The 257,860-nt window shown below is 42.2% G+C and overlaps 12 protein-coding genes and 11 non-coding genes across 33 annotated transcripts in view; 10 read left to right on the top strand and 13 right to left on the bottom strand.

The window, feature by feature from the left end:
• LOC139916099 (sodium/calcium exchanger 2-like) overlaps positions 1-7,448 on the top strand; it is a 48,615-nt gene extending 41,167 nt beyond the window's left edge. For 2 of the 5 annotated variants that reach the window (XM_078284051.1, XM_078284054.1), the window contains exons 12-16: positions 745-860; positions 4,273-4,372; positions 5,030-5,032; positions 6,368-6,643; positions 7,072-7,448. In XM_078284051.1, coding sequence (XP_078140177.1) covers positions 745-860; positions 4,273-4,372; positions 5,030-5,032; positions 6,368-6,643; positions 7,072-7,448 — 872 coding nt within the window. Of the gene's footprint in view, positions 1-738; positions 861-4,272; positions 4,373-5,029; positions 5,033-6,367; positions 6,644-7,071 lie in introns of all 5 variants that reach the window. The other 3 variants (XM_078284053.1, XM_078284052.1, XM_078284050.1) reach the window with 3 other exon arrangements.
• Positions 7,449-14,917: 7,469 nt separating this feature from the next.
• Positions 14,918-24,111, top strand: srsf7a (serine and arginine rich splicing factor 7a). Of its 3 annotated transcripts, none has more exons than XR_011784789.2 (9): positions 14,918-15,126; positions 16,098-16,323; positions 16,551-16,742; positions 17,465-17,551; positions 18,266-18,304; positions 19,237-19,281; positions 20,252-20,350; positions 21,400-21,968; positions 22,850-24,111. XR_011784789.2 is itself a non-coding variant. In XM_071903100.2 (8 exons), exons 2-8 carry the CDS (start codon positions 16,100-16,102, stop codon positions 22,899-22,901), a joined length of 738 nt encoding a protein of 245 aa, XP_071759201.1. In that variant the 5' UTR covers positions 14,918-15,126; positions 16,098-16,099; the 3' UTR covers positions 22,902-24,111. The 3 variants fall into 3 exon arrangements, 1 of the variants encoding a protein (XP_071759201.1); XR_013504927.1 differs by having other exon boundaries at positions 16,090-16,323; XM_071903100.2 differs by lacking the exon at positions 21,400-21,968.
• Positions 24,112-24,724: 613 nt separating this feature from the next.
• LOC139914722 (heterogeneous nuclear ribonucleoprotein L-like) lies at positions 24,725-40,251 on the top strand. 4 transcript variants are annotated; one of them, XM_078284151.1, is made up of 14 exons: positions 24,725-24,826; positions 25,688-25,803; positions 26,762-26,999; positions 27,521-27,606; positions 28,239-28,335; positions 28,523-28,595; positions 34,871-34,903; positions 35,663-35,734; positions 36,058-36,305; positions 37,024-37,145; positions 37,824-38,025; positions 38,413-38,470; positions 38,804-38,914; positions 39,616-40,251. In XM_078284151.1, exons 1-14 carry the CDS (start codon positions 24,749-24,751, stop codon positions 39,672-39,674), a joined length of 1,593 nt encoding a protein of 530 aa, XP_078140277.1. In that variant the 5' UTR covers positions 24,725-24,748; the 3' UTR covers positions 39,675-40,251. The 4 variants fall into 4 exon arrangements, with proteins under 4 accessions (XP_078140277.1, XP_078140276.1, XP_078140275.1 ...); XM_078284150.1 differs by having other exon boundaries at positions 24,726-24,826; positions 35,666-35,734; XM_078284149.1 differs by having other exon boundaries at positions 24,726-24,826; positions 35,666-35,734; positions 35,995-36,305.
• Positions 40,252-41,330: 1,079 nt separating this feature from the next.
• On the bottom strand, positions 41,331-41,494 carry LOC139931303 (U1 spliceosomal RNA). Its single transcript, XR_011785505.2, has one exon. It is a non-coding gene; the product is annotated as a U1 spliceosomal RNA (small nuclear RNA).
• A 12,438-nt stretch (positions 41,495-53,932) lies between these two features.
• Positions 53,933-54,096, bottom strand: LOC139931306 (U1 spliceosomal RNA). Its single transcript, XR_011785507.1, has one exon. It is a non-coding gene; the product is annotated as a U1 spliceosomal RNA (small nuclear RNA).
• Positions 54,097-57,782: 3,686 nt separating this feature from the next.
• On the bottom strand, positions 57,783-57,973 carry LOC139931307 (U2 spliceosomal RNA). The gene has a single exon (XR_011785508.1). It is a non-coding gene; the product is annotated as a U2 spliceosomal RNA (small nuclear RNA).
• A 2,246-nt stretch (positions 57,974-60,219) lies between these two features.
• Positions 60,220-60,383, bottom strand: LOC139931305 (U1 spliceosomal RNA). Its single transcript, XR_011785506.1, has one exon. It is a non-coding gene; the product is annotated as a U1 spliceosomal RNA (small nuclear RNA).
• Positions 60,384-63,435: 3,052 nt separating this feature from the next.
• On the top strand, positions 63,436-71,258 carry ech1 (enoyl CoA hydratase 1, peroxisomal). Its single transcript, XM_071924775.2, has 10 exons — positions 63,436-63,817; positions 65,067-65,235; positions 65,898-65,986; positions 66,068-66,192; positions 66,639-66,687; positions 67,804-67,868; positions 68,210-68,280; positions 68,443-68,514; positions 69,059-69,209; positions 70,383-71,258. The coding sequence occupies exons 1-10, from the start codon at positions 63,781-63,783 to the stop codon at positions 70,485-70,487; spliced, it is 933 nt and encodes a 310-aa protein (XP_071780876.1). The 5' UTR covers positions 63,436-63,780; the 3' UTR covers positions 70,488-71,258.
• Positions 71,259-71,837: 579 nt separating this feature from the next.
• Positions 71,838-93,840, bottom strand: cep295 (centrosomal protein 295). Its single transcript, XM_078283947.1, has 29 exons — positions 93,588-93,840; positions 93,193-93,393; positions 92,476-92,600; positions 92,277-92,370; positions 91,187-91,303; positions 90,953-91,093; positions 89,416-89,599; positions 88,209-88,367; positions 87,366-87,614; positions 86,923-87,023; positions 85,579-85,791; positions 85,018-85,088; positions 83,632-84,592; positions 82,874-83,048; positions 81,975-82,175; positions 81,044-81,268; positions 80,596-80,693; positions 79,216-79,315; positions 78,312-78,551; positions 77,861-78,024; positions 76,887-77,349; positions 76,060-76,233; positions 75,116-75,666; positions 74,381-74,527; positions 73,787-73,859; positions 73,113-73,454; positions 72,589-72,685; positions 72,147-72,246; positions 71,838-71,972 (listed from the first exon to the last, which is right to left on the bottom strand). Exons 1-29 carry the CDS (start codon positions 93,684-93,686, stop codon positions 71,931-71,933), a joined length of 5,907 nt encoding a protein of 1,968 aa, XP_078140073.1. The 5' UTR covers positions 93,687-93,840; the 3' UTR covers positions 71,838-71,930.
• A 589-nt stretch (positions 93,841-94,429) lies between these two features.
• Positions 94,430-106,473, top strand: med17 (mediator complex subunit 17). Its single transcript, XM_071924776.2, has 13 exons — positions 94,430-94,437; positions 95,115-95,359; positions 96,184-96,347; positions 96,935-97,154; positions 98,030-98,166; positions 98,794-98,875; positions 99,574-99,726; positions 100,595-100,725; positions 101,077-101,261; positions 101,981-102,118; positions 102,819-102,936; positions 104,048-104,207; positions 105,248-106,473. Exons 2-13 carry the CDS (start codon positions 95,125-95,127, stop codon positions 105,454-105,456), a joined length of 1,932 nt encoding a protein of 643 aa, XP_071780877.1. The 5' UTR covers positions 94,430-94,437; positions 95,115-95,124; the 3' UTR covers positions 105,457-106,473.
• On the bottom strand, positions 106,449-113,351 carry vstm5 (V-set and transmembrane domain containing 5). The gene is made up of 4 exons (XM_071924779.2): positions 112,940-113,351; positions 110,367-110,693; positions 107,805-107,948; positions 106,449-106,808 (listed from the first exon to the last, which is right to left on the bottom strand). The coding sequence occupies exons 1-4, from the start codon at positions 113,013-113,015 to the stop codon at positions 106,777-106,779; spliced, it is 579 nt and encodes a 192-aa protein (XP_071780880.2). The 5' UTR covers positions 113,016-113,351; the 3' UTR covers positions 106,449-106,776.
• A 3,140-nt stretch (positions 113,352-116,491) lies between these two features.
• trnal-cag (transfer RNA leucine (anticodon CAG)) lies at positions 116,492-116,574 on the bottom strand. Its single transcript has one exon. It is a non-coding gene; the product is annotated as a tRNA-Leu (tRNA).
• A 622-nt stretch (positions 116,575-117,196) lies between these two features.
• Positions 117,197-117,387, bottom strand: LOC139931308 (U2 spliceosomal RNA). The gene has a single exon (XR_011785509.2). It is a non-coding gene; the product is annotated as a U2 spliceosomal RNA (small nuclear RNA).
• Positions 117,388-123,358: 5,971 nt separating this feature from the next.
• trnag-gcc (transfer RNA glycine (anticodon GCC)) lies at positions 123,359-123,429 on the top strand. Its single transcript has one exon. It is a non-coding gene; the product is annotated as a tRNA-Gly (tRNA).
• A 1,751-nt stretch (positions 123,430-125,180) lies between these two features.
• On the bottom strand, positions 125,181-125,263 carry trnal-cag (transfer RNA leucine (anticodon CAG)). Its single transcript has one exon. It is a non-coding gene; the product is annotated as a tRNA-Leu (tRNA).
• Positions 125,264-126,779: 1,516 nt separating this feature from the next.
• On the top strand, positions 126,780-126,850 carry trnag-gcc (transfer RNA glycine (anticodon GCC)). The gene has a single exon. It is a non-coding gene; the product is annotated as a tRNA-Gly (tRNA).
• Positions 126,851-127,217: 367 nt separating this feature from the next.
• On the bottom strand, positions 127,218-127,300 carry trnal-cag (transfer RNA leucine (anticodon CAG)). Its single transcript has one exon. It is a non-coding gene; the product is annotated as a tRNA-Leu (tRNA).
• Positions 127,301-131,186: 3,886 nt separating this feature from the next.
• On the top strand, positions 131,187-131,377 carry LOC139916895 (U2 spliceosomal RNA). The gene has a single exon (XR_011784887.1). It is a non-coding gene; the product is annotated as a U2 spliceosomal RNA (small nuclear RNA).
• A 10,271-nt stretch (positions 131,378-141,648) lies between these two features.
• LOC139916867 (transient receptor potential cation channel subfamily V member 1-like) lies at positions 141,649-150,326 on the top strand. Of its 2 annotated transcripts, none has more exons than XM_071905884.2 (15): positions 141,649-141,882; positions 142,633-142,787; positions 143,587-143,739; positions 144,167-144,304; positions 144,397-144,626; positions 144,999-145,175; positions 145,628-145,783; positions 146,416-146,511; positions 146,617-146,687; positions 146,877-147,042; positions 147,129-147,195; positions 147,352-147,686; positions 148,429-148,553; positions 149,357-149,469; positions 149,568-150,326. In XM_071905884.2, exons 1-15 carry the CDS (start codon positions 141,707-141,709, stop codon positions 149,645-149,647), a joined length of 2,238 nt encoding a protein of 745 aa, XP_071761985.1. In that variant the 5' UTR covers positions 141,649-141,706; the 3' UTR covers positions 149,648-150,326. The 2 variants fall into 2 exon arrangements, with proteins under 2 accessions (XP_071761985.1, XP_071761983.1); XM_071905882.2 differs by having other exon boundaries at positions 144,397-144,701.
• Positions 150,327-150,363: 37 nt separating this feature from the next.
• Positions 150,364-158,214, bottom strand: fam222bb (family with sequence similarity 222 member Bb). Its single transcript, XM_071905885.2, has 3 exons — positions 158,095-158,214; positions 156,310-156,435; positions 150,364-156,193 (listed from the first exon to the last, which is right to left on the bottom strand). Exons 2-3 carry the CDS (start codon positions 156,389-156,391, stop codon positions 154,143-154,145), a joined length of 2,133 nt encoding a protein of 710 aa, XP_071761986.1. The 5' UTR covers positions 156,392-156,435; positions 158,095-158,214; the 3' UTR covers positions 150,364-154,142.
• A 470-nt stretch (positions 158,215-158,684) lies between these two features.
• flot2b (flotillin 2b) lies at positions 158,685-174,250 on the bottom strand. The gene is made up of 11 exons (XM_071905888.2): positions 174,100-174,250; positions 172,405-172,486; positions 171,199-171,289; positions 169,467-169,590; positions 168,865-168,983; positions 166,452-166,565; positions 166,232-166,351; positions 165,901-166,115; positions 164,163-164,346; positions 162,572-162,721; positions 158,685-161,683 (listed from the first exon to the last, which is right to left on the bottom strand). Exons 1-11 carry the CDS (start codon positions 174,146-174,148, stop codon positions 161,645-161,647), a joined length of 1,287 nt encoding a protein of 428 aa, XP_071761989.1. The 5' UTR covers positions 174,149-174,250; the 3' UTR covers positions 158,685-161,644.
• Positions 174,251-187,253: 13,003 nt separating this feature from the next.
• galnt17 (polypeptide N-acetylgalactosaminyltransferase 17) lies at positions 187,254-205,578 on the top strand. Its single transcript, XM_071905891.2, has 12 exons — positions 187,254-187,346; positions 187,500-187,831; positions 189,287-189,470; positions 191,916-192,082; positions 195,882-196,056; positions 197,113-197,310; positions 198,449-198,566; positions 199,067-199,252; positions 200,029-200,166; positions 200,751-200,846; positions 202,678-202,839; positions 204,010-205,578. Exons 2-12 carry the CDS (start codon positions 187,591-187,593, stop codon positions 204,142-204,144), a joined length of 1,800 nt encoding a protein of 599 aa, XP_071761992.1. The 5' UTR covers positions 187,254-187,346; positions 187,500-187,590; the 3' UTR covers positions 204,145-205,578.
• A 6,679-nt stretch (positions 205,579-212,257) lies between these two features.
• The window catches only part of LOC139916878 (calcium-binding protein 8-like), a 59,245-nt gene continuing 13,642 nt past the window's right edge, over positions 212,258-257,860 (bottom strand). Inside the window, exons 3-6 of the mRNA XM_071905896.2 lie at positions 251,294-251,437; positions 244,094-244,206; positions 217,795-217,951; positions 212,258-212,700 (exon numbers count right to left, since the gene is read on the bottom strand). Coding sequence (XP_071761997.2) covers positions 212,573-212,700; positions 217,795-217,951; positions 244,094-244,206; positions 251,294-251,437 — 542 coding nt within the window. The 3' untranslated portion in view covers positions 212,258-212,572. The remainder of the gene's footprint in view (positions 212,701-217,794; positions 217,952-244,093; positions 244,207-251,293; positions 251,438-257,860) is intronic.

Here is a 257,860-nt window from a genome sequence, read left to right as displayed (position 1 = left end):
ATATATTACAAATACAATACAGTACAATACAGGGCAAATATAAGTATACAATAAAAATAAAATATGTGTGCAATGAGTGTTAGATTAGGATCAGTGATATATACAGTTAAAGTGCAAGTGTGCAGTTGGTGGCCTAGATTGGGAATGAAATGTGCAAAACAGAGATATACAATGTATATGTATTGTATTGTATATGTATGCATATAATAATATTATGACAAGATGACTGGTTCTACATTAGATTGTGCAAAAATGTTGAATCAGCAGTAATCAAAATAATATTTGTTTGCTGTTCTTAACCTCTAATAATATATTTTCTCTTTCATCCTGAACCTCAATAATGAAATATTGTTTACATCTTGAAAGCAACTTTCCCGTCCGCTCCTTCCTTCCCATGGATCAACCTCTCTGATCTCTGGTCCCCTTCCTCACCACACTGTCACGCACCCACACCGTCCATCTGTCATGTCCTCCCCCCCGCGCAGCGTGAGCACACACACACACACACAAACACACACCACACACACACACACACACACACACACACACAAACAGGTCTCACCCATGAGCTAATGCACACAAGTGATATAGCTCTAAATAAAATGCTGACTCGCACTCAACTATCGGTAGAGGTTTAACTCGGAAATATCCATCTGTGTGACATGTCGTAATTCCACAATCCCCCCCCCCCCCCCACCCCCCCCCCCCCCACCCCCCCCCCCCCCCCCCTACAGGAAGCGGCAGAGGGCCAGATGAGCGCCGAGGAGGAGGAGGCCAGGCGGATAGCTGAGATGGGGAAGCCGATCCTGGGGGAGCACAGCCGGCTGGAGGTGGTCATCGAGGAGTCCTATGAGTTCAAGGTGCAGTATGAAGTTATTTATTGTCACTGTTTAAAGGTTCCACATGAAGCATTTTTTTTAAATCAATAAATCACAGCTAAATGACTTGTGATACCTTGGTATGATTACCATAAACAAATGAGAGCACGGTGGAGACGATTGGTTGTCTCTATCTCACAGCAGTGGTTTTGTTAGTACTAGTGTTTCTCCACATCAAGACCACATTTCCCATAAACCCTGTTGTTTTATGTGTTCCTCAGCTTGCGTTTGTTTTCTCTTCGCTTTACTGAAGAGGATCAACATGTTGGAAGTGTTTTTTTGTTCCATAAAGTAATTTCCATTTGTGCTATAAAGCGGTCCATCAGATTTCATACGAAATCCGATTTATTGGCACACAAAGTCAAATGCAAATCTTCTGGGCCATGATCTCATTTGTTTATGGTAATTGTATTAGCATCTCAAAATTAAAGTGGTAATGATTTATTGATGTAACTCTGGATAAGAGCATGAGCTAATTGCCAGTGATAAACTTATTATTATTCCCAGAAAGCCCCCTAGGCTTTTTCCTAGTCACCTTTGATAGGTTGAGAGATTAAATGATTTACAATGGTTGATTAAGAATATTGTTTGCATCGAGGTTATGAGTGTGCAGCAGCTTATTATTCCCCCGCTCACCTTCACCGCCTTTCCCAGTTGGTTTTCTATGGAGCGGCGGAGAGCGGCGGCGGACCTGACACCATCGCAAGTTTAGCTCTCTGTTTTCTGTCGACGGGAGAACATAAAGGAGTCCTCAAATTGCGTGGTCTTCCCCTTTAAGCAAATTACTGATCAGGCACCTTATCCCTTCAGTTCACTGCAGAGCCTCACACCCCACATCCCATCTCATAGCGTTTCTACATCAGCTTACACAGAGCCGACCCTTCTCACGCCTCCTGAGCTGAGCTAAGCAAAGTGCAGCTGCGTTGCGCTCTGCTCTGCTGGCTGGGTTATGCAATCCACCATTATACCCTTTCTCACACTGCTGAACCAAGGCACTGGCCCTCTTAGAGCAAGTCTAATATGGGTCTGAATTATTGAAAATGCATGAGCTGCACTCCATATAGCAGCTTGCTCAGGGCATGCAGAATTCAAACTGGTGGTGCTAATATTGCCAACGTTTCCTTTTAGGCTTCTCCTGCAGGCGTTCCCCCTGTGCCTGAACAGCAAAATCAAAATGTGCATTGGGCTCGGATGTATTTTCAGCAAAAAAGTAAACACCGAGCAATTACCAGCCACCTTTGACTCAGAGCATTAGAATCAGTTTACTGGCCTCAATTCACGGAGGGTCCATCACACACACAGATGCTGGATTGCTTTTTAATTTAATCTGAGCAAATAAAACAGATGGATTCTTAATTAAGGAAGCATCAGTTCCCTTAGCGGACTTTTTTGTGAACTGAATCGTAAGCTGTTTAACCAGGAGCGCTGAGGGAAGTTGGCACAAGGTCGACGACTCATAGTTCTTTTACTGCTTTGAGTCTGTGTGGAGCGAAGAGACAATGTAAATATGTAAATAAACAATGTAAATATGAACAAGTCGTTCGTTTCAGCATCAGCGCCCATGTGTTTTTGAATTGAGACTTTGGGTGTTTTACAGGTTTCAAAAATCGTGCAACTCACTCAACACATAAATAATGATGTAAAACCCCAATTAAAGTATGGAAATATAGGATTGAATCAACTAGTTGGATCGAGTTCAACCAGTTTACATAATTGTCTCTCATTTTTATCCTAATTCAACCCAACAGAGACAAATCGTGTTTCTCTTTTGTCACACTGAGCAGTCAATGCTGTTCAGCTTCATTCACCTTTGATTGAAAGTTAAATATTGATACCAATAATAGGCTTGCTCTCATTCACTGGGTAAAATGACAGTGGCTAATTGGTGTTTGTGTGCGTGTATGCGTGTGTGTGTGTATGTATGCATGTTTTTTTCCGTGAGGCTAAATAATGTACGGCCAAAACACTGCAACGTTTTGAAAATGTAAATGTTGAAATTTCACCCAGTGGAAGAGGCATAGCAAACATCCACCTCAATTTCAGTAAAAAAAAAAAAAAAAAAAACATTCACTGGCACATTAGCACGGCTCGCTTGTTTAAAAATGTATTAATTGCACCGTAGGAACAAACAGAGAGAGAGAGAGAGAGAGAGGGAGAGAGAGAGAGAGGGAGAGAGAGAGAACAAAATGAATGAAAACTGAACAAACATCAACAGTACAGACTCTGAACCCACTCCACTAACATTCAATATCCTCCTCCTCTGTTTGATTACTAAACCTATTGACCCATTGTTGAAATATAACTGGCCTTGTCTCTTATGATTTGTGGGCAATGTGAACCAATTCGGGGAATAATGCAATTCAGAATGATTGGCAGTTTGTTCCAGTGTGCCACAGATCAATGTCAGTGGATTGAAAAGCTCAGTTTGCTGCATGCATGGAAAAATAAATAGGAGAACACTATAAAGTTCTGTTGACTGAAATCGGATATTCGATGCGTCTATTTCCGAGATTGGTTGACATCAAGGGTTGAGTGTATGTGTTTGGTATGTGTGTGTGTGTGTGTGTGTGTGTGTGTTAGGTATGTTATATAGTCTGCTCGTCCTTGTACCTGCAGTGTGAAGCTGATGTGTATCTAAAGTGGATTTGAAATGAACACCATCCCTCTAAACTAATAGTGTTGTGTCTTTTTTCGATAGCTGTGATGGGGTTAATGCAGCATACTGTAGATAAACACACAAGATCTATACTGATGTTCATGTTTTTCACATCTACTGGCTGGACACTGTTCTTTTTGCCTTCATATTCCTAAATATTGCCTGCTTGTAATGTTCCAATGTAACAATTTAAGCGTATTCTACTGTTTCACACAATGGAAACGTAATTCATGCCTGCCTATGATCTCTAGTTTTCATATACTGTATCTACACTGCATTGATACTGTGTGCAGCATTTCCTAAACAAGTGAAACATGTCGTCCCCCACGAATGATGCAGGCACTCCTTGGGCCAATCAGTAACAAGATGCATCTTCCCTCCACGTTTCAACAAAATTGGACCAATGGCGCAGCAGTTTTGGCCTTTCAAAGTTTGAAATTTTGCCTTTTAATTATAGCAATCATGTTAATCAGTGTAATTTTTAAATACCAGAAGACAGGGCCGAAGTATCACCCCTCCAAGTTTCATCAAAATCAGACCAGTGGTGTCTGAGATTTCACCTGAGAAATCTGAGACACAGCCTGATCCATAATCCATCTAATGACGACCGTGATGACATTATAATCCAGTGTCCATCTCTTAGTCTGCTGGTAACTAACTGGCTCTGTCAGACAGCGCGTCACCTGTCCTGAACTCTAATTGGTTGCTGACAGAGTGTACTGTGCTTCTGATTGGCAGAGCACCGTTGACAAGCTCATTAAGAAGACCAACCTGGCGCTGGTTATCGGCACACACTCCTGGAGGGAACAGTTCGTGGAGGCTGTCACCGTCAGCGCAGGTGAGGGGTGTGTGTGTGTGTGTGTGTGTGTGTGTGTGTCTGGACACACTAGCTTTCATGAGTTGATGGGATTCCAGGGAATGAAGAGACTCTTCACCAACCGCCTGACTGACACACACTCAACTACTCAACCGATGGCTGTCCTCTCTGTGTGATTATCATTGAAGTATTCTATTAATCCACTTGACAAAAAGTCATTACCTGAAATTCATCATTTAGTATCTCTAAGATGTAGAGGATCCTGTCTGTAAAAGTTACCTAATATGCTTTAAAAAAAAAACAGTGCCTCATAAAAAAAATCCTAGTATGTTTTATGTTTGTGTCAGCAAATATTTTATAAAAACAGATGTAGAAATTCTTTGTCAAAAGTATCTAAATTTGTAAGGAAACTCTTACTGTTGTGTTTCAGTTGGAGGTCCTGGCCTGGTCTAGACTGACAATGAATAAAGTATTTGTTTATTCTCTTGATAGTACACACAGAAAGTCAGCACTCCCAATTAAGATGCTAAATGTTGGCCAGTCTAGTAATTTTTATATGCCAAGGAAAAACATTTTTACAAAGAGATGATGAAGATGCAGAGGAAGAAGGTAACTATTTGTCAGTTTACAACAGCTAACTGTTACCTGCTGTAAATGTGTCTTCCAGCACATTTACAGCAGGTCAAGCCTCCAATTAAAGTGGTGAATGTTTGCCAGTCTGGTCCCTATTTAAATGCCAAGGTAAACAAATTAAAAACAGTTTGATGGGCAGCAAACCACCTGAGCTTTAAATTTGTCTTCCCCCTAGTTATATACAACAATGTATTTCTGCCTTTTGAGTCAATAAAGCTCATTAAGATCATATTTAAAAGACATCTACCACGCCTATACATGAAGACTGCATTGACTACAGCTTCACAAATTGCCGGCACACACTTTGCTTGTGAAAGGTAAACAAACAGTTTAATTTTGGGATCTCATCATGATCAGATAATAAGGAGTGATGAATTATTGAACAAGTCCGTTTACTGTCAGGGGAGAACGGTAACGCTCGCTCAGACCCACATAAACACATGAAAACACACACAAACATACACACTCAGTTGTCACAATGAAGCGGAGGTATAGTATCTTGTGTCTTCTATTTAACATGAATGAGCAGTAGAACTGGTGAAAACAAGCTTCATTATAGGCATTATAAATATAAAGTATTTGTAATGCAAGCACACCCTCTAGTGGAATTAAAGGTTCAGTACAGACAATATTATTCCACTCTGATATCAAACAAGCAAATGTTTTCAGTTCAAGTCTATCCATTTAAAACAAATAAAACCGCATAGAAATGTATTCCTATACCATGTAAACATGAAAGCCTGCCATCGTTGCACCATGTGTGTCAGTATGTACCGTGAAGCCGTTAAGATGTCTCTGCACCGATGTCACCAAGACAAATTGCTGCAGATTTCTTGTACTTGGCAATTACATTTTGTTCTGATTCGAATCCTCTGATTATTAAAAAAAAAAAAAAGAAATTGCATTCTAAGACAAAGGAGGCCAAACTAATGATAAAATCAGTCCAGGGTTTCTGTATTGGTCTGGTGTTAACAAAATGTTCTAATATATCTAGACCTGGTTGGTGAGAAATATTTGTATAAAATGTCTAGAGTAGCCTACATAAAGTAGTATCCTGTTCAAGGGGTGGCAGATCTGTCATTAACAACAAGAACTGGGTTCTATTTCTGATTTGGGACAAACTCTTTGATGTGGTAATCTACAAAACTAGAGATCCTTTCTGTGAGGCCACCAACAGCAGACATGACAGGTCTACCTGGAGGATTCTGTAGATCTATATGAATCTTAGGTAGCGTGTATAGATAAGGTCCAAGTGGGCCTAAGGTCTGAGTCTATGATGGCCCACAACACTTCCAGAAATCTCTTCAGTGATTTCTGGCATCTAACAAGTCAACATATCATCTCTTTTCTCTTTCTTTCTCCCTCTCTCTTCTCTGCTCTCAGGCGACGGCGACGACGACGAGGAGGGCCGCGAGGAGCGCCTTCCGTCTTGTTACGACTACGTCATGCACTTCCTGACCGTCTTCTGGAAGGTTCTGTTCGCCTGCGTCCCGCCCACCGAGTACTGGAACGGCTGGGCCTGCTTCTGCGTCTCCATCACCGCCATCGGCCTCCTCACCGCCGTCATTGGAGACCTGGCGTCGCACTTCGGCTGCACCGTGGGGCTCCGGGACACCGTGACCGCCGTAGTGTTCGTGGCGTTGGGAACCTCCATTCCAGGTGAGCCAGTACGCTTCGTCAAAGGGTGTTGTGTGTGAGTGTGTGTGTGTGTGTGTGTGTGTATATGAGGAATTTTGGGTCAAATGCTAGTTTAGTGGACAACGTTTAACATGCATATTAGTACTGTATTGGTTCATTATTAGTCATTACAAACTACTTAATAGCGCCTTATTCTAAGCAACTTACTAACAGTTAATATGTGTTCACTAATCTAAAGTTTTACCCTAAATTTATTTAAAATTTAGACCTTCCTGTGACTTGTGTCTTAAGTTTCTGTCCAAAGTGCCAAACTTTATCCAAGTAGGCAAAAAATGTCAGAAGTTCAGAAGTTTGTTGTGTTAAGGGTGGATTTTTCCTTTAAAATGCATGCATGTATCCTTGTGTGTGTGTGGATGTTTCATTCTCTCCGCCTCTTTCTCTCCTCCCAGACACCTTTGCCAGTAAAGTGGCCGCCACACAGGACCAACACGCCGACGCGTCCGTCGGAAACGTCACCGGTAGCAACGCCGTCAACGTGTTCCTGGGTATCGGTGTGGCCTGGTCGGTCGCCGCCATCTACTGGGGAGTCCAGGGGAAAACGTTTAACGTGGACCCGGGGTCGTTGGCCTTCTCCGTCACCCTCTTCACCATCTTCGCTTTCATCTGCATGGGCGTGCTCTTGTTCCGACGCCGGCCCTCCATTGGCGGAGAGCTCGGCGGTCCGAGGGGGCCCCGCCTGCTGACCAGCCTGCTCTTCCTCGGTCTGTGGTTCCTCTACATCCTCTTCTCCAGCCTGGAGGCCTACTGCCACATCGACGGCTTTTAGAATGAGAAGGAGAACGTTCTGGAAGAATATTGCACCGCGACACACACACACATACTTTGACATTCAATCCATACAGTCCATAGTTAGACATGATACAAGTTATAGATTCATCCGTTTAATAGGGCTTAGTGCAGCCTGGATATGTCCTGCTTCTTTGATCTGATGCAGATTACGTACACAGGGATATTTCAATACTTCTGATACATGATTGACACCTACATGTTAAAAACACTGGCACACTATATGCACACATGTATAAACCGATCACACCAAACGCACACACAACTACAGGCATGATAGGGGGCAAAAGCAAGTGTTTGTGAGGGAAGAGAAGTGTGAATACAAAGGATTGCTGCAGCAAAGTTGACAGAGGAGTTTTCTGAAGACAGAGAGAAAGTGTAGAGAGAAAGAGAGTGATGGACAGGCGTAACGAGAAAGCTGACATTTGAGAGGCGCGCCGCCCAGCTCGGCTTCACTGACAGGGCTGGGTCAGCGTCTAGACAGCAGGTTCATTCAGTGGCAAGGTAAGGTTTTCAAAGCCGGGAGGATTTAGGTTACATTGGGAAAGAAAGTGCCGTGTAATGGATTAGAGGGATCAGACCACCGATAGAGAGGAGCAGGCCTGGGACCCAAACACCGGACAAAATTGAAGTGACTATCGATCCGAGTTGCGTGGAAAGAACAACACCCTTTTTTCCTTCAACAAAAAGGGTTTTCAAACACCGTCTCTCCCATCCCTCCTCTTCATCCGCTCCTCTAATGGTACATCTTCACATTTCTTTAGTTGAGGAGGGGAGCGCCGTGTGAGAACAGGAGTGGAATGTTTACAACAACAACAACAACAACAACACAACTGAAACTTCGGCCATTATTTATTGCAGTGGGTGACTTGGACGATGGTGATAGTTATCTTATATATGGATGGAAGCGTCTCTCCACACTGGGCTGTTGTAAATACTAGTGAGTGTAGATGTTGTTTTCGATGGGTAAAAGAATGATGCCTACCGCTGAAACAGTTAGAGAGGGTGGAAAATAATGATCCACCAGAACGGATTGCTACTAAACTGTATAGACACTCAAATTACAGCGAAGGAAGCACAGCAGTCTATAAGTGACTTTGTGAACGGAGCTGAACCACCTGGCGTCTGAGCGGAGGTTTCTTCCTCTTCTGTCAGAAAAGCTCTTTTGTTTTGTTTCACTCGATTCCAGACTGGAGCAGCCCAGACCCTCGCTCCCCGTTCATCAGAATATCGGAGACATTTTTTACGAGCGCCGGAGCTGGAGCCTGAGTGCAGCTGAATGGTGGTTTAGCTGTGCGGCTGTGCTGAAAGTTTAAATATGGTTTTATGTCTCTGCTGACTGACCAGATGAACGCTCAGCCTGCGGTCCATCAGAATGAGTTACTGTCCACTGACGACTGATGCTGAGCGCAGCAGCGATCGTCTCCTCTGCTCTCGACGAGGCTGGTGGTTACAGCACATGAACAGGGTTGGGGGGTAATGGACTGCAGTTAATGGGGCTACAGGAATCTGATTGCATGGATTGGGACTGGAGTATTCTGATTACAAAAACTGACAATAATCAGAATACAGATACTTAAAGAAATAGGTGATTACTTGGATTACTTGGAGACATGTTTGAAGGGAAAGCGTAATTTAGTCTGTTAGATGCTAATGTTATTTTACTGATGTTGGAATAACGGTTGATAATGGTTGTAGATGATAATAACACTAATCAAACTTTAGCCTATAAACTGGAATAAATTGTTCATTTAACTGCATATTCTGGATGCGGAGGCAAATTCTGGATTTTGGAGCCAAAAATTACTGAAATCCAAAAATTACTGAAATCCAAGAAATCCAAAAGTTACTGTAATGTAATGATTATGTTACTGAGTTTGAGTATTCCAGTGGATTGCATTACTGATTACAAAATTAACCAGATAATCAGTAGTGTGTAACAGATTACATTTTGAAAATAACCTTTCCAACTGTGTGCATTAACAGCTGTGGTGAATACTGCAGATTTCACGTTGTTCCCTGCAAAACACATTGTACAATCTGGTTTTATCTATTACAGGCAAACCAGAAGGTTACGTTACAGGAGGGGAGCATGTATTGTAAATGCATGCTTATGTAACGGGTGGGAAACTCATCCCAGAGACCAGCCAAACGCTGTTACTGTACATTTTGAATGTGGCTGGTAAAGTTTTATTTTACAACCAGCCACTTTGGCGTTCAACTAGCCATCGTCTAGAGATTTTTTTCCACTATAAAAATCAGATTTGGCTGGTGAAACTGTAAACTTGGCTGAAGCTTTTTGGAATCCACCAGACACTGTGACTGGTGGATTTAAAGAGAGAGAGTTTTTCCAGAGCCATACCTCCTCAACTTCCCTTCAAATGTGTTTCTTTACAGGATATATGCCATGTTAAGTCAGGGCCAAAGCCCTATAGTGACAGAGGTTTGTATGTCAACCTGAAAGATTATTTTTTGCATGCCCCCATCCTGCTGAATTGCCAGATATTGAGCATCTTTACATAATAATTCTCAGATATATGTAAAAGTGAATGAGCTGAACCAGTGTACATACTGTAAATTACATCCCTGCATCCGTGTGTCTGCTCAGTGGACAGTAAACCATCAGCTGTAACTTGATAGATAAATCTTTCTATATGAAGCGGAGGAGAGGTGACAAGTGTTCAGTCCAGTGGAAGGTCAGAGAGAATGGAGGAACCAGAAGGGACATTTTCCACCTCAGAAGGACCGTAAGAGTGTAGCGTAGGCGACATGTCCCGTAACACCCGATGTAATCCACTTTCTCAAAATGTTTGTGTTGATATTTGTTAACTGTGGTTTGTGAATCTTTGCTGTAGAGGCCCTTTCTGCCCCAAGCAGAGGGACTGAGGGCTGAGCATAGACATCAAATTCAGCCACCACTGTGGCATTGTGGGTAGTAACAGACTAATCCATTACTGTGGCATGTATCCTGACAGACTAATCGTTTCCATAGCGATAGTAGCACGGTTACAGCATGGTTGACTCTGACAAATATGCATGGTTTGGTCGAAACAAGACCTAACAGTGTTAGTTTACTTTCAAGGGTGAAGCCTCAAAAGCCCATTATCCAGTGACTTCTGATCAAATCATTTCAGACAAAGCAACAAAACAGATTCCTGACATCAACTATCAGTCTGCACAAGATCCTAATCTACTCAATATTGATTACTTGCTACAGGATCCTACCCATCAAATGCCTTAAGAAAGACTCTCCAGTAAAACGCTCTAGTATTCAAGCTTTCAACTGTACAAACTCTGTCCTGGCTGCACTTTCTTTAATATTACTCATTTAGACAGTGTTTTGTTTTGTTTTCTTTCGTCAACACCAGGAAACAAACCTGTTAGTGTGCAATTAAGTGAGAATCATCAGAGTCAAACTATTAGCAGACTGTAGAAAGCTTTTCTGGTGGTACAACAGTACAACATCCTCGAAGGTGAAACTAGACATTTCGCTCTGTTTCACCTCTTTTTGTCCTGTGGGAAGGGGAGTGTTGTAATTCATTTGTGGTGAGAGTGCAATAGTAGGGCAGGACACACTAAAAACGACTGAATATTATGGTAGAAAATCAGTAGACGTCTTGAGAGGGCAGTCTACGCTCTAACGTCCACTAGGCTTTCTTTGCTTACAGCCCATACATCAACAGCAGGCAGCGCTTAGCTTTGTTGACAACAATTGAAGCGAGAGTGCAGTCTAAATGAGGCTTTCCACAGAAAAGCTTTGCAGTAGTGGCAGAGTAATTATAGGTTTAAATGTATCAAAGAGCATTTTTTAATAGTAACATAGCATAGGCTGTCGTCTCCTGCTGTACAAATGGAAACGCAGCCCTTTTAAGGCATGTACGTGTTGCTCAGTATTGCATGGAGGAGCGTGAGGAGAGACGTCAGGGAGAATGTGTAGGATCATTAAGTGTTTCACAAAGTCCTCGCCCCATCGGCTGCTAAACGGACAGTACAAAAATCTACAAAACTCAACCAGAGCGCACAAGCAGCGAGGTGCAGACTGCTGGAGAACCACCGACCAAAATGCACAGTCCTCCCTCGCTTTGCTGTGACATTCACACACCGACAGTTCAGATATATCACTTTCAACACTGGCTGAAATGGCGCTGCGTAAATAAATGCCACAGCAAATGGAGCAAGTAGTGTGCGACTTTTTTTTTCTTTTTATTGTATGATAGAAAAAGTAGACTTAGGTACAGTAAGTGTTAGCTTAGGTGATTCACCATGTCATCATGTCACAGTCAGCCCTTTCATTATTGAAATATTCACTGCCTAATATCATTACATTGCATATTTCTGTAAGGACATTATACTTTGTGCTGCAGGTGCATTACAAACATTTTCTCTTCTAAAGCACCTCGAGATCTTCACCCACAAACAATAAGTGCTATACAAGTGGAATTTGTTATTACTATTATTATTACACACGATAATATCAGAAAGATTCGATTCGTTTACCCTTAACTAACCATACTTTGTAAACTTTCTAAAAAACAATTTTGTATATTTTCCTCGCAGATGTAGCTGAGGTGGATTTTTTTGTACTTCCAAACAATGTTTAGAATAGCATCAATTTACAGTTGGTAGAGATTAGTGTAGATTATGCCATTATTGAATTTAGTGGATTAGATTTTGATACATTTTCCACAATGAAGAAACTCCCCCTTGAATCAGTGTAGTCTATCATAACCCAACATAATCTCATCTGATTTACAACTATTTTGTCTGCTGACTTGTTTGTGTCCGTGTTACATAACGCTTATGTATATTTCTTCTCACCAGATAATTTATTTAGATATTTATTTATTTACAAAAAGATTATTTATCTATAGATAAGCTGCACCGCACGTCCTTGAGGCAAAACAGTTTGGTGTTTAGTTCAGGGAGTGTGGATTCAATGTGCAATACAGAAAAATACAGCATACATCTTATTTCGTTCATATAGCTTCGATGAGAAGTCAGCTAAGTTTTACCCCAGGTAGGAGGTAAAAACAGAAAAAAGCAAACATCCTTTTTGCTCCAGTGTTTGTTGCGCCCTCCGCCAACTTATATTTATTTATCCGGTTTTCTTGAAGGAGGAGTTTTTGAGTGTAAGTAGCATGTTTACATGAAGAAACAGTGCTGAACATTGCCAGTATAATTGTCAGTCTTGGGTTGTCGTGAGCAGAGGGAGATTTATAAATATCAGCGGTGCTCATGCGGCAGGTCGCTGCTGAGTGAGGCTTAAATTAGCAGCTTAATGTAGTCTACACACTAAACTACAAGGTGGGACCAAGTTTAGATTACACACACACACACACACACACACACACACACACACGGGTTCGTGTGTAATCTACGACTGGGTCAAAACCATCAGCAACACTGGGTACAAAATGGATCACCAGTAGGGATGGGGCAATATGCTTATCTCACGATACGATTCGATACGCGATATGAGGTTCATGATTCGATACAAGGTTTACGATGTGATAAATAAAAGTTCAATGAGTAGTATGACTGTTGTATGACTAAGTATGACTATTTCTAAGCCACAAATAGTTCTAGCGATGGCGTTGGCTCGCTAAAATGTAAACAGCAATTTAAAAATGTCATTACAAAGTGACAATAATATAATTTGGATGGAGAGCTTGTGAAACTGTGATGGTCAAGCGTCTCATCTGTGATTACTACAGCAGAATAAAATGCAGCTAACATCACCATTCATTTTGGCATTGTCACATTTTTGTATCGCAATATATTGACTTTCGATATATATCGTCCCATCCCTAATCACCGGTGATGTCGTTGCGCCCAGCGGACCCAGTTCTGTCCCGGTGAATGTGATGCAGGTCTGGCTCAGCACCCGAAAAACAGAACTGTCCACAATGTCCAGACAATGTTCCGTGTTTTGATGAACTTCTGTACTAACTGTGTGGCTTCGGCCCTTTGCTGTTCTGTAGCTAGATGTGATGTCCCGCCCCCCTACATCCCCCCCTTTACCCCCCACCCCAATGTGTTCCTGTGTTTGTTTCCTCTGTGTTCCTCTGCAGATGCATGATGACTCCCCTCGTCCTGTGTGTTAGCAGCATGGTCTACTGTGATTGGACGCCTATAGGCATATTTTATCGGGTCGATTCCCACGGTTGAATCCCAAAAACCGGAAGCTCTTTGTAAAATAAGCTGAGCAAGTGACACACAGATGCACCACACACAGACATACAGCTACAGATTGGAGCACACACGCACACACACACACGAACACACACACACACACCATTTATGGATTCAGTGTCGACTGCGTATTTATTTTGTTACCTTTAGAAGCTGTGAAAAGAGCCTGCTCTGTTGTGTCAAGGCTACGTCCGAAACGAGCAACATCCCAGTTCATCTTTTTGTTTGTTGGTGTATGATATTTCTGTGTCTGTGTTAGTGTACCCCCCCTCTCTCCTCTTCTTCTTCTTCTTCTTCTTCTTCTCTTCTTCTCTCTCTATATTTGAGGTGAGAGGTCCCATTCCCCTCCAGGTCTTGCTCTTCAACGTGTCTCTTTGTGAAGTTTTTCCTGTGATGAAAATTTCTCTCTCTGCCTGAACCTTTGTAGGGAAATAATGACCGAGTTAATACGATATCATATGATAGAGATATACATTTATCCAATACTGTAATAAATTATTAACTGAAGATGATATTTAATTTTTTTTTATGAAATGAGGAAAAAAAATGCTTAGAAAAAAAAGATGACACTTGTTTTTGAGAACATGGCATGAGGTGTAATGTGTTACTGAAAGAAAATGAAGCTCTTTAATCAACTGAAGTTGACCTTATTTGAATATAGTTTATTTATTTTCAAGGCTTACTGTGTCTGAGTCTTTATTTTTGCACTAAATGAACATACAAACACACCAACACATACACACATCAAGACCCAGAGCTGCTGCTACTTGCTACTACTACTTTTATACTTTTATATATTTGCTTGGTAAGTGTACAGAGGGAGAGTTAGTAAGTTTAATCACTCATATCAATCAGTCAGATAGTTCTGGTGGCTGAGTCATGCTAAAACTGTTGACACTGTGACAGTAAAAGTTAAACAGTAATAGTAAAAGTAAAAGTAATGCGCAAACTGAAAATCAACTCATACCGATAGTTAAGTGTCGCCTAGCAACCACTTTGTTTAGCTCATAGGTTTAGCTACTGCTGAAGAACTACTACTACTAGCAATAATATCAATACAATGAAAACATTTTGCGTTGTTTTAAAAAAAATCGTTTTATAATATTTCAAATGATAATTTCATAATAGGCCTACTTCCAAGTAAAATCACTGAAACTCTCTGAGCCGCCATCCCGGTCGGTAGGAGGAGCTACCCGTTGTGTGATTAGTGCATTGCGCCTTTTCGACGAGTCAAAGTGCGCAGATGCGGAAGTCGCACGGTAGGGAGTCGTTTGGATAGCCGAATTAGCCCGGTGGAAGGACATGTGGAAGATTTGTTAATGCTCGTAAAAGTGGCTAATTAGCCAGACAAGGATAGAAGAATAACATATTTTAAGGTGAATAATAGGTCAGACTTCTGTCTGAAAGGGCCGAAGTTTCATCTCTGGTCGGAGCTGACTAATAAATCAACGGAACTGCGGAAGAAGGTAAGTGACGCTAGCGCGTGTGTTCGCCATTGTTTATGAACAGTCGAAGAGCAAGGGCTCCGACTAATTCCTGGATATAACTACCAATACATCAGTATATGAGATGCATATTACTTAATTGTTGCGTAATTGTTAATTGTCGAAATTATATCTTAAATAACTAAACCGCTGTTCAGAGATGGCTCATTGAGAATAAGATATTTCGCTCCACGCGCTATCGCACAATGATTCCCGGCACATAGACTGATCCACTCATAATGTTGAATCAAATGAATGAGAACAGTATGTTCTCAATTGGTACCTTCGTTACCTGAATCAATAACATTTAACGATTTTCTGATTAGCTTACTGGCCTTTTGTCCTCAATAAAACGGACCCTCTTAACCGTCGTAATATAACATAATCGTAATGAACAGTTATGATTTCAACGGATCAATTGCCGGAATGCTGTGCTATAACGTTAAACCAACCAATACTACGACGACGCCATGTTTTAGTCATGTTACAAGTTGAATTCTCACAGATGTGTGTCCTTTAAATTGAGCTACTTGACTGATCTTTGTTTCAAAAGCCTGGAGGGGGCGTGATTGGCGCGCTTACAAACAATTGGGCCAATCTGGCGCTTTTTTCCTTGCTACCAAACATAGCTAGTGTTTTCCAAAAGTCATGGTTAAATGGTAAGCTGGGGTTCAACCAGCGTCCTCTTAGCTGAAGTGTCCTTAAACAAAACATTGAACCACTACCAGCTCCAGAAGCTGCTCTGTAGCTGACCGTGACCTCTGACCTCCCTGTAGGGAAGGCAAGAGAACATTTCTGCATAGGGAATCAGCTACAGGGGGCCTATGAAAGTTCTGTTTGAGTGTGGGTGTTGGCTAATTATAAAAATCTGTTTTCTGAATAATTAAGCCCAGCCAAACTTTCTCTTCCCTGATCTAATATGCACACTTACCCTTTTCCCACCAGGCGAGGAGAGATGTCGTACTACTCATCCTCCCGTAGTTCATCTCGGACCACCGACTGTAAAGTCTATGTGGGCGACCTGGGCAACGGTGCTGCCAAGGGCGAGCTGGAGCGAGCGTTCAGTTACTATGGCCCGCTGCGGAGCGTGTGGGTGGCCAGGAACCCACCCGGGTTCGCCTTCGTAGAGTATGAGGATCCTAGAGATGCAGAAGATGCTGTGAAAGGCATGGATGGAAAGTGAGTAGTCAGTGTTTACCTTGTATTCAGTCAGCAGGCTTTTTGGTTTGACAGAGTATCCAAAGAAGCATTTTAGCTCTGAAAACTGAATTAGAGTCATCGCTAGCCCCATTGTTTAGCAGTTAATCTTTTCATTCTGAGTAATTAAACAAAAAACAGCACTGCAACCTGCATGACGACCATAACTAGGACTAAAAACAGCCTCTTACCTCCCCCCCAACCCTCAGGGTCCTGTGCGGTTCCCGTATTCGTGTGGAAATGTCGACGGGCCTGTCCAGGAAGGGCCGCGGTCGCCCCAGCAGACGCCATTTTGACCCCAACGATCGGTGTTACCAGTGTGGGGACCGGGGCCACTACGCCTACGACTGCTACCGCTTCAACAAGAGAGGAGGAGGAGGAGGCGGCCGCCGCAGCAGCAGGTAAAGCAGTACTGGGATCACTCTGTGTTTTGAGTTTGTTTTTAGGTTTGTTGAGTTTTTGGTCTGTTTACTTTGATATCCACATACTGATGCAGGGTTATGGTTGAAACAGTAATCCCTGTTACTTATTCTGATATTGTGATCGTGATTATTAGTCTTGTTGATTTGAGGAACAAATATTTTACTCTTTATTTGTCTGTTCCTGCATCATATATCAACATTTTTACTATTTTCAAATACTGCAAATGTTCAGAGTGAAATTAAATGTTTACATTTTGCCAGTGAGACAATGTTCCACAATAACTATTTCCAGAAACAAAAATTGAGAAAAGCTGAGATTGTTGGGGGGCCAGTAGTGTGTGGAAATTATATTGTCCACCTGTAAGGTTCAACGCCGCTGAACGGTTGAGTTCTTATCCAACTGGATAATATGAAAGTAATTTGACATATTGTTTCATAAATTGGTAAAAAACAATACCATAGCTTACTTTTTATTTTATCCACCAGCCATGTTTACTGTGTTACCAGCCAATTAGATGCTTGGAACAGAATAGACCTCCAAATGAGGCCTTTTAAAGTGCCAAGTGGGTGTGGTTTGTACTTATTCAGCTATCATTTGGTTCTCTTGTACAGTCGGCATGTACTATCAAAGGAAAAGATACAGATCAAGATGAACAACTGATTAAGCTTAAATATGTAACTGGCGGATCTTGTCTTTCCAGGTCTCGCTCCCGTTCTCGGTCTCGCTCCAGGTCCCGGTCCCGCGGACGTCGCTACAGGTCTCGCTCCCGCAGCCGTAGCAACGGCCGGTAAGTCAACACTGGAAACGCTAGAAAAGTTTAATTCCTAAATGACACATCCACAAGTTTAAGGGGAAAATGGACACCTGCTCATACAAAATAATTGCTGGTATAAAGGCAAGCGCTTAATGGGTTATGATAATAGCTATGAGTCATCAAGACATTTGTTTGCAAAATATTTCCTGATGAATTCCAAGTAGCACATATTTTCCAAAATAGATTTATTTAACCCTTACATCGCTCTTCCCATATTCACAGGTGAGATGTTGTGGGTTACATGTCAGTACTGTGCCAAAGTGTGGTGTAGGAGAGCGCAGGTTGATCAGAAGGGGAAAAAACATAACCAGCTTATCAGTGTTATCACACACACCACTATGATGTCATCAGGAAACACTGGATCCGGTGTATTGGTCATGAAAGCCTAAATTAGTCAGGGATTTAATGAAGAACATAAACAAGCACAAACTGTCACTTCACATTTGAAATCAGGAGTTGTGTCCAAAAAATATGCTATTGTGTCCCAAGCCTGACAGGATTTCATTTGTATTAATTTAGCTCATTCACATTCGTTCATGCCAGGCCAATTTTAAGAATGGAAGTTGTGCGTTAGATCCCCGCTTTTCTCTCTTCCCTCTCCATTTTAAAACAGTATGTACAAAGTCTTATTTTTACCCTTCAGATGCCTTCATTTTGTGACTCCTGTTTGTCTTTCTGTCTCTCCAGCCGTCACAGATCCCCGTCCTATTCCAAACGCAGGAGCAGGTAAGACTACAGCTTGTTGCACAGAAACAAAATACTTTGGCTGTAGCTGCATTCTTGTGCTCTGTGACAATGCGTATCAGATTCAATTCAGACCGCCAGTACAATACACAGGCATGTTCCTGTACATATATCTAGCTACCCATTAGCCTCCAGCAAGCAAGGCAGTGGTGTTCAGGCGTCCTCCTTTGCACATGGCTCATACACCAGCGTGTGTCACGTAACAGTCAAAATATGTTTTTAATTTGGATGATTTACAGGTTATTGAAATCATTATCACTTGCCCTATGGCCATGTTCTTTAGGAACAATACCCTTTGAAGTGGAAACGTCCCTTAATTTGTATATTTCATCAGTCAAAGAAGGGCTTCCAAAGTAGCACAGGATATAAACAAAATAAAGGGATTGGAAGCACCTTACTTGTGCAACGTCCAATTTATTAAAGCTTCAAAAGCGCATAATGAACAGGTGAACATACACTGTATATAGGCTATAAACGAAGAAAAAGAAAGGCTGCTCATTATGCACTGTTTATTTATGCGCTTTTGAAGCTTTAATCAGTTTTTGACTTTGCACAAGTAAGGTGCCTCAATCCCTTTTTATTTTGATTACATTTCATCATTGCATGGCAATCATTTGGCATTCCACACGTGTAAATTCTACGTACTATCTCCATAGATTCAGATCCAACTTTGTACCTACGTTGTTTTTCATCCACTACATGATGTGGAATGTAAACTTTGTCAGGGTGAAGTTAGTCCAGTTCTGCAGCCGACAGTCTAGCCTCCCTGTGAGGAGACAAATACCTCCCTCAGGCATCAATAGAATACAGTATGTAATTTGTTCAGCCATAACCCAGTCAATGCCTTGAGTATTTGTTGACATTGTTTCCCCCTATAGCTGTCATTAAACCCACTTTATCTCCTGTGTCATCAGGTCTGGCTCCCAAGCTCGCTCCAAGTCCAGGACTCCAGTGAGAAGGTAGGTCATGAACGCTGCTGTGTGGAAATGTGAGATGCAAATGTTCATGGATGTGGTAGTAAGTCTACTTTTCAAACCAGATTCAGAAAGACTGGATCCAAAATCACATCATTCAATTTAATGGATCAGTTAGCTTGTAATGTCTTGGAAAAACTTAATGTCCGTTTTAAGTTTACACATGAGTGATACTGTTAAATTATTAAATAAAGACCTGTAAGTGGGAAGGTTAGCTAAAAAATTGGTATTGGTAATTGTATTGGTTTTGTATTTCAATATGATTAACATTCATTCCCAAAATGATTTTGATTGACTATACCACTGCTAGTGTGTTGGCTGTTCAGATTTTTTTTCCTTCTTATATTGTTGTCAGTCTGGCTTCAGTTTATGACTGTTGACCAGAGGAAGCCCTACTTACAACACAGATAATTCCAGTCCTCAGTTGTGAGTCACATTTGAAATGGTTGTAAAATAAGTAAGACGCACACCTGTAACCACATAACTGTTTTGACTGATTTTAACTAACCGGAAAATTACCACCCCTACCATACTGGAGTCATATCGCTTGGCAGATGAATAACATTTAATAATTCTGATTAAATTGTTATTAACAGTGAAAGATTTCTTGAAACATTTGCATTTTTTAAAAATTTCGTTTTGCTGCCATTTATTAAAGCTGCCAGCTGAAAGGTGTTAGCCATGAGGCAAAGCGTTTCACGGCTTATTGCTTGGATAATGCACTTCAAAAATAAACTTGATATTGAATGGCTCAATATCGAATTCCGTTCAAGGTTACCTATAGTTTTTTTTTGTGTTTTTTTTTTCCCATCCTGTCCCAAATTATAAAGCCACTTAACCCTGTGCCTAACAACTGTTCTTAACTGTTACAAAATCACTGTAAAGCACATTTACAGTGCTTGCTTGTGGCTTATTGGTTAGTTCTGTAGCTTTTAACGTCTTTGTTTACCTCCAGTCGCTCCAGGTCTCGTTCTCGGTCCGGCTCCGGACCCAGGGGACGGTCCGCCTCCCGCTCCCGCTCTCGCTCCCGTTCAGCCAGCCACAAGAGGAACAGGTAAACCCTCTGACTAGCTTTTCTCTCACACACTGAATAAGGGTGTAGGCAAATGACATGTTTAACTCTCCCTGTCTTTCTGGCTTCTAGTGCTTAGTTTTGCCAGTTCTAGTTGATTTGGCCAGGGCGTTCTAAGTGAACATTCAATGTAGGAAGAAGTTTAGATCATCCCTTTCCCTCTTCTCAGATATGATGGTTCAGTCTATACCTAGTTTACATTCCAGCTGAGGGTCAGATATGTTTGCCATGTTAGCCAGAGCTAGGCACTCCATCCTAGGTAAGTGATGACGGTTAAATAGACCCTCCACCCCAAACCTGGGAGCAACACACCGCCACCGAATGACTGCCGCAGGACTTGGAAACGGACAGCCGCTGATGAGTCTACCAGTCTGCCTCAACACCAGAGAGATCTTCAAGTCTTCTGCTGCTGCTATTGGCTAGTAGAGGAGAGAGAGAGGAGGAATAGAGAAAGGGGACTTTGGGCCCTGTGAGTAGGATTAGTAGAAGTAGAAGTAGCTGAAAGTTAGCTCCTCCCATGTGTTCTCTTTCATCTATCATCACAGCTGTGACATTTCAGCACTGTATAGGCACAATGTAGCTGTTAATCCAGTCCCACCAGATCTTGGAAGAGGGCACATGGGAGAAAACATCAACAAGGAGTGGTTATTTTCCACAGACTACTAGCACAGGTAGAGTGAGCTAGAGAGAGATACACCCTTCCATATCCTCTGTACTCTTCCTTTCTTTTGATCTTACCTTTACTAGATGTAGTTTTAATCTGAATTATTCAGCGTAGACTGACAGAAAGAGAATTTCTTTGATAAAATGGACCAGTGGTAAAGAGATGTGTACAGAGGTAGGATTTAGATGTTTTTTTCCTCTATTTTTAGCTTCCAGATTTATCCATCCTTTGTGAATTTGGCTAGTTTGTCAGACAGAGAGAGATCAGGAGTACTTCCCAGAGAGACATCAGCTGAGATCAGGCAACACGACTTACGTTAAGCATCTTTGCAGCACAGTTTTGTTTATTTTTCATATTTTCTTTAAAGCGTGTGGTGGGAGCTGATCACTGCACAGGCACCACAGCTGATCCCAGGCCCAGGGTCTGCCAGCTGGCGGTGTGTACGTCCTGCGGGAGGGTGACTAAGCGCTGACCTGAGATCAGCCTTCGCCTGCAGCTGGTGTTAGAGAGAGAGAAAGAGGTCGACCTACCGACCGAGCCCTCCCCACAGTGAATGAGTGGCCGTCTGTTCAACCGACGCACACGCTCAGACGAGATCAGCCCGCGCACACATACAGTTGTTCTACTAGAGTCACCCAGCCAGCCTTCAGACCTACCAGAGGGCTGACCCACACAGTTCAGAGTTCGACCACTACCTTTTTAAACCCATTACCTACCTACCAGACCCCCCTACCTACCTACCTACCTACCTACCTGCCAGAGCTCTTCGGCCTCTGTCTTAGCTTCTGAAAGTGAGAGAATGAGAGAGACAGCTGACGAGAGATCAGTCTTCAAGAGCCTCCCAGCGCAGTGTCTCTCCGAGTTGTAGTCGTCCGTCCTTCAGTCCTTTCGTCCTTCGCTTCTCTGTACTTGTTGTTTCTGCCACTGTCTCCAAAGGTAACCAAAAACCAAACCCCCTGACAAGGTTAGAAACTGTCATTTTGATGGTGAAAACAGAACACACACAGCTCATAGAGCTAATGTTGAACCTTACTAAGCATGCTCAAGAGTACAAATGTGTGTGTGTGTGTGTGTGTGTGAGTGAGTGAGTGAGTGAGTGACTGATCGAGTGACAGAAAGGAACGCACCATTTTAATTGGTTTATATTTCTGAGGAGGCTGTGTCAGATTACCATACATTTTCAACTGCTATACCAGCAAAAGAACTACAACTACCAAATATTTACTACAACTTTGTGCTGCTCCCTTGATTTTTATAAGTACAAGCCCTAAGTTTCTCCTCGGCACAGAGCAGAAACTATGCTAAACAATCCAAGGTGTTGTAGTAGTGAATGAAGAGTCAGTCTCAAGGGCTTTTGTCATGTATTTGGATGAGTGTTTGTTTGTCTGGGGGCGGGGTTTCAATTGTTACGTGTTTAGCTTCTGCCCTGGGATCGTTATCTCTGAAATACTAGGATTGGCTTCCTTGAATGACTATAGCGCTTTAGACAGATTATCATTCTAACAAAACAACCTTTGGCTGTTTCCTTGGACCAGGTACTTCTACAAACCGTTGTGTACAATTACGAAATTAATCAGAAATTGGCACCAAGTGCAATCATGAACTTCAACAAGAATTTTAAGCTGGATAAATTGACTTCTTTAAATCAGTTTAGCCCTGACCTGTATGTTTTCGAAGTATCTTAGCCAAGGGAACGGCAGAGGAACATGTTTTGAATAAAAGGGGTTGGGAGGTTTGATGAGCGCCAGGTGGGATTGTTGTGATCGTTCTGCCACCCGCCCCTGCTGCCAGTTAACTCTTCTCTCTTTCTGTTTCAGTCGTTCCCGTTCAGCAAGTCCGAAGCGAAGCCCCACGCCAGGAGACGACTGAGTGAAGAAGAATAATAACCCCCCCCCACCCCCACCCCCACCCCAACACACACAGACACCCCCCCCCCCCCCCACCCCTGATTTCCATGTCCCACCCCCCTGCCTGCTTCGACAGCCCTACAGCTGTTTTTTTTTTTGTACTCGTCTGTGAAGTTCTAGCCGTTTGAGTTTGAATTTCTCTCCTGGGTTGTATTTATTGTGCGGCCTCAGAGTGTTGCAGGTGTAGTTAATATAGCAGACACAAGTCCCATTTTCCGTTTGATAGGGAAACAGGATTGTTTTAAACACTGCTTTCTGTGTCATCCATCATTAAATGAAAAAAAATCGAGCAGGGAGTATAAGCAGTAACGCCTATGTTATGAATATGATGCAGTTGACTTTTAACAGTGATTTGGGCAGTTCAGACAGCAAATTACCATAACCTGGAAGATCAACTTTCCCCAGTTGATACAATTCTGCAGGATCACACACACACACACACACACACACACACACACCTTAGTTGAAGGACATTGCATTGACCTGCTTTTATTCCCTAACCCCCTTTCCTTTACCGTAACTACTATATGACGATCTCTCTAATGCTGTAAGTGACCAAACCCAGATTATGATCTTTACCCTAATCCTCAAATTGATTATTTTCTTTTTCCCCCTTGTGAGAACGGGCAAAAATATGACTCCATCCCCAACCTGTCTCTCACACACACACGCATGGCTGACAACCTGCTGAACCTTAATGTTAGCTTTTTTTCCCCCCTTTTGAGAACTAACAAAAAATATCCTCAAAATTTGTTTTAATTTATTTATATTTTTTTTGTTTTACTGTTATTGCGCTCTGGTTGGCTTTTGAGCTCAGAAATGCAGTTTGCCCCTATTACTCATCTGGCATAAACAGACACACACACACTGAGTGGCTGGCCTGCATGCCTTATATATGATGATGTCACATTCCTACAGCAGAGACTGATACTCCGCATGATGTCTGTTCTACTACTGCACTGCCCTTTTTACAAAAGTTATCAGCTCACTGTCCACTGAATAGATTTTTCCCTATGTGCTGATCTGAAATTTGTTCCTGTGATGATTTTTGTTTTTAAAAAATATAGCGTGCTAAGTTTCATTTCTGTAAGGGCTGCTTTAACTTTTGCTGTCTCCCTGGTTTATGGTAAGACAGTGGCAGTTTTATTTTTGAATAAATCTCTTAGACATAATATCTGTGGTCTTGTTTGTTTTGTGAGTCATTTGATTTTCTGTTCACCATAAGGAATATTCAGGAATATCAGGGTTTTTTTTGTTTGTTTTTTTTGTAGGAATTTATTTCTTACTTTTGTGTGTCGCCCTGATAACGTCCCTGAATATTTCATTGCATATTTTCATTGCATCCATCAATATTTCATTTCATGTTTGTCGCTGAGGAAGGGAATAAAAATAAAAGATGATTACTAACAGCAACCTCAGACTCCTATCTCTCTGACACACTTGATCTCAAAAAGGCCAAGGTCAGTCTGTAATGATGCATCCACCTCCATCTATTTATGTGGATAAAATTAATGGAGGATTTTTGAGTAGTTGTAGTGGATAATTTGCAAAAACTATTTTAACACAGTGGTTTTAATACCAATACAATCCATTGAGTCTTTCAACGTCTCTACACAACCCACATAGAGTTGTCTGTATTTTGCTGTGTTCCCATTGGCTGTTACTCAAGTCACAGACAGATTGGCAGGCGTCCTGAGCCTATCAGATGCCGCGGCGGCTGTAGGGGGCGTGGAAACCGGGGCGTCGTTTTTCTTGACTTTCCGTCCATTTCACTTCGTCACTACAACCATCCTTTTTAACTGGGACAACATGGCTACTGCGACGGGCCGTTATTACAGCGAAGACGGCAGGGCAACGAAAAGACAGAAAACCGACGGAATGGCCACGGTGAGTCGTGTGTGTGAAGGGTGGAGGTATTAGTTTAACTGATATTACAGCACACACACACGGCCTGGGCACGGTGTTCTTGTTTGAATCTAATTCAATCAGACTGGCGTATGGAAATTGTGTCACGACGCGGCCAGCTCGTTCAAAAAAAAAAAATATTGCGTTCCATTAAGCGGCTCGTGGTGCAGTTATTTTAGTTTTTACAGTCGTCTCCGCTTTAGCATTGGATATTGTATGTGTTAACTAAACCACGACACACCTCGGAACATGCATCGTTGATATACCTGTATGGTATAATTTGAATTGAATCAATGGAGGGAGGTTGGTGCTCGCCGGGCCTTGCCGTCAGGGCAGCGCTTTGTTCTGGTGCCGGTTACGTTAGCAGCGTGCTAGCCGTAAGCTAGCCTACCGTTCTGAATGTGTGTGAGTATAGCCATCCTTAAAGTAGCTGCAATGTTGTGGGAATACTCTGTAGCCTCATTTTACCTGCAAGGGCGATTAAATGAATGTTTATTTGCTTAGATTTTAATGAAATCTATAGTCTACAGTAACAGATAAAAAGCACAATACCCACTCATCAAGGTAAGACCCCTCCCCCAGCTGCACCAAGTAACCCGAGACTGTTGGTTAACATTGATCTTTTTAGCATCGCAAATATGCCACAGAGCAGAATAAATTGTTTTTAGCTCCTTAAACTCAGTATAACCACTCTAACTAGTCAAATAATATGTTACTCCCGGTCCCTCCTTACGTAAGTTACACTCTTCAAGTGCTGTGTTAGGCCAGGTAAGGTAAATGTTGACATTGAATGTGGTGTTGGGTGTATTTTAACTTTATTTCTCCTTTCTGACTGTGATGCAGGGCTATGAAGACCCACACAAGACCCTTCCGTCTGTGGTGGTGCACATCCGGGGGCTGGTGGACGGAGTTACAGAGGCTGACCTAGTGGAGGCCCTGCAGGAGTTTGGAGCCATCAGGTAAAGCAGGACAGGAGCTATGTGGGAAATGTGTAGAATGTTTTAGTTTACTCTCCCCAACTGCTATTTACGCTGCAAATTCGTAGCCCTGGGTTATCTTTAACCTGGATTAGCCTAACACTCAATTTTGGTTGAGGTTGGGTTAAAACTAGAAACACAAAGGGCACATACCAGTAGGTGTTGACATTCGTAACCCCAGCCCTGTAAATGCAATTGTCTCATTCCTGCACGACGACTTCTACATATTTTAATTTTCTGCACTTTTTAGGGTGCTAACAAAACAAGTTGGAAAATTCATTTTCTCAGCAGTATATTCATTAATGCCAATATAATTGGCTACAGGATGTTGCCTGTCCTCCATCCAGCACACTATTCAACAATGATATGCTTTTATCCATTGAGGCGCTAAATGCCATCAAAACTATTTCCACACATCATTACTTGTGTCGTGAGAACAGTAGTTTGAGGGAAGTCTATCACAATCATGCTACTATTTAATCACCCTACTTAGTCTTTATGACTGGAATGTGCAAATATTTGAAAACCGTATTTAATTAAAAAATGGCTTAGAAAAACATTATTCAGTTGTGGCGTATGATTGCAAGAAAATTTGCAGTATATGGTTTCATAGTATTTATGCTATTAGTTCTGCAGTAGATGCAGACATCAGTGCTGGGCAGGCTCGACGCCTCTAGACGTTGCTTGGCTGCAGCATGGGCTTTAACAGTCTGGCTTTTCTTGTGTTAAATAATCTATATTTTATAACTTTTTCATCTTGATTCCAGAAATTACCAACCACCATAACCAAATATTAATTTTAGGATGGGGAATTATACAAAAAATAGCTAGTTACTTGCTCAAAGGTGGTGTAAGTGATAAACTTACAAGCGGCTGCCAACATTTTCTCCCTCCTCCAGTATTTGATATGTCAACTCAACGTCCTGGTCTTTGTTTTTAGCTATGTTGTGGTGATGCCCAAGAAGCGCCAGGCGCTGGTAGAGTACGAGGACATGAACGGATCGTCCACAGCCGTGACCTACGCTGCAGACAACCAGGTGTACATCGCCGGCCACCCGGCCTTCATCAACTACTCCACCAGCCAGAAGATCTCCAGGCCGGGAGACCCCGACGACTCCAGAAGCGTCAACAACGTTCTTCTGCTCACCATCATGAACCCCATCTACCCCATCACCACGGTAACTGCCGAGATCTGGCCTGCCAATATGGGTTTCTACAATAGGGCTGCACAGTTATGGCTAAAATGATCCCAATTATTTTGCTGGATTCTGTGATTACAACAAATGGTCTCAATGATTTGAGGAACAAAAATATTTTACACCAACACTGGCTGTTCATCTACAGTGAATGTTCGAAGTAAAGTGTTTCAATATTGCCACTATGCCTATACTCGGAGGATTGTGGAGATTGCAATCAAGGTACTAATTTCCATGGTTAATTATGCATCCCTACTATTAACAATGATTAAATGTGTCATGGGGCTCTGCAGATAATTGCTATAGATGATTTGCATTGACATAAGTAGGGCCATCAAGAATTAATGATTGTTAGAGGTCTAGATGTCTAGAGGGTTATTTCAACCCAGATTGAATCCTCAAGTTTGGTACAGTTTGCTGTGTTCATGTTGATCCAGCATCTGCCTCTAGGTTTTTTTTCTTTGTGTGTATAGTTCTGTTTTTAACTTGGTGTCTCTGCACAGGATGTTCTCTACACTATCTGCAACAACTGTGGACCTGTCCAGAGAATTGTCATCTTCAGGAAGAACGGTGTCCAGGCCATGGTCGAATATCCTTTTGCATGTGTGCTGCCTGACATAGGGCTTACAATTTAGTGGTCGATAACAAGGTGCTGCCTATACTTGCCAGTAGTTTATCTGTAAATTGCCAGTAATTTGTTGGTGTAAACTTTCCACACAGTTCTTTTCTCCATATTTAATTTCTGTTTATCATCACTAATCTTTTAGAACCCCGCTCGCGCAATTAAGCTCAGCACCTCAAGTCCTTCTTTGTCGTGTCGAGACCTTTAGGTCGCCCACAGCCAGACAGCGCCCTGCGACAGCACGACAGTAGCTACACATGACTGCTGAAAGTCCTAAAATGAAGAATGACAGGAATGTTAGTTGGCGTGCTGTTTACAAAATGACTGGAGTGTTTTGGTCTGGGTAGTTGTGTCATGTTTGGGCCGCCTCATGCTTGTTGGAGCTGTAAACATGCCTCATCCACTGGCCACAGTGGGTTCTTTAATTCAATAGAAACGTTCAATATCTTACCAGCCAAAAGGCTCTTAGAGGAGGGGAAAAGTTGCAGTGTTAGAGTAGAAGAACTTTACCGCCATTTGGCTGGTGACTGCTGTTGGTCTATATCCTACGGTCATAAATACCCCGTACTTTACTGCTTCTTCCTTAACCCCATCATTACGTTTGACTCTGTGCAAAGCGCACAGCGGGCCAAGGCCTCACTCAACGGAGCAGACATCTACTCTGGCTGTTGCACACTGAAGATCGAGTATGCCAAGGTATTGTTTATAGAACTACTGCACAGTATAGCTGAGCTAATATTCATGAACATGTTTTCATAGTGTCTTTGAGTTCCTTTAAGGAAAAAAAATGAGTAGCAAGACATTTGATGTTAGGGTTTGGGTTTTAAAAATTTGTTTTCCTTCATATCAGTTCCCGTATTCATATAATTGTTGTTTCCCTCAGCCCACTCGCCTGAACGTGTTCAAGAACGACCAAGACACTTGGGACTACACTAACCCCAATCTGGGAGGCCCAGGTAAACCCTCGAACACATGAACATACTCCCACACACTTGCTCACAGTCACATACACTATCCAGCACCCTTACTGCTGCTGTGGGGAGTTTCAGCAAGTGGGCTACTGGGAAGATGGAGGCAAGACCCTTCATTGATAACGCCACTGAACAGACAAATTTTAGGATTTTATAATCCTTACATTATCAGAGATATGCTGCTTTGACAGTCACTATTTTCAGATTAGCTTACCTGCTTCCTATTGTGGCGTTATGACTGAAGTGTTGCTGTGGGGATCTATCCTGAAACCTGTCTCTGAGCCAGGCAATACACGGTGGGATCAGGGTTCATATGCAGGACTGAAAAGTATGGAAACATTGCCTATTTCCATATTTTTAACAAACAACACAAATTACCAACATACCGCAAATTGCTTGCCCTTGATTGTCTGTGTAAATCATTATGTATCTATCAGTAAGTATTAAGTATCTGCAATATTAGCCTGAGGTCAAAGGTGTAAAACAATAAATCTGCAGTGTTTTTTGAAGTTGTGGAAAAGGATGCAAGTTTTCAAATTGAAAATGTCTAGGAACTGCTGGGTGGTAGGAATGGCAGGAACAGCAGGACAAATTCGCTGACAGAAGGAAGGCGTCACCCACGAGCAATAACTGTCTTACAATTAGTTACAGTACTGGAAGGAAATGAGTGAAATCCTGTCATCTCTCTGTAACTGGAGGCTAGCGTTCTTATTACTTGTGGCATGCAGCTTTTCTAGTTTTCTTTTCCCGACAAAATGTAGTTGTCAGTCGTTTAAAGTCATGTCAGGTTTATTCGTTTAGGCCTTAATAACAGTTGCAGTCTCAAAGGGCTTCACAATGACTACATTATGAAACTATAAATGAAAAAAAAAAGGCGACGGTCTGAGTTTACTGCTGTCTGCATCCTGTTTTTAAACACCTGTATTTAGTCCAGACATGCAACTCCTCCCATATAGCCTTGTTTGACTGACATAGATCTTTGGCGGCATGTGTCATTCAGGGACATTACAGCAAGATAAATCAGATAGGGTTGGGAATTGATTTTATATTATATTTTAATAGATTTTATAAGTCAATTCCTTAACGATTCCCGTATCAGTTCCTTTCTTTATTGTTCATTAGAATATATAGCAAGTTAAATTTATATATTAATTTTATATAGTATAATTGCATTTTAATAAAGACCTTCCCAGCACCCCAAAAATACAAAGTCTGGAACTGATGAAAATTGATGCCAATCCCAAATTGGAATGAACAAAACATATTAATCATATTATACTGCTTCACTATTATTCACAATACCATTGACTCAACTGTACAATCAATCATATTATACTGCTTCACTATTATTCACAATACCATTGACTCAACTGTACACTGTGGCGGAGAGGCTGTGGCGACGTAGTGAGGCTCAGGAGAGAGCAGGGTGTGTCCGGTTCTTTGCAGAATGGGAGCAGTTGGCTTGTAGCTGAAACTCATAGCAGGATAGCAACAAAGATGACAAACTAAATCAGAATGTGGCCACGGTTTGCCATGTTCACTATGCTGCTATATGCTTGACCTACTAAATTGAATGAACTTGGCTATCTTGAGCTTCACTACGCCCTTGCACTCACTAACACGCATGGCAGGCAAGGGATCTTAGCAGGATCTTGCGCTCATACCAAACATGTTTTGAACAGTTCATTCAAACCCTGGAGCGTTCAGTTTGTTTGAACAGGTGAGAACAATGCAATTTGAACTAGGGATGGGCATGAATACTCGATTTGGACGTCAGTATTCGTTCAACGTATAGAGTACTCGCATTTTTTTTTTGCTTTGTAAAAAAAAAAAGGTGTGTGTGTATATATATATATATATATATATATATATATATATATATATATATATATATATATATATATATATATATATATATATAATATAAGAATAAAAAATAAATATATATATAAATATAATAAAAATATATATATATATAAACGTAAATTGACCCTGTTCTATATTAAAAGTTTACATTTTTTGGACGGGACTGCTAGCAAAAATGATAGATCTGCGCACGCATTGTTACAGGATCTAACGTTACAGGCAGAATGACATATGTTTGGAAGTATTTCGACAAAATAGACGAAATGAATGTGCAGTGCAAGCTATGTAACGTTAAACTTAAGTATCATAGAACAACTAGTTCGATGATTAACCATTTGCGCATTAAGCACAAGGAGAAAACAGCGGAGACAGATAACAGGCTTGCATCCTCATTTGCTAGCAGTGTTAGCACACGCCGTTGTGATGGCACCAGGGCAGAGAAGATTAGCCAGCTCATCACGAAAATGGTGATATGCTCCCGTTAAGCTTTGTGGAAGGAGATGGCTTCCGCGAGCTGATGGCGTTTGTTGAGCCTAAGTACAAGCTACCATCGCGGCGAACAACAGCTATGAGAGTGGAGAAGATGTATGAGGAAAGCGCGGTGAAATTGAGGGCTGATCTGCAAAGTGCCAACAAGGTAGCCTGGTTGTTCAATAAATGAATTTCAAATTGCTCTTGTTTTCCGTTGTTGGCCAATTTACATAAATGTGAAAGCATTAGATAGTAATAGATATTCTTACAGGCTTATAGCCTACGAAATTAACTGTTTAGCGTTAGCCAAACTTTGGTTCCGCTTGTGTGTTTCCAGTCGGACATGGACCCCTACCCGCATTTTCGCTTGGGTGTTAATTTCGGACCATATTCTTACATTCGTTTTTTTTTTTTGCGAGTACTCGAGTACTCTATAATAATTTAATATGAGTACTCTAATATTGAAAATACTTAAAATGCCCATCCCTAATTTGAACTTGTGTGACACCAAATAACCGCTCCAAAAGAAAAGGTCCCCTTCCAAGCAAACTGAGGTGCTATTTGTCAGGAGTGAGCACGTAATCCGAACCAACTACAGGAAACAACACCAAACCAAAACGCAAGGCTTTATGGCTAGAAGGAGATGGATGTTGACACGTGATACTCAGCACTTACTCATGGTTAGAAAGCTTAGCATAACCAAATTAATTTCATATTCAGCTGTTTCTTCAAGTGTTCTTAACCGGTATGAACACCAGTAAAAGTAAAATCCTTCAAGGAGCTGCAGTCAAGGGAGAAATTTAAGTCTGAATCAGGTTTAATGTAAAATTTTGTGAGACATCCCATTTGGTCCCAGTCAGGTCATTCTCTTTTTGATGCCAAAGTTCTAAAGCTGTCCTGAAACCCCACAAGACACAAAGGGGCCAGTGCTGTTCTCAGGACTTTAGGCCACTTTGGGATTGTTATTAGTTTTCAAGAATCCTCCCTTCATGCTTGAGTTATGGACATGCGTCTACTTTTTCTCAAGCCAGTGTAAAGCCTTCCTTCCGCTAGCAGCGTCAGCTGTTCTGCCTTCCTTGCCACAGCAGTGAATGTAGCAGAGTTATTGGGATCCCTTTTGATGGAAGAAGTCTATTAAGTTACCAAAAATCTGATTAAGCAATTACCTTTTTAATGGTAACAAATTAGGCATTAGGTTCCATATAGGATACATCTATACAGTTTGCCACTGATGTTTGACAACTTGCATCCTGAAGTACTGGGAAACAACTTTTCCTTGCCACCAAGACTGATGTTGGTCTCATCCACTGTCCTCTGACTTCGACCAATCTGAAATGAAGTTAATTTAAATGCTAGTAGTAAAGCCCAACAAACACCTATAACTAACACCTCTTGTTTCATAGAGTCCCACTCGGCACAGCAGAAATGGCAAAAGGGATTCAATGTCAAATGGCAAGTGGTTCTGACAAGGCACCGATTGGGCTTAACGATATCAGACCGCTTTGCCCATAGCTTAAATTTTGTGTAGTTTCAGATTCATTTGAGAAGTGAGAATAGTGGTGCAGACCAGCATCAGTATGGAGGCTATCTGCAGCACCACATAACTCATCTCCACTCAATAAGTCAATCCTCCCGCGAAGTACAAAAAAATTTACAGGAATTTGTGCTGGGAGGGAGAGGCAGACACATTTTTTGCTGACAACACTCAGCCACCACCATCTCAAGTATGAGGACACAACCACTCTTACACAGAAGGCCCATTCTCCCCTCAGACACAAGGGGATAAACTGCAAGACACTCCACCCATTCAACACGATGGTGTAGGACTGATATGACTACTCCTTCCTCACCATTCCTCATCATCTCCGCATCGCAACATCAGAGCCACGAAGACACCACACACTTCTATCGGAGAGGGTGGGGAGTTTGGTTGTTGGTACTTTTGGGCACTAAGCTACGCTTGGTCCCTCCACCCTCCCCACACCCTCCCTCCCTCCGTCCTTCCTGCCCCATTTCGTGACCCACGTGCTTGACACATTGAAACAGGCCAAAGCTTGCATCACCTACAATCTACACCGAACGGAGAAGGGTTACAGACTGATACCAATCCCAGAGGAGACACCACAAAGACAACATCCACCCAGGCAAACAGACAGAGGTAGTGACAGACATCTCTCAGTACAACAGACGAACCATACTGATACTAACCAGTTGATCAAGATCACACTGACAAAGCCTTGGCCCTTCCTGTACTGTTTTTGGAAGGGTGGGCTCCGTGTGCTTTTTTTTGTTTTTTTTGTTTTTTACGCCTTGCTCATCACGGTTGTTGACACGAAAACAACAAAACACCCAAGCAACACATTCTCCATCACTTCCACTTGCTGACGCCGTACCAACTGATCCAATAGATGACTCACACCCCTGAATCGAGCTGTAGCCAATCACATTGGAGGCAACACAAGACAACTGATGAAGACAAGACATTGCTGACAACACCATCAAGCACAAGCACACTCAGAGCCCAGTCAGGCCCATTTTTGGTTTTACTCCTATCTGATACCTCCCACATGGAATTCAGCTGTTCTCTGTTGCTCTTTCTCCTCATCTCTTCCTCCTCATCTTTTCCTCCCTGTGCTTTTCTTGCTACATGCATCCCTGTCTAGCTATCCTATTTTTCTGAGTACAGCTTCTTTTTTTTTTTTTCTTCTGTAAATATTTTAAAGTCTCTAGAACCTGTGTAACACCTTCCATGTGATGCAGGTTTGGCAATTTACACCTAAGAGGAGCCAGCTTCCCCATCTGAAATGTGCTCTATGGCAGCCTCAAGGCCTACCAGTGGGTGCTAAGGAGACTATTCCAAAATGGAACAAAATGGATGGAAATGCCAACCAAACGGCCAACCAACCCACCAATGGGCGTTTCATCTTGATAGAACCAGGAATCGGTCCTGAGGTGGAGAGTTCTTTCCCAAAAGAGGAAATGGATAGGAGTATTGGATGAAATGAATTGGGTGGAGAGTGGTGGAACTACTGCAGCAAATGTCTTCCTCCCCCCTGTTTGTAAGCATGCAGTAAGTAAATCGAGACCCTGCTTGGGGAACATAACTGCACAGCACCACACGACTCCAAACCCCAGCACCCAACATCGCCACACAAGACTGACGTGACTCCCATTTTGTTTTTTTCCATACAGGCTTAATCTTTCTCTTTCTGGAAGTGGGTGATGGTTGTGGGAGGGGTTTCTCTGTCAAGGCTTGCATTGGAAATGTCACATAGGCCTACATGCTTGTTCGCTTTGTCTTGTTGCTTCCTCTGTTGGCAGTTCACAGCCATCAGGGAATACATCTATGCACCTAACTGGTTTCCTGGACTTCTAGTTCTAGTTTCTCTGGGAATAAAATCATATTTTAAATCTGGGAAAAGGGCATGATCTGTGCCAAGGAACCATGAAATACTTCATATTATTAATCCATGGAGGATGTGCTTGACCTCATTACTAGAACTGTTTATTGCCAAGCCCTATCAACCTGGGAAGTCATGTATTGTACCAGGGCAGGGAACATTTTCATCCACCGGCCGCAGTGGCTGCTGGATTCCAAAATTCCAAGACACTTTTGATTGGAAAAAAAATGCTTTTTTAGAATCGACAAGAGCCTTGTTGGTTACCCGCCAAGGTGGTGGAAAGACAAACTTGCCAACCACATTTTCATAGTTAATTTGCTAGATTTCCTACCCATGTTTCTTCAAACTGTTGGCATTTATCTCTGAAACACTGCCCAGATGACGAGTGGTTTATTAACTTAACTCTCCTGAGCATTTATTAGGGTAAATCTGTCATTTGCTCAGGAAAAATGTAGCTGTCTTTTTAATTTGATTAACCTGGCTTCAGTTCTGATTGTGTGTGATTATTGTGTACCTGTACAGATGGTGATGCAGATGGCAATGGGAGCAATGCAGGTGTGTGCGAGTACTTGCGTACAATTTCAATGTTTTTTACATTTATATTTATCCAGGGTGACTGTTTGATATTTTTACCCTTTTCCCTTCTAAATCATCAATATCCTCCTCTCTCATCCTCCCCATTCCCCCTCGTTCACTTTACACTAAGAGTTTACCATTGTCTATGTAGAAGAGATTGTCCTGCGTTTCATTTCCCTAGAATCTCTAATATTGCCCCTACCATCCGTTATCCTCCCCATCCCATTTCCCTCAACTACTTATAATATAGACCAGGGTCCATTATGTTTTTTAACATCCTTTCAGTTATCTTGTTTGATTGGAGTGTAAGGTGGGTGGGGTTTGTACTTGTGGGACAATCTGAGTGGTTACGCTGTTCCAGGCAAGATGAATCAGTCCTGAAATGCATGCAGCTGTCTCGAATACTAATTTTACCCATGTCCATTATGATCTAGGTTGAAATAACTATTGTCAAGGTAACTTTATAGTGTGCAATCTGGGGCAGTTTTTGACATCAACACAGTTTACCAAAATGTAATATTTGGAACAATTTGAAGACAGCAGGATTATTAGTGTATGCCAGTTTTTCGAGACAAGAATATGTTTCTTTTCGATTGTAAATGCTCAGGCGTCCTACTGTCGTGTATGTTTGCAGCCAGAATCTTGTTTCCTGTCGCTTTTCGCCATACTTATGCCATTTTTCTCTTTCTCTACTTTTCCCTCTCTTTTTCTTGTCCTTTTTTCTTCCCGCTCTCTCAGAAGATGTGAATGCCAACCCCAACAAGCGCCAGAGACAGCCTGCTCTGCTGGGCGATCACCCTCCAGAGTACGGTAAGGCTCTCACACCCCTAGGGAATGAAAACACACACACACACACACAAAATGATATGCAGTTCTCTTCTATTGTCAACCTTTGAAGTTATAATGCACAACTTGTTCTATTACTGTATTTCCTGAAAATGTATTCTATATAGACAGTCTGTATTACATTATATTGAGTTTAGAACTTGGTCCCCCACACAGTGGCAGTTAAGTGGTGCTGTGTTGTCATTTTGAACTGTGCTTCCACGTATGCTCTATTTACAATGTAGGGACCAAATCTTCCAGTTATTCTACTGAGAATGATTCTGAATGGCCTCGGCACCATTCCTCAGGTGGCGGTTACCACGGCTACGACGAGAGCTATGGATCCCCGCCCTACGAGGGTCGCCGCATGGGTCCACCAATGAGGGGGCGCGGTGGAAGCCGCTACGGGCCGGGCTACGGGCCTCCTCCCCCTCCTCCCGGCGAGTACGGCGCGCACGCCGACTCTCCCGTCGTCATGGTATACGGCCTCGACCCGCTCAAGATGAACGCCGACCGTGTCTTCAACGTCTTCTGTCTCTATGGCAACGTAGAGCGGGTGAGTGTCCGACAGTGGATGATGCTTGTATGTGTGGTGTGTGCAGTAGTTGTAGTGAGACTTGTAGTTAAAATAATGGTAAGTGTTCTTGTAGTAGTGTATGTGTGATGTTTTTGAGGCTGTTTACACTTAATATTAGACATATAGAAAAATTAAACTAAACATACAGAATAAAACCAGCTAAATCTGCAAGAAGTAACACTTAACAGAGCAGACTGTTATGTCTAAAACCCAGGGCAGAATTAGAGATTGTTGCAAATTTTGACTTTAAAAAAACATATTCATGTAGCTTAGCAGGGTTGTTTTCATAAGCACTGATAGATATTCATGGAAAATGTTATTTGCAGAGTAGGTGTTGTTTTTTGTTGTTTTTTTAAGCGGGGGAGAAGATAATTTTAAAAGGGGGGGAGGAGGGGGCTAACATTTCATTATTTAAGAAATTTTAAAAAACATGATTAGTTTGAAACCAAGATCCATATACAGTATATCTATTTTAATAACATACACATACATACACCCACTCATATACATACTGTAGGTAGGTGTTGCCTACTCTCACCACCCCCCACCTCACCCAAGCCATTATCTCAGGTCACATCAGCTCTGTGAATAATAAATCAGTCATTCATGTCCCTTCAGGGAAAGGTGACGTCTGTGTCAGTAAGTCATTGTGTCGCAGAAAACCAGCCAATCCTGTCTTCATTGTCACTTTCCATAGGTGAAATTCATGAAGAGTAAACCCGGGGCAGCCATGGTGGAGATGGGAGACTGCTACGCTGTGGACCGCGCCATCACTCACCTCAACAACAACTTCCTCTTTGGACAGAAACTCAACGTCTGGTGAGTCGAAGCCCCTCACAAACTTTGAAATAATTGAGTCGGATGTTTTTGGTTTGTTTAGTTCATTTATTTTTGTGAAACACCGAACTGTAAACCCACACACTTAATTTTTATATTTACTTTTTGCATGTTGTGGGGAGGCACCACAGCTAGATGCATAATAAAGACCACTTGCAGTTTATAGTAGAGATGGGACAACGGGCTTATCTCACGATACTATGCGATATGGGGTTCACTATTCAATATGATGTAAAAGATAAAAGTTCAATGACAACAAAGTCTGACTGTGCAGAACTATGTTTATTTCTGAGCCACAAATCTTTCTAGCATTGGCTCGCTAGAATGTAAACAACAATTTTAAAATGTCATTACAAAGTGCAAATATAATTTGGATGGAGAGCTTGTGTGATTTTGATGGGCAAGCAGTCTCATTTGTGATTTTTACAGCAGAATAAAATGGAGCTGATATCACCATTCATTTTTCTGCCCCACAATACGTATTGTCACATTTTTGTATTGCGATATATTGAATTTCGATATATTGTCTCGTCCCTAGTTTACAAGTTTCATCCGTTTGCTCCAAGCTGCGGTGTCTCTCCCAGTGTTCTCCTAACTTGTAAATGGAAATATGACTCTCTAACCCCTCCCTCCCCGCCGTCCCTCCCTGCCTCCCTGCAGCGTGTCCAAGCAGCAGGCCATCATGCCCGGTCAGTGCTACGAGCTCGACGACGGCACCAGCAGCTTCAAGGACTTCCACGGCTCCAGGAATAACCGGTTCACCTCACCAGAGCAGGCGGCCAAGAACCGCATCCAACACCCCAGCAACGTGCTTCACTTCTTCAACGCCCAGCCGGACGCCTCGGCCGAGGTCTTCTCCCAGGTCCGTGTTCTGACAGGAAAGACGAAATATACTTGTGTGTGTGTGTTTGGAGGAGTATAGGTGATATGATGTCAGTGGGTATTGGGTAATTTTGACTCATTACACACACAATTTCGAGACACATGGTCATCACTAAACATCCCGCATTTCCTTGTTTGTGAAAGATGGAGGTAACGGGAAGAAAACATTTCTGATTGCATTGGAGAACTAACCTGATGTGAAGTGCAATTTTGTAGCATATTAAAATTTATGTGTACGACTGGGCAGATGTATCCAGATATTTTCTCCACCCACTCTATTTACTAAATTATGTTGCAATCTCGGGAAATGAAGCATTTAAAGTGCTGTGCTGCGTCCGGCCACTAATGATTGTTGTCTTCTTTACAGATTTGTGATGAGATTGGTGTCAAGAGCCCCATCAACATCAAACTGTTCACAGGAAAGAGTAAGCCGCTTTAATTCTGCTTATCTAAAATACAGTGTTTCTATGGTCACAGAATGTGGACTGGTTATACAAAATGATGCTTAAGCAAAATATTTTGACACTGACATCAAGCTTGGCTGCTGTTAAGTCTAGAAACCCTTTGCAGAAATGATAAAGAAACCTAAAACAAATTTCCTAATTCTGAAAGATAGCTAGCTAAAACAAGTCCTGTGACATTACAGTCTGTTTTTTGTTTTTTTTTAAATTGGGACAAAATTAGTGTTTGAGCTAAATATCACTTTTTATGTGTGTAGTGTGTTGTTAATCCTGTGACCCGTGGTCTGTAACCACCAGGTGGCGCTGCCCCCAGTGAGCGCAGTGCTTCAGGTTTGCTAGAATGGGAGTCCATCAACGATGCCATGGAGGCCCTGGGCATGATAAACCACTACCAGATGAAGAACTCGAGTATGTACCCCACACACACGTTTGTATGGCACTGTACTGCATGTCAATAGAGGTTTGTCCCCACATATTCTAAAAGGAGAGAAACATCAGTGACCCTCTGGTGCAGGAAATCGAACCCCCACCCTCTGTCATGCAGCGCAATATGTTAAATTTTTTTAATTTGCACTAACTACAAATTTAACCATTTGAAATGAAAATAAAAGTAACAAGTGCAAGTTTGAGAAGGTAACTAATAACTGATAAAAATTAATTTAAAAACAAATGTGTCAAGTTACTTGTTGCCACAAAAAAGTAAACAAGTACACGTTTTGCCCCCAACACTGCTTGTAATACAGGGGAAAGCAATGATGATCACAGTAGTAACGATAAGTAATGCTCGCCGCCATATTTTTTGTTGATATTAATATGTACTTATAATGGCGAAATCCAAAAGTGAGAGGGGTAAGATGTTTCCATGCCACAGTAACGCATTGAACAGTAGTAAGCCAGGCATCTTGACTGGGTTTCTTATGATGGGGTTATGAGTTTACCCGGGTTATTCTAACCCAGTTGTCAACCCAAAACCCAGTTATGTGATTAACCGGGTCAAGAACAGAATTCCCCTTGCATGTAAATACAGCCCCTGATTGGCCCAGAGAAAGACAAAGTTTTGTGTGTTTTTGTTTGTTCAACTCTAATCGTCCGTCTCTCCCTCTCCCCAGCTGGGCCGTACCCCTACACCCTCAAGCTGTGCTTCTCCACCGTGCAGCACGCCAACTGAGCACGCCCGCTAGCCAGGAAGACGAAGAACGGTCCGCCATTCCCCCATGTTCATCTGTACTTAGACCATGACGGCTCGTAACACACCTGGGGACAATTGATATTCAAAACCCATCAAATCCTTACTGTGATACATTGCCTCGCACAAGGGAACAGATCCCCGAAGTGCAGACTGATCCCATTTGGCTCTCCAAGCAGGCTTAATCAAATGCCGCCAAGCATTTAGAAATAATTGGTATTTATTGTGTCCCAGATGTGGTTTATAGAGTGTCTGTACCTGTGTGTCTTCAATATTCAGTTGTCCTTTTTACTTTTGGTATTATTATGCTTATACAATAGCCTGACATGTGAGAAAGTATATTTGAAAGAATTGTTTTTAAGCTCAGGTGGTTAAGTCGAGATGGAAAACATGGTTTTGTATAAGAGTTGTCTTTTGGATCTTTTATTATAGCTGATTTTTTTTTTATTTTTTTTTTTTATTGCTGCCTATTCAGTACTGCACCTCCACAAGTCTGTTGACATGCAGAGGGGGAGTCTTTTGTTGTAAGAAAAAATAAAAAAAAACAATTTGAAGTTAAGTCTGTCATTAACTTTGATTCAATTACTTTTCTCGATTGTAAACTTATTCCTTTGTCTATTCTGTTAATGTCCTTTGCATTCAAACTGGGTAATAACTGTCAAGAACGATTCCTCAGAACTGGATCTAAAACCAAAGCCAACAATACTATTTGGTTTCACTGTTGGGGAAAACGCGGCCTGGTGAGCGGGCCTATCAAACCGGCTGAGGTCCAGTAGATCAGACCAGTGGTGTCTGATCATGTGCTATCAATGCCAAGACTGCACATTTACCTTCCAACCAAACACTACACCAGCTGATTTCACTAAACCATAGCAGTAATTGGTCAAATCAGCTGGTGTAGAGGTTGACTGCCTGTTGTAGGGATTCGACACTGAGGCAAACACTTGAGATGAAGTTGACAACAGACCTGCTACTGTGTCTGGTAAGCTGACACGCAAATTTGCCTGGTGATATAAAAGTCTCATTTCATTCAATGATTAGTTCTTCCTCTGGTTGAAGCTGTGCTTATCGGTGGATTCACTTGTAGTCTTGGTTGGAACGACAAATTCCTCTCAGCCCTCCATGGCACACGGTTTGAAATCCCTTATACATATTACCTCCTTCCAGCTGATTTTGTTGTTTAAAAAAAAAAGGTAATGTGCTCACTGCTGCAGTGTTTTAGCTTCTTGATAACATGTCAGAGTGCCAAGGCATTCCCCCACTACCAGAAATGATGAAGTTGAGATTTGTATCTTCAGGGACTTTGCAGTAGTCGGCACAACCAGTGCAATGCAGCTGAACAACAAATTTAAACAAACCCAGAGTAAAGCTACCAGCAATCAATAAATGGTGGATATACTGTATGTTTCTCAAATGTGGAGAGAAAAGAACAGTAAACACAGATGCACATGCAAATGGCATCTCTTTAAATATAATATAATATTGTTACTCAGTCAATAACAGTCTGTACTATTAAGCAGTTGAAATATAATAATATCAAGTTACAAATATATTGAAATACAGGCATGTATGCACTGTGGATATGTGTCCAAATACTTAAGAAGAAGTGTTCTGATTTGTTTTCTTTGAACAGCTGATCAGGGGAGAGCGCGAACGCAGTCCCCCACTACCAGAAATTATGCAGTCGAGATTCCCACATTTGGGGAATTCGCAGGGGTCAGCACAACCGGAGTGCAATGGCTGAGCCTCACCCTGGGTGAACCACCTTCATGATCATGGTGTCTCCCCTGCCAGGTAAGTATGAGTTGTACACATCAGACAGAGGGGAGTCACTCACACACACACCGCTCTGGATGATGGTGCTGATAATGCATTAAAAACAAATCCAGTAGTAATCCAGAGTCTATGACATTTGCTCAACCTCATTTTGTTCCCCTGCTGTTGAAAGGATCACAAAAAGCATGCTATTTCTGTTGAGGTTACATTGCGTTTATATTATTTTCCCATGATGCAATGCTGCATGGTCATACAAAACCCAAAACAACTTTAACATATTTCATCTACACTAACTCTGAAAAATGAGTAACAGCCAAACATAAAATTCAAACAAGTTCAAACTAAAGCATGCCAGAAATGAGAGGTTGTTTGATCCACATAAAATGGAGAAAGAAGAAAAACAGTGTACACAGAGCACACGGTCCTTTTGTCCCGCTCAAAAGCATATTCTTGTTTTTCCACTGGTGGTGGCATCTAACATCCCCCACTACTGCCACCTACTGCTCCGGAGTGTAAACTAGTTGATATCTACACCAGAGGTTCTCAACCTTTTTGGCTTGCAACCCTTAAAATGAAGCCATGCCTACTCAGCCTTCTGTCACAGGCTGCACATGCAAAGTGGTGAACAGTTCAACCAAAGAATGATTTTCCCTTTTCAGGTCGTTTCATCTGATTATCAGAAGAGGCCGAGTGGCTGAAAACTATTCAGTATTTCACAAGTAAGAAGCAATAACTGTTAATAACTGTTGTATAGCAGAAATGTGTTTTTTTCCTATTCCATAAATCATCTTGTGACCACCCAAAATTCTCTCGCGACCCCCTGGGGGTCCCGACCCCTCGGTTGAGAACCACTGATCTACACCAAGAATCCCTAAACTACGGAATCCCACTGAAGACATTTACATTATGTTTGCGTCCTTTTCCAGTGATAACGAGTTACATTTCTTCGTTTTCTCAAGATATCGAGTCACTATCTCAAGAGTAATTACGTTGTTTTCTCTGTAAAACTTAATTTTGTTTTCCCGAGATAATGAATTAAGTTATATTATTCTTCGAGATTTCCAACTCCAGTGCATCACACTTGACCTGCTGACTGACTGAAGACGCCCTGAACACTAACAGGTAAGTCAACTTCAACATTTGGGTTTTGAATAATATGCTTTCCTTTAGAATGCAAGTTCCAAGCAGAAAATTATGTCATTACCCTGAAAAAAAAAACAATGTTTGTTATCCCGAGATAATGACAAAATTCTTGTTTCCCTCAGAGATCTCAAGACAATTTTCTCATTATCTCAGGAAAACAAAATATATTATCTCAAGATAATGACATAGCCTAAATAACTCAATATATAATAATATATTTATATTATATAATATAAAGTTGATATTCCATAATCCATAATAAGAGTTCCATATTCCTGATGTTTTACTGGCAACTTTTGGGGCAAAAGATTTCAATTGATTTTGAGTGTAAAGATGGCATGCACACTCTTGGAGTTTTGCCATAAGCAAAAACCTAAAACTTAGCCAAAGGGAAGAAAAGTTGAAAAGTGGATAAAATGTCAGATGCATGGGAAAGAGTCAGTCTTGTAGGCCAAGGAGTTATGAGAACTCTCCCTCAGAGTTCTCTTCATCTTCATCTGAGGAGCTGTAATCAGGGTTTAGCAGTTGTCACCCTGCTCTGACACTTCCTCCTCTTCCTCGCTGTGTGCTAAAAGTGTATCAATGACCTGTTGTACACTAACATTCATTGTTATATTAGTAATTAATATATTATAATATAATAATAATAATATTGTTCTCGTTGTTGTTGCTGCTGTTATTGTGGCGTTACTGTATCTAAGTGTATTTCAGTAGCTACAACTGAAGATGGCGACCCCAGTAATCCGCGTCGTCAAGCCAGATGCCCCTGCAAATCATCAACAGGCCGTACTGATGGCGACCAAAGAGGCCCGTTACTATCGGGATAAAAGGATGGTCTTCCCCAAACCTCCACAGGAGCTGCTCAACCAGGCCACTGCCCTGGCCCACGCAGAGAAGCTCCTTCGAGCAGAGGGTATCCCCGTGCCGTCGCGTCAGCTGTGCCTGGGAAAACTGGTGGTGCCATTAGGCCAGTATGAGAATGCACCATTCCACTGGCTTGTGGCAAACGATGTGGGCTACATGAAGTAGTAAGCATATTATATTTAATACCATTGTAGGCTATGCATTTTAAATACCATTTTGATGGCATGCTTAAAATAAATTACCTGTATATCTGTTTGTACAAAACTATGGCTATTATCGGTGTTTATTATTCTATCTTTGCAAAATTTCTTTACTCATTATCACAATTGCAGTGATATTAATGATGACAGTACTAAGTTGATGTACATGATTCCAGCATGCTTGACAAGCACAGATCAGAGGTGACAAACCCACATAGAAAGGGAGAGCTTGTGAACCAGTGGGTGAAAGACTACCTCACAGAATATGCAGAGAGCTTCCCACAAGTCTCCAGTCTCCTTGAAGCCAACATCGACAGGTGTATCTACGGTCAGAGAGGGTTTGAGGATCACACCTTTCAGGAGATGTGGGAACTCTACAGCCAGTACCACACCCAAAAGGACAGGCCAGAGCAATTCAGTGATGAGCAGAGGGAGATAATAAAGAAGGCAAACAGTTCTGTGAGGAGGTGGTTGGACACACCAGTGACCCACATCACAAGCGTGCAGACGAAGAGGTTCAGGAAATATATTCATGACAAGGATCAAGTAAATATTGATTTGATTATTTATTTGATATGAAACAGGAAGAGCAGAATAACATAGTAAATGAAAATTGTTCAAATTACTGATATTTTAAGCACTTCGGCTAAAAGTGTTTGTTTGCTTTTGGTAATTAAAAACTGGTACGTCATAAAATCTAGATAGTTACATTACATTTTTTGTCCAGGAACCACAGGCAAGCACCTCCAAGTGTGATCCTTCATTTATTTATTTATTTACCAGGGACAGTGCACATTAATCAACATTTCAGTTTCCACATCAATGTAAATGTGCCAGAGTTAGCTAATGAGCTAATTTTCATCTGTTGTCCCTGGGCAGGTTATTACAAATTAGTGGCCTAATGTTATCAATACGATGCTTCAGCAAGCACTACAGTACGACACAATATAATACAATACAATACAATAGTAACAGATATATGTAAAAACTAAAAAAAGACTATGTAAAGGCAGTGCCAGAGATGAGGTAGTATGATTACTCATGATTGCAAGTTTGGTTTGCTTTAAGCCATCTCTTAAGTTTATGTTTAAAGGTTAGGTAATTAGTGCTCTCTCTTAATTCAATAGGAAGACTATTCCAGTAATGGGTGGCTCTGACTGAGAAGACTGTTTGCCCAAACTTGCTACATCATCATGGCCAGGTGATTACACTGAACTGAACTGTTAGCTGCAAGCCAGGCTGTGGAAGGTAAGTGAAATACAGAGTTAATAGACATCAAACCGTTTAAAAAAAAAAAATTCATAATACAAAACTACTTTGTTTGGTAAATTCTTAGACTCGCTCAAGTCCCACGAGTCCCCATTTATGGGCGAGACTAGCAGTCAGTCCCAGGGTTCCCGGCCCACAGACAGGACCAAGCAGCCTGAGTGTACTGTCCGGCCCAAGCAGCCTGAGGCCGCTGTCCGGCCAAAACAGCCCGAGGCCGCTGTCCAGCCCAAGCACCGTTGTCCGGCTCAAGCAGCATGTGTCCACTAGCCAGCCCACAGAGTCCCTGTCCACAACCAAGGGCCATGATTATCCGATGGAATCACCTCTGAGCGACTCCCCTGTAAGTGATATTCACATTATATGCAAACAATGTAAATGAGAACAATTTGTTTTACATGTTTTTTAAATTGGTTTTATGTTTTAACATTACTTTGTACACAATAATAACCAAATGTTTTGTATGTGTTATGTGTGGAGCTAGAGGGTTGGGTGTGTCCGTGGGAAAACCCCAATGGCATCCCATCTGCCGACATTTCCTGGCTCGAAGAGGACACAGAAAGAGGGCTGTTCACCCCCGTTCAAATCTACAAGGACAACACTGGTCTGTTCAAGAGACGACGGGTGATGAAATCAGACCGCATGTGGTTTTACCCACCAGAACCTCCCGGCTATGTCGGGGGTGCTCTGCCAACTCCACAGCTCTTTTTTCGGAGCCGCGTCTTTGTGTGGCCCGTTGTTGGAGTGTGGAGGTACTCCCTGAAGTGTCCTCGAGGTGATGAGTGTGTGGGTACAGGACGGAATGTGCACCTCTACAAGTCTGGCTACCACCACCGGGTATAACTCACTTCACCTGTGTTAGAGTTATTACATTACAGTTGAATATTTATTACTATGTATGTAAACATCATATGCTGCTATTGGCCTTTATTTGATTTGATTTTTTCCCCACAGGTACGTCACATCTGTGATGTATCCAGTTGGTATGCCATGCTGACGGAGGTCCTGTGCTGTGGACAGTGCCTCAAGGCAGCCAGGAGCGGAGGTGGCGGCACAATGGGTCGGTGGCTTGCGTGGGATCCCGCTATTTTATCACAACTTAGCGAGGCTCATCAAGCTATGTTTCCTGCCATCCTCACCAGCAAGTGAGTATACTGAACATAATGTGTGCAAACTTGAAAGTAGTCACTCAAATCAACCTCAACATATTGATTGTGACTCTACTTACAGGCGTGGTGTGGATAGGAATGTTGTGCGCCTTCTGAGGGACCGGACCGAAGGGAACACTATGCTCAAGGTGTGGCGGCAGATACAGGAGAATCATGTTGAGGAGTACCTTCAACGTAAGGACCTGTACACCACACTCCTCATGACTGTAGCGGAACCCGGAGGGATTGTCTCTGCATTTAGACACACATTCCAGGCTCCACCTCCTCCAAGAGAGCTTCCCTCCGCGCGGCTCTTGCGCCATGCCTTCCTGCTGGCAGAGGCATCCTCTCCACTTTTGGCACTGTGCTGAAAATGGATTCCACCAAGAAAGTATGTAAATCAAAACAATGCCATACTGTATGATGCAAAACATATTACAGTATTGTTTTGTTTTTATTCAGTTTTAAATTGAACAAATTTTCACACTGTTGTAAAATGATTAAGAGATCTAACAGAGGTTATCATATTATGCAAACTTGACATATTTTTTAGGTGGTGAAGAAGCTGTCTGGGGAGGGTCAAGGCTCAGCTGAGTGGTTCACCAGCATTGGAAACGAGCACTCCCAAATAGTTTCATTTGTGCTGACCTGTGAGGAGTCCGCTAAGAAGCTGGAACCGATGTGCCGTGGAGTCATGGAAAGGTTCCGGCTGGCCAATCAACCTGTCCCCAAAATCTTATACGTGGACCGTGGGTGTTGCCATGCGCAGGGCCCAACAGTGTTGGAGACTTTGTTCCAGCCTTGGGTGGACAATGGGATGGTTGTGTGTCTGGACATCTTCCACTGGATCCACCGGTTTGACGCAGCCATACGCACAGAGTCTCACTCCAAGTACGCTGTGTTCAAGTCTGCTTTAGCTGGGGCAGTGCTGGCCTACAACCGCACAGACCTGGAGCTGCTCATCAAGGCCGTCAGAGCCAAGGACCCAGCAACGCTGAAGTCTGTCTCAGATGAGGATGTTGTCCGCCACTACATTTCCAGGGAGCAGCTCAAACACCATGTGTCACAGTCTGGCATCTGTGTCAGATGCCATTCTCCACCTGTCCACCAGATGCCCTCGAACTTTCCTCCCTTCTGTGCTCCACACCTGCCCTGCATCAAGCCTCGTTAGCCCTGCCCTGCTTTTAGTGTTTTCCCCAGCCTTTCAGTTCTCCCTGTTTCACCCCACTCACCAGCTGTCCCTCGTCTAGTTAATTTGTTACTTCAGTATTTATGTCTCAGCTACCCTCCTTTGTTTGCTGGTTCATTTGTCTTTGCCTTGTCTTTGTTAGTCTTTACTCTAGTCTGGTCTTGACCTCTGTTCTGTGTTTTTGCCTGCTGAGACATCCTGTGTTCTTGCCTGCTCAAGACTACCAGTAAAAGCCTGTTCTGCGCTTGGGTCCACCCCGATCCCTGACACCATGTGCGGAGGGTCACACTCGGGGCTCAGGAAACATTCCGGCTCATCCACCTGACCATTGAGGAGCTGAAACGTCCCGCTGGGCTGGACGAGAGTGGAGTGAGCCTCTTCAAAACACCTGGTATAAAAGACCTCATACAAAAAAGTTACTACAACATCGATACGGATAGTGTAGCATACAAAGTGAACATAACACACTGTATGTATGTATGTATGTATGTATGTGTATTTACAGAGGCCATTGATGAGATGTGGGCAGGCCAGCAGCGACCCCTGGAGTGCATCCAGGATCCACCAGACATGAACATGTATAGGGTGGCGTGTACCACAACCATCAACAATGTGGACGTGCCACTACAAATGCCTGCGTGGAAGCAACAGCCTGGAAGGATTCCACAAAGCTCTGCCGCACATGATTCCAGGTACACAAGTGTAGTCTGTATACTTGTAACAAATTAAACATGTGACCCTGTCATTATTCTAATACCTTTTATTGTGATGTTCAACAAAAACTTGCTGGGAAAAATTGTGAATGTGTGCCGTAAAGTTACTGGTGTAAATTTAAATGATCTTTGCCACCTGTACCAAGTCAGAGTCACACAGAAAGCTCAGGTCATCTTATTGGACTCCCAGCACCCTTTACACAGTGAGTTTAATTTGCTCCCCTCAAGGCGGAGGTTTTACCACCCTAGAGGTGACACTAACAGATATATGAGGTCTTTTATTCCATCAGCTATCGGTTTTTTAAACAAATTGGGACTGTGACTATCTGTGGATGTGATACGGTGCCCCCCATATTTCTTTCATTCTTGCTGCCTCTTCTGATGGTTCTGGTGACAAGTGACAACGACAACAGTTATGTTGGCGCTGTGTACTTGTGTTCATGTGTATATGTATGTCTATATTGTATGTATATATTGTATGGATACCATTTCTACTGCTGTTTGCAAGCCAAATTGCCCCTCTGGGACATTAAAGCTACTCAGGTCCCCACTGTGCAGCACGGCCCCATCAGGTTTACCTGATAAGTGGCATTGCACGGTGGAACTCAGACAGGAGTTCGGATGCCGTATTTGGTAGCAAAGGACGCCACCACAGGACCTACTTGGCGCCGCTGATTGACCGCCTCAACACCCGCTGTCGGCAGCTGTTCGGAGAGACTGTGGAGGAGAATTTCCGGGCCCCTGCTGATGTCCCTTCCAACGAGCTGCTCGGGTTGGAGTACCTGTTCAGCCAGAGCATGGGTGAATCTGGACCCTTCTCTCTTCAGGACATTGTCAACGATGGACCAGAGGAGGAGGTGGTTCAGCCTGGGCAGCCCGATCCAGAGGCAGACGAGGCGTACCAGAGCGACGTGGAGGCACATGACGATGTGCTGGATGTCATCCTGCCCCACATTACGCTCACCAGCGTCGAAACCTCCACTGTTCACCCTCTGGCCTTTGTGAGTAACTGTGTGTCTGCTAGAATTAAATACAATGCACTGGTTGCTGGACAATGTACACATTTTAACTTACTGCATTCGTATGGCAATTTTTTAACAGGAGGATGCCTGCAGTTCAAACCCTCTTCCTGGCTTTCAAAAGTTGGAAATGTTCTGCTCTGTGCTGGCGGAGATTGGCCTGACAGAGGACAAGCCTGCAGAAAGGAAAAAAAACACAACAGAACCAACAGACAGTGTTGCCAAGGTCATCTAGTGCACAAAAGAGACAATGACAGTGTCCCCCAAACTAATGTGGAAGTCCCCCTCTACCTAGACTGCCTATCCCAAACTAATCTAACTCACTGTCCCTAGTCTTCATGCAGATTAGCGGTGGGCTATTTAAACACTCAAACCAGTAGCCCGGTTAGGCCCCCAACAAGCTGGTTACTCACCTGACAGCTCTGGATGTGTCCCCGAGACAACTGCTCTGACCGCACACCACACAAAAAATAACAAACTAAAAAAACAAACCAACGAGCCCAAACGGACCACGTTGCTATGCCTATCCAGGGAAACTCCACAAAAGCCAAAACTTACCACACTAGAGGACCACGCAATCACTGCTGATAGCTCACACCTGCCTACTTGTGTCAACACATGCTGACTGCAGGACCAAACTCCCCTGACTGAAACAACAACCAAACCGAACCAAACAACCAAATCAATTTTCCTCTCCAAAATGCATCTCCCAAACACAGGGTGTGCTGAACCATATGCCTCAGCCAAAAACCCATGCAATTGCAGAGACCCAAATAAAACCCTACATCAGAAGGGCACCAAACAACGGCCCCAAGCAAATCAAATAAAAATCAGACGAGCCCCCACTTGTCACAAACCGGGCCGCATCGCCATGACAAAAGAGGGAGACGCACACAACCAAGCCAATTAACAAACAATTTATTGAAAAAAGAATAACATAAGTGGAGAACCTAAACTAACAGTGGTGTGTGTGTAATCAGTAAGATCAGCAGTGTAGGTGCAATGTTGTATGGTGCAGAAACACAAGCCAAACGGCAACCAAAAACCAAAGGGTGTCTCAGGGAGGAGAGCACACAGCAACTGAGCTCCAAGAGGGTTTTTGAAGGAGCACTGGCACACAGGGCCCAGGTGTTGCCAGTATTGCTGATGACACTCTGCCACGCCCACCTCCAGTACCTGCACAGACGGCAAAGACAGAAGCCACACAAACCAAGTAACAGGCAGACAGGGCGGGGAGGGTCGTCACACTACCATCACCAGACCTGTGCCCTCCTTCTCTGCATCTACAGCAACCCCTGAGATTGCTGGCCCCTCCACACGGCCCATAATGCCTGCCAGGCAGGCAACCCCTGGGATTGCTGGTCCGCCTACATCAGTCCCTCCAACTCTGCCCATAATGCCCGCTACTCAGACCATTAGCACATCGAACAGTACTGGCAGTCCTTCATTCTGGGCGAGAGCTACGCAATACAAGCGCAAGGTGAAGGAACACCCCTCAGAAGTAGAAACTGTCGCGGATGCAAAATCTCCCTGTCTGTACACTCTGTGGCCAACCAACCCAGGGACATAAAAAATACAAAAAAAAAAAAGACTTTCTGCCCTGTAAAAATGATGTCCACATCAAAAGGTCTGTGCAACAGAGTGTACGGCAGCTACGAACACTTCACCTCTGTTGTTGACAAGTTGGAGGAATGAGCTGTAAATATGCTGTAATAAATCTGTAAATATGGTATGGTTGCATTGTACATATTATAAATAGTCTTCATTTTTATTACATTTCATTCTTAATCATGTTCAATGATACCTTTTAAATTGTCTAAACTGTAGTGCTGTGGTGTTGTCAGCAATTTATTCAATAAGGTGATCTGGAGGAAAGATTTTTTATCTGTAAATAATTGCATCTCATTGGACAAATTGTAAATAGTTTTCATTTACATGTACATATTGTAAATAGTCATTTTTATGACATTTCATTCTTAATCATGTTCAATGATACTTTGTCTACACTGTAGTGCTGTGTTTTTTTTCTAAGTGTTCCCCATTTCATGCACTTTATTCAATAAAGTGGTCAGTGCTACAGTAACAGTGAGTTTTGGAATATCAATTAATGAATGCAACAATGGGGGTATATTTGTTTATCAAAAAATAGGGACACATATAGAGTGCCAGATTACTTGCATGTAAGGACATGTGCCTATAGTACAATGATATCAGATAATTTTGCACATATAGCAATAGAAACATTAAAGTAGCTTTAATCAGCCTCAGAAATATTAAACTACTTTTAATCTGCCTCCCAATAGTCATAAGGGAATTCATAAAGCCAGAAGTGACAAATGTAAATAAATGGCATTTAGGAAAAGACAAAGCATTCTCACACAAGTATACTTTTGATAAAACTAGTGCAGTGCCCGTTCAAAACATGCCTGTTCGGAACGGGCCGATTGCTTGGCCTCCGGTATTGCTATCGAGAACTGCTCATCCAAACAACTTCACACTCAACACTGCGCTTCCAGTCGCTTGCTTTGAGCTCCGCTGCTGCACAGAGCGCTGTTCGCTTGTTTATTCAAAGTTTATTAATATTGAACGTGTCCAATCCGACACTGCATGTCCTTGGGTCCCCAGCAATACACCCGCCAAGTGTGAAGTAGATTGGACGAACGGTTTTCGAGATATGCGAAGGACACACAGACAGACAGAGATTCCTTGCTTTATAGTATGATGATGATAAGCTGTATTTCATTGAAAAAAATCAGTCCAGTAACATGTGAATAAATGTTATGAATTATGTAGCATTTGTTTATACAAATATACTTGAGATTGTGTTGTTATAGCAGCATTCTTCAATGGCTTATCACAGAAAATAGCTGATTTAAATCTGAAATGGCCAATATCACACATATGGAATACATACAGATGATGTCAACAGTCTCTTGTCTCTTACATGATATACAAACACATTGAATAATAAGAGAAACCAGTAAGGGATAATGGCTTTCTTCTGGATTCACCTCATCAGGGCACTAAATGAAGAGTAAGTGTGCTCAATATTTCGTATATTTGGTGAATATACTGTATTTATAAATCTGTATACTGATTATTTTAATAACATTCTGGTGCTCACAACACAGTTTGAGCCACTCCCCGCACTGCCATGCTCAGTTAGGTGCTGTAGACTTTAGACCAATTACGTTCAAGACAATTGCACTACGGTACGGCCCACCCCCCACTACTGCCACCCACTGCTTCGGAGTGTAAACTAGTTGATGTCTACACCAGAGGTTCTCAACCTTTTTGGCTTGCGACCCTTAAAATGAAGCCATGCCTACTCAGCCTTCCATCACAGGCTGCACATGCAAAGTGGTGAACAGTTCAACCAAAGAATGATTTTCCCTTTCAGGTCATTATCAGAGGAGGGAGAGAGGCTGAAAACTATTCAGTATTTCACAAGTAAGAAGCAAGACAGAAATCAGAAAAATATACAAGCTAATAACATTGTATAGCAGAAATTTGTTTTTTTCCTATTCCATAAATCATCTTGTGACCACCCAAAATTCTCTCGTGACCCCCCTGGGGGTCCCAACCCCTGGGTTGAGAACCACTGATCTACACCAAGAATCCCTAAACTACGGAATCCCACTGAGGACATTTACATTATGTTTGCGCCCTTTTCCAATGATAACGAGTTAAATTTATTTGTTTTCTCAAGATATCGAGTCGCTATCTCAAGATAATACATTTTGTTTTCCTGCGATAACTACATAATTTTCTCATTATCTCAAGAAAAAGTAATGGGCATACAGTAATTATGTCGTTATCTTGATAAAATGAAACTTTGTTGTCCCGAAATAATGAATTAATTTATATTGTTCTTTGCCATTTCCAACTCTGGTGCATCACACTTGACCTGCTGACTGACTGAAGACGCTCTGAACACTAACAGCTAGGTCGACTTCAATATTTGGGTTTTGAATAATATGCTTTCCTTTAGAATGTGAGCTCCAAGCAGAAAATGTATCTCATTATCCTGAAAAAACAATGTTTGTTATCCCGACATAATGAGAAAATTCTCGTTTCCCTCCGAGATCTCGAGATAATTTTCTCATTATCTCAGGACAACAAAATGTGTTATCTCGAGATAATGACATCAATAACTTGATATTGTGAGAAAACAAAGAAAATTAACTCTTCACCATGGGAAAACGTAAATAAAATGTATGAATACATGTCCTCAAAAGGGCTTCCGTACCTAAAACTTTTCATGTCAAAGATCCCCCCTAGGAGAGATGTTTCAGACCACAGAACACCATTTGATAAAGATTTTGTCCTGGGAAACCCCATCTGAGAAGTTTTTTGTTCTGTCTCTAGTGGAGGTGGGGAGCATGAAGCCTCTGCCTAAAATAGTCATTCCTATACACTCTCTAATACTCTTCTAGTGAATGAAATAACAGTGAAATTTAATTCTTCATTTTGCTCAGTGTCCCCTCAGACCCCTGGGGGTCCCTGGACCTCATTTTGGGAACCACTGGTCTACACTGCACACAGCAGCACAGATTCTTTTGTACAACAAAATCTGGAAAAAAAGCAAATGAAGGGTTTCATTACAAAACGTTCCATACATCCATTTTGAAAAAAATTGCTACCTGAAATTCATCAGGCAATATTTGAAAAACAAAATGATTCTGTCATCAAATTATAAACTAGTTTATAAGGGAGAGTGGGTATCTATTTTCTTTTTTTAAATGGTGGATATCTTATTATGGAACAAAACTCTTCAAATGTTTCCCCACACAAATCTGTATTACAAATCAACTGAAAATATTTGTGAAAATGATGTGATTGAATATGAATCCAGTCTGTCATTGGGGGGGGAAAGCGTTGCTTCAAGACCTATTTACAAAGTTTATCTTTGAACAATTGATCAGGGGAGAGCGCGAACGCAGTCCCCCACTACCAGAAATTATGCAGTCGAGATTCCCACATTTGAGGAATTCGCAGGGGTCAGCACAACCGGAGTGCAATGGCTGAGCCTCGCCCTGGGTGAACCACCTTCATGATCATGGTGTCTCCCCTGCCAGGTAAGTATGAGTTGTACACATCAGACAGAGGGGAGTCACTCACACACACACCGCTCTGACTGACGGTCCTGACAATATATAAATCACCAAATCCAGAGCCTGTGACATCACCTAAACTTCCATTTTGTACCGTTGCTGTTAAAGTAGTAATAATTGGACTGTAATTTCACTTGACAAAAAGATACATTTCATTAATTGTTTTATACCCATCATGCATTGCTGTATTGCCACATGAAATCCTACAGCAAAAACATCTGTAATGTATCTACAGTAACAGCCCAACAGCAAATGCAGTCAAACCAAAGCTAAAGCACACCAGCAATGAGAGGTTATTTGATCCGCATTTATCATACAAGGAAAGAAAGAAAAAAACACAAAGCACATGGTTCTTTTGTCCCACTCAATATCCACTTCCTGTTTTTTTACTGGTGGGTAGCGTTACTGCCACCTACTGCTTTGGAGTAGAAACAAGTAACTGTCCACGGTGTACAACAACAGTTTCTTTTGTAAAATTCTTGCCATTAGCAAAATATTTGTATTTTATAGACCCCTGTGTGTTATAAATAACCTATTAATAACCATTTATGATAATCTGCCCTCTTCTGCAGTGTGTTTTGGCTTCCTTTTGATAAAATCTCAGGGAAGAGCATAAGGCCATCCCCCACTACCAGAAATTATATAGTCAGTATTTGCACATTTGGGGAATTTGCAGGGGTCAAAACAACCACAGTGTAATGCAGCCCGACAACAAATTCAATCAAGCCCAAAGCTTAGCATACCAGAAATGAATATAAGTTTGATATAGGTTTCTCAAATGTGGAAAGAAAAGAACAGTGAACACAGCGCACATCGTTCCTTTAATTCACTGAGTCAACAGCCGCTTACTGTTTTGTTGTTTTGTGTTGTTATAACTAGTGGTGTGCATACAACATGCCACATCACTGTCACATACTCCTTCGGAGTGTAAATCAGTGACTGTCAACACTGTGTGCAACACTTAAAATACACTTCAACAAGGTCAAATAGCAAATATGTCTGTATAGTCATGGGTGCGAAAATTAGTTTGTTTGGAAAAAATTTAATTACTAGCTAAAGTAATTTACAAGTTTTCGCCAAAGTGTTTTTACAGAGAGAAAAGAAAAAAGTTTTGTGTGTTATGATATTGTGGTGATCAGGCAGGTTTGAAGTCTATATTTAATATTATTAGGAGATGTAAATTCTTTAAAAATTTAAATATAACTATAAGATGGGAGTCATCGGTTGTTGTTCTTGAGATCAGAGAAGCACAGTGGGATGCCCTGCAGCATTTGTTTCCATCTAGCACAGGGCTGCACAATTAATTAAAAAATATCAAAACTGCTGTATTGACAGCAACAGTTACAAAACTGCAAGAAGCTACAAACTGATTGTTAGAGGGAAAGGTGTCAGATGGCCTTCCAGGACAAAACATCAAGTTACATGTTGGAGAAAATTTTGCACGGATACATTATCCACCATCCTCAAAATATACTCAAATATAAAAATTATCAGACAAAAACACTTGTAAAGGCTGTTGGATTTATTATATTTATATATTATATTTGTACATCTATATATTATATCAATTACTGCCAGGAGTGCACATTACTCCACTTGTTAAGTACAAAAATCTCAAATTTAATAAAGTAATAACACTAGTTTTAGGTTAGGTGATGCTGTCAGAAACTGAGGTACAGTATTATTGACAAATGATTACAATTTCAAGCTCATGGAATATTTCTGAATTACAATTCCTTGCAGTATTCCTGTTGTGATTTTAAGCTTTTATACTAATATCAGGGATGCAAACACATGTATGGTGAAAAAAGAGAGAGCTACCCGAAGTCTAAAAAAAAAAATGCTACAGCGTAATATATAACCATGTGACGAAGGCCTGTGCTATATGCTTAAATAAATAGGAAATTCTATTTAATATACTCAGATCAATAAGAGACAGACAGATGTTTTGTAGTAAATTAAGTTTTTGTTTTTTTTCAGAATTAGAAAAGTAACATAACTGCAGTGTTGGGGAGTAGTTAACCACATGTAGTTCAATTATATCACAGACAAACTGTAAGGCACTGTAAGTCATTTCCCAACCGGTACAAACATGACTGCCATCTTTGTCTCTTTCTGAGCCATTACTCCCCTCCCTGTGAGATCAGATCACCAACAGCCAGACGAATACTTTTTTTTTTTTAAAAAAGCAGCTTTCTTTTTCTTGTCTTTCCACAGTCAGTTGCTTCCATTATGCTAACGATGATGGCAAATTATACCAACCATAATCAAACAGCAATAATGATGATGATAATTATATAATAATATGGATAAAATTTGAAACCTTTTACGCTGCACAGATAGTTTTTTTTTTGGTGGCCCTGGGTAAAATTATGTGTCTAATGGGCTGTTTTTGCATTTTCTTTTTGTACGTGTGAATAATTAAGTGTATGCATGAATGAATGAAAACAAGCAGTAAAAAAAAGAAATAATGAAAACATCAGCTAGAAACGGAGGGGAAGGATGAGATATCTCCTGCAACTTCTATTGTTCTGATATTTCATCTCTCCCGGTTAGCACTATCCCCAAATCATAGGACAGTCATGAAATAGCCTACGTTGTCCCCTTAAACATTTTTGCTAAGTCATTAGTTAGGGAGATTTCACCACTCACAACCGTTTTTTTTTTGTGGCAGCCTCGCGGGGCTTTTATTTTGAAAAGAAAATGCGCTTCGGCGACAAGCCTGGAAATGTGGCGAGTTTCACGGAACTTCAGCTTGAGAGGGAACTGGGAGTTCAAAATAACTGACGAAGAGACCTGAGCGTGGAGCTGGCCTGACAGCAGAGATTGGCCTGACAGTAAAACCTCCTTGGGTCTGCAGCCAGACCCCCCTCGCTGTGTCAGCCACGGTCCAGCAACAACCACGTAACCAGTGACGTAATGTGAGGTCCTCGCAACAGGTCCTGACAGTTGAGTAGAATTTTTTGCTCAATGCAGTTCACTCATATTAGCGTGACAGAAATACACTGTAGGAATCGTTAAGGAGATTCGTCCGTCACCCATACCCCCCCCCCCCCCCCCCCCCCTAAAAAAAAACAAAAAAAAAAACAACTGTTCGGATCTGGACGATTCACACAAGTCACCCAAACTGACGTGAAAAAAGCGACATTCGCCGAAAAGTTGTTTGCATCCCTGTAATATACGGTGAATTAGTACTGACTTTATGTGACATAATCAAGTGGGTTTCAGTCAAGTGGCGTCGTGACTCAAAAGTTTGCAGGTTTTTGTTCCAACCAAACACTACATTAACACACCTTCAACCAGAGAGGATAATTAGCGGAAATCAGCTGGTGTAGACTGGCATAAAAACCTACATGCTATTCATAATATTCCCATGATGATACATGCATTCCCTACCAACACGGCACTTCACAATACTCACTGGCTGTGGCCGTCATTTGATCAATCATCTGTTAGTTTATTATAATCACGTTATTTTATTATAATCACCTGTTATTTTCCTACCAATATGTGGTGATGTAACAGAATACTAGGACTTGCTTTATTTGGCACACAATTGTAAACCACTAGCACAGCCCTCAACCCTTTCCACCACCGTATCTGACATTCTCCATAAATGCCTGTCAAGAAGTAATTCATAATTTCTTTTCACAATAGAGGAGGGTGCACCGTTCCTGGAGATACTGCAATACCAGGTCGATGCGTGGAGTGGACGGAGCAAGCCCCTATTCCATCTCCCTATTCCAAAAATCAATTTAATATATGGTCCCCGGGTAGGGGACGTATCAGATATTAAACTGATAAGAACAGATACTACACTTGATCTTAGCCAAAAGGCCGAGAAGCGATACCGTTAATCTGACAGAGGGAAAGGAGTCGTTCTCGGCGATATCAGTCTGACTGACGGGTTTGGACCGAAATGATGACTTTAAGACCAGTCAACAAATTACCAACAAAGTCCGCTGACGGGTAAACGAGGAACATGCCATATAATCGCAGGAAAAATTATTATTATAAAGAAACGACGAGCTCGCGAATGCGTCTTCTCGGCTCTTCCTGGTCACGTGGTGCATTCTAGTCCAATAGGAAACAGAAATATCGGAGGACTCGAAGTCCCATCTACAGCTACGTTAGGGGGAAAGATGAGTGTATCTGTAACTAATCTCAATGATAAAGACGCAACGGCACTGTGTATCTGGACAGAATGGGCTGCTGGTGGAGAAAATTATGTTTTTTTTAAACAATCCAACCTGGATCCAATAACTGACTTCACATAAACAAGATGGAGCTCTAGCGGTATCTAGTGGAGAGTCAAGCTAACTGCAGCGATTTACCTGCTGCACGATTTCCTCATGTAAACTGGCACAGAATAACAGCGGTTCTGCGCACATTTTCTGTGCCGGCACACACATTTCTAGTAGTTGCAATTTTTAGATTATTTTTTCCCCCCAAATGCATTCATTCACTAATTTTCATATCAAATGACTGAAAGATTAAATGTGTAAACCATAAATAGACATACTGATGAATTGGCACTGTAATACAATGCAATGTAAACAGCCTGCATGAGGAAAAGTAAACCAGGACAACTACAGTTTATTTTACTCAGGCACAATGCGCTACAATATTCATACCTTCACGGCTTCCAAAAAAACAGAAAACCTAGTAGTTAAATAGACTATTCATTTGATATTAATTTGATATGTTGAACCTATAGTTAAGTGTGACAATAGTAATAGAAAACGGAACATGGGGCTTTCTGTGTTGTCTAACTCATTCAGCGTTGTCAAATCAAATGGGGAGGTCAAACCAGATTCACTGTCTGCAGTTAACTATAAATAAAGTATTTTTGGTACAAGGTGTCACCAGTTGATTTGACTAGAAATCAACAAATCCCACTGGATTCTTTGACTGCGGAATGATGTGATCGGATGTGGGGAACACGGACCCCATCGGACCGTGCATTCATAAGCTTTCACTCAGAGTAATAACAGTGTTTTTCTTTCAACAGTTTATCAGTATTCCTTCAAGACTCCATTCCCTTCCAATCTCAAGTCTTCCATACAACATTGTAGGGCTGCCCCCTAATAGTCGACCAAACGTTAGTCGATGAGAAGAGTCTTAGTCGACCAAGTTTTCATTGGTTAGCAGTTAGTCGCAGGGAAAAAAACAAAACAAAAACAAAAAACCCTCAAACTCCATTCGGGAGTTGCGCCTTGTCATTAAAAAGTTATTAGACCAGGGTTGCACTTGGCAGGTATATTGCTGGGGGGGGTGTTTTTTCCCGCGAACCAGAGTGTATTTCACCGGTGTTTCTGACCGCGAGAAGCCGCGACTTGGGTGTGTTTTTTCAAAAAATATATATTTAAATAATTAAATTAATATCATAAATGTGCGACGACTAGTCGACTAATGGCTTGAACTAACGACTACTAGTCGACTAGGAAAATCTTTGCTCGGGGGCAGCCCTACAACATTGTAATACTACATGTTCATGTAGGCTGCATTTTCTTCACTATTACACTCTCACATTTATCTGAAGCACTCTTGTCCAAAATAAACAAAGCCGACTCTCGCTCCTCCTGCACCATGAATAGATTCCTGTATCTTGTAATAGTCTTTTCATTTGCTATCCACATCCCATATCAGTGCCATGATTGCATCACTGCATGTCTAATTCGTGATTGTCTCGTCTAAATGGGATCTCTAAAATGTTATTCAATGACAGCCTACACTGTACGGCAGTTGAAATACAATAACATCAAACGGCAAATACAATGAAATACAGTCACGTGTGCACTGTGAATATAAAGAAAAATCATTATCAAAAAAATCATTATAAAAACAAAATGATTCTGTCATCAAATTATAAACTAGTTTATAAGGGAGAGTGGGTATCTATTTTCTTTTTTTAAATGGTGGATATCTTATTATGGAACAAAACTCTTCAAATGTTTCTCCACACAAATCTGTATTACAAATCAACTGAAAATATCTGTGAAAATGATGTGATTGAATATGAATCCAGTCTGTCATGGGGGGAAAAAAAGAGTTGCTTCAAGAACTATTTACAAAGTTTTCTTTGAACAATTGATCAGGGGAGAGCGCGAACGCAGTCCCCCACTACCAGAAATTATGCAGTCGAGATTCCCACATTTGGGGAATTCGCAGGGGTCAGCACAACCGGAGTGCAATGGCTGAGCCTCGCCCTGGGTGAACCACCTTCATGATCATGGTGTCTCCCCTGCCAGGTAAGTATGAGTTGTACACATCAGACAGAGGGGAGTCACTCACACACACACCGCTCTGACTGACGGTGTCAGCGGAAAACACACACACCACATGTGCGGGTGTCTTCAAACTCCTTCAGCGCTTTTGTCTTTTCGGAAAATGTGATTTAAAGGCAATATAAACGTTATTTAAGGACTGTTTTAGCGTTTGTTTTCCCGTCATGCACTGCGAATTGTACGTCTGTCGTGCTGTAAAAAACATTTAACTACAGTTTACAACGTGAAACTAAATATGATCAAGTCAGAACAAAACAACATTCTCAACATCGAGTTTGCCAAGGCGTTTTCTTAACTAGAATATCGCCGATTTGAGTCTCTTTGTCGTATATGTCAAAAATCAAGGCATTCCACTTCCGTAAACGGAAGCTGAGCCGTGAACTGCGCGTGCGCCGATGACTTCACCAGCCTCTCGTATCCACAGCAACACTACAGCGGGGGGAAGAAGAGGATCACAGTAGTTACTTATATGGCGGAGTCTTAACACGGTGGTTCTCAACGTGGGCTCCACCAGGGGTCCCCAGCAAATTGATTAATTATTAAACTTATTATATATAATAATATGATATAATATGATGCCCATTGTTAACCCACACAATGACCCATAGCATCAATCAATCAGTTCTCTCTCTCTCACACACACACACACACACACACACACACCGTTACCATGCAAAACTAGAAAAAATAGGATCATCTACTATGAAAATGTGAACTTGACTTAATTCCCGACATGTATTTTGTTGCCAAATTGCCATATGCTGTCACCAGTGTCACCCTAATTACAATCAAATTAAGACAAGTATGTGCTAATTTGGCGCCCCTAGTGGCGTGGCGCCCTGGGCAATTGCCCTGTCTGCCCCGCCCACGCGCCGCCACTGCTCTTAATAAGAAATAAAATCGTGAAATTGATATTTACGGCTATAGGGAAAGTTGCTGTCGTTTTCTGCTAATCGGAATTACAAAATGCAACGGAACATCTGAATAATCCAACTGAGCTATACAAGTTAGTTTTAGTATAGTCTGCAAAATAATGGGGCTTACTTATTCCAGCTCTTTCACAAAGACAAATTGAGCTCTCGCAGTCTCTAGTGGATAATCAAGCTAATTAATTCCTGCTGCACCGAATTTCCATCTGCAACCAGTGTACCTTAAATTGCCCTGCACTCGTCGCCATGTAGCCTATACATTTTCTAGATAGGCTATTGCCCCTATAAGCCATTTATCCCCCATTACTGTTGTTTAAATTTCTTTTTATAAGCAGGTGGAGGTGAATATGGCAGTGTGCAGCGGGTCAGTACCCCCCCGGGCCACAAACTCACTGAAAACCGAGTCAAAGAGGCGACGTTTTGGAAAATTTGAACAAACTAGCTACACTGTGTGCAAAACACAGGCCTCCGGGTCGGTGTTAAGCCTAGCTTCTCAGCATGACTGTCAGCGTCTACCAAACGGGCATGGAGGCCAGACCCGCTAATTAACGTGGAGTTGTCCAACACAGCTGCTGCTTGTAAGGAATTAAAGTATTATTGAAGTTTTCTCCACCGGCAGTTAGAAAAAACAGGAGACTTTGAGTTTCACTGGTAGCACAACATGACACCTGGAAGCTAAAACACCCGGGGGCCGCTGCAAACACGAGGCTGCCGTAATTAGTTACGCAACGATAAAAAATAGTCCCTATAAAGTTTGATTTTGACATTCATTTTGACACATAAATGCGTCTTGCAAAGTAAAAAAGGAAACCTGAAGTAAAACAACTTACCTAAAGACGTCTTGGGTGACAAAACATCGTCTAACAGCTGGATAAGGTGCTAATTGCTCCAGGGGCGAGGCTGTGACCTGTCCTGTCTGTTGACGCTCCTGTTATGCAAATTAACACTCACACACAAACACACTGCGATAGTACGGAGCCCCTTGGAGCCCCTAAAGTCCCGAAAGGTGATATTTTTTTATCTTGTGCGCACAAGTTAATTATCTTGTGGGAACAAGTTATTATCTTGTGCGCACAAGATAATTAACTTGTGCGCACAAGATTAAAAAAATATCACCTTGTGCGCACAAGATACGCACAAGTTAATTACTTGTGCGCACATGATAAAAAAATATCACCTTTCGGGACTTTAGGGGTTCCGTAGTACGTACGGCAATTTCTGGGAACACATTTATTTATCTGTGATTTTCAATTTGATCAATTTGAAACACTTCAAAATACCGAAAGTCAAGTCAGTTTTATTTGTATAGCACAGTTCATACAGGTAAGGTTAACGTTTCCCATTAAAATACAACAATAGTGACAATAAACATAAGGGAATACAACACACATAGCCTATATAAAATACACTCCACATAAATAAAATACCCTTTCAATACAAACATACATAAAAGAGCTATATTAATTATTATTATTATTATTATCATTATTATTATTATTAACACAGTAAAATATGAGGTCCCTTTTGGAAAGCTATGCGAATGATACCATAGGAGATACAAAAATAAAATACATAAATAATTAATAAAAGTAGAGAATGATAAGGTCACTACAAACTTATTTTTTTTGTTAAGATTGATACTTTTTGTAGCCTAGTGTTCAGCTTGTCACTGCCTCCACCTCATGCTGCGATATCCTGACTGACCAGCAGGTTTTCATAGATCATGCATTAAGTGATGTGCTGTTGCCACTGGACTACGAGGGTCAATATTTATTATGCAGTTCTTTAAGTGGTCAATATGTCTTTGCTCGGTGTAACTAATTTCCTGTGTATTTCTTTGGTGATTGAAATGATTCTGATGGTTCCCCATTTGCTTCTGATACTAGCTAAACGAGTTAGACTATTGACATGTAGTATGAGTATATTATCACAAAGCCGTGAGGCGGTATTTGCTGCACAGTCAATGCATAATTAGCGAAAACCAACTCAGTCATATGCACTTTACCGTTGAGAGTGATAGTGTACACTAGTGGCTTTCGAATTTGAGCCTCGCCGGACACCGTAACAGAATTCTCAGTGTTTAGTTCAGGTTTAGTTACGGGAGCTGATTTGATCATACTTTGCGCCAGGCTAACAAACAAGGGGTTAATCAAGGATTGGCTCCTACTTTGTTGTCATTGCAAAATATCATTCGGGGGTTGTAGCTTTTGGCAAATATAACTGTATTGCATTTCGCCTTTATATTGTTGCTGGCGTGAAACCAGCTTTGGTAAGGCAGCTGACTGTTGGCAGCTAACTAGGTAACGTTAGCTAGCGTCAGTTGTTTGGTAAGGCTATAGGACACAGAGGCAGAGAAGCAGCTGAGGTGAATTAAACTTCTCGCAGTTTATTTGAACAGGAAGAGTCTGGACTGAGCAACCAGCGGCTCGTTCAAAGGGCAATGTTGTCATTCATTGTCAGGTCCGCTTGGAAGAAAAGTAAGTGTCAGTTAATGTGCGTCTTAAGAAACTGTCAACTTAACGTTAGCGCCTGAATTCACTGAATTGTCTTGGTGTTATCTAGATGATTTGTCATGTTTTGTAGTGTTTAGTAACATTGTTAATGTTAGCTAACCTTAGCGAGCTCACTTGGTGCGTTGAAAGGATATATAGGTGAAAGGTCATGTGTGCAACGTTAGCATTTCATGCAGCCAAGTCTTCATTTTCAAGCTAGCTGACCACGTAAAGTCGACTTTTAATCAGAACTTCAACGTTTTAAGCGTTGGGGCAAATCATCTGTTTATCGTGATTATTTCTATAAACATATTCTGGGTCACAGCAACTAGGCTGCACATGGCTTGCTCTCCCAAACCAGGTTTCTTCCAATCTCCCTCTTCCTCTCTTCTTGTTATAAAATAATATATTTTGTAGATCATGTTATGGAATGTCTGTTTTATCAGATTATACTCAGTGGAGGGCGGCAGGAAATAAGCAGTACTAACACTGCCGAAGTTAGGGTTTGATTCCCATCAGGGTCACTCATTGGAAAGATATATAGACTCATCGTATTGTAAGTTGCAAGTGCTTTGGATAAAATAGTGCAGCACAGGCATATGATAGTAGAAAGGTTATGACGTGAGATGATGTGACAGACCATGGACTAACCTGTTACATCCTAAACACACAGTTACCATGCCAGTCCAGTTAAAATCTCAAGACCTTCTCTTCATTTCCTCCATCTCTCCACTGCTTTCTGTCCTCTCATTATCTAAACTTGCACTTCTTACTATTGGTTACTTGAAGCCTGAAATGATTAGTCGAGTAATCAATTAGTCGATGGGCAGTTTTAGTCATTTATCAAGTAAAAAGTCCAAACATTTGCTGGTTACAGCTTCACAAGTTTATTTTATAAATTTGTTATTATATTTATTTACTGCTTTTCTCTGTTTCATATCATTATAAAAAGAATACTTAGGTTTTTTTGGCTGCTGGTCAGACTAAGTAAGCAATTTGAAGAATCACTTTGGGCTCTGGTAACTTGTGATGGCCATTTGTCATTATTTTTGACATTTTATAGACTAAATGATTAAAAATACAGAAAAATCGTTAGTTGCAGCCCTAGTTGCTTGCAGTGTTGGCAATAGAGGAAGGTCGTTCTATTATTGGACTCGTTCTGCCAGATGAACTCATTCCACACTGTGCTGGAAAGCTTCTTCTCATCCGTCCCTCTCTCTGTGTATCCTGTCAGACTGGGGTCTGTGGCTCCCCGGTCAGAGTGCGGTCAGAGCCATGTCGTCTCCAGGCGGTCCCACCCCCCCCTTCACCTCCCTGTCCGTCAGCCACCCGGCGGAGTCCGTCACGCACGTCGAGCTGCACCGCCCCGAGAAACGCAACGCCATGAACAGAGCTTTCTGGAGGTGGGAGCGCAGCTTCACTTCATCTGAATCACTTCCATCGCCAAATTAATGAATAGGACTAGTCTGTCGCTTGTGAGTCTACTAATGGGGATCCACAATAAACAATAAACAACAGTACCTAAAGAGTTCCTCATCATTGTTAGTTGAATTGCATAGGAACCAGTGTTGGGGAAAGTTACTTAACCAGTTACTTTGTTATTTACCTTTTAAAAAGTAACCTAAGTTAGTATTTATTCATAGTAAGTCGTTAAAGTACTTTTGTGTTCCCCACTTCAGAAACATGCTGTAGCAAAATGGTTAAAAAATAGTTTCTGCTGCCAAGTGTGTTGTCGATCACTGTCAAGATTATCGCTCTGTTTTTAAAACAGAGACTGAGACACAACTGAAACAATATGAAAGAAAAATAAAAGTAACAACATTCTGATTTTTAATAGAATTGAAAAACGAATGCGTTGAGTTACTAATTACCACAAAAACGTAATCTGAAAGTACTCTAATGCATCAATTTATAATGCGTTATACACCCAACATTGATAAGAACATCTTGTGACCAGGAAACAGTTGAATAGATGTTTGACCCTGTGTCTCGGTTTGTCACCTGTTGCAGCATTACTCCATAAACTAGCCTGTTGCATCAACACCCGCACTGTTTTGTTTCCCAGTGAGATGGTGGATTGCTTCAACCAGATAGCCGGAGACCCAGACTGCAGAGTGGTGGTGGTTTCTGGAGCCGGGAAGATCTTCACAGCTGGTAGGTATTGGGCTGTGCTTTACCACACTGGTTTCCTCTTAGCACAGTTTAATTTATTTTCTGCTCTGTGCGTCTGTCCAGGTATTGACCTGATGGACATGGCCAGCGACGTGCTGCAGCCAGAGGGCGACGACACGGCCAGAAGCTCCTGGAACATGAGGAGAACCATCACCAAATACCAAGAGACGTTCTCCGTTATAGAGAGGGTCAGTCACACAGACACAGCCTGAAGAGCTAGACCACTAGAAAATAATAAAAGACAATATAAACCAATGAAAACAGTAATATAAAAAAAACCAAATAGAAACAGTAGAAGAAAAAGATAAGATTAGAATCAAATACAGAATATAGGTGTTGCACTATGATGGATAAATAAATGAATAACTAAATTTCACCTGATTGGACCAATCACAGATATGATTATGAATATGTGCAAAACTGAAATCGCTCGGTTTTCAGTGTATCTTCTTACAAAACTGACCTTCTGTCATTTAATTAGTACTCTACCGCACACCAGAAATACTTAGATCGACACTTTTATTGATCGGCTACATAATAATTGTAGGCCATAAAAACCATGTGGCTGCTTCGTCAGGTTCGCTCTGTGTGTATTTTCTTACACTCTGATCTTCTGTGGTGTTTCTCCCTGTAGTGTCCAAAGCCTGTGCTGGTGGCCGTCCACGGAGCCTGTGTGGGAGGAGGTGAGACGTCTTCACACTGTAGTGGTTCAGACCGGAAGGAAAAGCGACTTGAGAAACTAGTTGCTGGAAGTACGGCTGGGCGATAATTAGACAATTAATCGAAATTTTATCGAAATCGCAATATGGCCTACTGCAATTTTCAAATCGCAGGAGGCGCAATATTTGTTAAAGGCGAAATGTGTGTCAAAATACCATTTTAAATGAAATATTGTCGTGCTGCAGAGACGTCCTGGCCTACACATCATATTCTACAGACTTAAGAAAACATCTTTGTTTGGTACAGATCCCCGCAAAAATCACACCATAATCATTTTAATACGTTTTTCAATGAAAATGAGAATAATGATGTAAAAATTATCATTCCCTCTAATATCGCAAATTATATCGCAATTGCAATATCAGTCAAAATAATCGCAATTACATATTTTTTCAAAATCGTTCAGCCCTAGCGATAATTCAATATTATCGTTTATCGTCTTTCAGTGGAATCATATCATGATGATATGGTGATTTTGTGACACACGATTCTGCGGTCTAAACTGTTGATAACAAGCATATTTTATTTAAAAACTGACAAAATGAGGTATGGTAGGAATGTTATTAATTTCAGTTTTGTTTGACATCACACCTAATATTACCATTTGGTTCAATGGGATGAACATTCATTTGATTATTTAACGTGATTTTGCATACATGAGCCATATCGTGATATATATCGATATAGAAAAAAATCCTTATTATTATCATGATATTGATTTCAACCATATCACCCAGTGCTAGCTGGAAGTCCATTCATTTTGTAAGAGCAGAGTGATACTGGCTGAGGTTGACCACAGTTGCCTTGCTTGTTGTCTGCGCAAAAGAGTTGGCTACAAGTTTTGGGAAACATCTCACATCAGCAGCCAATCACACACTTGCGTTGCTACATGTCCCGCCTATCACTGTTTTCCCTAGCAGCATGAATGAGAGTACAAGTTTCACCTGCCATTGCCAAGACTCGGCTGACATATCTGAACTGAGAGTTTTGTGTAGCTTGAATCAGTAGAGAAAACAGCAGTGAATGGACTCAGTAAGCCGACATGTCATGTTCTGTCTGGATGTTGTGCGTTATTTCAGGTGTTGACCTGATCACAGCCTGTGACATTCGCCTGTGTACCCAAGACGCATGGTTCCAGGTCAAGGTGTGTGTGGCTACAGTATAACTGCACAACTTTTAAGTAAAAATGTTCTGCAGCAGTCAGAGGGGAGGGAGCATCTAACTTTCACATCTTTATCTTTAACATGGTCTTCGCTAGCGCTTCATCTGTTTTGAAACAGATGAAGGCGACATTTCGAAACATTTGTTTAATTCTGATTGGTGTTTTGTGTTAAAACAGCTAAGTAACTTACGAATGAAAATGTTGGACTATATGTGATTTTGAAGGATACAGAGAAACAACAACCATGCAGGTCTGTCTTATACTCACGCATGTAGCATGTTGTCGTCAGTCTCACTGCCTGTCTTTTCTCTGTGGCGTTTCAGGAGGTGGACATCGGTCTTGCAGCAGATGTTGGAACGCTGCAGAGACTTCCTAAAGTCATCGGCAGCCGCAGGTGAACAGACAGGAGCTGGATACCTGTTCTGTGGACTACACAGATGATATGGGGGAAAATTTGTCTTCCGTTTAGTTTATACATTCATGTACAACAACTTTTATGCATATAACCAGTAAGCACGTAATGTTGTTGTAATGTGGGTTACTCTTCTTTCTCCAGTCTAGTGAATGAGCTGGCTCTGACAGCCAGGAAGATGTATGCAGATGAGGCCAAGAGCAGCGGATTGGTCAGGTAAGGGTGTGTGTTGAAGCCTTTGAGTCCTTTTTTGTCTTTGCAGAGAACAAGGTTATTATTATGATGGCTATTAGTGTCTGTGTATCCATGTTGGGCTTGTATTTATTAGAAATGTCCACAACTCATTGAATAGTAACATTTTTACTGCACTTGGAGACACTTAACCAAAACATTTTTTGTAGTTTCTGTGCACCTTCAAAACACCCATTTAGTGTTTTTGTTGGCAAAGTTGATTCTGACATATTTTGCCATCATCTCAGTTCAGAAAGGGAAGCACATGTAAGTTTGTCGTGCTAAGACAGCCATAAAGCCACTTGATTGTATCCCACAAGCACCTACCATCTCTAAAATATTGAGGATCTAGTCTGTAAAAGTGTTTTAATTTGTCAACCAAGGACTTAAGTTATCTACTGTATTTAACAACCATGATCCCTTTTCATTTTGTGCTCATTTTCAGAGAGTAACTGTCACTGTTTTTTTTTTTTTAAACGGTTGATCTCTTATTGTGAGAACTCTTCATATTCCCTCTGTCCCGCTGCAGCCGGGTGTTTGCTGACAAGGAGGCGATGATGGCCGGAGCTCTGGAGATGGCGGGGGAGATCGCGGGCCGCAGCCCTGTGGCTGTGCAGGGCACCAAGATCAACCTCATCTACTCCAGAGACCACAGTGTGGCGGAGGGGCTGGACTACATGGTGAGGGGCTACAGCAGTCCACCTGTTTAAAACCCTAAAGAAATCCAGGGAACATTCATGCTCATTTTCAGAATCACCCGCTTCACATTCACAGTTAAACACATTCACACCGGGCATCCTGGTGTCTCGGTGGTCTGAGGTGCGTACCATGAAACCACGACATCCTGGGTTTGAATCTGGACCGGAACCTTTGTCGCATGCCATCCCCTTCTCTCTCCCAACCTTTCCTGTCTCTCTATCAGCTTTCCAATAAAGTCTAAAATGTCCCCAAAAAAAAATGCTTTCACACCAAGAAGCTCTCTAGTGGACAGCCAGTCCTCTATTGCAGACGTTCTCAACCTTTTTGGCTCGTGACCTTTAAAACGAAGCGATACCTACTCGCAACCCCTGCCACAAGCGTTCAGAGTTCAACCAAAGAATGATTTTCCCATTTCAGGTTGTTTCATTTGATTTATTATCAGACGAGGCCAAGAGGCTGAAAACTATTCAGTATTTCACAAGAATAAAAAGCAAAAATTAGAGAAAAAATCTCAAAAAATAGACATGATAAATTTGTAAAATAAAGTAAAATATGCTTTTTCCCTATCCCATAAATAATCTTGCGACCCCCAGGTAGAGAACCACTGCTCTACTGTTGACCACTGAGCAACTACAGTTTAGGGCACTTCCTTACAACAGGTACCTCCAACAGATACATGGTGGCCTGTGCTGCAGCCATAGAGGTCCCAAGATACAATTTTTTTTTTAACTGCATCAGCATCAATTCAACTTCATTCAGTGTGCAGTGGCAGCCTAGACATTAGAGAAACCTGCTTCTGGCTGGAAGGTTGCTGGTTCAAATCCCAGACCTGGCTGTGGCTTGATTGAAAAATGCTCTCTACTGTCGAGGTGCCTTTGAGCAAGGTGCTGAACCCCCGGCTGCTGCAGTGAAGCTGCTCAGTGGTCAAAGTGAATCTATGTAACTGAATGTGAAGCAGGATGTTGCTGAAAAAGAGCATGTATGCCCAGTCAACCTACAAACGTTAAAAATTTCAATATAGGGTGTGTATATGAGACTTCACTGAAAGATTTCCATTTTTTTAAATGTAGGAAAATGAACTTCCTGATTTTATTTTTTAAGTGATTTGACCCCCAGCCCTGAACTGCATCACTCCCTTACCCCCTCTTGTCCAGGCCACGTGGAACATGAGCATGCTGCAGACGCACGACGTGATGAAATCGGCTCAGGCCTCCATGGAGAAGAAGAGTCCCAAGACGATCGCCTTCTCCAAACTCTAAACATCATCCTGGTTTAAGGCAAGATTCACATGCAGCAGGAAAAACTTTTTTCTTTAACAGCATTTTGTGGGAAGGGAGGAGAAACCACAGAAGCTGGGAATTTTTTGGATCAGATCTGTGCCACAAAGGGTTTAAAATGTGTTTTTTTTTGTTCCTGTGTAAACGGCGCCTGTGACATCCAAACTTGCTACTTGTTAAGCCATAAACATTGAGACTAGCAAGCAGCGGCCATTTGTTGAGGAGGAGGTGTTGGTAAGATGAGGGACAGTAGAGTTCGACTGATAGGAGCTTTTGAAGGACAATAGTCAATAATTTCACTTTCCCAAATTCCTATGCATTCATTTTCCCCAAGAGTTTTACTTCGGCAGGGTGGAAAAGCCTCTGAAACTGCAGTTGGACCATAGGACATTAAAACTCTCCATTGAAACCCAGGATAATAAAAACATTCTTGCACTCTTATGCATTCTTATACATTAGAATAAATACTGATTAAGGGCTTCCCACAGGCAAGGATTGTGGTATTTATCCATCACAGAAATATGTAATCAAATAAGCTGCATCATATTTAAGGTAGACAACAGTGGCTGATATCAGATTTTTTAAAAGCGAATATTGGAGACATCAACAAGCGGTCAGCAAACAAAGCTCACCAGTTTTGGGGTTCATCAGTGAGGCAGTGATTCCCACCTAGAGATGTCGACCACCTTCAGGTTTGGATCCAGTAGCAGTCCTTGCAAGACTGCTGCTGCAGAGAGGATATAACCCTGTACAATGGAGGAGACTGTTGAAGGAGAAGGCTGTGACCCCAACAAACTTCTGCAGTGTCCCTTTGACAAGAACCACCAGATCCGGGCCTGCCGCTTCCCTTACCGTCTGATCAAGTGCAAGAAGAATCATCCCCAACTGTTCAGTGAACTGAAAACCTGTCCATTTAATGCTCGCCACCTGATACCACTGGACTAAAAATCTGATTCAACTGACCTCGCTTATCCTTCAATATGAAACGTGTGTGGTTGTGCCTTTTGTTTTTCTGAATAACCAAACTCAGTGCCGTCAAACTAAAGACTGTGCTGTCTCCAGGGTGTCAGGCTAGACAGACAGTAAAGCCAATCTCACACTTTTGTACATCTATAAATGACTATCATGAATGTTTTTGTCTAATAAATGATTAACTCATCTGAAAGCAACATCTAGCATAATCTTTGTTTCACAATAAAGACTTGTTCAACTTGTAAATGAATTTCTTGTCTTTAAGTGTTACTTTTGTTTTGTGCCCTGGAAGTTGTTGTGATTCTGATGCTCCAAAGATCCAGTCTCCAATATAAAACCGTAGTGCAAAAACAGACCAACTTCAAATGACTTAAATATGCTTTATTGCAAATACATTACAATTTTTTAACTTAAATTTACAAAACAAGATACATTCAATTAAATTAAAGTTGATCACTGATGAGTCTGCTTGGCTCGAAGCTTCTGTAAGGTTTTCTGCAAAGAGATTGTAGAGATTCTTGTTTATAAACTCAAACTCAACAGAATTGACTTAAAGCATTACAAGGTAATCCACTGTCTCCTTCTCCTTAATAAGAACCGTTTCATTAAAAAAAAAAAAAAACTAACCACAAAAGAACACATTTTCTGACTCCCATTTGCGTGTTTTACCTTGTGGAACTCCTTGGCCTTCAGTCTGTTGTTGGCATTCGCCTCCTGCCTGCTCCTCCTCTCCTTCTGCTGCTTCACCTCCTCCAGCTGCTCATACAACCTGCACAGAGACGTGAGCAACAAACACTGACCGTTACATGGACAGCAATAATCCGACTATTGGTCTTATTCTAAATGAGACAATATTCCAATTAAGCCGTTTACATGGGTTGCTTATAGAACTATTCCAGGTGCAAAGTTTGATTAACAGGACAAAGGAGAATCACTGGAGACACGGACAGTTTAGCGTAGTAAAGCACTTGGACTGCCACTTGTGTCGCAAAGAGCCGCCGTGACTATAAGTTGCTGCACTATGTTTGGAAATGTAAGGTAGTACAGGCAGGACAGTCCGACCACTACACCGTCTTTGGGTAGCAGAAGTGGATTAATGTTCCAGCGGTACCTCTGGGTTCTCTGGTGCATCTCAGAAACGTCCCGCTTCCTCTGCTCAGGTGTACAGATCTTCACCTCGCCCACCTTCTTCAGCCTGGTGTCACTCACTGGAGGGGAAACAGAGGGGAAGACCGGGCTTAAGATGGACTCAGATTGTTGCAGTAGCTGGTTTAATACCTGTAGTCCATCAGCCACAGTGACTGGTGGATTACAGACACTTTTCCAGACCTGAATTTCTTGATTTGAAGATCACTGGTCAAAGTTGCTTTAGTCGCATTTCTGCCAATCACAAAGCTAGACTTTGCTAAGGTGCTTGAGGTATAATAAAATCTTAGAGGATACAACTTCCACACACTTGGATCAAGCAGTTTTCCCCATTTATTGCTGTGCTTTGGTCTGAACCTTCATCATAAAACTTTCTTACTTGTGGTCCTGCATAGCTCAATAGATGAGTATAGTGAAAATGTAGCTGCTCATGGCACTGTAAGGCGCTTTGGATCAAAGTGTCCAACAAACAGCATCTTGTTACGTTACCTGGAGGGGGAAGTTGGGTCTTCTTCTGCTTGGAGCTTCCTGCAGTGACGAAGCGTGCCGTCTCAGGGGTTTGGTCCTCAGCCTGCTCTCCCTTCGTCTTGGTATTAGTCTTCAGCTGAGGTTCTGACTTGGTCTTGGCTTTACAGCTGATGGGCCGAGGTTCCTCAGCTTTAGACCGTCGCTGGCCTTCAGATGGGCCCTGGACCTCGGGTTGGGTCTTGGCTGCAGCTCTCTTGATTTGCTCCACCCTGCGGGACGATCTCTGGAGCAGAGCACTGCGCTTCTGCTGGAAGGCTTCCTGCAGGCCTCCGCTGGGACTCCACGCAAACTCCAGTAGAGTCGCTGGATATAAAAGAGGCCAAGACAGGGAGATCAGATGTGACGAGTTTACAGTGTTCCCCTTGAAAAGTGACATGATCCGTTTGTTTTTTGATAAAGGATTTCAGATTTTGGAGATACAATTCCCATTAATTTTTCATGGGATATTGTAGTTCTCCTGCCAACTGTTCCTGATCACATCACTGGCAAATGAATCACAAGTGAATTTTCCCAAATTAAGCGAACTCACCCATATGGCACTCTAAATCAGCTAAAGAAACATACTCAACCTAACATAACTCATTATTTCTCAATTAAATACAATCAGACTTCAGTGTCAACTGTTGTGATTTTACCTGCAAGTGTTTGGGTGCTCTCCTCTTTTAAAGCTGTAGCAGTTTCCTCCGGTAACAATGTGGACTCCAACTCCTAGAAAACAAGTCATGTGGTCAGTTTGAGAGAAATTCCCATGTCTGTTTTAATTAGCAGTTTCAAATTGGTTTCAGTCTGCATTTTCACTCTGCATTCCACATTATGCACTGTTGTGCATAATGTGGAATGTTATCTCTTTCATTCCTTTGTCTGTATTCACACATTTTGCTGCTGTGCAACTTTTTATGCATTTACCAAGTCTTTGTGCCTGCTCCTTATCAGTTCAATGACATGTCAATGTTCAAGAAATGCCTTTTTGTTTCCCCCTCCCTGTGCGTTTCTCACTATAAAAAAAAAAACCCTAGCTATTCTCATCTGACTTGGAGAACAAAAGAACTTGCCACCAGCTTGTATCTTTCTTCTCTCCGTGCATGTTTAATAAACGTTTTGGAATTATTGATTATTTGTTTTACAAACGTTTACAAAAATGTAGTAAATTCTTCAACAGTCCAAGTTGAAAACACCTATAGGACACTCATTTTGGACAATTCAAACAGGTAGGGTCACTGGATAATCACCTCTGCCTTCTCGCCTTCCTCCCTCGTCTCATCTGGACGTTCCTCTTCCTCTGTGATGGTTTCCTCCTGGTCCTGCAGCGTGGAGTCCGTCAGGCTCAGCAGTGTTATCTCCGACTGCTCCAGGATCCCCTTCTCACCGGCCGCGTCCTGACAGGCAGGAAGAGACGTCAGCTACACAACTCAGCCAATGGCATCACAGCACTCAAACCCTTCTGTTCCAAACCAGACAGAATGGCAGTCCTTGTAATATAGAAATATGTTGATCCACATTTTTCTCTTTCCAAACAAAAAATAAAAACAAAAGAAGTACTTAGCTGCAAGGCAACATACAAGGTAAAAAAAAAAAAAAAGGGAGTAAAACATCTCATGCCCCACAAATGCTGTACTCCTCTTGACCAATCGGTGACATATTTGTCACCTAGATTTCACCTGCAACTGTAGCGCCACCCTTTGGGCAATCAGTATAATTTTGAAAATACCAACACACATTAGTGAGAGGCATTATTTCCCCAAGATTCATCAAAACCTGATCTGTGGCATCTGAGATATTACGCTTGACACACGATTCACTTCTTTGGGACAGTCAGTGTAAATTTGAAGTTGAAACTGCATCACCTTCCCAAGTTTTGACAAAATCAAATTAGCGGTATTTGAAATATTGTGTGTGGCAGACAGAGACCCATCTAGACTCCGCCTGATGTCATCATGGGGGACAAAAAGAGGGGGAGAACATACCATTATTTTATCCCAGACAGGAGAAGCGCTCCTCAGGTTTGCACCCTGCTGAGTGTTTGGCTCTCCAGCTCCCAGGTCGCCGACTGGGACGGAGCGCCCAGGTCGATCCGAAACGCTCTTCTCTTCTGCGTCCCCTCCCTCTGGTGGCGGCAGGTCTAGGGCAGGCGGAGCATCACACAGGGTTAAACCTGATAGGCTGAGAGTTGCTAGTTCCGCCTCCTGGGAAGACACCATGAGGACAGATTCCTGTGGTCGGCACTGGGAGGTGGCGAGCAGGCAGAAGGACTCCTGTAAGACGGAGGCAGCGGCCGGCTCCTCCGCTCTGAAACGCTCCGGCGACGGCTCCGACTCGACCGAAGGTTCGGCGTGCGTTTCAGACTCTTCCTCAGAGTGCGGAGAGAGACTGCGCTCCCCGCTAGGCGACGGGCCGCTTCTCTCAGGAGAGCTAGGCGCTTCCTGTACGGGCAGGTGAAAGGTCATGGAGGCATCGACCGTCACGTTGTGGGTGACTTCAGCCAGGAGAGGGTGGAACGAGTCCGAGGCTGGAAACACTGAGGGGAAGGTGGAAGGCATTAATATGGCGCTAATTTAAAAACCAAACCAGGTATCATTTTCAAAAATAAAATAAATAAATAAATTAAAGATAGATAGTTGATGTTTGCTCACTCATCGCTCCAGTTCAAAAACTATTTACGTGATGTTGAACTTCGATAGCTGGTTGTGTAGCTTCCTGGACATGATACAACACCAAAAGTTCTACCAAAGTTCAACAGCACTCCCAACTGTGTGTTTTTGCTACGTGATGACATCCATAAACTACATTTTTCTTGCTTTGAACTGTAAACTGAAACTACAGATAGGGTTGCTTGACATGAACTTAAAATACTCTAGCACCTTCAGTTCTTGGGTCATTTTTGACTTCACTGTAACTCTTACTGACTCACCTTCACTCCTCTCTGGTCCCGCCTCTGGCAGACTGGAGCTGGTTTGCAGGATCTGGTCCTGTGGATTCAGCCCAGGGACGGAGCCGCTGTGAGACCGGGCTTCAGGAGACGATGCTGGGTCCGACGGCACACCGGCCCGGGCAGAGCCGCCGAGATCCACACTGGTTCTTTCACCTACACACAGCAGACGAGTCGATGACAAAACACACACTCGCACACTTTCTCACAGAGGACCAAAACTCAAGGCTCTTTTAATATTTGAGCGCAATTGGTTTATGGACAATTAGAGCACTTTAGCTAATTGACACACGGAGCTGCTATAAACTGGTAACACAGGGATTGTTGTACGGTCTCAGCTTTTCCCTCCCATTTCAAATCAACTTTTTCATCCCCATAGAGCTAAATGACTTGAGGCCTAATACCAGACACCCAACAGGCACAAAACAAAAGTTACTCCTCCCCTATACTCTTTTACCAGGAAGGCAGGGCAGGAAACTGACTTCCCACCACAGCGGTTGGTTGATCCCAAAGAGTCACCTTCACCATTTTACCTGCTAGCTAGATTTGGAGAATAGGACCTACAAATGATAGTTATTGGTGTTTTCTATCCTTCAGGTGGGTATAAGAGAAGCTACTACTTTATTTTTCTGGGTTTTTTCCCCCCATGCCTATATTTATGCTTTTTCTAAAGAAAACATGCATTTGAAACGTATCATACATGTTGTAAAAGAAATTCTTTGACAATATTTACAAAAAACAAAAGAGAAGCTACTAGGAAGGCAAGAACTTTCCATAGGTCTGAACAAAGCCACACAGCCCTCCTGTACCTGAGCTCCCACTCCTGTGGCCAGCAGACTCGTCCAGCTCCCCCAGCAGCGGTCTCATCCGGCTCTCCTCCTGCGCTTCATCCAGCCAGGCGGACGACGGCTCCGGGTCCATCCGACCGATCAGCCGGCCGGCGTAGAAGTCCTGCCCACCGCTCTGCCAGCGGCCGCTCGACTGGTGCGAGAGGCGGCCGATCATACGACTCAGAGTGGAATCCCATCCGCCTTGATCCGAGCTCAGCGAAACCGACTGACCCGGGAGCTGAGCGATCATGGAGGAATGAGCTGACGGTTGACCGATCAGTTGAGCCACGGCCGAGTCCCTCCTGTCCGGATCGAGGCAGGATGACTCGTCTGCCAGCTGGCCGATCAAAGGTCTGAAAGAGTCCTGCTCTTGGTCCTGAGCCAATGAGGAGACCCGGTCTGAGAAACGCTCCAGGATTTGGTTCACTGTATTGTCCCATTCCTGGAGGGAAAAAAAAAAAAAACATAACTCCCATCAAGTAAAGGCTAGGTGTAATAATGATACATTTTATTTGTAATGCACTTTCCATTACAAGTAAGTCTCAAAGTGCAAGTGAATAAGTGCATGAAAACAGATAAAACAAAACAAAGATCCATTAAATTAATTGGACAATCCGATATTGATTCTTAAAATCCAGAGATCTATCTTTTAATCTATGCTGTTTTTCAGTGGATGTGTGTAGATTTTCACAAAATGTTATTTGCCAATTGTCAATGTTAAACTTTTTAGTAATGCACCATATTATAGAGGGTTCCCTGTGCAGTTCACAGCATTAATTCTCAGAGGATTTCTTTCATATCTAACCAGTACTGGTATTGTAACTGAAGTACTCCTAACTGAATCAATAAGACTCAAAATCGAATGGGGAGATCAGTGCTGATACCCAGCCCTAATAAACAGTACAAATACATAACAATAATAACGTATGGATATAAAGGCAGAAATCACCCACCAGGCCGTGGCTCTGTGCTCCAGTTTCTGTGTCAGAGGGGAGCGGCTGACAGTCTGCAGGTCTCTGCTCCTCGTCTCTCCTCTCTGGGACCCCGCCCCACGACTGCTGGGACGCCGAGCAGCTCGGCTCCTCCAGGTAAGAGCCTTCTCCGTTTGCAGAGGACGCTGGAATTAAGTACCGATTGTATGACATGATACTGTACAGAATAATAAGCTTTATTCATATATAGCACTTTCCAAAAACAGAGTTACAAAGTGCTTTACAACAAGAAAAAGAGTTTAAACAGGACTTAAAAAAAATAGAAAAGAACATCTAAAAAGAAAGAATACAATGAAATGGAGCACAATAAATAATAAAAAGAAATAAAATATTAAAATAGAATAAAATAAGTTGAAATAAACACTAAGGCCGCAGCTGTCAAGTTGATGAAAAGGTCAGCGTGTTCCTCCACCTGTGGTATTCCCAGCTGTGTGGAGGGAGATGTTCAGCTCCCTGGTGTATTTGTCTATGATGCGCTGGATGCTGCTGTCGTGAAACAGAGAGTCTACAGCTGGACTAGGAGGGGCTGCAGCCGACCCGTCTTTACTGCAGGAGCTCTGACTGGATGGAGAGGAGGCGTCTGGTAAACCTGCTGCTCCTCCTCCTGCTCCTCGTTCCACACAGAGCCTGGTGAGGGGAGGGGAGTTATCTACTGGGGAGAGGGGAAGGAGAGAAAACAGATTTAGGCAAATACTGGAGTTAGAAGCATGATTAACATCTTCAAGGTACATAAGCTGTGAGTCCACTTTCTTTTAAGATTGACGGGGCGTCCTGGTGGTAAACCCGATGTGCACATGTTATCCCCCCCCTCTCTCTCTCTCTCTTCATCTTTCCTGTCTATCTCTACTGTATCCATCGCAATAAAAAGGCAAAAAGCCCAAAAAGATTGACATGAAATTTGGGAAGCTCAAGGTGCCGCAAAACAAAATAGACAGACTCAAACCACAGATTCATAATTTGTTAGGTCTGGAGACATTGTTCTGTTCAGAACTGCAACATATTCCATCAGGCCCTACATCAATGCACTGCTCAAATCTGAAAGCGGATTTGAAAAAAATCAGACTATATAAAATGAGACTTTTCCAATGTGATATTTAAGCAGCCAGCCAATTCAAGTCATGTTGGTATGGTGGTTTAGATACTTCACTGTTCCAGCCTGGTTGGGAAGGCAAATTAGTTCAGGTAGTCTGTCAGATGTTTCTTTTATGGTTTCCAATTGCTAGTTTCTGCAGGATCCAATAATTCACAAAAAGCCACACAGTCGAAACAGACACAGTCCCCCCCCCCCCCCCCCCCCCGTTCCTGCTGCCCCTCACCTGTGTGGGAGGAGTTTTGCTCTGGATCGGTGGTGATGTAGCTACCAGTGGAGATGGTGGTGGAGGAGAGGCAGTCAGGATCAGGTGGCCTGTGTGCAGACTGACGCACACACGCACACAAATGTGTTAGGGGGGAAAAAAAAAAAAAACAGGAGGCTCTGGTCATACTTGGGCGCACATAGAAAAAGGGACACACATACTCTGACACTCTTGATCATGCACAGATGGACCGCACACTCACACCAAGACACACTCAAGACGCATGATTTGAAGGCTTAACCGTTTTATTTTCTCAGCTACGTCTGGCTCCTAGCTACATGTCAGATCTTATAACCAGAGTGCAGTTTGAGACTCTCAGGCAAAACCATCCTGAAGTCTAGGCTCAAGACTCAAAACGTGTTCGGTCTCTGCCGTCTGAAACATCTTAGGCTTCAGAACGCCCTGAATGAGAAACATAGGCTAGAAAAATCCATTTCATCTTAAATTTCTTCTTAACACATTTTTACAGACAGACTTTGATTAGGTTTTTACCCATTTTATTATTCTGTTGCCCTGTTCTTCACACTTTGTTTCTTGATGGGTTTTATCATTCCTGTGACACTGTTGCCTTTTGGTAAAACACTTTGTCCATCTGTTTTGAAGTGCTATATAAAGTTTATTTGAATTATTACATGCACATGCACACAAACACACTGAGCTCAGTTCAAGTGTAGAAACCATCATGAAATGTATTCAAGTAAACACACTTCAGGTACAGTAAGTTTACATCATCGCTCAGTGCACAGACAGACAGCCATCTCCATTTACACCAAGATACACACTCAGACCTACACAACACAGACACACACGTGCACACACAAAGACACACAAAAATAAAAAAAAGCTTCTCAAGCATAATCATGGGGATGTGAGGCAGATGGTGCCCAAACCCTCAGATTTGGCTAATTTTCATCATTGATCCACAACATAGTGAACCTCAGAGGGAAAAAAATAAAAACAGTAAACTGAAGGCCAATGTCACCCGTCTATTTCTTAACATATTTTGGAGACGCCCATCAACACTGGACGCCTGTGTGAAATGCTATCATGCCAACCACCCAGTCATTAAAAATTAGTGATTGTGAACGATTATTTTTCCTCATCAACTGTTAGCTACAAAGTTGCCAAGTTGCAATATGAAAACAAAGATGGGAGAAACTTTTGTCTCCTCTGGAGCTACACGCTCTTTCATTGTGTATCGTCTAACATCCTTTCTTTCCTCATAACTCTCCCCATCAAACCTCTGCTGCAAAAAACCTATGAGAAGGTAGAGGAGTTGTTCCAAGGGAAGGAAACACAGCCAGACTATCAGTTTTGTTAGTCTTCAGTTGGTCTTCTTACCTCTGTGGGGGATCTGCAGCCGGCGACGGCGGGACCGGAGTAGTCGTCTCCTCTCCCAGAGTCAGAGGAGGGAGGAGAGAGAATCCGCAGGACTGAGTCTGGAACATAATGTTTTGAGTGGAAATTTGCTTGGTTAAGATTAAATAGCTTTTCTCTGTTTTATATCATTATAAAATGAATACTGCTGTTCATTCATTTTGGACTCTGGGAACTTGATGGGGGTTTGTCATTATTTTTCACATTTTATAGACTATATGATTAATCAAAAAAATTATTGTTAGTTGCAGCCCTACTGTGGACAGCAGAATATACACGTCACACTACATTTATGCTCCTCTACCCTCATCACATTTCAGTATACTGTATTCTGATCATTTTCATCGTTTCATGTTATCGTTTTCCTCCCCCCGTTTGTGTTCTTCATCACATCCCTCCTCCCTCTACACACCAGGCTCTGAGGATTCTGGGGAGCTTCCTGCCCCCGTCAGCAGTCTCTCTCTCCAGGACGGGTCGCTGGATCGTCCCGAGCCGGTCGCTCCGCCAGCAGACCGCTGCCCTCCACTGGACAGAGAGGGGGAGTGCAGGAGCCTGTCAGACACCACAGAGGACTCCGACTCCTCCTGTGGATCCCAGGCTGCAGCGTGTGGCAGCAGCTTCACACTCTCCTCCGGGCCTGCAGACAGAGAACATACAGAATTACACTGACAGATTTGCCTCCATATGAAGCTGTAGTTGTAGTTTTGGAATCTGGTTAAAAAAAAAAAATAAATAAAAAAGGTAAGAATGGCATGTGCACTTGAAGTTAAAATCATATAAAACTTTAAAATAAGTCTCTAAACTGCATTCAAATTTCATACAAATGGCCTGTACACAGCATCTATATTATACATCGAATGCTATAAACACAATACAACAAGCAGTTTCGGCTGAGCAATCTGATTGTAAAGAAAATTGTTTCTTTTAATTGTTGCTTCTTTTAATTTTGTGCTTTATTTATCCCACCAAATGTTTTCGGCTACATGGCCTTCATCATAAAAGCACAAAACTAAAAAAGAAAAAGAGAAGATTGTGAAACTTGAACAATTTTCTTTATGAGTGGAAGTATTACCAAACAAAAGCCTCATGTCTGCACCTCGCTGGGTGTGCCTTCCTTCTACTCAAGCAATCTGATTGGTCAAAGACGCATTCCAACCAGGCTGATAATCATAATTGTGTACAGCTATCTATGAATTATAAAAAATGAAATGCACTGCCAACTTAACTCTTTGTTTGGAGCCAGCTGGTTATCAATCTCTCAGCTGTGTCTTATATTTAACTGCATCACCAAAGCGCACACACACACAGTAAATAATGGTGTTTATTTTCCATTTCTTCCTGACCTGTGACCAGACTGGCGTTGACTGGCGTCTCCACCTCCTGGATGGCGCTGAGCTCGTGTTGTTCGCTCATCATCTCCATGACGCCCAGCCTGACCCGGCTCACCGGGGGCTTCGGCGCCCGAGGAGGGAGGTGGAGGCCTGGGGGGAGGAGGGGCGGAGGGGCGGGACCAGCTGGAGCATCACTCTGGTGGGCGGGGGGATCTGAAGAACAAATCATTTACTGTATGATTTCAATGAAATACACTACCAATCAAAAGTTTGGACCCACCTGATTGAATGTACTGATTTTTCATTCTCTTAAAGCAATTTTGATCTAAAGGCTTACGCTTAAATGTGTTTCTTAGACAAATATAATAAATAGTGAAGTTGATCCTATGTATGAATTTCTTTCCAAAGCCTTTACCTTTCCATCAAGGCAAAGGGCGGCTACTTTAAAGAATCTAAAATATAAGAGTTCTGATTTGTTTAACACTTTTTTTGGTCACTGCATAATTCCATTTGTGTCATTTCATAGTTTTGATGTCTTTACTGTTCTGAAATGTGAAAGATAATAAACATACATAATATTATCGTTCATCATCTTTTTTTGACAATTCTGCTGTCTAAACTGATAACAAGCACATTTTATTTAAAAGCTGTGACAAAATGAGGTAGGGTTGGAATATTATTTGAAAATTTCAGTTTTGTTTCACATCGCACCTAATATCACACCTGATATTGAGTTCAACCATATCACCCAGACCTATTTATTGTAGAAGTAGAATAAGAGACCAGTAAAACTAGCAGGAAAAAAATAAAAAAATAATATGGAAAACAGTAGTCTTCCCATTAGAATTAAATTATCACAAAATATGGAAAAAAAATGTTTGAAATCCAATGTCATCAGTAACCGGTCTTACCACTGGTGGACGGCTCTTGGTGTGCGGTGCCGTCTTGGTCCTGATGTTCCTCTAGGTGTGATAAAGTTCCTCCGTTAGACTCCTCTATGGCCCTCAGCAGGGAGGCCAGCAGTTGGAGGCGAGTCTCACCAATGTCCTCCGAAACCAACACTTCACTGTCGGCCTCTGCAGCAGGCTGTGGAGAACAAAGCACAAAGAGACACTGAAAAAAGTTGTTTGATATTTTATTGATTCCCCCGAAGGAAAGGTCTCTTTTCACTTGTTTCAGAGTGCAGCTATTGTAGAACAGCGCTCCTGGAGCCGGTGGAGATTCGGTGTCTTGCTCAATGACACTTCAGCAGGGTGGATGATTGCCGTCAAGGAGGCTTGAACCCTCCTTCTGGTTGAAGGACAAATTTTTTGCCTATTTACAATTACTGGTAATGTTCACTGTCCACTGTTCAAACGGAAAGGTTTAAACAAAGAAAGCGATTCACTTACCCACAATTTAATTTTTATATATTGTCAGAATCTGCTTTGTTTGCGTTTGTTCATGTGCTAGAAGTGTGATTTTGAGACCCGTTTCGCCATATAATAGCAGTGAATGAAAAACAAAAACAAAAATCTCCAATCTCCTCTACTGGAGCAACAGATAAGATAAGAGTCACTGATTTTGGGGTTATATCATGTCCAGCAAGCTACACAACCAAAGATACTGCCCAAGTTCAACATCACTTGAAAAAGTTTGTCAAAAGTTAAGTTATTGTCCCGTCACTCACTTGTGCATCAGCGCTGATCAGAGCCTGCAGCGCCTCCCTCTGCCTCCTCATCTGGTCCCTCTCCTCCTCCTGTCTCAGCTTCTCCTCCTGTCTCCACCTCTCCTCCTCCTCCCATCTCTGCCTCTCCTCCTCCTCCCATCTCTGCCTCTCCTCCTGTCTCCACCTCTCCTCCTCCTGTCTCCGCCTTCTCTCCTCCTCCCGTCTCCGTCTCTCCTCCTCCCGTCTCCGCCTCTCCTCTTCTTGCTGCTGTTCCATCTCCTCCCTCTGTTGCAGCACCCGCCTCTGGACCTCCTGCAGCTCTCGCCTCTGCCTCTCCATGTCCAGCGCCCCCGACTGGGAGGACTCATGCAGGAAAGTCCCAGGCTTCAGCGAGGCCTGGCCCGGGAGCAGAGGTGGTCCATCTGTGATGTTTGGGCTCATGGCTTGGATGGAGTCAGCGCCTGGCTGGAGTGGGACGTTAGCGGGTGGGTGGAGGGTTGTGAACGGTCTGTGGGTCGGTGGGTCCGAGGTGAGAGAGGAGGGTCTCAGTCTCTCAGGAAGATGCTCCGTCACTCTCTCCATCACGTCATCAGTCAGCCGGACAGGGACACCTGCTCTCTGGTCCCTGGTTCTGTCTGAAGATTCAAGTTGAACCGGCAGCGACGTGGAGTAAACACCCAAACCAGGGAGAGGGAGAGGTGGAGCCAAAATAGGTGCGTCTCTTATAGGGATTTCCACTGGGGCTCGGGGTTTAGCATGAGTGCCAGGGATATTATATGCTGACGCTGCAGAGCCAGTGGGGAGCTGCAGAGGAGGCGATATGGGTGCAGCACCCTCAGTACGGTGCAGAGGAGGGTGAAGGAGACCTGCAGGCACAGCAGGGGGAAGCATCGATGTGGCAGTCATGTTGTAACGGATTCGAAGAGCGCGCTGGTATTCCTCCAGGCGCTGGCGGGCCACTTCCACCGACCTCTTGTGGAGCCTAATATAAAAACATGTGGTCAGCGGAATCCAACAGTTAAATTGATAGTTAAACAAATGTTCAGTTCTACACTAAAGCACTAGTCAAGGGATCATGGTTTACTCCAAGTATTGCCATAATGGTAATGTCCGTTATAAGTTGGAAAAGCAAATAAACTTCTATGCGCATTCTAACTGGAATTCAGGCATAAGCAAATGATTGCCGATGTCAGATTACTGATTAGAAATTTAGTAAATAGTTAGGATTTCTTAAGTGAAGTTGAGATGGGACATGAGAGATAAGATAGGATACGACCATGAGTTTAGCAAAATAAGATTATCCCCATCTTTGACATCTAGGATTGGATAGGACAAACGCAAGGAATTTTATTCTGTAATGCGGCCTCTGCATGATAAATCCAGTACAGATGGCAGCTTGTAACCCACCTGTTTTGTTCCAGCAGCCGCTGCTGGTATTCTCTAATCCGTCTGGTATCTTCACCTGCAGGAAACACCGGCTGCAGAGAGTCAAAAGTTAAGTTTGAGGTAACCATGACAACACTAACTGAAATAAGTTTAGTACACTGAGCACACATAAAAATAGGTTATCTTGTCAGTCAACATTGGGCTTTCACAGGAATACTGCACAAAATTTGATATTGACAACAAAAACACCATCAGCTATTTCAGATGTGAATTTTCCTCATCAATTCTTGGCAGTGAACCCCAAAATCACTTACGCCCCAATTAGCTAGAAGAGCTAGAGAGAGTTAGAGAGTTAAATCAATGTTTTACAGAAGTGGCTTTTAATCTTTTACTAACAAATTTGGGGGAAAAAAACAGTGTCCTCTGCTTTTCCTGATGTTTGTCCTGTATCATTCTGCTCTATGGTTGATTGTTGATCTGTTAGATCTAGTTAAGCTCATTCTCTGTGAAGTCCTTTTGAGACATGTATGTGATAAAGGGCTATAGAATAAAACTTGAGGAGTTTTGAGTCTGAGGCCCTACCTCAGTGTCTAGACCAGGGGTGGCAGAGGCGACTTCCTGGTCGTGGACTGGGACCTCTGGTTGGCGGACAGGGACTTCCTGGGTCACAGCGGCCGTCAGGGTCTCTCTCTCCTGCTGGGCCTCCAGCAGCATCTGCTCCAGCCGGGCCTTCTGCTCCTCCAACTCCTGGAGCAAAGCAATCTGCTGCTGCTTTTCCCTCTCAAGCTCCTCTTCCTGAACAAGAAGACAATACAGGTAAACAGTCAATAGCTGCAAAGCTGCAAAGCCAAACTCTTCACACTTCATACTCTAACCCTTATAAACCCAACTTTCAGCTTAGCCTCACGGTAGACCTTATACCCAAGCTTAAATGATGATGACTGTCTGACATCAGCTCCAGTTCCTGCAGCTACTTCTCGATCTGCACCTCCTCTTCCTATATGCAACAAAAGTGCCTGTGTCACTTTGCTAAATGCAAATACATTTGGAGACACTGTCACTGTTGGAGATATTGTGCTGCTGGCCATTCCTTCTACACTGTCAGACTTTAAAATACATTGTGAGAAAAAACACAAATATTTGTAAAAAAGAGCAAGTTAAAACAAAGAATGACTGGTAAGCATTATGCAAAAACAAATCATCCCCCGTGCCTGTAGTTACTCCTGGTGCACATGGCAGGTGAACTGTCCTCCTCAGCAGCTTCTTCAAAACTTTGCCCATCTGGCTCAACTCTGCTTGGCACTGGCAGATGATGCCTCAGCTTCTCTTTCTCTTGTACTAAAATTATTTTAAAACCTTCACAACCCGTTGGCCCCCAAAATGGGTGTCTGGCCATGGTCTGTGCAGTAAAAGATTTGTTTTATTCCACAAAAAATCTGTTTGTGCAAACTGAGCAAGGTGAAACAAACTGGAATTCCCAAATTAACATACTACTGTTTGCCCACAAAAAAGTATCAACCTGCCCGTACACACGCCTGCTTTATACAGCAGCTGGACCAATCAACTAATGAGTGACACCTGCATCCATTAACTCTGACCAATCACAAAGAACAAATGAAGTGCATGGGATAACATGGAACCAAGCTCTGAAGGTTTAGATCCTTGAAAATGAGAAGCGCTGGATTAATACAGAATAAGTGGAGATGTCTAAATGCACAAATCCAACAAGTCAAAATTTTTTTTCAATAATTTGCAATAAAAGAAAGAGATATATTCATTTAAGAAGCTTTGACTTTCTAGCAACTTTCTGCCACTTGCAGATTTTTTTTTTATTCATTCTCCAGTGCAAATACAAGCCAGAACTGATATTTTTTCTGTGCCTGTCACAAAAAAGGAACAGTCTCGTGAACAGGAATCGGCACGTACCCTTTTCTTTCGCTCTTCCTCAAACTCTTGGATCCTGTTGGCGAGTACATCAGGGAGAAGCAGAGTACCTGCCACGATGCTTTCCTCCGTCGTCTCCAAGGCTGATTGGGTTTCAACAAAAGAAAAACACATGTTCATTATCTCAAAGCAAACAAAAATGGGAACCTCCTTAACCAGGGATGTAATCAGGAACACAAAACAGGAAATAGTATTCTCCCATAATATCTCAGATGCCGCTGGTCAGACTTTGAGGAAGCATGATGCATCTCACCGCTGCGTTTCGGCATTTTCAAACACTAATTGGTTGTTTACGATTACAGGTCAAAACGTTGACATATTGGTTACTGATCGGCCCAGACAGGGACTGCATCACTCGTGCGGGACGACGTGTTTACTGTTGCCTTGTTGGATCATAGCACTGCTACTGACAGTAACTGACTCGCCTGGTGGTGACCGGGGCTCAGGGAGCGCGGTGGGGAGCGGTGCGTCTCTCTCCTCGCTGGTCAGAGAGCCGGTGTCGATGGTCGTTTCTCGCTCTGGGATCTGATCGGCGGCGGCTGGCGGGGGATCGGCGGTCGGGGGATCGGCTGCAGGGACGCGGCCGCTGTGGAGACTCCGCTGGTCCCTCTGGCTCCTGATGCGGTCCAGGAGTTTCCTCAGCGCCCGTCTGGGAGCCGGTCTGGACGGCTCTGCTGCAACAAGAGAACAAATATTCAGTGCAGCTCTTGCTGGAGACTGGACCTGTGCCGATATGAAAGTTTCATAGTACGATTAGCATGGCCAAAATTATCTCGATATACAACATTATCTTGATAATTATTAATAAGATGAAAACCTTAGGAGGAGGATTTGACGGAGATGGTGATGCTAATTTATTGCTTGGGGCGGTGTCACAATCGTTATTGCTTTTTTAACGCAATATATAGCAATACCGGTTATTGTCCCATCCCTACTCAGGACAGACCAGTTTCAAAACAATTACGCCAAAATTACTCCAAAAGACAGTCATCCTGTTTTTCCTCGACTAAAGAAATTTAAAGTCGACTAATAGTCATAGGATTTTATCTGCAACATGGTTTCTCTACACTATTATCCTTCTCCAGTTAAATAAAATGATGCAGTTTGAGCTTTATCAAAGTAGACCGAGACCTACATGCTCATATTGTTCTAATGCCAGAAATGTAAGTATCATTTCCAGGAACTAACTTATAGAAAATGTTTGATACAATCTTTAACAGAACTGATAGATTAGAAGTGTTTTTTTTCCCTGAGGTTCCTCCGTTTACCTCGTGCAGACGTTTCCTGCTCTGCGTCTCGGTGTGTGTGTTCTGCTGCCGGTGTGACGTCGTCGTCCAGCGTGACGTCCAGCTCTTGGTCCTGGCTGCCGGTGGACGGGGCCGGCAGGGGCTCCGGCACCAGCTGGAGCACCAGGTCACCTTTGACCCCTGGGACGAGACAGAGATGAGGGTTTGAGAAGAACCGTTCACTCTCATGCATGCTTGATATATCTGCAAGGTCAAACCACATGCAGCCTACGTGTGGCTGATAGTATGCAGAGGGAAAAGAGTATACAACAGGAGACTATCAACATATTAGAGCTGAATTGAGCTAATGGGAAAAACAAAATGAAATCACAATATGAATTTCTGCAATTTCCAAATCGCAGAGGCTGCAATTAATTGCTAAAGGGAGAGTTTCGTCCAAAATGGATTTCATAACAAGGTGTTTTAGAGCTGCAGTTAGACTCAAACTCAGTAAATCCTGCACACTGACATCTATGTTTTTTTTAACAAAATCTCTTTTCTTTAAACACTTTTAAAGTTCTAAAAAATGTATGACAAGAAAAACATGATATGAATGGTTTAGATCGCAATTGCAATATTCTGGATTTTCTGTCAATATCTTTCAGCCCTACAAAATATTGAGCTCAATTCATAAAGTACTATTAATATTTGCAGTCAAGTGAGTGTCCTGCAATTGTTTGTTTTCTGGGTATTCTACTGGTATCAAACATACAAAATGTTGTGAAGGGCAGCTGGCTGGCATATTAACGAAAATCTTTGATGTGAAATGTCTTTGTCAGGGTTTTACAGTGCTACTGTTTTAGTAGCATTATCCTCGCAGAAATAAAGTCATGCTACCTAAAAAACTGAAAAAGGACTACACATTCAAAGTAAGAACAGGCATTTTAAGCTATCATGACCATTTCTTTCCTTTGCTACTAATTTTTTTCTACTTTCTACTTAAAGAGCACATTTGCTTTATTTGCAAATAAATTAACTGGATCTGCTAAGATTTCTATAAATAGTAAAGCAAACTGAAACTACTGCCCTCAAAAGTCACAAACTACATGGAGGGGATATGCCCATGGTTTCAAAATAGTGATTTTTATCATAATAATAACAGTATCCAAATAAGAAGTTTTAGTGCTACAACCTTACATAATCAAACCGCCCCCCCAACCACTGCTGCTATAAAGCAAAAAATCCTTACTCCTCTCTCCAGTGTACATGTCCTCGAAGGCGAACTCCATCTCCCTCTGGCAGTCGTCCCTCATTTCCTGTCTCTTGTAGAGAGGCTGGAAGATCTGAGGAGGCATCTGGGGGACCTGCTGTCTCCTCCTCAGCAGGTCTGTCTGCTGCATGTGCTCCAGTTCCACCAGGAGACGCTCACGGTCCTGAGGGAGACCAGACCGGGGACAAAGGGTGTTTTTAAAGTCTTTGCTTTTCTGCCTGGAGCATTGGAAGGATGGAGTTTACCGCACCAGGATAATTCGGATAGTGTGAAGTAAGTTGTCGATCACAGAAAAGTGTTTGAAAGTCAATTTAGTATACTTTTCTGTCTATAATTTTTGGGTGCTCATTGTTATTTTCCTGTGTGACAGACTCCACCCATCTGGTGTTCCACGCAGTTTAAAACCAATGCTAATTATTATTTGGAACTGCTACTTAACCCAGTTCTGAAAAGGACATTATACTGTTAGCTTTCACATAACTGTATATATCTCATAGTTAAAAGGCACTTCACTTATTAGCCTACTTGAGAAATATTAGTAGTGAAAGTACAATTTTGTTACGTTCACTAATGAGTCAACATACTATCAGGGACTATTTTCCCCGTTTCCATAAGAAGTGATGGTGGTGGTTGATTGGAGACTGTTTACAGCTAAAAATCACTGCACAGCGGATGAATATGTGTTAATGATGATGATGTATTGGGTTAATGATAGGGCTGGGCGATATGGTCGAAATCAACATCACAATCATCAAAAGGATTTTTTTTAGATCGATCTATATCACAATATGGCTCACGTATGCAAAATCACGTCAAATAATATAATGAATGTTCATCCCATTGAACCGAACGTTAATGTTACGTGTGATGTCAAACGAAACTGACATTTTCAAATAATATTCCTAAAAATATTTAGTGAGTTTTTAAATCAAATTTGCTTTGTATCATCAGTGCAGAATTATGTCACAATATCCCAAAATCAACATATCATCACTATATGATTCCACTGAAAGACGATAAACGAGTGTTGAGTTCTCGTCCAGCCCTGTGTTCTCATTACTTACAGCTTGACCAACAGGCCAATCCCCTAAAAACGTGTTCCTTTAAGTCAGCATGAGCATTGCATGTAGGGATGCACCGATGCCACTTTTTCAATGCCGATACCGATTACGAGTATGAAAGTTTAAGTATCGGTCGACTGAGTACCGATCCGATCCATTACTTTTACTGAACAGCGCAGGCTTACTTCCTTAGTTTGGGGTCAATGGACAAAATTATTGAGATAAAATCCTTGTTTTTCCCACTGTTTGAGAAATACAGGCTTCTATGTGCCACAAATGCATAAAATCAAGACAGTTTGCTTTTATTTCTTACATGTTACTCATGGCTTTCGGTATCAGATTTTAGTCTTGGGTAAAATCTCCGATACCGATATTCCATTTTAGCCTGGTATCGGCACCGATACCGATACCAGTATCGGTATCGGTGCATCCCTAATTGCATGTCAGTGCCGTACCTGCATGAGCTGCTCTCTCCTCAGAGCGTGTTTCCCTCTGAGCCGAGCCTTCTCCAGCTGCTCCTCCCTCTCCCGCTCCGCCTCCCTCCCCAGCTCCTGCAGCCTCCGAACCTCCTGCTCTGCTCCCTCACGGGCGTCAGGCTGCGGACACGTCAACAGTTTAAAAAAAGTTTATCACTTACTGGACAATTCACACACACACAGACAAACGACGACAGTCACTGCAGGGCTTACCTGTGTTGTGTCCGCCTCTCTGTCCACTGTGGCCTCGGGCATGTGGTAGTGCGTCGCAGCGAAGGCGTTCACATCAAATTTCTTCACTACATGTCGTTTCTTGGACTCGATGTTCTGCTTGAACGACAAAAAACAACGTTACCTTGATTCCACCTAAACACAACTTACCAAACTGCCTGGATTTGAAAGCTCATGTTTTATTTTGCAAACAGGATCCAATCTGGCCAAACTGATGCTCCCTGTGCATGGACAACAATATACATAAAGAAGAATCCTATTTGTTTTCAGGGAGTGAAGTTTGATGTGAGCGGTTCAGTTGGTAAACAATTCAGAAACAACCATCGCAGCACCTCTGGAGAATGGTGACACGTTTGCACTCATGTCCAACAACTATGGATGGGACGATACATCAAAATTCAATATATCACAATACAAAAATGTAACAATACGTATCGTGGGGCAGAAAAATTAATCATGATATCAGCTCCATGTTATTCTGCTGTAGTAATCACAAATGAGACGCTTGACCATCACAGTTTCACAAGCTCTCCATCCAAATTATATTATTGTCACTTTGTAATGACATTTTTAAATTGTTGTTTACATTCTAGCAAGCTAATGTCATCACTAGAAAGATCTGTATCTCAGAAATAAACAGAATTCTGCACAGTCAGACTTTGTTGTCACTGAACTTTTATTTATTACATTGTTTCGTGGTTGTATTGAATCCTGAACCCCATGTCGCGTATCGAACCGTATTGTGAGATAAGCAGATCGTCAACAACTCTTTCACAGATGCCATGTTTGGCTCGACACAACTAGTGTTTATTGAAGCTGCCACAGCCAAAGGTTTTGAACTTTATGCCTTCACTAACTGAACATTCTCTGAAACTTATAAGATTATACTTTTCCTGGTACATGATATTTTGGCTTGGCCAGATTGAATCTTGCTGTAACTTGGAATCTGAGCATGCAAATCCAGGTGGCTTGCCAGGTTAACTCAGAATGAGAAAACAAGGCCTTTAATATTACTGGATGCTAGTTCATATAACATTTAATCTCCTTTTAAAATGAGAAACTGTCAAATCACCTCAATGGGGTTTGGGGGAGGAGGTGGGAGGCTGGCCACTTTTGCCGATCTTTCCTTTTCTGCCTGTAGTGCCTTCTTCCTGGCCTTGATGGAACTAAATGAAAAAAAGTAAAAGAATAGACATGATGCTCATTTCACTCAAGATGAAATTAAAAACATGTAATACATCTATCCAGCGAATGCATGCGATGCTGCTCACCGGTTTTGTTCCTCATGGTCTTTCTGCCTCTGTGATTTGAGCTCCTTCAGAGCTTCTCGGTAACGCTCCTCTGCCTTGGCGTGATTCTCCTCCTCTCTCTGAGCTATAGCCTCCCAGTCGGGTTCCTTGTGCAAAGAAAGTAAAAAAAAAATAGCAAATACAAAGTCAAGTTACAATGCCGGTTACCTGGGCGTTGTATTCATCATCATGGTGCACAAATTCTGCATCTTTCCTCCATTAAGATTGCCCTCAAGTGGTATTTTGGCATCAGCAGTGCTCATTGATTTGGCCTTGGATCATCTAATTTTAAGCATTACAGGACAGCTTCATTAACAGTGTCACTGTCTGGCCAAGTGCTGAAAAACAGTAAATCCAAGTAGTTCGCACATCCAAATCCGTCAAGACGTTTTTTTAATCCAGTTTCTAGCAAGCCAATGCCATTGCTAGAAAGATTTTTGTCTCAGAATTAAACAGAAATCTGCACAGTCATCCTTTGTCATTTAACTTTTATTTATTACATATTATCGTGGTTGTATCGAATCTTGAACCCCGTATCGGGTATCGAATCGTATCGTGAGATAAGCAAATCATCCCATCCCTAGAATCACACAAACTACAAATGGACAAACCAGGTAGCCACAACGACATAATGTAAAACATAATCAAGAAGTTTTTGACTGCCAAGAAGGGGGCCGCCTCCCTAGTTCTGACACTTACGTTTTCTTTTGCGCTCCTGTGTCCCTGTCCGAGGAGCTGCAGACTCTCCTGGTACAAGCTCTGCAGTGTGAGGAGTTTGTCCCTCTGCTGTCTCTCCCAGTCTTCCCGCAGCTGCTCCTCCAGGCTCTGCAGCTCGCTCTGCCGCCTCCGCTGCACCTCCCTGCGGATCTGCAGCGAGATGTTCCGCTCCTGCTCCCGCACCTGTCCCGACAGCCAACCAGCACAACAGTCAGTGTCAGTCGGGTGCCAAATGCAAAAAGCGGATTTGAAATATCAGCTTAGTTAAATATAGACGGATGTTGTAAGCCAATTAAAAATCACGCACACTGAAACTTTCAGATAGATATCACAAGACACCGTTGGAAAAAAGCCGCTCCATCATCGCATGGCATTACCTGCTGTATTCGCAGCTTTCTCCTCCTCTCATGTTCCTCTCGAATCAGCTGAGCCTCTTCGTTAGGACTCAGTCTTATTCTGACTACTTTTCTCTTCATTTTGAAATACCCTGGCGAACATTTCGCAAAAAACAAAGAGCAAGCAGCGACTCACGAACAGTTAGCTTCGCTGGTTAGCTTCACTGTCGTCGTGCGCATGCAACGAAATGCAATGCTTGCGCATTTAAACGGCGTACGTAGACATTTTCATTAGACATCTCAAAACGTGAAACAAAAACACATTAACGAAAGACCAGAGAAAGTGTCTAGGTAAGGCTTAACCATTAAAGTTTTGTTTATCATCCGAAACCCATGCCAACAAGTGTACGTTTTTGTCGTTTTTGACGTCACGTCCGGTAGTTTAAACTGCCCGCCTGACCCGTTCCTGGTTCCTCCTGCCTGCCTAGTGGAGGATAAGTTGTATTTACTGCACACACACACACACACACACACACACACACACACACACACACACACACACACACACACACACACACACACAAGCAGTTTTCAACGCCATTCTTACATAAAAATCCAAATATCGTGACTCGATTTAGAAGTTGAAGCAATGTGAAAAGTAAACAACCCCAACACAATGTACATAAAATTGCAACCTGCGCCGTCTCCATCGACCTTACGCAGCATGAAAACTAGGGGGCAGCAGAGAGACGTTACAGTTCTTCAGAAAGGAACGAAGAAGTCACCATTCACGTCGTTTCTCTCTGTAACAAGAAGAATCAACGTTCACTACATCTTTATTGTCCCGTGGATAAGCTTGTATAATCGTGGTTGTCTAGTGAACATCAGTGAGGTAAGACACACGCAGACTATGGATATTTGTTACTCTACTATCATCTGATCGATTTACTCTTGAACCAGTAAGGATTGCAAGGGGCTAACGCTAGCTAGTTTAGTTAGCCAGAAGTGGCTGTACACAGTCAAATAGTGGACCAAATTTCGTGCTAGTTAGCAGCTAGTTTATACTTTTAATAGTGTTATCTAAAGTTATTTACTGCAAATCTGAGGTGTAAAAAAACCAAACCAACTAACCGCCAAACCAAGAGAGAGACCAGAGAGTGTCTGCAGGTCCTTCCTGGGAAGGTCTTATTGAATGTATTAAGTCATATTATCTAAAACAATCATTTACAAATGATATTTTATGCGTTAAGTTTAAAAAGGTCTAAAAATGTGGTTTCTTGGAAAAATGCTGTTTTACCTGATGAAAAATCAGTCCAGTCATGCAAACCTAGGCTATATTCTGGTAGGTGTATGGGTTTTGTTTGTTTGTTTGTTTGTTTTTGTAGTTGTCACATTTATTTCTGTTAGAAATTGGTCTTGGTCTTCTTTTATAATAACTGTCATTAAAAAGGTCTTAAAATCTTACATTTAACAGACACCCTGCAGTAGCTAACTGATATGCTTCCTGCTGCACTGTGTCCCTGTCAGTTGTTCTGTGTGTTTGACTCTCTCTGTTCATCCCCCTCGCAGCATCTTCATCATGTCGGGCGGTCCAGCGGTGCAGGTCAGCATCGAGTCGTCCTGTGAGAAGCAGGTTCAGGAAGTGGCCCTGGACGGGACGGAGACGTACGTCCCCCCTCTGTCCATGTCCCAGAACCTCGCCAAGTTGGCCCAGAGGATCGACTTCGGCCAGGGATCCGACTCCGAGGAGGACGGAGCCGAGGGCGAACCCCGGGACCGAGAGTGGGGCAAGCAGGAGCCAGAGGAGGAGGAAGGTGGGGAATCTGCAGGAGACAGCAGGGAGAATTTAGATCCAGAGCTTGATCCTGTTAACCTGGCTGACATCAGCATATGAATAAAACATCACTGCTTTGCTAGAGCTATCAGGGCTGCTGCACAATTAAGACTAACTAAATATCTTCACATTAAGGCCGATTTCTCAGGGTTCCCACGGGGGCCAGGGTCATGGAATTTATGGATTATCATGGAATTTTGACAGGTGTTTTCCAGACAGGGAAGGTCAGGGATTTTGATTAATTGCAAGGGGAAGTCTGGACATATCAGGGAATTTTACAAATTGGTTTCTTTGCAAGAATACAGCAGAATGTATTTTCAAACTTTTACACATTCATTGCATTAGATGGGGATTTTTCAGCAGTTTTTTTCCCCCACAGTAAACCTAGTTGTAGTGGTTCACTCCTTTTTAGAAAAAGAATTTATTCTTTTTGGAAAATCATGGAATTTTCACATTCAAAGAAGCATATTTTCAGGTAAAAAGATACTTATTTCTGTGTAATTAAGTTGCACATATGGATGAATAACTAACTGGAAAATCTGGGTGTCGGAAGTGAACAAGAACCTTCCCCCCCTCTCTCAGCACTTAAGCCCTAACTGCTCTAATGGAGCCAAAGTATGAATGTGTGTAACTGCATGAATGTGAAGCAGGGTGAATGAAAAGAAAGTGCATGTTCAGCAAACCTTACCGTATAAATAAAGTATAAAATAGAAATTGAAACAAATATAATGTAACTCTTGTCACAGGGTCATTATGCGTTTTTCTTTGTTAATTCTAAATCTGATTTTCTGTTCCCCTCAACAGGCACAGTGAAGTTCCAGCCGTCCCTCTGGCCGTGGGATTCGGTGCGTAACAACCTGCGCAGCTCTCTGACAGAGATGTGTGTGCTGTACGACGTCCTGAGCGTGGTGAAGGAGAAGAAGTACATGGCTCTAGACCCAGTGTCTCAGGACCCGGCAGCTGGCAAGGTAAACTGCTGAAAAACGCCAGTGAAGATCTAGGTGTAACGTGTGAATAAAGAAAATACTAGGGACGATCTGTTTATCTCAGGATACGATTTGATACACAATATGAGGTTCACGATTCACGATACAATGTAATAAATAAAGTTCAATGACAACAAAGTCTGACTGTGCAGAATTATGTTTATTTCTGAGACAGATCTTTCTAGCGACGGCATTGGCTGCTAGAATGTAAACAACAATTTAAAAATGTCATTACAAAGTGACAATAATATAATTTGGATGGAGAGCTTGTGAAACTGTGATGGTCAAGCGTCTCATTTGTGATTTCTACAGCAGAATAACATGGAGCTGATATCACCATTCATTTTTCTGACCCACGATGCATATTGTCACATTTTTGTATTGCGATATATTGAATTTCGATATTTTGTTCCATCCCTAGAAAATACGCAAGAGAGAATAGAACATTGAGGATAACTCCAGATATGATGCCTATGCACCTTCCCACACACACACACACACACACACACACACACACACATACACATTTGCTTGTCGTTTCTTACCCCCCTGTCCTTGCCCCTCTGCAGACCCCCCAGGTGTTCCAGCTGATCAGTAAGAAGAAGTCGTTGGCCACGGCAGCGCAGCTGCTGCTGAAGGGAGCAGAGAAGCTCAATAAGTCCGTAGCAGAGAACCAGGAGAACAGGAGGCAGAGGGACTTCAACACCGAGCTGCTGCGACTCCGCTCGCAGTGGAAACTACGCAAAGTAGGAGACAAGATCCTCGGAGACCTCAGCTACCGGAGCGCAGGTGAGAAGACCTGTGGGTGTGTGTGTGTGTCGAATCACATTTACTTCTAAAGGGCTTTATACAAAACATGGTTGCCACATAGCGCTTTACAAGTCAACCAGAGGATGTAAACAAGTCGGTGTAAAAACAAGTGTGTGTGTCCATCAGAGAGGCAGAGACAGTGTTTTATTGAGAGTCTCTTAAGGAACATTCACACCAAGCATGTTGGGAGCGGTTTATTCAAACTTTGAAGCAATTACTCCTTTTTGGTTTATTTGGCCAGGTGAGAATGATGCCATTCAAATTGAGGTGGCACCAAATGATCGTCTCATTCCTCTTCCAAACGAACTACAGTGCAGTTTGTTAGGAGTGGGAACATAACCTGAACCGGAAACTACCCCAAAATCCAAGGTTTTATGGGTTTACCGAGACGGATGTTGGCGTCTGATAGCAGCAGGGACTAATTTTTAGAAAGCCTAGCATAACAAAATGAACTGAGGGAAAACTGCAGTCTCAAGGATGCCTATATTCATCTTCTTATTCATCATCTTTCTCCATGTGTCCGTAACTAGTATAAACACCAGTAAATGTAAATTATGACAGAGTACATACAAGTCCATCATGCTTAACTGAAGTTACAAAGACTTGACTCAGATTTGTTTGATTTGGGATGACAGGTTACTGTCCAACTGTCCAATAAACAAGCTACTTGTGAGTCATGTGACTTTTGTTTACAAGCCGTCTTTCTCTTGTAATTGGTCAGTGTGAACCTAAACGAACCAAATACAAAAATGCAACAAAGTACATTTTCCACTCTGGAATCCAGCGCTGACTTGGGGACTGGTTCACTGTGTGTGTGTATGACTCGACCTGTTTCTGACCCTTTGTCCATGTAGGTTCCCTGTTTCCTCACCAAGGCACGTTTGAGGTGATCAAGAACACAGACATCGACCTGGACAAGAAGATCCCAGAGGATTACTGCCCCCTGGACGTCCAGATCCCCAGCGACCTGGAGGGCTCTGCTTACATCAAGGTGAGATGGGATGAAGGCCTGGATCAACATGTTTCTCCATGATGGCTAAAATGACATGTCAAATAAAAGTGTTACATGAAAATAGAGGGAAATAACACATAAAATATAATCAGAATACGTTTTTGTTTACCCACCTTTTTTACTCATTTACTCAACACTGCATCATTGTGTGAGTGTGAGGGAAACCACTTGAATGAACACACATCTGGAAAAATTGGCTAACATCAACAAGTAAAATGAACAATGAAGTAAAAGAAAAAAATATGTATCCTCCATTTTGAAGACTCTGCTTGCATAAAGGCAAGAGAAGGGGATTTACTTATTGAGAAATGCTTGGTTCACTGCATATTTGTTGACTGACTTCCCATTTAATACCTCCTTTTTATTTTCATTCATTTTGATTCTTTGTAATAATAGTAAGCAAATATAAAGAATACAAGTCAGTCTGAAGACTTTATGGTGTGCAGCCAACCCAGTATTGTCATATGCAACCACCAGCACCTTTTTTATAAGAACACACAGCTGTATGCAAGATAGGTTTGTTGTGATTTTACTACTATCTTGATTTGAAGAGGTAAGACTGTATTTCTGAAATGCTAATAATTAAACATTGTGGTTTGCACTCAGGTGTCCATCCAGAAACAAGCTCCTGACATTGGTGATCTGGGAACAGTCAACCTGTTCAGGAGGCAGCTCAAAACCAAATCAGGTATCATTCACAACTCAAACATCAGGATAAAAATAGTAGAGCCCGCAGCACATTTTTACTTTGCTCCCCACTTTTAATAACGTTGTCTGGAGATATAAAACATGTATACTGGCAGGTTTTTTACTTACTTACTTAATCCTCTTCGTTCCCTGTGGAACATAAGGCTGCGACTATCTGCTTCCATCTGGTCCTGTTGTGCCTCGCCCCAAGTTAGGTTAGCCGTTTTCAGTTCCGAGGTCACAGTTCTCCGCCAGGTTGTTTTTGGCCTCCCTTGTTTCCTCTTTCCAGGTGGAGTCCATCTCAAGGCTAGGTTTTTTTAAAGCGTCATTAATTGCCCCACCGCTCAGTGTCAAAGCATCATGATAATCATTCAGTCATGTCAATACAGTACGAAATACAGTAAGAAATATATACAAAATATTTACAAAAAATATCTTTCAAATATCTTAAATATATACACTCTCATACAAAGGATGGTCTTCGTTTTTTTTCTTTGTGGTGGCCGCATGGGAATAATGTTACGTTTTTCTACTTACATCAGGCTGATTAGCCATGCAGGCAGTGGAGAAACAGGAGGAAAACTTTGTATTGACCTCTTTTCATCCCATCCTTTCTCTCTCTCTCTCTCTCTCTCTCTCTCTCTCTTTCTCTCCCTCTCTCTCTCTCTCTCTCTCTCCCTCCCTCTCCCTCTCTCCTAGGTACCCAGCGGTGGCATGTGAAGCTGGAAGCGGCTCAGAATGTGTTGCTCTGTAAGGAGATCTTTGCCCAGCTGTCCAGGGAGGCGGTCCAGATCAAATCCCAGATCCCACACATCGTCGTGAAGAACCAGATCATCTCACAGCCATTCCCAGGTCAGAGCCCTTAGGATAAACTAGAACCGGGGAAACTGTCCCACTTGTGGGGAATTGGTCTTATGAGAAGAAATCATCCATATTTGTTGCTTATGACATAAAAACACATAGAGTGTCAACTAGGGATGGACGATATACAGAAAATTTACCAAAACCGACACTGGCACTCTCTCAACGATTTTCTACATGTCGGTCTGTTTGGTGAATACATTTGTCAAGTTGTCAACTTTTCATAAAGAGTTTAATTTGTGTTGCTTCAGTTAAACCGAGAGTTGAGCTTCAAAGTAGCAGAGCGAGTGTAGAATCAGTCAAGCCAGACAGAAAAGGACAGAATAAGACAGGGAAGTAAAGTGGGTTTATCTTCAAAATAAAAGCATACTTTTTGTATTTATGATGCTAAGGGTGAACGTAGTATTTCTGCACCAGAGTTAGAAAAATAAACAAATTATCGTTTCATTTATCATTATCGAGATAAATGTGACAGTATATAGTGATATCAATCTCTAGTGTCAACTTGTGGTTCTGTATAGTTCATGAACTCTGCCAGGATTAGGGGTTCGATTGGAACTGGGACCACCCATGCTAAAAAAAAAAATCTATATTCTGATGGCACTTTAAGGCCCTTAGAATCAAAGTGTCCACCTGATGGCTTAGGTTTTGTGAAGCCAACATTACAAATTACATATCTACTTGATGAAGTGTAGAGAAGTGATGGCACTGAAGAATTGAGGGCAGGGCAGCACGTCTTCACAAAGCTTAAACGAGTCCTAAACACGAAGGAAAAGGATAACATAACTAATTTGGAGAGCTTTGTTTTGTTTTGTTTTGTTTTATTCCTTTTCCTTTTCCTTTTTTGTTCGTCCTGTAGGTCTGCAGCTGTCCATCTCGCTGTGCCACTCTACAGGAGAGAAGAAGAACCAGCAGGCGTCTCCAGAGAGACCCAAACCAGACGACCACCTCTACGTCCTGGAGCACAACCTGCACCAGCTGATGAGAGAGGTCAGACACTCTGCTGTCCGGGAGAGCTGATTGTTTTTACTCAGTTTATTGAGTTCAGTTGGAAAGTATTTATTTATAGAGGCAGGAGGGTCCTATTGGCAGAATAATCTTAAATGTTAACAAGGATAAGAGAAAAGACAAGATAAAGCTAAATTGCATTTGAGATAACATTTTATGTGTATCTTCCTTCTATCATGCCAATAAAATTTAAATGCCACTTTAATGCCTGGAGCCATTCTGCAGCACATTTGAGCCAGGCTAAATACTGGCCTAAATGTATCTGTCAATGGATGTGCATCGTTTTACCTTTAATAACAGATAGTGTTATAAACAGCCTGTCTTTTGTCTCAGTTCCATAAGCAGCAGCTGAGCTCTGTGGTGATGCCTCACCCTGCTAGCGCCCCATTTGGCCACAAGCGTCTGCGCCTGGCGGGGCCGCAGGCCTACGACAAGGCCGAGATCTCCAGCCTGCAGCAGAGCGAGGGGCTGCTGGAGAAGATCATCAAACAGGCCAAACACATCTTCCTACGCCACCGGTAACTTCAATTATCATTTATGTATCTACGTTCTCTATTTTTACAAGAACTGATGAAACCACAAGGACATGTTGCCAGCGGCTGCCGTTGCATTGTGTCGCAATATTTTTAGGTACAGTAATGTTAGCTAGCTTCAGATAATTCGGGGGCATTTTGGCAGCACCGGGCTCTGTCAGTGCCAGGGGCCGAACCACCAATCATTGAACTACTACTCTACTGTTATCAAGGTGCTAGTGCTGGGGCTACCAGTAGTTACATGCAGAGAAAAAGGCAGTGCAAAAGTCATGGTTTGCAGTGGAATTATTATGGTATTTATGCAGTGATATACAATACAATAAAATACAACACAATGATATTTATCCTACTTGCTAACATTGCATTTTAGACAGGGTTTGATGATATTATAGTGTTATTGTTGGCTATTAACATTATATGTGATGCACATGCCCTTCATTGCTTGTAGTACCACATTTGGCCAGCAGATGGTGCGGTTGGACACTGTTCATCATTGCCTTGGTCTCAATTAAAATAAACTAATAATTAATGGAGTTTTTTTGGCACTGGTATTGTTTTGTTATGGATGTGTTGACTATATAATGCTGTGGGAAACCCTGTACTGGGTGTCCTCACTGGCCACATGCTTCACCTTTCAGCATTGGCAATGTACTGTCTGTGTGTGTGTGTGTGTGTGTGTGTGTGTGTGTGTGTGTGGATGCCAGGACGGCGCGGACCATCGACAGCCTGGCCAGCCGTATCGAAGACCCCCAGATCCAGGCCCACTGGTCCAACATCAACGACGTGTACGAGTCGAGCGTCAAGGTGCTCATCACCTCCCAGGGCTACGAGCAGATCTGCAAGTGAGTGGAGGGCATTTTTCACTGTATTATTCAGGTTTATTTTCAATTGTAAGTTTTACTTTGTTTCAGCTGTAAAATTAGATAGTGGCATTGACAGATTCTTTAGTGCAGTGATATTTAATGGAGGCAGAGTTGGAAAGTAAGTTCAAATGAGATGAGGCAAATGAATGAATTTTGTAGTTACACCAGAAATCTGAATGGCACCGGCAGTATTTTTGGTTTTATTTTCTTCTGTTGTATTACATTAAAGGAACACTTCTATTTGGTCTCATTGAGTTTGAGCCATATGTATGAACACTTCTAAATTATTATTATTATTTCAGGACAATAAGCCAGACATGTTTTTTTCATTGCATCTGCTTTAGTAAACACAGACAGGCATCATCATCAGGCAACATTTAATTCCCTGGTATCCTTTTTCTTATACTACTCAATTTAGATCTGTAGGACTTTCAGTAGCTATGTTCAGTTGGAAATAGTCTAGTATTTTTGGCAGCTTTTTGTTTCCTTATTTTGGTGTTAAATTGGTATTAAATTCTATTCAGGTCGCATTAAAAAGGTCTTAAAAAGTCTTCAGTTTGGCTTTCTGAAACCTGCAGATACCCCACACCTGCACAATCTGTAAGTTATGTGGGTTTTTTGGTTTGTTTTTTACACGTGCAAATCAATAAAGTCAAGCTCAAACTGTTGTTGTGTTCAGGTCCATCCAGCTGCAGCTGAACATCGGTGTAGAGCAGATCAGAGTGGTGCACAGAGACGGACGCGTCATCACTCTGTCGCACCAGGAACAGGAACTGCAGGACTTCCTCCTCTCTCAGGTACTCCAACACTGCCAGTCTTATTTCTATAGAAATATTTTTTTTTTATCAGTGCAAATTTATAAACCTCTCATAGATAAGACATGTACATCTACAACGTCATATCTCTTCATCTCACATTCAAATGCAAATCCTCAAACTTACAAAGTATTACATCAACTGCACAAAGTACTAGGAACACCTGCTTTTTCCATGGGATTGACTTTACCAGGGGAATCCAGATGAAGTTATTGATTTGGATTTTACCCTTTTAAATCCACTTCAGTCATGTAGGGGAGATGAAGACGAAGGGGTGGAGACGAGTTAAAGGTTTATTAAGTCTTGAGACAATTGAGACATGGATAGGATAATGACATTCCTAACATAAACTATGTAAACTATTACTATTTGCTGCTGCAATGACCCAATTTTCCTTCGGAGATCATTCAAGTTTCATCTAATCTTCTTTTTGCACCTTTTTATTTAACTTATTAAAGGTTAAATGTGTAATATTTCTGCTTTCCTGAAGCATAATATGACTAGTAAATATCAGCAGGTTCCTGAATGGTAGTGAGTGAAACAGGAGCGGGCCGAGGCTGAAGGCCCTCCTACCACACCAAGGTCCATTCAAAAATCTGACAATATGTTTTTGCCTTACTTATCGGCAAAACTCACACATCAGAGAATATAATTTGAGACTTTATTACTAATCGGTAGGGTTTTCTGGTTAATTCGGCATGTGTATAATCCTCCAAACAGCTTGAATTTTAACAGCCGGAAAGTGGAGTTACTTCACACACAAAATAGCGACTCCTTACCTTCGATATGTTCCAAAAATCCACAGACAGCAGGAATGGTGGTGATGTCAGGATCCTGATCACAGCAAGCGTCCATCGAATTAAAAAAAAAAGCACTAACTGGGTAAAACATGACAGAAGGTTCATTTTTGTTGATTGTGAGACAGTCCAACCTGCCCACCATGCTGACGATGGTCTCGCTCTACGGAGGGCAGAGTGTTGTTGTCATGACAACGCTGAACGGCAGAGGCCAGCATTGGACCAGAAATTACACACAGACCCTTTTAAAGCCGTGTGTAACGCTGTCCCCCTGTGTCTGTGCTGTGTTGCTGCAGATGTCCCAGCATCAGGTGCATGCCGTCCAGCAGCTGGCCAAGGTGATGGGCTGGCACGTCCTGAGCTTCAGTAACCATGTCGGCCTCGGCCCCGTGGAGAGCATCGGGAACGCCTCTGCCATCACTGTCGCCTCCTCCAACGGGGAGTACGCCATCTCAGGTAAGATGAGTGAGATAAGAAAACCTTTATCTTTTGGTTGGTTTTGAGGTAAAATGCGCTTCCATGTTTTTCATCATTGTAATTAGGCACTGTCAATATGTGTAGAACCCATTAAGAAAGCATGGATGCATGACAGAGGGGCAGGAAAGGCTACCTTTGTGTTTGCAAATACTTCAACATTACTTCCACCATAAAGCACTTTGTAAACACTGCTTTAAAAAACAGCTATTGGCAATGTGCCTTGCATTTCTGGGTCCATTTTGTAGTTTAGTGGTATGTTTTTCTTATTCCTGTGGTTAACTGGCCAAATGTCCAGTGCAGCTACAATGGAGTTTGATGTCAGAAAATGTTTCTCAGCGATCCAAAACATCAGCGGTAAACGTCAGGTTTTGGTGTCAGTCCCTCAGAATCAAAGAGCGAGGGCTTCTTTCTAGAGCCGCCATTTTGCACCAAGAGACGTTCAACAATCATACAGGGAGAAATCCATCGTAGAAGAGGAGAGAGACCAATTTCTCCACCCACAGGAGCAGGAGATAGACCAGAATGCAATGCAGCAGAGAGACAGGTTGTGTTTTGAGTAAGGGGCACAATTCTCACTTTTTCCCAAATAGAGAAACTCTTGCCCTGCTGCTATTGCTATAGCTCTTGCTCTCTCAACCTGCATGTATAACCCACAGCTGAATGCAACAAGTTCAGGCCAGTTCTCTGGGGGTTGTTGAAAGGCATTCTGGGAAATGTAGGAAATCACTAACTGAAGTAGAAGTAGGCGAGGCAGGTTGAAAGAAAGTGGGTTCACCAAAAAAGTAAACAATACTGTCATCACAAAATAACTTGAACGTCACACATTGAAAATATCCAAGTGTAAGAGTATCTGAGGGTGGATTCGTCATTTAAATACTTAATAAAAAACACCCCCATACTTCACAAAGTGATACTGTATGTCCTCATAATCTCAAATCCCCAAGATTTATACATTTGTACCTTTTAATATTAGCAGATTTTATCTACTAAAAAGTGTGTGTGTCCATCTGTCCGTTCAGTGCGTAACGGCCCAGAGAGCGGGTGCAAGGTTTTGGTCCAGTTCCCCCGCAGCCAGAGCAAAGAGCTGCCAAAGAGCGACGTCATCCAGGACGGCAAGTGGAGCCACCTGAGAGGGCCGCATAAGGAAGTCCACTGGAGCAAGATGGAGGGGCGAAACTTCGTCTACAAGATGGAGCTGCTCATGGCGGCGCTTACCCCCTGTCCTTAGATAACGCCCGCATGCCCAAACTGAATCTGTGGACTCCTGAAACATTGACTTTCCTATACACAAAGCCATGTTTTTATATCTAATTGAATGGCGGTGGTATACTGAGCCAAAAAAACACAAAACACTCCATAGAATCCACATTTTCTAGAGTTTTCCAGCCAAAAATATCACAAAAAAAGTGAAAGAAATGCCCGCAGCTTCTGTTTTGGCCTGGATGAACGCTGCCTGACGCTTACGTCAATAAATGTGACTCTTCCTTCCCTCACGACTTCCTCTTGACCCACTTCATGGACTTTTTGAACGCAGCCATCGACTCACTTTTTGAGATAACGCAAGCTTTGGAGCGTACAGTGTCTTTCCAGCAGTTTCATACCCAATAAATAAAAAGCAGTGTCTGTCTGTGCTGAGTTATGCTCCGGTTCTGTTAATGCGTTGTCTTCCTCATGTCATCATAAGAATACAGCAGGGATGTGACTATCATGTTTTGTTTTTAAGGATTTCTGGACATTACTCCCATTCATTTTTATCGTGAGGCTCTCTGTGGGCTTCCTGCTTTTCTACCCTCTTTTTCTGTTACCTTGCTTCATCCTTATCACATCCTCGGTTCAAGCAACAATCTTTTGGAGAAAGTTACAGTGGAACTAACTTCCTCCTCCGTGTGAATTATCAATTTAAGCCTTAAGATAAAGAACCATGTAAGTGGCAGTTTTGAGAGTTATTTTTTTCTCTCAGCCAACATTATTGCAAATGTACAGTCACTTCAAATCATATGAAACTGCCATTTACTGTGAAATTTTTTTTTAACAGTCAAACTCTTCTCACTTCTCTGAAAACTTGAAGCAGCCTTACATGGTTCTGCATCTGATGGCTTCTATTATTGTCACTGCATCTTAAGGCTAATATAGACAGAATAAAGCCTGATTTATAATCTTTCTGATGTCAATGGCTGTGAAGCGGACTACAGTGGCAGAAAAAACACAGATCTCGTTTTGCTGTGAAAATAAATATGTAATTTTTCCCAGTGTCTTGAGTGATGTATGTACATTCAATCCAGTGGCGTTGGCAGTGTGCTGTAAATGCAGTGTGTTCAGTATAAAATGTAAACATAGCATAAGTTCTCTTGGTACATGGAGTTGCTCATCATTGACAATCCTTCATCTTCCTGGCTGTAAGTAACTTTATGAGCTGAAAAAGGCTCTCTCAGTTATTGTATTTACAAAACAAATGCCAAAAAATTCAGTAAATTCAGAAAATCGGTCCTTGTGTTGCAGCGTGTTCAAGTGTTTTTCATGCCAGGGACGATGCAACGCTTGATGTTCATCAAAGAGGCTGCAGCTCCGTTTCATCATTTTCTGCAGAAAGGGATTAAACTTTGTCAGAATAGAAACCACCGTCAGAAACCAGCATAAGGAAGCTGTTATGGATGTTGCAGACCTTTGTACTCAAACACACCCATTCTTGGACACAATAGATAACTTCTACCCACATTCACACCCACCAAGCCATACTCATACATTCATACAATGATGCAACGGTACAGTAAGTAGGAAAAAAAACGGAGTAAACTATGAGCTCTAAGGCAAACAAACCACTAATATAAACAAAAGGTTATAAAAAACAAATCGGAGCAGTATGTGTTTTATTTTTCTTAATAAGATCCTGCAGATAACATCCTTGTGTGAATTTTATTTCAGCCATCATGGAGAAACAGAACTCTTATTTTTGGTTATTACTTTTTTTTTTTACTCTGTTTTCCAGCCTCTGTGCTGCTGTAATGACCCAATTTCCTCTCAGGTGTCAATAAAGTTCATCTCATGCGAGTTTGACAATACATCGCCTGTCAAAAGTTTGGAGACACCTTGCCTTTTATACATTTTCAAAATACTATTTGACTTTCCCTGTTATTTTTCAATGAAGAAGTGAGGGAAAAAAATGCCTGTGATGTTTTGTCAACATAAAATATCTATTTCTTCAACACTCAGCTTCATGTTCATCAAAGTGTCTCTTTGGTGTGAAGAGAAAATCTTTCATGGCGTCTGACTGTCGGCATGAAGAAGTGTGAGCAGAGTTTTTTTTTTGGATGAATGTATAGTTTAATTGTTTTAGTGTTATCTTCACAAATATTTTCTCAAACTAAACCTAGTTAGTTTTAGTCTTAGTCTTAGTTAGTCTTTAATGGGGTGAAGTTACTGCAAACCGACAAAAGAAAACATGCTGATTTATTAAACATTTTCAAAAGCTAGGTGTCGCCAAACTTTTGATGGGCAGTGTAAGTTGTGTCATCCAAACTGATACTGTAGCTCATAAAGGTGGATATACTGTATTACTTATAATTCATCCTGCTTTACCTCGCATCTTTTGCGCGCGTCTCCATGCCACTATCTTCCTGTAGGCCTTGTCCAGTAGCCACATGGCTAACATGAGCAGGCCGGCCAGGCAGGCCAGCACTACGGCGGAGACAGACAGGTACTGCAGATCCTCATAGATCACTTCTGCAGGACAGACACACAGCAGCAGGTCAAACTGAGTTATACAGCACTTTTAACAAAACCGCTTTGGTTTACTTAAGTACTGTACTTAAGTAAAATTTTGAGGTACTGCTACTTTACTTGAGTACTTCTTACAGGTTAATGCTTCAATAATTTAACTCTTTGGAAGAATGAGGACTTTTACTTTTGATACTTTTAGTACATTTTACTGCTAATACTTCTAAGGAAAACTTTTGAATGCAGAGCTTTTACTTTTAATGAAGTATCTTTCTATTATGGTATTGCTACTACTTTTTCCACCACTGCTCTCCAGAGAGACAAAGAAGATCGCTCTAGATAAATCCAGCCAACACACCGCCAAAAAGTGAGCTTGTGTGAGATATGAGAGACCAGGTAGCATCAGATATGTTGGGATGTTCCGACAGAATTAATAGTGTTTTTGAAACTTATATCCAAGGGTGGAAGTAACTAATTACATTTACTCACGTTACTGTAATTGAGTAGCTTTTTTTGTGTATTTGTACACATTGCTTTCCTACACACAAAACCATGTCTTTATGTGTATAAGTAAGTGGTGGTGGTATACTGATCAACCACAAAAAAAAAAAAAAAATACTCCATTAGAATCCAGATTTTCAGAGTTTTTCAGGCAAAAAAAGACTGGAGTATCATAAATTAAAAAATTGTGGAGCCATTCACAGTCAACGGTCAGTCAGCGAACAAGAGAAGAGTAATCTGGTTTTACTTTGTTTGTGCACTTCTAATTTCTAAATTAAAAGAATCTAGTTTGAACTCTGTCCTCTCTCCTTTGAGAATCACATGGAAACATTTTAAATGAGACACTTTTTACTTTTACTTCAGTAGATTCTCACACCAGTACTGTTACTTCTACTTAAGTAAAATATCAGCAAAGTAACAGTACTTCTACTTGAGTAGGATATTCTAGTACTCTTTCCATCACTCCTTATATCATGCCAAGCTCATGAGTAACTTCAAACTTATATCATGGTCAAAGTCGTTGGAAATAACTATAATTACTATACTTTCATGTGTCATTCTCTGGGTGCAGGCAAATATTTTAACATATGTAGGTCTTTTTTTGCCCAAAATGAATTAAAAGTTGGTCTTCCTCTATTTTACGCTAAAACCCTGTATCAGTCACACTGTTAAGAATTGCTGTGTTACTGACTGAGAAACAACTAGAAGTCCCTGCTTTATGTTCTACAGACACATATTGCATTCAAAATGTCGTTCCAGCCTTTCACCAACACATCTCCTTCACAGATACTGGAACTATGGTCTGTACACTATATACTTGTCCATGAAATATGGAAGGTTGCCAGTTAAAAACCCCAAAACGAGCTTGGGAAATCTGGGTGGGGGAAGTGAATAGTGTCACTTCTCCTTCCCTGGATAAATTCAATTCAAAAAAACATTGGCTGCAATTTATTATGTCTCTTGTCACAGAGCCATATGGAATACACTGTCTCTGTTTATTCTAATCTAATTTGCCGTTCCTCTAAGAATCACACAACAAGACTTTGCTTGTTCTGAGCAGCTCCAAGGCGCAAGTGTGTGAAAGCATGCACCACTCCCTCTCCTTGAAACTCCCTGTGCTGCAGGCTGTTGTTATAAATGGGAACATGTTCTTAGTCGGTTTGCTTTGTCACATAAGGGTTCACAGCTCAGAAGTTAGGCCAGTTTCCAGAGGTGGGGACTCGAGTCACAATTTTAACTGCTTGAGACTTGACTTGATGCATGAAGAGAAGCTTTGAGACTTGACTTGACTTGAGTTCTGGTGACTTGAGACTTGACTTTGACTTGTACTTTGATGACTTGAAAAGGTTTCTAAAGTCTTGACTTGAGATCTTCTGTTTGTGTAAATGATTTAGATTGAAAGTGGTGAGATTTGTTCCAGCAGACGACTGAATTTAAATTCTGTTTTCTGAATTTGTATGGAATGATTGAATTTATTGAAGTTGAAACTGATTATAGAAATGAAACTCATGATGCTCTTACCAAGTTTTTATCCTATTAAAACCATATTGCATTGAAAAGTCCTAGATATTTAGTTTTCTTTAAGATATTAAATTGATACTGGACTCTTGATTTGTTCTTGACTTGCTGTTCTACATTTAGACTTGAGACTTGATTAAGATTAAGATTGCACTTTATTCATCCCGTAGGGGAAATTCGGGACATTAATGACATGGACTTTATTTGGACTTGACTTGGTAATCTGCATTTAGACTTGGGACTTGACTTGAGACTTATGCCTTAAGACTTGAGACTGACTTGGGACTTGAGAAAAATTGACTTGGTCAGATCTCTTCCAGTTTCCCACAGTGCAGCACTCTTATTCCTTGTGTTAAGAGTGAAATACAGGGAAACAGAATCATTTCCAAACCAAGATCAACTCACCGTTCACTTTGAGGACGAACCCGGCGTCCTTGCTGCTGCCTGTAGTCTCGGTGACGGTGACCACGTAGTACCCGGCGTCCTGTAGCCGCAGGTCCGACAGGCCCATCGAACCGTTGTCGTAGGGCTGCACTCTGTCTCTGTAATCCACCGTTATGTTGGTGTACACCCCCGGCCGCCACGTCCCGATGCTGCGGCTCACTGCTGCGGACATAAAGGTCCATTGTATGGTGGGGATCTCGCGGCCGGAGACATCCACGGAGAAAAACACATCCTCCTGTACCGACCTGGTCAGGCTCCTCTGGGGAGACTGGATGGAGATGGCTCCGGCTTCAAAATCCAGGAGGAAAAGGGACGAGGGGAGGTGGGACAGAGCGGACGAAGAGTCGGGTCAAGACAAATTAACTTGAACAAATTCTTGAACAATATGGATTTGTCATGAAATGCTTTGTACAGTAACAGAGAATGTAAAAAAACAGATAAATACACAACAAAAGTAAACATTGCCGGTGCTTGTTTGTGTGTGCAAGCATCCCTGAGCGCAGCAGAGCATGGAGGAAGAATTCAAAGGAGGTATTTTGTTAAGATGGAGGCCGAGATAAACAGGCAACAGTTTGAGAGAATTAAATTGATGCCAGCAATATTTTCAAGATAAGGTTGCTTTTATGATTTTAGGCAAATCTCCAGCAGGTTGCCTTTATTTAGCAAGACAGGCAGACAGAAAGACAGACAGACAGACAGGTACATGGATAGATAGCAGATAGGTAGATAGTAGATTGCGTTTACTTGGGATAGATAGATAGATGTCTGATTTTGTTCCTTTTCCTGCTTGTTTCAAACACATTTTGATTATGGCATGTGCCTTCAAGATTTGACTGAATATATGGCTGCTGATCCCATAGCATATTGAATTTACGTAACACTTGGGGTGGGAAACTCTAACCAGAGGAGCAACTACAGCCCGGCTGTTTCCCACTTGTGTACCAAGAAGAGAGCACATTATACAAACATCAAGACTCAGACATTTATAATTTCACAGATTCTCCACTGAAAAACCTATTAGAAATGAATGGATCTCCAGAATCCAGAGGGATATAGGTTCACATTTTAGGGTAATATATTTGGCCCGCTATAGCTAGCTACCAGAAGATAGATAGATAGATAGATAGATAGATAGATAGATAGATAGATAGATAGATGGATAGATGGGCAAAAAATTGGGTCAGATAGTACATACTGCATGAAAACCTTTACACTCCACACTTCTAGTTACTGTTCAACCTCCATCCACTGAAGACAGTAATAGCAGTAAAAAACATTCCAGTCTAAGATACAATGCAGCTCCATAAAAAGAAACAATTTCACCTCATGACTTTCGCACTTGTGTCACACAACTAGACATCCAGAGTTGGTGACACATTTGAATCAGATTCTATTGTTTTTCCCTAATGTGTTACATCACATCTCACAGCCCTTAAATTGTGAGTTGGGGGTTTATGGAACAGGTTCAGCCAGACACAATGTTATTCTTTTTGTTTCTTTGTCAAATTACAAACTGGCTGTTGGTGGAATGAAACCTGCCAAACAAGCTGAGAAGTTTTGATTTGCGTAAAGCCTGCGGTACTGGCCACGTGTTTGTGGTTGCGCCTCCATTTAATATTTTAACAGGAGCCGCTGTGAGAGATCTGGTTCTGCTGGAGGTGTGTTTGCTTAATGAAGCATAGGCGAAGAATTCCAGCAGAGAATACCGACACTGACTAAGACACATGACGGCTTGGAAAAACTGCCCGTCCCTTCATGCCAACATCAAGGCTAATGTCACTGCTATGTGCCAAGCTGTGTTGTGTTAACACACACTCACCGGCCACTTTATTAGGTACACCTGCTCCTTAACGCACATAGCCTGCTCCTTCAAATAGCGAATCATGTGGCTGCAACTCAATATATAAATGGTTTAGTTTTTTGTTCCAACAAACATTAGAATGGGCGAGATGCGTCATCTAAGCACCTTTGTGGTCTGATTGTTGGTTCCAGCATCTCAGAAACAGCTGTCCTTCTGGGATTTTCACACTAGAGTTTACAGAGAACGGTGTGAGAAACAAAAAAACATCCAGTGAACGAAAACAGGTTGTTAATGAGAGAGGTCAGAGGTCACAGGAGAATGAGCAGACTGGTTCAAGCTAACAGAAAGGCCACAAATGCTCCAATAACAGCTCTTTACAACAGTGGAGTGCAGAAGGGCATCTCAAGTTGTTTCCCTTATGATAAATGGGCAACAGCAACAGATGACCTGCCAGTATTAGATAGGTGTACCTAATAAAGTGGCCGGTGAGTGTACTTAGCCCTGGTATGCAAGTTAAGCCACAATCCCTGAGAAAATGCTGAGGTTAGGGAGTCGTATCTTAAGCGTGCGCTACTGCCACACTCTCTGTTTGAGTTTCTACTGAAGGGGCTCGGCGCTCATCCTATGCATTTACTGCTAAAACAAATTCAGGCCTGCACTCTATAGGCATGCTCACAAACACAGCAGTCACATGCGTAAATTTACCAAATCAATAAGCGTGTGGGCTACTTACCTAGGTGACACATATAGAGTGTGATGCTGAGAAACAGAGTGACATCCTGTGTATCCCAGAGCCTAAAATGCCACATTAGAATCCCAGACCCATTGGTCGAACCACCGCTGAAGAAACTCCACCGGGTTAATTCACATTCTGAAGCATTCTCCTCTCCGCCTCGCTCCCTCCAAAACAGAGACTGTCGCTTCCCGCTTCCCAGAATTTCTCCTTCTACTTTCCTTTGTCACAGGTGTGTGTGTGTGTGTGTGTTTTTTGCCTCTTTTTGTGAGAAATCGGAGTGTGTTTGTGTGTGTCGTTCCCTCCTGTCTCAGCTCTGTGCTTGTTGGCTCTTCTGAGGCTCCTCTGTTCTGCCACACATACCTGTGCAAGCCAACGCCAGCCAGCCCACACCTATCAGACAGGTTCAGCAAGAGATCACTGAGCAAACATGTACTCAGAGGTGTGCGCGCGCACGCACACACACACACACTGAGAGAAGGAAGCAGGCTATAGAGCAAACACACATATCCTTCTCAATTTTCTCACTCCCACCCCCCTCCTCCCCATCCACACACACACACACCCAACACTCACGAATGCACTCACACACACACCACACCCAACACTCACGAATGCGCACACACACACACACAGAGTCAAATAAAATGAGACCAACTTAGGTCAAATAACCCGGTATTCGTGCTTTGACACACCTGGCAAAACGTGTCAAACAGGAAGTGTGTATTCACACATACAGACACCAAGACACACACACAGCAACAAACACACAGCAACACACACACACACACACACAGTGAGCTGACTGTACCTTTCTGATCGCTTTAGTAAAAGCAGCAATGCAGCTTCATGTGTTGTGATTATGTGGCAACGTTTTCTCTGTCAGTACATGAGAAGTTAATGGGAGCCACTACTTCACTGTGCTGTAGTGTTTTCAGTGGATCAATGTAAAACATGTCCCACCTACAGCATTGTTGTCCCAGTACTGTGGTGGTAAAAGGCGACAATAAAGGTGCAATAGATTAGTTTACAATGGAGAGAGAGTCTGTCTCAGTGGACAAAGGCTGCTAACCTATTTAAGGTTTCATCTCTGCTCCTACTGTTGGAGCACAAACTCCCTCCATCACTGTAAAGGGTGTCATGTGGTGGTTCTGCTGTCTTTTCACACAATCAAACTCCAGAACTGATGCACTCTGATCTGCAAATTATAGATGGTGAAACAAAACAATTTAAATGGGAAAATGTCATAAAATGAACATGGCTTCTTTGGCTTTCCAAGATAGTTTGTCAATTAAATCAAACTTTGAAACATTAATCTTTCTTTACAGCTGCTGTGAGCATTACAAAGTCATTATTTTATTATTATATTATATTATTACTTTGTTCAGTCCAACTAAAATGACAGCAAAGCATGTTAGAGACAATATTGCTAACATGAAGACTGGCTAATAAACAAGTCAGTGCCCAGTCTTGGTGGCTGGGTATTTGGACATTGGTGTGTCAGTTTGTCAATTAAATCCCATTCTGAAACATGAATATTTCTTTATGGCTGTTGTGAGCGTTACAAAGTCATTATTTTTGAGTCTGTTCAGTCCAACCAAGGTGACAGCAAAGTATGTTAGAGTCAACATAGCTAACATTAAGACTGGCAAACAAAAACCCCCAAAAATATGTTTATTACAGGTACGCAGACAATAAAAATGCACATGGATTGGCTGGGACAGGAGGGTAAAAATGTCTCTCTTTGTGGGTTTGTAGACATGCAAATCGTGCATACGCCCCACCCCATCATGTGTATCTATAAGACACACAAACTGCTTCTGACATGAAAGCACAATGAGTTTACACAGACACTAAAGACATCTGCGTCAAGACACATGCAGAGAAAACAGGAGGGGTGTTTACATTGACATACAGCTAATGAAAATGAGGTCAAGAGAACACCAGACACAGCCTACTTAACATGCAACTTAAACAATTTAGAACTCATACACAACTTATTTATGAAAACGTATTTAAGAGACCAAAAAAATACAGTTAGAACTGGTGGGACACGCCGCTGCTTGGGTGGGGAAAGGTGCTGCCTTAAGATTTTTGCTTGAAAAGTTAAAAATGAGCTTGGCAACAAATATGTATAGAATATTACATACAATCTAACTGAAAAGTGCTACTTTTATATCAAAATTAGCTTGGCCCCCACAAGGTAAGTGTTAGCTTAGTCAACTAGCATAGGCTTCAGCAGGATAGACTTTTGTTTGTGGATCTGAACTATGAACTATGGACTCTACTCCTGCACACCTGATTCAATTAAGGTGTCATGATAATGTGTGGCCTTTAATTGAATCAGTGCAGGAGTAGAGTGGGATTTTGTGTTTCCCTGCAGTCTGGATAGATGGAATATTGAGCAGGTGTGGCTTCATAGCCAGGGGTTGTGCAAGAAGAATAATAAGTAGACAGACGAGGTTGTAAACATTCCATCACAGTCCCTGTTATATTTTGTTTGCATGTTCATAAGTCTAGTTTGTGTTGCCTATGTGTGATTTTATCATGTTAAATTCCAACAAGTAGCCACTATAGCATTTATTAGGGCTCTGTTCAATAAAAAAAGTTAGGTCATGGGATATTGAGTTATTGGGGAATATTGAAATGGCTGTTTAATAGCCTAGAGTGTACACAAAGCCTATTTGTTGCTGTTGGGTTGCAGTTTGTTAAGAAACACATTTGCAATGTCCATTTTTTTCTTTTTAAATTTGGCTCTGAATCTTTTATTTTTTAAGTAATGTTACTTGTAAGGTCAAGTAATGTCACATTTAACTCAGGTTGGTTTGCAAAATGACATGCAAGAATATTTTACTACTGTTCTATTTCACTATTAATGTTAGGAGAAAAACTATTAAATATGCCAAAAATCATTTTAATAAAGATGTTTTAGATGTGTACGCATTTGTTTTAGATCTGTCTCATTTTTCCCTGTCAAGATAACAGTTTTTTCACTGTGTTTTTAAGACAGTAGCAGTAAAGAGAACTGCAGCCTCTAACACCAGTTAGAGCTGCACTAGAGTCTTATGTAAAAATACATAATTAAATACATTAAATACATACATAAATACATAAATTAAACACTAGAAGTACAGTATATTATCTACATCCTTATATACACATTCTATTTGTCTTTTTATTATTTCATTGTTTTGTTAAATACTCAATTCTGATTGGCCAAAGAAGGCATCCTGGGGTCTGTTTTTTTTTTTTTCTTAATAACAGAACAGTTTCTAATCATATCACTCCGCAGTCAAGCCGCCCCCTCCATGTTGTTGTTTTCTAATTAACTAGCGCCGACTTGTGGCACAAACAGCTTACTGCAGACAAACACTCGGCTGACTGCGGTTAGAAACATGGAAGATTTTACCATTGAAACCTTTGATTGCTGGTTGGAGACTGAATGGTTTTCTAACTGCGTTTCTTTATCCGTCGGTGACTGTCACCGCACCGTATCATTTCTCACAGCTACATACCCGTATGTCACATACATCCAGTGCAAAAAACTGTTGCTGTCAGAAGTGGGATTCGAACCCACGCCTCCAGAGGAGACTGCGACCTGAACGCAGCGCCTTAGACCGCTCGGCCATCCTGACTGTCTTTACCTGCTTGTCAGACAGACTTAAATGGGCATTCAGTAACGTGCCGTATTAACGCATATATTTTTTATTATTAGTATTTGATCGATTGTGTGTGCGCGCATGTACACGCAGCACGTGAGAGAAGCACAGGCCAACATCTTCACCAGTAATATTTGTCTATGTCACGTCATAGTTATGTCTTCTTTTTCAGATACATTATCCACCATCCAAAGCCCACTGTCTAAGTGCAACTCAAATATAGAAACCATCCGACAAAAACACTTGTTGCTGTTGGATTTATTATATGATACACATAATAATATAATATAAATATAATATATAATAATATAATATAAATATAAATTATATATGATACACACGTAATAACTGACTTCATGTGACATAATCCAGTGGGTTTCAGTATTGTGCGATCATGACTCAACAGTTTGCAGGTTTATGTTCCAACCAAACACTACAGCAGTTGCTGCAGTAGCTGATTTTATTCATTCACACGCGGCATGAAAACCTACATGCTACTGAGTTACAATGACATAAACTGACAGTCACTGACATAACAAATTCCCCCACAATACACTCCTACTACAATTAAGCGTACATCATTATTTTGAACATGAGAGGAGGGTGCACCGTTCCTGGAAATACTGCAATACCAGGTCGATGCGTGGAGTGGACGGAGCAAGCCCCTATTCCATCTCCCTATTCCAAAAATCAATTTAATATATGGTCCCCGGGTAGGGGACGTATCAGATATTAAACTGATAAGAACAGATACTACACTTGATCTTAGCCAAAAGGCCGAGAAGCGATACCGTTAAACTGACTGAGGTAAAGAGGTCATTCTCGGCGATATCAGTCTGACTGACGGGTTTGGACCGAAATTATAACTTTAAGGTCATCCAAGAAACAACGAACAAAGTCCACTGACAGGTAAACGGTAAAATGCCATATATCCACAGGAAAAGATGTTATTTTTAAGGAACGAGGGGCTCGCGAATGCAGCTTCTAGGCTCGTCCTGGTCACGTGGTGCGTTCTAGTCCAGTAGGAAACAGAAACATCGGAGGAATCGAAATCCCATTTACAGCTACGTTAGCAGGAAATGTGCGTATATTTTGGACTCATCTGAATGATAAAGATGCAACGTAACTGTGTATCTGAACAGAACAGTCTGCTGGCGAATAAATTATATATTTTCCGTACGATCCAATAACTCACTTCACAAAAACAAATGGAGCTCTAGCAGTATCTAGTGGAGAATCAAGCTAACTGCAGTGTGGTTTGCTTGTTGCACAATTAACCAAGTCTGGACGGAATTTCATCATGTAACCTAACTGCAGAAACGTGCTCTCACTAAAATAGACATATCAATGAATTGATAGTGTATTGTAAACAGCTTGCACGAGGAAATGTAAACCAGCACAACTATAGTTTATCTTACTCAGGCAGGAAGGTGTGAATTGCACAATACGATGCATGCTTCACGGTCTACAAACTCCATGAAAAAATCAAAAGGGCATGGAGGTCAAACCAGCTACTGACCGTACTGTTAGGCAAGCGTTATCTTTCTCTGCCACCCCGATGAAAACAGAGTTTACGTTATATACATTTTGCAGCGGCGGCCCGCCACTGCAGAATTATTGCCCGCTGCTTCAGAATTTTATGAAATGTCATGAAGTCGTAATTACACGACTCTGCAGAGGGCTTTTAATTTGAAACGACGGATACAGAAGTGGCGACACGTGGCGACACCCGGCCGAGGCGAGAGGGAGAGAGAGAAAGAAGAGAAAAAGAAAGAGAAGAGAGAGAAAGGTAGATTAAAAGGCTGCGTTCACACAGCATTTTTTGATGTGGAAAAGGCGCTGCCTGGAGCGCTTTTTGTGAGGAGAAATAAAAAGCGGATCACGGCAACGTCACCTGACGTTAGCTGAGCAGCTGCTAGCTCACTAACCAGCTGGTTAGCACTTCTAACAGACAGAACAGTGTTGTGCAACAAGCAAAGGCTTACCAGATATTTCCAATACATGTCCAGTATAATCCATACTGCCTTTAAGATCGCTGTTGCGGTAACGGAAATTCACTTATTACAACGTCCAATTTCTCCACCGGCACTTTCACTTTCTCCATATTTGTTGTTGCTATGGAAAACGACCAGCGTCTCTGTCATCGCGATTGGTCGGCTGGGAAAAAGCGGTTCACGTCACCCGGGCTTTTCTGAAAAGTTGAACATTTCTCAACTAAAAAAAAAAAAAACATTTCTCAACTTTTGAAAGCGCTCCATTCTGACGAAAAAAACGCCGGCTGCAGCGCTTTTCGGGAGCGGCCACCTTTTGTGCGCTGTGCGATATTTTTTTTTTGTTTTGTATTAATTGTATTTTTTCAGGGACTATTGTGCTGCCTTCAAGGTGTTGGACCCAAAGCCAAATGACCACCTATCCTGGGACTCCTGGAGGACCACTGAGGCCATTGTTTCAGATTCAACTTCCGGCAATTTGGCCAACACCTGCGCGTCACGAAAACAGTTTAAAGACGAGATGAAATGAAAAATGCCTTTTTAACCCTTTTAGATCACATCCCCGGTCATACTGTGCACCTATTTAACAATATATGCCAAAAAAAATACCAAAAATCAATTTCATTGTATTCTTATATCAAAATTCAATCATGTTTTCTTCCTGTAAAACAAAATATGCCGTGTGCTTACGTAAGCATGCCCGTAACTAATTTCAACCAATAATATCATGACATCCACCCATCAATCAATCTTCAACTTTTAGCCACAGAGCTAAGAGGCTAAGATTCATTAGTTAGCTAGCTAGCAACAGCACACCCACTTTTCAACGTTCAAATCAAATTCCTCCCAACGTTATGTCCCGCCTGTCTTTCCTGTTTCACTCGGAAATACGTCACGATACGGAAGTTAGATACTCTCGAAATTTCATCTCGACTTTAATGAGGACATTGTTGTGAAGTTGGACTTGTTCCACTGCATGCGGCAGTTGACCAGAGAGTGTGTCTCAGAGCACCATACTATACTTTGGGCCTTCCTCTATACAATTCTCTATACAAAAAATGATATACACATTTCAGACTGAACTGATGTAGATTCTAACCTGCCTCTGATGTGAAATTTTGAATAACTAATGCAGCAGTTCAGTTCCATGGACAGGGAAAGTAAAATTCATTACCAAGGACAGCAGACAAAAAATGCTGCAATCTGATTGGCTGTCAATGAATTACAACTATCCGCGGCTGGCCCGCGCCCGGCACCCGAGAATTCTACCACTGAACCACCAATGCAAGTTCTGTGGGTCAATTGGACCCTCACAGCCTGACTGACAGGCAACTGACGTGTAGATTTCTATTTAAACTTGTTGTTGTGGTTTTCCACTTTTGACTGAAAAAAATAAAGTATTTCTATTCTACTTCTATTCTGTTTTCCTGACATTTAAAGGTACAGGAAGAAAGTAACTGAACCACCAATGCAAGGTCTGTGGGGATATTTGACCCTCAGAAGTTGACTGACATAGCCTGGTAAGACCATCCTGATCATGTGACCTCACGTTCTGTTTCGCTCCACGGATCAGTCTGGACTTCTAGCCGCCCACATCGATTTCAGTGGGCGGGAGTACTTGCCTTGACAGACAAACTCCTTCAGCCAATCAGCGAATCCAAATTCAAATCCAGTTGGAAGAATGGCGAGAACCTTTTTTTACGCCGAGAAACTCCGCTAGTGCATACTGTTGTTCTTGTTTAATTGTTGTTATTGAGTCTATTTCTGCAATAACTGCACTTATGGCTGTGTTTACTCTACAAACGTTAACGTTAACGTTCATTGCTTCGGGAGACGCCATTACTGTTTTGCCAGCAGTGGCCTGTATTTCACGTCATCAACTACGACGCAGTCCCTGATTGGCCCGGTTACATTGTAATTTCAAGAAATCGATGTGGGTGGCTGGAAGTCCAGACTGATCCGTGAAGCGAAACAGAATGTGAGGTCATGTGATCAGGATGGTCTTACCAGGCTATGACTGACAGGCAACTGACGTGGAATTGATAACGAGTAGACTAAACTTTTTCCACTTTTGTGTCATTAGTCTGTTCATAGCAAATTTTGATATTCGTTTTTTGCATTGTTTTTGCAAGTATATTCTATTGGTCTTTTCCCCTGCTGAATTGTATTCCTTTTGGTGCTGCAACAATGTAATTTCCCCAGGAAAGTTATAAAAGTTATTTTGTATCTTATCTTGTATTATTACATTATTTTATTTAAAGGATAAGGCTGGTGTTTTTTAATGCATTTCTCGTCCATGTAGCCGATGCCCAATAAAGCCATGTCCCAGTAGCCATAGAACTCCATTGTATTAAAGAAACTATTAAAAACACGTCACAGAGCCATGCCGTTGCTCTGGGCAACATATTTCATCATTGCGATGCACCGGGCCAGCCGACTTTTTCCTCAAACAACTTTATAAGCCGACCATAAACACGTTTTCCATCTCAGGAAAGTAGTTCCGTAACACCGAAAATAGTCCCCAGCGTAATGAAGAATTTGTTCCCATTTGAATTTGATTTCGTAATAACTACAGTAGCCTGACTTTCCATGGTAACAGTTAGCGATTTTTAAAATTGAGACTATGTCTTTGTGAGCTGTATTTAAAGGTTTTTAGCTTACAATTGGAGCTAATGACTTCCAGTTTAAAGGCTAAAAATGGTACATGGGAAGTCGGAAAGTAATGGGAGTAGAGCAAATGCATTGTTTATTTTGTTATTTTCATAGGATTTGTTGATGATAAGAAATGTATTTAAAAACACCAGCCGTATCCTTTAACTGCTTTGTTAAATACTCAATTCTGATTTCCAAAGAATGCATCCTGAGGTCTGTTACTTCTTCTGTTTAACATAACAGACTGCTGTTTCACATCTAATCATATCACTCTACAGTCAAGCCATCTGCTTCATCTTATTGATTTCTAATCAACTAGCGCCACCTTGTGGCACACACAACTTACTACTTGGTTACTGCAGACAAACACTTGGCTAACTGAGGTTAGAAACATAGAAGAGCCTGCCACGCGGGAGGCCCAAGTTTGGTTTGCTTGCTAGTTGGTCAGTGAATGGCTTTCCAACTGTGAGTTTCTTCACACATTCCAAAAGGAAGAACAAGGAACAACACCAGAAAGAACAATTCCTGCCTTTAGAACAATAACACACTGTGATAAGTACAAGTTAGCAAATGTAAAAAGAAACCTATTTTCCTGTTGTTGTAGTAGTGACAGTTTCCCATGACATTTGCAGCAGCAATGGCGTCAGTCTCTCCTAAAGTTGGCTGCTGGTTTGATCATCTGGTTGTTGAAAAAGTTTATTGCATTGGCCGGGAATCGGCCAATTCCCGGCCAATGCAATAAACTTTTCAACCTCCAGATTATTAAACCCTTAGACCGCTCGGCCATCCTGACTTCACTTACCCCAATGTCAGACAGACTTAAAGGGGCAGTCAGCTATATAATAACAAGTTAAGTTTGTAATTTAGTGCTGCCATTTTTTTAAAACCCCCTGCTCCTGGTCAAACGCCAGGCAAAAAAGCATCCAAGCAAAGAACACCTGAAGAAAAAAAATAGGGTGCAGACGACTATGAGAAAAAGAGGAAAAGAGCCTTCTTACCTCATTGGTTAGAGCGGTGGCCGTGGCTCGGCTGTGATAAAGAAAACGGCCAAGTCTACTGTAAACTATGCAGATCCATGCCCGCATACGTTAACAAGTGAGTCAAGGTGGAAAAGTTGTGACAGTAAGGTTGAATACAAAGTTTGTAGCGAGCTAGCCAAACAGAGGGTGATGCTGTAGCAAAAACGTAGCTTTCCTTGCAGAGTTGCCACACACCGGTGAGCCCAAGATAACGTTACCCTGTCAGTGGCTAATGTTAGCTTGGTAAACAGTTGCCACCTAGCGATTTTTTAGGCTAATGTTACATAGCACCAGACTTCTAGTGAACAGGGAATCAGTTGACTTAATCCTAATTATCTACTAGGCTAAATACATCTCCCCAAAATAGTTATACAACAGTTACTTATTTATGCCCATATTATTATTTTGGTCTATATTTTTTTAGAGTTTACAATAGTTCTAACCATCATTGAACACATATACACAGTGATAAGAACCCTTACATGAGGAGAAAATAAATTTAATGTTAAAATAATGCCGAAACAACAAATTATTTCAGGGCCAGTGGCTTTAATGGCAGGGCCAGTGAATTTGGAAAGTTACTGGCCCTGAGAGTCAGTGGACATTTTTGCTCATTGTCAACCCCTGGTTTCAGTCATGTGAGATCATGACTCAACAGTTTGCAGGTTTTTGTTCCAACCAAACACTACAGCATCTGTTTTCTGATTTCATTCATTAATGCACCTTGAACCAGACGGGGGGAAATGATTAGTAACTAGTGTAGTGTTTGATTGACATGAAAACCTACATGCGACTGAGTTACAATGGCACACATCTGAGAATCACTGGCATTACCCATTCCACGACCTTTCCTAACACCACCCACAAATGTATTCTGCCAAAATGCCGTTGAAAAATCGTTGCACAAATGGTTCAAACTTTAGTTGATGAGGGAAACACCAGACTCTCTGAATCACTTGACAAAATCTGGAAAGCTGGGGGGACACGATTCTGGAACCAGGCTAGGAAAACCTACAAACCTAAATTGAAATCTGCTCATTTCCACACATTAGTTGCCTGTCAGTCAGGCTGTGAGGGTCCACTTTACCCACAGAACTTGCATTGGTGGTTCAGTGGTAGAATTCTCGCCTGCCACGCGGGAGGCCCGGGTTCGATTCCCGGCCAATGCAATAAATGTTTTCAACCTCCAGATTATCAAACCAGGAGTCGACTGGAGGATAGACTGGTGTCAGTGCTGCTACAGATGTCAAGGGAAACTATCACTTCTACAATACCTATAAGATGAGGTCTGAATACCAGAACAGTTTTCACACAACTCAGGGCTGTACAGTGCGACATATATGTCGCACGTGCTACGAAAAAATCGGTCTGTGCGATGAATGAATTTACCGCAGTAGCACCCGTGCGATACAGTTTTGCGTGTGTGGCGCCGCTTTGTTTGTGTGAAGTGACGGTTTGTGTGTGAGTTGAATCGATGGTGCATCGCTATTCTACTTGCTAGTTGTAGTCTATCGTGCGATTAAAAATCATGTCCCCGGCTGCGTAGAGTCCATACATCCAACACCAATTCCTACAATTCCTAGGGAACAATCCCATAATTCCTATGCGGTTGCATAGGAATTATGCAACCGCATAGGCCTCTACGCCGTTTCCTCCGAGGGCAGTGTAGCACCCGGACAGTCTACAGCGTGCACACGCTAGAGTTATATTGTAGTTCATCTTCAAAAAAGGCAAGCGGTTGCAAACATGTTTTGATTTAATGACTAAATAATTACCTTTACGAGATGAACGTGAAGTATATTGTGAACTTTCTACGCCGTCACTCAGAAACTAACGTTAGCAGAGCGGAGCAGCGATCAGCAATAACAAACGAGACCGGCTGGCCAACACACACTGCAGCATTAAACAACTTAAACCAACTCTGAGGTGAAGAAAATAACTCTGTGCTCAGTCTGTTTCACCTCAAAAACCCTGCGCCCACTCAGCGTCTTGGACAACGATGGCTTTCCCCGGAGAGAACGGTGCAGCAGAGAGGCTGCTCTCCACTGTGGCGACAGAACGTTAATAACAACACACTCTGCCTCCCCCTCATTTTGTTATTCTCATACAGGCAGGAGACTGTAAGATGCTTTCAAATTAATTTATTCATTAATTAATGCAGTTAACTTTTTAAAGTAAAAAGGCTGAGGACCATTTATCTTAATTGCCAATTATGTTTCATATTGTGTTTCAGTGGACTAAGGACACCAGTGAATGGTTTGGCACACAGTATACTGGAGCAAGAGACTGAAAATAGTGCCCCCTTTTCTATTCATTCAATCGAGAATCGGTTTTGAATCGAGAATCGATTCTGAATCGATCCGGACACCCAAGAATCGGAATCAAATCGAATCGTGAGATTCCCAAAGATTCACACCCCTAATTTGAAGCGTAATATATTGATGTTTTGTATACAGTTGTTATGTCCCTGCAATTTACCATTATGGGCAAATAAAGAAAATGTTTGTCTGAAAACATTTCTTGTTAAGGTTTGGATTTTGTGTGCCCTGTATGCAACATTAATGTCCTTTGCCAGTCACATACCTGTTTAAGTGATGAACTGCACTACTTGTGGTTGTTTTTAGAGATGGTAACAGACATTTTATACACGTGCTACAATTTTGTGGCCTGTGCTACAAAACTATCAACCTCTGTAGCACCAGTGCTATGTGCAAAAAAAGTTAACGTACAGCCTTGCAACTGAATACTGTTTCACATCTAATAACACTCTACAGTCAAGTCCACTATATCTTGTAGATTTCTGATAAACTCAATTCCATGTTTTACCCATTGGTGACTGTTCACCCTCTGATGATCACAGTTTACCACCGTATCATTTCCCACAGCTACACATCACATACATCCAGTGCAAAACTGTTGCTGTCAGAAGTGGGATTCGAACCCACGCCTCCAGGGGAGACTGCGACCTGAACGCAGCGCCTTAGACCGCTCGGCCATCCTGACTGCATGTGCCTAACTATCAGACAGACTTAAAGGGGCAGTCAGTAACATTAATGAAGCCCACTGTCTAAGTAGTCTCAAATATAAAAATCACCCGACAATGTTAGGGAAATGTTAGAATTTAACAGCTGCAAAGGCAATAAACTTCCACTGCCAGTGTTATTCATAGCCAACACTGGCAGGCTGGGAGTTATTTTTGTACTAGCTACAGACTGGCTGACAAGCTAACTTAGCTCTACCAGCAAATCAACTAAATGTGTCCAAGCAGGGCGCATTTTCTGTTTCATGGCTGCACTGAAGCAAAGCTGAAGAAGTTAAAAACTATTTAAGAAGGGGATATGATGTTGTTGCTAATACTTAATTAACCTATAACATAAATGTATGAAGCAAAAGGTTCCTGCTTACTCTCTCTCGATGCCAACAGACTGGACACACCCCCAGAATTATTATTCTTTCTGTAATTAAAGGGGAATACCACTCAGTTTAACATGAACACACACAAACACTCAGCTGACCAGCTTTTGAGTTATCAGCTACAGACTAAACTCCTTTCTTGATCTGATATAAACCCATAACAGAACAACTTGGAGAGTGTGACATGATAAACTGTAGTTAAACATTACTGTGGGTTGTTTGTTGTATGTTTTGCACTCATTGCAAGTCGTTCTGGATAAGAGCATCAGCTATATTTCAAAATATCCATGACAAGATATTTAGCTTCCACCATAAAAAAGAAAACAAAATAATTGTGCCTAATTAGTGGAATATATTTTTGCAGGCATTGCTGCATAGTTTATCTTAGTATATTTTGTTCGGTAGATTTGTCAGGAAAACAAGGGATGGAGATATTCTTGTGATGGACATTTTCGGAATATGGCTAATTGGGTACAATTGTTTTGTTTCCTTTTTTATGCCGCCGTGATATCCATCAGCGTCTTATTTTAGTTGCACTCGAAACTGCCGTTTACCGGTCCAAATCCCCAGGGCGTCCCGAATCTCCTTCATCCCCGGCAGCACTGTGGTGTATCTACCCAGGAAATATCTTATGGTCTCCTTGGTTATCCATGGGTTATTCATGTGTACAGTGACTATACGATGACCATTCCGACACAAGGCTTCAACACTGAAATACTTCAAAGCGGTGTGAGCTAGCTTAACGGCTAGTCCTTTCACCTCCTCCTTCTTCGACACTGTAAAGAACGACACATCATAAAACCTCTCCAACGTATTCTGTTGTAGGCAGAAAACTGACACGGTCCTTCATCTGTTCCTCCACACTCATCCAAGAAACACGCAGCGTATTCTTCAGTCCGGACACAGCCGACTGCTTAGTAGCCGATGTCGCCGTCGCCACCTGGAGTGATCGCGCGAGACCTTCACTTAAACTTGATCTTAGCCAAAACGCAGAAAAGCGCCGGAGACTGAAGACACATCTCTCCAGGTTACACCTGGACCCCACTTGAAACATGTCAGTTGCCTGTCAGTCAGGCTGTGAGGGTCCAGTTCACCCACAGAACTTGCATTGGTGGTTCAGTGGTAGAATTCTCGCCTGCCACGCGGGAGGCCCGGGTTCGATTCCCGGCCAATGCAACAACTTTTTCAAACTCCAGATTATCAAACCAGCAGCCGATGGGAGGATAGACTGGCGTCAGTGCTGCTACAAATACCAAGGGAAACTGTCACTGATACAACACTTTAATGTGCTCATTCTGCAAAAGCTGAGGTCTGCATAACCGAATGCTATTTCACATCTAATCATATCACCCTACAGTCAAGTCGACTCTATCTTGTTTTGTGATTTACTCAATTCCATGTTTTACCCATTGGTGACTGTACACTGTCTGTGGATGTAGTATGGGAGACTGTACACAGTCACCAATGGGTATTATCACAGTTTACCACCTTATCATGTCTCACAGCTACTTGCCTGGTTCCACCTCCAGTGCAAAACTGTTGCTGTCAGAAGTGGGATTCGAACCCACGCCTCCAGGGGAGACTGCGACCTGAACGCAGCGCCTTAGACCGCTCGGCCATCCTGACCTCATGTACATCATTACCATATTTAAAAGGGGAGTCAGTCATGTATTCATCAATATCCTTCAGTGAACGGTAGTTAAAACAACATGGACAGGTATCTGGCACTACCTGGCTTAACTGTAGTTGACATAAATAATAAAAGTCACATTTTTACAACAAAGAGGAGCGAGCTATATCACAGCAGAGATCCAGCAGATATGATGGATGAAATCAATAGGAAAATAGGTTTCTTTTTACATTTACTAACTTGTACTTATCCTCATCACAGTATTTTCTAAAGGCAGGTTAATCAAATGTGTGGAATTAGTTTCAATAGAGTTTTGATGGTGCTGACTGTATGAATGTAGTGGCCATTTCACACTTGGGTACCAACAACACAACAGCCCGTTGTTCCAGCACTAATGGAGGTATTTGAAACTGTCTGTTTTCATTTATCAGGTCAAGTTTTTATAGTTCTAAAAACGCAGGTATTTAACATCTAACTAGATGTATAGGCTTGTCTGTAGATGTAGTATGGGAGACAAACTACAAATCAGTCCTACTTAATTGTACCAGATAGCATACTTGTTTATGTTTGGTGATGTTAAATTAGCTAGGTATATCCTGTTTTTTTCCTCTCGCTGTCGCATAAATTAAGACATTAACCTGGGCGAAAACGTAACTATCTGCTAAAATAATATTTCTCATTCTTGGACCAAGATCATAATTTAACAACCATTTAGGATCACAGCCACCATGAAAAACATTGTATTTTAGAGTAAAAACAAGTAGCCTAAACATCTGTAGTGGGATATAGTGTTACAACCCACTGCAAGTGGAGTTCATTTAAAAATTCTAAATAGTACTTTTTTTGTACTTTGCATTTAACAGATTAGAACCAATATGGAACTAAATGAAATAAAGAATTAATTAGAAAAATAATTTACAAGTGTTGGGCAAAAATAGATAGCGTAAGCAACTGTCAAGACATAACAGGAGCCTATGTTAAAACAAAAAAGGTATGGGCAATAGATATAGCCTAGTAGTTTATCAATTCACTTTAAAATGTGTTTTACATAGGCCATTCTATGTAAACAACCATGGAACATACTGATAACTGAAGGGAAAAAATCTGGGTTATATTTTGATGATCTTACCGTGTTTTTTTAAGATGATTTTCAAATGAGTGCTTCCTCTGTATGGTGGATTTGCATTTTGGACAGTGCCAGTTGCTTCGGGTTGACAACTTCAGCTGGCAGTGACATGGTATGGAAAAAGTGTCTGTGGGAAAAATGAAAACTAATGTGAAAAAATAAACACATTAAGCCAAGAATACAGACTGCTGTGGCACAGAAATTTGCCATAATTTTAACAAAGATGAACAGCTATGGTAATTTTGCTTACCACCATCATCATCCCTGAAGTGCACAGAATACTGTAAATGGACTCTGTTGATATGGTCTCTGTTTTTTTTTTTTTTTATCTGCAATTGCTGTTTTCTATTTTATATAAGTCCTCCAGCGTTGTTAAAGCAGTATTGACCTCTAAATAATAGTACAACTTGGTTTAATTATTGGTATACTGACATTTCCTTAAATATAAAAAATGGCCCAAACACTGTTCAAAATATACATACACCACATGAAATCAAGTGGTTTACCTGCAGCCAACTTTCAACTATAAGGCGAAAAAAAAAAAAAAAAAGTTTTTAGAAAAGACAGATCTGTTGTATTTGTTTTTATTTATTTACAAGAGTCAGAAAGTGACATGCAGCATTTCACCGAGCCAGCAGCTCCTCCCCCCGGTCCGTCCCTCTCGCAGACGCAGCTGCGTCGTGATAACTTGCTGATGTTGTAGCTAACGTTAATGCTAACTAGCATTAGCAAGCATATTCAGTGTTAACTTAACCTGAACGTTAATTTTCGCAATGGCAAGAGTGAACGCACACCTGGGTTGATGAGTGCAGGTCTAGTCGGTAAAGTCAGTTGTTCAGAAAAATACATTTAGCCAACTGTACTAAAACAAGCGCGAATTCGCAATAGTTGCGACCACGTACGCGCATGCATACACGCGTTAGGAACTTTTTGTGGACCAACCGACCGACCAACTGAGCGAGCTATAGAGCTGCTGCTGCTGGTCGCATCTAAAAACTGCATCGGAGTAAAGAGTGTGCAGCACTGAATAATTTCCCCAAGTTGCCAACACTATCATAAATAACGTTATGTTTATTTCGCAACCCCAACGACCAGTCCGTTTAATACTGTCTTCAAAATACCACATGAAATGCAAGTGACTCACCTGCTGTCGTGGCCGCCATGCACCGGTGTGAGGTCGATTAGGACCACAAGACCACTCCAACCGCAGACCATCTTCATCCCAGACCGCTGAACTGAACAACTGGTCCGGACCATAACCGACCACGAGCTTCAGCGCCCCTAGTGGTAGTAACCGTAGTAACCAGTGGTCCGTGTTAGCGACCAGTGGTCCGTGGACAGACCGACCACTGAATTGGGTACAACCTCCTCTCAAAATAATTTGTATAGTGGACTCTTGACACCTTGCACATCGCTAGTTACGATTAAGCAACGAAACTAAACGATGCAACTAAACAAAGACACACTTTTAGTGTCAAAATAACTAGTTGAAATGTAGGCTAACGTTAACTTTCAGTGGAGATGCTAATGTACGACCAAACTTTTAGCTAGCTGGTGAAACAGACTGCCGGTCAGTTATTGGATTATTCCTACCAAAGGTGAACAATTGAACACATCTTTTGGTAAGTTCTTTTACTAACGTTACTTAGATAAGAGGATTTAATTTGGACTGTTTAACGTTTATAACATGATTATTGTCCGAATTTACTGTTTATTAACGTTTATTTTCGCAGCCTCCTGCTCTGAATAGCTCGGTATATGCTATGCCAGCTCCCATCTCGTTGGTTAACAAGTGGAAACCGAAACACTTGATATCCCCCAAAAATAGAAACAAAATCCACTGGACTTAAAACAGTTAAAGAAGACTAGCACTAATTAGAACTGAAGAAGTATCTCCCTCTCCGATGAGTGGTAAAACGTATTCAACTCTTCATTTTAAGTCCAGTGAATTTTGATTCTATTTTTTTGTATTCTTCTTCATCTTACTACCTGGATGACTGTAATAAATCTACACAGACACGAAACACTTGATATTTTCATCGGGGTGGCAGAGAAAGATAACGCTTACCTAACAGAGTTTGTAGACCGTGAAGTATGCATCGTATTGTGCAATTCATACCTTCCTGCCTGAGTAAGATAAACTATAGTTGTGCTGGTTTTCATTTCCTCGTGCAAGCTGTTTACAATACACTGTCAATTCATTGATATGTCTATTTTAGTGAGAGCACGTTTCTGCAGTTACATGTTGAAATTTCGTCCAGACTTGGTTAATTGTGCAACAAGCAAACCACACTGCAGTTAGCTTGATTCTCCACTAGATACTGCTAGAGCTCCATTTGTTTTTGTGAAGCGAGTTATTGGAGCGTACGGAAAATATATATTTTCTTCGCCAGCAGACTGTTCTGTTCAGATACACAGTTACAATGCATCTTTATCATTCAGATTAGTACAAAATATACGCACATTTCCTGCTAACGTAGCTGTAAATGGGATTTCGATTCCTCCGATGTTTCTGTTTCCTATTGGACTAGAACGCACCACGTGACCAGGACGAGCCTAGAAGCTGCATTCGCGAGCCCCTCGTTTCTTATAAATAACATATTTTCCTGTGGTTATATGACATTTGACACGTTTAAGGTTAGCGTACTTTTGTTCGTTGTTTCTTGAATGGCCTTAAAGTTATAATTTCGGTCCAAACCCGTCAGTCAGACTGATATCGCCGAGAATGACCTCTTTACCTCTGTCAGTTTAACGGTATCGCTTCTCGGCCTTTTGGCTAAGATCAAGTGTAGTATCTGTTCTTATCAGTTTAATATCTGATACGTCCCCTACCCGGGGACCATATATTAAATTGATTTTTGGAATAGGGAGATGGAATAGGGGCTTGCTCCGTCCACTCCACGCATCGACCTGGTATTGCAGTATCTCCAGGAACGGTGCACCCTCCTCTCATGTTTAAAATAATGATGTACGCTTAATTGTAGTAGGAGTGTGTTTGAAAAGCTGGGTGAATTTGTTATGTCAGTTGTATGTCATTGCAACTCAGTAGCATGTAGGGTTTTCTGCCAATCAAACACTACACCAGCTGATTTCCACTAATTGTTTCCTCCTCCATGGCTCAAGGTGTGTGAATGAATAAAATCAGCTACTGGAACAAAAACCTGCAAACTGTTGAGTCATGATCGCACAATACCGAAACCCACTGGATTATGTGACATGAAGTCAGTTATTAGTACGAATTCATTTTCTATTAATGCAAAAACATAAAATCACAACAGGAATATTAATTGTAATTCAGAAATATTCCATGGTCTTGAACTTGTAATCATTTGGCTATACTATTGTACTACAGTTTCTGATTGCATCACCCAACCTACAAACAGTGTTGTTACTTTATTAAATTTGAGATATTTGTACTTAACAAGTGGGGTAATGTGTATCATATATAATCATACAATAAATCCAACAGCCTTTACAAGTGTTTTTGTCGGATGATTTTTATATCTGAGTTCCACTTAGACAGTGGGCTTTGGATGGTGGATAATGTATCTGAAAAAGAAGACGTAACTGACGTGACAGACAAATATTACTGGTGGAGATGTTGGCCTGTGCTTCTCTCACGTACTGCGTGTACATGCGCGCGCGCACACAATCGATCAAATAATCGATACTAATATAAATAAATAGGCTAATACGTTACTGAATGCCCCTTTAAATCTGTCTGACAACGTGGTAAAGATAGTCAGGATGGCCGAGCGGTCTAAGGCGCTGCGTTCAGGCTGGGGAACAATCGTCTGTCTAAGAAGGGGAAGAAGAGGGGAGAAGGGGGAAGAAGAAAAGGGAAGAGAAAAGGAAGAAAAAGGGAAAAAATGAAGAAAGGAAAGAAAAAACGGGAATTTGGAGATATTTCTTACTTCTTGCATTTATGGAAGGAGATTTTGGAGCTTTTAAACATACGAAAATGTTGCATTTTGTATTGCATTGTTTTCTATTAGCTGTACGTGGAAGATCGCGGGATCGAATCCAGTCAGCGCCGTTTTCCTTTTCAGTAATTTTTTTTAGCAATTGTTTTTACTCTGATTTATAACATGATGTTCTGTCATTCGGTGTCATCTTAAGATTTATGTTGTCCTTGAGTACCCTGAAAAGCACTATATAAATAAAATGCATAAATTAGTATTATTATACTATTATTATTATACTATTATTATTAGTATTATTCACTTAAATATTTGCTGTTTATATAAAAATTCATAAATCAATCAAATGTGTTAACTATTCTGTGCCAGTGTTTTTAAGTTGAACTCTCCTGACAAAGTACACATAAAAAAGAAACCAAGAAAATTTTGACATTTCAAAATATTTATTTTTCTCAAAAACGCAATTGTAAGAACAGGAAATATATTAAATTCAAATTTTCAAAATGTAAAATATATCATTCAACTATTTACAACATTCAACACACAACTATGTACAACACAAAACACTCAAACTATTAACATTATTTAAGGAACCTCCTCCTCATTTCCTCCAACCACTCCTCTTTGGAGACAGTCTCAGTTTGAGGGCAGAAGACTCTGCCCCTGTATTGACTATGCCCTGTCTCATTTGTGCGGAACTGGCCACACTTCTTGCAGGTGTTTGACTGCACAGTTCGCCTGTATGGCCTCTTTGGGATGGTTCCAGGATCAGCGGCAGGGGCGACAGACAGCGGGGTGGTGCCCTGGACCATTGCTACTGGCTGTAGCATTGGTACTGCCTGCATCATTGGCTGGAACATTGGGGCTGCTGGTAGGAGGATGTGTGGTGCCAACTGCAGGGAGGGTCCAGGCACTGGAGGTGTGGCAAACAGCTGCCTCTTCACTGCTGCCTTGGGTCTGATAGGGTGTAGCCCAACAGAAGTCTGCCTCTGCTTTGCCTGACCTGCTGTGCTCTCTGGCAGCTTGTACTGATGTTCTTCCCTCAGTTGCACAGGTTCTGCAGAGACGGTCCTGGCCTCCAGGAGAGGCTCCTCAGCTTCAGGGAGGGGTGGAGGCAATGCAATGCCCTGGACCAGCACAGACAGCTCCTGCCTTTTCTGTCTGTCGTTGTGCCACTGAATGAGGGTGGTCTGGTTCACCTCCACTAGCTGCAGTGTTGTTCCCTGCATCACCGTGCTATTCCCCAGCACAAGCTGCCTGATCTTGTGGTAGTCCTGGAGGATCAGAGACCATCTTGACAGGGCTCCCCTGCCTTTTTTTTTGGGGCTGGGGTGGATGGTGCAGAGCCTGATGAAGATGGTCTCCACCAGCCGGCAGCAGTCAGGCCACTGAGCAGGTGAGCTACTTGCTCCCAGCACACATCTGGTGGTGCTCTCCACACCAGGAGTGTGGGTGGGCTTCTTAGGTGTTCGGAAGCGGCCACTTAAGAGTCTTGTCTGGTGACGAGCAGCATATACCACCCGCTCCTTGTCTCCCTTGTCCAGGCTCTGCCAAAGCGCAATGATTGTGCTGGCCTGCTGGTTGGTCAGACTCAGGGCTGTCTGACCCCGGAGCTCCACCAGGTACTCCGCCAGCTTGTCCACGTGTTGGAATCCTGGCACGCTTCGGTCGTCAACAGCCTATACAAATGATGATGAGAATTGTTAACAAAAAATTACTATTGCAAAGCTCTCATTTTATGTGTAATTATTGTCTACTGTTGATTTAATAAATATTTGTTGCTCTAATATGTGTAAAGAGTCTGAAAGTAAACATTTAAATAGATGTGTGTCCAACCCTGTATTAACTGGTTTAAAAAATGATCAGATAAAATATAGAATGGCACTTACTATCTCTCTATCTTCATCCTCATCCCGACAAGCAGCTTCAGCCTCTGTAGAGGGAGTGTCTGCTCTGGCAACGTCAGGTGCCAGGATGGAGGAGGCAGAGACCTGGTTAGAGGAGGAGGTGGAGCACAGAAGGGAGGTGCTGGAGATCAGGGTGGAGGAGCCAGAAGCCACACTGGCGGTCAGGGTGGAGGGGGCAGAGGTCTCTAGTGAGGAGCTTGGTGACTGAAGGACCTCCCGGTCTAACACTGTGGGGTCCTCCATGAGGTCGCAGAACCCCTCATCCTCCACATTGAGGTCTTCCAGTAGCTGTGCTGTCTCATCCAAGTCAGGGTGCATCTCCTGCAGTGCCTGACCAGTCTGCCGGAACAGGTACTGAACTCCTATGAGCTCTCCTTAAAAATTGAGATGAAGGGAATAATAAAGTTCAAAAACAGAGACTAAGACTGTGGAAAAATTACTGCAGTGTTATGGATTGTAATATGTCTTACCAGTGTAACGCGAAGGCGGAGAGAACGTGGGGACCACCTTTCTGCCAAACAGTTTCTCGTAGTTCCTGTTAACGCTGTGAACCAGGTCTCCTGTGTAGGTGCGGAGTGATGACTGGCCTGATGGCAAGGAAGCAGTGGCCCGGTCCTGATTCCACCTGTTAAGCCCTTCCAGAAGATATATCTGGAAGTTCAGGCTGTTGGCACTGGTCCCTAAAAATAGATACAACGCTATTTAGGAAACACACAAATACATTGAATATTCCTTCTTAACATGTACGCAATATGCATAACTGACACAAACCTGGGATGAAGCGGTTCAGGTGTAGATGAAAGGACTCCAGAGAAGTGGAGCCTCTGGCACATCTGTAGGTCTTGAGAAGCACACCCCCTTTGGTTATGCTCCCCGTCTCTGCATACAGTGCTACACCAGGGAGGTCCTGGATGCACCTGACATGCTTCTTCTGGACCCGCCAGATGTGCTCCATCCTTTCCCTGTCGAGGAGAGGAACACCGAGGGAGTCGTTGCCACTGTTCCCCATGAGCTCTCTTAGCAGCTGCTCAATGAGGCAGACAGTGGCCTCCTCTCCATGGGTCCTCCTCCGGCAATGGAGAGCCAGCTCCTCCTTTGTCAGGTGTTTGCTGACTTCTCCATCTGACAGTGCAGGCAGACCCTGGGACATAAGCAGCTCCCTTTTTGCTCTGCGTAGCAGAGCAACATCAGCTGCATCCCACTCAAAGATGCATGCTGACAGCCGTGACATAAAGATGGGATACAACTGATGGGCGTCTGTAGTGCATCCCAAGGCGATCCGTCGCATAAAATGCCAGATGTCCAGCCTTATATGGAGATCTGGCCACCCGCTGAACCTGGTCTTCAGCTTGGTTTCCCCAGCCTCAATGCAGCACCCACAGTCGACATACATCACGACAGGGGGATCCACACCTGCCTTCTGGTATCTCTTGACCAGGTCAGCAGCCATCAGGTCCAGCCCAGGTCCCTCTTGAGATGTCAGCACACTGATCAGCACCTGACCCAGCTCATTGCCGACAGAGGTGAGCCAGAGTCCTGTTCCCTTGGCTGTCCCGGCCAGCTTCTTGGTGATCTGCAACACACATGATTTAGAAGCCCTCTGTGAATGTGTGTTACCCAACATGTTTCAGAACAGCAGCATAATTTAAACAAGACTTCCTCTAACCTTTTTGGTAGAATCTAACTTTAAAACTGATCCAAATGTCGAGGTTATCCTGGCCTTGATGTCATCCAGCCTTGTCAGGATGTCCTGGCTGTAAACAGTGAGGAGCCACTTCCAGCTTGGCACCACTGCAGGTTCTGGGGGTTCCTGGAAGGTGATGGGTAGCAGACTGGGGCGGTTCAGGACGTCTACACATTCTGTGGTGTAACGGGCCAGGCGCTGCAGCCACTCCTCGCTGTGGTTCTCTTTCAGCTGTTTAACAACCCGTGTGGGGCTGTTGCCCAGGCTTCGCTCCCGCAGCAGTCGAATAACCCGGATGTCACAGGCATACCTTGGTCACAGCAAGACAATACATATTTAAAAATATTTTACAAAAAGTACATATGAAGATCAGATTGCAAATGCATGTTCAAAGAGAGCTTACTCACTTTTGCGTGAGGATGACCCTGAACTCAGACCGGTGGGCCAGATCCAGCTGTTGCAGGACAGTCTGACTCCAGGACACATGGGTGGCTCTACACTTGGTGCAGGTGAGGGTTTCTGTCACCATATTGTAGAACCTGTCTATGTCCAGAACCTGCCGTGCCCTCTTGTGCAGACCTGCCCCTGTCAACTGATGCTGTCCACAGGAAGGATTGGGACAGACCACCTTCACCTTCCACAGCTTGTAGGGCATCCAGAGCAGGAGAGGATGGGAAAAAAACCTGTCTGGTGCTGGAGGCTGATGGTACAGGAGGCCTGGTGGAGGTGGGTAATACCAGAGCTGCAGGTTGTCACGCAGCTGTGGCTTACCACTGGCCCCTACTTTGAAGAGGGTGGTCGCGATCCATTTACGGTCCTCTGGTGGCAAAGTCTCCGACCACAAACGGGGAAGTTGAACTGGTGATGGAGCTTGCATAGTAAGCATCCTTGAGGGAGCAGTCTCCACAGACAAAGACAGAGATAACACAACATTAACATACTTTCCATTGACAAAAAGACATACAAGATTAAACTGCTGATACTGTATAGTGTACAATTGAATATAAAATTACTTACTGAGACAGTAGCGCATGGCACTGGGGGACTGGCCACAACTGCACCCAAACTGGTCACAGAGGCTGGAGCTGGAGGGTCTTGTGTCTGTACAATCATGCGGATTATATTGTCTTTGTAAACATAATCAATTTTAACTCATGATATCTCATTTCATACAAGAGCTCTATTTGCTACATTGAAATACGGCTTTCCAGCATAATTTTCCAATTAGTTTGTTCTTCTTTATGTGTGTGTGTGTGTGTGGGGGGGGGGGGGCTTTACTGAATAAAATATGGGTAATGCTTTTACTTACTGAGACAGTGGTGCATGATGGAGAGGAACTGGCCACTGCTGCATTGGGGTTGGTGACTGGGGCTGGAGTGACAGGGTCTCGTGTCTGTAAAAGCATTCACCGTGAGTTACTGGAGTTAACGTGTATTAATTTTGTCAATTAAAACCGTTGTTACTTCATTTTTATTTACCTGGGATACTTTCCTTGCCACACTGAGATTTGGCTTGGCAGCAAGAATGTGAGAGCCACCAAATCTTGGCTTGGTAAACTGAAGAAGACAACAAAAGACATGAAAAGGCAGAAATTCAGTGTAAAGCACTGAAAGGACGTAATTGTATTGTAATAATATTGTAATAATATTGTGTTGGGATACTTGTATTTAAATAAATTTGAATGTTTGGAACTTAATCTAAATAATCAGCATATTAATTTTCCATTTACCATCGATAAATTCAATGCAGTCCTTGGTGCAGGACTTGAGGTGGCTGACACCTGAGGCCGACTCTGCCCCAGCGCTCCCTGCTCCGGTCCAGTGGCTGCAGACTGCTTAAGACAACGAAGAAAAGAAGTACAACAGGACTTGTACAGCAGATATTAATTAATGAAGACAGAGATAATATACAACATATATACAAATAGGTCTGTTTATTTATTTTTTAATTGCTGCTTCTTTATTTGATTGGTGTTACCTTCTGAGTGTGAAATCCACACATGCACTTCTGCACCCCTTCCAGCAAGGTAGTCTGACCACGGGACTGCATCGGACATTTCTCAATCTGTAATAGTTTTTGCACATCATCAGCAGACTGTTTGTATGTGCGATTAATTTAACAGTAATGGCACATTCGGACATAGGACAGGGACTCTTTAGTGCAGCTTTTCTTTTTATTATTAAAAGCACAATCTAATACACAAATTATTCCTGAACTGCTTTTCATTGGTGTATGAACTGAAATTTGATTTCGTATTTATTAATGTGTATTTTGTCAAGTAAACCCTCATACCCTTTGATACAGCTCGTGCCACTTCTTCTGCCGAGGAGCTGGTCTGTTGCCCTCATTTGCAGGCCAGACGCCGGTGCTGGCAAATTTTCTCAGGCGAGACATCCACTCTGACTCTGACATGGCCTTGTGCGACTTGGATGACATTTCCTTTAAGTACATGAATTTAATTCTGAATGTTTTGTATCATTGAAGCATTAGTAGCCTATTTTTAAAATACACATAACAGACAAAGATAGTTTATGATGTGACTTACTTACTACAACACATAGGCGTATTTTTATATGTTCAAATAAAATCCTGAGTAAAAATACATCTATTTCCATCATGTTTGTATACTCAATCATGTTTCATCACACCTCATGAAATTACAAAATAAACTGCTTTTCAAAGTTAGGGAGGAGGTCTCAGTCTAAGGGCATTAATTGCTAGAACCGGCTGATTTCAGACAATTTGATCTTTTCGCATTCTCACTTCCCTGACAACTTAAAAACACTGGCACAGTCAATAGCTAACATGTTGATCATAAGAAAGAAATAGCACTTTTTGTGATCTACTACTTAAAAATGCAATCGTAGCATCTGCTAAAGGAACAAATGTAATTTACAGTAAATATAGCTAGCTAACTGTACTTATCAAGCTAACACGTTGATCATCAGAAAGAAAAATCACTTTTTGTGATCGATGTAGTTTACAGTAAATATAGCTAGCTAACTGTAACGTTACTTATCAAGCTAACACGTTGATCATCAAAAAGAAAAATCACTTTTTGTGATCGACGTAATCTACAGTAAATATAGCTAGCTAACTGTACTTATCAAGCAATCTAGAATTAATGACGGAGCACTCTTGAAATCACTCGAAAAATAAAACCACTCACCTAATCTGGCAAAAACGAGATAAAAGCGACGTCCGATGATGAGGAGGGCACTTTGTAGTTCTTCTTTCCACCTTGCGATGGCGATAGTTGCCGCTGAATATTGGAGAGGGCTCCAACATTCACCGGCAACGATTGGCTCAGCGTCCAACATTCTCCAACATTGTCCAACATTTCGGGGCGCTGATTGGCTCCAGGTCCAACATTCTCCAACATTCCAGGCCTGTGATAGGGCGAGCGACTCGCATAGAACAGACGATTAGGCGGCTGCTGGCGTTCAGGTCGCAGTCTCCCCTGGAGGCGTGGGTTCGAATCCCACTTCTGACAGCAACATTTTTGCACTGGATGTATGTGATGTGTAGCTGTGGAAAACTGTGATCATCAGAGTTTAGACATTCACTCATTTGTAAAGAAAGTCACAAAAGTTTCATTCTGTGGAGAAATTAAAAGTGACTGGAAGTCTTCCATGCTTCTAATCTCAGTCAACCACGTGTTTCTCTGCAGTAACCTGTTTGTGCCACAAGGTGGCGCTAGTTAATTACAAATCAACAACATGGAGCAGAGTGATACGATTAGATGTGAAACGGTTCTGTTACTCAGAAGTAACAGACCTCAGGATGCTTTCTTTGGCCAATCAGAACTGAGTATTTAACAAAGCAATGAAATAAAATAATGTAATATAAGATAATATTACATATAGATAGCTTTATTTTAATAAATATTTTTCAGCTCCTATAAAATGTTCACGGATTAGATATTTATCCTTAGAATTGCCTCAGTTTGAATAAAATGACTTGATGCAGGATTTTGTCCAACATGTGACTTGATGTGTTTCCTGGCTATCTGACACTCCTTTCCCTCTAAGAATCAGTTTGCAGCTTCTTACTGTAGCTGTCAATACAACAATTTTGATATTTTTTAAATGAATTGTGCAGCCGTATGCTAGATGGAAACAAATGCTGCAGGAGTTAGCCACTCCTTCAACAAGTGTGTACAGTAAGCACTCACCCCTATTTCAGCGTGTGTACAGATCCCACTGTGCTTTTCAATCTCAAGAACAACAACTAATGACTCCCATTTATTTACATACACATCTCTCAATAATATTAAACATAGACTTTAAACCTCTCATCACCACAATAACACAACACACCAAACTTGTTTTTCTCTCTCTTTAAATACACACAAACTTTAACCCTTAAGATCTTCCTGTATACCTTCTGATACAGCATGTCAGGATAACACTGGGAAGCACAGGAAGCTGAATGAACTGTAGGCCTCTCAAACCTTAAGAAAAAATCCTGCCTAAAACACCTTAACACTGTTAGATCAAGGTGCAAGATCAAGCTATACACAACTGACTTGAATAACAGAAACTAAATGACAACCACACTCAACATAGTGTAAGCACAGTATGAGGGCCAAATGTAATGATTCATTGATGAAAGCAAGCAGTTTGACTGTAACCTGAATAGATGTGAGGACTGAATAAAGGCTGATACATGAGATGATTTATATTTCAATACACACGAGGAGTGCTATACAGTAAGGCTTGAAACGATAACCCTAATTATTTTTGCTTGATATTGTAATTATAATTATTAATGATAATTATTAGTCTTACTGATTTAGGGAAAATATTTCATTGCACCTTTTTACATCTTATGTCAACGTGTTGACCAGTCTTAACTACAGTGGGAGTCCTGAGTAAAATTAAATAAATTATATTAAATGAATCGTAACCCTTAATCTGTTCACTCATGTTTTGATATACGATTACACATGAGTTATTGTGCATTCATGCACATGAGACATTTTGGTACTGGTACAGCAGAAAATCAGAAAAATACAGTAGTATTGAGGTACAAGAGACAAACTCATGTAAACTTACAGTTAACCACTTCAATTCAATTCCAACTCTAACTTAAACTGTAACTAACTTTATTGGCATTATTTATTGGCAAGTTTATTGACTGTTCATCAGAAACAATATTGCCAAAGCAGTAGGCTATATAAAATGTCAGTGAAACGACAGTTTATACATTCAAACCATATTGAGCTGATAAATTATTTGGTATCAAAACATGTATTATACAGTAGAACATGAACACCAATAACTAACGTAAAACAGCTCCAAAATTGAGAACATGCTATACAACTATTGCAATACAAATCATTCAAAAGCGAGTAAAGGGGAGTTTTTGTTATCTTTTCCCATCAAGCTGAAATCTCTCCAGATCTTGAGACAATACAAACAAAAGATGCATCTCATGTATTTCAAGCTGTGCTTCCTAGCAGTCTTTTGCATGAAATCAAATCACTTAGTGTTTTCTCTTTAAGCGTGCTGTAACTTCCTGCAACACATAGGGAAAACTGTCCTCAGGCAAACAACAGGGGTTTCTCTCTGGGGAGAGGGAGGAGTGTAACCAAGGAAACATACACCTTCAGTCCTGCCACTCCCCTTTGACTTTTACCACACCTACACAGCTTCAGCTCCACCGACAATACTCACACTCACCATTTCTGTGCATGAAACCTATAAGATTCTAGTGGAAGGAACCGCTGCGCCATTCATAGTCACTTCCAAGACTTGCATATAATGACAAACGCCACACAAGATGGAGTCCCGCCCGACACAGGGACGGGTGCGGGGGAAGACACAGTGGAGCCAAATGAAGGGCAAGAGGCGGAGGTGAACAGTCTGGGTTGGCTCCTCAGAAAAGAAGGCTCAGAGACAAGTCCTGCACCGATGGATACCAACGTGTCAGTATCCAGGTAAAGGTTTGACATTTTTCTATAATATCTACAGTAGGTTAAAAAAATCAGCTTTACTGGGGAAAGACTTGTGTTTCAGTTGCCTCTCGCAGGTTATTCACAGCATTATTTACTATTAACGGATGTAGATTGAGTGCTGGAGCTGTGGAGTCAAAATTCAGTCTGGTTCCTCTGTGTTGTTAAACCACAAAAGAAAAATGTGTGTTTTACGGTTTGGGGCTGAAAAGTATCAGGTTACCAGGGTGACAGGTTTCAGGTGAACAAGTGTCAGCTTGCAGAAAAAAACACCTTTATTATACGCAAGCTGGTGCTCAGGGTCTTTTACCAAGACACCCATACACTAATAACACTGTATTAACATAATGTTCAGTTGTTTATTGTATTGTATGATCACCCACAATGCAAAGTGTTTAAACAGTGTAGTATATGGTGAAAATTAGTTGTTACAAATCTGAACAGTTAGCCTAAGCTTCACATTGCATTGTACATTTTTTTACATTCATATTTCCTAGTGCTATTCTCATTTTTAACTGCTAATTGTACTGCTTGAATATATGCTTATTGCCTATTGTCTATTGCTTGTGTCTGAATATTGCACTGGATGCCACTTAACTGTTATTGTTTTGTTTTTGTCTGCTATTTGCAAAGCACCAACTTACTAAGCTAAATTCCTTGTATGTGCATATGTAAATAAGAAATCTTAAATCTGAATCTGAATCTGAATGAATAGTGTGTTTTTCTACGCTGCAGAGAAAATTTTGCCACTCTTGGCCAGATTTACAGTGAAGCCTTTACCAGGGAAAGAGTGTTTGAAGCAGCATCCAAAGGGGACGCAGCTCAACTTCACGGCCTGCTGGACTACCTGAGAGTTAATAACATGCGACTTACGAGCCCAGAATTCACAGGCAAGTTGGATTCAGATTCATTTGCCTCGTCTTGTTTGCGACTGTCAAGGTCTTGCACCCTTCTGTGTCTCCATGTTAGTTTGAAACAGTACTTTAATTTGCTCTCAAAGTGTGTTTGTGCAGTTAAGTAAATTTTCATCATGCAAACTAACCCTAACCCTAGATGACAAAGAGTTTTTACTGACTTTGTTTAAAAATGGGGTCATGGAGAGCGAGGGGTTACGGCTTGAGTGTCCTCACATAGTACAGCACCTAGACATATGATTTGGGTTAATATTTCAAAGGTATATTAAATAGGAATAATAATGACTTTACTATTCGTAGATGCATGAATGATATGCCAATATTTTTTAACTTTTATTTATCCAGGTAAGACTGACTGAGGCAGAGGTGGAGTCACAGTTTTAATTGCTTGAGACTTGATGCATGAAGAGAATACATGAGACTTGACTTGGGTTCTGGTGAATTCTGTTTTCTGAATTTGTATGGAATGATTGAATTTATTGAAGTTGAAACTGATTATAGAAATCAAACTCATGATGCTCTTGCCACGTTTTTATCCTATTAAAACCATATTGCATTGAAAAGTCCTAGATATTTAGTTTTCTTTAAGATATGAAATTGATACTGGACTCTTGATTTCTTCTGACTTGACTTCTTCTACATTTCGACTTGAGACTTGACTTGAGACTTGACATTTATGACATGGACTTGACTTGGTAATCTACATTTCATCTTGCAATCACAGGAAATGTAATAAGAATCAAAAGTATGTAATTTTTGCATGTATTATTTTCAGATGAAACAAATGGGAAAACAGCACTCCTGAAAGCTTTATTGAACCTGAAAGATGGCAGAAACAACACCATTGAAGTCCTCCTCGATATAGCTGAGGAAACTGGAGATTTACAAAACTTAATCAATGCATCCTACAAAGACATTTACTACAAAGGTAGGTAAAACTAAATTCTGGCTTGGGGCTTTTTTATATCACCAGAAATTTATTTTGGTGATTTTGGAGTTCACGTTATAAAGGATTTCCACACTCAAATGGATTCACAAAATAGCTGTTTAGCTCTACAAGATAGAGCGATTCTTTTAATGGCAAACAGGAAGAATGCAACAAACATTTTAAGATTCAAGCCATCGTCAGTGTATCCTAACTTTGGGTGCTCCCACCATTAAATGGCTAGAGCCACTCAGTGTGAATTCTGGACTATCACACTTGGCTGTACAATCCAGTTTGAGTGAGTACAATATGTATTTTTTGTGTTTTATGTGAAGCACATTGACTTTGCCTTATGTATGAACTGTGCTATATAAATAGTTTGCCTTGCCTTGCCTTGTTTGCTTTAACAATACAACAATACATGTGGCAGGCCAGACAGCTTTGCATGTTGCCATAGAGAGACGGAGCTTTGATCATGTGAAGCTGCTGGTCCAGAAAGGAGCAGATGTCCAAGCCAAAGCCCATGGGAAGTTCTTCCAGCTTAACACAGGACTGGGCTTTTATTTTGGTGGGTGTTGTGTCTTTAAAATAACCAGCATTTAGATTTCTATGGCCAAACCTTATCGATAAACACTCCATTCCATTCTGTGTTTCCAACAGGTGAGCTTCCCCTTTCGCTGGCTGCCTGCACTAACCAGCTGACCATGGTGTCCTTCCTCATGGAAAACCCTTACAGAAGTGCTGACTTGACTGACAAAGACTCCCAAGGAAACACGGTCTTACATGCCTTGGTGGCCGTAGCGGACAATACGGCGGAAAACACGGACCTGATCACAAGGATGTACGATGAGCTTCTTATTCAGCACAACAGACTTGTGAAGAAAAGACAGGTGAAGTTGGAAGATATTGAAAACCACCAGGGGCTGACTCCTTTGAAGTTAGCAGCCAAGATGGGCAAGATTGGGGTAGGTTTGCGGTTTATTATTAGGCCTGCATGTGTATACTAAACCACTTCCTCCTCTCCTACTAAGTAGGTGTTATTTATGGAGGAATTTAGCATGGGTGCCTTGCCATGCATCATTAATTTAACATGAAAATCATGTGGCATAACCTGTCAAAAAACATTAACGTACACTCATTTAGACCATGCAAATAACTTGAGCTAATCACGTAAAAACCTGCCAGGTGTGTGTCAGTCGTGAGAGAGCGCTGCGTATTGTCACACCAGATTAATTTTGCCTCTGTGCTCTCTCACTCGGCAGCTGTTCAGGCACATGATGCAGCGCGAATTCATGGACGAAGAGACGAGGCCGCTGTCCAGGAAGTTCACAGAGTGGGTCTATGGACCCGTCCACTCCTCGCTGTACGACATGAGTTCCCTCGACACCATCGAGGACAACTCCGTGCTGGAGATAGTCGTCTTTGGTAGTGAGATTCCGGTAAAAGAAATCTATTTTAACCTAATTTTTTACTGACTATGATAAGCCAACAGGGTTGTTTAGTATCAGAATTTTCAATCCAATTCAGTGGATGAAATCTTAACTAATAGGGGGCGATCTCTGGTAGCAGTGAAGACTTCTAAACAGTGTAGGGAATAATCCAATCACAGGTGTGGTTACATGTGACTGTCAAAGTAGAGCAAGAGCAGAATAGCTGGTGTGGAATCAGCAAAATCCAGAGCCTGGCAGGGGAGAATTATGAATGTCTGGACAGTTGACACCATTGCACAGGAAGAAAAATGTGTGAAACAGGAGGTCATGTAAAAGCTAGTCCTGCTATTGGCCAGTGATGGAAAACCTTGGCTACTTTAAAATATGATGCCAAGAAGATTTTCACCATATTGAAGGAATAAAGTGTTTTTAACATGGTTGACTTTTGAACTTTGTCTCAGAATCGCCATGAGATGCTCCAGATTGAGCCTCTACGCAGTCTTCTAGAGGACAAGTGGGACAGGTTTGCCGCTAAATTATTCTTGATGAATTTCCTGGTTTACCTGATATACCTGGGCATCTTCACTACTGTGGCCTTTTACAGAAAGGAAGGACAGGTAAGACAGAAAATGCAACACAGAATAAATCATGTTTTAACTTAGTACAGTAGAAACCAGAGGTGGGGACTCGAGTCACACAATTTGGACTCAAGTTAGACTCAAATCACAGTAATTGCTTGAGACTTGACTTGATGCATGAAGAGAAGACTTGAGACTTGACTTGGGTTCTGGTGACTTGGGACTTGAGTTTGACTTGTACTTTGATGACTTGAAAAGGTTTCTAAAGTCTTGACTTGAGATCTTGTGTTTGTGTAAATGACTCAGATTGAAAGTGATGAGATTTGTTCCAGCGGACGACTGAATTTAAATTCTGTTTTCTGAATTTGTATGGAATGATTGAATTTATTGAAGTTGAAACTGATTATAGAAATCAAACTCATGATGCTCTTACCAAGTTTTTATCCTATTAAAACCATATTGCATTGAAAAGTCCTAGATATTTAGTTTTCTTTAAGATATTAAATTGATACTGGACTCTTGATTTGTTCTGACTTGACTTGGTGATCTACATTTAGACTTGAGACTGACTTGGGACTTGAGCAAAGTTGACTTGGTCACACCTCTGGTAGAAACTATGTTTTAACAACTTCATCAGCCTCACCAAGGAATGGCAATCGTTTGATTTTCAGCCACCATTTCCTGTTGAAGACGACCCACTCGACCGCCTCCGTTGCGCTGGTGAGGTCATCAGCGTCCTTGGAGCGGTCTACCTTTTCTGTAAAGCGGTGAGAAAGCGCCACCTGGTCCAGTAATTCCCACGACATTCCCACGAGTCAAAAGAAACTTCAAACTAATTCCATACTTACATATTTTACTTCTACAATCCACAGATAATTGATTTCAAGAGAAACCCTCCAAATTTCAAAGCTCTGTACCTTGATGGATTCAGTGAAATTCTATTGTAAGTATCTCAAAAATCTTTCAATTTTAAGCTTTTTATGCAGGTAGAGCATAAAGGACCAGGTGCATGAATACTGAGGCATCCTGGTTTTATATCATCCATTTGCAAAGCGTCCAAACATCTTGTGAAGGATATCAAACCAGCAGGCTGCTCTCTCACGCGCTCGGTCCCTTCCCTCTGCTCCTGTAGTTTCTTGCAGGCAGCGCTCCTCCTTGTCTGCACGGTTCTGTACAGCTGCGGGCGGAGGGAGTATGTCGGACCCCTCGTCCTCTCACTGGCCCTCGCCTGGATCAATATCCTCTACTTTTCAAGAGGCTCCAAGCAGATGGGGATGTACAATGTCATGATGCAAAGAGTAAGAAGTTCAGTGAAGTTCAGTGAACAAAGTCTGAATGTCAAAAAAATGAGTTGCCTGCTTTGACGTCAGTTTCTTCTTCTCAGATGATCCTGGGCGACATCTTGCACTTTCTGTTCGTCTATGTTGTCTTCCTTTTTGGATTTTCTGCTGGTAAGGCCTTTCTGGACTCTAAATGTTGCAACATGTTGAGCATAAACTAAATAAAATAGACATATTTTGGCTGCAGACAAAAATGGGAGAAAGATTACAGCTGTTTTCCAAGGTAAAGATTTCTGACTTTTATTTTTATTTCCCCCCTGTTCATAGCCGTCGTCGCTCTTATAGAGGAGTCTCCACCAGCTTACAAAAAACTGACCAATGGCACGGGGGCACGTGCAAGGATGTTTGGTGTCACTTCATTTCAGTGCGAGAAGCCAAGCTACAACGACATCCGCTTCACAACACTGGAAATGTTCAAGTTCACCATTGGAATGGGCGACCTGGAGTTCACGGATCACGTCCAGTACAAGGAGGTTTTCTACATCCTGCTCATCTCCTACATCGTCCTCACCTACATCCTGCTGCTCAACATGCTCATCGCCCTGATGGGAAACACAGTCGAGAAAATCTCCAATGAGAGTGAAAACATCTGGAAACTACAGGTAGGAGGGTCTTCTGGTCTGTTATTATAAAACATTTATCAAAAAGCTTACCTTTAATCCTGGTCTGATTAAAGCCAAGTTGCTTCATTTATTGAGTTTTAAATTTTCTATAAGATTTTGATTTATATTTATTGTCATTTGTTTGTCTATCTCTTTGCTATGTTATTTCTACAGTACCTTTAGTTTTTATTTTGTGCTAAATGTTTTATTCCTTGCACTTCTTTATTGTGAAGCACTTTGTAACTTTGGTTTTGAAAAGTGCCCTATAAATAAAGTTTATTATTATTATTATTATTATTATTATTAACATGTGCTTTGAGTACCCCAAAACTAATGTTCTTGAGATTAGGCTGATCTCAATAATCCAGGATGAATCCTCAGTGGATGTTGGTAATGTGGGTGGATTTCAGTAGATCTAGCACAGGAAATTGGGGTTACATTTACAGGAACCAAGAGCTAAGGGAACACAGGCAGTCCAACCAGGCAAAACACAAAGTCAGTATCTAAAGAATATAATATATAAGTGTTACAAAGTTCCTTACAAAAGGAAAAAAACAAAAACAAAAGGCAAATACGGCAAGTGTATGACTATGTATACAAAATAATTCAATCATAGCACTGAAATATGCCAGTAATACAATATTAATAGTTTTCCAAATGGGCTGATAATGAGATAGAATATGAAATTGCGAGGATGTGACTCAGTTAAAAACTGACTGGAGCTGTGGGCGTGCCTCCTCAGCGGGCCCTCACCATTCTGGACATGGAGCGGACTCTGCCCCGCGGCCTGAGGGGCAAACTGTACTCCGGAGTGGTGAAGACACTGTGTTTCAGCGCCGGGCGACAAGAGTGTCGCAGGTTTTTCAGGTAAACCATCACAGGATGCATGTGATATTAGGGTTCCCTGTGTAGGTCTGGAAAATTGGGATGGGACGATATGCTTATCTCATGATATGATCCGATATGTGATATGAGGTTCATGATTCAATACAACCACAATACGATGTAATAAATGAAAGTTAAATAACAACAAAGTCTGACTGTGCAGAATTATGTTTATTTCTGAGCCACAAATCTTTCTAGCGATGGCATTAGCTTGATAGAATGTACAGTTTTAAAATAAGTTCAAATAATATAATTTGGATGGAGAGCTTGTGAAATTGTGATGGGCAAACCATCTCATTTGTGATTACTACAGCTGAATAAAATGGAGCTAAGATCACAATTCATTTTTCTGCCCCATATGTATTGTCACATTTTTGTATTGCGATATATTGAATTTCGAATATTGAATATCGGCCCATCCCTACTGGAAAAGTATGAAAAATGAATTTGGCAATTTCCAGGTCTTTAATAGTTTGGGTAAAGTATGGTAAATTTTGCTGTACAGTTCTGATGCAGGTAAGAATAGACTTTTTACAGTCATAAGCCCACTGTCAATGCGTGCACTATTTGTTGTGGTGAGGAATAATCTTCAGCCAGAGTAATATTGAGAAATTATGAGCTTTTATCATATTGAATACCGCCTGAAATCTTCAAATTATATACAGAATGGTAAAATGTAAATGTGTAGGAACCTTGTAATATGAGGACATGAAGAATAAAGTCAGGTCAAGAGTTTCTCATGTTCCACTGATATCTTACAAGTAATGAATCTTATTAACCTTCAGGGTGGAGGAAATGAACTGGAAAAAATGGCGGTCAAATCTTGGCATCATACAGGAGGAAGATCCTGGGAATCACGTAATCAAGCCAAAGCCTCACGGGACTCCAGGAGATCATGGTAGGGCAGCTCACACACACACACAAATTCCTGTGAGTTGTTTCTTCATGCCAAAACAGCACTAATACTAAGTTGCATTTTAATAATCTTTCTGTCAGGGAGTCTGTGGAGACTGAGTCCTCTCTTGGAGAGGATGCGTGTCAGAAGTCGCCCCCCGCAGCATGACAGCATTCTCTGATTTCATCTGAACATCAAAAGGATTGACTTTAAAATCTGTATATTCAGTTTCAAGTTTCAGGTTAATATTTAGTTGCTGCCACCATGGATCCATGGAAAAGAATGAGCAGTGGAACTTTGAGGGGAGAGGTATGTAGTTTCCAGAGGTGGGGACTCGAGTCACAATTTTAATTGCTTGACACTTGACTTCTGGTGACTTGGGACCTGACTTTGACTTGAAAAGGTTTCTAAAGTCTTGACAAAAGATCTTGTGTTTGTGTAAATGACTTGGATTAAAAGTCATGAGATTTGTTCCAGCAGATGACTGAATTTAAATTGTTTTCTGAATTTGTAGTTGACTTGGTCAGACCTCTGGTAGTTTCCAATAATCTCTATTAATGCTGAATACCGTCATCACTGCTGGAACTAGGTTTTTTTTTTATGCATTTATTTTGTGATACTCTATTCTCTTTTCTCATTTCCTTTTTGGCAGTACTGTATGTCTGCCATTAAACTATGAAAAGTTAAGCACACACCTTCCAATGTTGGTTTCTTGTTATGAAATCACCTCAGTACACAGGCCACATTCTCATCACGAGAATTTGATGAGGGTTTACCTGATTTAAGTACAGATTATATTTATTATGAGATGTATTATGCACTATAGTAGCCTACAATCAGTTTGCAGTAAACATGATTTCCCTGGATGTGCAAAATAAAGACACGGTCAGTCATAAATACTTTGCATTTGCAAACTTTATTTTGGTTAGGGGGAATGTTTGTGCAAGACATTTTGTTCCTGAAGGATAGGCAAAACTGGAATATCACATTTCCACAAAGTAGAGAAAGTGAGCTCCCCTCCACCACCGTTCATGACATGACGGATCTTTGAGAACCAAAGACGATCACATCCCTCGGAGTAAAAATACATCTAGAGAGAGTTGTTATGATAAATACCTGTGCCCCAATGAATATTACCATCTGAGTCAACCAGTAGTCAACTGAGATGATCTGCAATGCGCTTCAGTAGATCAGATTCTTTCAGTGCATATCACCACCTGCTGTGGGGAAAAATATTCTGAGTCCGATTTGATAATGTACCAATATTGTTTTTACCAACTGGAACCCCAAATAAACAGTACAGTGCTCTGGTTGGAGCCACAGCTTTCTGAATCTTGCTTCGAGGATCTAAAGGGGGAGTATTGTGCAGACAGGAACTACTCACTCTAGATTATTTTATGCTCTATTCACATCTTCACATCTCAATTTCACAAGATTTACTCATAACTGTCCAGATGAGGGCAGCAGCCTCCATGTATGTCAGCATCTTGCTTATTTCTGTTCAGAACAAGATAACCTGTTCCCAGTACAAGCTTGCCAAGGCTTTGGGCCAGGTGGTTAAAGAGAGGGACGCTTGGTCACTTTGGTCAGTGAGTCAGCAGCAAACAGTTCACACATCCCAACAGTGTCTAGGAGTCGTGGCACACTTCAGGACCGCAGTCCATGACACAGTATCAGTAGTTACAGTAAGTAGCTTGGTCCCCCGTCAGAGATTAACTTGGTGCACTTTGTGAGTGTGCACACCTGTGTGCAAGTACCCAAGCCTAACACACACAAACACACACACGCAAGCACCCACACACACACACACTCCATACTAAGCCCAGTGGAGGCACTTCATATGAAACTGTAGAACCTGACTTTCTCGGCTGTAACGGGGCAGTTCAATAAAACAGGACAGATGGGTTGAGTCACGTTTTGTCTCTTCAACAAAATGACTGTTGGTCTATCCTGAAACAAATATCCTTGCATTGCAAAAGAAATGAAGAAACCCACACAGGCCTGGAATGTTAACTTGTGTGTCTACAGGCCACATTGGGTCGAAGTTCCAAAAATTACAGAGCCACTTTGACTATTTTACCAGCCAATTAATATATAATAACCTCCAAATGATGGCTGGTTGCTTGCCAGAGTGGCTGGTAGAGTAGACAAACTTTAACAGCCTCAGCCAAAGTTTACCAGCATTTAGGTGGTTTTAATTTGCCCTCTGCACCCATCCCATAAATAGGAACTTAATTCCACTGATACAGCCCATACATCATTACTATTCATACACACACACACAAACACACAAAGCACACTAGTGTGTGTTAAGATTAAATTCAATAGCAGCTTCAAGGGGCAGGCACATCAAAAATGAGAGCCATGAAAAAAAAAAATCTACTGCCATCAAGTATGAAGACCCAAATCCAGAAAAGCTACGGCTTGCATCTCCACTGCCTTTCCTCGGAGACGATGCATCATCTCACCATGCTTTCTCCCTTTTGACCTGCGCTGTGTTCTGAGAAGGGTTCGGAGAGGAAGAATGCGAGGCATTGTGAAAGACATCAGATTAAAGCATGGTTGCAAACCTCTTATTTGCCTCTGAGTGCAGACACTTCAGTTTACACGATCTGCGTCAATATGCTTCACCTATGGCACCTAACGTGGAAACACCTATGGCTTCAGGATGCAGTGGTCCAAAAAATAAATTAAACTATATCAGGCTATTTATTAAGTATAACAACTAAAGAAACACAGTCCAAAGACTTTAAAATAACTGCTACAGCCCAGTTCTACACACCTATAAATTCTGCTAAATACTATTCATATTTTTACCACTTAAAATGATCATCTTAAAGGCTGTGATAGATAGGCAACAGAGACAAAAGAGATGGGCATTTTATCAGCAGCTGTGAATAGCATTATTATCTTAATGTTCCCATTCCAAATGCAGGCAATATTATCTATTTCCATTGCCTATACAATTTGCTCATGTAACATTGCCTTATGATCTGACGTTACAATTTAACAGCAATTTCAAATTAACAAATGCTGAGGGGAAAAAAGCTAAGACTACTTTCCATTTCACACATTTAAACCATACTTTCTTCTTTCAAATCTTGGCAAAGAAAGTCAGTTAACATTTAAGGTAAGGATTTAGTAGAGGATAACTAGTGTAACATTTAAGGCTTTTTCCAAAAGGCTTGAGGAGAGCAGAGCAACATGTGCCCAGACAACATCAACCCAACAAAGGACTTGAGGAGGAAATGGGACCAGAGCACATGCTAGACACATCTAGCAAGATATAACCTGCATCGAACGGTTGGACATTACTTTTCCTTTATAGGTAGTAGAAACACAACACAGGGTAAGGCTAGTGATTAGTGGATGAAGAGCTCACCACAAGCCACATAGACAGATAACATCCACACCAAATCAGTTCACTTGCATTACAGTAGTAAAGTGGTGAGAAAAGGTGTTGGAGGGGAAATGAGGCATTTCCCTCAGCTTGCATTATTGTTGTACTTGCATGCTTGCAAGTGATCAATTTGGTTTTCACATACCGACATACAGAAACCATTTTCGTAATAATGGGATACCGTTCTATTTCACATTAGCAGAAGACAAATGGGTTCTAATGGAGTTTCTGCTCCTTTTGCCAATGTTAAGCATAACATTTAAATTCTCATTGCTCTCACTCCTTAAACGTCACCTCTACAATTCAAGTAGGAACAATCTACATTAGGTAACACGACAAAAACTGCAATTAAAAAAAAACAACTACTTCAAAAGCACTTCTTTACATACGATATTACCATACACGACGGGGCACTTATGACTTACCAAAGGTGAGAAAGACTATTTGCAAGTTTAGAAGCTGTCTCAGAAATGGAGAATATTACCATTCTTTTTGCTAGTGCTGGCTTTGTTTTATTTTTAACTAAAACTCTGCTCAATAGTGATGGGTAGCTGTTTCTGTACCATGTGAACACCCATGGAGCGATAAAAAAACTACCTGGACCACTCATGGTGCAGTTCAGAAGCCATTTTGAATTCCTGATGCAGCGACCGATAGATTAGTCGCGGCTCTGATTTTGGCCTTTAATGAGTTCACACCTCAATTAGGAGAGGGTGCTTCTGGGACAATAACCCTATCAACAGTCTTATTAGATGCATATACATATAACCATCTTATTCAAATTGATCACGAACCTGTCAGAGGATAAATAAATGCAAATATAAACACAACAGAAGGACATCCTAAATCTTGCCTTTGGGCAGTTGTAAGGCCACGAATGCTGAAAAAAGGAGTCGTTCCATGTCAATCTGGGAATAGCACTGTGACAATCACATGTGGCAGGGAATATTCTCAGCTGCGATGAAAATTTTAGACCAATTTATGTACAGAGAGCAGCACATCCATGCCAGTGATGAAAGCAGGAATACTATTCGACAGTGGAACAACAATCTCACAAACCCTTCATTGGAACAAAGGTAAGACATGGCTTAAGACCTGAGGAACACTTTGAAACATCACAACCTGGTGCGTCTATAAATTAAGCTCTGAAGCAATAAAATGTGGAGGAGAATAAATTGATCACTTGCAAGATCTTGAAGACAAACCATAGGAGTAGCTGAATGTAGCTGTTGGGAACACAAACTCAAAACACACAAAGTGGGGATGAGCTCAAGCTTTATCGGTAGCCTGGGTGATGAGTGTGGACACCGCCACCGTTGTTAGGCTCCTGAACTTGGCCCATGGTTGGCCTGTGCATCTTCTCCATCACATCTATGTTCTGCTCCTGGAAGCTGGGCATCTGGAAGTCCCCACCTAGGAAATCCACATTCTGCATCAGCTTCGACTGGCCAGCTGCCCCTCCTTTCCCTGGTCTGTACTTTGCCCCTGGGATGCAGTCTGTGGAGGTGCCGGCCTGTCCTCCCTGGAAGGACACCGGGAGGTCCTGAGGGCCTGGTCCATTGTTACCAGCTGGGGCTGGGATGCTGGCCCATGGTGGCTGCATGTAGTGGCCATTAGTGTAAGGCATGGAGCCTACTGGGCCGTTAACAGGGGACGAAGATTGCGTTTTTTCTGCTGGGTGTTTTAGAGGAAAGGACTGGGCAGCGCTGAGCAGCTTGCGAGGGTAGTTGAGGTTTCGGGTGGGGAATCCACACCCAGAGGGAGGCTCCCTTCTTGGGTTCTTGCAAGGGTGGGCTCCCTCAGGCGGCTGCTGCATGTGGGCCAGTTGATGTTGGGCCCAGGAGCGCTGCTGCTGTTGCAGCTGCTGTAGCTGTTGTTGTTGTTGTAATTGTTGCTGTTGCTGTAACTGTTGCTGTAACTGTTGTTGCTGCTGTTGTTTCTGCTGATGTAACTGGTGGTGAAGCTGCTGCTGCTGCAGTTGTAGTTTTTCTGTGTCTGTGTGAAAGGCAGGCATACTGTTAATGGCAGCCATATTGGGCTGTGAATGGAGAGCAGCAGTGGGAGCCTGAGCTGCAGCTTTGTCTGGAGGCCCCACCATGAGGCAGCTGGGCACAGAGCCCAGGGCCGGGTTGTGAGTCGACACCCTGGAGCTGGCATTGATGAGCAGGTTGCGGCTGATGGGGCTAGGGTTTGCGATCTGGCCCTCACAAACTGAGGTGGCGCCCATGCCGGCCCGTGCCTGGCACAACTGGTTGATCTGGTGCACGATGCTGCTCAGGTCACCAGGCCGGTTCTGGTGCAGGCTGGCCGCCATGGACAGCGGGATGGTGGAGGTAGATACGGTAACGTTTGGTGGGGCGTCTGCATCGGGGAGCTTCCGGGGCCCATAGGCACCCGGCAGAGGCTGCTGGAGGCCATTGGGCGCGACAGGAGGTCCTGCACCCGCAGCCTGGGGAAGAGGCTGAGAGCCAGCCATGCCCTGGGAATGCTGCAGGCTCGGAAGCTGAGCTCCGTCAGACATGTGCCGCAGATCCTGAGTCACTCCTTGCTGTTGAAGTAAAGCTTGTTGATGAGGAGCCGTCTGATGCTGCAGCGTCTGCAGATGAGAAAGATGCTGCTGCTGCGGCACAATTGACGGACAAGGCTGGCTCTGCTGCTGCTGTAGAGCCTGGGTGTGTGGCAAGCTCTGCTGCCTCTGTATGCCTTGTGGATGAGCCAATCTTTGCTGTTGCTGTGAAGTCTGCAGCTGGGACAAGCTCTGTTGCCGCTGCAGAGCTTGTGAATGAGCCATGTTCCTTTGCTGTAAAGCCTGCGGATGAGGCATAGTTTGGGCCTGCTGTAAAGTCATTGGGTGAGTCATGCTCTGCTGCTGCTGCTGTAGCGCCTGTGGGTGAACCATGCCCTGCTTCTGGGCAGCCAGGGCCTGGGCCTGAGGCTGAGGCGGACCCTGCAGGTGAGGAGCAGACTGAGGAACGTTTAAAGTGCTTTGAGCCGCGTACGGCCCGCTGTGAGGGTTCATGACGGCCTTATGAAGCAGCCGGGCTCGGCTACCGTCCGACTCTTTGATGATGCCTTTGGCAGGCGCACGGAGGACGGCCAGAAGGCCCGCTCTGGCGCTGACCTGAGAGGGGTAGGGACTGTGGCGCTGGCTGGATGACGATGTGTCAAGCCCGTTGACTGTGCGGCGAATGTGCTTCCTTTGAGGTACTTTGACACTGTTGGGGAAGATCTGGATGGTCAGAGGATTGTTGGCAACTTTCTTAGCATAGGCATCCAACTCTGCTGGGGTTGGGTAGTTGGCAGATCTCATCTTCTGTGTAGTTTCCCCTGCAATGTGTATAAGGTCAGACAACAAGGAATGCTGAGCAAAGGACAGTGACTAATCAGGAAATGACTCATTTCAACGGAACTACATCCACAAAATGGTGGAAGGAAGCACTTACATTTCTGAAGTCCAGTGTTCATCTGCGTGCGGGAGAGAAGTCGGGTGGTAGGGTCACCTGATGCCGGCAGACAGGCCAGCATGTCACTATTCCACTAATGTAGCATGGGACTTTCTCCTCACCATACTGGGGAGAAATACAGCAAGTCAGCCACTGACAGACACTTACGTTGGTGTGAAATGACTTTGCTATTGCCTCTTATCACATGCAGTACAGTTTGACCTTTTGCAAATGGCAGCCTGTAATAAACTGACATCTTGGTTGTGTAAAAGCCTGCTCCATACACCCTGCAGCTAGCAAAAAGCTGAGACAGGGATGGAGAATGCCTTTCTTTTTCTAGAACAAAACAACACAGAGACAGCACAATGGCAGGCTGCAAGCCGACCAGCTGTCTTCTCCAATCTCACGTGAGACTGTGCCAAAAGTGCAGCTGGTAAACAAGCACAATTTCCTCTTCTGCACATGGTTTGGTGGGTCATATTATGAGAAAGCAGATTAAAATCAAAGTCAAGGCATCGGCCCTGTATCGAAAGCCACAGAAAACCATTTTGATCTTGATCAAGTGGCAAAGCCAGCGGTCTTGTTGAAAACTTGCTTACAAGAAAAGCATCGGCTGTACGTACACAATGCTTTAGCTACTAGATCACATAAACCTAATCCAAACGCCAATAGGACATTAGGCCATAACGACTGCACCAGTAAAACAAGTCAGCACTTATTTCAAGGGTGGCAGTGAACTAGCAATGAATCCCACACTGGTTGGCAAAAAAAAATACGGTGCATTTTATGATTAAATAATAGACAGCCTCATTCCTATTCAGATTTTAGATTTGGGTAAGGCCTGCATTGCAATCATCTTTGCAAACTGAAAATGTTCATTTCATATGTCGAACATGCTGTATGTGATTAATTGATGTTATGGCTTGGGTGTTTGTCCCAATATTCAACAGCTCAAACGTGACATTACTGTACATCAGAGGTGTGACACAAAAAGCAGAGTTCACAAGGACATAATCCCATGTTCAAGCTAATATCCATGTCTCCACCAGATTGTTTAGCCAATACCCATTGCATCTCTGCATTATCTGACACAATATGAAGTTAAGGTATCTCAGTATCTCTCTCTAAAGTTATCAAACACATAGCATTTAAAAAGCTGTTTAATAAGCATTCCGGGGTGAACAGAGATGGTATCATGAGAAGGCATTTAAAAGGCTGATAACACTGCGTCGTCCTGTGGGATGGAGAGTCAAACCACGAAGGGAAAAGGGTTCCTGCATAACGCAAAGTGAATAGTGTGACCTTTTCAGCAGAAATAGGTCAAGCCTACCTTTTATATGGCCTTGCCTTTAAAATATCTTTATCCGTGGTCCGTATTTTGACCGTGACGTATCACATATTAAAAACCTAGCCAACTTTCACACAGCCAGTCTGTAGCTAGGTAACGTTAGCCATTTGTCTAGCAATCCAACCTAAACCTGCTGTAACGGTAGTTCAAATAGCTAGCTAATAACGTTCTGAATGCAGGATCCTTCAGCAAGTAAACATAAACTGAGCTGACAGCAGGGCGACGATACTCCCACGCCACGGAAATAACAAATGGTGAAATCTGGTTAGCGAATGTAGCGTTAAATAGGTTAACATTAGCTCGAGTCAAGCTCCACAATAAATAAGAAGCGGACGCCTCTTTGTGCTTATTGTGACCAGGCCAGCTGGTTAGCAAACTTTAGCTTTCCACTGCTAAAACTTACCGAAGCGAGCCATGATAATCGGAAAAATACTTACTCCTCGCGAATTTATGAGTAAGGAAACTTCATTTTGTGGAGCTATAACGTTGATATTTTTGATAATAAAGAGACCATCCCCGGTGCTTTCTCCGTGCTGCTGGCTACGGCAGCAACATTTGTCGGGCATGCGCGAAAGGAACGGCGGTTGAGGACCCCGGCTCTCCATTTAGGCGTCGCGTTGGGCGCCTGTCCAAAATGGGAACTTTAAATGGGAACTTGTACATGCTACAGCTACATGATTTACCCTTACATGTTGTACAGAATGCACTGCATGTTTTTACAGATTCCATAATTTGGATAGAAAATCCATATCTGCGTTCGCATTATGGCCTAAATCATTATAGAACAAGAGGTGCACTGTTGCCTATTACCAAACTGTTAGTTGAATGTAGGCTACTGTAATTTTAATAGATTAATATGCTTCATAATAGTAAACTAATCCTCATCATCGGGTATCTATTAATTCATAGTCACTTTACCTTTCTACACTAAGACAGAACAGAAGGGAGAGAAAAAATATGATTGTCAATATATATGTCTATAAATTGTTAATATTGTCTATTCTCAGAAAACTGCATTACAAAACCATAAATTTGGCATTTAAATTTATTAGAATGACAGATAAAAGAGTGGACTGTGATAGCATTATATTAAGTACAGATGGATGACATGCAGCAATAGCATACAGGACTCCCATGGCCATTTGAGACATATAATGTGCATGGATACAAATGGTGTAAATAACATTGTGCATATAACACAAAGTGGTGATCATTTTCACAAAAACATATCAAAGACAGAATTTTTAGAGTTGAATCTATACATTAAACATATTTTAAGTATTTTTTTTTTGTCAACAAAATATTTGCCTGCCAAAAACAAATCGTCACAGTATTGTAAAGTCACTATAGCTGCAAAGAACTAAGCATACGAACAGAAAAATCAACTCAATGTGAGGGATTGACAAAAAAACTACACACATTAACAGTATTAACAGTCGTCTGTAAATTCTGTGTCAATATGTTCATCTTGGCTGTTTGATATGGCAGAACATGAAAATGCCGCAGTTTGATTTCTGAACTGCCGAGCGGGCCGCTTCAAGCCAGCAGGTTTCGGCCGTCCCACTCGCTGGGGGCTGTTGAGATTTGAGGGTCAAACTGGACTTTGTTGTCAGGGTGATCTCGCGCAGCCAGACCTCCGGGTCAAACTATCGGAGGTCTGGAGAACTGGTTTATTTTTCTGTATGGGCAGAAACAATTTTAACTAACGATAAAAATGGATGAAAACTTCGACTTTAAACCCGCTTCTGTTTTGTCCATTTGAGTCGATTAAGCCTTTACAGCTTCTTGGCTTCAAAACAGGGATGTAATGGCAAATTTACCAACATGCTACGGTAAAAGTTTGATTTATCAAACCTGACCGACAGCCTGTGATGGGAGAGAAATGTATATTTTTAGCAGTCTGTCCTCTCGCGTCAATAATGGTGGACCAGGGAGCCGCACTAAAGGCCAAAGGGCGTGACGCTGCATTATGTGAGCACCGGCGCCAGGCTCCGCCCTAACGCAATTCTACTGGTTTGAAACGTGAGGACAGCCCACAGCGTCTCCGCCCTTCTCTAACCAACTGTTCTGCTCGAAGTTCTCCACACCTCCGTTTGTTTTACACGGTGGAGGTCTGGCTACGCAAGATCAATGTCAGGGTGAAGCAGGTTCTGGGACGGCAGAATTTACTGTTGGGTGACGTACCTGCCACCCCCCCTCTAACATCCAAGCTAGGTTTATATAGAAACCTGGGATAGTTACATCAGATCCTGTGTACTGCTGCTCTGGAGCTAAATGTTTCACGCATTTAGAAAGCTTTAGAAAAAATTCACCAAAACGGATCAAGCGCCGGGACCATTCACAAAAGCGCAACACCACAGAAAAAACAGCCAAAAATATAAATAGATTTGATTATCAAGTCCTGGAATGACTAACGTATATATTCTCATTTCGTACAAACCTAAATTCATAGATCTAAAGGTGATGTACTGTACTACAACAGCGTACTTCTATAACTCATTTCACAAATATTAAAATAAAAATCAATAAAGACATTTTACCACCATTGTCTGAACAGAAAGCATGTCTCTCTGACACGAGTATAAAAGTTTGGTTTGTCGACGGAGCCAGAAGTTCGGTCGAACATGGCTTAGGATCTACAGCTATTTGTAATATGAAATCAAACATCAGAGTCAAATATGTGATATCTCAAATCCCTCTTTTTGCTACAATTAGTCATTAATTATTAATAATAATAATAAAATATCTATTTGGAATCGCTGTTTGGCCATTTACCTTCAGAATCTATTCACAGCAAGCTTTTTCCACAGTATTTAAATAGTTCACGTACTTACAAGACAATCCTTTCACAATTTGCCCATAAAATCATTCCTAGCTTACACTTACTCCTTTTCCTTTTTGAACATCAAGTTACCCGTTTAACAATCTGAATAAAGGCCAACATATCTACAACTTTACAGTAACACCTAGACTAAATATTAAATGGACTACATTACAAGCCAACTATATTCGCACAAGACTATAATTTCTTTCATGTTTTCTCGTTAGATCGTAAATGATAATGATATCTATCATGCCTGGACAACAGTCTGGAGGGAAATTATACTTCTTGCAGAGGAAACTAACTGACATACAAATCTCCGCAGATGAGCAAAATTTAAAATGGAGATTTGCACAATGAAAGGGGCTTCATTAAGGATTGCGAGCACCTTTGTTGCATTGTAAAAATCTATCGCTATCTATCTATCGCTGAGACGCAAATAAAATAACCTGAATGACATCTGCGAGTTAAAAATTAAAACAATGTACAATAAAAAAGAAAATCCTACAAATCACATGAGAGAATCAGTCAAATGATGGCAACTATGGACAGATTATCTAAAGAAATAAAGGTAATGTAGATGTGTATGACTCTGGGGGAAAAAAGAGGAAGAAGACAAGAAAGGAAGAGGTATATAAAATCAACAAAAAGGCCTCCTACATACTCGGTGTAAAAGGTGAGAGTAGACGCCTTGTTGTCCCAGAAAGCAGGGCCCCTATGTACAAAACACCAAAGAATAGGAGTCAAGATCAGCTGTCAGGTCACATGACAAAATTAACTTAACTGTGATAAGAGGGTGAGAGTGAACGGACGGGTAAGAAGAGTCAAACTGGTCTCACATCAGCTCTCCTGTTCTGTGACACCTCATACAAATGGGCCAGGATCTATGATTTAAATAAATTTAAAAAAAAAAAAAAAACAACCACAAAAATAGAGAAACAACCACTAAGAGCTTCCCATGTTGAAACCAAAAAAATAAAACGATTCTTTAAAAGGAGCAGCAGTACATGCAGATATTCTGGTCCTGTATAAAGTAAGGCACCAGAGGTTTCCAAAAATTCACTTGTTATATATATATATAAAACAACAAAATTCTTCAAGTGTATTAAAGGCAGTCTATGAGAGTGCATACAACAGATATTGGAGTAATGTGGAGTCAGCTGTTTTCAGGCTTGAGCACTGGTCATCTTCTGCAGCAGAGGGATCTGTTGAAAAAAAAGTACAGAGTTCATTCAATTTACACCTGTGTTACTTTAGGACACTTTAGGCTTGAGCCTCCTAAAAAATATTTAACAATGTTCCCATCGTTGCCCTGATGTAAAATTCGTTTTCCATAACTAAGCTGGAGCACTTCCATTAGCTAAAAATTGTATTCCTTCCTGGTGTGTTCATGTTGTTTTTCTAAAACAGTTTCCGCTACAGTCGGGCTTGCTGAGGAGAAAAACAGCTGAACACCTCCATTCTGCTATATTCCTGTAAAGTGACTCATTTGTAAAATTCCCTGATATTCCCCCCGACTTTCCCAGAGAATTGATCAAATTTCACCACTTTCTCTGTCTGGGAATACATTTCTCAATATCCCAGAAATCCCATGACCAGTGGGAACCCTGTAATAAGCATGTTTTCTAAACACTGGCGGTGTTTAGGACGTTAGTACTATGCAGCTAAAAAAGCATGTACATTTTTTTAATCTGGCAAGCTTGGGGCATTGCACCTTGTAAAAGCCCCATTTTCTCTTCTCCCTCTCAAATTTGAACTTAACTACAAACGTGCTTTGCGTGCTGCAGCATTAAGGTCACACTTTATTAAACACTGTGTGAGAAACTATTATATATATATGTGTATATATATATATATATATACACACACACACTGTATATATGCTGTTTAAGTTAGTCTATCAGCCACTGATTTTGAGATCCAAAAATATTCCCAAGAATGTAGTTGGCAGGTAAAGATCTGAAAGTGGCTTGTGAATCTGAACGTTTTTGTCTCCTGCCCTGCTACCATTTGTAATAAATCTAGAATTACAAGTATCATAAAGATACCGGTAACCTGGGCAACCCTAGAAGCTACAGTTCCTGCATGTTTACCTTGGATAAGTCCACTCCGGTGAGAGCGTTGACAGACACGGGAAGTTCAGCCAAAAGGCGGTTCACCTCGCCTGTCACACGGCTGCCCTCCCCGCTCAGGATGACAATCTCATTGGTCCTGGCTAACGGCGCCGCCACCTTGCCAGCAATCTGCAGAGATAAGGTTCAGTATTTACTGTGAGCAGGAAATAATCAGCGTCTCTCATTTCACATGATCAGAGAGTCATGCACTTTGATGACTTGTGAATCACTCAAGATGTAGCAATCCTGGTATGCCCAATCTAGGACTGTAATATTCCATCACCTTTGCCTTGATTTCAAGTGAGGGGTGAATGAGGCCAATATTTAAGCTTGTCATGTGGATATAGCTGCATTATGGAGGTAAATACAGCCATGCACACCATGTTTAAAGCTAAACAAGTTCTAGGTGCTCGGATGGGGCGGGGGGGGTTTGCATGATTGGAGTGAGTGAAACTACATTGACTTTAAAACACAAAAGTGCTGCGGTAGCACAGTGTTGTTGGAACTAAGAATGAACAAAATATTTAATTAATGCTTTGACTTAGCCACTACTGTTAGAAAATCAGCAAGCTACTTCTTGGTATGTGGATGTACAACGCACCAACGCAGAGCTGGCTCATGCTTGTGTGACTTTTGCCATATTGAATCAAACAAGAGGAATGTCTGCTAGGGCTGGGTATCGGTACTCAATACCTTTAAGGTATCGACCGAAATAACCCAGTACCAAGTAGTATCGAAACTTCTCCAGTCAAACGATACCTGCATTCGATACTTTTTGTACACAGATCTACAAAAAAATGACTATTTGTATGGTTTTGCTTGCAGCCAATCACTGCAAGCGTTCTTCGATTTAATGCGACGTGTGATTGGTGAAGTCGAGCGCGGTGTGTGTGACGGAGCTGGCAGTTCAGCGTGCCGAGATGCCACCAAAACGTAAAAAAAAAAAAAGGTATCGAATGAAGTACTCTATTGGTATCGGTATCACTTTAAGGGTACTGGTATTGGTACTGGTATCGTAATTTTTTAAACGATACCCAGCCCTAATGTCTGCACTCACAGAATATGTTAAAATGCTAATTCAATACACAGCAGCAGACAAAGGAAGGAACGCGTCTCAGCCTTCGTCAGGACTGACATGCTGCATGGTGTATGAGGCACAGCATGTATCCCTAATGCAGGGCTCTTGGGCGGCCTAAAGAGCTCATACCATAATTCTCATTAAGCACTGCGCATTGCTAATAGTGTTACACAAAAGTACCAATAAACACACAGAGCCCGGCTCTCATTCAGGTGTTTCCACTTCCCGAACACCTAAACCTGGGGCCGGCAGGCTAGTGGTTACTACAGAAGCTGGAACTGCATTATTCAATTTTTGGATGTAGAATATGGTGAACACATTTGAACACATTTAAATACTTTTATTCTAGGTAGCCATTTTTAACAACTGGCCAGGGACTACAGATGAAAATTAGCCATCCTAGGCCAACTCTGGCACATCTACACTAATGTAAATCGATGTGTACTGTCCCTCTCAAATAAACCAATAAGTAAATACATAAAAATGTGTTACCTTGGGCAGGGCTTCGAGCACCAGTGCAGTCTGGGCTGCGTCTCCGTACTGCTGGTAGGCCTCGGCCTTCAGCCTCATCTTTTCAGCCTCCGCCTTGCCCACCGCCTCGATAGAGGCCGCCTCCGCCTCACCAATCTTCCTGATCTTCTCTGCCTCAGCCTGGGCCGTCAGCACCTTCTTTATCCTGATACAAGGAAACACACACAGATGTCACAAACACTCACAGCCAATTCATCTATCACATACAGCCACTATTAAATACACCTATCCTTTGTTTAGTGAGGATGGTAGCGCCTCTGGAAAAAAAATATTGAAAGAGTTAACTGAAAATAACAGCTGAATACTCTTCACACCTTAAGCTGCCATATTTCCAAGTCATTTTTCTGTGACAACTCGCAGCTGCAAAGTGGTGTAAAGAAGTGAAGTGACTGAAGAGTCTATCTCCAAAAAGAAAACTAATATTTTTTCAACTAAAGGCCAAAACACACCGCCGCCGTACAGCGCGCGTCAAAACAGCCGTCCCTATTATTTTCTATGTACAACCCCCATACCGGCGGCTAGGTGCGCGTTGACGCGCCGCCCCGCAACACTTCACACCACTGTCCTATTTCCAGCGTCGCCGCCCCTGAAAAAACACATTTTTTTTGTCCCACGCTGTGTGTGGTCAGTCATCTTCCTGTTGACGCGCTGCAGCGTGACGCTTCCTATTGGTGCTAGGGGCGGCACATGACGCGCGTCATATGACGTGCCGCGGCGCTGTGGCGGCAGTGTGTTTTGGCCTTAAGTCTAACGAATTTTCCAGCAACGTTATATAATAGATCACACAGAAATCTTCAAAAAATTTTCAGTTAGTAAGAGCCTAAAAATACCACTGAATCATGTAGAAATTAGTAAAATGGATGCTGCATGGTCGCGCCAGATGTAAAGGGTGGGGTGTTGAGTAGTGGTGGTTAATAGGGAGAGACCGCACTTCAGCTGGAAGGCTGGGGTTCAAGCAGCAGAGTATCCACCCTGCTGAAGTGCCCTTGAGCAAAACACTGAATCTCTACCAGCTGCTCTATAGCTGAGCCTGACCTCTAACCTCACTGTGGAGGGGGGCAAGTAAAAAGAGAATTAAACCAAATGGGAAGTAAAAGTGTAAAGAAGTAAGATTGTTACTGTTCTACAGCACAAAATGACTAATATCTGCAGGAATTGATAGGGTTGTTGATCAATACCAATGACTCAACAATTACTTCATCAGCTGCTGAGATGTCTGGCTTTCAAAACTCACTTTCTGGCCTGTACTTCTGGAACAAAAACTCCCCACCCATTGGCATTTCAAGACTCTCCCAATCTCCTCCCCCCACCTGCTCACATTTTCAACTGCTCAGTCATGGAGGACGGTGCAACGAGCGAGCAAGCGACCATCGCAAGACACCTCAGCTACTAAGGATAAATAGCCTCATTCTCAGCAAAAAAAAGCAAATAACAAAGCGGTATCATTATTATTATTATTATTACAGTATTTTGCATCGTAATATTGCTTCTTCACTAGATGTTTCTGTTGGATCTCCGTTCCAATTAGCTAGCTTACTCGTCTCTTTGTATCAACTACAGGCTACCATACCTCAAGAGACTTGCCAGAGACTTGTGTAACAGGAGACAAGTTCTATCGATGTTTCTACTGGTCGTCAACAGAGGTCGATAAAGCTCATAGATTACTTAATGCCCCTTTAACGTACGGGACCTCACTCACTTGTAGCCCTCAGCCAGCTGCTGCACTTTGTAGGCCTCGGCCTCAGCGGGCCTCTTCACGGTGGCGACGAGCTCCTTGTCGGTGCGGTCGATCTCCTTCTCCTCAATGGTGATCTGTTTCTTTCTTTGCACCACTTCGATCTCTATCTCCTCCAGGCGTATCTTCTGCTGCTCCTTGGCTGCCTGCAGCTCGTACGCCAGCTGGGCCTGTGCTTTCTGATACCGACACACAGACATTTACAGAACATCAGCTGAGGCAACACAAACCGTTTCAAATAGCCAAACATAACTATATCTAACTGATCCCCCTGAACATTAAGTCAAGTGCCCACCTTGGTGTTGACTTCTTGGTTAAAAGAGGCTTTCTGCAGCTCCAGTTCTCGCTTGGAGTCAGCCATCTTGGTATCCGCCAGGAACTTGATGTCCATCATCTCCTTCTTACACTCCGCCTCCTAGGATTGGGGAAAGGAGCAAAAGCAAGTGTTCGTTAGTATTGTGTGCACTCACCAGAATCCACTTTATTGAATCTATAACCAGCTGGGGCCTCCTCACCCGTATCCCAGCATCCCTCTCTGCCTCGGCCACGCCAATGTCTGCATCCCTCTGGACAGCTGCAGTCTGGGTCTTCCCAAGGGAGCTCAGGTAATCCAGTTTATCATAGACATCCTGTTACAGACAGACACACAGGTCAGCATATGGGGTGTTGCAGATCTCAGCTCCCTGTACACAACCTGCAATATCAGGACTTAAAGCTGCAATAGGCAACATTCTCCTGTAAAAATACCCGCTTTATCAGCCTAAATAACGAAGTGAGGCTGCAACAGAGAAGACCATCCCATCCCCTGTGATTGTAGATTTGTCTATTTGCCTAACTTCTATTTTGGTGTCAGGTACGGTCAACTACAGGAAATCCTTTCCGCGGTCAGAAAGTGACGAATCAAAACTCAGGATTGAAATGCAAACGAAACAGCAGCAAGGAAGCGCTCCGTCGAGAAAAAGCTGGACTCACCAAAGATGGATGAACCGGTTACGATTTTCTGAAGATTTAAATGATGATGTTTTTTTTCCACCACACCCACCAGCCACCGTAAAGAAGAAATGTAGGTGTGCTCAGTTTACTAACGTCACATTACATGATTTAAAGTTCTCAAAATTTAAACAGTTCCCTCTCACCACCGTTTGGGGCCGCCAGTGTGCAAAGTTGTCTAGTGCAGCTTTAAACATCACTGGACCTCCTCTATCTGTGTGTGATAACAACATATTGATTGTCGCACTTCCACTGAAGAGTTGCTGGCACAAGCAAATGCCTCATTAATTGGAACCGTTGACAGTGCTGCCTCACTGGTGACAAGGTGTTCGCTACTATCACATACAAGGAACTGCAGCACTAGAAAAGGATGGTTTTTACAAATGATAAATGCACAAAAAGATACACTGCTGCAAGTATTTTGATCTGATGTGAATGAATAAACATAAATCTGGGAGAGATAAAAAACAAAGACAGCCCATGATTCCCTGAGGCCCACACTAATGAGCCAACTGGTCCTGGTGTATCATAGAAACCATCTAGACCTGGACCAATCGATGTGATAGAAATGGACTCTGCACTGCCAGAAAAGCACTACGGTTAGCCGCTGCATCTCCAGTGTGCTTCAATTAGTTCTAATCAACAACAGTGAAGACTGGCTAAAAGGGGAGTCTGCTGCCAATCAATGTAATTTAGATCAATTATTAGACCCAAATGCCATGAAACCCAATAGACAAAGAAGGCCCAGAGGGACAGCTGCCTGTAAAGAAACCATGTTCAACAAAAAAAGCGGGTTTTAGGCTATGGTTTGAGCAATGTTAAAAAATCACCAAACTCCTTCCTGGTATGTGGATGTACAACCTAAAGCACCAACCTAAAGCTGGCTCATGCTTGTGTGATTTCTACCGTACTGCCTGGTATACGAGCGCACACTGTATTTCCCTTATGCAAGGCTCTTAAAGCTGGTTCATGCTTCACATGGAAACGGACATTGACTGAGGGCGTGCAGTCAAAATGACTCAATTCCTCCCAAGCAGCTAATAATATTCGCAATGTTATAATAGTATGAATTGAAACAGGTGCTGCCTTGATGTAAAAGAGTTGAAATAGTCAGTTAGACAAACTCCTTTGGCGGAACTACTGTCTGAGAGGAATATGCTACCCACCGCCAATTAAAGCTTTGACCAATACAACATCAAGCAATAAAAATCCAATACAGCATTAAGCAATACAAATGGCATTCACACTCTAAACCACATGATATCCATCAACTACTGTATATGGGTTGAGAATAGCGGAAGAAGGTGATCATCTTAAGGCATCTGAAAGGTTAGGGACCGTTCTTCCTTTTGGCGTGTATGCATCATACTTTTAAAACTGGTTTGCCAGTTATTCCTATATTTGTTTTCCACTAAAAGAGCTGTGATAGACGAGGCAGTATGAACCGGTTTTAATTGCTGACATTTTATTGAAATAAGTGCTGCTTGCCAGATTGGATGTATTCTAAAATAAAGTGTTTTTTCACATGGTGATATTTTCCACATGAGCTTCAACTCCCTGCCACTTAGACATTCTAAATATGTCGTATCCATGATTGTTTTCCTCCTGACGTGTGGAACTAAGGGATTTTATAGCACTTCTAATTAAAAAAGTGAAAATGTAAAACAGCTTGTTAACACATTAGTGTGTCAAAAACAAAATTGGAATTGGCAATTTTTTAAAACCCTGCTGTACTGACAACGTAACAAAATGTGACTCCAACACTGAGGAATGTACTGAACTGTGGGTTTTGTGAGCTGTTCCACACCTAGAAGCTACAGTCTTCACCAGCATGAAGGAAGCCTGTTACTTCAGCATTATTTCCAGCTTAGTATTCTTATCAACAGCACACTGACGGCCCACAGAGGATTCACCACTGTTGCCGTAGTCTCGACCCACCTTAATAGTAAAACTGAGGATCTCGATGCCCATTCTGCCCACGTCGGGGGCTGCCACCTCCCTCACCAGTTTGGCGAACTGGTCCCTGTCCTGGTAAATCTGCTCCACAGTCAAGGTACCTGCACAGGGGAGGCTTGTTGAATATCTCCATACTACATATCGACGCTGTCCGGTGAAAACCTTGTCTCTCCAAAATGTCAACTTTTTCAGGAACTAAGAAAAGCAGCCTTGTTTTCAGTTTGACCACCATGCATTTTTTAGTTTATCCGGTGGGTTTTGAAAGGGTTTCATAAGACGAAGGGCAGTAGAATTTTCTTCACCCACAGAGAAGCATGTAATCCTTCAACTAAAGTTAAAACACGAACACCAAGATTGGAGTCACAAGGTTTTCACAAGACAGGATGCGTGACAGATATCGATCACAATATCGAGGCAAACATTTTACACCACTGCCATGACTGAAATAGCTGACGGAGGCACAACAGCAAAGAAAATAAATTAATTAAAGAAAAATTCAAAAATGTGTGACAGACCCCCCGAAAATCTACTCACCCACCAATTTACATCAGCATGTCGTAACAGAACAAACGAAATGTCCGTACCTAGAATGGAGCGCAGATGTCCCTCCAGGGTCTGCAGAACGACGGCTTTGATCTCGATTACTGATTTACCCAGAAACTGCTCACAAGCCACTGCCAGCAAGTCGTGGTCTGTCATGATTTTCACCTGAAGAAGACACAGACATGTAGCACTGCTCATCTGGTATAGACACAACTTATCACTTAACTTTTCAACAGCTAGGCAGAGAGAGTTGATTCCTGCCCTGGAATCTGCACTCCCTTAAAATGCCAGTGTAGCAGTCTTTTTGAATGGTCCTCGAGAAGTAAAAACATTTAATCAATAATAATATTCTATAGTAGAGGCAGTGTTGGATTTCTGTGATATTTTATTATAGCTATCACTATCAGTGTTTCCTCTGCATTCATTTAGCAGTGGCGCGCCGCCACAGCAAGGTAATTACCACCACGGCTAGAGAAAATCTGAAATTAAAATTAGCATTGTAATTTAGTCTTACCCTCATCTAAAACTAAAATAAGTGTAGTCCAAATGTTTTTGAAGTAATGATTTTATTATGATTAAAAAGCATTTTTAGCACTACAACCTCAACTTGAAACATAACTGGGACATAAATGGGACAAAACTAGAATTATCCCCCTAAGCACCACAGCTGTATAAAATTATAGAGGAAACACTGACTATTATAGAGACTTTTTCTATCTATGATATGCTGAGCTATGTGGAGCAAGAGTGTATAGCTATGTACAGTATATAGCTGAAACAGTGTATATAGCTGAAAACATTCTATATTTGCCTGTCAATAAAAAATACATTTTTTTTTAGAATTTACAAAAATGAGTACCAATGTGAGTATCTTTCTTGGTAATGACAATTTTGGCAATGTTGCTAAATTCTATCTATCTATAGAAAAAAGTTAGCACAAAACACCTTCTTGTAGGGACTGGTACATTTTAAATGTTCTGAAAATGCTAATCTAATGCAACCAAATCCTAATGTTGATAGGTCAACATTATTTCAGCCTCATAAAACAGCATTGTACTCCTCAGATAAATTGAAAAAATCCCTAACAGTTCCATATTGACATGAGAGCAAGCACAGCCATTCCATTAACAGATTGAGCACACACAGCGTTATGACTCCGACGGGAGAAATATTGCTGTTGAAGTGAGAGAACCAATCACAAAATCCTAAAAAAGGAGGCCACATGATCATTCTGCACCGTCTACATATCCTGCAGGGCCTATTCTTTTCTAATAATCTTGTTGGTTTGGTGAAATAGTGACAGTAGTTGCTTGGTTTGGGGATGAACAAGCCATGGCAGCCAGTGGACAAAAGAGTTAGTTTCTTGTTCAGCACCTTGTTCAAATTCTTCACCTTTGGTTTCTAGAGCAACTAGGTTTCATGTGTTATGCCACATGCATTCCTTAAATGTGACGTACAGTTAATTGGGGAAATAAAAAAATAAACCGTTGATTGTGTAAACAAGCCTGACCTGCTACCTTTTGATGGAAAAGTTTATCCAGCATTATTTCATATTATGTCAATTCAAATTCATTGTGTAAGCACTTTAAAAATACAGGTTTCTCACAAAGTGCTTGGCAGAAAACAAACATAAATAAAGCTACAAACGAGATAAAATAAAACAAGGGATAACAAGAAAAAAGAGGTAGAACAAGTAGGTGACAAACTCCAACACATGTGGCCTGGCACCTGTGTGAAAGGGTGCACAGAGAAGAAACTAGGCTGTGGTTTTACCTGTGCCACCCCAGTGACAGTGATGGCCACCCCCTCTGCCGTCTCCACATCCTCACACCTGGGCTGCAGAGTCATGATCTCTAAGGTTATCCTGCAGGGAGGGAGGAAGACGCATTTAAAAGGCAGTGCAGATAAGGATATGAAGCACGATAAGCAAAATGTGGATGAAAGCGTGGAATAATGTGCGTTGAGATGTCACATCTGTTGTCAGAGTGCTGTGGCTCTGACCGCTGCATTCCTTACTGCTGGTTGCCTGTCTAGTCTAGTCTAGTCTTGTTTATTTATATGTATTTATATGCTCGTAATGTTGATCTAGGAATTATGTCTTATTCCACTGCTGCATTCACTGTAAGCCGCTCTGGATAAGAGTCAGCTAAATACCCAAAATGTAAATATAAACGACAAATAATGACAAATATAAATAAAATACTTTGATGATTTTATTGGTTTTACTCTTTTTAATGTTACAGTAATTCAGAGTTTCAGCTGACAGCTGTAAACCTATGAAGTTTCTGACAAAGTACTGCTACATAGATCAAAAGTACATCACCACAGAAAGGAGGAGAGGTAATGGAATATTTCACAATCTCCACCAACAAGTTGGAAGATCGTGACAGTTTTATCATTCTGTACAATTCCGTTGCAGCGATGAAATGTTTCCACTGAGGATGTTTATTGCTCTACAGTATTTGGGCCTCACATCTTGTGTTGTTGCAACATTTTCTCGACACGCCCACATGGAACAAGAACTACTGCAAAAAATTAACCTGAGGAATTCACTCATAACGCAGAGAAAGGTGAGAATGTGTGTATGTAATGCAGGCTCTAAAGACCCAATGACCTTTGAAACTGTTTCCATTAGAAACATGTTGAAGTCATTAACGCATTGTGTTTATTACTTGGCAAACTATGGTAGAAAACAGCTTTCATCCTCCCCCTTGCTTACTGATTGCCTGCAGATGATTACAGTGGGACTGACTTCACTGTGGAAACTCTAGACAGCAGAAGCTCATTTGAGCTGTGATCCCTTTAAAAACCTCAGCCCTTTTATCCAAATGAGTTTGAACAGAATGCTTTGCGAGCGTAATCTACTTATCTGTGATGAGTAGCACTTACTGGGACAAAAACATTTCAAGGAACTTATAAAAGGCCAACTCCATTTCAAAATAAAATAGACCGATCTTATTGCTTTTACAGTGTTGTCACCTTTGAGTGTCGGAGATGAGGCACCAAGCCCAGGCCCAGCCTCCTACCATGTAGGTCTTCTGATCGGAGCCACAACAGCCACCTGAAAGAGGAGGAGGGGGGATGTGGTGTTTAGCAACATTTCCATTAGAGGGAGGCTTCCTCTTCAATAATGCATGCCTAGTTGAAACCTTCACGTAAGACTTGAAAACAATTATTCATTGGTAGCAATAGCAGTAGTACTAGCAGCCTTAGTTGAACATTGGGCAATACTCTTTTTTTTTAAAAACCCAGCCATGATAGAACTCAATGTTTCACTTGTTCATAAGCACAACCGGTCATGTGACTGAACAGGACTGGTAGGGAAACCATGTGAGACACCTATTGCAACACACACAACACCAAAACCAGTGGTGCATAGGCCAAACACACACAGCAAGTACAATAAATTAGTTTGGAATATCAGTTCCTATTGATAGTACTCCTAGCAATATGGTGCTTTACCATACACAGCTCATTGGCTGTGGCTGTCATTTGGTTATAATCACCTGTTACTTTATTACAATCACCTGTTACTTTCCTACCAACATGAAAGTTTAATGAGAATACTATGAATACTTAGTGTATACATTTACACGCTTCTAAATGCATATTGATGCCTTGTCTGGGCACAGTATAGTTGCATCTTGACATATTCACAACGCACACGAGTAACGTTACCACAGTGACAAAAACAACACACGTCGTCTTCTCTTTTCACAATTTGTTTTTCAGCCGAGACACATGTCGCGAGTGGGGAAATGATATGTTTTGAAAGTAAAGGCAGTAAAAGGCTTGAACCGGTTGTGCCAGTTTGGTTGGACTGTTTTTTTCTTGGTGAAAGCATCCACAACCTGCTGTAAGGAACAGCACCCATGGGCCCCGGACTCCTGACTGCATCGAAAAAGCCACAACGTACAGTCCATATTTCTTGACTTTTCCACAATCCATTACCAATTTATATTCTTTGTTTCTCTACAAAGAACAATTCTTTGGAGTCTCCCTTGTAAATTCACATCAATATTAGTAAAAGCTAACGCTAATGAAGAATCAGGTTCTCCGCCCCCTTTTCCACATCTAGTCCAGTACAGAGGGAATTCCTGTCCAGGGCCCATCTGCAGAGATGGACAGCTTCCAAACAGCTTTTGTAATACTTAATATATAAAGCCTTCCCAAGAAAACATTTGCAGTTTTGTAGTTAATTACAAACCAGCTTAACGGCGGCCGCCTGTACACATTAACTATCAGATGGGCCTCATATTTGCAGTTAGCTGGACGTTACACTAGTATTCTGTTACTAAAACAAAGCTAACATGTGACCTGGAGTGAACAGTTGTGTCCTAGCTGGTTGAATATCTGCTGCCTTGCTTGCCAACACTGACATTTAAACTTCGGTTAAATATCGGAGGGGAGTGTAGCGCACTGATTTGATAGACAAACAACGTTAGCGTTTAGTTGTTAGCTAAGTTAACATAGCCGTTATTTTAGTAATTTTACAGTAGATAGTTATCCTAATATCAGTCAACATTGGCTAGCTAACTAGGTACAAACAACTGCAAAATGAATATAGCTTGGTGCACCAGTTAGCCGCTAATGTCAGCTAGTTACCGTTAGCGCTTATGACAACTTGCTAGCTAGCCACATTAACGTTAGCATGTCAGGACGGGGAAGACCTACCAGAGACCACCAAGGCTTCATTTGGTCCGACAGTTAGGCAGCTCCCCATCTTGATTTACGATATACCAGCAAAGAGTGTGATCCTTTACAATGCGATATACTAATGTTATCCGTTAGTTGGAGACGTAAAAACGATGATAGCGTTTCTTCATCAGTTGCTCTCGACAACACCTTCAGTACAGAGCCCCGCCCCAGCCAGCTTACCGACAGTGACGTAACGTTTATCAACGCGGACTCGCCCCCCTCTGTAGACTGCCAGCGGTTTGGATGAGCTTGTATACAAAACTAACTTGTGACAGAGTGACACGGTGTGGCCACTATGACAAGCATTTCTGTGCAATCTAACCCAGTAGTAACTGTTGTGTTCATTCATTTTTGTGAAATTGATCCACAAACGAGAAACTCTTTTCACTTGCCTGACAGAGAGGTGAGAGGTTACTGAGAATGATAAATAAAAAAAAACATAGATCTAACAGCTCTAAATTCAAGGCAGGCAAAAGCTGTCTCTTTTTATTTATCCGGGGAAAGTCAGCTGAGCATGCTTGCTGTTGGTTCCAGTGACGCCCTGCTTCTATATTCATACAGGCCCACACATTCACACTGGGAGCGTCCCAGTAACACCACAGTCTGCTGCTGCTGGACACTGAGCAGCTCCAGTGGGGGTTCAGTGCCTTGCTCAGGGGAACCTCAACACCTCAACAGTGGTCGCTGAGGGAGAGGAGAGTGTTACTTATTCACTTTCCCCACCCATATTTTCTCAGCCGGTCCTGGGATTCGAAAAGGCGACCTTTGAGTCACAAGCCTGCTTTTCTGACCTCTAGGCAAAAACTGCTGATATAACATCATTGATGTTGATGATGGTGATCAAAAGGCACAATTATGCTGCCTGTCTGTTTATATGTCCAAATGTTGAGTCTAAATGAAAATATATTAAGGGTAATATAAGTTTGGGTAGAACTTTGGCAGGACAAACAGTAAATCATAGTAACCTACAGTTACTGTAAATTTCACATAGTGCACACATAGTGCTTGCTTTGAGTCAGTACAGTGGCTGGGACAAGGCATATTTAATATTGTCATTCACATAATTTTATGTATCACTCAAGGATCTTTGTTAGCTATATTTTGCACAACACAACTGAACACATCCAGCTGGAACACATGCAAGATGTATTTATCTATGTATTTTTTAATTTATATTTATTCACTTTGCGTTTATTTGCACAAATGATAAAAGCAGTGGAAACAGAGGAAAATAAATGCAAACTAAAATGAGAAAACGGGAAAAAGCAATGACATACATGACATCAAGCTCAACAAAGAGGAGAATGATACAAAAAGAACAAAATGCATAAATAACAAGTAAGAGGTTGTATTTAAGCCGCAGGACATCTCAGAGAAGCTGGAGTGGTATTTGTTGCATGACGTACTGTACTTGTCATTGGGGAAGAAGGATACTGGTATTGAAGTGTCTTCAGCAGGCAAACAAATCACACCTCTAGCTGGATTTACTCCTTTGATTTAGCGACCCCAAGTATCTGAACTGAACTGCAGCCAAGCAGCTGCTGTCAAGCCAAATGCCAGACAGCCGGACTGTACTTCCGCTGAATGAAGCAAAGCATAATTAAACTGTAGCTCCCATCTGATACTACATTACTCTCAAAGTCTCCCTCTTCACACGCAAGGCCTCGGCACACCAAGTCCCTGCCAACGGCTGTTTTGGAAACTATTCACTGCTCCAGACTTTTTTTTTTGCATATTTTGCTGTACCAGGGAATGAATTCATAACAAGTTTAATATGAATATTTCTTTTGTCTGTGATCTATGCAGCACCCTTGTCTTGATTCTTTCCAAGTGGAGTGAATTTTTAATCAGTGTAAAACTGTAGAAATGAATAACCAAAATTGAAGTCGGAAAAGAAGAGAAAGAAAAACCTTAATCTTGTTTTAGCTGGATAAAATGCCACAGACTAAAAATAACTACTTAACATTTACTCATCTTTATTGCTACCAAAGCTGATCCTGATATTCATTTTATTCTAATTATCACAATGGGATTTTCGTGTGTGGGGTGGATTCTGCATTAGATCACTTGACTACAGTAAGGAACATGTGGGTTACTAATATAAGAAAACACAGTAGTGGAAACTATACCTGATAGAAAGGGGTGTTCAGGAGACTATCACCACATGATACAACGGTCAGGTTGTGAAGAAATGTCCCACAGTCCAGTCCGGATCGATGAATCAAAGTTTATTTGTTGCATGTTGTATACATATCTGTGTGTGTATGTGTGTGTGTGTGTGGTTCTGCAATACAAAGCAAGAAAAAAAAGGAATACAATAGTCAATAAACACAATAATCCACCTCAAATTCAATATTCAATTCAAATATTTATGAGTGCACATTACTACAGGTACCTGAGGAATTAATATTGAATTAAGTGAAACTGTAACTTACCTACAAAGATACTGTTTAGACTATAAAACAATCTAGAATAACAGCTGCAAATACTACTCATAACACTACAGATAACTGCCCCAATAATGACTACAGACCACATCCAAACACCAGTTTAGTGCATCCAGCAGGAATCAGGTATATATTAACAAAGGGACGTGAACTCAAAATATCTTCACCATTAACAATTAACATAATTCACAGAGTAAATCATCACTTTTGTCATGTACGCACACTCTTGAGGGCGGCGGGAACGCTGGTAACTTGGAAGGTTGTTGAACACAGTTCTTAGACAAAGGAAACAAACTGAGTGCTTCAGTCCTAATGATCCACAGCTTGGCAGTGAGGTGAAGCGGTAGGTAAAAGGTCAAGTGGGAGGGAGTAGAGGACCATGGGAAACTGAGTTCTATAGGGGGAGTAACTCTTCTACAATACCATTATACCATTATATTAGAAAGCACAGATATTGCACTTGATGATTTCTTAATGTTTGGCATTACATTACATTTTAACCAGTAATAAACCTAAAATTCACTAACATTACAAGCAGCCAGTAGTAAGGAGTGTGAGGATCGGAGCCTCATCACCCTGGAAAGAAATGTCTTGGCATTGGGGCAAAGGAACAATACTCAACACTAATGTTTTATACACTTTGCGTTATCCTATGATAAGAAATATACTGTACCTTGAGACTATACTGCATACACAGACACAGCTCCCCCTAGTGACACACTTAGAGACAAATTCACTCTGATAGTGAAGTTCAGACAAGAACAAAACTGTAATTGTTATGAGTAGAGACATGGAAAGCGCTATTTTCTTTAGGTTAGGTAACAACAACCACAGGTTAGGCAAGAAAAACACACTTAAAAGGGAAAGGATTTGGATCATGGTTAGACATTTGGTCTTTAAAAAATAGTTAAACAATTGTTCTTGATATGGAGTCCAGCTTGAAATAGGTAATCTGCCTTTGGAGGTGTAGGCAGCGTTGTCCCTACATTCAGTAACTCTCTGTTTCTATCCTCATTTCTCATTATTCAGTTTTAATTCAGTCCTGTGTAGCAGGTGAGAGAGTGGCACTAACACTGCCAAGGTTAGAGGGTTTGATTCCCACATCAAGGCCAATTACAGAGGAAGGACAGGTGATTCATACTGTCAGAAGGACGCAAACACACACACAGAGTTGGTAAAAGGTGCTGTTGATAGGAAGTGTCTGTTGAGGCACCAGGTTATCTACAAAACACAGACCGCACAATGTAGAAGTGCTGCATCAGTTTTAGGGACAGACTGCACTCTTAATAAGAATAATAAACAAAACAGGAATTTGTGAATATCCACGAATGTGTCTGAGCCACAGAAATAGCTCGGTGACGTCACTTCATCTGTGAATCATGCGTAGCAGAGATACAGGGGTCGGACAAAACAGCGGAAACGCCTACTGTAACACTATATGGGGTCGCCGTTTGCCTTCTCATCAGAACAAATTACTTTTCTCCATTGCTCAGGGGCTCAGGTTTTGTGCTCCTTATACGCATCACTGTGCGTTTACCTTGGATACAAGCACTTTCCGAATGGCAATCCTGCCATAAATACCAGCTTTGTGAAGCTCACAGTGTACAGTTTTTGTTGAGACAGAAGAGTCGATTCAATATGTGGTCATTTTTGAGGCCATAATTTGTTGTAGTTTATCCCTGTTGGTGAGTTTTGAATTGTTGTTTCTCTTTGCTGGTGCAGCTTGTCCATGTATAGGACATATTGCCATGATTTTCAAGGTTGTTCCCCTTCCCACATTAAATAATTTTGCAGTTTTTGTGACCAATGCTCCTGCAAATAGGGCATCCACTATCTGGCCTCTTTGGAGCTCTGTTAGTTGCGTCATGTTGCTTTGAAAACTCACATATTAAAGTGGTGATTATCTTTTAAAGCAGACACATACTGCTAACTGCCATTCAACTTAATATGACTTGCCTGTGTAGCTGCCTTTGTGATAGTGACTTCGATACTTCAGAGTAAAACCTATAGTTCATGTGGTGTTTCTGTTATTATGTCCACCCACTGTATCTCCAGAATTCCATTCTGAAGCAGGAGATCCATGAACCCGTGACCTTTCAGTTCCCACTGGGCCAACCTCCTGCAGAGAAAACCTCTAGTGATACAATTACAGTGAGGTTTCGCTGTTAGGGGTTTGATCTGTCATTTTGTGGCAGTATAATTTGTTGGTAAATGATACGAATTCAAACAGCGACAGTTGATATCCACTCTGCTCAGCAGGGAGCGACACAGAAGAAAGATGTCAACAAATTGACCCGCAATTGCTCCAAATTGCTTAAAAAAAAGCATGGTACTCCAATCAATCATTGAAATCAACTTCCTCATTACTGATTCAGAGCTGTTGGTTACATCAAAGTAGCATCCCAGACTGTTTCATCTGAAAGCTCGCAATAGTTTAATTTACTGGCAAGCAGATGGATCTATTTCACTCTTATGACTGTCTGCCGGCTCCTGCATTTTATCTGAATTTATGTCCCAAAGGCAAAGCTTCAAAATAAGACAATCTAGAGAGCAAAGGACTGGCCTGGACCTGGCTTTAATCTGCCATACTGAGGGCCCAAAATCATTTGAACCAGCGGATGGTTTGCTTTATTGACTGAGACAAATGTCAATTACTGTTTTCAAATCATCCGTTGCATCATGAAGCACCGCCTGATCAGTAGGCTGAAATTGCTAGGATACTGTGCCATCTTGCAGGTTTTTATTGAGTAGTCATGGGAGAAATATGAACCTAAAATTAGAACAGTAACAACTACACACAGTGCTGTGTGGTCACATTCACCAGTTACATAAAACTACAACATGATGCCAGACATGCAGGCAGATGGACAAAGTTTGCCTTGAAAGATGACTTTAGTTTAGTTGAGTTTGGTTGCCAGGTGACAAACAATAGAAGCAAAGGGATTAAAAAACACAGTGATAAAATAAAAAGAGATAAAAAGAGATGCAAATTACAAAGTTGTGCAGGAGAGATACAAATAAATATACCCAAGGGGCTTATAACAGCATCTCACCTCAAAACAACAACAAAATTCAAGATGATAAGCTGAAATACGAATATACAACTGAACAGCAAAATGTAAATGAGTCTAAGTAACAGCATGTAGAGAGACTGATATAAACCTGCTTCTGCCACAGTGTGAGTCAGCCGCTGTGATGAGCGCCGCAGCAGTACCTCCACTCAGATGACATGGGCTGTGTTTGCCCTGAAAGCCGACTGGCAGACAGATTGACATAGACTGGCTTCTGACACAGTGCAAGTCACACACTGTGATGAGAGCCGCAGCAACGCCGACACGCTCAAATGACGAATGCAGAATTAGCCCTGAAAGACGATTAGTAGACAGTTTGACATAGACCAGCCTCTGACACAGTGTAAGTCATGCAGTGTGATGAAACTCGCAGTAATACCTCCACACTCAAACTGAGCTTTAAAGGAAAAACCCACTGCTTACTCTTCGGCCATTAAATATCATCAACCTGTGATGTTCAGTGCATTTCAGGGGTTATTTTGTGATGAAATGTTGTCATTTACCTTTTTGGTGAACCCCACTTTCCCTCAACCTGCCTCGTCTACTTCTACCTCAGTTAGCGATTTCCTACATTTCCCAGAATGCCTTTCGACAGCCCCCAGTGAAGGGACATGAACTAACCGCTTGCTCAAAACGTGTTTTATGGCTGCTTGTGGTGGAGAAATTGGTCTCTCTGCCTCTTCTGCGATGGATTTCTTCCTGTTTGATTGTTGAACGTCGGTGCAAAATGGCGGCTCTAGAAAGAAGCCCTCGCTCTTTGATTCTGACACCAAAACCTGATGTTGAACGTTGATGTTTACCGATGTGACATTTTCTGTTATCAAACTCCATTGTAGCTGCTGGAAATATCTCAACATGTCACACTGTCTACATTCAGAGAAGAAAAATACACCAAACAAACAAAATGGGCGCAGAAATGCAAGATTTGAACAGTGTTTAAGTGTTTTAGGGTGGATTTTTCCTCTAACCTTCTGGTACTGAGACACGCTGGAAATCACTCACTGTTGAAACATATTCATTCTTATACATTTAACCTTTCAAATAAATGGAAATGCAATTGTATTTCAGTTCACAAGGGGGTGCATCTTGTTCTATTGTACTACAGCTATATTACACTTCCAAAAGGTCTCCGCACTCGAGTGACCCGGCTGGAGGGCAGGACTCAACCATGGGTCTGGACCAAAAGCACAACTGAAACAGAGTTTTGTAAACAAAGTTACAAAATGCATCGTCGAAGAAGAAGAAGAAGAAGTGCATCGCTGGCTCCGATTCCCTTAAAGCCTTGAGGCATGATGGGAAGTAGGGCAGCTTAAATTAGAGGCAGGAAAACCGACCCAGCCGTCACCCCTAATGGGCGAACCAGAACGGCCCCGGTAGAAGCGATCCAACTATACGTCCCCGTCCCCCGGAAAAAACAGATCTCACGTGGCGTCTCAAGCAGGAAGCGGGGCGGGCGAAAAGGTCTGCGTTAAATAGCCAAATCCAAAGTCACAGTAGGTGGATGTGTGACTGCGCTGACATCAGATGGATTTGACAGCTTGCAGAGTTTGAGTTTGCTTCCTGCCAAGGGGAGCGTGGGAGCTGAGTGGAGCACAGGGCCTGGCAGAACATAAAGGGGGGGTGGCTGGAAGAGTGACGGAGGGGATGACAGGATGGGGACAGGGATGACACACCGCACAGCAGATGCTGCTGCTGCTGCTGCTGCAGTGTGTCTGTTTGTTTGTAACACGGGTGTGTATTATAGAAGTTTCTTGGCGTGTCGGGGGGGTTTTGTCTCTTTTTCTGTGTGTGTCTGTGTGTGTGTGTGTGTCAGGGGAATTATATATCTGCACATCACCTCACATCACACCTCTATTCTAAACAGATCCGTTTGATAGGTTCTTTGAAGAGCTCTACCTGTCACGGCGCTGTCACCACGCATTACAGACAAAGCCGTGAATACCAAAATGTTCCTCTGTTCGCCGAGTCCAGCAGACCATTTAGGACGGCAAGGCGGCTCAGTGGTTAAATAGACCACCTTTAAACTGGAGGATCCTGGTTCAAGCCGCTGTGTTGGCGAGCATCTGCCCTGCTGAAGTGTCCTTGAGCAAGTCACTGAATCCCACCCAGCTCAGGTTGCTGTTCTGCAGCTGAACCTGATGTCAACTGATGGGTCGAATCATGAATCAGTCGTTCTGAATCAAATCAGTTCAGTGTCCGTGGTTGGACTGTGCTCTGTATACTTTCTAACACAAAAGTTCAAGCCAAACGTTTCAAGCAAAAAGAGAATTTCCCTACAGGGATTAATCAAGTATTACGTTGTCTTTGGTGAGCGATTACCGGTGCTCACGAGGGACATGACACCATGTTGGAAGAATGAAAATATGATGAAAGAGGAAAAAAGGTCATTCTATAGGACACTGTATATTGAGCCAGGATTTCTCAAGGAGGAAGAGGTGTTAACGCTGCTATCTTTGATTGGGTTGTTGCTCTTCCAACATGGCGGTGCGTCCCTTGTAGCCGTTGGTAACGGCTCTCCAAACACACCGTGGCAGGCTTCTATTGCAGACGGCAGGGATGTGCAGGTGGGCTGAAAACTTGGTGCTGACGACCTAAAATACCCTTTGTGTCGATGACTGAGCTTAGCAGAGGCGTGTACCCCCCCCCCATGTGCTGCATACCCACTCTGATCCCATGGAAAAAAAACACCCTCCGCTCAATCCAACGTGAAGGTCAATTTGTCTTTGCGTGTGCCAAAGCCAACTAAGATCACAATGAGTTGTGTGTGTGTGTGTTTGGATCAGTGCTTATAGAGACATAGCCTCCCATGAGACTGATAAATGTACCATTGCATAAATGAGGAAGCTTTTGGTAAAAGACGGAGCCGGATTTTTGGATCACTTTTATTTTTTTTCCTCCCCACAGTGCGGTGATTAACTTCATCAAACTCAAATCCCGCTCAGCGAGTCATAAAGTCTCGTGGAGAATGGTATTAACTTGTGTAGAGGTATGAGCCCAGGGCTAATTTTTAGAACAGTTTTATCACTCCTGTGCCAGACTTATATACCGGGCTTGATGACTAAAGAAACTTGCCACACTATTTATAGGATAATCTCATGAAATCCCCCCGTCACTCCCAGCCCACCCTCACCCTCCCGCTTATAATTATCTCCCTGACTTTGTTCTCCACTTTCCCTGTTCCTCCCTGCCCAGTAATGGAGCTTAATGGAACTTCCCGTTTCACAATTAAGGAGCGCCTTGTTTTTGTTTTTTTGGGGGCGTCCTTGATTGCAAAATCATCCTGTTTCCATGTCTTGTGAGCTATTTTTGTGTTTTGTCTGGATGATTGGATTGAATGTTAACTGAGTCCTATGTTTGCCTTTTGTGTCCTTGACGAAGGTCCAAAGCTGAAAAGCTGACTGTGTAAAATGTTAATGTAATATTGCATACCTAAGCGTCCTAAATGTATATAGCTTGCACTGTACAAGGTTACAATTATATGCCATATATTGCAATATGGCATATAGGAATAAACAAATAATCATGCCTCTTAATACTTAAGAAGCCTATGCAAATCACAGTATGCAGTCACCTACACTTATAAACTGCATTTTATATTTTGCAGCAGTATGCTGTCCTCTAGGCGTTGGTAAATAGTCTTATCCACTGCATCTGTCATCAAAGGATATGCACAACATCAAGTCTCTAACAGGAAACAAAATGTAGTTTCTCCCCAGCTGAAAGACACAGGCTTAGATCTAGTAAACACAAAAAGACTTTGCCAACTTGAACACCAGAGAGCAACTCAGAGCGTCAGTCTGAGCTCGTCCCAAAATGCCCTTTACTACACAACAGTGTGGTCAATGAAACATAATGCTGGCATGATTTAGCAACTGAAACTGAGATACATTTGTACTATAAACATACAGCTGCACCATAATGTCATTGCAGGGATTTATAGATATATGTCCTCACAAAGAAATTATATATATGTATGTCTTAATGTATGTATGTATGTGCAGTATGTATCTATCTATCTATCTATCTATCTATCTATCTAATCATATATGTACAGTATATGCATGGACAAGGACATATCGATATGTCCTTGCAATCAAATTGGTGTTTTTACACTGAATGTACAAAATGTGACATGGGACATCTTGCAGCCCCTTTTTGCACAATTCACATCTCAGCTGTCTCAACTCATCTTAAAACTCCTTCTCTAACTCTGCTTCTCTTTATCTCCATCTCCTCCTTTGTGATCGGTATCAAGATCAATAAGGGATAATGGCTTATACCTGGATTCACCTCACTGGTGTACTTTATCAAGCAAGTGTGTGTCCCTAATATTTTGTACATTCAGTGTATATCTTGATTTCATGCTAAATCACGCACATACACACACACCAAGATGCAAGATGTGTGTATTTTATAGAAGCACTAGTGAAACATTTGGTTCTGTGACTCAATTGATATCAGCCACATATTGCACTTCAGTTTTTATGCAACACACCACCTGTCCCTTTCAATCTGTCTCTCTTTCTCTCTCTGTTTTCTTATTTGTAATGAAATCGCACTGTCAGAGTAGCTATTGACATGCATGAGGGCAAATGTAAATGCCCAGTATTTACAGCTATTGCATGGAAGCAATTGCCATCCCGTATTAAAGCAATGGCCACTGCTAACTGTTTTAAAAGAGCAGTGAAGGAGGCGGCTGCTGAGCTGCTGAGAGGCAGTCAGAAAAACATCAATGTGTTCTTTGAATGTATACTGTATATAATGTATGATATGTATTTTTTTATGTTTAAGTGACTCTGGAAATAAGTTATCATAATTTTACTATATGTGTATATTTATGTACTGTATGTATCCTTATGTATATTTTAAAATCTGTCAAATAAAATTAATCAATCAGTAGCCAACAAACTCCAAGATAGCTAGACAGATAAATGCAAACACACACTCTGACAGACACACACACACACACACACACACACTCATTTGATTGCTCCCCAACTGCACAGTCAGCCTCAGAGTGTGTACAAGGCATTTACTTTTTTTTTTTCTTCTTTTTTTTGTGTGTGGAATTTAGTTCAACTTGCCTACTTCAAACTTGAAATGTCAGCCACTTGACTAGGCTCCTCTACAGCAACTTGAGGGTTTGACAAGAGTGCTTGAGACTATCACGTTCACCCCCTCAACAAATATCAAGTCAAATCTCTCCTTACTCTGTTTTTTTCTCCCCCTGTTGTCTTGTGTGCCGCAGTCACACAATCTCTCCCTCTTACATTTCTGTCTTTTGTTCTCTCCTGCATCTCGCTGTGTCCCCCCTCCACCGCTTTAGGAATTTTCTCCCTTTGAATATCTATCCTCTTTTTTCCTCCCCAGTGTCTGCGCTCTCCTATCGCTTTTTCTCAAACTCTCTTTTCCCCTTTTTTTTTTCTCTCTCTCTCTCTGTATCTCTGCCTCCTTGTGTGCTTCTTACTGATGCTCTCTCTCTCTCTCTCTCTGTCTGTTGCTCTCTCTTCCTCTCCCTTGATGTTTCTTTCTGTTTGTCTCTTGATTTGTCTCACACAATCTCACACTGGTTTTGATCTCTCTCACTCTATCTCTCTCTCTCTCTCGCTCTCACACACACACACACACACACACACACACACACTGTCTCTATCCCCTCCTGGGCTGCCTACAGATCAGAGTTGGCATGTTTCTCAGTTAGCTGCAGAGTTACCGAGCTCCTTGATTCATCCCAGCTATCTGGGTGACCCATTTCTGCGCAAACTGGTGGATTTTTAACACTGTGAAATTAAGTAAAGCGTTTTACCACATCAGTTCAGCAATCTATACTATCAGCAGGTGGTTCCCTTTAAAGCCCTTTCTCCCCTATATAGTCAAGAACAATATTCCTATTTAAAAAAAGGGACATGTTGTGTGTCTGTGGTACTTAATAGTGATTATATATGACTTATTCATTCATTCATTCATTCAATGTTTATGTGAATAGGGACAACTAGACGTAGAACATTTAAAAAAATAGTCTGATGTCACATATAACATTTATAGAATAACCTAATTTGTAATGTTTGTGTCTTTATCTCCTATGGCATCACTATAATATTCTTATAATATTCCTCCAAGTACTTATAGTGTGTCTGTGGTGATGATAATGATGATGATGATGTGATGATGTGATTATATATAGTGAATTATGATATTTTTGAAGCTCCTATGCTATCACTATAATATTCCTATAATATTCCTATAGGGACTTGTATTTTTTTAAATAATAGTATAAAATAGTAATTTAGTCCTCATAAAATGTATTATAGGATCACTCTAAGTTCTTCTTCATAAGGGTTCAAAATAGAAAATTCCCATCGATGGGCATTTTGCTTTGGAGTGATGACACGCTGTGAAATATTGATGTGCTCTTTGAAAGTCTTTGGATGCAACAGTGGCTGAAGGTTATTTATTCTAAATGGGTCACAGATTTATCATACAGTATGTAAGATGGATTGCCTCACAGGACACTGGAAAACCATTCGGTGGTACCATAGATCAGGGGGTTCCCAAACTGTTTTTTTTATGTCGAGGATCCCCAATTTGATTGGATTTTGCCCAAGAAGGAACGAAATTTGATAAGATTTCTTTTGCTGTTAAATGTGATTTTATACTGAATTAGATAACTGTCCATAGTAAAGCTGAGGGGGAAGTGAAATCTATGAACAAAACTGTCACTCGTATACATTTTTTTGTTCTGACTCCTATAGGGAGTGAAATAATAATGAAATGAAACTATAACCCCCTTCCTTTAACCCTATGGAGCCCCTGGATCCCTACAGAGGACCCCTGGTGGATCCCCGGACCCACTGTGGAAACCAGTGTAAAATATGATTTGAATGTACTGTAATTGCAGATAATTGGGTGCCAGTGAGCAGACACCCCACCCACCCACCCACCCACCAGCACTGAACTGCTGTGAACTATTTGCACAAACCGCCGTGCTCGACACTGAAAGCAAAAACCTCTCCGGATCCACTCCGCGTTTTTCCCTGCGCCCTTATTAAGCGCTGTACGGTTTATAAGGGAGAATTAGAGGAAATAACAAGACACAACAAACAAGAAAGGCGGAGAGGATGACAGGGAAACGCTGGTGTGTGTTAACCGAAACGGGGGAAATGTGAGAGAAGAAACGGGATCCAGGACGCATTTCTTTTCTTTGCTGCTGCTGCGTTTGAGGAGTCTCTCTACCTTCACCGGAGGATGCTGCGTCTCTGGACCATTGTATCCCTTCATAATCCATGCAGTCTCCTTAAATTGCATCTCACAGTGATTTTTTTTACGACGTGTGAAGGAGTGAGGATGATATGCGAATAGATCACCGGCGCCCAGAAACGTGGTAACCGCGTTTAGATGGTTTCCTGTGCATCTACCAGGATTATTTTGCGCGCCGTCCTCCTCAGTCGCATCATTGCCGACTTCTGTTAGACGCAAAGAAGGAAAAAAAAAAATACCGGACTTGATGGTCTCCCGACTCTTCAATTATTTAGGAATACCGGTTGTTCAAGCTCAACACATGCTCGTCTCTTTGTCTTACATCTCCCGTGCATGATCTTAAAACAAGGCTTCCCAAGTGGCAGTGACACGGATGAAAGCCGATGGCCAAGCTCCCCAAATTTCCTCAGAAGGGGGATGCAACCTAAAATAACCCCAGTGCCAAATGGTAAGACAGAGCCGATTTATTACTAAGAATGTGGGAAATGGATCAAAATGTAGTCACACTGACATTTCTGTAGGTTTTTGCGGTTTTTTCCTAATGCATGCAGCCACACAGGGGGTCCGTGTGCCGACCTAACCCAGTTGCTTTTCCCTGCAGCTTTCCGCACATCGCAAGGCGAGGGAGCCCTGAATCTGTGACACCGTGTCGGTCCCCGTCCCCTCTCGGATCCCGGACACCGACGACTTTAATGGCTTTTGTGTTCAGAAGATGGAGGGTCTTACTGGTGCTGAACGTGCTTGCGGTTGCGGGGTTCATGACTTTCTGGGCCAAGTGCAACACACGCAGCGTCCCGGCCGGCGGTCCGGAGGCTCCGGCCGACGGGAAGAGGCCCCGGGGCAACGGGACGGCGCAGGGCCCCGGCGTCAGTCATGAGGTGCTGCTGAAGAGGCTCGGCTCCCTGGAGGACGTGGTGTACCGACAGCTGAACGGTAAAAACACTCTGACACATAACTCTGAGCTGAGAAGGAATCTGTAAAGAAGAAGTCAGCTGTCCCACTTTTCCTTATTTACAGGTTCCTGTGGGGCCCCTGGTATTAAAATAAGGGGGTTCACAAAAGATCTTACCTAAGAAGAAATTTTAGGAAGTTATTAAAAAGGCTCCTAAGTGCAATTCCCCAATAGGCTATTTTCTTTGCGTAATCTGCTCTTGTACAAACCTCTCTGGGTTTCTTACTTACAGTAGGAACTTCTCATAAGGCCCAAGTTGCCTAGCAGCCGTGACGCAAACATGCATAAAAGGACCGAATATGTATTTTCACTAATTTAAATAAGCATATTTGACGACAGTAACGCACTCTGTCTGCTAGCTACAGCAATACAACCGTTGTTGTTTTGAAAATTTACATCCACTTGGGTCAGTAAAAATGGTATCAGCTAACACAAAGCGACTTCTGCTGTCTAACAGCTAGCTAGCTAGCGAAGATGCAAGTATGTAAAACGATTAGCTAGCTAGTAGGCCTACTTTGAAATATTTAGCTTAGCCTACTTGTCTAAAAAAGTGTGTTTAAATGAATGAATTTAGACGCTTACCTTCTCACTGCAACAAATTTGACACAAGTGAAGGTTATCTCTAAAAATTTTTTTTGAGAAATTATATATTATTAAGATTTTTTTTCCTAAGAAGGTTTTGTGAATCTAGAAATAATGTGATCCTTGATTGATCCCCATAGGGACACTGTCTTCTTTTGCTCCTCCAGGCAGGTCAGGGGTCAGGGGTCAGAGGTCAGGGTCAGGTACACCCAGAAGCTGGTAGGGATTCAGTGCCTTGCTCAAGGACACTTCAGCAGGGAGGATGCTTGCCAACATGGGGGCTTGAACCCGAGTCGCCTGGTTGAAGGATGGTCACTTTAATCACTAGGTCACCCTGCCGCCCACAGATAACCAATCAAACTAAGAGGGATGTAATAGCCTAATATTTTACCCTTACTTTGAAATGGAAAAAAGGACAAATGAAAGGGCGGTGTGAAAGCTTTGCAGCCTCATCGACCGGCTCACAACCTGGAGAGTGAAAGATTCCATTAAATAAACAGTTTGATGTGAAAGACATTTTTTTGATGTCGGGTTCACAGGAAATTTCTGACCTGAATATTAGGGTAAGCAGACGTATCAGGTTGGGAACCCCTGGGCTAAACCTATTTGACACATCCCTATTTTTACATTGTATCCTCGTACCGGAGGCGCTATCTGTGCCAACACGTCATAGTGTCACATCAAATCACAAGCTCACCTCTGTTGACAGCCAGTGACTCCGCATGTTGACGTGATGTCGGAGCCCTGAGAGGGAGGTAGGCTATCACCTGTGAGCCTCAGTTTTCAGAATGAAGAGTGACTCAGCCAGGCTAAGGGATACTGACATGTAATCTTCTCTCGTTTGCCTCGCCCAGGTCTGTCTAAATCTCTGGGCCTCATCGAGGGCTTTGGGGGTCGGGGTAAAGGCGGCCTCCCTGCCACCCTGTCCCCGGCCGAGGAGAGCGATGCTAAATACCTGAGGGAGAAGTACGGCTACAACGCCTACCTCAGCGACAAAATCTCTCTGGATCGGACCATTCCAGACCACCGTCCCAGCAAGTGAGTACACAGGCTTGGTTTAGACAAAGTAGACAAAAATAAAAGGATTTCACAAACTGGTTAGCTATTTGAATTTCACTTTTGTAGTTTCCATGGACTCCAGAGCTTAACATAGATTGTCTATGCAACAGAACAAAACCTGCATGTTTTATATTTAGAAGCACTAATGAAACATTTGCCTTCATGACCCTTTTCTTGGTATCAGCCACATATTGCAGTGCACTTTGCGGTGTTCGTTTGTAGTGCGCTTCACCTGTCCCTTTTAATCTCTCTCTCTCTCTCTCTCTCTCTCTATTTTCTTCTCTCTCTCTGTCTCTGCCTCTTACCTCTTACTCTGTTGTTGTATTTGTGATGAAGTTGCACTATCTGAGTGGCTATCGATATGCATGCATGCATGGGCAAACACACACAGGCAGTGCTTGTATCGGCAGGTGTAAACTGTATGCCTCTTATTGTGTTTGCATGTCATCAACATATGTGTTTACCCCTGTGCGTCTTTGGGTGTGTGTGAATCCCAAACCCATCCGCTCCCAGACTCCCAGATAGCTTTGTGTAGTATCTGTATGCGCGGTGCAGCTTTTCTATATAAATGCTCCTTTACAAAGTCTCTATCTCTGCCCCCCGTTGCTGGTTAAGCGAGCAACAGCCCCCCTATTTGAAAGCCGGCGCTGATGAGAAAGCCCTCGGCCCATCTCCGCCACCAGCTGCGAGGCTCCCATGTGTGTGTGTGTGTGTGTGTGTGTGTGTGTGTGTGTGGGGGGGGATCAGAATCCAACTCTCTCATTTGTCACTCGGGGGTTTTTATGTTGCTGAGATCAAAGTGGCGTCTGAGGCGTGTTGGGGTGTGATATCTTCAGGCTTAGCAGCAGTATGCGAGCCGGAGTCTGAGGAGTCTTCTATCTTGGCTGAAGCTCTCTTTCTGTCGTGGAGCTGGAGGTGGCGGGGAGTCGAGAGAGAGAGCTGGAAAGGAACAAAGATCAAATGTCAACCCATTAGCAGTATTAGAAGAAGCATTGTCTTTTTTGGGATGCACTGTATCTGCTCAGTATCTGTTCAGGGATGTCAAGTTCATTAGTCCAAACTTCTTACCTGTTTTGCAGCACATCACCTATATATGTTACATATGTAATCATTTTTATTTAGAAAATAGCAGCAGTAGTAGTAGTAGTAGAAGCAGTAGTAGTGGTAGTAGTAGTAATAGTAGTAGTGGTAGTAGCAGCAGTAGAGGTTGTAGTTATAGCAATAGCAGTAGGATTAGTACCAGTAGTAGTTGTTGTAGTTGTAGAAGAAGCAGTTGTAGTAGTACTAGTAGTAGTAGTAGTAGTAGTAGTAATACTAGCAGTGTTAGTAAGTATCATTATTAACTTCAAATAATATCACTTATTCCTTTTAAATGTCTAGTTTTGGTGGGTGTTTGGTGGTCAGTGTAGTGTTAAAGACACAGAGGTTATCATGGGAAACTGCAAGAGGAATGGTCCAACCAAAGTTTCATTATGGATTCACTGACAGTCGGGGACACTTGAAAAAGCAAAATGCAATCCGCACTTGTTCAGCAGCATGGAGGAAGCTTTATAAAACACTTTCCACAGTACTTTACCTCAGTGGTTCTCAACCAGAGGGTCAGGATCCCCCGGGCCAGCGATTTATGGAATGTGAAAACATATATTTCTAATACACAAATACTATCATCATGTTTGTGAATCTATGTGATAAACTCCTTCTTTTTGTGAAACAATGAATATTTGCAGCCTCTAGGGTTCTTCTGATTATGAATCAAGTAAAGTAGCCTGAAAGGGTAAAATGAAAATCATCATTTGGTGGCAAAGGTCACAATTCATCACGCTTAAGCCTGCAACAGGTTTGTAGGCTTTTCTTTGTTTTTGGGGCTCACGAGCCGAAAAGGTTGAGAACTATTGCAACATCTCACCAATTGTCATGAAAACATTGGGTTTATGATGATATTGCAGGTAATTAACAGTTTATTCCGCACGGGAAATAAGATGACACAACTGATACAACAAGGAAAGGAGATAAGGAAAGGAAGCCACTTTCCTCTCCCACTGTAACTAAACTCACAGCCAAAGCCTTGCTGCGCCTCTTTCCCCTTCATTAGAGCTGTAGCCCATTTAAACAAAGGCTGCAGTAAAAATAGGCCTCCTATCTGCAGTAGACAGACTGTGAATAGGCCAATTAAAAAAAAAAAAACCCATGTGATTATAGTTGAACAGGAAGAGGCACGTGGTTTGCCTTTCAGCCTCGGCGAACAAGATGTCAGCAACTCCATGGAGGCGGCTTGGTCTTTCACAGTAATGATTGAGGACGAGTGGAGCGTGCAAAGCCCAGGACGCACGCTTCACAGCCGACAGAATAACCTAACATAAAAAGCTTTTATTTGGCTTTCAAATGGGATAGTCACACTGTGTGCGTGCGTATCTGTCTGTGCAGATGCAGGAAGGTCAGCTACCCGAGAGACCTCCCCCAGATCTCCCTCATCTTCATCTTCGTCAACGAGGCTCTGTCGGTGATCCTCCGCTCGGTCCACTCGGCTGTCAATCACACGCCGGCTCATCTGCTCAAGGAGATCATCCTGGTGGACGACAACAGCGATGACGGTCAGTAGGAATTAAGACTTCTGCTCCCAGAACGCTGATGAGGAAAGTGAGTGTCGTTTGCTGATTTGGATCTGCTGTATCTCAAGTCAGATATTTTACTGTTGAGGCTGACTAGGAGAGTTAAGAGACATAGGGGGATGAGAGGCAGCTCTCTGCAGGCTGCTCTGTTTGTTCCATACCCACAGAAGTCCGGGGGGAAAGCGCCAAACCAAATGTCTGCTCATCACTCAGTATCTCTAAAATAAAGGGTCTAGTCTGTAAAGTGTTGCCATTTTGTCATCCAAGGACTTTCCTACTATATTTTACCATAATTTATCTTCATTTTGTGCCATAAAATGCCTTATAAGTGTCACTTTTTTCACAGCACTATTAGGGATTAGACTGACACTAGGGTTAGACTGACATTGATTTGTCGATATATCAGCTAGACATTAGCCTTTAAATAAAAATACTGCCCAGTCAGCGTTGCCCACTGCTAATAGGGATGGATATGATTTTACTGAACCAGCTTCAGAGGTGACAGTCTGTAAAACCTGCAGTGAAACCGGCCTCACTGCCTTGAACAGCTGCTAACTAACATAAGAATTCTGTTAGTATCGGTTTCAATGGAGCGTTTTAGTGTCCCATCGTCTAAATGTGTCTTCAGAGGCTTTTCCATCCTGCAAAGATACAATTCTGGGAGAACTTTTGGGATATTTTATGGCATAAAAATTGTCAAATGTACTGTGCATATACAGCACAAAATATTGGCACAACATATCAGCTATTGGCAGCTTTAATCCAAATATATCGCTATTGGCTTTCAAAACCCATATTGGTTGAAGCCTAGTGCACACACACACAGGCGCACACACACACACACACACACTACCAGTTTACCATCTGTACTGTAGAAAATGCTCTGAGCATATAGGTCACTGCATGTATTTACTCACCATTACGATGTACCTTACATACATGTTTCCTTCCATGTTATTCATCATAGAGCGTACACACATGTAACACACCCTCTGACATGAGTCACATCCAAAACTCTTCATTCTCCCCTAAGCATGCGACCAACTGGATCAGACAGAAAACAGTCTTTGTAAGCAACATAAAGGAATTTCATATAATTCATCTGACCTTTCGCATGCACAATACAGGAATATGAACACATAATGCACACCAACACCCAACACAAAAGCCTATATTTATGCTTGTTGCATTGAATTCATTCACGAACATGCTGGAAGGCGGGCTCTCTGAAGTGTCGAGTCGCGGCACGGCGGCATCAGATGCGTAACGGGGCTCCGCCGGCCTGACAAGGTGATGAGCGTCTCCTTGACAAAAGCCGCGTCCGGCGTTATTGAGGCGCGGCGTTCGGCGGGGTGACTGATGGCGTCGGCTTCTGCGGGGCAGACGGGCAGATAGAGGCGGAGCGCCACAATAGGATGTCACGGGAAGAGATGTCCCTGTCTTATTTATTGGGCAGCGCTGCCAAGCCGGGCTTTGTGAGATGAAGGGACAGGGAGAGATGGAAGGGGATGAAACTAGGCAGAGTGAAGAGAGAGGAGAGGGAGAGAGAGAGGGGAAGAGGTATAGAGTGGAGGGGAGAGGACTACAAAGAGAAATGAGGGAAGAGGGGATGAAACTAAGGAGGAGAGAGAGAGAGAGAGGGGAAGAGGTATAGAGTGGAGGGGAGAGGACTGCAAAGAGAAATGAGGGAAGAGGGGATGAAACTAAGGAGGAGAGAGAGAGAGGAAAAGGGAGAGGAAGAGGCATAGAGTGGGGAGGGGAAAGTGGGTTGAAGGGAGAGTTAGGGCAGAAGGGTTGAAAATAGGTAGAGTGAAAGGCAGAGAGGAGGAGGAGGAAGAGAGAGAGGGAGAGGAAGAGGCATATAGAGAGTGAGGAGAAAGGCTGAGAGAGCAAGCCGGGCTATTAGAGAAAGTGGCAGACGAAGAGAGAGAGAGAGAGAGAGAGAGAGGGAAAACAGCGAGAGACAGAGAGAGAGAGGCCTGAAGAAAAATAGGGTTGGACAGAGAGAAGGAGAGAGAGAGAGAGAGAGAGTGTAGTGCAATGGATATATGGAAAGGAGGGAAGGAGAAATGCAATAGAACGGAAAGCAGAGAGATGCAATGAGGAAATGGCAAGAGAGAGACAGAGAGAAAGAGACTGAGAGAGAGAGACAGATAGTGAGAGATTGAGAGAGAGAGAAAGACAGAGAGAGACAGAGAGAGAGACAGAGATAGAAAGAGAGAGAGAGACAGAGAGAGAGAGACTGAGAGAGAGAGTGTAATGCAATGGAAAGGAGAAAATGCAATAGGAGGAAAAGCAAAAAGATGCAACGAGGAAATTGGGAGACAGAGAGAAAGAGAGAGAGGCAGAAACAGTCGGGGCAGAAAAAAAAAGTGGCTGAGGATAGCGAGAAATGCAAGGAGAGAGATAGAGAGAGAGGAAGAGAGAAAAAGGAGGGAGAGACAGTTCAACACCCTCCGCCCCCCCCTCTCCACCCCTCCCCTCTCCCGCCTGGCACTGCTGGATGGCTGAGAGCCAGCTATCTATCACAGAGGGGAAGAGATTGCAGCGGCGGAGAGGGCGAGGCATGCAAACAAATAACACTCACCGCTCTCTCGCCGCCTGCATACGTCGCCTGGCTCTTTGGCCTCGCTTGCATTGTGGTGTGGACACAGCTCACACAGTCTCATACACGCCCAAGTGTGTATGAAATGTGATGTGTGTGTGTGTGTGTGTGTGTGTGTGGAACAGAGAGAGGAGACAGAGAGCATGAGAAATGTGTTTATTTGTTTGAGTTCATGATCAAGAGAGAAAGAGATAGAAAACACAGAGAGCATGAGAAATGTGTTTATTCGTTTGAGTGAATTAGCAAGTGTGTGTGTGTGTGTGTGTGAGTGTGTATGCAAAGGAAGAAGGGCTGCGACTGTTTGGATCCGGGGGGAAAGGCTGATCACTTGAGTGAGAGATCAAAGGTGGAGCGGCCGCCGCCGCCGCCGCTCAGGAAGCCGCAGATTCCCTTTGGTGTTTGTTCGTCTGTTGGAACGCAATGCAGCGAGCCCAGAGAGGAGATTTATGTCATGTCTTTCTGTGTGTGCGTGTGTTTTTGTGTCTTTATTTTAACGAAAACAGATCAATGTGTGTTTTTTTTTGTTTCTCTGTGTGTATGTCTGCAGGTGAATAGGCAGCGGGGATAAGAATAATGTGATTGTGACTTTATTGTGTGACTTTATTGATCTCTGTAGAGAAAGGATCTTTTCTGTAGGGAGGTAGGTCTGGGCGATATGGTTGAAATCAATATCAATAATAAGGATAATCATAAGGATTTTTTTCGATATCGATATATAGCACGATATGGCTCACGCATGCAAAATCACATAGATAATCAAATTCATTCATTCAATGGTAATGTTAGGGTGTGATGTCAAAGAAAATTGAAATTTATAAATAGTATTCCCAATTCCCAATTTTTCCAATAAAATCAGAATCAGAATCAGAATCAAAATTCTTTATTATGCCAAGTATGTTTGCACATACAAGGAAAGTGACTTGGTGTGGTTGGTGCATAAGGTACATAAGGTGACACTATAAGCAAAGAAATTTACATTAAATTTGTTTATATATATATATATATATATATATATACATATAGATATATTTGTTTATAAATATTAAATGTGTTTGTTATTATCAGTTTAGACAGCAGAATTGTGTCACAATATCCCAAAATCACCATATCATGACAATATGATTCCACTGAAAGATGATAAACGATAATATTGACTGTATGTATGTTTGTATCCAGAGCAACTGAAAGGGCCGCTGGAGGAGTACGTGAACAAGCGCTACCCCGGCCTGGTGAAGATCGTCAGGAACCAGAAGAGAGAGGGACTGATCCGCGCCAGAATCGAGGGCTGGAAGGTGGCCAGCGCCGAGGTGACGGGCTTCTTCGACGCCCACGTGGAGTTCACGCCGTCCTGGTGAGTGAGTTTGGCGTCTGGATGGATTAATCAAGACTTGGAACCTGGAGGTAGAAATGTGTGGAGTGAAATTACTGTCAAGGGAGAGAGGCAGCGCAGGACAGAAGTGGCAGGATTTGGATCAGGCTCTGTTTGATTTAGTTATAAACCAAAAGAAGAGTTTGATTCCAAAATGATATGCTTCATTTGAAAAAAACATGACACTCTTACAAAATGATGTGTGGCATGAAAATAATCCTAACCCTAATAGTAGTTCTGAGTCATCTAGTAGTATATAAATAGTTATTTTTTTATGGATAGAATCATCTAAGGAAGTTAGAATTTTTTTTCCAAAATTGATAAATAGAGATTTGGAATTGAATGTTACAAATGTAAACAGAGGCCCATTGAAATACACATTGACATACATATCATAATAATAAGATGAACAATAATAATACACTTTAAGTGCTTTACAGAATCACTGAAGGAGAGGACAAAGGATAGCAGAAATATCATAAAATGAACACACAAAAAGCAATTACACACTTGAAAGATACACACTTTTAAGATAAGGATAGGAGGAGAGGGGGGAAAGCCTTCAAGGAACAGGAATAAAAAATAGGATGCATAGCTCATAAAATATGAAACAAAGAGGAAAATCGGAAATTATATAAAAGCCTGTTCATGAAAGTAAGTTTTGAGCAGTGATTTAAAAGATGATACTGATTTGGCCGGCACATAAACACTCGTGACTGTTTACAGCATGTCTGGCCCATCCTGCCGACGGCTCCAGGTTGGTCTCCTCTTCCTGTTCCAGCTCAGTCTGTACTATAGACGATGAAACGCTCAGTTCACTCAACATAAATAAACGCTTGCCCTCCAGAGCTGCGCCTTGAGCTGAATCAAATGGAATTGCTAATAAGTTGGTTCAACTTGAGGGACCGGCTAACTGACTGAAGTGGGTGAGAGAGGGGAGATCTTAAGAGAATCCCCTGTGCCATCTGTCTTTAAGTTGGTGTATTTGTGCGTGTTTTTGTGTGTGTTTGTGTGTATGTGTGTGTGTGTGTGTGTTAGGGCCGAGCCAGTTCTGGCCAGAATCAAAGAGGACCACAAGAGGATCATCTTGCCCTCCATCGACAACATCAAGCACGACACGTTCGAGCTGGAGCGCTACGAGAACTCGGGCCACGGCTACAACTGGGAGCTGTGGTGCATGTACATCAACCCGCCCAAGCAGTGGTGGGACGAGGGCGACACCTCCGCACCCATCAGGTAGGGGAACGCTGGGTCGACGAGGCTTAAAGTTGTACAGCGTATATACACATGGTGCGTTCATGTGCTGTGGGATATATCGGAAAAACAGATTTCCTACTTGGAAATTTCCCATGAACGCCCTCCAAGGTCGGATGCTTAAGTCTGAGAAAATTTTGCTACCCGAGTTTCCGAGTTATGAAACAATGGTGACCTTTAACTTTCTCAACAAGGCGAAAAATAAAGTTTTGTGTCAGTCGACAGTAAGAAAACCAGACTAACTCAACATTTGTTTGAATGAAGTCCATCAAATTAACTTGTTTAGATGCAGGACATCTGTGTTTGTTCACTGTTTGTCTTCCGGGTTTGATTTTCTGACTAAACAGCACATGAATGCAACGCTGTTAAGCAGCCGAGTTGGAAGTCCCGGATGTCGGACTTTCCCAGCAGCACATGAACGCACAAACACACTCAGATGAAGACACACACTATCAGTCAGCCATTCATTCATTCACCCTCTCTCTCACTCACTCACACACTTTCACACATTTTGCTCCCAACACATTCTTTCACTCACTCTCTCACAGACACACATGGACACACACGAACACACACACACACACACACGGACAAAAACACACACACACACGCCTCACCCACCTCTTCCCTTATGGCCCAGTTAGCGCAGCAGGACTGAAACAACCCCCTCCCTTTTTTTATCTATTTCCTGGTACAACAGTAAAATTGTTTGTCCCAGGTCTTAGCTTTAGGCAAGGTCTTTCTCCCAGGCTTCTTTTTGTTATGCGTACAATAGAAGTGCAGACACACACACACACACACACACACACACACATACGTGCGCTGACTGTCGCTGTCTTTCACACTCTTTCGCAACAAAAATGCATGGCTGAGAGCAACAGGGGACGTAGCCTATATACCCACTGCTTGCTAAAATAAACAGATGAGGATCTCTTTCACACACACACACACACACACACACACAGCTGCACAGAAACACAAGGATTCACATCCACATTCACACACACAGACACACAATTACACAGTGAATCATGGTTTAAACACGTACACAAGCACACTCACACATAAACAAGAGGAATGTAATTTTTCTTCTATTGTTGTGGTGTTTCCCTCATGGCAGGACCCCGGCCATGATTGGCTGCTCCTTCGTGGCGAACCGCGACTACTTCGGCGAGCTCGGCCTGCTGGACTCGGGCATGGACGTCTACGGAGGGGAGAACATCGAACTGGGCATCAGGGTTTGTGTGTCACCCCATTTCCCCTTGCTCCTTCCTCCTCCCTGCCTGCCCCTGTTGGTTTAAGTGGAGCAGCGGCCACCGTAGCGTGGCACCGCTGATAAATGAGGCCCCATTAAGAGTCCTAGAGGAGCAGCACACAGGAGGCCAATGGAGATAAATAGGTCACACAGAGGGGGAAGGTTGGGTACTTTGGCGTTAGACATTTTGGGAGCTTGGAGTGTGTTGTCGTTCTGTGCTATTTTGTTACAAATACATGACTATTTTGCTGTTTATGCACGACATTTTGGAATTCAGCATTTTTTCCTTTGAATAATTCTCTCTTAGTGTACAATCAAATGTTTAGTTTCAGTCTATTTTTAAGCACTTTTTAAATTATTATTATTTTTATATTAATAGGTAAAATAGAATGTATTTGTTTAGTGCAAATCTTTTTAGAAATGATTTGTATTTATTTATTAACCTGTTAATGTAAACTGCTGTCTGACACCGTGCCCCTGCAGGTGTGGCTGTGTGGAGGCAGCATGGAGGTGCTTCCCTGCTCCAGAGTGGCTCACATCGCGCGGATGAAGAAACCGTACCACAGCAACATCGCTTTCCACACGCGCCGCAACGCCCTGCGGGTGGCCGAGGTGTGGATGGACGAGTACAAGTCCAACGTCTACCTGGCCTGGAACATTCCTGTGGAGGTGAGGCCGCGCTGCTGGAGAGCGCAGCACTCGACTGTGTCCTTACATGTAGCATTTTTAAACATCTGTATATTGTCAAATGAATTGTGACACCTTGGTATAATTACCGTAAACAAATGAGACTATGATCGAGATGATTGGTTGCCTCTGTGTCACACCAGTTGTATTGTCAGTGCTAGAATTTTAAGACCACATTTCCCATAAACCCTGTTGCTAAGGAGATGTTGCTACTTCAAACAAGCGATTTTTCCATCGGCCTTTCCCTCCTTCCACCATCTAAAGTTGCCAGAAACTCTGAAAGCTTTAGCTCCGTTAGCTCTGGAAGAACAGCGGCCTCTTCCTGTTTTGTGCCATAAAGCGATCCAGCAGATTTCTTGCAAAATCCGATCCAGTGTCACATAATTAGCAGCAATAAAATGCAGAGTAGAGGCTGACAGGCTTCTTGGTGATGGTCTTGTTTGTTTACAGTAATTACACTAATGTCTCAAAATTAATGTGGTAATGATTTATTGATGTTAAAATACTACACCTTAAGCACTTTAAAATCAAACTGGAAGTAACGCAGATTACACGCAAATTACATAATTATTCACAGTTACACGATTTTCCTTATTTTAAGACCATTAGCTTTAAATTGCTGTGTAACTGTCTCTCTGTGAAAACGTTTTTATGGATTATTACTTTAACTGTAGGTTACTGCTCAGCTGGAATGAAGCCATTGTAAAGTAAAGTGTTGCCTCTATCTGTAAGGACTCTGCCTTCTCATGCTCTTGCAGAACCACGGTATTGATTACGGTGATATCTCTCAGCGGGCGGCGCTGAGGAAGAGCCTGCAGTGTAAGAGCTTTGAGTGGTACCTGGACAACGTCTACCCAGAGATGAGGAGGTACAACAACACGCTCTTCTATGGCGAGGTGAGTCAGCAGGCACACTGATATGAAGGAGTGGGAGACTGGAAAGAGATGCTTCTAAGTTTAGATTTAGTTTATTTGCACAAATTGATGAAACCACTGAAAACAGAGAGAGAAAAGGAGAAATACAATCTGTGTGGATGAGACAAAGAAACCCCGAGGGCTTTATAAAAAACATCTCAACCCCAAAACAAAAAGACAGAAAAAAGATCAACATGACAAACAACGTTAGAAGTGATATGAAAACTCAAAAGTGAAGGAAAATGGTACAAAAACCACAAAATACAAAAACAACAAGTCAGAGAATTCAAATCAATTTGAATTACTGATACAGACAGTGATAAAGTGAGAGCATGTGTGTGTGTGTGTGTTTGTGTGTGTGTTCATAGGATAATGGATGAAGATATGTGCCGTGTTACATTTTAAAAGCTTCATTCTGTAATTAAACAACAACTAAAAAGCAGCTCTGCCACATTAAAACTAAGGAATGGCCCTGAAGTGATTGGTGACAAGCACTGAATATTTCAAATTCTTTTTGGTCCTGCTGTCGTGCGAAGTGTGACTGATGAAAGCCTTTTTGATTTTAGATCCGTAACTCTAAAGTGAGCCACCTGTGTATGGATCAGGGTGTGAAGGAGAACCACACTGCCACCCTGCACCCCTGCCACGGGTGGGGTCCCCAGGTACGGCATGGACAACTGGACACAGACCGCATCTTTTAGTATTCTGTTTGATTTCTTCTCCCCCTGAAAACACACACACACACCTCATTAGTGTGTTAGCAGTGTTTCTGACGCAGGCTCGGCTGAAACCCTTATAAGAGCGGGTTCTGCCATAAGGATAAAAAAATGTTTCTGTGTTGCACTTTTTGTGCTGAAACCCCTGAGTCAGCGGGTGTCAACTCCTCAGCCCCCGGGCCCATCATCTCTTTTCTAGCTGGTGGAGCTGAACAGATGCTTGAGGGGAGCGCTGGTCATGGCTCCTGTGGCTAAGCCACTATATTGACTATTATTTTTAACTTTAAAGCTGCACTATGCAATTTTTGGAAGTTTGTGGCCCCATGTGGCAGTGAGAGCTCTTGTAATGTGACGTCAAGAAACTGCATACAGCAACATCATGTTTACCAACTCAGTGTTTGCTTCATATCAAAGGATACCAAAAGGTTGAGAGGCAAAAGATCAAATTTTTTCAACAAATACACTACCAGTCAAAAGTTTGGACACACAGATTTTTTTTTATTTTTACTATTTTTCACATTTTAGAATAATAGTAAAGACGTCATAACTATGAAATACCACAAATGGAATTATGCAGTGACCAAAAAAGTGTTAAACAAATCAAAACTATCTTTTAGGCTTTGGAAAGAAATTCATACATAGGCATCAACTTCACTATTTGTATTTTTCTAAGAAACAAATTTCAAGCATTTAAGCATAAGCCTTTAGATCAAAGTGGCTTTAAGAGAATGAAAAACAGAGTACATTCAATCAGGTGGGTCCAAACTTTTGACTGGTAGTGCAGTGGTAAAAAGTTTTGTCTGAATGGAGCTTGCTCACTGCTGTTAAGTTTTGTATTTCGCTCTTGAGTTTTGATTGGTCACTTCTTGTGCACGGAGAAGATTTCCCACCAGTGACCAAACACCAGAATGTCATTTGTCATCTACGGTGGCTCAGTTAGTGGGGATGGGATGCGGTTCTCTGTTGCAGCCCCACTTTGTGATTCAGGCTGATCAGACAGGTTTTAGTTTTACATGAATATCTGAATGCAGCTTTAACTAGCGCTCGGTGCCCTGAGTGCTGAAACATGTTCAGCCTCTCAGCGCTGTTCGGAACAGCGTATCCCTTCCATTCAAAACAAGGGGAGAGAGCAGCCAGCACAATGAAGACACGTCTCCGGTGGACATGCAACCGTAATGATTCTGCAAACCTCGTGTGGCTTTTTCTCAAGTTGCCTGAAGCCTGTTCAACCAGCGTCTTGTTAAAAAATGTAATGAGAACTGATAGGAATCACATCAAAGTCATTTTATGGCATGGAGTGAGCAAAAAGGGAAACAAGATTGAATCTGGAGTGCACAATATTCACTTAAGTACCTCACTTCAGTGTTAAAGCCATGTTCTACCTGTTGAGTTATACAGAACCACACAACATACACAGTCTCCAAATTATTTAGGAAGAAATGGCTTCACCAGCACTGAACATTTCTAGTTTTCATACATAATGTCCTTCCAAGGGTCTAACAACACAGTGTAAGTACAATTTTAATTCAAACCCTGCAGGCCAGTCTAGTAGGTTAGTAGGTCAGTAGCTTAAAATCACTGCACGTTTAGTTATATTAGCATGCAAAAGTCAGCTTTGGTTTGTAACAACATTTCTCTTGAAAATGTGGGTGCTTAATGAAAAAAATGTAAAATAAGAGCACAGCAAGATGTAATGTATTTGCCATTATCTTCAGATTGTTGTATGTGTGTGTGCGTGTGTGTGTGTGTGTGTGTGTGTGTGTGTGGTTTCCCCCAGTTAGGACGCTACACCAAAGAGGGTCAGCTGTTCCTGGGCCCCCTGGGCAGCACGGGGGAGGACACCCGCTGCGTGGTGGACGATCAGGTCAGCAGCTTCCCTCAGCTCCTCAACTGTGACAAGGTGCTCAGCGTGAAGCAGAAGACCTGGCACTTCACCCAGGTGAGACGCAGCAGAACGTGGTGACATGAAGCTGCTGCTCTCTTCCAGTGAGCAGGACATACTGCATGAGTTCTCCTTCCTAAGAAAAGCATGGGACGGTGTTATATCCACACCTTTTCATTTACCAAGACACAGGATCTGATATAATGATGTAGCTATGCCATGCTATATTTAGGGTGAGAGCCTACTGTATAGTGTGAACCTAGTGTGAAAGTTGGAGGAGAGCATTAGGTGAGAGGGAGATTTAATTGGTGTTATGAAGTGTGCTGAGATTAGTCTTCATTAGAGTAGACATTTTGAGAGGATTGGAAGACGTTGTGTGGCTACTTGTGTGGATTGAACCTTTAGATAGTGAGGCTGTTCCACGCAAATTTAGAAACTAAAATTTGGAAAACAAAATTTGGTTGAGACAATTTCGGCACTTCAATATATTGTTGTTAGATTAATTGCGATACCTTGGTATAATTACCGTAAACAATGGAGTCCACGGTGGAGACGACTGTTAGCCTCTATCTCATGCCAGTGGTGTTGTTCGTGCTACTGTTTCTCAGAATTAAGACCACATTTCCCATAAACCCTGCTGCTTCCTGAGGAAAAAGAGAGGATATCGCATTCATTTATTTTATCTTTTGCTTTACTTGGCGACATTAAACATGCTAGAGGTGATTTTTCCATCTTTCACTCTGGAAGAACAGCGCCCTCTTCCTGTTTTGTGCCGTAAAGCAATCCAGCAGATTTCCCTCCAAATCCACCAGGTGGAGAAACAATGGAAAAAGCAGAGTAGAGGCCGCTAGAGGCTGACAGTATACTCAGTGATGGTCTCATTTGTTCACAGTAATTATACTAATGGCTCAAAAGTAATGTAATGATTTATTGATGGTAAAACGCTACATGTAGCACCTCTGATTAATTATTAATTCAAGTGTGTGATGTGCCTCTACCCTTAAAGTAATGTGCTTTTGGGCTACATTAAGAAGGCTTGCTTTTAATAACTAGAACACTTTAAAATACATTACCTCACAAGGTTAAATGAGGAACACATCTGTCCGTACCAGGCGCGCTTCCCCATCTCTCCTCGCACCATATGTCAGGGTCGTTACGGTACAACGGGCCATCTGTAAAAGCCGTTTAAAACCAGAACCCCGCCTCTCTCCCTCTGCCCCCCCGCAGAACGAATCGATCATAAACCGAGCCACGGGACGCTGCCTGGAGGTGGTGCCGGCCAACGTTTACTTCGGCCACCTGCTGGTGCTGCAGCCCTGCTCCGGCCAGAGGTGGAGCATCAAGAACACCATGAGGCAGTAGGCGCCCCGCCCCGCCGGCCCGCCCGCCGGGACCCAGCCGCACCACAGGCCGTTTTCCAGAGCTGTCACCGACAAACCGCCGAGAGCTCCTGCCACCGCTCAGCTTTGCCGAGGGACGTCTGACGAGGGAGAGGCTGAGAGGCTTCTCAAGCGAAGGGAGAGATGAGAGAAAAAAATAAAAGAGAGAGAGAGAGAGAGAGATGTGCTGGACGGGACACTCACCACAGCAGTGTGGTGAGTGTTTTGGAAACTGGTCGTTGTTTTTTTACAGACCGGGCATTATAAATGACGCCAAGTGTCGCATGAGGACCGTTTTCTCTCTCCATCCGAACTTGACAACCTTCTGACGCCATGACGACATTCCTGTATGTGCCGCCTCTCCACACAATGTTCTTAGGTGTACGGATTGGGAGATTTGATCGGAAACAAAACAGTGTTGTATCAGGCGGTCGGTAGAGCCTAAAACAGACCGTGTACCTTTATGTGAAAAAAAAAAACAAAAAACAGAAGATTTTATCTGCATCATCGAAATTTATCTGCATCATCTCATCCTGTGTCATGTTGTTATCATGTTTTTTAAGATGTGTGGAGGAATACAAAACATCCAGAAGTGATATGCACTGGTCAGAACACATTGCTTGATTGGTAGTTAGTTTATTATAGGCTACATCAGTGGTTCTCAACCTTTTACAGCTCAAGACGCCCAAAAACAAAGCAACGCCTACTTGTGACTTGTTGCAGGCACAATACCACAACGATGCCAAATGATGACTTTTATTTTCTCTTTCCAGGCTATTTTACTTGATTCATTTTTGGAAGAAGCCTAGAGGCTGCAAATATTTATTATGTCACAAGAAAAATGTATTTATAACAAATATTAATAAATTATATATTGGTGACATTTATTTCAGATACTGTAAATCAATCAAATCAATTTAAATCCCTCAAAAATCACCTTGTGTCCCCCCTGGTTGAGGGCTACTGGGCTAAATTAAGGTTTTATATGTTGTGAATTCATCTGTTTTTTACTGTTGTGTTTTTTTTTTTTACTCAAAAGCATTCTGTAGCACCAAATGCAGTACATCTAGTAGCATGATTGTTAGTATGCACATGGGGAAAAAGTTTGATTTTGATAACGTAGAGCTAGTTGATTCATTCTGTTACCTGCTGAGTGCCAAACTACTGCAGCCGGACAGAACCGCCGGGCTGCAGCCTGAAGCACTTTTTCTGGACATGAAGCTGCAGACTGAATGAAGGGAGCGGGAGATTCGAATGGGAACGGAAAAGCGCACAAACGTATCGGTGGTGTAAACGCTGAACCCTTCCGAGGCCAGTATTGTCAATGTACTGAGATGTATCTGATGTCATATATTCAATTAATTCAGTGTTATCAGTTGGATTTTCTCCCAAGATTGTCTTCCAATAAACAACTGGTTTCCTGGTTTTGCATTGTTTGTGATTTTAGAGGATGGAATCATCAGAGTTTTGAAATATTGATAAATACAGGTTCCTACGCAGGTCTGGAAAGTCTGGAAAAGTATTAAAAATGAATTTGATCATTTCCAGGTCTTGAATAGTTTGGGAATTTGAAAAAATGTCTGGAAAAGTATGGAAGATGTTGTGGTTCAGGTCCGATACACACATAATTATAGCTTTTATGTTGTTGTAGACCCACTTTGAGTCCACAGTTTTTGTTGATGTGAAGAATAATGTTCAGATAGAGGGATGCTCTTATTACCCAGCCGCTGTCAGCGTGCATTATATCAAATACCGACCAAAATCAAATCCAGTCAAGAACATAGGGTCTGGGAAAAATATGGAATTTTAAAATGGAAACCGTGTAGGAACCTGCCAATCATCTCACATATTCTGATATTTGTCGCTGTGAAGAACAATCTTCATCTATACAGTGATATGACCTAGTTAGCAGGGGCAAGATGTCTATCTGCGTAAATCATATTGAACACCAGACAAAATCTTCAAAACAAATCAAGGTCTGGAAAAAGTATGGAATTTTTTAATTGAAAATGTGTAGGAACCTTGTAAATATCAGTTGGCCAAATCTTTCCGAAATGGATATAAAAGTATGTATTCTTGTTCTTTGTTTGGTCAGTCACACAAACTATGGGTATTAATGGAGTCAGCAGTGCAAATCTTCCCCTCTTATGCAAACAAAGCTATAATTATTATTGTTAATAACTTAGCACAACACTCACATTAAGAACATTTGATTTTATTTAACTGACAGCTGTGAAAGTTCCTCATTTCTGTTTTCTGGACTTCAAGTAGCCTTGAGACTCATTGCAAACTAATAGCTACCATGCTGAGCCACTTACTTTTCCCCCACTCCATCCATTTGCACGGTTTTGGTATAATTTTATTTTCATGCTGTGAAACTTCCGGCTGATTAGCCCTTCAGATCAACTCCAGAAAGATTATTTCAAAAGAGATTTCACCCTCAGCTTCCAGCTGCATGGCATCTGGTGGACCTGCGAAGAGCAACTTGGCTTATGAATAGTTTAATCACATATTCAGCGTAAAAGTGGCACATGAAGGGAAACATTACACAACATCCATGGCGACAGGGTGGCCTAACATTAAAGAGACTGTCCCATGAATGGAAAGTCACAGATTGAATCCGGCAGCGGCCGCACGTCCCGTCAGAGTGTCCTTGAACCAGACGCTGAAGCTCGACTCGCTCCCTCACACTAAGCTGCTGTGGATAAGAGCATCAGCTGAAATGTAAATGTAAATGAAACAGGAGGAGGCTGCTGGGAGCACAAGGGCCCGTTTCTAGCCGAGCGATGCAGAGGCTGGTGTGGCTCTGGAGGGCAGAGACTGCATGCTAACACACTGCATGCTAATCAGCCTGTTAAAGAAGCGGCCTGCCAGTCGCCCTCTGGCTCGTCCTGCTTGGAGGGAGAAATGTTATTACAGAAGGTCGCTTTCAAAACCTGGTGACTGTTACTCATTATAATTACACCAAGTAACTAAAACTGTAGTAGTCTGATTACATGGCATAAAACCAGAGGAGACTGCTGGTTGGAAGGTGGGACTACAGACACAGAAAACACTTTTTAGACTCGCTTGAATGTTTTAAATAATGGGTAATTTTAGTCATAGATAGTGATATTAATGCTAGTCAAATTACAGCATTTAAATTTAAGTAATCTGAATAAATTGTTCATTTCACCTCATATTGTATACATTTTGGAATCACAGCAATCAAAATCTGAGCGCAACGCCATCACATCGTCGAGTCGGAGTGGACTGTGTCGGTGTTTGCCATTTAAATCAGATTATCAGTAATGGTTTCCATATTGAAAGTAACCTTCCCACCCGTGCGTCCCTGTCAGCAGATAATGAAACCTGTCACTGTATAATCACAGCACAGAGAAGCAGCCTTATCAAGAATGAGCGTGTTATCATCCTCACCATACGGCAGGACGGGGAGCCGCCTGGCTGCAGGTCACGTCTCCTGTCACAGTGCCCTTGAGCAACACACTGACCCTCTGCCTGCTCACTGCCTGTATGTGGCTCTGGATGAATGTCAGCTATGTGTGTAAAATGTAAACACGGACACAGGCCCACGTTGGAAATATTGATATATTTTATGCCTGTTCAAGAATTTGATTTGTTGCAGTGAATTCAGGCTTGCATGGGCTTGTTTTTACTGCTGCATCAATTATAATCACATGACTTTAGCATCAATATTGAACATGTGACAATTTTATTATATTACTCTCTGAAGCTGGACTCTCCGTGACAGGATGTTATGGATGATATGACATGAAGAGTTTGGTTCCAAAATGAAAAAAGTGACACTTAATCTTACAGAATGACCAAATCCACAAAATTCAAACAAATAAAGGCACTTTTAAAAGTTGAAAAGTGAACGGTAGGAAGAATAGTTATTGTGTGATATTTACACTGAACGGCCATTTCATTTTCAACTTCATTATTCAATGAATCTAGCGACAGTGACTCGGGGGGCTGCTGCCAGGCAAGGAAAGCAACACTTTTACATCCGTTGGATATTGAACCATGAAATTCAGGCAATGATTGGTTTTCAACATTGATGTATACAGTAGTGTTTTGGAAGATGGGGATATGCTGTGTCTTTGTGCAGGCCTCCGCTCCAGCTCAGCGCTGTATACCACCCTCTTGTGGTCTTAATGTGGTTTAAGAAGATAATGCAGATGAGGTTTCTTCATGGAGACACACAGGTTCGTCACACGACTCACTGCGTTTACATTTTATGGCTTTTTATCCAGAACGAGAAGATGCTGTAAGTTGTCAGTGTTTTGCTCAAGGACAGAGTGTCTGAGGACACACGTTAACACATTGTTGTTTTGTGGATCGAACCTGTGACCTTCTGCTTACTGGACAGCCTCTCTAATCATCACTCTGCCAGACTTCTTCGCTAATCTACTAATACAGCCATTCCCAACCTTGTTGTGACTCCTTGTTGCATGAATGAATGTGCAGCATGCTGAGTTTTGACACCAAATTATTTTCAGTTTTATTTTCCCTTTTCAGGCTATTTAACTTAATTAACTCATTAATCGCAGAACCATAGAGGCTGCAAATACTCATTATTTCACAACAAAACGGCATTTATTACAAAGATGCAAAACTTGAAAGTATATTTTGGACATATATTTTCTCAGATTCCATAAATTATATTGCAACCCACAAAATCATCTCTTGATCCCCTGAAAGGTCTAAACCCCCAGGTTGAGAACCACTGTACTAACAGACTGATACAGCAGCTATCTTGTGATTTGCTGGGCTACACAACACTATCTGAGCATGATAGTTTAGGCAAGATGACTGTGCCCATGTTGTGAAAGAGTAATTAGTTTTTATCATTACTTTAATATGGCTCCATCAAGTTTTAGGGTGTAAAATATTGCAGTAAAACAGGTTAACTGCCACCTGCATTTCATTTCCACTTTAAGATCAACAGCAGGAGCTTATGGCAGGTCTTATGGACTGAAATACATTTTAAAATGCCACCAAATGGTATATGAGCATAGTCCTCAATACATGACCTGGGTGGCCTCGAGGTTACAGACTGTCCCATAACCAAAATGTCTAAGGTTCTAAAGTTCAAAGTCCATTGTAAAAGAAAATGAAAAGCACCATTTTTAAAAAATGCTGTTTTATTGCATCAATGCCTTATCCTTTGAGTTTTGTACAGATTTCATTATTTACAGATTCATAATTATTATGCCTCTAATAAATAGTACAACTTAAATCTTGCCCTCTAGTCTACATGTTTAAATGTTGTACATGCAAAGTATGTGTATGTGCTTGTCTAATAGGTATGCTGTCATATTAGCTATGTACAAAGTTATACAACAAAAACATGTGGGATCCAACCACCATGCTACTGAAGAGACACTGTGTGTTTCCCCTCCCTAATTAAAACTCTACTTCAGTGATCAATACATGCATCCATTCTGCAAGGGCGGGACAGTTTAATTACAGCAGAGCTGTAACCATGGCAACTGTAACCCAAATCCCATAAACTTAAAACACATTAAAAAAAAATCAACAAGAAAAAGCGTTCTTCTCAAAGAACAAATCCATAATGCTTTGCTTTTCCAGTTAATCAGTATATAACAACAGTGAATTGCTGTAAATTAAGTGGGAATTTCCCACCAGTAATGCTAGATTGGTGTATTAAAAAAAAAATCATAACCAGTGTGACCTACAAGGTTTTGAAGACAGTTTTGCACAATATGCTCTTCATTCAGTCTCCAAATGCAATGTTATTAAACCATCTGTGAATGAAACCTTTTACAGGTCAAAAGGACTTTTTCTGCCACAGGCAAGAAATCTATTCCTATAAATATGCTTTGTTTAAATATATGTGTTCACATACAAGTGCTGCTCTACCAGTAATGTCGGTAGATCAAATTCAACCTATACAGATGACATAAAAATCCTCATATATTTTTAACACTGTAGTTCAACATCGACCGGACATTGTGAATATAATGCCATGATAATCCTGCTTGACATCACATTCCCATAGTGCTTAGAGAGAGAAACAAACACGAAACACCGTGATGGGACAACAGTGTGAACAAGAATATAAATCCCACAAACGCTTCTCAATCCTCCCCTAGATGGCACTCTCACACAAACCTGTGACTTCCCCTTGTCATTTCATTAGAATGGATGGCAAGTACAGTGCAGAAAAAAAAAAAAAAAAAAAAAAAACCTACATGACAAGACATATTCCTGCCAAAAAAATGCCCGTTTGATCTTGTGTTTCCGTGTGGGAACAGAGAAAGCGTCTGTGTTGTGTTTGTCCGGTTCGTCTCTGCGGAGTTCTATGGCTTTGGCAAGAGGGGTGGAGAGGACGCACCCAGGGGCCTGTCCCGCCAGCGTCCGGTGTGTTGTGGTGCAGCAGCGGCCTCTTGGGCTTGCTGTGCTCCCTCCCTGCACCTCTGAACCCGTCTGAGCAGAGTGCACCGACAGTCATGCGCACACACACACGCACGCACACACACACACACACACACACACACACACAGACACTGTACATCTTCGACGTATACTTGTAGACACTTAAAGACGTGGGTTACGTTATTTACAGACGACACTTTGACTTGATCGCATGCAGTAGATAATTATGGGTGTTTTGTGACCCCCGAAAACTGCGGGTGGTTTACATGTTAAAATGATGAGTCAGCAGAGGAGTTCAGAACTGAGCTCAGCTGGAACTGGCAGCCGCAGTGTGTGAAGACGTGTGTTTCACAGTTTTTAACTCAAATCCCCCCCCAGGGCATTTTAAAGGAGAAATCCACCCTAAAACACTTTAACACCGTCAAAAAAAACACAAGCGATGTTCCTTGCATTTCTGTGTCCATTTTGTTATTTTGTGTCTTTTTAACTGATCAAGATATTTCCAGCAGCTACAATGGAGTTTGACAGCAGAAAATGTTTCAGGATGTAAAACATCAGCGGTAAACGTCAGGCTTCGGTGTCAGTCCCTCAGAATCAAAGAGCGAGGGCTTCTTTCTTTCTAGAGCCGCCATTTTGCACCAAGAGACGTTCAACAATCATACAGGGAGAAATCCATCGTAGAAGAGGAGAGAGACCAGTTTCTCCACCCACAGGAGCAGGAGAGAAAGACCAGAATGCACTGCAGCCACAAGACATGATGCGTTCTGAGCAACTCTCACATTTTCTTGTTTATAGCTAATGTATAAGCCACAGCTGAACAGAACCAGTTCAGGCTCGTTCTCTGGCGGTCGTCGAAAGGCATTCTGGGAAATGTAGGAAATCGCTAACTGACGTAGAAGTAGACGAGGGGAAAGTGGGTACAACCGAAAAGTAAACTGCGGCACTTCATCACAAAATAACTTGGTGGAATGCAGTGAAACATCACAGACTGATGAAACGCAGCGGTGTGAGAGTATCCGAGGGTGGATTTCTCCTTTTAACGAGACAGAGGAAGCTCTCCTCGGTGCTGTGAACACTGTGTGCACCCGTCACCCTCCATGACAAAGAGAAAATGTGAAAGCCAACCCCCCACATCTTAAGACTTTCGGAGCCTCTTCCACGCGGCACATTACCTCGGCTACATCGTGCGTTTCAACGCGGCGATAACCGAGCCGAGAGCCGAGACTCGAGTGGCGTTCGGGGGTTCCCGCTGCGCGTACGGTCATTAATGAGCGTCGCATGTCCAAAACGTACGCCTGTAGCTATCATCCTGGCGCGTACGACAGCATGACTGCTCAGGTTTATTAGGACTGATGAACCGATGTCAGCGGCGGCTTGAAAACAGGAAGATGGCGAGCTCGTATCGTAGCACCGACGGACAGATCCTTCTGCTTGAGTGGCGGCGAGCTCTGCCATCTTCCTCCAGGAACTGTAATAAGAGGGCAATTATTCCCTTCTTCCCTTTCCCTCTCTCTCTCTCTCTCTCTCGGGGGCCCAGACTGCAGCCCCGATCGTAGCTCATCAGACTCCCTGTGGGCGACGGAGCTGCACACACACACACACGCACACACACACACACAGACACGGACACATCTCGCCTTCTGGAAAAGTGAGCAGTTCTGAACTCCTGTACTTAACGTTTTTTATTGCATCAGGGAAACAGACGACAGAGTATTATGCGTAAAGTCAGCCCTTGAGTGTCCCTGTCAGAGTAAAGGGGGAGGAGTCTCGCGCGACCCCTCATGCTGGCTTCTCGGTTTTTCGGTTGGACGTCGGGGTAGGGAGTGTCACTCGCTCGAAAAAATCAAGAATCATAAAAAAAAAAAAAAAAAAAGAAGAAGAAAAACAACTGTGGTCTTATTTTCTGAGGGTTGTTTCCGTAGTTCTTTTTTTCGTACAAACAGGGATTTGACCTCACCCACTGGCATGCACATGCAGGTTGGCTTGTTCCCCGCTCACAGTGGGCGTGGCTACTCCATGCCGTTCCTCAGCATCTGATTGGCCGCGATGAGCATGACGCTGATGATGAAGGCCATGGCGAAGGCGCAGATGAGGCTCTTCCTCACGCACGTCTGTCGGTTCTTCTTTGAGGGGTGGACTGGAAAATACATGGGAAGGAGACGACAGAGAGAGAGAGAGAGAGGGAGAGAGAGAGGGAGAGATTGAAAAATGGGGGAAAATAAATATGAAAATGGTTTACAAGCGCCAGTTAATATCCTGCTACTCATTTCTGTCTGTGAATTTATCATTTTCTGCTACCAGAGAGAGGAAATAATCAAACTCAGGGTGCGTTCACACCAAGCACGTTTGGAGCGGTTTATTGGAACTTTACTCCTTTAATTTGGTTCGTTTGAGCAGATGAAAACGATGCCATTCGAACTCTGGCGGCACCAAATAACTGCACTGACGCCTGAAAATGCGAGTCTCTGTCTTCTTCCAGGCGAACTGTGGTGCAGGTTGGTAATATACAGGAAACGCCCCCAAAACGCAAGGGTTTATGGGTATAATGAGATCTGATAGCCAGCAGTTTCTCATGCTTGGAAAGCCCAGCATAACAAAATGAACTAAGACTAAACCGCAGTCTGGACTGATGCTCATATTCAGCTATTTCTTCATATGTTCTTTACTGGTATGAACACCAGAGAAGATCAATTACAGCAAAAAGTGCAGACAAGTCCATCATGCTTAGCTCAAGTTACAGGAACTGGAATCAGATCACCAAAACCTCTAACCTGGCAGGATGACAGGTCACCAAATCTCTGTCCAATAACCGAGCTGCTTGTGAGTCATGTGACTTTTGTTTACAAGCCCTGGTTCACTTGTAATTGTGCAGCGTGAAGCTGAATCAACCAAATACAAAAAAACGCAACAAAGTCAACTTGTCCACTGTGGCTCAGACCACAGAAAATGAACTGTAGGTGTGATCGCACCCTCGGTGTTGCTAGGGAGAAGTGACAGTTCTGCTCTGAATCCCAGCTGATGTGGGTGGGAGGAATGAGTTGCGGGTCACTGGGAAGCGAGCAGCGGAGTGGGACACCGAGGTGAGATCAGCCCCAGCTGCGGTTCGCTTCACAATACACAGGAACAGGCTGTGTTCACAGTGACGGCCACAGATCACAGTAGAAAGCCTGACTAGTCTTCGGCTTGCAATAAAATGTACAGTATTACATTCTTAAATATGCAATACATAATGCATTACAATGGGCAGAAGGATTAGAGCGGACATCTTTCTTTATCTCTCCGTTTCAACTTACACATTCTATTCTATCCTAAACTACCATTATGTTAAATCCTCCTTTTGTTTTATCTGCATGAAATAAAAAGACACTGATCATGGTCATCGGATGTCGACATAATCCTGTTACTCATAAATATACATAATCCTGTTACACATACACATACACATACATAATCCTGTTAGAGATACACAGATTCAATTGTGCATTAAGTAGAAAGAAATGCTGGAATGACACCAGACAGATGAAGAATCATGCAAAAAAAGAGACATAAATGTGAAAATATGCGTAAAATGCCTGCGAGTTGAAATAAAGGTCTTGATATACAAATGTGAACTGACATGAGAGCACACGAGAGCACACACACACACACACACACTCTCACACAACTTCACACAACAGGCTCTCCATGAGATCATTTTCTGGCTCAATCAGCCTCCTCTGTGGACTGGTAAGTCAGCAACTCTCTCTCCCCGCGGCCAATCAGCGGACTGTGAGCGGCGGAGACGGGTTACGGGGCCGCGGTAATTAGGGGAGCCGGGCCAACGACCCGCAGCCACACAGTTCTGGCTAGCCCGCTCACTCGCTCGACCTATTTTTAACTCTCAATTCAGGAAGCACTGAAGTCATCAAAAATGCTTCTTGACTGCTGCTCCCAAGAAAATGCAATGTGGAAAGTAGGACATAGACAGAAATTGCTACATCTTTCTTGGCGGAGTGTCTTCAGTTGGCAGCCCCTCGCTGCGAGATACTATTCCAGGCTCTCACTTAATAACAAAAGTGATTTTTAGCCAAATGCATTATCTAAGAATGGGCTATCAGCCAATTACCAAGGTTATGTAACTCACGGTAGGATCAACGCTGTGCTTATATCTTGCTGTGTGAACACAAGGCGCTGTGGACAATAACTTTTTATTTAGCTGTATAATGCCATTTTGTTATAAGGGGTCCCACACTCACTGGGACATCAAAGACTTTTCAATGACTTGTAAGGTCTTGTTTGGTGAAATTCAATGAATCACAAGTGGCATGTGTTGGGGTGAGACATGACACTGATCACAGAGGCTTCATTTATTTTTTACTAATGCTCTTGTCAAGTCAAGAAATCCTGGTGAAATCCGTCATTTTCAAACTGCTGCTGAATCAACAGAAATCTCCATCACATTTCCTCAGGCTGTGAATAGTTGATCCAAGGATGGAGAGAGCTGGGGCATACTGATGGATTTGCTACATTGTAATTTTAAAAATCAAGTAGTTTCAAGGCTTTATTATATTTTTCTCAAATCCACAATCTTTCAAGTTTTTTCAAGGCCTGTGGGAAGCCTGCGTGATGTTGTTTGTGTCTCAGGTGTGTGCTGCTGCTGCCACAGTTGAAATTTAGTGTGTGAAATTTTGTAAGTATCTATCTATCTCTCTCTCTGTAAGTCATGGTCCAGAGTTCACAGTGGATTGTAGACGGGAGGAGAGTTGTGGTCCAGACGTTAACGCCCATCACCAACAGCCTGAACCTGAGCCATAAACACCTTCATCTGCCCAAAACCAACTATAGCACTGCCAAGTTTCCACAAGGATTTTTGTTGCAGCCTAAACCTTATACTGGTTTCTAGGCTACTGACCTAACGGTGATCTACATATGTTGTGGCCATATGGACATGCATATGAGCACGTACATATCCACACTAATAATCCACGAGAGGTGCTAAGCGCTCATTGCTGTGGTGTTTCTGCACTGCACTTCTCAGAGATCACCTGTCAATCAAATAGTGTGGGCGGAGCTTGGATTCTCTGTTGATGCAGTTTGAGTTTCTCTTTTCTTCGTCTGTTCAGCTATCGCTGCTCATGCTAACTACCCAATTCTTCTTCTTCTGTTTATTCCAAACAAATCGCTGTCGCTGCTGCTGGAAACGTAAAACACATCACTTGTGCAGCAGAGGATTTTTCCCAGGAAAGAGCTACCAGACACCAGTTATGTGCTTTAATGAACTGTGCATAGGTTGAATCACTATTGTGCTATATCAATCTGCAATTGTATGAACATTTCACGGATTATTACTTCAAAAGATGCTGGTGCACATGACAAACATCTACAATATGAACAGACTGTTGGGGCGCACACTTCATTTTGGAGAATGTACATGTAGCTGTGACATTCATGGATCAGAGTTGATTTCCACACACAGCTGCCGAGCGTTCCCAGGACAGCTGCTGCTCCACACACACACAACATGCTTTCCACGCTTACGCTATTGCTGCAATTTGTTCAGCAATGAATCAGCGCCTGGTGAACTTAGCTGGATCAGTGGTTACATTCTTTATTCAGTTGTTTTTCAACTCAACGCTATCGATTCCAGAGTCAGGTGAAGCCAGGGGAAATCAAGTGCCTCTTACGCTACCTCATATATCAGTAAGCTGAAGCAGTAAGTACTAGAGTAGCATGATGAATTGGACTCTGTATGAATTGCACTGTGACACTACATATTGATTTCTGCATGACTGAGCACATTTAGGTGTCTCTGCCTGGCATGTGGTCTGTATAGACCTTGGGGCCAAAAGAAGTGATCGCTCTGTAAGGATCCAGCAGTGGTAAGTCACCATCATAAAATCGAGTGGAAACATCCCTTCCTCAACAGCATGAACATGTTGCTCACCCCCTCCTCCCCCCCCCCGCCTCCTCCCAGGTTTTAATACCCTGATGAAATGTGGTGCAATCTGTGTCGAACCCATTGTCAACACAGTTGGCCCTGTAAATGTCCTGGAGGACAGGCCATTTTGGCTCTGCATCCCGCCACCACTCCAGCTTCACAAGTGCTGCTGATAAAGGGACATTAAAGTGGGTTTGGTCTCTGAGCATCCATTTCAGTCCTTAAAACACAGACTTTGTCCAAAAGCTGTGATCAGAATGTGAATCCTCAATCCAACAGCATCTGCTACATGTCCATACTGATCATACTGTATACATTTAATATCTATTCTCATATGTGCAGAATTTCTGAATTTGAAAATGCTAAATAAATCTATTTTGATCCATACTGAAGCACAAACCCAAATATTCTAGTTAACAGTGATAAATGGTGTCTGTGCATGGGTAAACTTTAACTTAATCCTACTCATGCCTGGATAGTAGTTTATGGGTATTTTTGCATTTAAAGTATACTGATGTTGCAGAAATTTCTGCTCAGTGAATCATTTTAATTTGAGTGCAGTGAAAAACACTAATCTGCATACAGTAACAATGTAGGAGCGCCTGGACAGGAGCGCTGTCCTGGGACGACTCAGGACTGAACAGACTGCTGCTGTCCAAAATAATGCGAGAAGCAACTCTGAGAGTTTCATTTTCTATTCAATTATAATTGTTGTAAAATAAATGTAAATGCTTTTTAGTCTGGTTCTCTGATTATTTGTTTTCTATCAACGCAGAAAAGACTCGACGCGACTGACTCATCAAATTGGTAGACTAACTAAACCGCAAATGTGAAAATATTTTCAAATGGCTTTAAATAGGATTTGCTTGAAAAGAAACAATTACATTTCCATTTTCATGCTGTGAAATAGAGTGGAAAAAGTCGCAAACTACCTCCCCTCGCTGCCCTTCCATGCATATTTCATCTCTTCTGTTTGTGAACAGGTGACCAGCTGCCGGACGGCCCCACCAACACCCACAATCAATAAATCAGCAGGTGTGCTGCGACTCTGCTGAGGATCTTGATGGGAACGCTCAAATCCTTCCTGACAGGCATGTACTTCCTTCTCTCTCCCCTCCCTCTCCCTCTCTCTCTCTCTCTCACACACTCCTGCATTTACTCACTTGTGCACATACAGACATTCCCTTACTAATTTAGTCTCTCTCTCTCTCTCTCTCTCTCTCTCTCTCTCTCTCTCTCTCTCTCTCTCTCTCACATACACACACACACACACATATATGCACACACTTGCCTAGCTCAGGGTTTATAGCTCACCTCCCTCAAACTCTGTCTGACAGTTCCCGGAGTTTTCCTTCAGGCTCTCCTCCTCGTTGATGATAATGTTCTCGATGTCCTTCATGGTCAGGTGGTCGCGGAAGGCGTGGAACAGGATGTGTTTCAGCTCCTCCAGCGTGATCCTCTGCATGTCAAACTGCAGGGGGACGAGGAAGAGAGGGAGAGCATGTCAGGAAGAGGGACAATTTTCCTTTCACACAAATAAACTGTCTGTATTTCTGCAATAAGCCTGGCAGGTATATCCAGGCGGAAACTCTGTGTGTGTGTGTGTGTGTGTGTGTGTGTGTAGGTGTGTGTGCGTGAGTACAAAGTACAACTTTTCCACAATTTTAGGTTTACTGTGCAGGCTTCAATAAAACAAAACAAATAAAAAACTCATCGCACTATCACACACAACCTCTCGTTGGGTTTTTGCTGCCAACAACTGTGATAAATAATGTGCATTGTGAGTAATGAAAAGAAACTCATATTCATGAATCAGCATGCATGTTCAATTCTAATTCCTCACCACGCACAGAGCAGTTCCTCTTACAGATGTCCCTCTAATGCATTCACTTTAATCAAGGCGTCACACGAACTTGACGCTTTGATTAAATTGAATGCGTAGGAGTTACGGCCTGAAAGTGATTGATTTAACTTTGGGGTTTGGGGCATTTACACAGTCCAATCCGAAAGAAGCCAAACACACACGTCAGAACTTTAAAAGGGCTTTGAAGGTGTCGCTGAGGGCAAAGACGAGTGCAAAGGTTTCAGTTTCAAAAGTTCAAATGCAGAAGAACTTTCAGCCCCCGGCTTCACGGCTCCACTTGCAGAAGTTTGTTTGAAGCAACGCCATGAAACATCTAAAAGGAAAAAAGGATTGCATCCTCGGCCCGACAGCAGAACTCCATCTGACCTTTGAGAGCGGTGATTTAGAAGTGAGTGATTTCCTGAATATGTTATATTTAGGTGCTCAACAGCAGCGATGCAATCAGGAAAGAAGATCCAACAGAAAGAAGGCCTCAGAAATGGCAGAAATTAGCGAAAAACGCAAAAAAGGCCTGACTGAAAAGGAATGAAACAAAATCACAGAGAGGACTAAACGTTCTTGATCAGACTCAATCCCTCTGAATCAAACCCTGGCATCAGCACATACTGTTTCTCTCATATTTACTGATTCAAATAAATCACAACACAATTTACCAGGCTTTTGATGAAGTGCGGTTCGGTGAACACGCCAAGCGCCCCTCATGTTGAAGGACACTTGACGACTGGCCGGGTAGTTTGATTATAAACGCTTGTTATTCGCTACAAAGACGGCTGCATGGTGATAAAACAGAAAATGAGGAAATTCACATCGCTTCCTGGACTCAAGGTGTGATCATGAGGGAATCTGCCAAAACTGGAAAAGTTGCATGGAGATGCACTTTCACGATGCAATCTGTGAGCAAGGTTTCCTCCCACATTTCCCTTCCAGTTTGGCCGATGATAAGAAGCCCATAAATCAGAGCCAGGTCGTATTGTTTTGTTTGTTTTGTTGTTTCCCAACAATTAATTCTCATAAAAACACACAAAAATGAATCATACACTGATTAATCGCTTAAAATGTTTTACAAAAGCTTGTTTTATGCTGTGAAATTTGAGAGAGCAAACATTTGCATACGCCTTCCTCAACTAACCATCTTGAATTATTCCTCTGTGAAAATTTTGGCTTCACAACATTTGTTGTAAAGACCACAGAGGTAAGAAGTGGAAAAATAAAAATATGTGTTTCAGACAGGAAGGTGGTGTGTCTTTGAGGACAAGTGTAAAAAAAAATCTCAATGGAGCGGGGGAATGTTGTAGTCTATTGCCAATAAAAATGCAAATTAGTGGGTCACTCACCCTGTAATTGTAATTTGTCTGTAGTATAGATTTGATTCTATTTGGGGTTTTACATTTCATTGTCTCAATTAGATAATCTAATGTTACAAAATGGGGCAGTAGATCATTACTCTCTGGTTTTCCCTGGTGTCCCAGTGTCTCGGACCAAGCCAGCTGAGTCGAATTGACTCGTGTTAATACATCGCTTCTAACTGCGCTGACTGCAAGCTTACTGCTAGTGTTACATTACTTCTGACTGATGGAGCTGAAAACAGGCTCTTGGGAAATGCTCAGAAATGCTGCAAATGTGTCAGGAAGAAGGTACAAGAGAGCGGCTGGAAGCAGTAATGAAATCAGCTTCAGGCTTTTGGCACTTTAGGAACAAACAACAGAAGCTACATCTTTTTCTTTTGATATACCAGTAGTTCAAGTTCAAGTTTGTTTATTTCAATAGCTCTTTACCACATGCTGGTCTCAAAGAACTTCACAGAGAATGAGACTGACTAGTAAAAGCACAAGACACACAAAAACAGATTATTGCGAGACACAGCTTGACCCTACCAGCACCACCAGCCTTAGACCCTCGAAGCATAGGAAGGAAAAACTTCCTTAGTTACTGATCGAAGGGCAGCTGACTCTAAATCTCACATTTCAATCACTCTAATGGTCCTATAATTTACAGAACAATTCTGGGATATGATGTCAAAGCCAAGCAATCGCGCTACTAAAAATTCAAGTTTGGTTTTGTCTGTGACCTTGCACCGCTCTGTCTAGACTGGAGAACTTGAAAAAGTCTCTTCCAAACCCAGAGACAGGAGAGCCAAGACTGAATCTGTGATGACAAAATCTTCTGAAGCTGCTTCACCGACGACGACTGACAGGCCAACCGTGGGGACAAGGTCACAGCACCTAGGGGAATGTCACATCGTAGCGGATATCAGCTCATTTTCTGTCTCATAACTCTTAGCATTACTTTGAAATAAAGTTCGTCGGGGTGTAAAAGCAGACGCAAACTTTCTATGAGCCCGCGAAGTGAGACTCCCCCTCAGTGTCGATAAAGAACCTGCAGAAAGTGTCTCCTGATGATTTAATGGATTGGAGTGAGAGACAATGGTTCATGTTTATAAATATTGATTCAACTGGACAAAGGCTTGACATTTTCACAAATCTGCTATAATGGATAGAACGGACGTGAAGGAATCTGGGAACGCTATTAATCTCTCACTGTACAACCCCGCTTTTTTAACCCAGCTTCCCGGTAATTTGTCCCGTTCCTGCATGACACCAAATCCCTGAGTGTATTGTCACATCCAGCGACACGGCGATGAGCGATGCACATCCACAGTGAGGAGGAGAACATTCGGCGGACTTCCTGGCAAGCCCACTGGGTCGATAATTACATAAATCACACTCCGACATAAATCACACTTAGCATCAATATCTCTCCACCTCACAGTAAGCTAATGAATACTCGCCCAATCATGCCTCAAATGTTAATCAGCCTCCATAAAGATTCATTATCAAAGCTAATTAAAAGTTGGGTGTCGGTGTTTTGTCTTTTGTTTGCTCAGTCATTAATTACAGAAAGAAAGCAGGTGTGAGTGTTGAAAGAAAAAAAGCTGAAAGAGAAGGTACATAATAAGAGTAATAAATCACTTAAGTTTTATTGTACAGTGAATTAAGTGCACAAGCGATGCTTATTCTACAGGTTAGCTGTATAAACAGGCAAACAGATAAAATGGGTGCTGTCAAACGCGCTAGAAGGGAATGAATGTTTAGCACTCTTGGCTGGGAAGAAATACTATTATTTACTTCACAGCTGTTTTTTTAAAGTCTGATAGGATGAGAGAAGAGGAGAACACATTCACCAGCAGGTAGTGTATTAATAGAGCATATGAAGCATGGCATGGTGCTCAAATACTATTACTACTATACTACTACTACTACTACTACTGCTACTGCTACTACTGCTACTTCTACTACTATTATTACTGCAACTACTGCTTCTGTTACTACAAATACTGCTACTACTACTACTACTGCTTCTATTGCTACTACTACTTCTACTGCTACTACTACTTCTACTACTGCTGCTAATACTGCTACTACTACTTCTACTAATACTGCTTCTACTACTAATACTGCTGCTACTACTACTATTACTACTACTTCAACTACTACTGCTTCTACTACTCATACTACTGCTACTACTACTACTATTACTACTACTTCTACTACTACTGCTTCTATTGCTACTACTGCTTCTACTACTGCTGCTAATACTGCTACTACTACTACTATTACTACTACTTCTACTAATACTGCTTCTACTACTAATACTGCTGCTACTACTACTATTACTACTACTTCAACTACTACTGCTTCTACTACTAATACTACTGCTACTACTACTACTACTACTGCTTCTATTGCTACTACTGCTTCTACTACTGCTGCTAATACTGCTACTACTACTACTACTATTACTACTACTTCTACCAACACTGCTTCTACTACTAATACTACTGCTACTACTACTGCTATTACTACTACTTCTACTAATACCGCTTCTACTACTACTACTACTGCTACTACTACTTCTACTGCTATTACTGCTGCTGCTACTACTACTAAAACTACTACATATTTGAATACCACTTTTCTGAACAAAGTGCTGCAAAATGAAGGAACAAAAACACATCAACAGTATAATGTATAATATATAATCAGCTGTAATAAAGACAAGTCTTGCACTGCTGACTCCATTAATGCCCATAGGTCATTAAAACCACCTTAGCAAAATTCAGAAACCATATTGAATTTTGATTAATGGTTGAGCACCACCTCTACTACTGTAAACCCAGAGACCTTCCTGTCCTTGTTGATCATCAGGCCAAAAACTTTGTTATCTGTGTGTGTGTGTGTGTGTGTGTGTGTGTGTGTACTTTGCAAAGACATCACAAGCTTATATCACAAGGCATCTGAAAGCTCCCGAGTCAGTATTCAAGTGAAGGTCTCCTGATGCTAATAAGCTACAGTAGACACACTTTAGATAACAATCACTGTTATGCCCCCAGAACCCAACATCTGATGGATAAAAACTTAAAGCACACACACACTCACACAGTTGCCACACTTGCAGTCTCACAACGTACAGCTCCACCTGTTCCAAAGTCTTTATGTGTATAATTGGCAGTATCTATCTCACATTACCCATCATGTGCAACAGCATAAAGCAGATGTTTGTTTTAGATAAGGATTAGATGTCTCCCAGACAAGAGAGACATGTTTGTTTCGTTTCTCCTCTCTTCTCCCTCAGGGGGGAAATAGAGGGAGAACGACACTCTAACGGGTCCTAACCAGACAGATCCACCAGGAGCGATCCGGCTGCATCTGCCACTTAAAGTTAGAGCTAACTCCGGTGTCATTTCTCCCCACGGGCGACAGATCGCCGTCCTAATTGTGTTTACCCGACCTTCGCGCAACCTCGCTGCTCCTAACGATGCCATCACTGGAGGACATCAAGAGACCGCCGGTGCTTCATTTGCCAGGGAAAGAGGGATGAGGCAGAGGATGGATTCATTCAGTGAGCACTCCGCTCTGGCAGATAACAAAAATCCCATTTTCTTCTCTCCTTCCGCCTCCCTCCGACTTCCTCCGCTCAGACCGTATTCATAACCGAGTAGAGAGTGACCTTCACGGGATAATGGTAGAATAAAAGAGAGGAGAATAGGATGGTGACACTGTGACGCCTAAAGAAAAGACCTTCAGCAGGACACCCGGCGATGTGCGACCCAAAGTTTTACATAGTGAACACTGGAGAAGTATCACCATGCACAGAAGAAATCTTCAGTTGTCCTTGTCTCACCATCTCCTTTAAAAACAAGGCATCACTCACAAACCTGCTTAGGAACCAAGTTTAGTCTGAGGCTTAATTACCCGCCTAAGGCACAGTAGCTTTTAACAAGACGGCGGCTTGATTAGTTCACTTTGAACTGCTGGGGAACGACTGGAAGGTCAAACACGACCTGCTCTGATTAAAGCCCAGCGGAGCCTTGTAGTGGAACGACACAGAGCGTCCCAAACAGTGAAGTGACTGACATTCATCAAACAACATGGAGGGGACTGCCATGGTCACCAACCTCTCTCGTTTACATTGAGCTCGTTAAAAAACACATTTTGTTTAAAGATGGACTCACCAAAGTGCATGAAATAGAGGAGATTCCACGCATGAACCAGATACTGACTCTATACTATGGATCAGGCTGTGTTCACAAGTAATATCCCAGTCTGAATTTGATGAAATTTGGAGGATGATGCATCTTTTTTAAAGATTATTTTTTTGGGCCATTTTTCACCTTTATTAGACAGTTCCAAGTACAGAAAGACGGTAAGGCTGTGAGAGAGAGACACCATTGGTCTGATCATGACAAAACTTCATGATGAATCTTCGCACTGTGTTCTGGTGTTTAAGTGATTCGATTTGGCCTGATGGGGGCGCTATGATTAAAGGTCAATATTCCACATTTTGAAAGGCCATAACTGCTACAGGACCAGTCTGATTTTGACAAACTTTGGGATGATGCATCTTGATACTGATTGGCCCAAAATGTGCCTGCATCATTTGTCAGGAATGAGATGTTTACCTTATTTCTAATTACACAGCTGACAGTTTGCCAGTTTTTGTGACTTTTTAAGGTTTTCTTTTTTACTTAAAAAAAAAATAAAAATAAAAAAAAATGCCATCATACCTAAATAAATTACAGGTAATGTAATGGGATGCAATATGACTGGCACAAAGAATACAAATACAGAACATGTCAGCAACTAAAGCAATCTCTTCAGCTCTACTAGGTATCAATAAAATCCAATAAAATGTAAATTTGTCTGATCCAGCTCAGTCTGAGGAGATTTAATGAGGTTGGTTAACTTCACTCTGGCAGAAATAGTGTCCTTGGTCTAGATTATGCGCACACTTCTGACCTGGCTCAGTTGATCGCGTGGCTGCAGGACTTGGGGTTCAAGACTCGGTAGGGGAGTCGGCCTCAGAGCGAGCGTTATTTTTTCTAGCGTGACACCTGTAAGTGAGAGCTGCGGTGTGCTCAGCTGCTCGCTCACACAGGCGGTGTGAGAAGTGCCAGGAGCCAAAGGATCTGCTGAGTTCAGCCCTTTGCAGTACAGTCAAATTATACAGTTACAGATAACGCTCTTCACACACAGTGTGGAATCCAATTATGTATATTTGCTAATCTAAATTCCAGCGCAATGGAGCGGGAAGTATTTTGAAACCATCGTGGTAGAAATACTACTGCATTTGAAAAGCGCTGCATGGGGACAACCTTAACCTGGCAGGTCATCGGATCTGAATGCACATAAGCGTAGTGTAATCGCTGTCATACTGCCAGACACAGAGATATCTAAACACTTGACCTCTGCTTTTTCAACAAGTGCCTACTTCTTTCCTCTAATTATGTCCTCTCTTTAAATATGCGGCCTCTTTCAGTGTTGGGGTCTGAAGTTCATTGTGGAAAGTAGGAAGCTCTGCCTGGCAGGACTGTGTTGTTTTGTATCACAGCAGTGTGTGAGTCGCATCATCATTGCGTCTGTGTTACCCAAATTTCTGTTGGGACATCCTGACAAGGATACACAACAGATAATTTGATCTGTGGATGACGCTCCCATACAGACTGTTTGAGCTGAAAAGACAAAGCTCTGAATCAGACAAGACGGTTTTATACAAGCTTGGCAGGCGCTGCAGACGGTGCTCAAAGTGTCTGTTACAGTCAGACCTGCTGTATTTTCAGCTGGTAAACAAAGAACGGTAAATTAACGACACGAACCTCACTTACAACCAACAAGACACCTGGCAAGACCTCTGCAGCTATCAGAAAGGCATCAGATCTTGTGAGATCAGTTGTTTGTCTACGATCCAACCTTATTAAGCAAGGCAAGCCCATATTAGAGCTGCACAATATTGACGAAAACATCATATTGCAACTTTTGGATAAATACTGAGATTGCGATATGAATTGCAATACCTCTGGATACAGCTATTTCTTCATGATTGCACTGTCAGCACTTAAAATACTTTAAAAAAATGTTTGTGTGTGGTTCAAATTCATGAATACAGTAAATTATTTCTTATTTTAATACATTTTCTCAGTCATGCAACTTGATTTGTCTTCCAGGAACTCAGCATATAGCTCAAGAAACACTTTTCCCTCTGAAATAAAAAATTGCAGCCTCTTGCACTTTGGAAGTTGCAGTTGTCAGTGTTGCGATTTCAATATTTCCTTTTCGATTTTGTGCAGCCGGAGCTTGCATCACCACCCAGTCAGGAGAGGGGGAAGAAAAGAAAGAAACCCTGTGTGCCTCTGTAAAAAGAAGCTCTTTTCACTGACTCGGCTCATTCCATCTATTGAATATTTTTTACATGGGAATTAAATGGGATGGTCTGCCCACCTTACCGGCAATAACAATGACTGTTAATAGGTTGAGGTCTTGACAGCTATTAGCCGTAACGCAGTGACCTGACGAGCTGCATGTGCAAGAAGACGTAAAGTAACGCAGCATCATTACTGAAATCAGTCTACCAGTCTAATCATCTCTCAACTGTATTCAGTTTTCAGGGCGTCACATCTGCAAACCTGAAACTATGACTGGTGCCAGGTTATTTTTTAATTCCCAAGCAGTCTTGCATCACTCACAATATCTGAACAATCCTCTGTACTTCAGACTTTGCCCACTGTGACACTTTTCAGTCTCAGGAATATGCTCTCTGATTCTCATATTCAAAGCTTTTTTTCCATCCATCTCATGATATTCAGCTTCTACCTGAACCTAATTTCCATGCAACCATAACATACACTACCAGTCAAAAGTTTGGACACACCTGATTGAATGTACTATGTTTTTCATAGTTTTGATCTAAACCATTTTGATCTAAAGGCTTCTGCTTAAATGCTTCAAATTTGTTTCTTAGACAAATATAAATAGTGAAGTTGATCCTATGTATGAATTTCTTTCCAAAGCCTTTTTGCCTTTCCATCAAGGCAAAGGGCGGCAACTTTAAAGAATCTAAAATATAAGATAGTTTTGATTTGTTTAACACTTTTTTGGTCACTGCATAATTCCATTTGTGTTATTTCATAGTTTTGATGTCTTTACTATTATTCTAAAATGTGGAAAATTGTAAAAATAAAGAAAAATGCATGTGTCCAAACTGACTTGACTGGTAGTGTATTCCATACTGCTCACATATAGACAGCAGTAGGCACAGTCTGCTGTCCATACAACTAATTGCATTGTCCCTCTCTTATTTTTAAAGTCCTGTTGTTCTTCCACTGTGCGAGTCAGGATGAAACTCATTAAGTTGTCAATACGTCTCTGCAGCAATGTCACCAAGACAAATTACCGCACATTTATCCTTCTTGAGGATTAGCCTAAAGGTTTCTCATTCTGATTCTGACAATTTACTTTACAATGGCTGGCCTCATTCAAGTGAATTAACCTGTTATGTTAACCAAACCTGTAAATTAGCGCTGTAAATTCCCTGTTACATTTACAAGGGTGCAACAACTCAACACAATTACATTTGTACACTGTTAGTGTTTGTACATTGGGTTGTTACAGCCCTGTAAGTTCATTATGTATTAATGAGAGTTTCATTAACACAGTATTATTGATTGTGTATTTCTAACTGCTGTTCATAGGTTAATACACAGGTAATTACACTGGAATAAGGCCCCTGTATGGTGCTACCCAGTGAGCTAACCTTAGTTTATTCACCATGTCCTTTTCTAGCCATGCTTAATGCCTCAAGTCCAACATGTAGACATTCTTTTTGTTGTTCAAATGGAAGCTCAGCATCTTTATTGATCTCCGCCTTTAAACAGCCAATCCATCCGCGCTGAAAGGCCCCAAGCCTTCAGGAGAAATGTATGCCTCCATTACCACAGCGTCACCCAGCCGTCAAAGAGCGGAAGATGAATTGAGAAAAAACACAAAACATAACGCACAATAAGAATCGGGAAAAAAATGAATTGAAGCCCGTATGTCACGGTTGTGACTTTCAGTCCCTTTGTTCATTGTCTAGGTTTTGTATTTCTTTGTGTCTTGTTTCCCTGTCTGGTTCTTTTAGTTCTATGTGTACCTGTCTGCCCCAGCTGTGTCTGATTTGTAATCACCTCCCCATGTGTATATTAGTCTTGTTCCCCAGTCAGTCTTTGTCGGTTCATTATTTTCTGTCATGTGTCTGTTAAGTGCTCCCGTCTTTGTTTACCTGTTGTTTCCTGCACCCGTTATATTAAACTCCCAGTCTTGGGGTTTGATCACTACCTGCCTCGCTGTCCTGCATTTGGGTCCTCACCACACCTCATCGTGACACCGTAGCTGGAACCAGTCAGCAGGGTGTTGAGAGTGACAGAAACATCGGCCACATGGGACATCGGTGAAAATGAACCAAAACCTTTATCTGTACAGACCCTGAAGACTACAGCCTCATCCTGACCCCTAACCTCAGTGACCTGTGAACATCTGTGTACTGTAAGTGCAGTTAACACCCTCTGATCCTCACAGAACAGACATCACAAAGAATAAAACTAAACACGCCGTCATAAACTTTTTTTCATTTGAAGTGTTCTTGTGGCTCCGGAAAACTCTGATCAAAGAGCTGCAGATAAAGCATCTGCTCACTCCGGGTATTTAACAGTGTGTCAAACCTTTAGGAAAATCTATTTGAGGCTCAGAACAGAACAGACAATACTCCCCTACTTCAAGGAGGTTCACTCACTTTATGTTCGCTTTTCATTAGCGGCAAGCTCGATGACATGATGCCACTGCCAAAAGCAAAGCAGAGGACAGCGAACTTTAGGTGCTTTAACTCCGAGGAAGGCAAGAAAACAAGGAGAACTGCCCAGAGCCACTGAGCTGGCTATCAATAGCCAATTACTGCTGGTATGATTAATCAAGGAGAAATTACTCCCATTAACCCCAGGAGAGGAGCAGGCTAGAGGAGCTGCTTGGGGGTCACGGCCCTCATTAGCGGGATTCGGCGGATCTATATGCCCTGCCTCATGTAATTCATTGCCCCAACTGAAGAGGAACGAGGAACATAAGAAATGGGAGTCGGGGGAAGAATAGAGGAAAGACTCGAAGACAGCAAGGGACAAATAGAGGGCTGAAGGGGAGAAAGAGTGGAAGAGCAAATTAATTGTTAGCAGAAGTTGACTTGAACGCAGCCCGATCTGAACCTGAAAAACTTCCAGACAAACTCTAATTAAGCCCAAAGGGTATGGGTTTTTTTTTGTAAACCCAAAGCAGACTCAGGCCTGAAATTGCTGATATATTTCTTATCTTTAATTGGTAATAACTTTCCTTCCCCCTAATTTGACCCAAACTTGAGCTATTAAGCGGCAAATGCAGCCCGATCCGACCCGAGAGCATCAGGTCCAGTTGGGTCCAAGCATCAATATCTGTTCTAAAAGCGACTACATGTCACATTCAAATCATAATACCAGTTGCAATGATGTTTAGCTGTAATCTCAGTGATGTTTTAGAGGCCGCTAACCTTCAAAGATGCAACAACCAGCTCTGGATGAAAGAGATGCGCATGAGAAATCTCAGACTTTGCCTCTCTTTTCTTTTGCCAGGGAAAGTGGGGAGAAGCATCCCACTTCCTTATTCGCATATCTGAAATTAAAATCGCCCCCACGGAAACGTCACGTTAGGCGCTGGATATTTAATATGTATACGCTGTTGTGGAGGACCGCATCACCCAGGACTCAAAGCCTGCACTTAAAAAGCCTGGGGGGAAAAAAAAATGTTAATTCATGCAGTTTTTTTTTTTTTTTGCTCTCTGCCATCTTTGAGGACAGCTTGGAGAGAAAGCTTAAGTCAAACCATTGCAGGAAATGCTAACACACTAAAGCATTTAATGATGAATGATGGTGCAAAAGGCCCAAGTCTTTTGAAGTCGTATATCCAATATAAGATATTCACCATCCATCCTTGCTGTCTCCGGCACCGATGGGGCTTTGAAGTACAGCTTGGAGGAAAAAGGTTAAGCCATGCTATCTCCGGCAGCGTTGACACACTGAGCTACGGCGTAAAATGATGGACAATGAGCAACGGGCCGATGTCTTTTCAACTGCGCCTATCCGACAAATTATTTTCACCATTCATCTAAATAGGATTCTACACTGTGATTACTTAGTGGACAAAAATGAAGAAGCACCCCCTCCGATAAATCCAGCATGGCAGCATAATGTAGTCCGAGGCATTTAGTTTGATTGACAGAAGCATCATTAAAATTCTGGGCACTCAAGACCACAACAGATCCTCCTGGGTGTGAGTGTGTGTGTGTGTGTGTGTGTGTGTGCGTGCGCGTTTAAGTTAAGCGACTGTGTAGAAGATGCAGTAATGTGCTGCTGACACTTCCCAGAACTGAGGCCTGCATGAGAAAGTGCTGTAATGAAATGAACCACTAAAAGGTAGCCAAGGTGACTCACATGTAATTAAAGCTATACAGAACACAGGGAGGAGGGGTTGAGGAGGAAAAGGGGGTGGGGGTGGGATGGGGGTGGGGGGGTGTTGAGGGAAGATGGAGAATAGGAGCAAAAAGGTCAAAAAATTACAAAAAAGAAAAAAAAAAAGGCTCCTACAAGTCATGGAGGGAGACTTCATACGATACAGAGAGGAGTGAGAGAAAGTCGAAAACGAGCTCTCACATCTCCGGAGGGTGTGTGTGGCAGCGCTGCTTCTCCGCAAACTTCAAAACAGCAGCGTCCATGTTTTTTTTCTTCTTCATCACCGGGAGAAGGAGAGTATGGGTCCGACTCATGCACAAGAAGACTGATTGGCACAGTAGCTCCTCACCGCAGACTCTCGGCTACATTTCCACGCACGCAGTATTCTGGGTAAGAGCTCATGGTTGAGGTCTTATTCTGGATAAGCCTCTTAACGCGCATCTTTAATAATTCTGCTTCCCCCCCCCCTATGTCTATAATAAGCAGAGTTCCTCCTGAGCCAAAACATGATGTTCCTAGTGGTAAACTGTCATTTTCCAATCAGTTTTACACAAAAAACCTGATGTTACAACCGGTCCTGCTTTCTCACAGCAGACGTCAACAACGTGAGGTGATGTCAGCGTCTCCAGGAGCTGAGCATGTTCAAATATATCAGTTTACCATTTAAATTTGGCATAACTCGGGAATATTATCCAGGGGTTTTCATAACCGGGATAAGAGCCTGTTTGGGATCCTGTGAATGGGATATGATGTTTAAATGCATCATCGCAAAACCAGAATGCATGAAATGTCGCAAATATTTGAAATCTCCATGAAATTAACTCCCATTACTTTTACTTCTTGGAAAACAGTCTTTAATGGTGACCTCATGCTGCACCAGGAGGCGTAAATATAGATTTTTGAACAATCCTGCTCCTCCTATCAAATCAAACTGCCCTTCTCCATTGGTTTACACTTTTCAGCACACTAAAGATGCAGTTTCATGGGCTCTTTAAGGGAACACTGGTGTGCATGTAAATGTAGTCATAGAGTACTTGCCAAGTGCCATGTGTATATGTCTATCTAAATGTAAATGTCTACATATATGAGTCATTTCAATTGGAAAAGTCTGTTATACGACGACTACTTAATGCGTAACAGTTGCCGAATTTAGTTAAACAACAAAAAGCTGTTTTGCATGTCCAGACGAAAGTGAGCAGCGTTAAAGCTCATCTGGAGGTTATCATGCGTACAGCGTACTGTCTCGCAGAGGGAGTGAAGACCTCAGAAGAGCCGCCGGCGCTGGCCAGGGATCAAAAATGCCGCTCTCTCCTGGCGTAATGGCATTATAACGGTCGGAGCGATTGAGACAAATGGAGTCATTTTCACTACAATAATGTCCCATAATCCACCGGCCGACCTCTGCGCTGGAATCTGAGGATGAGCACATTAGAGGAATGCTACTCAAAGTGGATTAAAGTGGAAGGAGGGTGATTAGGAATATGGAGAGGGAGGGGAGGGGAAGAGGGGGGGTGGGGGGTGGGGGGAAGAGGGGGGGTGCTGATTAGCTGTCTGTAATGTCACGTCTCTGTGCCACCTTCATTGATATTCAAGGCCACGGCTGACAAAGGCAATATTGCTATGATTTTTCTCCCCTTTCTGCCTTCCCAGCAGCAGGTGAACGCCCTCGCAGTGTGTTTACATCCTGCATGCAGGCCTTGAAGCAATCAGACAGCCAGTGGCCCCTTGTCAGCGGCAAGGCTCCTGGTGCGCCGGGGGGCTTTCCACCGGCTGAGCGGGCGTGGAGAGCCCGAGACTTCGCCGCAGCCCGCGGACGGCAACCGCTCTCAACTTACAGACAATCACAAGACATCAATCCCTCTGATGAAAGACGGGGTCAGTGGATCCTCTGCCCTTTATCCCACCTACACTGAAGCGTATATACAGAGGAAGAGGCAGAGGCGGCAACGTGTGCTTTCAGAGTATTTTTATGCTTTAAACGCACCGTGAAAGCCCAAGGTAAACCCAGCTGAAGCCTGGGCTTGTGCAAGAAGAGGCTGATAACTGTGCTGGCTCTCCTCATGCTACCTGCCTGCAGCAGCAGAGGACCGTCCACAAGCGGCTGCTCTTCAGGGAACGTCTTCATTTGCATTTCAGATATTTAGTGAGGCAGTTTGGGGAGTCTGAGCCGCAACTAAAATGGCGTGACCAATTAGGGCGAAAAATACAAAAACAATAATTACAGACAATTAATCAAACTATCAATGGGTGTCCTTCGGGGGCCAAATTCTGCCAAATTTTAGTCATTATCTTTATTTTGATAGACAGAAAAACAGATTAGAAGCTAGTGTAACCTAACTGCACTGACTACAAGTGATGGCTGGCTACTCAGAGATGGAGATGATGTCAGATTTACTTGCTGCAGGCGTCTGTTACGGTAAGTAATGGATAACAGGAGGGGAAGTGATAAGTAGCATGCCTGCTGGTTGTGTTCGTTCCTGGAAAACAATTTCTCATCAACAATTAGCTGCATGAAATTCACCAGATGATGTCTTTCCCTGCTCGTACCTGATGATGACAGATGATGCAGCGGGCAAGAGCCGTCCAATATGAGACACTGAGAGGAATTTATACCACAGCCGGGTCGAACACGCGACTCTGATCGGCTGTAAATTAGTTTGATGTGCAGTATAACCTGACACCTCTGACACAACTGTTGGATCATCATTTTAAATCAATGTGCAAAGATTTGAGCCATAAACTGGCATATAGTGTAATTAGCAATCTCTCCTCTCGTTATCTTTGCTTTTCCAACTCTTCTGAGAATACGAGCACCTTAATTCTGCTCACTTTGGGCAAGAAATCAATCACAAAAATGTTGACTTAAAATTGTTATGTTAGTCATCAAATGTATTAAGATAAGATACAGCAAAGCTATACATTATTGACGTCTTGATAAATCTTAACTTTGATCATTTTCTCTTATGTGATGATTATGAGACAAAAGTACAAATTATCAGCTATTTTCTGTGACCATCATTTATTTGCTTAATTAATGAAGTGATTAATAAAACATCTTAGAGAAATGGATGTTTATCTAATATCAGCTCCCAGTATTTATGTTCATCTTAAAGTTGGATGACACAAGCTGCTGCCACTTGTCAAACATTATATTCAACATGCAAGTAAATATACATCAATAGCTGACAGTCTATATAAATGCCTTCACACCTGGACAGTTATTAGTAGGAGTGAGGGCATTAAATGATTCTCCATATATTTGATCCGTTTGTCCTACAGAAAGTCACAGCAGAGAAACAATTACAGAGCGCATGATAAACTCTCATTTTCCACAGAGCATTAAGCTAACTGGAGGGCCAACACAAACATTTGCCTTCTCTCGCCTCTCTCTAGAAAAATCCATGCGGCCCATGTTTTATTCATCATAGCTGAGTTGTTTCAAAGTCATTATGAATCCTAAATTGTGCCCTGGCACAAAGGACAGAGAAGTGGAAGATTAATGGATCTGATTCATGATGAAAATCCAAATTTATGAGGCTTTAAGGAGGTAAAGCTGAGATATTCATTGAGCCATGAGTCTGAATGTATTGAGTCTGGGACTGGAAAAACTGAAAGCAGCAAAGTCCTCAATACAAACTGTAAAGAGGTGGAACTGTAAAACCAGACTCATTTAGTTTGTCACACACAATTGGGGATGCACATGTGAACAAACAGGCCTACTTTAATGATTCATCACTCCTGATATAAAACACTATACGCTAATAAAAACAGTAAACCATTTGTTGTGTTGTATTATTTCCATGACTGGCAAAAAATGAATATAGAGTGGACATTGACATTGATTGACATTTCAATTTACTCCCAAAAGAAGAAAAAAAAAAGTTCAAGTCCAAGTTAACTTCATCAGAAGCATGTCCCAAATGACTTTACAGAGAGAGAGCCTACCTAGATCAAACTGATCAACAATCAAAAGGTTCAATCAAAGACTGCAAAGGCAAGTTAGCCGGATGCTGCAGCTACTCAGCAGCTTCCAGCTAAACACGGCATCTCAATCTGCAGAAGTCTTGTGTATCTAAACAGACGACTGAAATTGAAGATAATCAAATAATCTGCTGTGTTGCAGAGGGATGGAAGTGTGTTCCGGCGTGTCGTCTGAAACAAAATGGAGCGATATCCCTTGCTAACGTGTGTGTGTGTGTGTGTGTTTGGACCCGTCAGTGTGAGCGGCGCTGAGTGAGAATCTGCTCATTAAGCCGAAGCCGGCTCAAACCGCTCCGCTCAGTAGTTCATCTTCCTGACATCTGCTCTCTAATACCACACTCCACCCAAGAGGGCAGAGGAACTTACTCCAAATTCCCTGCCCCCTTTTTTTTTTTTTTTTTTTTTTTTCTAATTAGCTGGAAAAGGTTAGCATTTTGGAGAGGATTCAATGACATTTCTGCCAATAAACCTGACTTTAATAAACATACAGGGGAAAATACTGGCATGAGTGCATCTTGTTTAAGGGAAAGAAATTGCTCAGTTGAGTTCAGAATCTTAAGCATTTGACATAAGGTAATTGTGATAATGAATTAGGCTGCGTAATGCCTAATTCATAGGTCTATAATTATTTAATGAACAAAGGAACAAATTCACATAAATTCTGCATGGAAAGTGGAAATTTTAGACCAAAATAACAAGGAATGAAATGAAAAGACTCGCTCTAAAAGAAACCGTTTGACTCTATTAATCACACACAGAAAAGGAATATTACTGAGCAGACATGAATCTGTTAATGTGCTGAATATAAATCTCATGCTATCCAGAAGAGGCAGGGCTAAGTGCGCCAAACATGATGGAACAAATTGGAGCGAAGAGGAGCGGCACACCTTCCAAAATGAAAGGATGCGCTCTGCACTCCAGTTAAATTAATGCCACTTCACTCCTCGCTCTGCTTTGTTCTCACTGTGATATGGAAATACTGATATTAGTACGACATCTTGGCATGGGCGGGCTTCCGTACCAGAATATGAACTGTAACATCAACTAGAACAACTGGAACATCTACAAAATCAACTTTTTCTACGTTATTCATTCATGTTTATGTGTTTTTTTCCCCCACATTTATTGATACTATATGATTTTTAACCCGTCTATCTATCTGAAAAGTGGAGATGCAACAATTGGTCAGTCAATATTTAGCAAATAAAAAAGTAATTTACTAAGTAGTAAGTAAACAAACACCAACATCTGTTATCTGGATCCACCTCTAAAACAGTCAGTATAGAAATGTTAAATTACCATTCTGAATACAAGCAAAAATAACCACCAATCATGAAATGAATAACCAGAACAATAAGAAAACGTCTTTGCCGGTATTAACCTTTACTTCCTTCCAAAAAGTTCAGGAAAAAAAGCCTTCAAACCAGCAGACAGTCCGACATTAACAAGTACGACTCGGATGCTGTATCAGGAAACTCATTTTCCCCTAACTACTCCATCCTCAGGGCTGCAATAATAATAATAATAATACAAGTCTTATTCAAAAGTGGGAGTAAGAGAGGACAGTGTGTGAATACGGCACAAACAATGAAAAAGGCTGCAGCTCTAAAATAATCTCAGTCATGCTGTTCTGTCAGAAAGTAAACCTGTAATCAGGTTGTAATCAGCCACTTTTCTTGGCTGCCAGGTACCTGTGGCAAAAAACCTCGTTAGGTAAGATCACCAACAAGCACATTAGGTTTTGCTTGTTTGTTTTGAAATAAGAAATTTACAAAATGTTTCAGACACAAATTTATCTTTACACTCGGTCTTAAAGGAAAAGTCCACCCTTGGATACTTTTACACCGTTATATCATCGGTTTGTGATTTTCAATACATTCCAGGAGTTATTTTGTGATGTGTGTGTTGTGATTTACTGTTTTGGTGTGCCTACTTTCCCTCAACCTGCCTCGTCTACTTCTACTTCAGTTAGTGATTTCCTACATTTCCCAGAATGCCTTTCAACAACCAGAGAAGGAGCATGTTGCTTCCTATCAAAGGTGGGCATATGAGCATATAAATATAGCTAGCCGACTAGTTTGTAAACATTGGGCCGTGTCTGTGATTGTGGCCACGCCCCTTACTCAAAACACAACATGTCTTGTTGCTGCATTGCATTCTGGTCTATTGAAGCTACTGACGATGGAGAAACTGGTCTCTCTCCTCTTCTACGATGGATTTCTCCCTATATGACTGTTGAACGTCTCTTGGTGCAAAATGGCGGCTCTAGAAAGAAGCCCTCGCTCTTTGATTCTGAGGGACTGACACCAAGACCTGACGTTTACCGCTGATGTTTTAGATCTTGAAACATTTTCTGATATCAAACTCCATTGTAGCTGGAAATATCTCAACATGATGTTGCGTTGTCTAAGTTTGGCCAGTTATCCATGGGAATAAGAAAAATACACCAAACAACAAAATGGACAAGGTACATCACCAATAGCTGTTTTAAATGGTGTTAAAGTGGATTTTTCCTATAATATATGAAAAGTAGTTTCCAGAACAGAAGCAAAGAGACTGTAGCTCTCTAACGCAATGGTGCCACTGAGGTTTTTAGCGTTGTAGAGATTTAGAAACGACCAGGAGCCTGGCCTTCTTCAAGGCCTTCTGCATGTCAGTTGTTAAAACTCCTGTTAGCCAGAGAGAATCACCTGTTACATTTTTAATCAGAACATCACAGTCCAGTCGACAAGGTGCTGACAGCACTGTTCAGCCCTCCTGTCCTCAGTCTGCCTCATGAACTTGGACATGAACTGTTAATACAAGTCTTCTGTAACCACCGATCAATAGTAAACAGGAAGCTGCTGACAGGGAACCAACTACCCTCTAGTCTACTCACACACACACACACACACATACACAGATGCACGCACACACACACACACACAACCACAAACACTCACACCCACTGGACTCCATAGAACAATGCACATCTGAAAGCCCATTTTTCAAGCCATTATATCGGTGTAAAGTGGACTTTCGGTGCTCAAACCATATCGGCACATTCATTTAGAATGAACACAGCAGTTTTGTGGAAACGCCGGACACATGAGCAGTGTTCACCCAACCCACAGCGTCAGTATAATTCCCACAGAAGAGCAGTATTCAATCATGTGTATCGCTCCCAGCTACAGACTCGCTGCCTCACAAACACTGCTGCCACATTCACTCTTTTGTTTTAAGAATCCAACACGTAAATGTCAGGTTTATGGTGTCAGCGTTGTTTACTTTAATATTTCAGGATTTGTCAGCGTCCGATAAACTCCATGTATAAATTATGAGCAGCAATTTGCATTGGTGCTTATTGAGAAGGAAAATATGAGCCTGTATCCGGGAGATTATTCTTTCACACAGCCTGAAGCAAAAGCAAATAACAGAGAGAAATAGGTTGGGGACCGATGTCTCAGTCACTCAGGAGTTCATTGATGCTTTTAAACAAACAAAAGTTTGTGGTTTTGGCATTACCATGAGAGAATATTATGAGAAATTACCATTGAGAAAATCTAAATGAAGGTATGACTCAGACAGTGAACAAGTTGAATCAGGTGTGAGGATGAATGTGGTGAAGAAATACACAAACTGCACTGGATATGTTTTGTCATAGAATTTCAGCAAACGCAGTATACTGCAGTCTCCGCATTTTCATCAATAATACTGTGAGACAGTTGGTGTGACGTAACTTATGCCATTTGGTGGATGCTTTGATCCATATGGCATTACTTTCACAGTTCATACGTCTTCAGTATACACTCTGCCTCCAGAAAGTATTCAAGCCCCTTGACTTTTTCCCTGTTTTGTGGTTTAAAGCCTGAGTTCAAAATGGATGAAATTAGGTTTTTCTTGTCACTGATCTACAAACTGGAAACAGCTCATCACCCATCTAACACCGTCTCCACCGCAAAGCCTGGTGGCAGCAGCATCATGATGTTGGGATGAGGGTTTAGAGGGGGGGATTCAGCAACAGGGACTTGGAGACTTGTAAGGACTGAGGGCCAAATCAACACTCGAATGGCTTCACAACATTTCTGGAAATACTTGCAGATAGACGCTCCCTCCATCCAAATTGAGCTTCAGCAAATGTGCAAGGAGAAAATGGCAAAATCCAGACTTGCCTATCTAAAGATGCCTCTACAAAACTTGAAGCTTTGAAGGGGTTGAATGTGATATTTCTGTATTTCATTTTCAAAAAAATTCTAAAATGGAGCACATTACACCGGTCCTCATATCACTGCACTGGCTTCCTGTGTGTCAAAGGATAGACTTTAAAAAATCCTATTACTAGTCTATAAAGCACTAAATGGTCTCGGGCCCAAATACATTTCTGATTTGCTTGGACGTTATGAAGCACCCAGACCCCTCAGGTCATCTGGGACAGGTTTACTCAGCGTTCCCAGGATCAAAACCAAGCAAGGTGAAGCAGCTTTTAGTTTCTCTGCTCCCCACCTGTGGAACAAGCTTCCTGAATACCTGAGGTCTGCTAAAACTGTCAGCTCATTTAAATCAGGGCTTAAAACATTATTGTTTACTGCGGCTTTCCAATAAATTAAATACGTAACTTCTTTTTAATCTTTAACTATTCATTTGCTTGTTTTTGTTTTTATTGTCTTTTAAATGCTATTTTAATGTCTTTTTGTCTTCTTGCTTTTAATGTCCTTTAAATGCAATCTTAATGTCATCTTAATGTCCTATTTTCAATGTATTTCTAAAGCACTTTGAATTGCCTTGTGTCTGAATGGCGCTATATAAATAAAATTGCCTTGCCTTGCCTAAAACTTTCTAAAAACATGTTTTCACTTTGTCATTATGGGGTATTTTGTGCAGACTGTTGACAGAAAATCTGAATTTAATCCATTTTGAATTCAGGCTGCAACACCACAAAGCGAAAATACAATGAGATTGAATACTTTAAGACAATGTGCGTATATAACATGGTCTGATTATAAGGTTTGATGTATCTGCACGTTCTGTACATATTATCTACATCTACAAAGTGAAGTGAAAGTGAAGACTCTTTACACTTTCTGTCGCCCATGAAGACGCTTCTGTGCACTGCTCCCTTCTGTCCTGAATGTGGCACTTCACCCAATCAGCTGATCATGTGATGGTATCAGCTGTCAAGAAATCTGTCAAAACCACAGATTTCCAAGTTGTGTTTGTACTTCATTGTATTGTGGTGTAGTGTAGTATTTATAGTGTAGTGCACTGAATGAGCCTCCAATATTGATTTAAGAGCAATGTGTTGCAGACTCCTAAAAATATTTTGGTGTTGGACACAATCCCTGGCATACAAGACAAGCTAAACAACAGGAGAGAAAAAAATAATGCAATGATACTCCAGTATTTCATTTTTCAGCTTTTAGTAATTGAAAAAAAAAGAAAAGAAAATGGTTTCTTATAGCCATGTTCCTTTATTGTACAGTGTGTCTTGGATCGTAACACAATCAAAATAGGGTTTGGGTGAGGAGAATTATTGCAGTACGATTCTTTTTTTATCGTATTGAAGTCCCAATATCAACAGAAACCTTAGAGTTCAGCTGCTCAACCTTCTCCACAAACTAAATCATGTAACAAATCTGAAGTAGCACACTGTGTTTGACAAGCCATGACTTATGAGTTTCGCAAGTTACGACTTATGACTTTCACAAGTCATGATTTATGAGTTTTGCGAGTTTTGACTTTGGATTGTGCTTATATTATCTAGGTTTCTCATCTCTCATTCAGAGCTGCTGTGGATCCATTACTGCCCTCGCTGCGGTCACTCGGCACAAATCACCATCTCATTGACGAGTCACAGTCCTGCTCCGGTATTAATTAGGACAGTGTAAGGGACGCTGACCGCTAATTAAAAGCACAGAGAGGCCTTCATCCCCCCCTCCCCCACCCCCTCCCGCCCCACTCGCTGGCACATTGTACGGTGCAAAGTGGTACACCGAGGAATCAAAGTGAGGAGGACATGTGGGAAACCATGGTAATGCTAATGCTTCACAACATGAAAGCGTTTTGTCATTGGCAGAACGGATGAGCAAAAAGGTGTTGAAATCGAGCGAAGGAAATGACACAACAAGTTCGATGTACTGTATGTACTTGTAAGGAATATAGTTCTTATATCATGGATGCTTATTCTGCAGTTAAGTAGCAATTACAAAATCCCCTTATATAAAAGAACAATGCCGTGTTCCTCTTACTGTTAATTATTTGTGAAGCTCTCTCTCTCTCCATGCTGGTGATGATTAGCGAAAACGGGAAAAAAAAAAGAAATGCTTGCAGTTGTTCAATTACATGCTCATACTCATCCAAACGGGATAATTAGATACATTAACAAACTGTACAAGAGCAGATATGAGTGAGTAGGAAGGTGAGTGTGTGACAGAGAGTGAATCATTATCCAATCACTCCAGCTGGTGAGGATGCGACACTTTGCCTGACATTAGTGGAATGAGAAAAAAAATCTCTCTCGGCGAAAGGAAGAGGACTCTGCTGCTCTCATGGTCCAGAAGACTGAAGCAGCAGCAACATATGAGGTTTGTCTTAAAAGGTATTTAATAAGTTAGCGGAGGGGGGGGGGGGGGGGGGGGGGGTCGGCTTGTGTCGCCATCCTGCTGCTGACTGAGCGAGCTGACGGAGACGAACTCTGACACAGCGTGCCGGAGAAAATAAATACTTCATCGCAAAGAAGACCTGCAAAAAACGCCAGTCGGAGAAAAAAAAGGGGGATCTGTGAAAAAACCTGCCAAATGCCTTGATAACGGAAGATTTTAATAAGGGTTACACCTAAACCCCCTCCAGCTAAATGCTTTCAGTGTTGCGCCGTCGTCGTTCGCCTGTCATGATTCATGTTTTATGGAACAGGCTGGCTATTCAAATTTACTCAGATTTTCACGAGCTGTGCAGAGGGTTTATCAGTCATAAAGCTGTAGAGGTTTGTGGTTTTGTTCGGTGGCTTTAAAGCACTTTGTTCTTGCTCCTTAGTGTCTGTTTGGCTTTCTTTGATTAAGGTAAAGGCTACTGCAGTCCTGGAAATGAAAAAAAAAAAAAAAAGGCAATTACTGTTTGCTCTGAATCATCTTCTACCTCTAAAATGCGTCGTGGTTAGATGAGGTCTTAGGTTCTTATTCTTCCGAGGCAGGCCGTTAAAGTGAGATGTTGAGTGTTGAGTGTTAAATGAATGTAGTAAAGCAAGATGAAAATGTTAAGCTAATATACATTTTTCCAGTCTCATCTTAAAAAGACTGATCTGGACCCTTCTGTTCTCACTGACATTAGTTTTGACTCCCTATGCACAGAAGTAAAGTCTTGGATCTACAGACTGTGCCGATCTCTTTTTACTGTTACCACAGCTTGGGCTGAAGCTTAGAGGTGATGATGCAGGTCGGGTCAGGCCTCTAAATTTGGAGCAACATGCAGGAGGAAGTACATTTCTGAATCTGTATCTTCTTTTACGTACAACTGACACAAATGAAAAGGCATTTTTATAAGCATGTTCATAAGAACGTTTTCTGGGAGTCTGGTTTCGTTTCTGAAATTTGGTGAGCGGGCCGTAAGGAGCCAGTTGTCCTGATTGATGGTTAAAGGATAAGAGTTTGGCGATTTTGGACCTATAAATAATTTGTCTCTCTCTTACATCCCTGTAGTACTTTACAGTACCACAGACAATATTGACTCCAGAGTCAGCTGTCAGTTGAAACAACGAGCTCCGTTGCCTCTTGCTGCAACAATGAGTCCAAACTGTTTGTCAAAAAATATCCAAAAAAGCCAGTCTGTGAAAACAATATGGCGACCGACCGATGTATCTAAATCCACGGCCCAGAAAGCAGCAGCACCGCACCGTTTCCACTCAGCGGATCGTCTTCTACCAAACTCTACTGTTTACAATCTGACCTGACCGTCCAGAACTAGATCACTCCGCCAGGAACCGCCTTTCACCCCGCAGAGGTCTGTGCTGCGGCAGAGAAAAATAGTTCTGTGAATTCCTGATTAGTGAAAGTTGCGTAATGGTGGAAGTGAGTCATGTTTCCTCTCAACTCCTCTGTGGAGCTGACAAATGGCTTTTTTGGAGATATTCTGACAAACAGTTTGACCTCATTGTTAGCAGCAAGAGGCAGCGGAGCTCACTGTTTCAACTGACAGCTGACTCTGGAGCCAATACTGTCTGTGGGTCCAGGTACTACAGGGATGTAAGAGACAGATTATATATAGGTCCAAAATCACCGAACTCATTCTTTAACTTGGTGTTTACTGAACTGTTAGGCAGGCTTTCAAGTTTATAGTGTTATTATTCATTATGTATACTTGTATTGCTATGCTGAGTTACATTGTTACATCGCTTTTTCTGTTCTGAGCGGGCCTTAACAGACCTAGAAAGTCTTTATTGTAGCTCTTTATTGTTGCTAATGGCTTGTAAGCATTTTGCAACTTCTTAAAGTATTACTGTTATTATTACTATAATAATAACAATAATGATAATATCACAGCAAGTTTCAGTCACACTAATAAATAACTTATTCTATTCCTTGAGGCTGAGCTAGTGGCACACAAAAGCCCCATGACTCACAGACACACTATCCTGAAAATGACACCTACAAAGGCAAAGATATCCAGATAAGATATACTGCTGGTTTTAAATAGGGGACTGTGGGCCAATTATATGGTGCCCATTAGTTAGAGGCAAAGCCAAAAGGCAGTTACCTATTCCACCATATTAACACTTAAAAATAAACACTTGACAAAGCTACAGTTCAGAAGAGGAATTCAAACAGGATGTTCACCGAACACCAAATGAATAAATAAAGAGAGGTGAGTCACACACCACTGCCCATTAACAGAGGAAACTAAGCACGAAACTGTAGCGCCTCAAGCAACCAATCATCTGCGGTGAGTTAGAGGGAATAACCACGACGAATCAAGGTTAATACGTTTTTTCCACTGAATAACAGATAGAAACGGCGTGCGCGTCGGACGAGATATTTTCTTCTGCTGGTGCCTGCTTGCTGGGTTTTCATTCATCCAACAATAAATATGGGTTTCTATGTGTAGAGCTAACAAACCCCAACCCACGCCTACCCCTCTTACTTGGAAAGAAACCTTTTCAGGCCGACTGCTCTCCCACACAAGCCAAGGTCACCGCAGCAGCCAAACGGGGCTGGCGGCGCGTCCGCTCAGCCTGCGCTCGTACCTCCGAAGACTCGTGTCCTCGCGGCGTAAACCACGAGCTCCTGCCCCCGAGAAAAAGCCCAGGTCAAGCCGACGATTACATCGAGGGGAGGGCCTTGCCAAGTGTTACTATCGGTGCCAAAATGTCCCTTTCTTTCCCTCGCACCTGCTCCGATCTGTCATCGTTCCCGTTCCGGCTCTCTCTCTCTATCTCTCTCTCTCTCTCTTTCTATTGCTCACACATTCATCACTCAGTTTCTCTCAGTCTCACTCACTCGGAGTCGGTCTGTTTCACTCCCGCTCTGACATTTTCTCTCTTGTTGTTGTTGCTTATTCCACTGACTCTCCTGTCGCTCTGACTCCCTTGAGATTGTCGAAGCCCTTTCAGCTATCAAAGCCACAGTACAGTAACTGTGTGTGAGTATTGAAACTGAGACAAAGTGGATAGTATGTCTTTTAGTAGAATTTATGGGTGTCATTTTTGTCGAGAAGATATCTGAACTCGAGTCTTGACCTTTATAACCCCCAAAAAGCAGTTTCACTTTGTGGGCAGTACACTCAAGCCTTTCAGTTAAGGCTAAAGAAGACTAAAAACCGATCATAAGTCCATTTTCTGCTCTCCTTTACAGTGATCATCATTCAAACCGAGACGTATCCATTCCCTCGTCTCCATTTCAATCCATCTTCCAACTTCGGCAAACTAAAACTGAACAGGAGCGCTTAGGAGAGTCATGTTTTACCTGCCAGAAGATCGTGTCTATCGTGCTCCCCAGGAAGCCTTCTCTCGTTTCAGACGACAGCAGTTTGGGTCCGAGGATCGTCATGAACTCGTCGAAGTCGACCTGCCCATCACCTAACGCAACAAGAAAAAGATCAGATTGAGAGACACATGACTCACAAGTAATGTTCTTTTCACATGACATGTCCAAGCGGAGTGTGTGCATCAGGCATGTTATTGAAGGCCTGGTGTTGATTTCATTGAAAACTCCAACCATGAAGCAGCGGCCACTCGACACTCAAGTGGATCAAGTGGACAAAACTAATCACTTGCTGCCTTTCGTGAAATGAGCACAATGGCTTTAAATGCAAATATGGGCTCCCTGCATGTAAAGTGAAGTACATTTTCCCACCATGAAAGGATTCTGTGAAAGAGACACGACTAGAAACAGGCAGCAGTTTGATGCTGAAATAGCATGATGGACAGTTAAGATGGATGAACGTTTACATTTACCTTCAACTCTGATTACCTGGGTTTAATTCCCAACTCATGCCACTATGTTTTCTACTGAGTTTTTCCATTTTTAGCAAAAGCTTTTCTTATTTAACAATGACCAAAACCTTACCCTAACCTTAACCAGGCTGTTTTAGCTGCCTAACCTTAACCGAAGTTGGTGTACTTGCCTAAACGTAACCATTAGCTAACCTTTTCATGTGAGAAACAGGAAAATGGCTCGTCTTGTCACATCATCCTTTCATGGTGGGCGGAGGTAATCTTGACATAATTCTTGCCCACAACACATAATCTACATTTCAGGGTTTCTGCTCATTTCACAAAATTTTATGAGACTGCATTGCTTTTGGTTACAGTGAGATTTTAATTTTATATCATTTCTATCAGTCATTTGTCAACAACACTCCAACACCTGACTCTGGTTAAACAGCAGCATACCATCATGCTCTCTGAATAGTGTTGCTATGCTAAGATGTTGCTATAAAAGTGTCTGAGGGAGCAGCAGTGATGACACGCTGTCGACGGCTGACGGACGGTTCTACAGCTGCTAAGGTATAAGACGCTTTTTAAGAATCACATCTGGTGACAAGAACGTTTAGACGGCTTATCAAGTCTCTCAGTGGGCAGAAGTGTTCACTTTGAGACTGGGCTTACATGCACAAAGGTGTGGGTAGCATCTAGAATAGAATAGAAAAATGTCTGCTTACCATGTTCCTGCAAATTTGTGGGTTTGAATCTGATTATTGTGGCATGCCCCCTTTTCCCCCCTTTCTCCCATCTTGCCTTTCGGTCTCAACTGTACACCATCTAGTTCTGAAGCCATAAAACTTATTTAGCTAACTTATTCTTGGACTTAAAAACAACTGCACAGCACACACATAACTGAAGCCTGCGGGGCTGCAGGAACTTTCCACAGGTTTGCTTGAGCAATGAGTTTGTAGAAACTCATTAGCTGCTGCAGCATTTATACGTTTGAGCCTAAAGGGAAATATAGATGTTGTTCTGTGTCTTTGTTGTTATAATTCAGGGCAAGGTCTCTCCAGTTCACCAAGTTTAAAACATCATTTGCCATTTACATGACAGATTGTAAACATACCAGTGAGCTCTGACTAGCTCAGCGGGGCTCCTACAGAACTGGATTTGAAGCAGATCAAGGTCTACAGCTATCACTTTTAACGTTAATTCTGTATTTTCCTGCTGTGTGCATTGATTCAAACACGACTTCTCTGGGAACTAGCTGACAGTTGTCAGAGTTACTGCCAAAACAGACCATCAAAACGCTTTCATTGCAGACAGCAACCTCCGGTAAATTCCCACTAATGGATCATGGCTTCATACAGACGAGGCTGTCTGCCAGTTGGTATTTGGTTCTGAGTTTCAAGTGAATGGCTCCTATGAGTAGCAGGAGGACTAGAGGGTAACGCAACCTTGAATTACATGACACATTTCTGTCACATTTTAATCTTGAATGTCTTTTTCTCCCTTTTTCTTTGGGGGTGAGAAGTTTTCATGAGCCCAGCAGGGTTTCTTTGCTCTCAACTGCACAGTTTGTATTTCCTCTGTTTGTCAAGTTTGATCATCTTTATGTTTAAATGAAACAACCCTAAACTGAAAACCACTTGCTGTACACCGAACAGTCTAAGCCAGGGAATCAGATGCCTAAGAAAAATGAGAGATGATGTGAAAAAGTCAGCAATACTGGTTTTATCCTGAAACTGACAGAAAAGTAAGGGTTTTGATTAATGGAGTAGATAGACAATTCTGCAGCCAAACACCTGCAACAGAATTGAATTTAAAGGAATGACACATTAAAATGACAAGTATCCAGGTTGTGCAATAGGGAATATGTAATTTAATAACAAAGACTTATGGAATCCCTTCCTATTCTTCATTCTTTCAAAACTCAGTTTGTTCACACACTCCTCTCACTTCTCCGTCTCATGTTTCTCACGTCTCTCCTCTAATCTAACTCCACTCCCCCCTCTGCTCTTCCTGTACCTGCAGATGAGGCTGGGACCTCGTCAGTGGAAAACTACTCATGCAGGACGGCTCAATCTGCCCCCCCCCCCCCTCCGCCTCGCTCCTCGCCCGCCCCGATGGTGGAAACCACGCTGGCACCGTCACGTTTGATGCCATCGATTGAACTCGCAGCCTTGCATATGCAGCGTGGCGAGGCCCGGGGCGGGGGGGCGGGGGGGCCAGGGTGAAGCGGCGCCCCGGGGTGTCAGGAGGGGGAGGATGGATGGATGAAGGTGGCGATAAGGGCGGACAGGGTGAAGCGGTTCAAGGTAAGACAGGATGACGGTAAAGTACCGTAGTTCTTGCTGTATTGGGATTGATGAGGCAGGGCGAGAGTTGAGATTCAGGAGAAACACATGTGGGTTGTTTGATCTTACTCCCACCATGGAAAGCTTGTCATTATATAATAATTACTGTTCAGCCAGTCTACCAAGTTTAAGTCACAATCAAGTGAAAAACGACTTTTTCTCATCTTGTTAGCTAATTATCCATGTCGTAATGTACAACGCATGCTGGGATAGGCTCCGGCCCTCTGTGAGGAATAAGTGGGTAAAGAAAATGAATGAATAAATGAATGAATAACACACACTTATTTAACAATCACTGTCAAAAAAAGAAAATCACAAAATATTTGTTTTCTTGTGTTTTTCTATCAAAATCCCATTGCTTTTACATCCTGGAAAATGTCACATTTTCTATTTCATGGTGTACCAGCACATAAAAATTCAAATCAATAATGCCATCACAGATTTAAATCCAATCATATAAAACCTGCAAATTCATACTTCATACTTAAAAGTGACACAAATGGCATCATGGTACAGTGGTGAATTTTTGTTTCCTTTTCCTTTTCCTTTTATCCATTTTGAGGTGTCTGAAATGTGAAGCTCAGGATTCGTGAGTCACTTCCTGTCTTCGTTCTGGTTCGTCCCGCCCACTTTTGACCAGCTCCTCCCCACGTTACGACCCAACATGACATGACCCAAGACATGAAATGAGAGACTGACATGATATGACATGAAGACATGAAACATTTCCTTGTGTCTTTAAATAAAGGCGAATACAAATATAGGAGAATAAAAAACAAATATTGATCTTTCTTTGTTGTTATATAGCCTAGTAAATATCTGCCTACAGAGAGCCAGGTTTAGAGAAACAGAGCATCAAGGTCACTTGATATAACCTGAGAGAGGAAAAAGAAGAGCGTGGATGATCTATACTGAAAAACAAAAGGCTGCCGCAGTGCTGTGATCTCCAACACAGAAGAGCGTTCACACTTCTCCGTGACGGGAGTGCGGAGCTCAATAACAATCGCCTGGATTGACTTGACAGCAGAGACGATGACCAGATAGCCCATCTGTATCTTATAGCGATCAGCTGCAGCCGCCCGCTTGGCTGAGATACAATCATTACCATCAATTTCCATTCATTTGGTAACGCTTCTCGCCTTTCGATGCCTTTGTCCTTTTGATCGCCGGCTCTTCAGTATTGTGTCTGCGCACGTGAATATGAGACAGTTTCACAAACTGCTTTGAACGTCAGTGTTGAGAATACGACCTCAGGGAGAGACGCAGCAGAAACAACAACAGGCCGGACCTTTCACCGTACATATCTGTCCGTTTATCTTCTGAAGGATCGTTCTCGCAACTCGATCAATCCAAACTCCCAGGTGAGGAATGGGCCCTCCTCTCTCCTCACTCACCTATCACTCAGACTGGGGACCCAAAATGAGCTGCTGTCACACATCCAGCTACACGCAATATACAATATAAAGCAATTATCTTCAGCTGATATGTTTAAAAATTTTTTTTCTGTCATGTCATGGTTCAAGAGAAGGCAGATATTAGCAAAAAATAAAAGTACTTGTCTTCCTTCCTAATTTCTTTCATGTCATCCCCTCCTTTTCTTTACCTAGCACTTTTCTATCGGACACAAATATTTTGTTCCATCTACTGTCTGAATGCTCTTGACTCTTGCACTCCTGCTAGCTCCTTATAATATGGGCAACGTAGAGATTTAAGCTTATTCTACCGCTGCATTCACCTGGATAAGACTGTCAGATAAATGCTGACAGTGTAATCTTTTGGATTAAGGTCTCACCTTTTGGAGCTAGAATTGAGTATAAATGGATTTTCTATATGAAGACATTACATACGAAGGGGCTCAATGAAGAGCTGTCAATGACTTGCTTTTTATAAACCTAATAAAACCTACTAAAAACCCTCTAGTCTTTCTCTCTGTAGAAAGCTGTACAGCTACATCCTCTATTCCTTTGGATCTTTGGAAAAGGGATATTGTATTTGCTCATGTTCTTAGGTACTATTTTATTGCTTTTGTACCATCTTATTGTATAAACCAGTGTCATTTAGTAAAGTAGCGTCTGTTATTCTAGCTCTCATGATAGGTCTCTTCTAATTATATAAATGTGTAAGTGACTGGAAACTCTCCATGCCTCCTACTGGTCTTCTTCCTATTGAAGAAGACCAGTATCTTGTATCTTACTTCAAGAGTCTGCTGATAGACACTGTGTTAGTGTTGATGATGGTCTGAGCTCAGAAATGTCCAAATGTTTTTTCCACTTTTTGTCACTTTTATTTTATTTTCCAAGATGTAAATTAATCCTTTTTGCATCTGAAAAGCCTCCCCAGCCTTTTTCTCAGCCTTTTTCTTCATTTATTTGTTTCTCTGTACCTGTTGGACCATAGCTGGATCTTTATTGAATCGAAGAAAACAACCCAAAGACATAAAGAAGCCAGCTGGTAATCCCCACCTCAGGTTCAAGAACGCTGAAAAAAAAAACAAAACCTCAATTCCTTCGCCTTTGACATCAGCAAGGACGAACAAGCTGCCCCGGGCCGTTTCAACTGGCAAGAGGTCTTCCGAACAACAAGCCCGGCCGGCGAACTCGGATTCAACAACACGGAGACAAAAAAAGAGCGAAGAGAACTGAAACGAATAAATAAACAAACAGCATTTACACTTCAGAAAATTCCTGAAAACAAAAGCCGCAGTGACCTTCGTCAGCTAGAAAAAAGCAGCAGAGCCCGCCTCTCCTGTCGCAGCAGACGATGCGGCGAGACCCGACCCCCGAGGCACCGGAGACTCTCCTGCCTCCCGAGACTGACGATGAGTCAGTGCAGAGGAATAAAGGCAGTCCAACTTCTTAAACTTTAATATCAGCCTTGAACATTTACAGTATTTCTCTCTTGTCACCACAGCGGAACTGAAAAGCGTCTATGAAAGGCTGTGACGGCAGCAAGGGAAGCTTGAATACGTTTCCAGGGATCTTACATCGTCCTACTTTTTGCATATTGCGATTTATGCCTTATAGGATTCTGAAAGACTACCGTTATAAAATGCCAGTCATTGTTCATGCAGGCAGCCTTGACCCAAACCCGGCTTGGCGCAGAAGCTGCATCTGTAGGAAGGAGGTTCGGCTGTGTTTGTGTTTTCTTGCTGCTGACAGCGTTTTCTCTCAGGACAAAGGTCAGAGGTCATAGGTGAGATGGCAGCGTTGCGGCCGTAAACTTGAGCTGATTTAGATCTCACCGCTGACCGACTTTAAAGCAGGAAGCACAAGCAGTCTGGATCCGTTGACATAAATCCAATACCAAAAATTCATGATCCATTGCTGCCCTGTTTGCACAGTTCCAGCAACAGCGGCAGAGGTGGAAAGCAACATTTACTCAAGTACAGTCAAGTACATTTTTGAGGTACTAGAACTTTACTTGAGTATTTCCATTTTGTGAGACTTTATACTTCTTGAAATCTTGTACTTTTTACTCCGCTACATTTATCTGACGGCTGTAGTTACCAGTTACTTTGCAGAATAAGGTTTTATATGCAAAACATACGATAAGCTCAAAAAATATGTTATGCATAGTTAAGAGTTTAAACTCAACAACAGTATATGGAGCAGTTAGAGCTACAACATTAAAATATTTCTTACAGGTTAATGCATCAATAATTTAACACTCTGAAAGAATGAGTACTTTTACTTTTGACACTTAAGTACATTTTACTGCTAATTCTTCTATACTTTTACTTAAGTAAACTTTTGAATGGAAGACTTTTACCTTTAATTAAGTATTTTTGCCATTATGGTTTTGCTACTTTTACTTAAGTAAAGGATTTGAGTACTTTCTCCACCACTGAACAGCGGTGAATGGATCAACACAGTTAAATTTGGTTTCTCATCACACTCTTCTCACACGTTTCTCCATTCAGATTGTTTTTTCCCATCAGCAGGCCCTGTGACCCTACAGTATATGCATATTAAACATGATGTTTTCATGCTGAAGAGCTTGATGTGCAGTGCATCTGTAGTGGGATCATTTACGCTTTTTCGTACTTCTGTGTTAAGTGGAAACGGCGAGCGGTAGAGATGGAAACGAGCAACACCCTCAAGCATGCATGCATACATGTTTTATGTATTACACACGGGAAAATGCAATATATGCATCTGAGGAGGGGAGAGAGCGGCATTTATGGTAATGTTTGCAAAAATGTCCCTGTTGATAGGAGCGTATTCCTCATGGTGTGTACGTGTTTAAGATGGTGAACACAGTCTGTACAGATGAGGGGAGGACCCAAATCTGCATTATACAGTGTGTTTTTACGCTTGTGTGGATGTGTGTGTGTGTGCGCGTACGTGTGTGTGTGTGTGTGTGTGTGTGAGGTCGTGACTCACCATCCATGTCTAGTCTCTGCATGATGATGGCCAGCTCCACTTCGCTGGGCATGTACCCCAGAGAGCGCATGGCCATACCCAGCTCCTGTTTGGAGATGAACCCGTTGCCGTCGCGATCCAGCACCCTGAACGCCTCGCGGATCTCTGCCAAGACAGACAGGAACACGACTCAGCATCCGCACACAGCGTTCCCCCCCGCCCAGAACAACAAGACACAGAAAGAAACAGTTGCACAAACAAACACTTGTCCATGTTCATCTAAAATACTATGAATGTGCATCAGTCTCTCTCTCTCTCTCTCTCTCTCTCTCTCATCTGCTCATCTCTCCCTTGTGTTTCTTTACACTGCCCGCTTTATTTTTTGGATGTCTTTCTTTGACCGTAATATACTTCTCATCGTCTTTCAATTCATCTTACGTTTTATAAACTTTCTCAGCATTTCAGCCCTTCCCTCTCATTCATCATCATTCATACACACCTCTCTCTCTCTCTCTCTCTCCCTCCCCTCCTCCCTGTGTGACCCAGCTTGGGGCTGTGTGTTATGTGATTGGTCTCGCACCACTGCTTTCAGTTAACAAGATCAATTCAGCCCATCGATTCATTTTCTCCACCTGCTGTCACAGCCGCTGTCACTTCTGCTCCTTTTCCTTCCCTTCATATTCTCCAACGTTCCCCTCTCTCTCTCTCTCTCTCTGCTTTCCTCTTTCACAATTCAAATTTAGAATCGACGCGTTTATATTTTAATCATTCATCTATCTGCCGTTCTCAGTTAGTCAAGGGCACTTTGACGGGAGGCAATGGCTGTTTCCGGGGGGGGGGTTGAACCTGTGACCTTCCGGTTACGGGACCGTCCATCTAATCACTCGTCCACCATGACGCCCCTAAAGTGGGTCACTGTGTGGATTATCACTCTCACAGGTGCTTTTCTATAGATATCACCACTCCCACTCAGCATAGTAAATTGGTGCTGTGAAATCTTAAATTTTCAGATTATCCAAGGAACAAATTTCAGTTTTAAAGAGTGAGTTTTAAAGACTGTTAAAGCTCTATGTGATTACTCTTTTGTGGTAAAACATTCGCTTTTAATTACTCTTAGTGTTGGAGTTTGCCTTTCCAAGCTCCAACGAAACCATCAACGTGAAACGAGACTCTGAAACAGCCGATTCTGAGCTGGGATGTGATGCGGATCCGGGTATTATGTTAGTAGATGCTAACGCTAATGCTAACTACCATGGCCGCATTAGCATCGTAGCTCTATATTAGCTACCGTTAGCTTTTGTGGTATTCTACAGCAGTGTTTTATCCCGAGCATCTTACAGTATTGTGCGTGTTTCTGTGGACAAACAGTTTTATCCAAACCCTACAGTGTCAGGAGTGTTTACTGATCAATAAACACACGTTTTGTTTGTTGTCTGACGTCATTAAAAGTGCGAGTTGCGAATTGTGACCAGAGTAGCCGCTGACGTGCCAAGTTATCACACATAGCTATTGTGTTGTTTGCTGTTCTGGTATGGTATTGTGTTGTTTTTGTGATGTCTTGTATTGCAATTTGTAGTATAATAAAAAAAGGCTATTAAATCCATCTTCTGAACTCTTACTGGTCATGCAGCAGGATGTAGGCTACAGGGTTTAGTCGACATAGAGGAAACGCCCGCAGGTTCTGGTGGTTTCTTACTGCTGTGGGATAAATCTCATATCATGGAATAAGGGGAAGAAGTCACAGCGGCAGGTTCGTCTCAAACTTCACCCACTACTTTCTACTTTCACTATTTTACCAGCTAAACAGATTTTTAGGAGAGAAGAGGAGCTCCCACTGATGGCTGGTTTCCTGCCAGAGTGTCTGGGAGAGTCCAACTTAACAGCCAAAATTTTATTGGCACATTTGGCCGGTGGCTGGAGTTCATTTCCCACCCTGCATGGAATCAATTAAATTATGATGATAATTATAGGGATATGCAAATTTCTTGTCATCACTGCTAACATAATGTCTTTGAGTGATCACCTTTATACTACAGTGGACCTTATAGTTCAAGGAGAATTGCCTTGTCTATCTACAGTTTTGATTCAGTTGACTAACTTTGACTTTTCCTTGTGTGTATAGAGCTGAATCAAGACAGTGCATGGACCAATATGGAGCAGGTGAGTTCTGTTCTTTCATATTTTACTAAATGAAATGAAGAAAATCCACCAGAACAACTGTTTGCAGTGTGTTTTTCTAACCATTCTTACTACTGCAAGCTTACTTTGAATTCAAAACCGTGGAAATTACAGATTTGGCACTAAGAACTGAAAGACAGAGAGGCTTTGTGTGTGTGTGTGTGTGTGTGTGTGTGTGTGTGTGTGTGTGTGTTCGTGTGAGTGGTGTGTGTTTTCCTGCTCTTGATCAGTTTGGCCTACACTTGCTAATCTCACAAACTTCACTAATCAGTTGAAACCAAGTTGAAATACTCTTCCACAAATCTTTTAAAATGTTCTATGCCCAAAATAATACAATTTCCACAAGGGCCTCCTTTCCCCACATTTTGATTAATTCTATATGCTGTATTAAGCCATGGACACAAGAGAATTAATGCAAGTGCATGCAAGCTGACATATATAAACTGAAAAAAGATAAGCAACATGACAATTTAGGCCGTTTTCCCGCATTATAGATCATTATAATTCAGTCTGCAGAGTCATTTGGATTCTGATTGTGGTCTTCCTTCTGTTTTCCGCCCCTTGTCTACATGAATACTCAAAATCAGCATATTAGTACGGATCTGCAGTTTTCCATTATTGTAACTATACAGTGAATGCATCCATGTTGTGTTACCGAAGCTACATTTTACTAAACTGACTCACTCTTACAAATAAAGACAAAAAAAAAATGCCTCGCTTATGCACAATTGAGTCAGCGACTGCTTCACTAGCTGCTCAGCGTGTGATCTAGTCGTCGGTGGAAGAAGTCGGCAGGCTCCTCTGTGCTTTCATAAATGCATATTTCATAAGTGTGCCTTCAGACAGGAGAGGGTGTATGGCAAGAGAGGAGAGAGAGAGAGAGAGAGAGAGAGAGAGAGAGAGAGAGAGAGAGAGAGAGAGTGACAGGCATCTGGTGTTTTTAAATAGAGGTGGAATGTCACATCTCTAAAGAACACTATGATTGCATGGCATGCATGAGCACACTGTTGAGCGCTGAATAATTTGAGACTGGGAAGTGGAATACATGATTTAACCCTCACCCTCCCAAGGGTTTGTCGTCTTTGTGCGGACATATAGAGGACATTACACTTCCTGTTTCTGCAGGTGTTAGGTCCTTTATTGTAATAAAGCAGAAATCACTTGCTGCACTTACATTTTTTTGATGGGAATCCAGAAAACAAACAAGTCCTACTAGCACTTTCCGTCTAGTTGTGTCAAGAAATCATCAACAAATGGTTTTAATAAATCAACCAATCTTCTGCTGCATCGCTGCTATTCCGAACCAGTCATCTTGGAACAACAAGACATAAACAAAGTGTGAATTCTGGAGGATAGTTTTTTCCGAATTGTCTAATAAAATTGGAAACAAGTCAATTTTAGTCAAGCACCTAGATGTAAGAGGGCGCACTCTCCAACCGGCGTCTAAACCACATTTCCACTGTTGCTGCTTCCCTAAACATCTGCTCCCGAGCAAATAATCCACCATCATCATTTGTAACAATACAAAGCCTTATTGTAGAGATACTCATTTTGTAAGTGTATGTGGTATACACACACACACACACACACACACATACACACACACACACACAAACATCCGCAAACACACATGCACATGCACACACAAAGCTAACAAACAGACACGGGTACATCAAAGGCATAGGGATTTATTTTCGTACATTGAAATGAGCGTCTCATGAATAAATCCATCAGTGACTCAGGCCTTTGTAGAGTACTTTCCTGTGTCTGGGGCTTGTTGGAACAGAATAACAACATTGAGACTAGGTTTATATATTCATATGACTCAATCTATTTCATGCACAACTACTCCCTATCCATCAAGACTCTCGTCACGGGAAATACAGAGCCGCTTTCCAACCCAAAATCTGACATTCATACCATCCTGAGGTAACAAGAGAAGGCACGGCAAAGTCCAACGTACAGAACAGAATCATAAATCAGTAGACTGGGTTCATTTTATGCAGGATGCCTTGCTGTGTTCTTGTGCGATACACACAATCACATGTTAATGAGGGTGTGCTATGTTTGAATGAATGATGCCTGCTTGCCTGCATGATGTAATCCGTTCACTATCGCCTTCTGCTTGACCTTTCGGATACAGCAGCAGAGCTTGGCATCGGCGGAGACACGCCTGGCACACGCTGCTGCTGTCACAACACCAGAATTTTGGATACCGGATACCAACACTAAGTTTAACGTCTAAAAATCTGATGTGACTACGAAGAAGAAGAACCATCAGGATAATGTGTTACTAGACTTGGACCTGGAGAGCTTTGTAGCAAATTTTGCACAGGTTTTGACGTCAGTTGAGTGCCGTCTTTAGCTGGAGACACATTGCACGTTTTTCAAGCCAGATTTGGCAATGATTTAAGATTGAGCGGAGTCTGCAGCAGTCCAGGGTCGTTGCGCTGTTTAGTCGCAGCTGTAATTGTTATGTGTGTGGGTGTGAAAGACTCAAATCTCTCTCCTATGATCCCAATCACAATTAAATCAAACATGTTTGATTTTATCGGGGCAAGTCTTTGTGGGAGAGTCTCAGTCTTTTGTTTACGGTCTATGGTCTTTACATTTATGCTCCTCAAAGACAGCCGCTGTTATTTGTGTGCCTCACAAGAGACTGAAAATCTGTACATTTCAGTAGTTCAGTTCAGTAGTTAAGTCAATCTTTCCATTGTCGCTTATGATTGGAAAAATCTTTGAATGTGTCCCCAGCATTTGTCGGCTCTGCAAGCAAAATATCTCCATATCTGGCTCCTGGCGCCAGTTTGGTAACTGGTTTAGGCGGTGTGGCGTCCCAGTGGGACAGAGAGGAGAGGGAATGCACAGTCAGCGCCCCAAGCAGCCCCAGGTAACTCAGCACCAAGGCCAGCGCCGCAGGCTCCGCCTAGGCCAAGTGCTTGAAGGGAAGTATTATCCTCTCCATGTCCTGCAGCCAACTGGCACATGGACCTGGACACACCTGATCCCAATTCCCTAATTACCAGCCTCACTATAAATACCAGCCCCGCAGGTAGCCAAGTGTCTTGGCCGTTTGGAGGCGTGACAGCGTCCACACGGCCTGGCAGAAGATCCCGTACAGTCGGTGAGAAGGAGAACCTGCCAAGAGGGTGCTGCTGTTTATACGGCCCACGCAGTTGGAAACGAGCCGCCTAATGTTGATGTCCGTCAGCTTACCTGTTCCTCTTCCCCTCTCTCCTTCAAGCAATGCGGGCTTACTGCTCTCGCTCCTGTCTTTCAGGTGGTTAAAGGGACCAGTGTGCTTAGTGAAAGAAGACGAGCCTTAGCCCCGACCGGGAGGAATTTAAATTGGATTTCGCCCCCACTCCCCTTTTCCTAAACCCTTAATAAAAATGACCTATTTCTGTTTCTGCTGCGAAGCCTGTCTCCATGTCATCTTTTATTGTGAAATCTGCCTCAAATTCCCCCCTGGGCTGCCACAGTGGATACCGATGCAGTTCAAGACATGGTGGACTGTTTTGACGCTGTTGCCATGTTTTCAGCTGTTTGACTCAGCTGTTGAATTTTGTGCTGACTGCTGCAGTCGACTGTCAGAGCCAGACTGCAGCTCTCACTAGTCCATCTGCATATACACAGCCTCTGGACGTGATGTTGAAAATAAATTTCAGCTTGTAGAACATTTGGTGAACGCACTGAACATTTCTATTTCAACAGAATAGAACATTTCAATATTGAAATAGTCTTTCGCAATGATATGAAAGTATATTGAATTTTGGCTATCGTGACAATGCAAGTACACACGTATCAACTCGCTGACGCCGACATGCAGGGCAAACAGACAAAGTACACCAGCTCAAGATTCTCATTAAGAGTGGAATAAGAATGAGAAGATCATGGGGTTAGGTATAATGGAAAAGAAAGCTTGCACAACATCTTTGGCTCTGGAGTGAAGGGAGTCCTCCACCACAGATCAATACTGTGCTGAAAACCCTCTGGACTGGTCTGATTTAACTAGAGAGGAGGAAAGTGAGATGATGTTGATGCAACTTGGAAGGAAAACAAGAAGGTGGTGGGATTTGAAAGATGAGCTACCTAAAGTGGAGAGGTGTTGATGATATACCCAAAAGGGAAGCGCAGTTATTGGATGTTTGGATGTGGTCAACTTTCCCGCTGAAGGAGGAAAAAAGGGTTTGGGGAACTGTATGTAAACATGCACCACTGTGTGACTGGAAGAATCTGAGAAACTCATCTCCCAACCTTCTGTCATGAATTCTTAACAGAAAACACACAAACTACATAATGTAGCAGGCAGCAGTCTCTTCAATTATCAAAGACACATGGATTATAGATCAACCAATCCCAAATGGAGACAAAGCATCCGCCAGCCTCAAAACAAACCACATCAAAGTA

Source organism: Centroberyx gerrardi, chromosome 6, assembly GCF_048128805.1.
Source record: "Centroberyx gerrardi isolate f3 chromosome 6, fCenGer3.hap1.cur.20231027, whole genome shotgun sequence".
Classification (NCBI taxonomy): Eukaryota; Metazoa; Chordata; class Actinopteri; order Beryciformes; family Berycidae; genus Centroberyx; species Centroberyx gerrardi.
This window is presented reverse-complemented; position numbering and strand designations above follow the sequence as displayed.

Coding starts and splice junctions, on each gene's coding strand:
- srsf7a (XM_071903100.2), top strand. CDS start 16,100: ATGTCGTACTACTCATCCTCCCGTAGTTCATCTCGGACCACCGACTGT. Junction 17,552..18,265: donor CGCAGCCGTAGCAACGGCCG/GTAAGTCAACAC, acceptor CTGTCTCTCCAG/CCGTCACAGATCCCCGTCCT. Junction 18,305..19,236: donor TATTCCAAACGCAGGAGCAG/GTAAGACTACAG, acceptor CTGTGTCATCAG/GTCTGGCTCCCAAGCTCGCT.
- LOC139914722 (XM_078284148.1), top strand. CDS start 24,749: ATGGCTACTGCGACGGGCCGTTATTACAGCGAAGACGGCAGGGCAACG. Junction 35,735..35,994: donor CGATCACCCTCCAGAGTACG/GTAAGGCTCTCA, acceptor TTTACAATGTAG/GGACCAAATCTTCCAGTTAT. Junction 38,026..38,412: donor CGGCCGAGGTCTTCTCCCAG/GTCCGTGTTCTG, acceptor TCTTCTTTACAG/ATTTGTGATGAGATTGGTGT.
- ech1 (XM_071924775.2), top strand. CDS start 63,781: ATGTTGTCATTCATTGTCAGGTCCGCTTGGAAGAAAA. Junction 66,688..67,803: donor CGGAGCCTGTGTGGGAGGAG/GTGAGACGTCTT, acceptor GCGTTATTTCAG/GTGTTGACCTGATCACAGCC. Junction 68,281..68,442: donor AAAGTCATCGGCAGCCGCAG/GTGAACAGACAG, acceptor TTCTTTCTCCAG/TCTAGTGAATGAGCTGGCTC.
- cep295 (XM_078283947.1), bottom strand. CDS start 93,686: ATGAAGAGAAAAGTAGTCAGAATAAGACTGAGTCCTAACGAAGAGGCT. Junction 80,694..81,043: donor CCCAGAATCCTCAGAGCCTG/GTGTGTAGAGGG, acceptor ATTATGTTCCAG/ACTCAGTCCTGCGGATTCTC. Junction 72,247..72,588: donor ATGCACCAGAGAACCCAGAG/GTACCGCTGGAA, acceptor GTCTCTGTGCAG/GTTGTATGAGCAGCTGGAGG.
- med17 (XM_071924776.2), top strand. CDS start 95,125: ATGTCGGGCGGTCCAGCGGTGCAGGTCAGCATCGAGTCGTCCTGTGAG. Junction 97,155..98,029: donor CCTCAGCTACCGGAGCGCAG/GTGAGAAGACCT, acceptor TTGTCCATGTAG/GTTCCCTGTTTCCTCACCAA. Junction 104,208..105,247: donor CGGGGAGTACGCCATCTCAG/GTAAGATGAGTG, acceptor CTGTCCGTTCAG/TGCGTAACGGCCCAGAGAGC.
- vstm5 (XM_071924779.2), bottom strand. CDS start 113,015: ATGTGGCATTTTAGGCTCTGGGATACACAGGATGTCACTCTGTTTCTC. Junction 110,694..112,939: donor ACTCTATATGTGTCACCTAG/GTAAGTAGCCCA, acceptor TGGATTTTGAAG/CCGGAGCCATCTCCATCCAG. Junction 107,949..110,366: donor GTTCGTCCTCAAAGTGAACG/GTGAGTTGATCT, acceptor TCTGTCCTGCAG/AAGTGATCTATGAGGATCTG.
- LOC139916867 (XM_071905882.2), top strand. CDS start 141,707: ATGACAAACGCCACACAAGATGGAGTCCCGCCCGACACAGGGACGGGT. Junction 147,687..148,428: donor AAAACATCTGGAAACTACAG/GTAGGAGGGTCT, acceptor GTGCCTCCTCAG/CGGGCCCTCACCATTCTGGA. Junction 149,470..149,567: donor CGGGACTCCAGGAGATCATG/GTAGGGCAGCTC, acceptor TCTTTCTGTCAG/GGAGTCTGTGGAGACTGAGT.
- fam222bb (XM_071905885.2), bottom strand. CDS start 156,391: ATGCTGGCCTGTCTGCCGGCATCAGGTGACCCTACCACCCGACTTCTC. Junction 156,194..156,309: donor GAACACTGGACTTCAGAAAT/GTAAGTGCTTCC, acceptor TACACATTGCAG/GGGAAACTACACAGAAGATG.
- flot2b (XM_071905888.2), bottom strand. CDS start 174,148: ATGGGGAGCTGCCTAACTGTCGGACCAAATGAAGCCTTGGTGGTCTCT. Junction 166,566..168,864: donor TCCTCAGTTTTACTATTAAG/GTGGGTCGAGAC, acceptor TGTCTGTAACAG/GATGTCTATGATAAACTGGA. Junction 164,347..165,900: donor CAGCTGGCTGAGGGCTACAA/GTGAGTGAGGTC, acceptor TCCTTGTATCAG/GATAAAGAAGGTGCTGACGG.
- galnt17 (XM_071905891.2), top strand. CDS start 187,591: ATGGCTTTTGTGTTCAGAAGATGGAGGGTCTTACTGGTGCTGAACGTG. Junction 192,083..195,881: donor GGACGACAACAGCGATGACG/GTCAGTAGGAAT, acceptor GTTTGTATCCAG/AGCAACTGAAAGGGCCGCTG. Junction 200,167..200,750: donor ACACGCTCTTCTATGGCGAG/GTGAGTCAGCAG, acceptor TTTTGATTTTAG/ATCCGTAACTCTAAAGTGAG.